At 36.0% G+C, this 271,759-nt stretch overlaps 4 protein-coding genes and 1 non-coding gene across 7 annotated transcripts in view; 2 read left to right on the top strand and 3 right to left on the bottom strand.

Moving 5' to 3' along the window:
* Positions 1-1,256: 1,256 nt before the first annotated feature.
* TRNAR-CCG (transfer RNA arginine (anticodon CCG)) lies at positions 1,257-1,328 on the bottom strand. Its single transcript has one exon. It is a non-coding gene; the product is annotated as a tRNA-Arg (tRNA).
* Positions 1,329-46,285: 44,957 nt separating this feature from the next.
* Positions 46,286-157,225, top strand: LOC145674894 (uncharacterized). 2 transcript variants are annotated; one of them, XM_081745149.1, is made up of 3 exons: positions 46,286-48,545; positions 100,530-100,571; positions 153,883-157,225. In XM_081745149.1, the coding sequence occupies exons 1-3, from the start codon at positions 48,218-48,220 to the stop codon at positions 154,158-154,160; spliced, it is 648 nt and encodes a 215-aa protein (XP_081601275.1). In that variant the 5' UTR covers positions 46,286-48,217; the 3' UTR covers positions 154,161-157,225. The 2 variants fall into 2 exon arrangements, with proteins under 2 accessions (XP_081601275.1, XP_081601276.1); XM_081745150.1 differs by lacking the exon at positions 100,530-100,571.
* A 56,857-nt stretch (positions 157,226-214,082) lies between these two features.
* On the bottom strand, positions 214,083-215,324 carry LOC145675073 (ionotropic receptor 21a-like). The gene has a single exon (XM_081745442.1). It carries the CDS (start codon positions 215,322-215,324, stop codon positions 214,083-214,085), a length of 1,242 nt encoding a protein of 413 aa, XP_081601568.1.
* A 166-nt stretch (positions 215,325-215,490) lies between these two features.
* LOC145675072 (uncharacterized) lies at positions 215,491-237,319 on the bottom strand. Its single transcript, XM_081745440.1, has 5 exons — positions 236,793-237,319; positions 236,247-236,623; positions 235,865-236,015; positions 235,227-235,475; positions 215,491-215,572 (listed from the first exon to the last, which is right to left on the bottom strand). The coding sequence occupies exons 1-5, from the start codon at positions 237,011-237,013 to the stop codon at positions 215,491-215,493; spliced, it is 1,080 nt and encodes a 359-aa protein (XP_081601566.1). The 5' UTR covers positions 237,014-237,319.
* Positions 237,320-263,665: 26,346 nt separating this feature from the next.
* The window catches only part of LOC145676202 (uncharacterized), a 19,133-nt gene continuing 11,039 nt past the window's right edge, over positions 263,666-271,759 (top strand). For both annotated transcript variants that reach the window (XM_081747123.1, XM_081747122.1), the window contains exons 1-3: positions 263,666-263,872; positions 268,637-268,869; positions 271,158-271,291. The gene's annotated coding sequence lies outside the window, so the exon portion shown is untranslated. The remainder of the gene's footprint in view (positions 263,873-268,636; positions 268,870-271,157; positions 271,292-271,759) is intronic.

Below are 271,759 nucleotides of genomic sequence, written 5' to 3'. Positions count from 1 at the left end.
ATTATCTCGACAACACCACCCGTACAGTACAGAAACGCCGTCCTTCGAGCAAGGAAGAACTACAAAAGATATTTTTGGACGAGTGGTCTAAGATTTCTCCAGAAATGACCCTAGACGCTTGTTCGGTCCATGCCAAGGCATCTCGAGGCAATGATTTGTTTTAAAAGTATACATACAGAGTATTAAACACTCGATTTTCTAGTACAGATTGTTAGAAACTCGTCGAGATTTGTAGTTCGTGTTGCTGTATGAATACTTTTTTGAGTTGAGAAAGTACATTTATTTATTTTTGTTATCTAAATATTTCTTCTTTTGATATTTTTTGTACAAACAAACATAATAAATTATGTACATTTTCAGATGATTGTAACATTGTTTTTATTTAACCTTTCTATATAATCCTACGTCAAAAAATTTGTGCGTATGAATACTTTTTTGAGTCACTGTAAATAAATTAGCTAAAAGAAACAAAGGTGGCGCTGGCGGTTAACACCGATAATATATTTACATTTTTTGTTATAATCAATGTAAACGTAACGAGAATTTTTCAATACACACTTTTTAAAAAGAAAAACATGCAGAATATTTGTTTTATTTTATGAGTTGCAATTTCTTTGTGTATGAAAGAGAATGAATATTTTGGTCACGTAGAGTTTTACTTCATTTTTCTTATTTGCTATCTTAGAGCTTACCATAATGAATATATTTTGTCTATTTTTGGGCTCTTGGGAGAAAAAAGTACCAATTTTACTTGATTCTTTTTGTATCTTCTATTTCGTTATACTTAAAAGTGACAAATTTCAGTTTTAAACTGGAGTTTCATATATATTGACTCCAGACACACACACACACACAGAAATGGGCCGGGATGGCTCAGTGGTGGAGCGTACATCTCTGGTTCGATTCCAGCTTACGCCAAATGAGACTCTGTCATGAACAAACACCGTGTGTGTGGGTTTTCTCGTGGTTCTCCCGTTTCTCTTACTTTCTTCATTCCACCATATCATTCATTTTCATCATAACGTCTGATTTACCTCACACAGCGTAACGAAGGACGTTAAACTGAAAGATTTCATAACGAAGTTTATGTTTGTAGTGGCTATATGGAAAAAAAAATGAAGTGAAATCTTGAAGTTTAACGTCCCACGCTTAGATCGGTTAGGCTAAAGGAGACGGTGATAATGAGAAAAATGGTGAGAGTGGGAGAATCCCGAGAAAACCCACAAGCATGGCGTTTGTCCACCACAAAGTCCACACGGCGCGACCTGGGATCGAACCAGGGACCCCAAGCATCGGAGGTGAACGCTCTACCACTAAGCCACCGCGCCCCTAATGGCTATATGGTTAACACACATAACAGACATCCAGATTCGATAGACACGGCCATTTTAATCCTGTTAGGTTAATAAAACTACATTTCAAGGACGCTAGGAGAAGGATTGAGGTGGGAGGTGAATGGACAGACTAACTATTAATTTAACATCTCATTTTTGAAACTACCTTTAACTTCTGTTATAAAATGATGTTTAATTTCTGTTATGAAAAAGCGAGAGACAGTCGTGGAATCGAACTCAGAAGCTCCCGACATGCAACCCTGTGGAACACACCCTATGTTGCTGAATTGAACTATTGCCTGGTCGAGCATGCCCACCAAATGTAGAGATCCTTATTCCTTAGATGATGGATTACTTATTACCTTGGTTAAAATCCAGTGAACTGAGAAATAAAAGTGCTACAAACAAACCAAGCCAAGGCTGTCTCTGACCGACCTCACCCACCAGATAGCGACTTTTATTCCTTAAACCAGTGGTTCTCAACCTCATTTCTAACACAATCCCCATTTTATCACATCCTCTTGTCAGCGACCACCTTATAATTTCTGATTTGTAATAAGCTTGTGTGTGATTTTTAATACACCTATTGCGGAAATCTCACGATATTTCTCTATAATAGTAGAATCCATTTCTTGTATATAGTAGATACGATAAAAGTAATACAGTGACTCAAAAAAGTATTCATACACCCAAAAAATTAGTCGAAGGTGAATTATATGTGAGAGCAGGAAAATAAAACTTATATTGAAACAAAGATACGGAATAGCACTAACAGTTGCATGAGTTGAAAATCCACCAAGACTATAAGGAGACAAACACAATGTGAATCACGTAATTATGAGACTCAAAAAAGTATTCACACAGCAAGACAGGTATCCTGTTCTGTGCCTTGAACACTTGTAGTGTCTAACTCGAGCTGTCGTACTGTACCTGCATTGTCTGTTACCTGCAATTCATTGCATGTCTGTTAGCCTGTTCTCATTGTGAGTGCTAGTGGTCAACATGGGGCGCAAGAAGAGTGAACTTTCCTTAACGCAACGTGATGGGGTAGTTTCTCTTTATAAAGAAGGTAGGAGTTATCGTGAAATTGCAGACTCTCTGAATTAGTTTTGGTACTGTTAGTTCCATCATAAAGAAGTATAAAGAAACTGGAACAATAGAAAATAGACGAAGGTCAGGACGCCCAAAAGTGCTTACACGCCGCGACCAACGGAAAATAGTCAATTTAGCACGTAAAGACCCCTTCAGAAGTGCTGTGTCTTTGGCTGAAGAAATCGCGTCAACGTCTACTTGCACTGTGAATCCTCAAACTATACGAAATGTGCTACATAGTGCCAATTTTCATGCTAGGACAGCCAGAAAAAAAACATACATCTCAGAACTAAACCGACAAAAGCGCTTAAAATTTGCCAACGAATACCATACTAAGCCTAACGAATTTTGGGATACTGTTGTATTTTCCGATGAATCAAAGTTTAATATATTCGGATCAGATGGCAAAAGATGGGTGTGGCGAAAGCCAAACACTGAATTGCAATCGCAACATATTATTCCTACAATAAAACACGGAGGAGGGAGTGTGATAGTTTGGGGATGCATGGCATCTTCTGGAGTGGGAAATTTAGTTTTTATTGAAGGTGTCATGGATGCTAATAAGTATATTAGTGTGTTGCGCCATAACTTGTCAAGCAGTGTGCAGAAGTTGGGTCTTGACAGGGTCTTTGTTTTCCAACAGGACAATGACCCTAAGCACACTGCTTTGAAAACTAGGGAGTGGTTACTGTATAATGCTCCACGACGGCTTCTGACTCCTCCACAAAGCCCAGATGTGAATCCTATCGAGCATTTGTGGAATTATCTGGGCAAAAAAGTACAGAAACGCCGTCCTTCGACAAAGGTAGCACTACAAAAGATACTTTCGGATGAGTGGTCTAAGAGTTCCCCAGAAATGACCAAAACGCTCGTTCGGTCCATGCCAAGGCGTCTCGAGTCAATAATTAGTGTTAAAGGTATGCACACAAAGTATTAAAATCTTGATTTTCTCATACAGTTTGTTAGAACTTGTCGAGATTTGTAGTTCGTGTTGCTGTATGAATACTTTTTTGAGTTGAGAAAGAACATTTATTTACTTTTGTCATCTAAAGATTTCTTCTTTTGATATTTTTTTTTACGAAGAAACATAGTAAGTTATGTATATTTTTAGATGATTGTAACATTGTTTTTACTTAACCTTTATATATAATCCTACGTCAAAAAATTTGCGTGTATGAATACTTTTTTGATTCACTGTATATTCCCTACGGTGAAAGTGCTGGTTCAAGATTGATATTAAACTTCTTCATTGAAGAAGCAATCAAAGTAGCTGATCTAAGCCCACAACTTCTTGACCAACTAATAGAATTATCGTGCGACAAGTCGTTGCAACTGGTTTTCTGTAACGAAGACTTGGACAAGTTCTGTCTAAAGAGGAGAGAAGAATATCCTGGTCTGGTATCTGCTGCTTTAAAAGTAATAATTCCATTTGCTACATCGCACCTGTGCGAAAGTGGTTTTTCTTCTACGGTAAGCATTATAGCAAATACAAGAAATCGCTTATCACTTGAAACTGACTTGATAATGTGCATCTCGAAGGTTGAACCGGACATTGCCGCACTAGTGAAATCACACCATGCTCAGGTATCTCCTTTGTATTTGAACACGCAGGTTTTGTTGCATTTGTATTTTCCTGGTATTTCAATATGCAGTTCTCATTAGTTTCATATTATACCTCTGTCATTTAAACTGATTCTTAAACAACATTGCACCTGTTGAAAATGTTTTGTAGACCTATTATTTTTTTGTTGTTGTTCTTTAGTCATAAAAATAAAAATGTGCCTATCAGAAAAAAAATCAAAATATGTTTATACTTAAAAATACTTTCCGGTATTAGATTGTAATCATTTTTATGTCTTCGATTTATCTTCGCGACCCCTATAAAACCCTCTGACGATTGCCCTAGGGGTTGCGGCCACCAGGTTGAGAAACCCTGTCTTAGACTATGAACTACTTGTCCATTAAATTCAGTTTAGAGCCGACCACTAGTTGCCGAGATATGAAGTACCTCTACCCGCAACCCCCCCTTCCACACACACACCTGGAGTATAAATATAAGAACCCATATGTTTACGCAGGGAGCTAAAGAATGGATTTTCGTTTGAAACACCAGCACATAGGAAACTACTGTTTTCTAAATCCGATAGCTACTCCGTAGTATAATAGCCTACTCCATACTTTTTACTGTAGTATCCGCTCTCTCCATAATAGGTGTGTCCAATCTTTTTACGATCGAGGCCTACTTTTCATTTATCAAACGAAGCTCCATTGTGCCTATGTGGATAGCATACGCGCCTGCGGCGTGGGGAACCTGGGTTCGATTTCCAGCGGGAGCTCATGTAGTTCGGATTCCATGTTCAGCTGTAGGTACACTCATGTCCAAAATTATTGTCGCATGTCTATAAATATGTTGTTGTAGGAATATAATTTGATAACGAATTCGCCCGGTATTTCTTATAATGTTAGTACGTGTATAATCGGCAAAGACATGTATGTGGCAAATTTCATGTCAAAAGAGCAGCAAATAAGAACAATAAAACGAAAGTAAAACTTTCTTGTCCACTTAGCAACATTTTGTTTTACTCATTCTAATTTTCGTGTTTATAATTCTTTTCCTATGAAATTTACCACAAATATACATTTCCTGATTATACACATAGTATCAACATTGAAAGTACCTTGCAAAATCATTATCAAATTATATTCTTACAAGAAGACAGTTATAGATTGGTGACAATCATTTAGGACATGAGTGTACATGTTTCATATAGTCTCGCTGCTGAACAGAATGCTAAAATCAAATCCAATTTAATTATTTCTCAAATCAGTGGCGGTCTGCTTATCTGTACACTAGTTCGCGGAAGGGAATCATAAAGCAATAACGGTCGTTACAGGGGCGGATCCAGGGGGGCGATCGCCCCCCCTCAGAAGAGGAAACTTTATTGTTTTATATATATAAATACAATCCATTCCAGAGTTTGGAGCCCTTAAAAGTAGCATTATGACAACCCACCGTCCCCCAGAAGTCGGTCCTGGATCCGCCCCTGGGTCGTTGATACAGACTTTCGCAGCAGTGCCGTAGCTAGGGGGAGGGAGAGGCCGTCGTTCCGAGCGCTGATATGAAGAGGGCACCGAATGAGCACGAAGAAAGAAAAAAGCGTTGGAAATGAGTAAATGACACTCTCACCGAAAACGTATTGGCGTCCTATTAAATCAATATTGTTGTCGGTTTCCCAAGAAATAGATTTGTTGAAAATTTTCTTTCCTGTTCCACTCGCAGCTCAAACATTTCAATAAGAATCACAATAAGTTTTTACATATTACTTTTAAAAAAGTTATTATATATAGGGTGTTTCAAAACATTACAGACAACGTTTGGGAGGTGATTCCTGAAAGTGTAGACCAACCTGGGTGCTCAAATGCTTCTTTTCGGAGTTATAGGCTGCCAAAAACATGAAAAAATGAACTTTAAAGATCCATAGCTCCAAAACTATGGGACCTACCGTAGTCGGGTCAAGACTTCACTTAGGAACTACTAATGTGTTTTATTGAAATAGCCATGTTTCTGAATCCTGCGGTACTTTTGCATCAATTTTTATAGAAGGAGTTCGTGAGTACTTCAAATTATATGCCCATATGCGAACTCCCTGTATAAAAATTATTGTGTGAGTATTTTAGGATTCAGAAATATGCATTTTTGGATAGGGCACATATTAGTTTCTAAGTGAAGTCTTGACCCGACTACTGTAGGCCCTATAATTTTGGAACTATGGACCTCTAAAGTTCATTTTTTCGAATTTTCGGTAGCTTATAACTCCGAAAGGAAGCATTTGTGCACCCAGGATGGTCTATACTTTTTGTCTTATCTTGGTGTCAGGAATCACCTCCCAAACGTTGTCGGTGTTGTTTTGAAACACCCTGTATATTTTGTTAATGACGAGTGATATACAAGGTAGCGTGTAATGACTTATACGCGTAGTCTACGCAGGAGCGTTTTCAAAATCAGAAACGGTCAAAGCCTAAAATACGTGTTCGGCGTTTTGATGATGATAAGTTTACTTAATTAATCACGCTTTTCTACACAATCAGATTAATCACGACGGTGAGAATGAAGGCTTTGAGAAATTCTAAAGAAGGCTCCTTCTGAACTTCCGTTACATTTCACAAAATATTTTTTTTCTTTACCGTAAAAGAAACAAAATTAAAATGCTATTTGTGTGGTCACATACATAATAAAATTTAAATGTTTACAATTATCACAGGAAATTAATGCTGTCACCCATTTCTAACATTTTAAAAGCACATAGTTTCTAATGAATTGAAATTTCATTTCTTATCGATAGTATGAAACGTTGGAAGCAGTTGTAAATTTCCATAACTGTTCTTCAAGTGGATTTGTATACAACCAAACGTAGTTTTGTCAAGTTTAAGAAAAATGTCCAAAATAAGCCTCTTGAAAACAGTTTTTATTTATAAAACAATACATATTTATCTCTTTTGGCTGTTGGAATGGTCTCTCCAAGCAACAAATTCATAAAAATCAGCTTAGCATAACAGCAGAAGTTGCTCCTCTTATATCTTAAAAAAGAAGAAGAAGAAGAAGGATAAGCTTGGTAAGGTGAGTGTAGAGGGCGCAGAATTTTACTTCGCCCCGAGCGCCGAAATCTCTAGCTACGACTGTTCTCAGATCACCTCTCAAGATTTGGTGTTCGACCTGTAGACCGCAGGCAACGTGATGGCCACCCCTGCTCTAATGTTAGTCTAGTGATTTCCACAGCATTCTAGCCAGCAAGTTGTTTTAGAAAGGAAGGCATGGGTTTTTCAAGAAGCTAGGTTTTTTTAGATACTGAAAGCAGCCTTCTTTCAGATTATGAAGGTATTAATAACTCACCATACATACACACATATATTATTATTATTATTATTATTATTATTATTATTATTATTATTATTATTATTATTATTATTAGTGTGCTACGTTACCGAAACGTGTGCCTTCATAGTAGATACATGACGTTAGATTTGATTTGATTTCCAGTTAGCGTCCCTTTCAGCAGAGATGTTATATGAGTTGTAAGCCTATAGTTTAACGTAGAATCAAAACCACACGTGCACCTACCAGACACTGAACCCGAGTCTCTCACATCACAGGCACATACGCTAACCGCTTAGTCACACGGAAGCTCTACATGAAGTTAAGAATCACAAGTTAAAGGAAATGTACTATACCAATGAACTATTCTCAAGGAAACAAAAAACTATTTATGGAAGTCTATTTTATTTTTCGTTTATACGGATAATAATAATAATAATAATAATAATAATAATAATAATAATAATAATAATAATAATAATAATAATAATAATAATAATAATAATAATAATAATAATCCAATAAATGTAAGACCAAATTCAGACATTTTTATGCAATGCAGTAGTAGCTATAGTAATAAATTCCCAACTCTTTATGATTCGGGTAGGGAATTAGGAGAACAAAATGGCTAATTAATTTCAGTTGTAATTATTTTAATGCGTAAACGTGGTGTTTTTTAATCATTTCTTTCGTGTTATCTTATAGACATTCTTCATTCCTTATAAACTTAACAAGCATGTAACAGATAAACCGTATTTAGGAAGAGGCGAGAAAACCGCTCGGACGGCCGAGGCGTGATCTGTTCTCTGTGGTTACAACCCTATGTGCTTCTCAAAAATTCCACAGTTTAAAAAAAATGAATGTTGAAATATGCCGATAGCTACTCTAGGTTAGTGGTTCTCAAACTTTCCGATAACGAGAACCGCTTGTTCATTTGGAAAGTGATCTGCCGACCCCCTTGCAATGCTCTTTGAAATTTCACATGGTGTTAAAAAAGATATACCAATTACCACTGACAAGAAGAAAAATAATGCAATAAGTAATTTATTCTGAAGATACATGATTGTTTCATAACGAACGAAATTTCAATTGAAAACAGTAACTTTCAAGACTGAAAATCAATTTTTCTTTTTCTTTTCTTTCTTTCTTTTTCTTTTTTTTCTTTTTTAAGGAAATCCATTTGATAAACAATGTTTTCAAACGTGGGGTCACTAATGTGAGGAATGAAATTGTTTCTTTTTTCCTATAATTGCATTGAAATCCGGAGTAAGTTTTGTCATAATAAATCTTAGGTCCGATTCCACATTAACACGATTTCGCTTTAAAGTTTTGATACTACAAAGAACAGAAAATTTCTGTCTGCTTATATAGGTAAGTGGTAGGGAAAAGTATCAAATGTTACAATGCCTTTTTAGACAACTCTTTATACTCACAGGGCAGAAATTCAGTAAAGTAGGAATACATTTAAATTTACAAATGTAGGTATAATTTCTAATTGCTTTCTTTTTAGTAACTGAATAAAAGAACTTCTTGCATAACAGCTGTGAGTTCCATTTCATTACAACACATTTCAATTTTTACCCGTCGCGGACTCTGTGGCTAGGTCCCACGGACCTCCAGGCGTCCGCGGACCTTACTCTGAGGACTACTGCTCTAGTTCAAAGCAATGAAGTGCGAAGAGATTTTCACCCCCATTTTGACTGTGACGATTTCGTACCGTTTGTAAAAGAGAAAAAAAATAATAATGTATATGGTTTACCACGGTAATCGTAACATAAAAGCCACACCGAAGGATGGAAGCTGCAAATTTACTAAATAATCAATTTGCCGCATAAAATGTCAATAATTATATGTATATGATGCTTGCAGAGGGAATGCGACGCTTTTCGAGATACTATTAGAACACGCTCTTTACCTGACAGTGCCATCTAGTAGCGTTTGTTTCAACTAAATACTGCTTCTGCTTCGCGAACTTCACACAGGTGTCACTAGCAAGCAGACGATACTAGTAATTCCTTTTCAAGACGGATTGCGTTATTATTTTCTCAAATTCTATTTCCAAACATGAAACCTTTGGAGTTTTGATGGTGTTAGTTTTTAATACATTACATACACACACATAACTACAAAATAAATTAGAATAATGCTTGCTACAAAGTTTCAATGCGTTTACCCAGTAGTAGACCTATCATTCAGTCAATTTGTATGAAACGGTTGGTAAAATTCTCAGGTTTTCGGAACTAGTTGTTAAAAGTTGCTCTCGACCCCCTATTTTAGCTTTCCAGTTTTCAAACAGACATTTCAGAGATACTGCAGTTTAGACTTGACATTAACATTTTCCACAGCCTCTGATCAATTGAAATACAATTCTGACAATTTACAGAACAGACTTAATTCATTTTTATAATGTGGTTAGCTTCCTGTAGTGTTGCCTACTATACTTTCCAAAAAAGATACAAGAAGTACATTTTTAAATTTTAGACGAGACGAAATGAAAGTCTTAGATTTTTAAATACTGTTTTCAATATTACATGATTCACGGTATAAAAACTATAATTTGATAAACAGATTTTACGAACATAATGAAGGGTATTTATCAATGGTTAAATATGCACAAGTCTTTACACAATAAATTCGAATAATAACTTTCGTTTAAATATTGTTACATCACAAATTTCGTGGATCTTTGGTGATGCAAAAGTATTCTGATAACTTCTAGGTGAAAGTAAGAAAACAGATATAGTCTAAGGTGTAAATTTTGTACATAAATGTACCAAACGAGGCGAGAATAGCTTTTCGAAAATTGAAATGAGATGAAACTTGAACATTTACGGGTCGCGACAAAAAAATCTTTTTTTTTTTTCGCGAAAATCGACAAGACATGAGATTTCTACAAAATTTACGAGGCGAGATGAGAAAACCTTATTTCTTGTCTTGTGCGGAACACTAGTTTTCTGTCAGAAATGCAAATTTACGTAGACGATGGCCGATGCTCCACGCCCCGGCCAGGCTCGGCGCGTAGTGACTCCAGGGACCATTGCAGCCGTTGAAGCCACAAACGTAACACCATTTGCAAATTTCCGGCACCATTCATAGATTTGTGGCTGTGACATACACGCATCTCCATACTGAAAAATGTCAATGGGTTTCACACCTTCACTTCGCAAAAACCGAATCACAGAACGCTGCTCCTCGCTGGTGCATGCGGCTAGTGGGGCTGCCATTTTGGAACTGTTGTTGCGCCGGTGTTTGTGCATCTGCCGGCTGCTCCCACCTAGGAGACATCCGGCATACTATCGTAAACAGCCATGCCAACTTACAGCTCACTGGCGCCATATGCGGATTTTTATTTCTACTTTTATGGTTTTCATTTGACTCCCCCTCGTATATATATATAAAAACACTAAGTATTAGGGAGCTTTGCTCTCAGTTTTTATTCAATTTTTACTATTTACATTTCAATATTTTTGAGAATTTTGTTATTTGTTACAATTTTAATTTGATATTTGACCAACTCCCGCGATATCATATGAAGATTCTATTAGGGGATTTCAATGCGAAGGTAGGACGAGAGGATATTTTCAAACCGATTATAGGGAACGAAAGTTTGCATAAGGAAAGTAATGACAACGGTGTTAGACTCGTGAACTTTGCAACATCCAAAAACCTAATCGTGAAGAGTACAAAATTCCCACATCGCGACGTTCATAAATACACTTGGACATCACCAGACGGAAAAACATAATCAAATTGATCACGTTTTAGTAGATAGAAGAAGGCAATCTAGCATAATTGACGTCCGGTCGTTTAGAGGGGCCGATTGTGACACTGATCACTACCTGGTAGTAGCGATAATACGGGAGAGATTATCGTTCAATAAAGGAATTATTCAATGTCCGAAAACGGAGAGATTTAATTTAAAGAAATTAGAAGAGAGCCAGGTAAGAGAGGAATACCAGATTGAAGTTTCAAATAGATTCTCGGTTTTAGAAGACTCGGAGTGCACTAGTGTTGTGGATACTTGGATTGAAATTAGAGATAGCATTAAAAGTTCAGCAATAGAAAAATTGGGACATGCGGAAATACGTAGGAACAAACCATGGTTCGACCAAGAATGCACTAAACTAGCAGAGAAAAGAAAACAGGCAAAATTACGGTGGCTACAAAATCCGAATGAAATAACTACACAAAATTTCGCAGATATCAGGCGGGAAACTTCCAAAACTTTTAGAACAAAGAAACGCGATTTTTTGAAAGCTAAAATTAAGGAGCTTGAAGATAATAGTAAAAATAAAAATATTCGGGACATGTATAAGGGGATCAACGAATTTAAGAAAGGCTATCAACCTCGTGCTTATATATTAAAGAAAGCTGACGGAACAGTTCTCACTGATACGGATAGCCTCTTAAATAGATGGAAAGATTTCTTTGACGATTTGCTGAACACGCAGCCAAAAACTAATGTGCGTGGAGAAAAGGAGATACACACCGCAGAACCGTATATTCCAGAACTCAATCGAGTAGAAGTAGAAGCCGCTATAAAGAAATTAAAGAAACACAAATCTCCGGGTGTGGATGAAATTCCGGCTGAGTTAATTTTAGCTGGAGGTGAAAAATTGTGGAACAAGATACACAAACTCATTCTCCTTATCTGGAACAAGGAAGAATTGCCACAAGAGTGGAAAGAATCAATCATTGTTCCAATTCACAAGAAAGGAGACAAAACTGACTGTAATAATTATCGAGGCATTTCTCTTCTGTCAACATCCTATAAAATCCTTTCAAATATTCTATTAGCAAGATTGACCTCATACACAGATGAAATTATTGGAGATTATCAGTGCGGATTTAGACGAAATCGATCAACTATCGACCAAATATTTACCATTCGCCAAATACTCGAAAAAAAGTGGGAATACAATACCCCGGTACATCAACTATTTATTGATTTTAGAAAGGCGTACGACTCGGTTAGGAGAGAAACATTATACAACGTTCTTACAGAACTTGGAATACCGAGAAAGCTAATTAGATTAATTAAGATATGTTTAAATGAATCCCAAAGTAAAGTCCGGGTAGGAAAATTTTTGTCCACGAGCTTTCACGTCGAAAATGGCCTGAAACAAGGAGATGCGTTGTCGCCATTATTATTTAACTTTGTTCTGGAATACGCCATAAGGAAAATCAAAGATAGCAACCAGGGCCTAGAGTTGAACGGTATTCACCAGGTTATGGCATATGCTGATGATGTAAATTTAATAAGGGATGATAGGAGAACAGTAGAAATAAATGCAGAGATCTTATTAAACGCTTGCAGGGACATGGGTTTAGAAGTAAATGCAGAGAAAACTAAATACATGGAAGTGCGTCGGGACCGTAATACGGCAAATTGTGGAGGTGTTAAAATATTAAATAATACTTTTGATAAAGTGGATACTTTCAAATATTTAGGATCAATATTAACAGACGAAAATCATATTCACGAAGAAATTAAATGTCGACTAAAAGCAGGGAATTCGTGTTACTATTCGGTTCAAAATCTCTTGTCGTCGCGAATTCTGTCGAAGAATTTGAAGCTTAAAATATATAAAACGATAATCATGCCTGTTGTTCTGTATGGTTGCGAAACATGGTCACTTACTCTGAGGGAAGAACATAGACTGAAAGTATTTGAGAACAGGATCCTGAGAAGAATATTCGGATCCAAAAGAAACGAGAATGGGGAATGGCGGAAACTTCATAACGAGGAACTACATAGTTTATACGGTTTACCCAACATTGTTAGGGTTGTCAAGTCTAGGAGGCTTAGGTGGGCAAGTCATGTAGCTAGAATGGAAGAACGTAGAAACGCTTTCAAAGTCTTGACTGGAAGACCCATAGGAAAACGACCATTAGGAAGACCTAGGCGCAGATGGGAGGATAATATTAAGATGGATCTCGCAGAGATAGGAATACAAAGTAGAAACTGGATGCAATTAGCTAAGGATAGAAGTCAGTGGAGAGCTTTTGTGAACGCGGCACTGAACCTCCGGGTTCCATAGGCCATTGAGTTAGTTAGTTAGTTAGTTGGTTACAATTTTAATATACTATGATTCAATTTCAATATGTTCATGCGCCGCTTATCCTTCCTTATTACATTAACAGTGTGTAAAACAATTATAATTAAAAAAGACTAATTCGGCCATTTTGGCACGAGCCATCATAATACATAATCTTATTTCAAACAATTTTCACTCAAAACAAAATTAGTGAAACAGTCCACAGGGTTCTAAGGCCGGGACTTCCTTTATATAAATCTCCCATAAGGGAGGTAACTGGAGGAAACTGGAGTTACATTCTTCTAAACAGTGTTGCCCACTTAAATAAATTGCTAAATATTATTCTAAATATGTGCAAATAACGTAGATAAACTGCAAAATATTTTAAAATTACTCGTAATTAGTTTTATGGTGCAAGGATGCTTTCAAGAGACGACGTTTTTCATAGTCTGTGGGCTACTTATAATGTTAATGTTTAAGTCTTCGTTCCAGCAATACATGTAAATGCAAATTGTAACTGAAATTAAATGTAACTGATACATTTTCAGTAACACTAGTTGTTCCCCCTAAGCCTTAAGCCTGGTGTACACTTTAGATTAAGAACGTGCTTAAGTAAAAGTTCTAATTACACCTTAATTACATTTCACTTGCTTTAGTTTGACCACCTCATAGCTATATGCAATTATTCAAGGACTTACAGTTAGTAATACACAGTGTTCATTTTTGTTTTGTTTTGTTTTGTTTTAGTTTAACGTCCCACAGTTATGCTAGGGCGGCTAAAGGAGACGTGGAGCTAATGATTATAGTGGAATCCGAACCACTTCGGTCGTTCAAAATTACCCCTACCGGAAATCGAACTCGGGACCATGCGAACCGAAATCAAGCGTGCTATCCGCTAGACCAAATGGGGGTCCTCACATTGTGTTGATTTAAATTATTTAGTCATGTTGCCAGATCCGAGGATTAAAAAGTAGCGTGTCTGTACTCCGAAAGTAGCGAATTCGAACTATTTGTAGCCAAAATATGTAGAAATGAATACTAGTGGTGCTAATGAAATAATTTAATATGAGATGGAAAGTGTGCTGGACGTATTGCAAAAAGAAATTATGATCGACGGACGAAAACAATTTTAGACTGGATACCACGAGACAAAAACAGCCTAGGAAACCTCCGCATACAAAAAGGCGTGACGAAATCAATAACCACTGAGGAGTAACCTGGAAAAGAATTGCCCAAGTTAGATAGTTGTGGAGAAGACTTGGAAAGACCTTCATCCAGCAGTGGATTGATAATTGTTGATTATGATGATGGTGATGATTTTATTATATCTGGACCTCGAAGGTAAACTAAATCAAGTCATAATTTCGTAATTTTACAGAAGCGAAAAACCGGTTCCTCAACTAAGACCTATAGTACTGTTTTTCAAACTTACTAAGTAGTTACAAAGTAGTAGGATGCTTTCAAACTTACATTATTACACTACTAGAAAGAACGTAGTCTTTTAAAAAAGCATTCTTAACTCAATTCCGACCAAAAAGTGACTTAGCATAGTCTACCTCTACTACATATATATACTGGCGGATCCAAGGGGGGCTATAACCTCCCCCCCTTGACGCTCAGGTACACTGGATAAAATGAACTTCAATCCTGCTTTGCACTGGATAAAACGGCAAAATATGGTTTAGCCCCTCCCTTGATCATATCCTGGATCCGCCCCTGTGTATATATATATATATATATATATATAACTTTTACTAGGTGGATCCAAAATTTAATGAAAGTCGTAGAGCGAAAATATATTTTTGACTATTCAATCCATCATGTTGCAGCAAAACTACGAAAATTAATACAAAATAAAACTAGAAAGTTGAGAATCACTTGTTTTGGCGAGTGAGAAAAAAATTGATACACATAACTCGAATTACCTATATTCTTATATAATATGTATGTCCATGTTTCGCAAGTAATTTTCAATCAATATAAAATTTCAACGTAATGAACACACGATTAGTTTTCTCGAATAAAGATTGCATGCACCGCTGAGAGCTCAGGAATATGATTAATCTATGTTACGGCACTGGATATGTGCTTATGTCTTGCATTACAACCTTATGAATTTGTATAAGAAACAGAATGCACTTAAAATGAGAAGCGAACTATGCGAAACATCGAACTTTGAATCTCACTTGTTTTGTGATCCAACTCGAGACCTCACATAGCAAAGATGAGTGTAGTAGCTCCCACCACAAGGTTCAGGACGTTCGTGTTATAAAGTGTCAATTAAACATGGAGATGTGAAACGATAATAAAGCATTTCATCAATTTGAAACAAAATACGTATATTGTAGTAATAATTTACCCTATTTGTTAAGATATGAACGTTATATTCTGTTTTGAAAATGACAGTCAAAGCAGAATGTATTGGAAAATAAATGAGAAATTGTAAAATTCCAATTTCGGTACGATTAAATACATTCGTGCTGGTATGTGTTGCGTTATCCGTTAGGAGGTATTGAATAGTACGGGAGTTAATTTAATAGAGTTTAATTGTATAGGCAGTACTGAGGCTATATAAGACAAAGTCTATTGCTGAAAGTGAAACATGGGTTACTATTAGGGTTTTAGGGTGATATACCCACTGATCATTGAACCTGGAATACACGCATGGAAAACATTAGTACTAGCAAATTAGCTATGTAGAGGTACACCGTACCATAATTCTAAGTCAAAAATGAAAGGAAAAAATAAGCGGAAACGACAGACTGTACGAGAACAATACTTTCACTATTTTAATTTCACACTATTTATTTCGAGACTTTCGAGACTTTTGAGACGAGACCGAGACTCGGTACTCGAGACCGAGACCGAGATCGAGACAAGCATCTGTTGACCGAGACGAGACCGAGATCGAGACGGCGATTTTTTACTCGAGACGAGACCGAGACCGAGACCGAGACCGTTATTTATCAACCGAGACGAGACCGAGACTGTACAAAGTCTCGTCTCGTCTCGTCTCGATACCATCCCTACATACTGAGGTAAGTGATAGTTTGGGTTTGGCTACACTATATATAGTTCTCCAGATATAAGGCCTACAAGAAAAAAAATGATTAAAATATATTGGATCATTTGATTAAAAAAAAATAAAATAATTAGCTTAGAAAGGTATACTTTGACAACATAGGGCCTTATTCCATGCCAGCCTTCACAAAAATTGCGAAGCGTAATGCAACGCAAAACATACAAAAATTAATTATAACTACTATGCCTGTTATGTAAAAATAAAACGCAAAGTTTACGTCGCAAACAATTACGGAACAAGAAAGCACATAATTTGCGTTAATTCCAAGAACATCGAGAATTCAAAAAATGTAATATAGAAGTTAAAATTTCATAATAACATTAGTGTGCAATAAAAAAATAATGTCCAAAGATGGCTTATACTATTCGATAAACGTCATCGACTTGAACTTCTATAAATGAGTTTAAATCCTTTATATAGTTTATGAGAAAGCCAAGAAAAAAAAACTATTTTCTCTTTTTGTAAACATGGAAATTAATACTATAAGAGGACTACGCTACCTAGTGTGATTAGGTGTGCCAGACATCTCGGTTTGAGCGGGACAGTCCCGGTTTTGAGGGGTTGTCCGGCTGTTCCGGCCAGTTTCGTTATTCCCGGTCAGATTTACAAATTTAGTTTCTAGTCGCAAAGTTATTTAACGATTTCTAGCGCTTTTTCCGTTGTGATCAATCAACATCTTAGATCTACGATCTGGCCACATTTTTAAGTTCTACGAGTTGACATCTATGGTCATACATCGAGTCATTGTGTTCTATTGTATACAGGGTGTCCCAAAAGTAATGCTAAAAAATGAAACTACAGATTCCTGGCATCAAAACAAGAAAAAAAAAGTTTATATGACATATAGTTCGGAAGTGAACAGGGGCGGAGTTTGACAGCTTTGAATGTGGGGGGTGAAGGAACTTCACACTTAGGGAATGGAACTTCCCGATTTACAAAAAAGCATTGAAGATGCGTGTGAACAGTTACGCAAAACACCAGTAGTGATGAAATGCATTCGAAACTCACAATTAGCACGTTTACATATATGTGGGAGGACAGCACTTTAAACATCTTCTGTAGGTACGTTCATTGTTAGCACGTATGGCCTAGTAGTTTGTGTAAAATACTACGTTACAAATATAGTACGTCGTTGTGAATTCTACCTGTTATTTTATTACATGACACGACTAGTTACACTCAGTGGTTTATTTGTGGATTTTGTAGAAGGGGGGGGGGGATATTTATAAAGAATTGCTACTAAAACATGAAGTTGAATTATTGTACTTTAAAAGAGATTATGTAGCCTATGAAAGGGGTAAAATATCTTTCCAGGCTAGGAAGACTGAATTAAACTTAGAGGCAGGGAAGTCAAGACTTAGAAGGGGGGAAATTCCCAGGCTTCCCTGGCTACAAATAAATCCCTGGTTACACTTGTTCTTATTTCTATCCTATCTCTCTCTGCAAGTTTGTATCTGGTATACCACTTTCCATTGCCTCCTGAGATTATGCAAAGATGCTAAGTGATCTTTGGTTTGACTCCCGTTGTACATGTGCGTGCACTCGTGCCAAGTTCCTTCTGTACGGTTTCCATCTTTACTGCACCGTTTCATAACACCTGCCTTACAGACATTCGGTGAATCTCTAAATGACGTATGAAGAATTTATGTAATATGCGTTTAACATGTCAAACGGACATAATTTTTGTCTTTTTGAACTCCTTTCCTAGCTCCTATCATTATTCTGCTGGCAGATGTGGATATGTTTTCCCCCAATATTCGAAGCTCTCTAGCTCCGCCCCTATCCATATCCGGACTATATCGTATAAACATTTCGTCTTGTTTTGGTGCCAGGAATCTATGATTTCATTTTTTACCATTACTTTTGGGACACCCTGTATACGCTAATAGAATATGGACGCTAATAGTTGACGTATGTTTCAGTTGGTTCACAATGCCTAAACGATGGTGCACATTTAATAAGGAGATGAATGAATTACCATAACTGAAGAAAGTTTGTAGTGAAGGGGCTGAACTAATACAAATCTTCGATAAATTTTCATTGTGCATGTGTCTTGTTAAGTTGAGTATTTATCACGAGAATTTTTGGTAAAATATTGGCATTAGCCATGATCCGGTTTGAAGCTTCAGAAATCTGGCAAATCTAGTGAAACTAATATTAAAATACATACTCATCAAACTTCTTATTGTGACTCTCGCATAGGGGTACCATATTCTGAGATACCAAAATGCAGACATATTATACAGAGTGACCCAAAAGTAGTATAGAGTACCGTACTGATCAGCTCATTGAATCTTATATCATTTCTTATTGTTCTCCATCAGGTAGACTTAGTTTCTTTATTATTTGTTCTTAATATCCTTTTACTTATACCTTAAGCTTGCAACAGCCGAAGCAAATAAACCCATATCATTACAGGAGTGTATACCTACTTTTGGGCCACTCTGTACTTCCACATGGCAAAGCCGTTATTTAAACATTAACTTTCGCAATAATATGAGTAATAAGAACAACAATAAGAAATAGGATCACGGTCATAGGCGTTACTGGTAGGAAACAAGGCTATTGAAGACAGTACAGGGGACAAGGAAGATAGGCGTCACCAATGGCAGCGTCCGTCTCCTCCTGACTGCCAGGCCCGTAGCCAGCCCAAAATTTAGGGGGGCCCGGTAGAAGTTAGAGGGGGACCGACCCAATCAAATTATACTTCATCGCCATATTATAGTTAATTTGCAAGCCTACCGTGAAATTTTATGGGGGCCAGCCAAAATTTAGGGGGGGCGGCCCCCTCTTGCCACCCGGGGATACGGGCCTGCTGACTGCCCCACTTACTCCAGTGTAACGTAAGACAAATAACACGAAACTATTATGTTCGATCCTCAAAACAAATAAATAAATTGTAGAGGGACGGTGACTCGGAGGTAAGTGATGTTTTAGAGCACTGGCTTAAGAGTCGGTTTCAAAAGTTGGGGGTCCTTAGTTCGCTAAGTTAATCAAGCAAATTTTTGCCGATAGGTTCTGAGACGTTAGGCTGACGATTGTGAGGTGAAACCCATTGGGGGTTTGTGTCCCTCTAAAGAGCAAAAGTGGAATTTTGACTGTCCTCTAGGGATGCGCACGAGACAAGATTTGTGGCTGTCTCGTCTCGAAAATGTGCTGTAAAAGTGATGTCTCGACTCGAAAAATGTATATTTCTTTATTGAAAGAGCCATGTCTCGACTCGAATTTTGTCAGGAAAATCCTGTCTCGACTCGTCTCGTGCGCCATCCCTACTGTCCTCCGTGTTTCTGTGTTCGTGTCCCTGTCGTGTTTGAATTACGTAGAATGTACGTGAGATGACCATGGAGACTAATATCCCGGTTGGGACGAACTTTTAAAAGGAAAAGTTGTATAGAGAGATCTCCCGTTCAATTCCCGTCCAGGTATGTTTGTGGTGCACAACATCGTGTTCGTGAGTTTTCTTGAGGTTTTCCCGTTTCCTATCACTTTCTCATTCCACCATTTTTTAATGTTACCTCCCAAAAATATTTCTGCTCCTCTACTTGGCCTTCCCCCACCTCCCAAAATTAAAACTAGTGTCGTTACTGGACAAAGTCTCCATACAACACTCTTGGCTCCCTAAGAAGATATCTTTGGATCACAAATAAAATTTTATCAACTCCAAGAGAAAGTGGTTATGGCCAGTGGCAGATCCAGGATATGATCAAGGAAGGGGCTAAACCATAGTTTGTCGCTTTATCCAGTGTAAAACAGGATTGAAGTCCATTTTATCCAGTGTATACCTGAGGGTCAATGGGGGGCTATAGTAGGGGTGTTCCGGATTCCGGAATTCCGGAATACTTCGGAATGAAAATCTTAATTCCGGAATCGGAATTAAAAATTTAGTTATTCCGGAATTCCGAAATCTCGGAATTCCGTAATTCCGGAATCTCGGAATTCCGTAATTTCGGAATCTCGGAATTCCGGAATCCAGGAAGTCCATTCCGAAATTTCGAAATCTCTAAATTCCGGAATTTCGGAATTCCGAAAGTTCACCTCGAAATATCGGAATTCAGGAATCTCGGAATTCCGGAACTTCAGTCAGAAATTTCGGAATTTCCAAAACTCGGAATTCCGGAATCTCGAAACTTCAGCTAGAAATTTAAATTTCAGAATATGAGGACTTCGGTTCAGCACTTCTGAATCTTTGAAATTTGAAATTCCCAATAACGGTACGTCGATCCAGCATATCGGAATCTCGGAATGCTGAAATGTCAGCATCTGAAATCTTCAAGTAACATGATTATGAGATAGACATCAACACTCAGACAATGTAATGATGAAACTTACTCTTTTTTACTCATTGTCAGTGGCGGCAATACCCGTCTTTCTGCAGAACGAAAAGAGCTGAGCAGAAGGACTCATTGAACAAAGTGTAAAGACTTCATTTACTGGTTCTTGTCTTGTTCTAATGTTCTATCCAAGTGCAGGCTCTAACATGTTTATACATCGTTGCTAGCTGGGTTACTAGTGCAATACGGATAGAGTATCGACCAGTTTCTTCCCTCCGTGGCTTCAAAATGACATATAGAAAATGAAAAACTTAGAAACATGGTGAAGCCATAGATTGCGAGTTTCGTATTCATTACCTATATATTTACTTGCACACTTGAGCCGATATTCACCCTCGTACTCCTTAATGTTTAGAAGCCAGGTTCTGGATACGTAGCTGAAATGCTCGTTCTGCGCACGAAGAGATTTTAGATTTTAGAAAGGCATACGACTCGGTTAGGAGAGAAATATTATACAACGTTCTTACAGAACTTGGAATACCGAGAAAGCTAATTAGATTAATTAAGATATGTTTAAATGAATCCCAAAGTAAAGTCCGGGTAGGAAAATTTTTGTCCACGAGCTTTCACGTCGAAAATGACCTGAAACAAGGAGATGCGTTGTCGCCATTATTATTTAACTTTGTTCTGGAATACGCTATAAGGAAAATCAAAGATAGCAACCAGGGCCTAGAGTTGAACGGTATTCACCAGGTTATGGCATATGCTGATGATGTAAATTTAATAGAGAATGATAGGATAACAATAGAAAGAAATGCAGAGATCTTATTAAACGCTTGCAGGGACATGGATTTAGAAGTAAATGCAGAGAAAACTAAATACATGGAAGTGTGTCGGGACCGTAATACGGAAAATTGTGGATGCGTTAAAATATTAAATAATACTTTTGTTAAAGTGGATGGTTTCAAATATCTAGGATCAATATTAACCGAGGAAAATCATATTCACGAAGACATTAAATGTCGACTAAAAGCAGGGAATTCGTGTTACTATTCGGTTCAAAATCTCTTGTCCTCGCGAATTCTGTGGAGGAATTTGAAGCTTAAAATATATATATCGATAATCATCCCTGTTGTTCTGTATGGTTGCGAAACATGGTCGCTTACACTGAGGGAAGAACATAGACTGAAAGTATTTGAGAACAAGATCGTGAGAAGAATATTGGGACCCAAGAGGAATGGGGAATGGGGAATGGCGGAAACTTCATAACGAGGAACTACATAATTTATACGGTCTACCCAACATTGTTAGGGTCGTCAAGTCTAGGAGGCTTAGGTGGGCAGGTCATGTAGCTAGAATGGTAGAAAGTAGAAACGCTTTCAAAATCTTGACTGGAAGACCAATCAGAAAACGACCATTAGGAAGACCTAGGCGCAGATGGGAGGACAATATTAAGATGGATCTCGCAGAGATTGGAATACAAAGTAGAAACTTGATGCAGTTAGCTAAGGATAGAAGTCAATGGAGAGCTTTTGTGAACGCGGCATTGAACTTCCGGGTTCCATAAGCCATAGAATTAGTTAGTTAGTTTAGTCATATGTGTACCAAGTTTGGTTGAAATAGCTTCAGGTGTTCCAGAATTATGCTGGAACAAACATACATCCATTTTTATAAGACAAAGCATCTAGCTCTTCTCCCTCATAGTTTTCTTAGTTTCTATTTTCTTGTATTAGGAAAACAACTTTTCAACGAAAACATGTGGTTCGGAGCTCACATACGTAGTCAGTCCCGTAACTAGCTGATAGCAAATAGTTTTTCATAAAGTAGGTTTTGCATAATGCTATACCATAATTATGTAATTTTTGTAGATAGCATGGCACAAAAATTAATTCAATTATACCATGATACCTTTTTTAATACACAAAATGAAAACTTTCCTTAATGTCAAATGTATTTTGCGTTAATATAAAGAAGAAATAAAAATATGATAGATCTGAACTGCGGAAGATTGGAAATACAATGTAATATATTTGTAATAACTGTATTTAATATTTGTAAAAGCAGTGGAAAAATATACAATCAATCTAGCTTTCAACATAAAGTAATAATGAAATGCCATATCAATAGAATGTTAATCCTCTCAAATTTCTTTAATTTAAAGGAAACCTATAATTTTAGTTTCTACCGTAATTTTTTCTATCAGAGCTTTACATAATAGCGGATTCTTACTCTTATAAGTTAGGCTACCTGTTCATAAGATCAATAAAATAAACAAACAAAAAATACCTTATTATGTTTAAAGATGTTGGTTAATGCAATATAAATTTCGTATAAATTTTCATAGATTAGAATATACATTATTACAATTAATTTACAAAAACTAAAAAAATACACATTACCTCAAATCCAATACTATCATTGTACAACATTTTAATACTTTTCTGAACACGGTATATACTCGCGGTTATAGAACAACCTTTATTTCGTCGGACTCTGATGTATAAAATCAGTTCTTCGATCCAGACTTGTGAGAGGATAGTTATGTTCGCAACAATTTTCAAAAGAATACATGTTTTAAAAATTAGAAATAATATCCTATATATTTGATGGATGCCATTAAACCTGATTGTATCTGTAAATTATTTCTACTACAAAATGTTACTTTTGAAAATTCTTTTATCAAAATACTTTTGAAAATCTGGCGTTTTCAGTCTGGTTAGATTTACTAGGACATATGTAAAAGGCAGAATGGAAATGTACATTAACTACAAATTAAAATAAAAAGTACTTATTATGATGAAACATAAGGAAATGTTATACAAATAACATAATTACGCATATTTAATACGTAACACTAGAAAACTAAGAAAATGTTATGCTGTACAAACAACATTTTAAATACGAAATATTATGAAACTTAAGAAATATATTAATTGAAATATTATATTGAAATAATGTATTAACATTATGAAATTAAAGGAAATGTTATTTGAATAATATACAGATACATCTATGCTGTGATAATGACACTGGTAACTATGCCCTTCTCAATAGCTTAAATTTACCGTACCTTTGAAAATAAGAAAAAACAGATACAGAGACCGACAGAAATATTGGAATAATATAATTAATACTTTATTTACATTGTATGAATTATAAACAACATACATCATATTTGCTTAGTAGTGTTGAATTTGTAAACATATAAACGTTACCATTATGTGTCTCCGAAACTATATTTAAAATATCATAATGCATGTATTTAGCACACAATATATAGAGTCTACTATATTTCTCCTGCGGTCTCACTTATAGGACGACATAACGTCTCCAAACGAGTAGACACATGGCTCGATGCATGTTTTATGCCCCCACCACACAGTCGTTGATTTCATACTGTGCCTCGCAACAGCAGCTCGCAATTGTAGTGTAAAGCTAAGCATTCACAAGTGACATGGGGTGTAAAGGTAAGGAGACAACAGTCGAAGAGAGAAATGTTGTAATTAATCTGTACAAACAACACAAACCCCTCTCCGAAATTGATAGTACAGTCAACAGAAGCAAAATCATGGTGTTCTCCATCATTCAGCGTTTCAAACAGACTAATAATATTGTGAATAAGCCGAGATACGCCGCTCCTTCTAAACTTACTACTAGAGACAGGAGCCAAACAAGCAGAATCCGGCATCTGGGATTAGAGGAAGCCTTGAACAATATTCTGGCACTGTGATGTACACAGGAACAGTTGGACGGGTTTTACATAGTGCCGGTTACAATGCCAGTTTTCCTACGAGTAAACCATATGTCAATTGTGTGAATCAGAAAAAGAGTCTAAAATTTGTTAACCTGTATAGGGGAAGCCAACAGAATTCTGGGATCACGTTCTCTGGTCGGATAAAAACAAATTCTGCTTATACAAGGGTGATGGACGTGTTACAGTGTGAAGGCTATCAAATACAGCTAAGAACATGGTAGCTACAGTGAAACATGGAGGCAACAGTGTGATGGTATGGGGATGTATGGCTTCATCAGGCGTTGGGGAACTGGTGCTCATAGATGAAATCATGGAAAAGTTTGAATACAAGAGAATTCTTGAAAACAATTTTAAGAGGAGTACACAGAAACTAGAATTGGGAAATGGTTATTACTTCCATCAGGACAATGATCCAAAGTATATTGCGGAAATTATGAGGCTTTGGATGGTGTATAACACTCCTCACACTTTGAAGATACCGACCAAATCACCAGATTTAAATCGTACAGAGAAACATCTGGAACGAGCTCGAAGATCGTGTTAGGAAACATCACATTAGAAGTAAGGACTATCTGAAAGAACTTCTTCAGAGTGGAGAAATATGAACTCTGCAGTCAGCACAAAAAAGTACAGTCATGTTAAAAAGATATTGTAGTAATCCATAGAAAGGGGAACATAACTAATTACTAGCTGTTCTCTGTTGAATGCTGATATGCAGATGTAAACAAACTATTTTCATCCTTTCTGGTAGTGGAAATAAGTATCCGATGCTTTTCATGAGTTTATATATTTAGTAGAAGACTCAAATTTATTTTGTAGCAGTTGTAATTTTGTCTACTTTCTTTGCATGCCTATAGAAATGATAAATTTAGTAAACATGTTTATGTTAGAATAATTATGTCGGACTCTGTACTTCGTGTTGATATATGAATCCCGTGTTATACTAAGCCAGAGATGTGAAACAATGAGAAAATTTAGCTTATATTCAATAGTATTTTAAAATGTTTTGGGGACAATAGCTTTGTTCATGGACAGAAATATTAACTGCCCAGCATGCTCAGCGGTAATATTATTTGTGTACACAAATATTTTCTCGCTAATTTTGTTAATCTTGAAAGATGATGGGAATGATTATTCCACCAAAGTAGTGGCTCTTCCTCCAAATCTGCATCCCTAAGGCTTAGGTACAGGTTCAATTATTCTATTTGACTGCCTTCTTTATCCTGTCACCAAATGTCCTTCGTTTTAGGCAACTGTCTAATCTTTTAGTACCAACATTCCCTCGATTATCTTTTTTAGGATTTCCTGCTGGAATAAGTCTCAACTTATACAGTACTCTACCTTTTGTTATCTCAATATTTTTACCCAAATTATCTTCTTTAAATCTGAGATCTAAGAAAGCACAAATTTTCTACAGAATTCTGCTTCTTTCATCCTTCTCGAATCGCGATTTCAGAAGAGACAAAATTTCCATTTTCATGCTTCTTTCATCTTCTTTGAGGCTGCTTCTAAGATCTGTTCACTATCTCCCTCTTCAGTCAAAAAGTCATAGAATGAAAGATGTGTTTCCTGCGAACTTGCTTTATCTTGTTATGATATATCGTCTATCAGTTGAGATTCTTCGACTTGAAAATCTTTTGAAATTTGTTCATATGATGACCATATGTCCGACGCTGTAACAGATGTTTCTGCTGACATACTGTCACAAAGCATTTGTAAGGACGATAATAGTTAATAATTCTAATTAATAATCATAGTTAATATTTCTGTTTCTTCGTTCTGAAGGATAAGATTTTTATATATTGTTTGAGACAGAACTTTTGCTATTTCTTCTTGGCGTGTTAAAACTACCAGCATCAAAAGGAAAGTAAACACTCATCTTGTTGGCGTGCATGACGGAAGTATTTTACGCAGAAGGCCTAATGCATCTTACTCTTCTTGCAGCGCATGTCTCATTTTCCTACTTTGACTCATAATTTGTCTGTTTCCGAAGGTCCCTGTAGCTCAAGGGCTTTGTTTACTCTAATATTCAAAGTATGGCCGAAACAACTCAAATGTTGGAAATCGCTCAAGTCAACAATGGCCTTTACAATATTGGCACTACTGTTGTTACACAACGAACATTTTCAGTTGGTATTTCCCACATATCTATACTAAAATATAAAGCCGCTAACAAATTTGATTTCGGAAAATCGGAATTCCGGAACTTCATCGCAAATATCGGAAGTTCGGAATTCCGGAATCTCGAAACAAGATCTGAAATTTCGGAAGATCGGAATTCCGGAATCCAGGACACGATACTAAATTTCGGAAGGTCGGAATTCCGGAATTTTAAAATTCCATCGGAAATTTCTAATAATCGGAATTCCGGAATTTTCGGAATTCCGGGATCTCGGAATTTCGAAATTCCGGAATTCCGAGATTCCGAAAATTCCGGAATTCCGAGATTCCGAAAATTCCGGAATTCCAAGATTCCGAAAATTTCGGAATTCCGAGATTCCGAAAATTCCGAGATTTCGAAAATTCCGGAATTCCGAGATTCCGAAAATTCCGAAATTCCGAAAAACGGAATTCCGAAAAATTCCGGAATTATCGACATTCCGAATTCCGGAATTGAAATCTCAATTCCGAACACCCCTAGGCTATAGCCCCTATAGCCTCCCTTGGGTCCGCCCTTGGACATGTCCCCCTCTTAGCAAAATAATCACGAACAGTTCTAGTTACGAAAAATAATCACGGTGTACCTGAATTTAACCATTTAAATATTTAAATATCATAATATCTTTTTAAAACACTAGCATGTCAAAACTCAACAGAAAGACCCACAAGCATAGACACGGAAAGAACGGAAAAGAAAACCGAGGCGACATGCTACCAGAGTGGTTACCATTCGAAAACAGCAAAGTATATACATCTTTCATTGAGGATTGTTACCAATACGATGGATCAGAGGTTCCCAACCAGTGTGTTGCACAGTTCCATAGGGAGTGTAGAATAATTTTACAATTGAAAATAACAGCTTAATATTCCATAAATCAATATTCATTCATAAGCGTATAATATGATATAAATATTTCGGAAAAATCCAGAGGGAACAAGATCTTTTTGGATATATATGCATGAGTCGTTCAATATATGTTTCCCTAAGCTGTAAAATTAATTTTTAAAGATACATTTTTAAACTATATATTCATGTGTATGTGGATTCTTTCTCACATCTGCACATAATCTTCACTGAGACTTAGCATTTGTCTCACCGTCGACCCAATTTGCCCAAATCCTTTGTAAAAAATCAGGGCTCTGGCTTTAGCTCTCTCCTCATATTCCGCTTCCGCTTCACTTAATCTGTTTCAAAAGGTTCACCTTGCAATGTAGACTTTAACACCGGAAAAAGGTGGAACTAACTCGGCGCTAAATTGAGGCTGTATGGGGGAGTGGGGCAGCCGTTCCCGTTTTAAGTCTTCAATTTTGTATCTTGTTTGCGTGTTGAGTGGTAGTGGGTGTTATCGTCAAGAAGAAGAAATTAGTTCGCTTATGTCGAATTGCGTTCGACATAAGCGACCAAACCTGATCTCCTGTCAACTAGTGCTGAACTGAAGCGAAATGTGAGGAGAGTGCTAAATGGCCAGAGTCCTGATTTTTTTTTTCAAACGGTTTGGACACATTTGTGCAACGGTGAGACAAATGCCTGAATCTCAATGATGATTATGTGGAGAGATGAGGAAGGATCCACCTGGACATGTATGTACAGTTTAAAAATGTATCTCTAAAAGTAATTTTCTTTTAGAGCTTAAACTTATATATTGAATGACACACACACACACACACACACACACACACACACACACGTATATATATATATATATATATATATATATATATATATATATATATATATATATATATATATATATACAAGGTGTTTCAAAACAACACTGACAACGTTTGGGAGGTGATTCCTGACACCAAAATAAGACAAAAAGTATAGACTAACCTGGGTGCACAAATGCTTCTTTTCGGAGTTATAAGCTGCCGAAAATATGAAAAAATGAACTTTAAAGGTCCATAGCTTCAATACTATGGGATCTAATGTAGTCGGGTCAAGACTTCACTTAGAAACTAGTATGTTCCCTATCCAAAAATCCATGTTTCAGAATCCTACGGTCCTTAACAATTTTCATAGAGGCAGCTTGGCTACGGGCATATAATTTGAAGTACTAACCAACGGCATCTATAAAAATTGGTACGGAAGTAGAGGCAGGATTCTGAAACATGGATTTTTGGATAGGGAACATACTAGTTCGTAAGTGAAGTCTTGACCCGACTACGGTAGGTCCCATAGCTTTGGAGCTATGGATCTTTGAAGTTCATTTTTTCATGTTTTCGGCAGCCTGTAACTCCGAAAGGAAGCATTTGTGCACCCAGGTTGATCTATACTTTTTGTCTTATCTTGGTGTCAGGAATCCCCTCCGAAACGTTGTCGGTGTTGTTTCGAAACACCCTATATATATATATATATATATATATATATATATATATATATATCGAACATGAAACATTTAAATTCTGTTCACCATCACAATACAGTTGATTCCCGAGTATCCGGCATAATATGGCCGAAGGGCAGATGAACTCATTTCTTTATGAATATTAAGCATACCCCAAGAACAATTTAGGAATACAGTACTGTACGTACTGTACAGTTATAATCAGGAACAGCGGCAAGTGAACTGCATTGAGGTCCGTTACATACTGACGAAACAATGAACAAGGAACAGAATGTTGCTCTTTTTTTTTCACAACTTGTATTTTGCACACGACACGTAGGACGATTCTAGAGCCCTTCTATTTCAACTGTGCCCCTGCTGGCGCTGCTGTCGATATGTGATTTCCCGTACCTCGCTCGAAAGAGGAGAAACAAGTTGCTGCGGCCGAGATCTTTCAATTGTTGAATGCGGAAGCGTTGCCACAATGAATTATTTAACGGACTTCGGTGTGCTCTGCCTTATTAGCCACTCTACGTACCCTACGATCTTCACTTGTCAAGACCAAACGACTAAATGACAAATTGGCAACACAGCTGAGGTCATTCACTTTTTTGCCCTACGCAAAGGGAGGGTTTCATCCGCCAAAAGGTGGAGTGAGTGGGCCGAAGTATAGTTCGCATAGTTTCTGAGGGCACAGGTGGAATAGACAGGCTCTAGCAGACACCCGCTTCCAATGCCTGTTGCCAATGCAACGCCTTGCCTTCCTCATTTAATTACGATAAAAAAGTAGGCCGGATGATTGCGAACCGGATACTCGGGAGTCTACTGTAGTTTCTTCACTGTTATTCTTTGCTCGAAAATTATGAGAAGAGAAAACTTCGAGTTGTTTTGTTACCAGAGACATAGCCTGGATAGCATGCAGCCACCCATTATCATGAGAAATCACCGCCACTGTTCATGACCTTATCTGGTCACTATTTTCAAGAGCAAGAAAATAAACACTTCTGCGTTTTCTTTTTGTGCTGAGAATTATAAACATCTTTCTTAGAAAAAATCAATTTACTGTCAGCGTAAATGCATTTCTAAAACGCACTTTCGATAGCGCTTGCACCGTTCTGCGAATATTTAAAAAATTTATAGTTTACGACCACTTTATTCAAGAGCATTTCATTTCTTTAACACGGAAAGAAAGCCATCAAGTTCCTTGACCAGTGTTTCTGTAATGTAATGGTTCATTGTACGTATGTTAGCTGTATGGGACCCAAAGATAGAATCTCGCTTCCTTAATGCCTTCTTCGAGTAATGTGGGGTTTTACAATGCAAAGAAAAAAAGAGGTGGACAATATTCGTGACTTGTCACCGTGTTCGTGTTTCTCTAATGGCCGCAGCACGAAACCAGAGGGACCTTTACAACAGAACAAGCGTTTGACATTAAGATCTTATGGACTTCTGCTGATTTGTCTTCCCTTTCTTTAAGAAGTTAAAAAATACTTGAGATAGTGATTTTTCAAAGCGAAATGGTTTGCTTCAAAGACGTACCGGTAGTGTGTTTATTTTCTTGTCATTTTTTTTTAAATGATAAGAGTGTCTGACGTTTTATCAGATTGCTTCCAAAGGTAAAAGGTCAAAGGTTAAGAGAGCAATAATATTTTTAAATACGAGAGCCGTTCAAAAAAAAAAAAAAAAAAAAAAATGTATAGTTTGCGCATGTGCGGCTTACATCAAGATGCACCTCGCTGCAAGAAATAAGTACTTTCGTCACTTCCAATCTTAACGTAAGAGCAAGGCTGCAATACTGAAATTAAATATTTCAGTGTAACTTAGGCTAAGGGAGACGGATGATTAAAGCAAGTAAATAATGATGGAATGAGGTTGTGGGAGGAAACAGTGGTACCCCGAGAAAATCCACGGACACAATGTTGTTTACCACAAACTTACTTGGTCGGGAATCGTTAAGCACTTTACCACTGAGTCACCAACCCTCTTGCAAGGCTACAAAAGTCACATTTTCGATTCCAAACAATTTGTCTGTTCGAGCCATTTTCATCTGGGACATTTGGTATCTCATCTATGCCCTCGGAAATTATGAGAACTATACTTTTGCCCAACTCCCGCCACCCTCTGATGGAGGAAATTCTCCCTTTGCTTACGGAAAAGAAGTGAATGACCTCAGTTGTTTTGCCAATTTGTCATTCAATCGTTTGGTCTTGACGAGTGAAAATCGTAGGCTACTTAGAATGGCTAACAAGATAGAGGACAGAGAAGTCCGTGAAATAATTCATTTTGGCAACGCTTCCGCATCTAACAATTGAAAGATCTCGGCCGCGACAACTTTTCCAAGGATGTTATAAAATAGAGGATCTGCCCATACAACAAAATCGTGAAGCCATACGTCACAGCTTCGCCACACCTACTCTGCCCACTCCGCGCCACTAAGATAGCAATGTTTCGAGCCAACAATCATGGCGGAAACGAGAGTAGCCAATTAGACGTGCCGGTTTAGACGATGCTCGGTTGTTTTTTGGGTTCATTGAGTTCATATGATAAAGATAGTATGGGCAGATCCTCTATTTTATAATATCCTTGAACTTTTCCCTCCTCTTTTGAGGGAGGTACGGGAAATCACACATCGAGTGCAGCGCCAGAAGGGGCAAAGGACAAATAGAAAGGTTCTAGTTGTTAGTAGAAAGCATAGAGCGACGCATGTTTTACATTATTTTCTTTGCTAATTACGTTTCCTTCCCTTTCTTATTGTTGACTCGTTGTGCTCTTTATAGCTTCTTCTTTCCCAGTTTAAGCAAAATTTACAATTCTGTCTTTCATTGCAATAATTTTAAGTCAACAGGAAAGACAACTATTGTAAGTTCCATATGTAGCTAAATTTCTTTGGAACTCACCGGAAACAAATTATACCTTAAGTCTTACAGTAAGGATCTTATAAAATAGAGGATCTGCCCTTACAATAGAGCATGGTGGAAAGTACTGTAGTCTTTCCACCATGCAATAGAGGATATGCCCTTAATAAATGTTAAGCAAAACATTTGAATGCAACTCAACAATATTTTTCTATCACAACTGTAAAAAGAAAAAAAAAAGTTCTGGGTTGTTTCCTTCATCTATTGATTCGATAGATCACTTGATAAACATATGTGTTTATTAACTTCATAGTTGAGCATTTATTAATAAAAAAAATAGTATTAGTCACCGATCAAGTTTTGTTTGAAGTTCTTTCGTGGTCACAATCACGCAAGATACAAATTACACACTTACCCATGTAACCTTCGCACTTGAAGTGTGATTTAGGTTAATAACAACTGTTACAAGGTTTTTTGTGCTGGTTACTCTTCTTAGAAGGTTATGTATTAAAGGGATCTTTGTGATTAGCTTAGTAAATCGTGCGACAGTAGCACACATTCAAATACATATTTAAAGTTACGAGGAAAAGTAATATTTGCTAGTGTCACGGAGTGAAATATAGCACCTACACAGTGGCATACGCAAACAGGGCAACGGCAAAGGACCTACAAGATACATCCTTTTCTACAAGATACAGAGAAACAAAATATTAGAGCTATCATGTTAGTGCCCATAATTCCCCACTTGTATTTTGAAAAGTTTTTTCGCCAATTTGGTCCTAATAGTATTCTAAAATAGATATTAGAATATTTTTGAAGATTATTTATTTTTTTCTTATTTTTTAGCCCGGCAACTTAAGTTGCCAACAGGCACATACATATTCAAAAATTGGAACATTTTGAAAAGTTACAATTTTGAGGGAGAAAATACACTGCAAAAACATAACTATTAACATCAAATAATCCTTCCTTTACAGACCTTCAATCCTTCCTTCTAGAGACTTTCAAATCAATCCAGTCGAGTCTTTCTCCTCAAAACACTTTGTACCCAATATAACAATGCTTACCTCGGGTCAATATATCATACAAAGAAAATGCAACAATGCTATGACGAAACAGACTCCAAAGTTACTTCACGGTTAAAACCAGCAATGCCAACCCATGAGTTTCTGCGCTATGATGAAAAATTGCCGTGGCAACTTAAATTTCCAAGGAGACGCATGCTAGCAGAAGTTCCCGTTTTTCGCCCAGGAAGAATAATGTTTATGCAACATCTTTCAAAGTAAGGAAATACGTGAAGTATATGACTAGTAGCAATGCTTCCCGCGTTGCCCTTAACGACACGTTAACTTTTCACTATTACTTAGTTTTTGTATCCGTTTCAAATGACAGTATTAAATATGTATGTTGATGAGTATGTAACCGAATGATTTTTAAAGAATCGATTGATAGGAAGAATGGTGGCTTAGTATAAGAGAACACTCATCTCTGGTGCCACAGGTCCCTGGTTTGATTCCTGCCTAAAAGTGTTTGACAATATTGTATCCGTGGATTTCTTCGGATTCTCCTGTTTCCTCCCACATTCTCATCCACCAATCATTTCATAATTCACTTTCGTTAACCCTGCACTAAGAAAAAAATCGTAGGTGGTGTACTTAAAAAGATAGGTTACATGCGTAATTCCTGTAGTTTTTGGACTTAACGTACAGCAAACGTATAACTGAGAACACTTGTTTTATAATACTTTCTGTATAAGTGTTCAATCTATACGTACTTTCCGTATGAAACAATGTATACGAGCAGGATCTCAGATACAAATGGACGTATAACATATACCTGACGAAGGTAACATAAATATATGCATGTGATATACGGAAAACTGTTAGATGTCAGACATCCTGCAACGGCATGATGTAACATCTAAGAGCAGTGCCTATGTAGCATACGGATAACGTATGGACCGTACTGTATTCTATAGTAAGCAAGAGGATACCGTATATTTGTACAATATACCGCTGTTCGGAGAACGGATTTTTCTCTGTGTGCGTTAGGCGCGTACGTTTCGGTTGCATCATTAGGCGCTTGGGTGACAATTGTATTAAAATGCATCTAGAATAAATAAAATCATCTTTAAATGACGATTCTTACACTCATTGGATAAAATGATAATTACAGGATATAGTTTTGGTTGTACACAGTGTCCTACTGAATATAACGATATTTTGTTTAATGACTACTAGTCTGATTCCAAGCATATTACATAAATGTCTTTGGGATGTCCTACACTCAACCATACATTTCAAGCAGCCCTTCCTTTTAGTTTTGTCTCTTCCACAAGCATGCTAACGTCCTCTGGAGCATGATGGCTTCTCAACATTGACCATTTGTCCTTCCTCAACACAAAGTAACTGTCGGAGTCGCCCCTCTTCCTCTAATTTCAAGGGGAATTTGGGGAATACAGCATAGGTGTTGCATCTGAGGTTTAATCATTTCCCAGGTAATATCCTTAAAAAAAAATCCTTACTGACAATTGAGATGAACTGGTATTGAATTTCAGGATATAAACTGCATTAATTGGACATATATTTAAAAGATCAAAATATTACACCATGAGCCGTCTTATTCCGACTCATTGATGTAGTCACTTGCACTCACGTGATAAATTTCATAATCATTTTCATCAAAACACACCTCCAGCTTCTTCTCTCCTTTCTCAAGCCACTGCAGAACGATGCAGAACCTCCTCAAGCCACTACATGCTACTTCACACCTGTCACCCACGCGCCTAATCTAGGGTTAATCCACCTGTCTCCTTTAGCTTAAATGGCAGTAGCATGGGACGCAGAGCTAGAAATTTCATTTCATTTATAGAATCGATTGAGAGAATTCAATTGAAAGATAAAAAGAAGGTTGAGTAGTGTTATCAACATTAATTGTTTTTGAGTTCTTGAGTAACTAGAAGTTTTCGTGCTGAATAAAGTATTGGACTAGTGTTGCCACGAGACGAGACATTTCTCGTGTCTCGTCTCGTCTCGTCTCGTAAACGAGACGAGACACGAGACCAGACAGAACCTTTTAGACGAGACACGAGACGAGACAGGCTTCTTGTCCCGTCTCGAAAACGAGACGAGACACGAGACGAGACGGGACGTCTTTTGAAATGTCTCGTCTCGTCTCGTGTCTCGAAAATGAAAACGCTGGCGGAAATGGCCAAGATTGAAATTGCCAGTAGTCATATAGATTGCAAAAGGAGAAGACATGTTTGTGTGAAAACATGTTGAAAGCCTTCATAGGAAAGTGTCCTCTGTCTATTGAATGAAACAATCGTGATATATGAGCTTCCAGGAATATCATCCTTAATGTCTTGTCCCCAATTCCCCTTGCTGTAAACTGAGGAATTCTCATTTTTTTCATTTCTGGCTGGAATGATGACAAACAAAATCAAAGACAGGGAAGATTTTTACAAGGTCAAGAAACCGAACTACCACGACCATCTATTCAATTTGAAAACTGGATAAGGTCTACACTCATTACAGGCTGTAGTTGACTGGTGGCGGTATTCTTTTTGCTATATCAACCGAAAATGGCAATTGAAGTATGTCATCTTGCAACTAAAATTTTGTCTTCTCTCTCTCTCTCTCTCTCTTTCTCACACACACACACACATACACATAAAAACACACTTTTACCACTTTACAAATCGCTCGCTTATTATACAGCAGTCATGTTGTAAAATTCACCTCTTTGTTTGGAAGGCGGTCGAAGGACAAAAAAAGCGAAGATATTATCGACGAACCCTTCAAATTGTTTGCTTTCAGCAAATTTATGATACTAACAATAACACTTTAAGTGAAGAGGTTTTACAGGGGGGCCTTCGTTTTGTTACGCGGAAATGTTTGATCTGACCTCTGCGAAATTGCACTCTGCTTCCATGTTGAGAGGATGGAAATACTTCCCTTTCCTAGTGAATAATATTCATTAGGACCTAAATTATCTTCAGAAATGGTTTCTTACAGAGTGTAAAGAACATTTGGTATAATATTCATGGAACTCCGTTGAAAGCAGAAAATATCATGAGAATGATCAAAATTCGAACATTGAAGAACATAATTAACAGAGAAGAAATAGGATACCCATAATTTTAAACCTGCTATAAAATGTATATCCTAAATTTTTACTAATTTCTTACTCCCATGAAAGTATCCTGGGGAGGATATTCTCTCCAATTTTTTCAGACTGAAATCCTTTTATCCCGTACGATTTCGCCTCCTGACACAATACGAAAAAACAAATGCTGTTAAAATCCATACACATGACCCTTCCGGGACTCAACCCGGGGCCTTCAAGCCGATGGTCTATCGCCGCAGACCGCTCGGCTTGGTATGAAGATGTACGTTGTATGATTGCGAATAGATGACGACAATATAAGAAACTTTAATCCAAAATGGCCACCCAAAAATCAACTACTTTTTTAGACCACTAGCTACTCTGGGTGTACTGTCATGAGTTTGTTACACAACCGGGGCAACCACCATATAGTGGCACACACCCCGCGGTTATGGGAACAGATTTGTACCATGGAGGTGAATACTGGCCCCAAGCATTCTTTGGTCCGATGTGTCTTTCAGCTACCATTATTATGGCACTTTAAGTAGAGCTTACTGTGCAGTAACATATAACATTTCAATCAAATACTTTCCATTACTCAATAAAATTATATGGTTCCGAGCTTTTTTTTATTTTTTTTAAAAGAGAATAATTGCAACAAATCTAAATATGCTAAAATGGAAAGTAGTTTTTGGATTGGTATGGAAACCTAAAGGCTGGAATATATGAAATCAAAGTGTACACACATATCTATCTCTCTATTTATCTATATATCTTTCCATCTCTCTCTCTCTCTCTCTCTCTCTCTCTCTCTCTCTATATATATATATATATATATATATATATATATATATATATATATATATATATATATATATATACAGACACTATAAAGCAAGTGGGCTGCCACTGGTATACAAATTTTGATCAAGGTTGTGCTTATGTTGGTCTTATGTTGCTTATGTTGTCGTCGATTTCTTAATGATTTGCACACGCTGAACACGAGTATGGTAGTTATTTTCCCGTAATGTCAAAATTTGTGATAATATAAGCATATCAGATTTTATTAAAACCGTAACATATTATACAATTGTATCTTACGAGAACATTGAACTACAAGCATAATACAAACACTGTAGTCGTGCTTCTGTTGATTTTTCATTGGTTTCTTAATGATTTGCACCCGCTGAACACGAGTATGACAGTTACTTTCCCGTAATGTCAAATTTTTTAATGCTATAAGCATATTAGATTTTACTCAAACAGTAATATATTATACAATTGTGTCTTATAGGAACATTGAATTACAAGCATAACACAAACATAGTAGACGTGCTTCTGTTGATTTTTCATTGGTTTCTTAATGATTTGCACCCGCTGAACACGAGTATGACAGTTACTTTCCCGTAATGTCAAAATTTGTAATGCTATAAGCATATTAGATTTTACTCAAACAGTAATATATTATACAATTGTGTCTTATAGAAACATTGAATTACATACATAACACATTTTGGACATCAACTTTCTGGGTAACAAAAATCTACATAACAGTACATAAATACTAAAATATATGAATATTACATTTCTTATAAAAATTATATACAAAAGTACTTGAGATTGGAGGAAAGTGTTCATCAAGTACTGGAATTCCGTAGTCAAAAAAGAAAGTTAGTGGTTCTTTTCCTTTTGTGGGAAACGTTTACTTCGTCATGGACTAACCCCCAAATATAATTACCCATCATTGCACAGTCCCACCTTTCTTGGTATCTGCTTTCCATTACCTCAATGCCCTTATGGAAACGTTCCCCTGCTCTTCGCTAACATCTCCTTAATTCTCCCTAAAGAAATCCAAGTATGAATGTAGCATATGTAATTTTAAAGACATTCTACATCCCAATGCTCGATATTGATCAATGAGTGTCTTAACTTGGTGTTCAAACGCTTCACTTCGGTTATGCACAAGAAATCCCGTCACCAATTTATGAAAGGCCCCCCAAGCGTTTCTTTCCAACTCCGACATTTTTTGTTTAAATGGAGCACTATTAAGCATGACATGAATCTGAGGCCCTGTGAAAATGCCAGCCAGAACTTTTGCCTCTGATAAAGCTGGAAACATTTGTTTGATACAATGTAGGGCAGGTGAATTGCGACCCAGAGCTTTCACAAATTGTTTTGCCAATCCCAGCTTAATATGTAATGTTAGCATGAGAATCTTCTCACTGGGCTAATGCTTCATTTATCACATTATGTGTTCCTGGAATAAGCTCCGTTCTTTCAGGCTACGTGGTTTGATCATAATGCTGGTTAGTTGTCCGACTGTCCCACAGACATAGAAAGCAGGAATATTTAGTATAACCACTTTGCAACCCAAGAAGAAAACCAATAATTTTGAAATCCCCACACACGTCCCATTGATGTTCCTTATATTTTGTTTTCTCCAAAATCAGCTTCACACTTGAATAACTCTATTTAATCAATTTACAATTCTGCTATGTATCTTTAGAATCTACATTCTCTGTTTCGTACTCCGAACAATTATCTTTAATAACAAATGCGATACCACCTAGCGAGTATCGAAGTAAAAGGACGCAAATTACTCTGCATAAATCAGTAAAGGAGAAAAATAAAACATGCTTATATCATTGAAAATATTGACGCTACATAAAAATAAGTGCTAGATTCGTGTTCAGGGGGTCAAAATACACAAAAATTCATCAAACAATAATAATAAGCAAAATTTTGTATACCAGTGTAGTATACGATAGTGTCGGGGATGGTGACACCTTTACATCGAACTTTGCTTGTCGTGTAAACATTATTTGACATTAGTGTCTTCATCTTGGACGTACCTATGAACAATTTACTGTATATTCGTGTATTGAAACTGGTGAAACAAATTACAATGTTTCAGAATGTAATAATAATAATAATAATAAGCCAGAGTCGAGAAGCCTCAGACAACTAACAGCAGAGATATATTATCTTGTAAACTATTTTTCCTTGCCTCGTGAGCTTATTTGAATTTATTTTTAAGACCTTTAGGCAACTTTGGCACACCCCGAATGTTGATGGGAAAATTAGTGGAAAGAAGAAAGTGGTAGGATACTAGACAACTTCGAGAAAACACACACATACGAAAAATGAAATGAAATGAAATGAAATCTTTGAGTTTTACGTCCCACGGTTATGCCGGTTAGGCTAAAGGAGACGGTGATGATGAGTAATGAATGAAATGCTGGAATGAAGAAAGTGGGAGGAAAGGGGAGAACCCAGAGAAAACCCACGCACACGGTGTTTTTCCACCACAAAGTTCACTTGGCGGGGGCTGGGATCGAACCCGAGACCCCAAGCACCAGAGATGAACGCTCTACCACTGATCTCCCGCGGCCCCCACACACATTCGACGTTTGTCCACCACAAAGCTCACATGGCACTAACCGAGATCGAACCGACTACCACATACACCAGAGGTGAAGGCTTCACGGTGTAGCTACCGTGACATTTCTTGTCTTGTGTGTTTTGGGTAATACTTGTAACTTAGTTGTATCTTGAGTAGCATGGTGCAGTCGGCTACATTTTACTTTCGTTTCCATGGTATGCTGCTATATTTTTTACGAGACAAGACGAGACGGGACAGAACCTCTCGAGACGAGACACGAGACGGGACGAGCACATTTTTTCGAGACGAGACACAAGACGAGACATGCTTTGCGCGAGACGAGACGAGACAGCCTAAAGTCTCGTCTCGTCTCGTCTCGTGGCAACACTATATTGGACATTTGCAGTGGCGTATACTGGTTTGATGGCTTTGGCTACCGCTATCCTTTATAACACCTGTACATTAATAATAATAATAATAATAATAATAATAATAATAATAATAATAATAATAATAATAATAATAATAATAATAATAATACGAGCTCTCTCTCTTTGCAGTCATTAGTTATTGCTTGGGGCCTAATTACGCCTACGTCCTCCCTACTGTTCTAGTTGCTAGCGCGCGCGCCCTTGCTGCACATGGTCCCGGATTGAATTCTCGGTGGGAGAGTGTTGAACACATTACGATGTACCAGATTCTACCTTAGCCTGTCGATCCATGCCTCATGTAGCCTCGGTGCCGCAAAGGGACATTTCTATCAAACAAACAAACAAGAATAACAATAATGCATAAAAATACGTAGTAATTTGCAAATAATATTGCTATAAATCAATTACTTACCTATTTGCATTGGTGAATAACAAATACAACCGACAAAATATTTTAGACAACTTGTCTAAAATAGACCACTTTAGACCACACAACAAATTAAACTTGTCATACGAACATAATATAAAATGACGTGTGTACTCACGGTGTTCTCTTATGTTCTTAGATAAATTTAAGTCACGAGTTAGTCTTGCCATTTTCACAATTTCTAGTTTTTCGTTATAACTATGAACGACTGTATATTTAATTAACTTTCTATAATACAGTAACTGTCAATAGAAACCCCTCCTGAAATTTGCTCTGCCATTCTTCCCTCACAATGTCACAACAGAAGTGAACAATTTATTAACTTGATTTTTCAGTTTTTACACTTAAAAAGAATCCTACTTCAAAACACAAAGTACAAATGTAATCGCCTCCTCTGACGCTATTTTGCACCACTTTTTATTTTTTTTTATTTTTATTTATTTTACACACTGTTTGCTACACTCGAAAAAAAAATTGAAATTTTGTTATTTGAAAATTAAATTTACACTATTTCATTCACTTGTAAGCTTGCTTCTGCAACCATTCTATTGAACGAAAAAAAAAAAATGTTTCTTTAATTTATTTATAACTCTTTCATTTTGCTACAACAGGTACCATAACTCGTAATCACTCCCCATCGTTCCGATTTTGTCGAGACAATACCGACTTCGGAGAAAATGAGTCGCTCACGAAGTGGCTCTGTTGTGACTTTAAAATATCCCGACTTTCATATTTATTGAAGAAATTGGTGACATTCTTCTTCTTCTTCTTCTTCTTCTTCTTCTTCTTATTATTATTATTATTATTATTATTATTATTATTATTATTATTATTATTATTATTATTGGCGTTTAGTTTTCACGTAATTATACAATCTACAAAACAAGAGGAAATCTTACAACACATTTTCCTCTTATCAAGAAAATAAACATGATTTGCTCTTCACTAGAAAGACTAATATCTTATTAGCTATTACGGAAAAACGATTGTACATTTCTATATTCATTTGCTGCATGAAGTGTCCCGGCATTTTGCTTTGGATAGATTGTAACCCTACTCACTAGAAAAAATGAAATGAAATCTTTGAGTTTTACGTCCCGCGGTTATGCCGGTTAGGCTAAAGGAGACGGTGATGATGAGTAATGAGTGAAATGGTGGAATGAAGAAAGTCGGAGGAAACGGGAGAACCCCGAGAAAACCCACGCACACGGTGTTTGTCCCCTACTCACTAGAGTAAGTGGAAGTTGTGCTAGTAATAAAGGACACTGAAATAGGTGATTAGCCAATGAAGGAGCCTCAGTTTGTAAGAGCCTTCGCAAAGTAACGCAAATAATGGAACAAGTATATATAACTACTAAGCCGACTATCGTAAAACACTGTAAAACCTAGACCTAGATCTTGGCAAAACAAAACAAAACAAAAAAAATGCATTGTGATGACGCACACCGCTACGGAAAGGGGCTCAAGATGTCGGGGCAACTCCCAGAGTCCTCCAAAATGCACTGTCATGACTCGTATAACTTCCCTTTAACCTTCCGCTCAAGCCCAAGAAACCGGTTTCTCTAGAGGAAAGTGGCAGCCCGTTCGTACCTGTGGGAGGAGTTGGAGGCGTGGAGCGAGGGGAATGCGTTGATAACTATGATTCTTGCTGGAGTAACTAGAGAGGTTTTGGTTACCTTGTCATCTGCATGCAAAGAAGCTAATGGATGTTTCTAAATTCATAAAGTTCGCAAACTTGTATCATTAAAGTATAAAATTAGGACTATGAATTAGTTTATATTATAACAACTTTATTTGTAATATTCAAGGGCTACCTCCGGTATACCCAGTAGCCCACAAAATACGCCACTGGACATTTGATTATACAATGGCATTTTTCCCCTGCTATACTTGTACCTTATATTGGAATTTAAAGAATACGTTCAAACTAAAACATCACTGGCGGCCCTAAAGCCAATGGATGATTACGATACTGGGGAGTACAAAGCCAGTTTCACCGCCATTCCCGATGCGGCTTCCCTGTTCTTGAACTCTAGAGCCGCCAATGGCGTTAAGTGAGCTGATACTAATGTCAGAGTACTTCTCATGATGATTAATGTAGTATGATAGTTCGAAGAAAGAAATAATTAATAGAACTGAGTTATTAATCAATATGTGAGTAGTAACAGAAACGAGCGTTACTCCACTCCACTCCACTTCACTCGAAAGACATTTGTGTGTCCGTCCGTTCGTCTACTTGTTCGACGATAACTCGCGTAAAACTTATTCGATTTTAATGAAACTTGGCATGAACCTTTCTCCAACCCTCAGAAATAACCCTGTTAAAATCCGTTAAAAAATAACTTGTAAAATATATCTCTGTTGCAGGCTCGCACATAATTATAGGCTACATACAAAAGAAATTTGCAGTGTAAACTACCTAAAAGATAATAATCGATTTTGATAAAACGTAGTGCATAATTCTTTAATGTATCCCAATCGTTTTCATTATATATAGTTGATTTGCTCAAAACTGAGTGACCCAAAAGGCGTAAGTAAGTTATCCAAACTTCGAAGTATCCTTACTTGAACAACATAATAAGAAAATAATTTTAATTAGAAGCTGTAACCAAAATTATTCGATTTTGATACAATATGACATAGGGTCTATATTTTCTTGGAGGTGTTTTCCAATCTTCCCCACAGCATGGAGTTAAAGTTTGCAAATAATGTAGAGGTGAAAGTCGGTTATTACTCTTATCCTCCGCCATTTAAGAAAAATATTGCAGAATTTGTAGGAAAAAAAAAAAATTTTTTTGATTTCGATGCAATATGGAGAACATTTTCCTTGAGGATTCCCAAATATTTCCCCTGCACGCAGTGGCAAATCTAGAACATAAAAACTGGGGAGACCAGCCAGAATCCAGAAAATGATAGCTATAGTCATGAATTTACTATAAACTTTCAAATATATATAAATAATAGTTTCACTTATTTTTGTCACTTAAGGATGGTTTAAAGGGACAAGTTTTGCCGATAGATGGCCCTACAGTCTTCGTATCTCTCCAATATATCTTTTATCTTTAACAAAAATTCACGATTTCTCTTACAAATTTCAATCTACAGACTTCAAACTTTTAGAAAAGGAACTTCATAATCTATCTAAGGGAACAATCCGTGCCGATTTTTTTATTTAGAATTTTCTTCATTGTTGAAACAGTTCCATTGTTAAAGGTTTGGATATTCATTTCAACAATCAAGCCATTTCTACAATGAAGAAAATTCTAAATAAAAAATCGGCACGGATTGTTCCCTTTAATAGGTTATGAAGTTTCTTCTCTAAAAATTTGAAGTTTTTAGCTTGAAATTTAGAAAAGAAATTGTAAATTTTCGTGAAAGGTAAAACATACATGGGAGAGATACGAAGATTGTAGTGACATCTATCTGCAAAACTTGTCCCTTTACACTAACCTTAAGTAATTGGGCGAAGGGCGGTAGCTCAGTGGTAGAGCTTTCACCTTTGGTGGTTGGGGTCCCTAGTTCGATCCCAGTTCGCGCCAAGTGAACTTTGTGGTGGACAAAGACCGCGTTCGTGGGTTTTCTCGGGATTCTCCCGTTTTCTCCCACTCTATTTATTCCACTATTTCATTCATTTCTCACCATCACCGTATCCTTTAGCCTAGCCAGCATAATCGTGAGACGTAAAGCTGAAAGATTTCATTTTCATTTAAAAAAATGGGGGAACCTAGGGCCCCCGGCCCCGGTCTAGATCCGCCTCTGCCTGCACAGATTTATAATCAATGAAGAATAAAAGGGTAAACTAACCCCTCCCTCAAATTAAAAAAAAAAAAAAAATACATGTTTCACCATAGCTTTTATAAAGAAAGTATTGAATTTTGGAAGAATATGTCATATATTTTCGTGAGAGTTCCCATTCATCCCCTCCGCTTGGGGTCTAAAATCCAGTCAACAATAAGATTAAATTTAATTCCCCCATCTTCTTCAGCGATTAAGGAAACGTACGTATTCTTCGATGATAGTTTTCGGGAAAAGTTATTTATTTTTGATAGAATTTAGTGTACTGGTGTGAAATTCCATAATAAGGGAGTTCATTTACTTATAGCTTTCCCTATTTTACAAGTATGTATCGATTTTAGAATTCTCCGATTTCTATGTAACAATGAAACTGGTAAAGGGTAAAGCGATTAAAATTTATAGATAAAAAGACGAATAATAATAATAATAATAATAATAATAATAATAATAATAATAATAATAATAATAATAATAATAATAATAATAATAATAATAAGAAGAAGAAGAAGAAGAAGAAGAAGAAGAAGAAAGAAGAAAAAGAAGAAAACGATCTAATTTGCTTTTGCTTTTGCTTCTCCAATGCACAGTTGGGGGCACGGTTCCTCAGTGGCAGAGCGGCTTACCAATAGTGCGTGGGGTCCCCGGTTCGCTTCCTGCTCAAGTAGATCTGTGGTGAACAATATCGTGCCCGTGGGTTTTCTCGGGTTACTCCCGTTTCCTCCCACATTATAATTCTGCCAATTCCTCCATAATCGTTCACTTGCCTAAATCATCCCTCTCCTTTATCCTAAAGAGCATCCTTTATCCGTCTCCTTTATCATGGGACGTTACGCTGAAAGATTTCACTTGAAAACTGCAATATACAGCGTTACTAATATTAATAATCTCTGTTAAGACAGTAAAAAGAATCACTCCTAGAAGTTTCAATCTCTTCCGGTAGATGCCAACCGCTGGACAATGTTTAGTGCCATCCAGTGGTTTATATAAGGGGGCTTCCGGGCTTAAGCCCCCCCGAAACTTTATTTACTATTTTAAAGTAATTGAAATATCTTGCAGAATTTTCATATTTCCAGGAATAAAGTTAGCACAGCCTCCGAAACAAAATCTTAAATACGCCACTGCTGCCACCTAACGTTGCGATATGTAATTTCTAGCAATCTACAATTATACGCCTTTGTTTCAATAGTAGAAAATGTAATATGGATAGCTACCGTTAAAATTACCTGCATGCGTTAAGATATTAACCGCTGGCGCAAATCCCGGGGGAATGAGGGGAACATGTCCCCCCAATAATCCGATTTGAAATGTGTTTTTTTTTTTTTTGGGAGGGAAAATGTGATAATTTGTGTCCGAAATGAAATGAAATGAAATCTTAAAGGTTTACGTCCCATGGTTATGCCGGCTAGGCTGAAGGAGACGCTGATGATGAAAAATGAGTGAAATGATAGAATGAAACAAGTGGGAGGAAACGGCAGAACCCTGAGGAAACCCACGCACACGGTGTTTGTCCACCTCAAAGCTCACTTCTGCCACTTCATCTGCATCGCCTGATATATAATATACAACAGGTTCACCTCAGAAATCAGATTCATCTACCGTAATATGAGTCTCTTCCCCCTCTCAGAATAAGCTTCAAATCTGACAACCTCCCAATGTTGAAGGTAACTTTGCTCCCCTGATTATCCACACCATTGTTTTTCAACTTCATAGATATTTTGAATATCTCTTAAAAGAAAAAGAGAAAATATTATGGAAACGGTCTTACACAATGTTGAAGACAGATTTGCGCCGCTGATTTTAACGGATTAACAAAATTAACAAACTCGGCCGAGATACTCAATGTAACAGTGCATTGCAAAAGCCAGTATTCAAAAATTCGCTTTTGTTCAAGATTTATCTAGTGGAGTAACGGACTGACGTATTAACATTACCTAGTCATTATAAGGTCCACTAATGTGGTCCTAATAATGTTTATTCCCTTTGCTGTTTACAAAATAAATATTTCCCGTGTGGCTTTCCCCCGTTGCGTTGCTGCTATTACGAGAATATTGAACTTGTTTTTTCTATTCTATTGTGGATATGATCTAAATTAAGACAAAAATTCATGAATTAAACATTAACTCTTGACGTTGAAAAGAGAGCGACAGGAAATAAATGTAATATATTAGAAGAAGAAAAAGTTGTTTTAAAATTGCATAAAAATGCAAGTGAAAAGAAATAATCATAACAAAGAAACAACGAACTCAATAGAACATTCTGTTACTTGGTTATGCACATTATAAAATAACGCATGCGCACTGTTTTGGGTCATTTAACTCCTCTCTGTATTCTTTCGTTACGCGCGCTACATGCAAACTTCTGGGCGGGCTCTTTTCTTCTCTCCCTTCTGGAACAAAGCGAGCAGATAATAACGAACTTGCGAGTAGCCACTTGCGGTTGGTTTAATCGATGTGTCGTCGGTTCGACCACGAAACATTCCTGTGACAGATTTCCTTGTTGAAGATTTTCGTTTTCTTTTGCCTCGGTCACGCGGATATTCGCCACTCACACAGAGAAATCAAAACACACATACAAAAAAAAGTTTCTTTAAAAAGGAAAAAAAATGAAGCATAAACTAACTTCCATCAAGTTTGGATAGCTTCCGTCTTTTAAAATAATAACAATAATAACGAGAAACGGCGGGAGCTCGTTAACAATAACAAAGAAAATCTTGCTACAATGTTAGAAATTCGGGAATTGTTCAAACATGTAATTAATTTCAGTGGACATAGCAACGCCTTTCTCCGAGGACACTGTGAAACATGTGGAGCATAGTTTTAACACATATGTAAGAACTGTTCTCTGTTAAATGTGCCATCAAGTTTCCTGATAATTTTATCCACAGATGTTAACGGAGAAAAGTTATAATAGTTTATATGTCTGAAATTTAACGTAACCAATCATTTCTTTTATATATGTAAGAAGAATAACTTACACACTTGCTTGTACGAATTTAAAGGATAAACATTGTATTAAGTGAAAAACGTGGATTTGTTTGTAAGGATTTTAAAGGATAAACGTTTACGTAAGTGAAAAATCTTAATTTGTAAAGATTTTAAAGGATAAGCACTACCAGTAATAAAGTGTGAGTTATTTGTAAAAATTTAACAAACTAGTGATATAAATTTGGTTTGAGGAACAAGTGGTGAACATTCAAAGTGATAAACAGATCAAGTATATTTGTTTATGAGTAATCAATCAAGTTATAACATCATTTTCTCTTGTGTGAAAATTTCAAGAGATAAGCATTCAAAATAAGTGTTAAGGTGTGACTGATGTAATTTTAAGAAATAAGAGATTTTTAAAACTGATAACTTGAATGTTTAAAGGAGAGACTCTCAGTCAAGTGATAAGACGTGTATTCCTTTATAAAAAATTAAAGGATAAACATTCGAAACACGTGATAAGGTCTAAAGTTCATAGTGAGAATACAAAGAAAAAACATTCTACGCGAGTGACTTCACTATCATTGATATGCGAATTTTAAAACAAAACATCCATTCAAACAAAGTGATAAAGTGTCCTTGTTAGTGCGAATTTAAAGGATAAACTTTCGAATAACTGATAAGATTTTATTTATGAGTGCTAATCTAAGCATTTGGTTGAACATAAACGATAAATATTCAAGTGACTGATAAAAAACACACAGTTATTAAAAGTATTTGAAGAGTGAAACTTGGAAGAAGTGATACATTTTATCATCAGCAACTTTAAAAGGTTTAAAGATCCAATTAAGCGAAACAGCAAATATATACTTACAAGATTTTAAAGGATAAAAATTTTCCAATACGTGATAAAATTTTATTTATGTGTAATTTAAACAGATGCAAAATTTATTTGATTGAAAAAACATAGCTATTTAAACTTTTCAAAGGATAAACCTTGAAAGAAGCGATAACATTCACACATATCATCAGTAACTTTAAGAGGGTTAAAAATTTCTATTAAGTGATAAGCAAATATTTATTTACAAGTGATGAAAAAAGTATACAATGTTTTGTTAAAAAGGAAGTGACAAACACTAAAATAAGGCTAGTGGAGAAGATTTAATTAAAAAAACAGTTTAGAAATCGAAAGACTGATTTCCTTTTTTTGATATACATTACACGAGGAAGTAAACTGTTTAAAATTTTGCCAATTCTTCCGTATAACAATATATATATTTCCATTGTTTTATATACATATATATTATTTTTATATTTATTAATCTAATTATAATTAACAAATTTAATTAGTAATAGAGTTAAATAATGGGCTGTGCAAGTAGTGCTCCGTTATCAGTGCAAAACGGCGACGTCCACACGCCATTCGAAGCGAAAAGTTCGGAAGAAGGCAAGGACGACCCTGAGAACTTATTGACGCAGGCAAGGAACGAACTCAATCAAGCCAGGAGTCAGCTTAGCAAAACTGCAGATGATATGAAAGAAACAATTGAAGGTATCGGTGATGACGTCACCAATGGGATCAATGAGGCTTTTAGTAACGCAGAGGAGCTCAAAGAAGGCATGGAGCAGGCAGCAGAAGAAATCCAAGAGGAAGTCTCCCAGACTAAGAATGAAGCAGTTGCTAAGTTGCAGGGTAAGAATATTTTATTTATTATTCATTCATTTTATTCATTCATGTATGCAATGATTTCATATTATATTTATTTATTCAAGCGACAATCAATAGTTTTTTTCTGTTTCATGTTGCAAGAGACTTTTTTTGTGCAAGTCTATACGATTTTTTATGACAAATATAGATTCAATTTTCGTCAATGCGCAAAAACTTCTTTTTGGTGTCAACTTCTTTCGATTTTGACTTTCTCTAATTCCTTTGAATTGACGTAAGTGGATGCTTTACTTCAACATCTTTTTTTGAAATTTTAATTCATTTTTTTTTTTGAAATTTTACATCTTTCCAGTACAATTTAGCACTTACTTGGTCATTCATTAGGATTAAGCTTACCCCCATTTTTCGAATATTAATTCAAAACTTAAAGACAATGAAAAATATAAAAAAAAAGTATGGGAAGTGGGCCAGATAGTATTTATACAAAACACTATTGTATGAGCTAATGAATGTTTTCAAAACCCTTGGTATAGCGTAAAACTTTGGGTGCCTTTGTTTTCAAAACCCTTCGTATAGCGTAAAACTTTGGGGCCTTTGTTTTGCAAAATATTTTGTATAGCGTAGAACTTTGGATACCTTTGTTTTCAAAAACCCCTCCGTATAGCGTAAAACTTTGGGTGAACTGCAATTATGACGTAATTAACTGCTCACCCAAATTCCTGGTCTATACGAAATATTTGGAAACAGTTATAAGTCTATATTTAATAACATTTTGTTGATAAAATTTGACTCACTTTCTACATTTTCTTTTTCTTTTCTTTCTTTTCTTTTTTTTTTTGTTGATTCTTCATTCTCTTTTAAGTTAATCAGTAAAATTCAATAATAAAGTAAAACTAAGCTTATCAGAGAACTAATCCTTGCAAAATTAAAATACCGCTAATTTTCCAGTAATTATGTGATATCTTCAAATAGATAAAATATAATCAAAATGTGGAACAAGAGCGCCCTAGACAATATTATTTTGCATGAGATACCGTTATCACGAGTCACCTAGTAACTTTCCGTTTGCAGCCATTTCGAAACGCGAAAATAAATCCCGATTTTCTAAATGGCTGGAAATCGAAAGCAGATAACGTGAGCAGATCGTAAGCTGATGAGTCGTGATAACGGTATCTCATGTAAAATAACATTATCTAGCGAGCTTTTGTTCCACTTTTCGATTTATCTTTTATCTATTTGAAGATATCACATAATTAATGTAAAATTAGTGATATTTTAATTTCGCCGTGATGGAGCTTCTTAAGGAGATTACCTATTTTAAAGGTAAACATCATATTAGCGCGATATTTCTCTCAATTAACTCGAAATAGACAAATGAAATTTAAGCAAAAAAAAAAAAAAAAAACAAAAAAACAAAAAAAAAAAAACAAAAAAAAAAAAACAAAAAAAAAAACGTTGCTTTAGCTATGTAGAAATATGTTGATACATGAAAGTCAAATTAGCAGGTACTTATGGGCAATGTTCTCTGATTAGACAAGTTAAATAATAATAAAAATATTACTTGTCATATTTCACAGTTCGTTAAGAACTTTCTAAGTCTATAAACATTAGGTATACACAGTGCTTTTTTTTGTGGGGTTGTAGAGGTGCACGCGTACCGTTAAACATTCGGACAGACACACTCCATATAATTCGGATTGTGGAATTTGCAGATTTAGAAGAGAAATCAAGATTATGTCAAAATCAAGGCTAAAGAGATTTACAAGACAACTTAAGAGTGTATACATGGGGATTTGTCATGTGTAATTTTTAGTAATTTAGCATAATCCTAATTATCGGATCTGGATATACTGCGCTTTGTAGAATTAACTTATTTCTAGTGCTCTATAGTAGTCACTTTGCAATTGGCTACTGGTCCTTGTACATATTATTTACGAGTGCAAAAGTTAGCTGTAAAGTGATCTATATTTTAGAGAGAGAGAAAAAAAAGCACTGGGTATACAGAAACATTAAGAGACACATTTACATACTGTAGATCTAACAATGCGCCATTTACTTCTAATATTCTCCGTTAAGGAAAAAAAAAACATTAAATTAATCTTAAATGTATCAAATATATGAACACAAACTTAAACAAAACTATATATATTGTTACAACTCAGAAAATGTCTATGACAGACTATTGAATTATATGTGGTCAGCATATGAGGTCACATTCTTGTTACATTTGATCTTCTAGGCAGGATTTTGAGACTTGCTTATTAAATCGGCTCATCAAATGCCTATGGTGCTTGGTGAACACCGAAAATTTTGTTTACCCACCGAAAATCGAACCCTGAACCATATGCACTAACCGTTTAGGTGCACTGAAGCTCTTAGGTTGTTAATGAATTACACCGATAAAATGCAAGAGACAATTCCTTACATCAAAATAAGACAAAAAATTGAATGAACCACACACGTTCCGGAAATCCGGAGAGGAATAATTGTACAGTTATTCAGAATTAAATTTTGCTTCGATCAAATCGGCTTGAACAGTCCAACTAGAAGAAGAAAAACCGCGCAGTTTTCGCCCACAGACGTTCCTGAAATCCAGAGAGGAATAACTATAGTTATTCCTCTCTGGGTTTCCGGAACGTCTGTGGTTTCCTGGAAGAGAAAAACTGCACAGTTCGTGTTCCCACACATTCAGGAGAGCTGGAGAAGACTAACCGTACAGTTATCCCTCTACGGATTTCCTAAACGTCTATCAGCTAGATATTTTTTTTTTCGATAGAATTTCAGAAATCCTGGAAGAAATAACTATACAGTTATTCCTCTCCGGATTTCTGAAACGTGTGTGGCAACCGTAAGGATATAACATATACACCACTGTTGCCGCCAAGTCTGATCTACGAGAGTTGCGACAATGGATTGAAGATACATTGGTACCATTGCACGGACGGCGGACTCAAGAGTACTCGATTACCGCATTGTTGTGACGCATGGAAGGAGGTGCTCACATCGCGTCCATGTACTTTGAGTCGTCGTGGAATGATCCTTAGAATTACCACGTAGATATACAACCGATCTTGGAGTACGAGTTGTTACAGAAACGTGGTACTGCTAAAGTATAATTATTTTTGAATCATCCTGTAATGGTGTGACAAGTCGGTGTGCTGATAGTGTATCTGCTAGTTAAAGCACATTATATGGTCAGTCATATCCCCTTCATTGGCTGTAACGCCAAGTTTAGTTTTAGTTAAGCTTGGTACTAAATATTCCTTCTGTTGTTTTCACGTAGAGCATATTATTATTATTATTATTATTATTATTATTATTATTATTATTATTATTATTATTATTATTATTATTATTATTATAAGTATACTGCCTGGCTACATGTCTTCGGGAGGTCAGAGTTATTTTATCTTTTCTTTCTCTGTCCTTCTGTTCGAGGCTGGAAATATTTCTTCCACGTTTCCCGATCTTCAGCTTCCTCTTTCAACTCCTAATATTTTCTTATATTTTTCAAATCATCGATTAGTTGTCTTCTTCTTCTTCCTATTCTTCATTTTCTTTCTATGACGTTATGAAGACAATTTCTTCCATGAAGTGTTCAATTCAATTGACCTTCCTACAAAGAGATACTAGTTAAAAACACCCTCTTCTTTCCCGCCAGTCTTAAAACATCCTTGTTTGCTATGCTTTACATCCATTTTATCTTTTTCATCTTCCTCCAACACCTCATTTCGATGCTTCTAAATATTTCTTCTCTAACTCCTGTAATGTTCAAATCTCTGAACCAGACAGTTCAATACTTAATGTACAGTACTTTGAATTGAGGGGTGTAGATGCAAAAGTGGCAATCTCCAATTTTTTGAGAAATTGAGTTAGAGGTGGGACTGTATTGTTTTAAGTGTTCCCAACCGAGCGGTAAAGTCTGTTTAGATCAAAACCTACATCCTCCCAGTAAAAACTGAAGGCGAATATCACAATTTTTGCAAAACTTGCAATCTCCACTTCCCGGTGCAGTTCAAAAGTGACAATCTACACTTCCGCCAATCAGAGGCCCTCTGGCGTGAGACTTGCCATGGCGGCCGTGTCGCTTGCCTGGAATCGTTCCAAATTTCCTCAGTAGTTTGTAATGAGTCAACAAGTCTGTACTACTTTACTAGTCCACGTTCATTTTCAAAACTTGCAATCTATCTCCAATTTTGAAACAGTAATTACAAAAAATGAGGGCCTTTCTCTGGAGAAAATTTATGTTCAACCCTCTAATATTGCTACGATCTACTATGCCAAAAAATCTGTACGTTAAAATCTTATAAGGTTTACGAGATATCAATTAATCGCTCGTCCTGAAAAATTCGGCCGAGTGGAGATTGCCACTTTTGCATCTACACCCTTCAATTTATTTCCGTATACTACTGGACCCTTGGGATGCTGAATATATATATGAATCGTTGAGTCCGAAAACCGGTCATCTCCATCGAAGCTAATTTGAGAGGATTGACAAGCAAAACTAAATTAATCAGTATGTATCTGACATATAGAGTTATTTCAATTTTTGGAAAGTAGAAAAATGTCAGTTCTAGGGTCCAAAAATGAAAACAGCCTTATAGGTCTATGTCACATGCATATTGACTAATTTAGTTTTGTTTGTCACTCCTCTCAAATTAGCTTCGATGGACATGACCGGTTTTCCAACTCAATGATTCATAAAATCAATTTCTCACTTTCTTTTACCTTTTCTGTTCTTCGCTATCTATTACCGTTTTCGCTTTATGAAGATCGATTTTGAAACTGGAAGCTGTAATATATATATATCTACCATTTCCTGTATCAATACAGGCATTTGAGCCGAAATTCAATCTATGTATTACCATTGTTGCTCAGTATTGAGACCGGAAGTTGTAGACAATTTCTACCACTTCCGGTTTCAGTAGTTGGTTAAAGGGAGATACAGCATTTGCTTCGAGAATACTGAATCAATATAAAATCAGTTGAGAATGCTCGAAGAGCATTGCTAGAACGAACTTAAAAAATAATTACTTTTTCGAAATTTATATAAAATTTGTATATTAGATCTATTTGATTAAATTCAATAGATAATAATTGTAATAAAATAATCTGAAATCGTCTCAGATAGTTCTTGATGCTCTATGGAATGGAGAGCTCAAAATTGAATCATCATCACCAATATTATCTCTTTATGAGACGAATCCCGAAACATTTAAATCTCCCAAAATCAGAACGTTTTTGGCCAATATCTCGGTGACGAGCTCTATCGAAAGATGGGCGCAAAATTGAAAAATTCACAATAACAGGCAGTCGGAGGCACACCCACCCACACACACCCACACACACACATACACACACACACACACACAGAGAGAGAGAGAGAGAGAGAGAGAGAGAGAGAGAGAGAGAGAGAGAATTCAGTAACGAAGTTTTTAAGTTTGTTGAAAATGTTCCTCCGTATCTTTTACTGTTCTTTTTCTATAGCGATCAAAATTAAAACCGGAAATAGTTCATTTATGCTATTTCCGGTTATAATAAAGCAGTATTTCCTAACCTGGGGGCATGAAGAGCGAGTACAGGGGTGGGGGTGGGGGGTAAATCACTGACAAAGATAAACTGTGAAATTGTTAATAAAGCCCGATTTGTAAAGACCATTTCACAATTTAGCGTTAACAAACTTGGGAGACGTTACATATTTGACATCTTGTCTTTGTTATGGGAAGGAAGGAGACCGTGAACTATGGAAGGTTTACGAGAGGGATCGCCAGGTAAAACAAGATGTCAACCACTGCAATAGAAAGATCAAAGGGTAAACTTGATTGATCTTCTGTATAGCAAAAAAAATCTCTGTAGTCGAGACGTCATGCACATTAAAACAAAAATTTATGAAAAGCAGGTTGTAGGCGTATGTTAATATCCCGCCATTTATATTCATCCTGTTAATTAAACGCTTGCGTGTAAATAATTCAAACGAAATTCTGTTAATTAAAAGCTTGAGTGTGAGTAACTCAAGGGAAATTCTTCCTTCAGACTCGTATCCTGTGGACTTCAGTGTAACGCACGTTTTTAGCTAGTTTTTACAGTTAACCCCACGGATAGAACACAGAAAATTCACCATTAATAGTTAATTTTAATAACTAACCGTGTATTTTAGTACAAAAGTTATTTTATACTATAAAAACGCATAAAATATATTGTGCCCTGATTCATGCAACTGTAAAAGAGTACTTTTTCTTTCTCTTTTCCATACTGTTTCCTTCACAAGAATTATGGGTTCTCCCAGAAGTCTCCCTGAAGTAGGTTTCACCTTTTTATGATTCAGTCCATAATACCTTTTTCTCTCCCCCTTTTGGCTCTCACACGCAACCTGTGTTTTCCGAACTCTGTGAGAAGGAACTGCGATCAATGACGGTAGCTTTTCTGACTGTTCAAAGAGAGGTTGCCTCAATTCTTTTATGGTCTCTTGGATATATAGGGCTACATATATATTCACAAAATCGTAAAGAGGGCAGCTGCTGAAAATAATCCATAGTTCAATAGAGTTTGAGAGCTCTCGAAGTTAACATTGACTTGGTATAGAGTCTGGAACAATTAATACACAACATAATATTACACGGATGCAAAAGGTGCAACATTTGTCTCCCATCAGTCTCAACATATTTCACTGATTGAGCTTGACGCACTTGAAGTTACATGTGTGTATAGAGTCTGGAGCCAATAACAAATAACATACCATGACCGAAATAACAGTAATATCATAATGCACATGTTCCTCCACTTGGCTTCTACCATTCTCAACACATTTCCGTGGTTGATTTTGACCACCCTCCAAGTTAATACCAGAGATGGTGTGGGTCAATGAAAACTTGACCCACCACCTATCGTGACCCACAACCCACCGTGACTCACTCCGACCAACTGTGATCCACTCCGACCCACCAAAACCCATCGTCATCAACTCTCACCCATGATCCGCGACCTCATCACCAGTGACTAAAGAGTTTACACTTGTGGTAAAACAACACTGTCACTAATCTGAGTTTGAATTTCTACCGTCAATTGCTCAAGCATTGCTCTGTTGCAATACCGGTAGATCTGACCTTTACGATATAAAATGGTAAAGTATTTGTCGTCCCTCCCACTTCAATTTATGATTTCGCACCCTGAATGTGTGAGTATATATATATAGTCTCAAACCAATAATAAATGTACGGTATATTATCATAGTGGAAAATGCTCCACCTGTTCAACACTATTCCCAAGATGTTAAGATGTTTCCTCAAACGTTTCTTTTGATCTATCTTCAACCATATGTGTGGCTAAAAGAATCGTTGATGTGGTTATACCCTTCCTACATACATATTCGTGATTTTCACAGAAAACTTTTCAATATTTCGACATCCCTGCTTACAGCAAGTTACATGCGTTTAAGAGAAGATGGCAGTAGTATCAATTTAACATCAGTCCTACTTAGGTGAAGCATACGATTTCAACACACTGATGTAATGACTCGTGTTGCATAAACTATTGATAATTTATGCACCTCACTAATTGTTAAAATTTAGCAGGTAGTGTTGCACACGAAACAAGATTTTTGTCTCGTCTCGTCTTAATTCTCGTTTCGAAAATGAGATGCGAAGTATGTTTTTAAATTCAAGACGGGACAACAAACATGGCAATTCTGGTTTCGTGTTTTGGATGATGATCAAGAGAAGACGAAAAATTTCAGTAGCCACGTATGCAACACTAGCTCATCACAAGACTTAAATCTCAAGCATTGTTTTAATGTTACAAGATTCATAATATAAGAACTATAGGGTCTAAAGTGATAAAACGATTCTGCGAACTGAATAAAGATCATTTATCAACGGGTAAAGATTCACAAATCATTACACAATACACCCAAATAACAAATATTCTTTAAGGTTGGTGTAAAGGGACAAGCTTTGACGATAGATGTCACTACAGTCTTCGTACCTCTCTCATGTATTTTTCGCCTTTCACGAAAATTTACAATTTCTCTTACTAATTTCAACCTACAAACTTCAAATTTTTAGAGAAGGAACTTCATGATCTATCAAAAGTAACAATCCATGCCGATTTTTTTAATTTAGAATTTTCTTCATTGTTGAAACAGTTCCAATTTTTAAATGTTTGAATATCCATTTCAATAATCAAGTCATTCCAATAATGAATAAAATTCTAAATAAAAAATCGGCACGGATTCTTGCCTTCCATAGGCTATAAAGTTCCTTCTCTAAAAAATTTGAAGTCTGTAGGTTGAAATTTGTAGAAGAAATTTGTAATTTGTGAATTTTCGTGAAAGATAAAAAATATATGAGAGAGATACGAAGACTGTAGTGACATCTATCGGCACAATTTGTCCCTTTAAACCAACCTTAATTGTTGTTACATCACGTTCTTCAGGCAGTGACGTAACTAGCGGGGCAAGCGGGGCTTGTGCCCCGGGCGCCAGATTGAGAGGAAGCAAAATTGGGCAAATATTTTGGGGGAGCGTTTTGGTTTAGTTGGTCAGTGGGGTACTAATGCGAGTTCTTGGCCCGGGCGACATCTAGTAGTTGTGTCACTGCCTTCAGGAACCTCTTATGACGCGAAAGGATTCTGACAACTTTTAGGTGAAATTAAGAAAGAAAGCAGTGCATAAACCTTATTTCTCGTTTTGTCGCGTATCGTGATCAAGATTATTGACAGGCACTATAGGTTAAGCCTGTTTAGTTCCTGGGTCTACTGCGTATCGTGAACTAATCCTGTTTCACGATTTTTCAAAAAATAACCTTCCTGCTGCTCTATAGCGTGCTGAGATGCCTGACTGACTTATAGACTGCCAGTGCTCTTTTCATCCACTTCTCACGTCAATAAAGGATAATTAAGGGCTAGTTCGCTGGTCTTTAATCAGCGCAACAGTTCACCTTCTGATTACCTAATCACACTGTCAAAAGCTCCAGAACATAAGTATATTCCTTTGTCCATCCCACAAACTCTCTTAATCCAGCATACCCGTGTACGATTTGTGGATATTGAAATTGTGTCCCATATTGCATAAGCAATTACAGGCTGATGCGCCTTATAGTTGAGAAAAATGTCATATGTTAAGTCTCTTCAGTTACTGAATTTACCAATTCAAACCAAATTAGTTGTCGTGACAGCTCTTTGTGGGCCTGAGTTGCTCCAAAACCTCTGTTAGCAGCCAATTGAACTACACCTTAGCCTAGCGACTAACACGTGATGAGCCCCCTGCGTCTCTCTAATAACCGTCATATCTTTTGTTCTCATAACTTCCCAGTTTGCCTCACGATGCTAGCTGAATGTCGAAACGTGGGAAGCACTGACCGGGAATCGAACCCGAAACTACGCAGACGTGAGTCTAATGTTCTAACTACAAAACCACAGTGTCATTCGTAAATTGATAAATATTCTTTTAAAATAATTTTCTAATTGTCCTATGGTTTATTCACTTTGTCGAATCTCTTCTGTTGAACTCGATCTCCTCTGTTTCTTGTATAATCCCGACCCTCCACTTCGTTAACAACGAATAATTAATTCATGTTGGTCACTTGTTGCTAGTCAGTTGTCAGCAGTTGTTTGTAACCATGTAACAATCACTTGTAAATACACCAAAATTTCCGGATTTTACTCTTTGAGTCCATCCCACAATCTCTTTTCTCCCAATCAAGCGTCTCTCTGATGAACAAACAACGATTTGTGCCTAGCAAAATGGTGGTCAATCTTGTGTAATCAAAAATGCAATTGAGGACTTGCATCTTCCTAGTTGTGAAGTCTTGTCTAGCACTACGAGCTCTGCGTCTATCCCTTTTAAAATCTTGGGTTTTTGGAGTATTTTTTAGACTTTCAGTCAAGCAGCTACTGCATCGTCACTATTGATCCTAGAATCATGGTTCAATACCTCATTCTCTTCAGACTAGAGTAGGCTTTCAAATGGTACCACTTATATGCCCATACCATATATCAGAAGAGAGAAAAATTGAGGGGAAAAGGGACATTTCCGGTAATTTTTTGTCACACTTTGGGCCCCTCTGGAATGCCCTGTGTGAACGTAGAGATCTGAAAAACATCTGATAAATATTACTCGGTAGACTAAATGTGTACCAAATTTCAAGCTTTTATCTTGAATAGTAAGGGAGGGAAATATTTATCAATAATCCCCACAATGCCCCAGATTACCGCAAAAGACCCTGATCTCAGGTTAAAAAAAAAAAAAAAAATCCAGAGACATTCATATTCATTCTAGAATCATGGTTCGTCCATCATTCCCTTCAGAATAGAACTGCCTTTCAAAGGGTACCATTCAGATGTCTCCATTGTGTATCTGAGGTGGGAAAATTGCGAAGAAAGGGATTTTTGGTTAAAATATAACCTTTTAAAACTTTCTGCCCCTCTGGAGCCCTCTGTTTTAACGCAGAAATCTAAAAAAAAAATCTTATAAATACTACTTGGCGGACTGAATGTTTGTGCAAAATTTCAATGTTCTAGGTGTAAAAGTAAGCCCGCCAAAAAATAATGAAAACAGGCCTAACAAATGAAAATATATTCTTAAAGTTATGACGTCATCACCTCCTATGTCTCGAAGCAGGAAGGCGTGAAGCCATACGTAACGTGTTCTGCAATGCCTCTAAACTTGAAAAAAAAAAAAAAACCCGGACGAAAAAGCTCAAATAGGATAGTTATAACGTAAAGTACCATAAAACACCCGTATGGTACAAATTGTTCCAAAGATTTTAAAAGGGTTATACCTCCTGGATTTACTGCTTACGGTGAACTAAATCTGTTTCATGACTTTATTACGTTAATTTTCCAAGTAGTCTATGGGTTGTTCACTTTCGCGTTATTTCGTTCAACATCACCGTAGGTTATACAGAGTATTCACAAAAGAATGCGGTTTCAAAAGTCAATAAATAAATAAATAAATAAATAAATAAATAAATAAATAAATAAATAAACTCCCTTTACGTGTATACACAGTCCACAGCGTCAACTTACCAAGCTTGTAATGTGACATATAAATCAATAACATTTCAATGTATGTTCCCTGGGTCGCACGACATACATTCACCCAATACTCAAACCTTGTGTAACATAACCAATTGTAATGCTCTATACTGCTTACATTATCTAACCACAAAGGTGCTGTATTGATATTGGCATTAGTAGTGTATAAACGCAATCTTTAACAAATCCGCAAAGAAAAGAATCATATGGATAAGATCTGGCGATTGGGTTGACCAGCGGAGAAGGTTGTTTTCTTTATCTGCACCACATCTGATCTAGTTCTGAGAAAGAACGTAATTTAGAAGCTCCTAAAAAGTGGAGAAGAACTCAGGTAAATTGCAGGATATAATCTTCATTGAATTTGAGTAAGAATCTGTTTTCTGGGGTTTTTGAAGATGAGTCGCCCATGACAGTTACTTCATTGAAAAAGAGTGAGCATTGAACTTTTCACACCATCATCCAGTTTCTACAAACTGTCGACACCATCTGTTTATGATATTTTTGTGTGAGGGTTTATATTGAAACATGCATGAAACTCACGCTGCACTGAAACTACAGATGTCGAGACCTCTAAATGGTACACACCATGGGTGTCCAAATTCACGAGCTCAACGCTAGCGAGCTCGGTTCTCGCGCTAAACCGGGCTTAGGCTCAATAATTGAGCACGAGCCCGAATGAGTCCGAGCCCCAACGAAATAAATGAGCGCGAGCCTAAGTGAGAGCGAGCTCAGTTGAGAGAAGTGAGCGCAAGTCCGAGTGAGTGCGAGCCCAGTCGAGAGAAGTGAGCGCGAGCACGAGCGAGCTCAGTACAAAATGGCCATCTATGGTGGACACAAAAAGTTTTCTCCTGGTATAATGCCATCTTGGAAAATGGCCTCGTGGATCTGCCGTAAGGATGAAAAGCTTTCTAACTCAAATGTAACAGAAACTTTAACAGTTGGAACTATTCGCTGTTTATGCCGAATCCAAGTAAGGTTAGAAATATTAAAAGAAAATAATACCACATCTTTTTTCAGGCATACGGTTATTTAGTGGTAGAGCGCTGACCTCTGGTGCAAGGGATCTCTAGTTCGATTTCAAATCAAATGAATTTGTGGTGGATAGTATTTTGTCCGTGGGTTTTTCTGAGGTTTTTTCGTTTCCTTTCACTCACATTCCACTAATTTTTATCATAATCTATTACTTTCATTCATTGTCTTTAGCCTAGAATCGTGGAACGTGAAACTACAATAATTGCACCATTCTTTCATGAACACCCTGTACAAATTCCGGAAACCGGATAAAAACAGAAGGATCGATAAAAACCTCAATGTTCTTCAGCATACTTAAAAACAAAGTTTGTTTTCAACAGAATCAGTCAGAGTACGTATACTCTTCCAGTACTTAAAGGTGCTACTACAAACTTAAAACAATGAAGAATAGCAGTAAAAATGAAAAAGTAATTGAAAGGGGAAACAAAGTAATGTCGCTTATACTAAGAATCTTCTTTTGTGGCTGATACTGAAACGGTAAAGACAGATGATCGTTATGCTCTACTTCCTCGTTTACAAAGCACTTTCTTCATTACTTCCTTATTTTTGAAAGCTTTTGATGTGCACCGGTGTTATAACGCAGAATAACTTGCATAAAAGAAGACTTAACGTCAATATTCTTTAGCAACAGAGGAATATTGCTGTCAGTACATTTTTTATAAAAGTTTTACATAATAGGTATATATCATATAAAATGCGGAAGCATTAAATGTGAGATACTTATTTTATGTGACACACAATGATGAAAAATGTCTAGAAGTTTTTTAATTGGATTTTTAAAAGTAAAATTTTCACTTCTCCAAATTCTTGTTGTTCTCCTTCTCCTCCTTCTTTGGAGTAAGCAATTGAGTCTTACGTACATACTCTTACCACAGGCGAGTCTTAAACGAAAGCAAACTTTGATTTCTGATTATTACAATATGAGTAGATAGATCGGGCGATTATAAGCAAATTAAAGAAACACACATTTCCGGATGTAGACAAAATTCCAGCTGAGTTCATATTAGCTGAAGGAGAAAAATTGTGGAGCAAGATACACAAACTTATTCTCCTTATCTGGAACAAGGAGGAATTGCCACAAGAGTGGAAAGAATCCATTATTGTTCCAATTTACAAGAAAGGCGACAATAATTATCGATTAGGATCAATTCCAATATCTAAGATCAAGGGCGCCCATGTTGTGGTTTCCAAGGGGGGGAAAGTATAAGCGACGTTTCAAATATAGTTTCAAATTTTGCTGTAACTAATGTAAAAATTCTATTGGGTTTTCGATATTCTGAAGTACAATTTCCTCTAGGGGGCAAGCGCCCCACCTTGTCCCCCTGATGGGCGCCCTTGTCTAAGATCAATATTAACAAACCAACACCATATCTACGAAGAAATTAAATGTAGACTGAAAGCAGGGAATTCATGTTATTATTCACGTCAAAAATCTTTTGTCGTAGCGAATTCTATCGAGGAATTTAAACTTGAAAAAATTATAAAACGATAATCATGCTTATTGCCCTGCATGGTTGCGAAACATGGTCGCTTACTCTGAGGGAAGAACATAAATTGAATCACTGATTGGAAAAAGGGAATAAGTGCATCAGACCTAAGTTTTCAATAACGCTAAAAAACCTTCTAGAGGCGTTGTTTGTATTTGTTGCAAAAAGTGTATAATTGATTACTTGTAGCAAAACAACTAACAAACACTAAGACAACAAGAAGAATCTTGTATTGCAGCCCTGGAATTGGTTAGAAAAGCTTAAAAATTGAAAAAAATATTCCCTTTTTCCAATCAATTAAAGTTGGGTGCAATTGTAATTGTGTGTAGGGTATGTAATGTGCAGTTTGATAGAAAGCTATGAAAATGTACATGTTGAATGCAATGTTGTATGTTAATCTTGGATATATGTATTCGAACTATCACGCATATTAGGCTTCTAACACTTTTATTGTCACCGTTCGTTTTTCTGTACAGCACATGTTATTCGTACAGCAAGAAAAGTAATGCAATAGACAACTGAACAAAATACGTAGCAAAATACCTTGTCACAGTAGAATGGGTTTACATGGGGTCTTATCCGTCTGCATCTTCTTCTTCTACAGTTTCTTGATCAGTGGTTTTCCATGAACAAATCATCCTATAAAACTGTTGGTATTGGTCAGGTATGTATTTGATGATTTGTGAAGAATCGTTGATCTTTTTCTGATTGATCGAGACTTGCCAATCGTATGCCTTTGACGTTGGCAGTGCAACGTTTGTGACATTACTTTTAAGTAATCGAAAAATATCAGTTCTTAGTCCATTGATAAACTTATGAGCTTGGACATAACCTGGAGATTCTGCTTTGTAAACAGTGTCTCTATTTACTTACTTGGAATTTTACTGAGTTGTCCACAATGCTACCTGAAGATTTCTAAAGCGGTTACCACCAATGTTTAAAATCTAAGATTTCTTCATTGACAACTTCGTAAACCTGAAATGGAGGATCAGTATTTGTTGCATTCGTAATCATGTGGTTATACTGTGCTGGTAAATAAATGCGATTGTGTCGTTTGAGTTCTGGTTTGATTACAGCAAAATTTCGGTCACATGGTAAAAACTGTGACCTCTGACAGGCAAATATTGGTGTATAGTGAGAACCGTTATGATACGGTCAGGCTGAAAAGCATTCATGTCATTGAATGATTGCAGTTTTGACCACCACTTGTATCACTGAAAACATGTAAATCTGTAACTGATTGGGGCAAAAAGTTCTTCATAGATTGTGCAATGCAAAAAGAAGGCGAAGTATCGTAACGAAAGCAGAGGGCTCTGGTGGTTGTCTACTTACACACAGTCTCACAGTTGTGGTCGTGTCCTGTAGTGACTGTAAGAAGGAAATAAGAAACGTAGTTATTCCCTTTTTCTAATCAGCAAGAGATTTTGCCTTCTACATTGGTCACATAGAGTTGCCCAAACATTCCAATTTTCTACTCAACGATGCAACTATCTTAAAGGAACACATCTGCTATCTCAGGTTAAAATCGCAAAAAATTGTACTTATTCCCTTTTTCCAATCAGTGGTTCAATTGAAAGTATTTAAAAACAAGATTCTGAGATGAATATTCAGACCCAAGAGGAACCGGAATGGGGAATGGCAGAAACTTCATAACGAGGAACTGCATAATTTATTCCATTTACCAAGCATTGTTAGGGTCATCAAGTCTAGAAAGTTCAGGTGGGCAGATCATGTAACCAGAATGGAAGATAGTAGAAACTCTTTCAAAGTTTTAACTGGAAATCCAATCGGAAAATGACCACTAACAAGACCTAGGCGCAGATGGAAGGACAATATTAAGATGGATCTCTCAGAAATAGGAATACAGTGTAGAAATTGGGTGCAGTCGGCTAAGGACAAAAGTCAAGCTTTTGCAAACATGGCATTGAACCTCCATAGAATTGGTTAATGTTTTGAATTTCGATGATATGAGAATAGAAAGTATGGTGATCGTAAGAAAATAGTTCGAGGTTTTTATGGATTTACAAATTACATAATCCCTAAAAGCCGGAAAAGATATTTTTGAATGTTTGTGCGTTAATTCGCACACTCTCCTAGACAGGCCCGCAACCAGACGCGAGGCTAGGGGTGCCTGGCCCCCTAAACTTTTCGTGGCTCCTCGAGACCTAAAAAAACACAATTTAGATATCTGTAAGAGAACTTTTAGAGGCTTTGCCCCCCCCCCCCTAACATATTCATGACCCTTCCAAACCTCTGTAGCTGATTTCGGACCTGCTCCTAGAGGCTATAATGTTCAATATATCTGATACAAATTTTAGACTTAAGGTTTTATAGGATCTGTTATTAACAACCCTACAGTACACTATGCGATTTCTGTGGGAAAAGTAAATAAAAAACAAAAGGTAGTTTACTCTTGAGAATGTTTTCGGCTCATTTTCTGAGACGGCTCGAATGATTTTGCTCATACTTAAAAAATACATATGTCTCATTAATAATTCTACAACATAGTTTAACTAATTTCATATAAAAAAAATTAGAAGGGTAGTTTCCTGGAAAACGGTTCGGTTCTCTGGTTTTTGTTCGATTTTCTGGAAAACGACACAGGCGATTTTGTTAATGTTCTATAAATACGATATTTATTTATGACCCTACAATATGAAATAAGTCATTTATCATGGAAAAATCCACAGATTGTAGTTTATTCTTGTGGATATTTTTTTCCCGGACAATTTTTTGTAATACAACTCAGGCAATTTTGTTCATATGTCTTTAGAATAAGTGTTTTGGTGTAGTGTTGCTCATTCCGCGAAGTGCTTGGGCACGATTTCAGCAAATTTATATTCTTCTGCAAAAGTATGCCTAAATGCTTGTCCAGGATTCCTCTCCCCCATTAGGGATGCGCACGAGTCGAGTCGAGTCGAGATTTAAGTCTGTCTCGACTCGTATCTCGACTCGAAAATATGTTGCTGTCTCGACTCGTGTCTCGACTCGACAGTCTCTGTCTCGACTCGACTCGAATTCGAGTCGAGACGTCTCGAAATTCGAGTCGAGACAAAATGTACGAGTTAAAATATACACACACATCAGCCAGACCGTTATGACCAGGGCCCGGATCTTGTTGACAAGTCAACTTTTTTCTGTTACGCATAGGACAAGGCAACTTCAAATAAAAACGTTATCCGTCAACTCAAGGTTCAAAAAGTATATTGTTTTAGGGTCAACTTTTGGTCACTTTTTGCCGTTTTGAAGTTTCAGGTCATTTTTTAATATTTTAAGGCAACTTTCAGGTCACTTATGGTCTTTTTAGTCTTTTTCTTGTACATAAGGAAATCTTAAAATGAGGACTGTTCACGGATTTGAAAAATAAGAAGTTATCTCTTTTCCTGGTTCCTGATTATTGGGGTGGAAAACTGCATTCCTAAAAAGCTAATGAACACTAAGTTGTAGCTGGTTGAGTAGGGGTAGGGGTTGGTCGGTGGCCAAACAGATGGTTTTAGACCATTGACCACAAAGGATGTGATCACGTGAATAACTAACAATGGATTAGAAGACGTACAAAGATTTTAAACGGTGTTTTTATATATTATTCTCATGTATACAGTCTACACTTGCGAAATTCTATTGTTTAAGTGTGTTTCCTAGTTTCAAATCGGGAGTAAATTGACGCTTTCAGTAAGTATAATGCCGTACAATGGACTGATCAATAGACTGCAACTAACTGAAACAAAACTTTGTGAATATGAGTAAGAAACGTTAATTAAAATCTAATAGATATTCAAAAATGACAATGTTTAACGAAATAAACGTTTAAAAAACAAATTTTAGGGTCAACTTTTGTGAATTTTAGGGTCATTTTAGAGGAATTTTAGTGTAATTTTATAGGTCACTTTTTAGAAAATTTTAGGTCAACAAGATCCGGGCACTGATTATGACTACCTACCTAATTGTTAGTATGTCCACCTTTTAGCACGAATAACAACGGCAACGCGTCTTGACATGGTCGCAATGTTCCTCGGTGGGTCGCTGGAGAGAGTTGGCACGACATATGCACACACAAGTCACCTAATTCCCGTAAATTCCGGAGAGGGGTGATGCGCCCTCACGTCACATTCAATCACATCCCAGATGTGATCGATTGGGTTCAGATACGGAGAGTTTGGGGGCCAGCACATCACTTGGAACTCGCTCCTGTGTTCCTCGAACCACTCCATCACACTCCTGGCCTTGTGACATGGTGCATTATCTTGTCGAAAAATTCCACTACCGATGGGAAACACGGCCGTCATGAAGGGGTGTACGTAGTCTGCAAGCAGTGTGCGACGCCCCGGCCGTCATGGTGCACATAACATCGACGACACGCTATTGTTTGTTTATCGCTAGCATTAAGACAAAATGTAAAAAGCTTCTAGGGACCGCGTTCGGATTTTTGACGTTAAGATTATCGACGTCCTACTGTATATACACAATGTATTTCGCTAACGGAAAAATACTTAAAGCAATAGGTTTTAATTCTACTTTACACACATATCCCGCACAAGTGAGTAAATTTGAGCAGCGAGAAATACATTAAGTGAAACTTTCGTTAGTTATTATTACAGACTAGCAAAATACCCGTTCTTCACACGGGGAGAATATGTTTCATTTTGGACACAAAGGGCACCAAAACTGTCACCAATGAACTTGTGCAGCCCCAAAACTATGAATTTGACATTAATATTGATAATTTTCAATTATCTTTACATGTCACCATCCCCCTTACAGTACTAATGGAGCTGAATTTGTGGATTTAAACGGTATCATCATCTCAGCGAGTATGGATTCGAGGCCATTTTCGATCACGTATATATATCTATATCTATCTATCTATCTACCTATATATCTATATCTATATCTATATCTATATCTATATCTATATCTATCTATCTATCTATCTATCTATCTATCTATCTATCTATCTATCTATCTATCTATCTATATATATATATATACAGAGGCGAATCCAAGGAGGCTATAGCCCCCCCCCCTTCACTCTCAAGTATACACTGCATAAAATGGGCATCAATCCTGCTTTACACTGGATAAAACTGTAAACTATGGTTTAACCCCTCCCTTGATCATATCCTGGAAATTAGGGGTTCAGCTGAAATATCACACAAGACCTTAAGATAAGGTAGGAATAAGCTTGTGTTTGACTCTTATATCATACAAGAAGGAATGATTTAAGATACACTAGAAAAATGGGGCACATTCTGGTGTTGGGGCACGGAAAACCTTGTTCACATGGCTCATGACACAAGACGGTTATGTGTGCACCTCTCGAACTGCTCACAAACAGGCAAGGCAACAACACTGATTGTTCCTTAATATGCCATATGATCACTTCGAATACCCAACAGAGCCTCGCACCTGCGTGGCATGGATTCAATCAGATTATCGACGAGTTCTTGGGGGATGTTGTGCCACTCATCCAGGAGAGCGACTTCCAGCTCTGGAATGGTTGTTGGATTTACTGACCTAGCGGCAATTCGTCTGCCAAGCATATCCCACACATGCTCAATTGGAATGAGATCCGGAGAGCATGCTGGCCACTTCATCCGAGCGATACCCTCAGCATCCAGCATCTCATCCACTAACCGAGCTCTGTGAGGACGAGCATTGTCATCCATAAAAAGGAACAATTCACCAATGGCACCAGCATAAGGAAGAACAAGAGTTTTCAGGATCTCATCCCTATATCTGAGAGCCGTCAGAGAGCCATTTCGGATTATGTGGAGCTCAGTACGCGCACCAATGCTGATTCCTGCCCACACCATCAATCCACCACCATGATACTGGAATCTTTCTCGCACAAATATGGGATTGTGTCGTGTTCCACACTCTCTCCAGATGAAAACACGTCGATTATCAGGCTCCACAGTGAATCGAGACTCGTGAGAGAACAAAACATTGCCCCATTCATTGCATCCCCACCCACGATGTTTCTCCGCCTACGATCTTTGATCAACACGGTGTCGTGGAGTTAATGGGACACACACCATAGGCCTACGTGCGTACAGATTGCGGACTGTTTGAGTGGATATTCTGCGTCCTGTTGTTGTTCGGAAGGCTCGCGGGAGCAGAGTTGTATTCTGACGCCGCCGCCGGTTTCGACGGGCTGTTAACAAGAGATAACGATCGTCTCTGGCTTTGGTTGCTAGTGGACGGCCCTGTCCATGTCTTCTTCGAACACTTCCAGTTGTTTGAAATAGATTCCACAATCGGGAAATCACACTTTGTGCCACTCCTATGGCATGTGCCACCTCCCGCTGTGACTGACCAGCTTCCAGCCTGCCGACAGCTCGCCATGCCAACGATTCTGGCAAATGACGTTGTTGCGTCTTTTCACTACATGGATTTGTGACGCACTAAACACAATGAGAACAAAGGTATCCTGGAGCTGGAATGTGTTGGCAGCGTCACACAACAAAGTGATATCTGGTAGCGCCACGTCACTGATCATGTGCACAGATGTTCCAAACGGTTCGTTTTCACGTTGGGCCTTCATGATTTTAATCTGAACTGGACAAGATACAGTGTTCTCACATTATTCGTAAGAAGTTTTACATGAGTTTTCATCTGATTTCCTAATTTTTTTGATCAGTAGGCCTATATATATTAGCTAAATATACCCATTCTTCGCATGGGAGTCAAGGCCTGTGGAAGTATTACCCTCATTTCGGTGACCGCGAAAACTATGGATCTGAGACTAATATCGATCATTTTGGATTACTTTTACATGTCTCGGTATCTCCCCCTTCCCCCGCTGACTCCCGGCCCGCATACAATGGTAGCTGAATTTGCAGGTGATCACTAATGAAAGTGTCACCATTCATCTCAGCGACCGCGAAAACTATGGATTTGACACTAATATCAGTCATTTTGGATTACTTTTACATCTCTCGGTATCCACCCCCACCCCCCGCTAACTCCCGGCCCACATACAATTGTAGTTGAATTTGCAAATCATCACTAATGGATGTGTCACTATTGATCTCAGCGATCCACTAATATCGGTCATTGTAGATTACTTTTATATGTCTCGATATCTCAATCCCCCTCCCGTGAGCCCCGGCCCGGTGCCGCATAGCATGAATTTGGAAGTTAATGCGATCGGAGTTTCACCATTGGTTTCAGCTACCGCGAAAACTATGAATTCAACACTAATATCGGTTATTTTGTACTATTTTTACATGTCCCAGTAAACGACCCCCTGAGACTCCCCTGGTTCGAGAAACATATACGCGTAAATCTAGTATTTTAATATATATATAATGATTGGAATAGTTTTATTTTCGAGTGCTATTTTTTAAATATTCGCAATATTGAAATTTTTGAACTTACATTTTTCACGTGTTTGAGGAAAAGATATATCATTATTAGTAAAATTAATCTAATTCAAACATTTTTTTAAAAGTTTTTCCGGAAAATTGAAAAAATTAAAAAAAAAAAAAACAGGTTCAAAATTTCCGGAAATTTGACACTAGTTCAGACACACTTGTACTTTGCCCAGCATTAAACTCTGATCTTAGTTCCGATGCAGTTCGCTGCCTGTTCTGTTTTACTAGTCTGCCCAGCCTACGACGTCCGACATCTGTAATGAGGTGGGGGGCGCCCAACCCCTCGACATTTGGACTTCTTTTCCCCTTGGTTTCGCCATTTGTTGAAGATAATCACCACAGCACTCCTCCAACACCTGACAAGTCCTGCAGTTTCCGAAATTCTCGTGCCGAGTGTTTCTGAGTGAGTACTTTCTTCAAAATAATATTAAAAATTATAGAAAGATTTTCGAGACATTCGAGTCGAGTCGAGATTTTTACCAGCTGTCTCGACTCGAAAATTCGAGTCGAGAAATACGTTTGTCTCGACTCGTCTTAAATTTTACAAAGTGTGTCTCGACTCGTGCGCATCCCTATCCCCCATCCCTAAATGATAATAAATTCTTATACCGATGTACATGTCAAATCAGAGGAGACTACATTACTTCGTAACCTGTGTCCCCTTGTTTTTAAACAAGCTTGGTCTATATTTGTTTACCTTTCTCACCACAATTTTGTCCTTTTTATCACAAGAGAATACATTCGTTGCTATGATAATTAATTATCATAAAAGGTTATTTATTCTAAATTTTTTGCAGTTAGAATTTTCTTAACCCTTTTAAATTACGACGTTTTTAAGGCAAATTATAGACTTTCAGTCAAGCAGCTACAGCATCATCCCACTGTTTTTCGCCCAAATTCTTGTACCGGTATAGGTCTAAGTAGTAATTTGTGATTTTGCGAAAATTTGATTAAGTTTAAAACTCAACCTCGATTGTTAGTAACTCCAGAACAACGAGATCAAGGCCCAGGTCAGGCTTGGTTGAAATCTGTTTTGCAGATATCTTATGATTGTATACTATAAGTTCCAACCCCAAATTTGACGGTCCATAATTCAGGAGTGAAATGTTTGCACGGGAAAATGTTTCATATACTTACTATTAGCTTTACCTCTGTGCTACGCTTAGTCAACATTTATTTATTTATTTATCAACACAACAGGCATATGCCCAATTAGAGTGTTGAAATATTAAAATCCATTTTTACAACACTTTTTTTTTCAGTGCTTTACAGGACATTGTACATTTATAAATTTCATTGTGTTTTTGAAAGAACAGTTGTTAAGTCAGATCAATTTTCGCGTACCTGCTAGAACAACACGATCTAGTGATCTCTTTTACACTCGAGCTGCGAGAGTTAATATTGTCCAAAAGTCCCTTCTAAACCGAATTGTTAATACCTATAAATCAGTTACCAGAAACTGTAGACGTTTTATCAAGTGAGTATACTTTCAGATCATCTATAAATAAGCTATTTTTGTAATGTCGCTGTTGTGTTGTACCATCTTGTGTTGTACTCAAATTGTTATTAAATTGTTATGTTATCGAATTGTTAAAATGTTTCAGTATAAAATGGCCTAGTGCTGTATCTAAAACATGTTATAAATAAATAAAACAAACAAATAAATAAATTTGTTCTAGTAATAACATACTCTCCAGATTGGTGACTTCAGTATTATGTTGGTCCTAGCCTTTTTGCAATGAAAGAGACCTATATTAGGCCTATTAGTTCTAGTTCTAACTGAAGGAACATGAAAGTATAATGACGATATACAATTTGAACAATAGAATTCATTTTGAACTACTTTTTGGACGAATACGAGCTCGGCAATATTACGCCTTTCTTCTGAGTAAATATTAAAATTGTCTATTAGTGTACTATGGTTTTCAAGTGAGGGATAAATCCCCTTTTTTGTACATCAAATACCTTAGAATTTTTTTTTATTGAACTCTTTTAATTTGTTGGCGACACTTTTGTTGCAAGGGGTTCCAAATCACGACAGCATATTACAACTTGGTACGCACATGAATAATACATTTTCAAGTGTGCTGGAATTTTTCTGAAGTCCTTACCACTTCTAATTATGAATCCTAATAATATAAACGCATCATAAGTAACATTTTCGATGTGTTTACTGAACGTTAATTTAGGGTTAAATGTAGACACTAGGGGCCTTATGCAGAGTCGTTCTGACGCGTGATTAGTACAATACTAAAGCGTAAAACTAACATATGTTTCCTGCAGTAGTCAGGCCTTTAGTATGATGCTAATCATACGTTAAAACGACTCTGCATAAGGCGGTAGATCTTTATTAGGTCTACTTATAGAAGTATTGCTAAGTTTATAATCATATTTAAGGGTACTTTTGTTTCACTGAATGATAATACGTTACATTTGAGTATGTTTAGTCCAATTTTATTTACTGAACACTAGTTCGCAATGCTCTCTAAGTCGTGTTGTAAATCAAGACTATCATGCACAGAGTTTATCTTGGCGTATATTTTGAGATCATCAGCGAGCAACAATTTTTCACCGTTGGGTATGTGATCTGGAAGATCGTTGATAAATAATAGACATAGTACACTGAGAAAAAAACATTCTCCGGACAGCGGTATATTGTACAAATATACGGAATCCTCTTGCTTACTACAGAAATCAGTATGAGCATATGTTATCCATATGCTACTTACGCACTGCCCTTGGATGTTACATCATGCCGTTGCAGGATGTCTGATGTCTAACAGTTTTCCGTATATCACATGCATATACTTACGTTACTTTCCTCAGCTATATGTTACGTCCATTGTATGTGAGATGCTGACCGCCTACATTGTTTCATATGGAAAGTATGTATAGATGGAGCACTTATACGGAAAGTATTATAAAACATGCATTTTCAGTTATACGTCTGCTGTACGTTAAGTCCAAAAACTACAGGAATTACGCATGTAACCTACCTTTTTAAGTACGCCACCTACAATTTCTTTTCTCAGTGTAAAGTGCCTAAGTTGGAGCCTTGTGGTACTCCTGATAACGCAAAATACTTTATAGGCTCGTTTGATTTAAATTCTTTATAGACAACTGTGTGCTTACGTTCATTTAGATACGACAAAAAAATTGGTGAGGGCTGAAGAAAAGATTATAATGACTTAATTTGTTTAATAGTATTTTATGACTTACTCTATCGAAAGCCTTCTCAAAGTTATATATATTACGTCAACTTGGCATCCTTCATCTAACGAGTTTGCTATAAAGTCAGTGATTATTGTTAGATTGTTTCTGTGTATTGCGTATGATATATTAGTCTAAGTCCAAGACCAAAGGGCGGGGGTTTAGTTGTAGAGTGCTCACCTCTAATAATTAAAAAAAAATCCTGGATCCATCTCTGGCCATGTGAGTTTGTGACGGACAACATGTGTCTGTGGCTTTTTTCAGGGTTCTCCCGTTTCTTCCACATTCTCATCCCACCAATTTTTTAATAATTGATCATTCATTAATCATTCATTCGTTCATTAATCATTCATCTTCCTTAGCGTAAAGAACATGTTCGTGGGACCTTAACTAGAAAGTTTATTTCAATCACTTCACTTTCTAAGTTCAAATTCTAAATTTAATGGCAAACAACTTGGGAACCAAAGGTCTACACAGAAATAAAATTCGCATGCTTATGAAACAAGTTAAGATTTACTTCTATGTCAAATACTTGTTCAAGATCGAATTAATTCTGCAGATTGCCCGTGATATAGGGGCTTATCCATAGGAGTCCAACGAGTCCGGACCCCCCCAAAACTTCCTAACTCAACATACATTTGTACACTTATCAATAAAACTGCGTTTGCTTATCACGTAATGATTGATGTAGTATGAACATTTGATCTTACACTTCGTCTGTCTCTTTCTCATATATATATATATAACCATCTAGTTCTATCATTTTTTCTGAAAAAAATAGGTGAAAGTATTTTATAATTACTTATCATCTATTCGGATGCAAAATAATACCCGTTCGATATTACATAGACATGTGGTTTGTAACATTTGACTTCATCCAAAGTTTGCACTTCACCCAACAACAAATTATGGGTGTGTGCCTGCCATAATATATACTATAACTGAGTTGAGGATTTTGTGGTGGACAAACATCGTGGCGTGGGTTTTCTCGGAGTTCTCCCGTTTCCTCCCACTTGCTTCGTTCCTCTATTTTATCCATTCTCATAATCACCGTCTTCTTTAGCCTACACGCATAACCGTGGGACCAGTCGTTCTTTCACAATATATATATATATATATATATATATATATATATATATATATATATATATATATATATATATATATATATATATATATATATATTCCGTGGGACAAACTTAGTATTTCGGGGGGGACACTGCTGGACCTATTCTATTTATTATTATATTATAGACGTATTATTTTGGTCTCCTCCGGGAGGCACTCTCAGAGCTCTGGGAGGGCAGTTCCCCCCAAAACATGTCTGGAATAAAAACTGCGTGGGACAGTAAAATCAAACTGTGAGATTTTAATTTATATACTTAAGTTGATAAAGCTATCGGATCTGGTGCATGGGGCTTCTAGTTTGCGCCCAGTGGACTTTATGATGGACAAGCACGGTGTACGTGTTTTCTCGAGGCTTCTTATTTATTTTTCATTTCTTCACTTCACTATTTCATTCATTACCACCTTACCCTTTCCCTTAGTCCCGGGGCAAAAACGTGGAAGTTTAAACAGAATAAAAGTACTTATTTAAAAAATCAAAGATTAAAATGCCAAAAGCAATTTAGATCTGTTACCATAAGCATAATAAATCATGCCAAGATTGAGAACATATAAAGCTGGCGAGAGAGGCTATAAAATTAGGATTCTCTCTGTAACATCAATTCAATATTTATTATCTAATAACACCTTGGTTTCTTTAGTCATGGTTCATTAATACATGGAATTGCTTAAAGTAGTAATTGGACACTCTTGACATAAAGGAAATGTGTCTAACATTAATTAGAAGGCTAAAAGAGTATCCTTGCTGCTATACTACACGCATTCACCTTTAGAAGCAAAAGTAGGACTGGTAAAGGATGGAATATAAAGAAGTATTGATCGCTCGTATCCATTCATGCAATACCTTATTTTAGAAGAAGAAGAAGATTAAAATAACAGAGTGACCATTTCTTTAGTTGATTGGCGATAAGCTCTTCGTTGTTCTTAATTATTATGAAAAAAAGCCCAACCAGTCAGCAGGCTTTAAATTTGACGTTAACTGTAACACGCGATTGAATTACATGGGATAGTCAGCCGATAACATGCAATATATATTACAAAAGAAAATAAAAAAAATCTTACATGTAATACTTTAAAACGAAAGAACAATTCGAATTCATTTACATATGACCTACTTACAAATCACTGCAAAAGTCACTGATTTTAAATAGCTAACAGCATTACTATTTTATTATTTTTAAAATTTATTTTTTTGCTGTCTCTCATTTGGGTAGAATTGCAGTGACTTAAAACTAGTGGTGGGCACAAAAACCGGTTTTTCAGCGAAACCGGTTTCGGTTTTCTTCAAAACCGGTTCGGTTTTTCGCCGAAACCGGTTATCGGTTTTCTCCAAAACCGATTCGGTTTTTTTAGCTGGTCCGGTTTCAGTTTTCTTCAAAACCGATTCCGGTTTTTTTCCAAAATTTGTTCTATTTCTGACCAGAATGGTGTTTCGTTGTTCTCCGGAAATCGAATTTATTTCCACAGAAATAGTTTTATGTGTTTTCGAAAAGTTTTCACCGAAACCAGTTTCGGTAAAAAAACCGAACCGGTTTTGGAGAAAACCGAACCGGTTTGGGGAAACCGAAACGCCGGTTTTTATAGAAACCGGTTTTCGGTTTTTATAAAAACCGGTTTTGTCCATCCCTACTTAAAACGGAGTATGCCTGCGAGAACTGATTCACCTCAAGAAACTCATCACTCAAATGAGCTGCTCATATACCGGTATTGTAAATGCGTTTCTTTAAGAGTCTTCATCCCGGCGAAATTAAAATACCGCTAATTTTACAGTAATTATGTGATATCTTCAAATAGATAAAAGATAATTGAAATATGGACAAGAGCGCCCTAGACAATATTATTTTGCTTGAGGTATCGTTATCACAAGTCACCTAGTGGCTTTCCGTTTTCAGCTGTTTAGAAACGCGAAAATAAATGCCGATTTTCAAAATGGCTCGAAATCGAAAGCAGATAAGTGAGTCGTGATAACGGTTTCTTATGTAAAATAATATTGTCTAGGGCGCTCTTGTTCCACATTTCGATTATCTTTTATCTATTTGAAGATATCGCATAATTACTGTAAAATTAACGGTATTTTAATTTCGCTGGGATGAAGACTCTTAAATGAATAGTTAAAGCGATTCTATGTGAAAAACAACATTATTCATTTTGAAAACTCGGTTAAAATAATAGAAATTTTAGACTTCCATTGAGGAGCCTGTTGTTTCTATCTAATAACATCAGATTCATGGCTTGTACTTATTTATCTTTGGAGTAAATCAGGCTTGTCAGTGATATCACAGACATGTGTTTTGACTCATAGATTATTGAGAAGTTTGGGAACTTTCTGTGATTTTTCAATAGAATAATTTTTCGGCGGATTTCGTAGCGGTTCTCAGTGTAATGGTACCTCCGGAAGATGTACCTCTAAAAGTAACATAGATACCATTGCCATGTCTTCACACCGTGGTTCTTGATGATGATGCCTTTACACTAGAAAATGTTAGTGATACAATTGGGAGTAGAACCAGGAACCATGCACTATGAATACGTAGTCGCGCGCGCTCACAATTCGGCTCTGCAGGAGCTCAGTATTGAAAAAAAAACCTTGAGCATCTTTTTTTTTTTCTTTTTCTGTACTTTCACTTGAAAATAGAGGTCTGCACGGGCCGGAACTTTTAGCCCCGGCCCGTCCCGGCCTTTGAATTTATAATTTGAGGCCCAACCTGACTTCGAAATGTTTTAGCATTTAGGCCCGAGCTCTTGTAGACCCCTATTTGAAAGACAGTAAATTTTGAAGCATATGCTCCCACGAAAAAGAGCCTCCCCCACCAAATGAAGAAGAATAACCAATTTATTGAAATCTTATATAGGGCTAAAGAGAGCTTCTGGAAAGTAATTGAGTTGAATTGATTTTGAGTTTAACGTCCCTTTCAGCAGCGAGGCTATATGAGACGTGGACCTACTGATTAACGTGGGATCCGAACCACATGAGCTCCCGCTGGGAATCGAACTCCGGTCTCCCACGCCAAAGGCGCGTACGCTAACAGCTTAGCCACGAAGGAGCTCTCTTGTACTATAGAGGCCATCTTGTAAAGTAATACAGAAAACTACTCATACCTCCCCTCTCGGCACTTCCTTCAACCAATAACAGTGTATGAATATAACAAACCTGACTCCACTAAACAAATTCAGAAACTCGGCAATTGTTCATTTCTATTCTTCCTTCATCTTCTGTTTTACCTTTCATGACACCTTTAATAATGATAAAATAATGTGTGTCATCAGCTGTGTCCATAGAAAGGAGTGACCTATAACTAGCATTTTTTTTTTCGATTTTCTGCTTGGTGTGAAAATGTATGCGAAAACATATGGACGTTTCTCGCAGTTTCTAATAACGCCTAGCGTCTATGCAACCCACATTACGCCATCGAGGAATGGAATAAAAGCATTTTCCTCTTGAATTAAAGAGTCTCGAATGACAGGTGTTTCCTCCTTTTATCCGGGTTCTGAATGAAGACTCGACAACGGCAAGTGATTACAGCTAATGTGTAATAAACTAGTTTCTTCTCAAACAATAATTGTCATAATCAGCCTGCTGAGGTGGTCGAAATAGTTGCGTAAGGCGGTAGCCTTGTGATTACAAGATCTATATTTTACAGATTCGGAGCAGGGTTGTTAATGTTGGTTTTGTTTGTAATGTTGGTTTTTACTTTCCATTCCTCTGTCAGGGTTATCTATTTACTTGACATGAAAAATGTATATTTCTCTACTAGTCCGGGATCCACAGTACATGCCCTTAAAAATTTGTGGGTGCACGGAGTTTTATTGTTGCATCGTGTTCTTCGACCTATCGCTTTCTATTTTTTCTTGGGTAGACATCGCAATTATGGTCGCTTACCTCCACAGACGCCATTTTCCAATATGGCCGCCAAATAAGCAATCACCATACATAACTAAGGAACTAAGTCATCTAGGAAAGTGATCTTGGTGTCGAATCATAGGTTTTCGGGGTCAGAGAATTCAAATATTACCTTACATTTACGATATATTGAAGTCTTGTTTATAATATAGCCAGGGGCGTACGCAGGAATTTATTTCGGAGGAGGTCCAAAGCTGACACACCGATACCAAGTCATTTCAACTTAAGAGACTTTACAATAGGAGCTCTTAACAAGTTCGACTTTGAGGATATTCATCGCTCTCAGGTACATTTGAGAGCCATCGTATTGCCGTGGTTCTTTTTCGACATAAACCATCAGAAGAGATCCACTGATAAAAAAGATTTCACAAACTGCACTGATGAACAGAACTTGTAAACTTTTGTGTGAGCTACCGTGTCGAAATAAAATACTAAATCGAAGGAAGAGTATAACCAACCCTGCTCTTCCGAATAACTTTAAAGTAGCTGAGGATGTTGGCATTCATTCATCTGATGAGGCATCTACATGTGCTCTAAAAACTGAGTTTGTTATTTCTCTTACTCGATGTGGTGCGTTTTCAGGCGACGCTCAGCTCGTATCACCAACGTGGAGAAATATACACTCTTTAATTTCATCCAAAGTTGTACCAATTAAACAAGTTGGGTTTCTGCCAGTTATTCCTTCTCCAGTTACCGATTACGCTACTGTGTGTACTGCCCTTAAAATCTTTGAATCTGTGAGACAACTATTGATACAACCCAACCTTCCGGTCTTCTGCGACGAAGGAGTATTCTGTACAGTTGTGTACATAGTTCTAAATAACCCAAAGGAATTTTATGTCATATTGCCAATGCTTAGAATGTTTCATTCTACAAAAGTGGCTCTATGGTGTGGTGGGAAGTATCTCCTTGGTAGCGGTTTCGATGATGCTCTGGTTGAAACAGAGATCTTCAGAGCGAATTCAGTTAAGAGTGTACTAAATGGAAAATATTATGTTCGGGCGTTTCAAGGAATGTTAATTGTCTCTGAAGCACTCGAGGAAATGATTTGGGATGATCTTGGGAGTAGTGACGAAAAGGAAGCATACAACAATTTGCTCAGAGAAGTAAATTAGTTTCAACTGGCCTTGCAAAATAGATAAGAAAAATGTAAAATCCTCCATACTCAACTGTTAGTTTCAAGTCAACAACCAAGAGACTGCTATTTAAGATTTGCGAATGAATGTAACGAGAAATCAGAACTTTGCAGTTACCTCAACAATTTCCTTAACATTGAAGAACTCATCAAAATCTTTGTAACATCTGATCCCGAAGAGACTGTAATTTACATGTTGAGACCGTTGAGTCATTATTCCCTATATTTCAGCAATTCAATTACCTGAATTATTTACGTTATGAATCATGATACTTGGAATTAATGAAGCGCCTTGGAATAGATTGTCCTTACTTGCATTAAAAGTTCTTGAATGGTCAGTTTGTAGTTTCTGGAAAGCCGGCATCATTACACGCAGTGGGACCAGATATGAAACAATTCAACGAGCTCTAAAAAGTACGAGAGGAATAATTGGACAAACGCGTAAAACTCAGTACGTCACTGAATGGTAACTGACCTATCACGAAGTTCTCGCCATTGCCAATGTTTGGAACAATCTTATAAATGCACAGGTAGTGAGTCACATAGAAACAGTTCATCATGAATTAACAGGGAAGCAAAGCCAATCGTTTGCTTCAGTTCATAATAGCAGAAGGTAATCCATTCAAATTTGATGGTTCTTTTATTTACACAACATTGTGACAAAGCAAATTGTTTCTGAGGATGTGAGGGCGAAAATTTTAGGTGTATTAAGAGATATCAGGAGTAACAATGAGAAATGTTGGAAAGAGCGCTTCTTTACTAAAGAAAGGAAACTGACGGACAGAATTGAAAAAGTCTATGTCCCCACCTTCGAAACTCTTAGCACAGACAACGTAACTGTGAAACCTAACCTTAATCAAATCATGGGATTTTGCACCGATTCAGAAGAAAATCACATTGCAAATGAAAGAGGTTTGACAATGCAAGAAATACTCTCTCATGATCTCGTAAATTCAAATTAGTTTTTTGAAGGTGATGCACCTTCGAGACCAACATAGCATGAGCAAGTATCGCATTTGGAGAAAAAAATCGACAAGAGTACCTCATTCCATCCAAAATTTCAAAAACGGACTACTGTAGTTGTTGATTTCATGTCGCAGACAAGAATGTTGAAAATGTCAGTATTTAATAACTTTGGAGAAGCAATAAACGCTGTTGTTGAACGAACCACTAAAGTATGCCCAGCCAAACAAATACACTTTATTTTTGTCAGTTATTGTGACAATTCACTCAAAGAAAGTAAGAGAGTGCGTCAGTCAGGCACTATCGGATCTATTCATCTCGCTTGCTTTCAGTCTCAGACTCATATACCAATCCAAACTGAAATTCTGAAATGACGTTCAAAATAAAATAATGCTGCAAACATTAGCTAAAATGATACTTGAAAAACCTTCAACAGACTTAATTCTTGTTATAAGCGTAATGGTAATAAATGACAGTGTCCTTCCTGCTACCGTACGCATAAAAGGAAACGTAACTAATACTGAAATGCTCGCATCAAAGATTGAAGAAGCCGAACAAAGAATTGTACCTCACACATACTGGGCACTTGAACGCGGCGCGCAGCGAGTTGTCCAATGATACTGATGTGGCTATTTTGTTACTAAGATATTTTGCAACCTTGAGTAGTAAAGGGCTGAAGCAATTGTAGGTAACATTTGGGGTGGGAGAAAAAAATCGTTTCATTCCTATTCACCACTTATATGATACACTTAGAGACAAAATGAGTAGCGTCGTCCTCAAGACTGACATTCTCACTGGCAATGGCATTGTAAGTAAAGTGAGTACAAACAATGCAGCACTGAATGCAAACCAACAAATACTTCATTTTGCTGAAACAAGCAGTCTCTCAGCTGAAGACATGAGGAATGCAGAAACATATTTTACGAAAGTGTGGGCGAAATCAACTAAAGTAGAAACTTCTTGATGGTTTATGCTATGAACTTTATCGACTGAGTCCTAAACTCATCAGAGCTGCAACTCACTTCATCTACTATTCGAGGTCCCATTAGACGCGCGTTCTGGGTCATCGGAAAATCTCTGTTGTCATTAGAAAAGGAACATATTACTGAAAGACCTGTGAAATTTGGATGGGAGGAAGTAGACGGTTTCCTGATACCGAAAAAGTGTTCCCGATCTTTACCAGATGCTGTATTGCGAGTGTGTTCTTGCAAAACAAATAATTGTAAACAATATGTATGTAAGAAATTTCAACTGTTGTGTACAATGTACTATCTTTGTTACAAGCGCTGTGAAAATTCTCAGCTGTAAGTCACATGCATTTTGTTTCAGACTTATAAATTTGGACGCTTATTAGGTAATCTTTAATCTTTATTTGCAAAAATGAACTACTTTTAGTGGTTTAAATAATAAGGTTGCTCAAATGTGAGGTATAAGATATGTGCAGGAAAGACTTAAATTGTAAAAGGGTAACGCAGTGCTCTTTATGAAACCACTTCGTTTTATGTGTTGATATTGATATTTTATATTTTGAGCCAAAAAATAGCATATATCAAATATGACAAAATAATATTAGAGACAGTAAATATTGTGGTTGCTAAAATGTTGTGTATAATGTTGTTTATATGTGGGAAATATTGCAAGAATACTCAGTTGTTTAGCCACATCAGCATCTTTTCTAATGGTTCAATTTGTTTATATTAATGATATTTTGGACCAACAGGTTGACTGCCATGAGCATCATATGTGGTGCTCACCTTATTTTCTGTGGGACCATGAACACCATATATATGCTCATGCTCGATATCACAAATTACTAACCTATTCAGGTTCTTAAGCATCATATATGATGCTCATTGTCACAAATTACTGTGAGAGACCATGAGAATGACATATGGTGCTCGGCTCCCATTGATATATTTTCGGGAGAAGCAAAATATCGCGACAAAAATGTGACATGACTATCCATAATTGAGCCAAAGGTACGAAGAAATTTATGGCCTCCTGAGAGCAGTACCCTCAAATCACCTTGGCAGTCAACCTGTTAACAAATATTAATTCATAATGGTACTAATAGCACAATATTTGATTTACTGCTTTTACATATATTGTAAACGTAAAGTCATTTTGTATATTAACTTTATTTCCGAAATAAAGCCTTTTCAAAAAGACAAATTTTTAATTTCTTATAATTTTGTTCAAATCTATTCGAAATAGTCAAATCAAGATGATAGTATTAGACTAAGGTGCATTCGATATGTCTTGTCCCGTACGTCTCATTTGCGTAATTATTATTTCAGAAGCCTTCAATGTTCAGTTGCTTTTAATGTTTGTGATATTGTAGCGTCGTTAGTTTACAATACTAAACAATAAGTGTGGTATTGTTTGTTTTCTTTTTAAATGTAAATTTGAAATTTGTAATAACCTGACGTAGTGACTTTTAAAAAAATAGAACTTTGTGATGGATTGGCAGTACTGTTAATATGTTGGTATTGAAGAGTACGCCAAAATGTGTCTCTCTTTGTGGTGAACAAATGTAATTGAAAACTTCTTTTGATTCGGTTTGTAGTTTTCGAGATATTTCCGTGGATAAATTAAAATGGTCCAACCTGTATATACGTAGTGTATCTTTTGTCTGTAATATATAAAATTCTTCAATATATAGCAATTTTATGGTAATATTTCACTTCTTTGACCTCGAAAGCCTATGATTCGACACCAAAATCACTTTCCTAGGTGACTTAGTTCCTTAGTTATGCATGTTGGTTGCTTATTTGGCGGCCATATTGGAAAATGGCGTCTGTGGAGATAAGCGACCATAATTGAGATGTCTACCCAAGAAAAAGTAGACAACGATAGGTCGAAGAACACGATGCAACAATAAAACTCCGTGCACCCACAAATTTTTACGGGCATGTACTGTGGATCCAGGACTATACTGCAAGAGCTGTGTCTCGACTCGAATTAAGTACATCTATGGAGTTAAGTTTGTTACGTATGAGGGATGACGTCCTTCGGCGAGCTCATTATCCGAGATGCTGTGTAGGAGAAAAGAAACGGGGAAGGAAGGAAGCGGGGTCTGTATTTTACATACCATCCCGACATGTTCCTGGTGTGAATGAGGAAAACCCAGGAAAATTCTCACTCAGCATGGCTGGCCACTTAATATTTCTTGGTGCCTTCTATTGACTGTTTTTCTTATAACTCCTTTAACTTTTCGATCTACTGTTACGTAGTTTTCCATTAGTTTCCTTGTATTTAGGTTGCCAGTCCTTTCATCCATTTTGCTTCAGTATTATGTGTGTGGTCCGTGTTTCACAATATTGTTTTTAGTAGTTCTTTATTGCTGGGTTTTGTGTGGTTGTTCTCTTTGTTCAGGGTTTTGCTTTGCTGACATTTCTTCTAAAACCTGTCGCTTGGTCTGAATAATCTCATTTTCTCTCTTCTTGTTGAGCTTCTGTTATATCTTTAAGGTCTACTGTTATAAACAATAAGTTTTTGTTTCATTGCATATCTGAATTGTGTTATATGTTTGTTGTTGTGTTATAATAATAATAATAATAATAATAATAATAATAATAATAATAATAATAATAATAATAATAATAATAATAATAATAATAATAATAATAATAATAATAATTATTATTATTATTATTATTATTATTATTATTATTATTATTATTTTAGTAGTAGTAGTAGTAGTATAGGTTTATTGATTGATTGACTGAAGTTGGTGGGGGATATCTAGGGACGCGCATGAGAAAAGTTTTTAGACTGTCTTGTCCCGAAAATGTGCTGTAAAAGTGATGTCTCGAATGGAAAAATGTATTTTCCTCTATTGGAAGAGCTGTGTCTCGACTCGAATTTTGTCAGGAAAATTCTCTCTTGTCTAGTTTCGTGCGCACATCGGCAGGGCTTATTTGTTCTTTTCATTATAAACGCAAAATAGTCTGAATTCCGTGAGCAATCAAGGATTGCCGAGCTAATGGCTTACAAGAAATATTAATTATGATTGATAAGGAGGAAAGCGAATAAAAATTGTAGAAAGTGAAATCCCGACGTAAATATGAATAATGATCCGTTTGGTTCTCCGGTCTGATGTGTTCTGTTGTTTAAGTTGAACTAAATTGTCACATGCTAGTGTTTTTTAGTCTCTCTCTCTCTCTCTCTCTCTCGCTATATATATATATATATATATATATATATATATATATATATATATATATATATATATATGTGTGTGTGTGTGTGTGTGTGTGTGTGTGCGTTTGAGAATAAGTATTTTCAAGGTCATGCTTTGAATATAATGGTATATTCTTTATAACAAACTGTCGACAAAAATAAAGAAACATTATTATCTCCATGGAAAGGTAGTTTGTCACTCGGATGCAACACAGCAATTTTTCTTTCATGTCAGTTTCCAAGGATATAGAAGCATATACTTCATCTGATATACATCACAGCTAATATGTCTATGTTTTGTTACTCCGTATACACAAATATATGTATGTCTGTGTATTGATCTTCGTACATAAAATATCGGCCGAACTCGTGATGTGTCACGGAATTAGACAGACTGCTGGGAAAATATAAGCATGTAAGGCATTGATCATGTGTGTATTTAATACAACGAAGTTTGTTTGAAAACGAGATACGAACTTTGGCAAGCACGAATGTATACATCCTGCAGATTGCACATTCTGCTAGTTGAGACGTAAAGAAATTGTGTTTAGTGACTGGTTGATCACTTCTTCTCGCCTAAAGTTCTGATGAGCATCTTCACGATTCGAAATATTCTTAAACTGATAGATACCCCGTGTATGATCATCTCATTATTCACACATGTCAGCATCAAGTGATGCCAGATATTTGCCTGGAAATATTCAGTGTTTCTTAATGAGAAAAAGGTTTAGTTCTTGCGTGGAAACTGCATAAGGTGCCAGGTGTAAGTCTTAATACCGAATTAAGAGAGTTTGTAAAAAAAAAAAAAGTGTACGATTTTTGCAGTCGTATCATCATGACGAAAGCTGGCGCGATTTCAAACTCAATCGGCCTAAATGGTCTTTTTTGTATGCTTATGATGCAGCAGTTTTACCGTTACATCTTGAGAAATATGTCATTATGTTCTAGAAATTTATGCGGTAAAAGTCACCAAAATCTCTCTCTCTCTCTCTCTCTCTCTCTCTCTATATATATATATATATATATATATATATATATATATATATATATATATATATATATATATATATATATATATATATATATGAAAGTGACTGTGACTTAACCTAATAACTCTTGAACCACCTGACCGACCTTGATCAAATTTTCAACATAGATGAGGTTCGGGCCTGGAATGATTTTTGTTATTTCACTTTGATGGTGTCACTTAGAGGAGGGGAGAGATATATAAAAATGTTCGAAAACGGCCGGTATCAGTGTCGAATCTATAGTTTTCGGGATCGCTGAGATGAACAGTTACACTTCTGATGTCATTTAAGTCCATAATGGTGTCACTTAGAGGAGGGGAGTATATATAAAAATGATCGAAAATGACCGATATTAGTGTCGAATCCATAGTGATCGGGATCGCTGAGATGAACAGTTACACTTCTGATGCCATTTGTCCAAATTCAGCCCCATTAGTACCCCTAAGGGGAAATGGTGGCATGTAAAAATAATTCAAAATGACCGATATTAGTATCGAATTCATAGTTTTTGGGGTTCGTAAGTTGATTGATGACAATTTTTGTGTCCTTTATGTCCAAAATGAAACATATTCTCTCCGTGCGAAGAACAGGCATTCTGATAGTATTTTTCTATTGTCTGCGCAAAAAGCTATTGTCATTGCTACTTCTTATGCTGTTGTAAAACTGAAATGCTTTTCTCCACAATATCTCTCCTTGACGATCCAAATTCCATTCTGCTAATCGAGAGTAGATACACTGCCACGGTTCTCTCTGCTGAAAGACAAATGTCGCGTGCATAAGTAGTAAACACATTAAAATAAAGCGTCTTTTGCCGTCAACAACAACAACAGAAGTATAATGTAAAGCTTTTATTTTTTTTTAAATAAAAAATCGTGTTTTCTGTTTCTTTCAACACTAATTTGTGCTATAATTTTTATTTGTTGCTTCTAACGTGACATTGATATCTGGAGAAAGAATTTTACGATATATACATTTACCGTACCTAGAAGAAATAAACTCCGCTGACATCTCTATTATTTTCTAATTCAGTGGTTCTCAACCTAATTCTTATCACGACCTCCATTTTATCACATCCTCTTGTCAGCGACTCCCTGGTTTCTAATAAGCTTGTGTGGGATTTTTAATATGCTTATTGCGGAGATCTCAAGGTATCCATCTATTTCTATAATCGTAAAATCCATTTCTTGTGTATAGTGGATACAGTAACTTCCCTAAAAGCGAAAGGATTAAAACCAAGTTTGGAAAGTTCATTCATATTATAAATATCGAATCCGATCCGTCATACTGTTTCAAAATGGAGATCGTTTGAAAATTTTACAACTTCATAACTGCCTTAATTTCGGATCATATAATAAAAACACATGTTGAAAATGTTTAGTAGACCTATTTTTTATTGTTCTTAACAGTACGCATAAAAATGAAGATAATCAGAACAAAATTAAAAATAATATTTTAAAATATTTTCCGGCATTAGATTCTAATTATATTTATTTCTTCCGCTTATCTTCGCTAGCCCCATGAAACCCTCTCCCGGCCCTGAGGTTGAGAAACACTGCCCTAATCAATAATCCATTAGGACCCAACGCTCTCGTTTCTTTCCAGCTAACAGTATGTTTTGTGTTAGATCATGCAGTTTACTTATAAATAATTGATGGGAGACGAGATTAAGTCTTTCTTGGATTCCCACTTACTTACATAAAGCGAACATGAGGATTGATCTGTTTTCAACTGAAATGAGCTTTAACCTTCTCGATATACTCTTTGGTGTATATTCACATACATCACATGTTATGTTAGCCGTGTATGACCAATTGTTAACCTGAAGCAACATACTAGGTCATTCCTCTCATTTACCATAGCATAAGTCATAACGGCCTGTTGTTACTCGAAGTTATCAAAGAGTGGACTTTGTTCGAAGTATAGAGACTTGGCACGAGGTTCATACGGGAAGATCATAATTCAGGTCATACGGTTACCTTCTGAGTTCTAAAATATATATATATATATATATATATATTGGTATGTCTCTATATTCATTCAAATCGTTGATGAAATTTTCAATTTAACGTCCCACTATTATGCTACCCTTAGGCTAAGGGAGATGATGATTAAAGTAAGTGAATGATGATAAAATAATTAAGGGAATGAGAAAGTGGAAGGAAACTGGAGTACTCGAGAAAGACGGTGTTGCCCACCACAAATTTACTTGGTTGGGGATCGAACTCCCAGCACTCTACCATTGAACCACTATGCCTTCCTGAAATAGTTGATAACTCGTCAGAAGATCAAAGATAGAATTTTTATATTTTAACTTATTCCTCTGTATTTGGTTATACACGTGGGTATGAGCTTAAAAATTCGTATTATTGTAATATAAATGTTATAATCTTTCGTTTAGTGCACACTCGCCAGCAAAATTGTGATGTGAATATTCACATCATAGCTATTTCCAAAACACTTTTGAACGTGTTATGTGAGACTATAACTTCATCAATATTTTTTGATGCTAAATAAAAAAATATATATATCTTTACGTCAAACACACTTCTAACCTTAAACAAAACGATTTTTAACCACAATAAAATATTCTACCACAGCACATATGTCCGTATATGGATAAGGGATACAGATAGCCACTGTTAAAATCACCATTATCTAGTAAGCTATTAATGGATTAATTTCATTAACGAACTAAGCCTAGATAATCGTTTTACTCCAGGAAACAGAATCCAAAAATTTAACTCCCGGTGGGAGCTCGTGTGGTTCGGATTCCATGTTAATCAGTAGGTCCCGTGTCATACAGCCTCGCTGCTGAAAGAGACGTTAAAATCAACTCAACTTAAAAATTTAACTCTTGGAATTGAGCGTATTGCTGCAATAGCTCTCCTCTTGATCTTTGAAATTGGCGATTGATTCCGAATCGATTGGTTGAAAATATTGAAAAGAATCCAATGATGAAATTCGATCTAGTCGATTCGATTTAGCAGCAACTGCACAAAGTCGATTAGCAGCACGATCTAGAGTTATCGTGTGGAATAACGCATAGACATACGTACTAATACGATCTACTACAGTATTATACTAGTAGCGTCATCCTAATAATTTTGGTATTACTTGACGTATTGCTGCAATAGCTCTCTTCTTGGGGACCTTTGAAACTGGCGGTCGATTCCAAATCAATTGCTTGAAATAATTGTAAAGAATTCAATTATGTGATTCGACTTAGTCGATTCGATTTAGCAACAATTGCACAAAGCCCATTAGGAACACGATCAAGGGTTATCGTGTGAAGTAGTGCATTGGCGTACGTACTAATACGGCATACTACAATATTATACGGTCTATTAGCGTCATCCTAATAATTCTGGTATTACTCATCGTATTGCTACAGTACCTCTCCTCTTGGAGATCTTTGAAATTAGCGATCGATTCCAAATCGATTGATTAAAGTAATTGAAAAGAATTGAATGATGAAATTCGATCTAGTCGATGTGATTTAGCAGCAACTGCACAAAGTCTATTAGCAGCGCGATCAAATCGAATGAATGAAAATAGGACTTGTTGAGACAAGTCTCAAGTTCAACCTTTATGAGTGACGCTAAACCCCAGACAGACTTCAAAAAAACACTAAAACTTAGAAACGAAATAGGAATTCCGCAAAGCAGACATATGTCCTTTAAGAGTGTTAGTTCATAAATGTTTCGGCGTCTCTTTCCTTAGAAAAACTACTTTCTATCTTAAGAAATCTTTCGCGTATTCACATTGGCTCCTTGTTGGCTACCTCAGTTCAATGTTGTATTAATGAGGCTATATATGTTAATGAACTCTTCTAGCTACCTCGCGGCCTTGTCAAAACACAATGTAACGTGACAAGTTCCTACTGACCTTCCGCAATCATATTTTAATCGTTAATTTTAGCAAACTTTATGTGCATGACGAACTAACAAGGATTGTGATTTTAGGTACCCAAATATGTTCTCTTCCATGGGATGGTTCCTTTTCCTCGAGATTCTCCTTTTACATTCTAAAAATGTCTAGAATGCCTTCTAGCAATTGTTAATAGGAACTGTCTTAAGTGTGTTCAGAAAGTACCTGGACTTTTGATGATCAATGAATATATGGTTACAGAAACAAACAGTCTTAGTATACTTTACGTACGTATTTACAAGTTGTTTCTGCACGTATACTCATTGAACATATCAGAGATTCAGATACATTTGAACACTTTTAGGGTAGTTCCTATAAACTATTCTCAGGATATATTCTAGACCTTTTTTGTTCATTGTAGGATACTTGAGGAGATTTTTGGACACGTTAAACAATGATTAAAAATTGTTTCTAAAAAAATGTTCAAATACTTAGTTACTTTTTGCAGTGTAATTATAATAGGTATAACATTTTGCTAAATTCAATGAAGGAATAATCATAACACTCACTAATAGTTCTCAAAATTAAAAGAGTTGAGAATGCTCGAAGAGCATTGCCAAAACGAACTAAAAAATATATTTTTTTTTTTGAAATATATATCAAATTGTGTATTAAATTAATTTGATTACATTCAATAGGTAATATTCACTTTCATATTTGGAACCTGCGTATTAGGGGATCTTTTGAATTAGCTATATTGAACTGTCAATTTTTATCACCGTATATATACTGAAAATGCAGATATAACCAGCGGCCAGCGGTTACTATTTGGTGCCAAAATGTTCACCATCCTTTTAGATATTGGTCAACACCAATATCATCTCTCTTTGTCATGGTTCCCGAGGTATGGCTCCTTAAAACTCCCAAAATCGGAACTTTTTGGCCAATATCTAGAAACGATGGCCAATTGGCCAGTGGCCATCAGTTTCTATTTGATACCAAAATGTTCACCATCCTCTTAGGTATTGATCAACACCAATACCACCTCTCTATGACTTATTGTTCTCGAGATATAGCTCCTTAAATCTCCCAAAATCGGAACTTTTTTTGGTCAATATCTCGGGAACGGTAAGAGTGACGAGAAAAATTCCATCACTTCTTTCAGATAGTTTTTGATACTCTATCAAATGGAGGGCTCAAAATTGAAAAATTCACAAATAACAAGCAAACACACACACACACACACACACACACACACACCGATATAGAGAATTCAGTAATGAACTTTCTAAGTTCATTGACCACAGGAGCTGTAGGTTGTACTGAGAAAATGACAAACATGTCAGCTAGACGAAAAATTATTTAATTGACGTATATTTAATTCAAAGTGACGTCAATTTCACTTTACTATGCAACATGCTTTCAATCAGTTAAGAAAGCTTTTTGCTTACATGGACCTCAATTCTTCTCGTATCAAATTTAAGATTAGAATACCACAAACTACATTCTTGGAATGATATAACTTTTAAAGAAATGAAAATTCTATTTATCACAAGATCCTTCTTGCTATTTATGGAATAATTTTTCTTCTTCTTCTTTCTCTTAAACATATAATATATTATCATTATCAACGAGCCTACCCTTTTTTCCTCTACTGCTTTATGAATAAATTGCACTCACACACGCAAATCATACATATGTACAATTCTAAATTAGGAGAGGTCAGTGGTTCTAAGATTGTGTTACATAAAGAGATTCATAAATTTATCCTTTATCACCTGCTAATTAGCATACAAGAACGTATCTGCAATTAAATTGTTTTTCCTTTTATGCATGTACGTCAGAGAAAATGAGCAGTCACTAATATAAAGAAAAATTACTACATCTGGGTTTAAATCCCCACTTGAGCAAGATATTATGAGAGAATAATAATTTATTGTATTAAAACATGGATACAAAAATCACACTTTCCTGAAAGAATATGAGTGACCTTGCGTAATGTGGTCGCTAACGTTCTCGTCTTTGGTGCGAACGGTTCCGGATTCGATTCCCGGTGAGGATACTCGGTCGAAAAGGTGTAACTTTTTATATCAGGTCAACCATATAGTGTGAGGTTTTTCGTGGAGTTTCCTCATTCCCACTATTCAACTGACGGGATGGTACCTGACATAATGGACCCAAGCCGCTTCCTTCCTTCCTTCTTCTTTTTCTCCAATTCCCCGGGCAGTGAGATCGCCCGGTAAGGCTAAAAGAGACGATGATGATGAGAAATGAATGAAATGATAGAATCAAGAAAGTGCGAGGAAACGGAAGAACCCCAAGAAACCCCATGCACACGGTGTTTGTCCACTACGAAGTTCACTTGGCGTGAGCGGGAATCGAGCCAGGGACTCCACATACCAGAGATGAACACTCTATCTCCGACCTATCGGAGCCTCAATACGGAAACCAATATTGAAACCAGAAGCAATACTGAATTTCTACCGTTTTTGGTTTGAATGGATGGTTAAGATTGCAGCTGTAACCTATCATTGCGTTGAGTCGATTCTAAGAAAGCGCTTCTCGCTACCTTGAACAGGTTTTTGCTCTAGTAACTGTCGACATACAGACGGACTGTATAACAGTTCTCATAATGAAGATAAGAGACGATGGTTTTGTTCAGAGCGGGTTCAGACAAATTCCACCCATTATCCTTCTCATTTCCATAATTGCTAATAGATCTCGGGAACACCCACAATCACATAGTTGTGACGTCAATCGAAAGATCTAGGAGGCACATGTTATGTACCTCTAGGAACGTAGACCTCAAAGGATAACCAAAAAGCCACCTCACTTGAGATAAAAACATCCAGCATGGAACTTCCACTTTAGCTGAATCGAAGTTAACAAAATCAGATTAGGCAAAAAGGAATGTTTAGGTGGACAGTCTCAGGACAACTCACCATTCTAGTGAATTCACAAGCTGCCATTGTTTGTCAATAAGACATATATTGACTTGACGGAAGTTATTTATATATATATATATATATATATATATATATATATATATATATATATATATATATATATATATATATATATATATATATATATATATATATATATATATAGCTAGCACATAAGGAAACACTGACAAGTAAACATCTTATATTGATAGTAGCATTGTCCAATCAAACAATACGCAATCGATAGAGGAGTGAAGAAAAGTGAGAAATTCAGTCTTACGTGCCGATGCCCAGAAACACAGAAGATACAGAGGAAAGAAGGATCTAGACTCATGTGAAGATAGCAATGCAAATGATACACTGACACAGGAAGAACTTCAAAATTATTAAAGTAATCAAAATGACATTTACACAACAGTATAGTAAGAAACATTGTACCCACAGACATGCTCAATAACAGCATATGTAATGCAGTGTCGCCAACTGAGCACAAAATGAAGTTTTGTTAAATGACACAGAACACGAACTATAACATCTGGAAAATCTAATTATGAGTAGAACCATACCTGTGACGTCTTGATGCACAGTGTTGCAAACGTTTGAAGATAGACCTATATGAAGTTTTGTATGTTGCGTTTGATACTATTCTGATTTTCACTTCGGCAAATCTGCTTCGACACTGTGCTTCGTTCTTTATTTTCGTACTTCAGTGATTATATTCTTGTTTCTGGTCGCACATGTTGGTTTTAACTAGTTCGAATCGTGTGCTGTATGCACTCTTCTACATCCAAGATTCATATAGGGATTCATGCAGGCCTATCTTCAAATGTTGGCAACACTGTACATTAAGACGTCACAGGTATTTTTCTACTAATAATTAAATTTTCTAAATGTTATAATTTGTGTTCCGTGCCATTTAACAAAACTTCATTTTCTGCTCAGTTGGCATCACTGCATTACATATGATGTTACTGAGCATGTCTGTGGATACAAAGTTTGCTTACAATGATGGTGTATAAATGTCATTTTGATTACTTTAATCATTTTGAAGGTCTTTCTGTGTCAGTGTATAATTTGCATTGCTATCTTCACTGACTCTAGATCCTTCTTTCTTCTGTATCGCCTGTGTTTCTGGGTGTCGGTCTTAAAACTTTGGATTTCTCACTTTTCTTCACTCCTCTATCGATTGCGCATTGTTTCATTGGACAATGCTACTATCAATATAAGATGTTTCCTTGTGAGAGGCACGCATAGCATTAGGTGAAACAGCAAGAACAGGAAAAATAATGACTGAGGATTGCGAGATAAACAATTATATCGGAGTAAAGGACTTCGGGTTAAAGTAAAACAAAGAGAACTTGAAGAGGTCAATCATTTCAAGTATCTGGGAAGTATTTTGACGAGAGATGCTTACTGCACCAAAGAGATCAAGTCAAGAATTGCCATAGCCAAAGAAGCATTCAACAAGAAAAGATCACTCTTAACTAGCAGGATAAATATTGAACTCAGAAAGAAGTTGGTCAAATGATATATATATATATATATATATATATATTGAGCATTGGACTGTATATTTCAGAAACTTGCACCTTATGGAAGTTAGAGAAGAAAAGAGGAAGTTGAGGATCGAGAAACGTGGAAGAAACTTTTCCAGGCCTAAATCTAAAATTTTTAAAAAAAACCTCTTTAGTCCAAGGCCCTGCCGGAAGGCAGAATACTTACTACTACTACTACTACTACTACTACTACTATTACTACTAGTAATAATAATAATAATAATAATAATAATAATAATAATAATAATAATAATAATAATAATAATAATAATAATAATAATAATAATAATAATAAAGGACTTCTGCTATGGCACTAAATTTAATAAGCAATTTATACATAAATAATTTATAATAATGTTTCAACGAAGTTTAAGACAACATAAATATGTGTTTAACAAGAGATATCTTGTAGAAATAAAGATGAAAAAATCTAAAACGTTGGTAACGGGAATCGAACGCAGAACCATTCCAGGTTTCATTTGACATCATATAACAATAGTTTGGAAGTCTGGAAAAGGAGCGAACATTTTAAAATTAAAATATCTTATTATCTGCAAGATCTCTATTGCTTGTAGCATTTATGTAATTGACATCAGTAATTAGATATAATACTTGATACTGCGAAATCAATATTGCAGTTCCTGCAGAGGCATTAGAAAGGTGAGAAGGGGTTTTAATTCCCCAGATCCCAGGTTGCTGCTTATCCAAGGAAATATCTCATTAGTCTTTACATATAAACACTACAAACACGTTATATGTATTCTGAATAGATATACTGCAATAGAACGGAAATGCTCAGTTCTTTGCATGACATAAATAGACAGATCGATATATCAGCATGCGTGTTGTTTTTTATTACAGGAGGCGGTAATGGTCATATTAAAGAAATATTTATCGTACAAATATGGGCGTCATATTGTGGAATAAAATCAACTTAACTTGTACTTGCATTAAAACAAATAAATAAATAATATTGAAGCTATTATTCAATTATGCAACATTTCTTTAGGCAGAAATTACATATGGAAATAGATATGGACTCCCCTTTCAAAGAAAGGAATTTTGCTTATTATATTTTTCTTTTCCGCATATAGCGCACTCAGTGCATAAGGGGATCAAGTTGTCCTTTAGACATTTTAATTATATTTTACCTTTAAGATCTGTGTTTAAAACTCATTTCAGAGCTTAAAAGATCCATATGCTGATATGGTAAATAACTGTTATAACGTTAAAGAAAAGTAATTTTTCCTTATACAAGGTGGCCACAAACTCCCGTTAACCCAGACAATAAGTAACATAAACCACTAAACGTACGTAAATAACTACACAGAAAGAACTGAATGACATGAACAACAAAGATTTTGAGAAGTTTTATTGAGGTAGGAAACATTAAGTGTCCAAAGGATCAGTCAGTCGACCGTCATTCTCATAACAAAGGATAATACGCCGCCAGATTTTGTGCGACATTTTACGGAGCATTTCAGGTGTAACTTAAGTGAACGCTTGTTTCATAGCTTCTCTCAGTTCGGCAGTGGTATCGTAACGGTTTTGTGCAACGATGCACGTTATGAACCCCCACAGCGCATCATTATCACAGGTGGTGAGGTCTGGGCTTCGTGGAGCGGGCAGATCTAGACTACTACGACCATTCCAACTCCCAGAAAAGGCTTCATACAATCTGAAACAATGGAAAACCTTACATTAGCATTTATCAAGTAGTAACGGGAAAACTTACATTAGCATTTATGAAGAGGTAACGACACTTTTTGGCCACCCTCTATTTAAGCGTTTGGTACAAAATTTATGTCTCTTTGGCCATGTTTTTTTTTTTTTGTTAATTGCACTTGATTCCCTTATGTTCTGAAGCCAAATATGTACAGCAGCTTTAATACCTGCAATTGTGATTTTAGAAACAAATAGACAGAGAGGGTTACTAATTACATGTTTTCCCACTAATTTTTGGGATGAAAGTCTGCTTCAAAGGAACATGTTTCAAAGAAACAAAGTTTCAGGGAGATTTTTTTGGTAAAAAAAAAAAAAAAACTTGTACCCCTCTTTTCGTATATCAAATTCTTGTAAATTGCACATATTCTTGAGATTATGAGAACTAATCTTAACTATTTCTCCAGTATATACTTCACTTATTTCTAATTCTCTTCCTTTCTTCCATTCGAAACTTTACTTTGTTATAATTGATCTCGCTTTTAAACTGAACTTACGGCTTTTGTCAAGTATATGTTTATTATTTTTTTTCAATGTTCATAAGACAATGAAGAACGAAAAATTCACAATGTTAGTCAGATAGTAACAAAGCTCTCTCTCTCTCTCTCTCTCTCTCTCTCTCTCTCACTATATATATATATATATATATATATATATATATATATATATATATATATATATATATACAGGGTGTCCCGTAAATCCATTTACATAGGTCATCTGGGTAACTATTGAAGATACGAAAAAATGATAAGAGAGCAATGTTATTGGAAAGTATGTGGTTTGAATCTAAAATGTTGGAATTTTTTCGAATTGGACCAACCATTTGTGCTCTACACTGGTATAGCGCCCAATAATAAAGAAAAATGCAACGTTGCCATATTTTTGTTGGACAACAATGAAGGAAAAAGTGTGTAGTTTGAAGTATCCTGGACCAAGGAGAATCGAAGGGACGACCACAATGAAGGACACAAAGAAGGATCACACGTGATGTCAGAGGGCATGTACGAAAAATAAATTGAATTGAATTTATTCACGGCAAACTGGTATTAATGGCTATGTGATGTCAACGAGACGAGACAAGAGCAATTGAATAAAATTAGAAAGGGCTCAATTCAATTCACTTTTTCGTTCCTGCCCCCCTTCTGATGGTGACGCCACTGCCTTGGATTGACGTCATGAGTAATTCTTAATCATATCCTTCATTGTGGTCGTCCCTTCTATTCTCCTTAGTCCAGGATAATTCAAATTACAAACTCTTTGCTTCCCCTTTCTTTCATTGTTGTCCAACAATGATATGGCAACATTGCATTTTCCTTTACTATTGGGCGCTATACAAGTGTAGAGCCCAAATGGTTGGTACAATTCGAAAAATTCCAACATTTTAAATTGAAAACACATACTTTCCAATAACATTGCTCTCCTATCATTTTTTCGTATCTTTAATAGTTACTGAGATGGCCTATGTAAACGGACTTATTGGGATACCCTGTATATATATATATATATATATATATATATATATATATATATATATATATATATATATATATATATATATATATGTGTGTGTGTGTGTGGCACTAAGAGAAACAGAAATGAAAATTTTCAGTTTAACGTCCCACGTTTGTGCTCTTTAGGCCAAGGGAGACGGATGATTTAGACAAGTGAATGATGATACACTAATTGGTGGAATGAGAATGTAAGAGATAAAGGGAGTACCCGAGAAAACCCTCGTACGCGATGTCTTTAACCACAAACTTACTCGGCCGGCGATTGAACCAAGAACCCCAAGCACCTGAGGTAAGCGCTCTAGCACTAAGCCAAAATACCGACCAAAAGAAAGAAAGAGAGGATTTGTCATTATAACTCAATATTCTGAAGGGAGCACGGTGGCTCATTAGCAGAACGCTTACATCTGGTGCATGGGGTCCCTGGTTCGATCCCAGGGAAGTAAGTTTGCGGTGGATAACGTTGTGTCCGTGTGTTTTCTCCCTTTTCCTCCCACTTTTCATTCCACCATTTTTTCCATCATCATCAACTTGCTTTAATCATCGTCTCTCTTAGCGTAAATAACATAACGTAATGGGACGTTAAGAGTCCTCATCCCGGCGAAATTAAAATACCGCTAATTTTACAGTAATTATGTGATATCTTCAAATAGATAAAAGATAATCGAAATGTGGAACAAGAGCAGCCTAGACAATATTATTTTACATGAGAAACCGTTATCACGAATTACTTATCTGCTTTTGAATTCGAGCCATTTTGAAAATCGGCATTTATTTTCGCGTTTCTAAACAGCTGAAAACGGAAAGCCGCTAGGTGACTTGTGATAACGGTACCTCACGCAAAATAATATTGTCTAGGGCGCTCTTGTTCCATATTTCAATTATCTTTTATCTATTTGAAGATATCACATAATTACTGTAAAATTAGCGGTATTTTAATTTCGCCGGGATGAAGACTTAAATTGAAATATTTTATTTCATTTTTTAATGGTCTGAAATTGTGAATTTTGTTCGTGTAGAATGATAACTGTATTACAATTATTCATAGTGAGCTCACATAGATAATTGTGTCTACATGTGATCGTAGATTTGCTTTACTGCTTTACTTCTCTGTTTACACTGTAGATGTTGTGTCTGTGTTTTATTATTCCTGTTCTTCCCTTGCTATTACCTGACCAGCGAATGAGTGCGGGCGGCCGGTTTTGAAACTAAAATGCAAGCAGCAGTGTTTCTAACCGGATTACTTGTAATCAATCTATCATAGTTCTTTTTGTCCTGTTCGTAATGAACCACTTCACGCATATACTCAAGTCAGGGGCAGATCCATGGGGCGGGGCGATTGCCCCTCCCCCAGAATGGGATATTTTTTTTTTATTTTAAAAATAAAACCTAAGAATTTTCACCTTTGTATTATAAATGTAAAATAAAACCTAAAATTGGTAGGCCTTACTTTTTTGTTTTACGTTGCAGAAGTCAATAAATTGCAAGAAATTACTTACATTGGCGTTCTTGCTCAAAAAAATGTCCACCTTTGGAATCGCAGGTGGCCATTTCTGTTCTAGAAATTGCAGACAATAGCTACTTCTCCTTTTCTAAAGTTGCTTTACTTTTTTCTTTCTTTCTTTCTTTTTTCTTTCTTTCTTTCTTTCTTTCTTTCTTTCTTTTTTTTTGCGCAATACACTCTTACCTTGATTTAACTTCGAAACATTCAGCCTAAATTCGCCCCTGGCTCAAGTTAAGACAAACAGTTTCAAAAGTTATTGAAGTTATTTGCAAAACATCTTAAGTAACAAGCCAAAAAAAAAAAAAAAAAAAAAAAAAAAAACTACAACAAAAATACACCCTCCATATTAACTTGCGAACAAACTACCGAGCAGCGTTTTACAGGGTGCCCCTGTTTTATAATGACACCGAATAAAACGTAATCAATTTTTATACAATCTGCTTAATACACGGTAGTACCTCACTGAATTGTCAGTTGTGCTATGTTCTTCTTAAATTGGTAATTTCCATTCATATATCACTATTCACAACACATCTGCATTACTGCAGGAATGGTTCACTACAACCATATAACTTACGGCGTTCTTTATTAAGCGGTAAGAGATTAGGCTATGCATAACGTCCAAACTGCAACTTTTAAAAACCGTTGGATACACTGCAGAGTGAAACTCTCCGCTCCCCTGTCCCGCCGCGCTTGCCTAGAAACTGATGTAAACACAACAGCAGCGCCATCCTCCCAAAACTGCACTGCTATCCTGGTCAGGTAATACCATGAAATGTATCTGCTTATACATAGAGTTAGTTATATTTTCAAATACATTGTTAAGTTTAAAAGCTTATAGATGCCGATGAATAGCGTTTATCTATTTAGTCCACACATTTCAATGTCTATATGTGACACAGATCTGTAGTTTGTAGTGAGATCCGAAAATAACCTGTTGCCTTGTGTCCGAGATAAGTCTTCCACTGCCAAAGCGAGAACCGTAATAGTCACTTATTTATGACTAAGGAATATCGACTCTCTGGCAAGTGCAGTGGAAGGTGCTAAAGGTCGATTTTCTCTCTGTGTGTACGTTTTTTTCTGGACATAGTGAAAAAGAAACAATATACATTCCGATTGATTAACTAATAATCTATAACTTCGGTTAATATCATTATTCGCCTCATATGAACAAGAAAGGCATCAAATTTAGAGGAAAGCAAATCAAAGTTTTCAACGAGGATTAGATCCAAAAGCATCAAAATAGACTGGAATAGTGGTGACGTCATTTCCTCTCCGTTACCATGGTGATCGCCATTTTGTTTTCTATACAAACGTGAGTGTGTAAATGAGTTGTTGAGTAAACAATGGCTGTGAAATTATTTAGAATTTTTAAATACTTTGAGAACGAAGTGAATTTGGTGGAAAAATGCAAAAATGCTCTTGAATCAAATCACGTGTCTTCCGTAATGTATGATGGTGAATTTAAATATTTAAAAAGCAGAGTGGAGGCAAACATAAAGTACTGAAGTTGAGGTAAGTTTGTATCCATTATTTGTTAATATAAATGCCTCGATGTATTGCACAGAAGGGGAACAAACCTTATGTAAAGATCGTGTTGGTTTGTCTGTATCATGTAATATTACAATTGTGTGTTCTGATCGAATCATATTTGCTCATTTATTTTACCTTAGTAATTTTACGTTTACGATTAAGAATTTTATGTTGCCTACAGGATATCGAAACTCGTTAGTAAAGAATTCTAGGATATTGCTTGTTCCATTTCTGCTCAATTACATTAATGCTTACAATCAAATACATAACATATCATCATTTATGCGTTATTTCTCAGCCTTCGCTCGTGTTTGTATAGAAAATAAAATGGCGATCACCATGGCAACGAAAAGGATGTGACGTCACACTATTTCAGTCTATATGAAACTCGAAAACATCTACTTCATCAACCATACAAAAAGAGTAGTTTCTTGTGTTAACATACTTTATACCCACTTGAAGAAGCTGGTTCTTTGACAATGCAATATGACAAGACACACACAACTCGTTGTACATAGCTTAGTTGGAAGGCAAATATATAAAGCTACATAGCCAATATGTCACGTATCTTGCGCTGTCTCTGTAGCTCTTACGCTCACAGTCAGGTGCGTGCAATGTTGCCAAACGTATTTTGAGATGGAAAATAAATATTTCTTCGAGTGTACCGTCATTTGCCATTGAATCTTATTGGGCCTTAAGCAGAGTCGTTTTCACGTGTGGTTAGCGTCATTCTAAAGGCCTGACTACTGCAGGAAACATATGTTAGTCGAAGCCTTTAGTATGGCACTAATCACGCGTCAGAACGACTCTGCATAAGGCCTATTATGTTTATTCCAGGAAATGCAATGATCTTATAATTAAGATGAACTTAAATAAGAAATAATGTGTTTCGCTTTCTTATAGGTGCGACGGCAATGATAGGCCTTATTGCTAAATTAAATACAGGTGACAGTATTATATTAAAATTACTTATGCTTGCCTTACAGATGCACCACATATGTGTGTGATAAAATACACACATGAGTAGATTTGGTACCTCACGTTAGTTATATGTAGTTAGAGTAATATCTTAATTTTACATTTTAAAGATTATTTTAAAGTGATTGTATCATGCACGAAACACGTGATGACGTGTGAATGCTGATATGTAGAGTTAATATTTACTTTTGTAAACTATTTCCGAGAGTTTTTTTTCAGTTCTTTGCATATGCATATCAGATTATTTGCTACACGTGGCACTTCCTATATCTGATAATATTTTAATAAATGGGCAACGAACTTACTACATTTCTCAATCTAACATGCTTTTATGATATATAAGGGTAATGAACTGGTTATATTTTTAAGTTCTCCAATGGAAGTTGAACAGTGTGACTCGAGGCAGAACGTGTTCATGAGGGAGAGACTGCATCAATAGCGTTAGCTTTCAGCGGCATATTATTTGAACAACAACTAATAGTACTAAAAGTATTCAAATAAATGCTCTAAAATTCGTTATTCGATTAACTGTTCTAATAAATATTCGTTATTTAAGTAAGTGTTTTAATAATAGAGAGGACGATGGCTCAGTGGTAGAGCATGGGGTTCCTGGTTCGATCCCAGTGAGTTTTGTGGTGGACAAACACCGTGTAAATTTAATTAATGATACAGCTTATAGAAATGAAATGAAATGGAATTTTTGAGTTTTACGTCCCACGGTTATGCCGGTTAGGCTAAAAGAGACGGTGATTATGAGAAATGAATGAAATGGTGGAATGAAGAAAGTGGGAGGAAACGGGAGAACACCGAGAAAACCCACGAGCACGGTGTTTGTCCACCACAAAGTCCACACGGTGCGAGCTGGGATCGAAGCAGGGACCCCAAGCACCGGAGGTGAAAGCTCTACCACTGAGCCACCGCGCCCACTAATACAGCCTATAGAATTTACGCCGTATTTATTTTGTGGACCATTGATTTACATAGGAATTATTTTCTATATTTAATTTGAACTAAATTAAAATTTTAATTACGTAATCTTCTTAAAGTTTAGTTAAAAGTTGTTTGCTTTATGAAAATATTTGTCATTACATATACACGTATAATATTGCTTAGATTGCAAGGGAAGTGAGTAAAATACCAAACTATTAAAATTACAGCTTTTTTCAAACAAAACAGAAAATAAATTATTTCCCATATAACTGGATGGGCTGAAAAGCAAAGATGGTCAAATATGCCAATAATTTAGGATGTACAATCTATTTTGTTCTGAATTTGTACTGTTTCACATTGTAAAACGCATTTCGTCGTAGTTTCTTTATGCTTCTTTATGTCCTATAGATTCACTTATATTGTACGCATTTTAATTCTATCGTTTTACGTTATTTACATTTATTTGTTTGTTTACAATTCGTTCACGTTTTATAAATAGATTTGTTTTCAGTTGGTTTTCTTTTTCCCTTCCATATTTTTTATTTCCTTGCTTCTTATGATAATTTCAGTAGTTACTTCTAAATATTCAGATAATTAGATAATGATGAGACAGGAAAACAGTTTGTGGAGCGAACTGACAGTCGTAATTACAAAGAAATTTCTAGAGAAAGAGTTAAAAAAAAAAAAACATACGTAATACACATATTTTTTATGAAGTTAATTACTTAAAAATAAATACGTAATACACAGTAATACAGAATTTGTCCGGAAAGTAGTGGGACTGAATTTCTTTTTAAAAAGTTATTCTCAATTTTGACACATCAACTTAATAATATAAATATACCCCTTCTACATCAACACAGCGTTGCCAGCGACTCTGCCAATCACTGAAAGCTGCCTGGAATGCAGAAAGGGAATACTCTTCAGCTCCCTGGTTACGTCCTCTAGAATGGCCTGGACCGAGCCGTGGTGCCGTCCTTTCATGACTCTTTACAGTCGGGAGTAGAGGAAGAAGTCAGCAGGAGCGATATCTGAGGTGTAGGATGGCTGGGGAAGCTGTGTGATTCCATGTTTGGTCAAGAAGTCCATGACAGCAAAGGCAGTGTATCTCGGCGCATTATCCTGATGAAGCTTCTATGATCCAGCGATTGCTGGACGGACGCGGTCGACTAGTTTTCTGAGTCTTTGAAGTACTTCCACGTAGAATACAGCATTCACAGTCTGACCAAGCGGTACAAACTCTCTTTGAATTACTCCTTTGTAGTCAAAACAGATTATCAACATCAATTTCATTTTCGACTTGCTCATGCGGGCTTTTTCCGGAATTACTGCCATAAGCAATCTTGATCATGCCATGGGTCTCTCTTGCAGTTTTACCCAATTTTGCGCAACATTTCGCCGAGTAATGCTGCTCTAACAAACAATTTAGTGTGGAAATGACAAGGCACCTTGAAAGAGGTTATTCTTAAACTCGATCTACACTCCGTGAAGGCTTGGAGACGACTGGTGCGCTGGTAGCTAAGAACCCTCACTACCCAACCAGCACAGTAACATCACCCTCCTTCACCACGTTTTGGCGGGGAAAAAATAGTCCTACTAGTTCACAGACAAATCCTGTAAATCCTGTACACAGTTATATAATTTTCATGAAGTTGATCATTTAAAAAATAAAATAAAGTAAATGGCGTAATTTGTTAAGATTGCTTGTTCCAAATTGTCATACAGTGATGAGGAGCACGTAGATAAGAGATACTGTAATGTAGCACCGTAGTTTGAGTAGAATTTAGAGCTTAACTCAAGTAAATTCTGATTAAGGCTAGCCATATATTGAACAGAGGACAGCCAATCCTAGGGGTAGTAGAGGCAGGAAACTGTGACCAAGGGAACAAACTCTCGTACTGCATATTCACTGAAGCACGTGGTAGATAAAGCCCTCCCCAACTTTGTGATTGGGACACACACAGTCAATGCATACAGATCTTTCTCCCTACATTGTTTACTGCCTCCCATTGCTTCGACTGACTTGTTCTCTATTCAATATGCGATTAGTCTTATTTTAGTTAGCACTATGTTTTCTTTTCAGTGAAAGTTGAACACTTCAACGCCCAATTTTCAGACTAGCTCCTGTTTTGTTAATAGTAGTAATACAAACAATGTTTTCTAGGAAATGTTAAATATGGAAATATAGATATTTTTAATTGCTTATCTGTCAGATGAGCACATAAACAATACACTATTAAGCGGTCTAGGAAAATTGGAAGGTCTAAGCCATCAATTTGGCTGGCGATCACAAAACATGTCTGTCGCGGGTCTTCTTTCCCAGTAACCTGAACACTTTGGTATCAACGTTGATTCAGAGAAAGAGATTGTGCGTCCCTCAGCTATACTATGCTCTGCCAATCCTGATTTTTCTGATTGCTGTCAGGATTTGCAGAGCAGAGCATAACTGAGGGACAATCATCTCTTTCTCTGAAACAACGTTGATAACAAAGTCTTCAGGTTACTGGAACAGAAAAGTGAAGAAAGCAATAGAAATACTAGAAGATGGCAGCAACAGTATAGGGATACCGGTCGCAAACTCAGCCAAACATTGCTTTCCTTTATTGGAAGAAAACGTTTACAAAGCAACCAATCAGGGCTTGCCAATCAACCGACTCAACCAGTCAATCACAATTGAGTCCATAGACTGACGCTGATTGGACGTTGCCATTGACCAATAAAATTCTACCCCTTTCTCGCCAACACTTGAAGACGAGAACAATGTTGTCGGTTCTCGAAACGTTGGACGACGTAGAATTCACCTGGTTGATTGTCCGAAAACAACTATATTCATCACGACACCAAGAAAGCTTCAATTCTTATTTCAGGTCTTCGATTTAAAAAAAAAATCGATATATCGGTAAAATTTCGATTTTGTGAACTCAAATCCGTATCGAGACCTACTTGTGATATGGAGGTTATGTATTGTCCTTTCATCATTCGATTTGGCATCATTATTCATTTCTCATTATTTCTTTATGGCGATGGGCGTAGCCCAATAGACTGAAGTATTAATGTGTATTGTATGAGGGAAAGAGTCCTACTGATGAATTGGCGTTTTTAACTATTCTCGATGTTTGTTATTAAGTTAATGTCTTTGTCTATCAATTGATTAAAGGTACAAATACACAGATACACATACGCAAATTAGTAAATAAATAAATAAAATAAAATGAAGACGATAAAGGAAAGCATCATACGAAACATGCTTATCCTTTGTCGTAGGCAACCAAGAACACTTGGGTGGTGTACGGGTTGCAAAAAAGCTAGGAAATGTCATGATTTTTAAACAAAATAGTACGTTAAAGTCACATTTACCAATGAGGATTCTCACGGAGTCACTAGTTTCTTGAGGTCGATACTGTTCATATTAACTATTAGATATTCACTAGAGATAAGTGGAGTTATTATTTGTCATTATAAGCAACGTAACGAATATAATACGTAACAAAATTATAAATTTAAATGTGCATTTTTAATACGCTGTATAAACAGACAGGACTCAGATAACAGAAGTACCCCGACGTCTTTCTTTTAAAGCTACAAGTAGGTTTATTTTCTGCTCAGATAGATTAATGTTTTTGATTTTTATTCCCTAAAAGATGGCGAATGCGTTATGTAGTCTAAGATGGTGCAATAACTTCCAACCAAAATGCCTGAGTCACGCTAATGTCGTACTGTTTCTTCACATCAGATAAAGAATGCAGATCAGCAAGGGTTTTGCGTGCTAAGCCGAGGATTTCCGCCATGTTGATGGAATAAAATAAAGAAAAAAGGGAAAAGAATTAGTCCGTGCGCGAAAGATTTCTTCTCCCTCTAACCCCCCGACAGCACCGTGTCAAAATCATAAAAATCTGAGGTGCGCCATCTTGATCACGCTCTTGAAACAGACGCTTTCGGACAGGGTTGCCAGAATATCAGTTCCAAATTCTAGAACTAGTCAAAAAAAAAAATCGTGTATTTTCGGTGAAATTATTCTGTGGTAGGTTCACGGGAGCCCATTCACCAGACTGACAGTCTTTCAAGTTGAGAAACCGGAAGAGACTTTGACGAAACAAACAAACAAATAAAGCAGATACTATACACATACTGTACGCATGCACGTACTAGGAAAATGGCGTTTTGCTATATTTTTTCACTATTATTGTTTAATTGATTGTTTAGTTGAATTTTAGCGTCGCTTTTCAGCACGAAGGCTAATTGAGACGTGGATCTAAAATTAAAAGTGGAATCTGAAGTATCGTAATGGGTACAAAGTTCAAGGCTTTTCCACCTGAAGGATACACTATCAGGCCTATAGTCCCGGTCTATTGAAACACATCAGTGTGATGCAGGTAGTGATGAGCAAATGCAAGACCAAGACCAAGACCGGGGTGGTCTTGGTCTTGGTCTTGGTCTTGCACACTCAGTCTTGGTCTTGGTCTTGCACTGGAACCTTCGGTCTTGTTCTTGGTCTTGGTCTTGCATACCCAGTCTTGGTCTTGGTCTTGGTCTTGCACACCCAGTCTTGGTCTTGCTTGCAAGAGTCTTGCAAGTTTTGCTTTTAAGAAATCTTATATTTTTCATAGGTAAATTTTACTCTGGATATAAGGGATAATAAATTCTACAATGCTCCAATAGTAACGGAAATACAATATATGTTTTTAAATGTAACATACTTTATCTTCGTGTAAGTATGATAATAGTGTACAACATAAGTGATGACCTTTATTTTTTTATTGGGTGCCCACGCTTCGCTAATCTTTTTACATTTTTTAACAGATCCAACACTCCACAGGTTCCGAAACTGAGGAGGCTACCCCTGAGACGAATGAAAGAAAATCAAAACGGTACAGATAATTGAAATACCATGAAATGCAAAATTATTTTTACACTCTAAAGGCGTCAGATTTTTCTTTTCAACCACATTAACTAATTTTTGTGTTAAACAAACTTATAATTAAATATTGAGATTTTGTTTTACTGATTCCAATGGGGCAGAAACATGGACATTACGCAAAAGCGATGGAAAAAATTACAGACTTTCGAAACCTGGGCATGGAGAAAAATGGAGAGAATTAGCTGTGTTGAACGGAAAACGAATGAGAAGGTGTTAGAAATGTTAGCAGTAGGAGAAAAAAGAAGAATTTTAGATATTGATAAGAGGAGAAAGAGGAACTGGTTGGGTTATTGGCTGTGGAGGACGTGCTAGAGGGTATGGTGAAAGGAAAGAGAGAGAGGGAGAAAAGGAAATTGTAGTTGAAGGAAGATATTAAGAAAATTGCTACATTAAGACGAACAGACTAGCTGAGGACCACTGTATATCGAGGTTTCTCAGTTGCAGCAAGCAACCAGCCGATAATGGCAGAATAGCTTTGGTGATGGTTATGATGATATGTTTAACATATCGACAAAAAAGAGAGAAAAAATAAAATAATTATTATAATCAAAACTTAATATTTTAGAATAATTTAAGTGAAAACTAAAAACGACTCATCTGTCTGTCTGTCTGTCTATGTCTTTTCTATAAACTCAATTTGTATAAATACTTTTGACCTATACTAGAAATACAAAATAACGACATCAAACTACAAGTTATTTAAAATAACTGTATAAAATCAGTCTCACTTGTGAATATGGATTACTAGCATCAATTACAAACTTCGTTGGGTTAAATTTTAAATAATAATAATAATAATAATAATAATAATAATAATAATAATAATAATAATAATAATAATAATAATAATAATAATAATATGTTTCGTTAATCAGTCACTTTTCATTATTACTAAGCGCTTTCTGATATCGGTCATTTTCGATTATTTTTATATTTCTCTCCCCCTCCTCCCAAGTTGCGGGGCTGAATTTGGGTTTAAACGGCATCAGAAATATCACTCTTCATCTTAGAGACACCGAAAACTATGGATTCGGCACTAATATCGGTCATTTTCAATAAATTTATATATCTCCTCCTCCCCCATGTTGCAAGGCACGGCATCGGAAGTGCCACTGTTCATCTCAATGACCTCGAAAACCATGAATTTGACATTGATAATAATGGTCATTTTCAATAATTTTTATATATCTCCTTCTTCCCCCTTCCCCAAGTTGCGGTGCTAAATTTGCATTTAAACGGGATCGGAAGTATCACTGTTCACTTTCGTGACCCCAAAAACTATGAATTCGACACTAATATTAATTTTCGATCATTTTTAGATATCTCTCCTCCCACCGCCAAACTAGGGGCTAAATTTGGATTTAAACAGCATCGGAAGTGTCATTGTTTATCTCAGCGACCCCGAAAACTATAGACTCCACTCTAATATCGGTTATTTTCGATCATTTTTAAATATCTCTCCTCTCCCCGGCCCCTAAGCTCCATCGTCAAAGTGATATGACAGAAACCATCTCAGGTCCGAAATTCATCTATGTTGAAAATGTGATCGAGATCGGTTGGGTGGTTCAAGAGTTATTAAGTTTTATTTATTTTTGTACACTTCCTCTCCCCTCCTCCTATCTTTAGTTCTACTATCAAAGTGATATGATACAAAACACCCCAAGTCCGAACCTCATCTATGTTGAAAATTTCATTAAGATCGATTGGCTGGTTCAAGAGTGATGAAGTCACAAATACAGTCACTTATACTTTTATATTTTACATATATCTCCCTCCTCCCCATCCCCTATGTTGCACCGTCAAAGTAAAATGATAAAAATCGTGAAAGGTCTGAGCTTCATCTATGTTGAAAATTTGATCGAGATCGGTCGGGTGTTTCAAGAGTTATTAAGTTTTATTTATTTTTATATATACCTCCCCCTCCCCTCCTCCTCCCCTAGGTTCTACCATCAAAATGAAACTATAAAAAACTTTCCAGTTAGGCACCTCATACATGTTAAAAATTTGATTAAGGTCGGTCTGGTGGTTCAAGAATTATTAAGTCACAAACTTAGTCACTTTTATTTTTATTTATTTTGATTTTTGTATACCTCCCCCTCCTCCTCCTCCCATACGTTGCTCCTTCAAAGTGAACTGATAAATAACATTCCAGGCCCAAACCTGATCTATATTGAAAATTTGATCGATCTCGAGCTGGTGGTTCAAGAGTCAAGAGATTGGGAGTCACAAGCATAGTTACTTTCAATTTTATAATATAGATTTACTGTTGTTGTGTAATGTTATATCGCTCAATCCCCGATGTGCCGTATACCTAAGGAGGCTAAAAATTATATGAATAAACAATTATTCAACGTATAAGCATCTGCCCATGAAATCAAACTTGCGGTCACATGCACTAAGTTTTTGTCAATGTCATGAAAATGTTATTTCGATATTAATTTTATGAGCACACATTAAAAATTTACAACGGATGCTTGAGTCTCATAGCCAAGGCCATACTCATGTAGTCAGCACCTATGGTGTACGGAATTACCGATGTTCAATACTACATTTCTCTTCAGTTTTGGAAGAAGAACACCACTAGTATGCTTTGAAATGAAATGAAGTATCTAGTTTAACGTCCCACAGTAATGCACCAACGCTAAGGGAGACGGTGGTGATGAAAAAAGACTGAAATGGTGGAATGAAGAAACTAGAAGGAAACGGAAAAAACCTAAGAAAACCCACGCACACGATGTTTGTCCACTAAAATAGCTTACATGGCGCAAGATAACACCTGTGTGGCTTGCAAACGAGCAATATCTACAGAAAACGCGAACAACCAATTCAGGAAACGATATACTGTAGCTATATGCTACAGGGGCAGATCGACTCACACGGATTGCATCATACTACCGGGAACACATTCACTCTAGTGTCACTTTTACTGAATTCAAAATATTCAAGTAAAGATGTAATGAATTTTCTCCTTTTTTATATTGTATAAAAAAAAATTCAAGTAGTACCAGTACTTGTGCAAGACTCTTGCGCAAGAGTCTTGGTCTTGGTCTTGGTCTTGCAGGTATGGTCTTGGTCTTGGTCTTGTTCTTGCACACCTTGGTCTTGGTCTTGGTCTTGCACCGCTATTCGTGGTCTTGGTCTTGGTCTTGGTCTTGGTCTTGCATGCAAGACTCTTGCAAAAACTGCAAGACCAAGACTCTTGCGCTCATCACTAGATGCAGGCATCTATGCTTCAAAGAAAAGTGTCAAAATCATAGGTCATAGGGTTTACTTCTATATAGTTAGTGTGGCCATGAGACGAAACATTTGGTGTTGTCTCATCTCGTCGCGTGAAACAGTCTCGTCGCAAATATGAGATGCTGGTGTCGTCTCGTGTCTTTGTCTCGAAACCTGTGCCTGGTGTCGTGTCGTCTCGTAGAACATTACGAGAAAACTCGTGATAAAAATGAAGGGAAAACCGACTATGCTAGTCGTGACCTGAACAAGCCTGCGTAACTACCGTCGCGGATTTCTTATGTTAGCATTTGCTTTATACAAGTGGGTAGTACTGCTACGAGACGAGACGGGATATTGGGGCTGTCGCATCTCGTCTCCTTACAACACTGTCGCGTGTCTCGTCTTGCAAATAATAGACAGGTCTCGTCTTGAAGTGTTTGCTCGTTGTCGAGACGAGACATGAAAAAGGGCTCGTCTCGTGGCAACATTAACTATATATAGGTAACCCTATGGGCTATGATTTTGGCACGTTTCTTTGATGCATAGATGCCTGCATCACACTGATGTGTTCCAATAGACCACGATCATAGGCCTGATAGTGTATCCTTACGCTCTCTTAATATTGTGTTACTGTAGTGTAACATTGATGACTTACAGTACTTGATATTACTACGCCTCGAATATGGCGACTATTAACGTTAACTATATGACTTCTACACAGGTGTAATGGAAATGTATGACTGAGAAGCTAGACAGAGTGCGTAACTAGAGGCGGGTGTCCGGGGGCAGACCACCCCAACATCTTCTCACCTCATTTGCTTGAAAACGCTCACCTTTGAGTCTAGCTTTTTTCTTGCATTATGTTATACTTGTCATGTAGTTCAAACTAAGCCTGAGACAAATATATCGCAGTCTTCACGTTTTCGAGATGCGCATGCGCACAATTATTTGCAAATTATGCGCAGTTCTGCGCAGCTGCAGACAATTCGTTTTAATTTCGTTTTAAAGCTATCATGTATCTATTATGGCTTGCAAAGTTTGCTTGTTCTCGGTGGAGCCGTTCCCGAGGTATCACGATAAATGTCATTTTTAATGAATCGACTACTCCGAAACTACAGCTTTTTCGACAAATTCCAGCTAGTTACATTAGTTTTGTAAAGTGTCCTATTAGTCTACTAAATTTCATCAAAATCGGTTGTTGTGGCCCAGACACCTTATGGATGTGTCACAGGCCCTTTGACAGTATAGCATTATGGCGTTCTGCGCAAGTTTCTTTTCAAAATCTATTTCCTTGAATGTAAATTAATATTTAAATAACGTGTAAAACATAACACGATAAATGGCCAAACAATATATCTATTTCGTAATAAGATTGTTACTTTAAAATACTTTACACATACAAATAAACATTTCATAAAACTGAGCACTTCTAGTAAGATCTAACAGTAAGTGCCATCTTGTGTGCTCATTGTAAAACGAATCAAATATTTTCTTTTATTTGTTACCTTTTTCGATATCAGTAGACATAACCAAATGAATCAGTGTCTTGTGTTGTAGCTGATGCATAACTCTATCTTACAGTACAATATCTATAATATGTAACGTTTCATTGTGCAGTAGTTAAGGCAATGAGCTAAAATACGTACTGACTTCCGGGTGGTGATCCACCTTAACGTCCAACGATTATATGCCCTTTAGCTAAGAGAAACAGATGACTAAGGGGAATAAATAATGATGGATGAATTAGTGGCCTGAGAATGTGAGAAAAAACGGGAGCACCTCGAGAAACCCCACGGACACGATGTTGCCCACCACAAACTTAGGCTGAGATCGAACCAGGAACCCCTCATACCAAAAGTAAGCGCTTTTCTATTGAGCCACTGTAGCTCACCCCCCAAAAAGTGGCGAAAGCGAGACATGATAAATTCTCTATTATAAACTCATAATTGTCCTAATAAAATCGGAGCAATTGCCAATCCTACATCCCCCAGGTTCATTAGGCACTATAAAATTTTCGTACCGTTCTCTTTAACTCCCACAATACATGTAAATATTGTGGTTGTGATCTGCAATACACCGTTCATCCTACAGACACATTTGTGTTAGAAACTTGTTTATCTTCTTATACACCAGTAATTTCCAATTCAATGTCCTGTGACGTCATTATTTCCTACTCTTCGTCTCAGTAAACTACACGGAGAAGGGAAAGAGTAGATAGGTAAGTGACAATGATTATACAGGGTGTTTCAAAACAGCACCGACAACGTTTGAGATGTGATCCTTGACACCAAGATAAGACAAAAAGTATAGACCAACTTGGGTGCACAAATGCTTCCTTTCAGAGTTATACGCTGCTGAAAACATGGAAAAAAATGAAATTTGAAGGCCCATAGCTCCTAAACTATGTGACCTACCGTAGTCGGTGTGAGACTTTACTTAGGAACTAGTATGAGCCCTATCCAAATATCCATGTTTCAGAATCCCCTTGTACTTGCCCAACAATTTTTATAGAGATAGTTGGTGAGTATTTCAAATTATGTGCCCATTGCCAAACTCCCTCCATAAAAATTGTTGCGTGAGTACCTTAGGGTTCTGGAACATGGATCTTTGGATAGCGCACATATTAGTTCCTAAGTGAAGTCTTGACCCGACTACGGTAGGTCCCATAGTTTTGGAGCTATGGACCTTTAAAGTTCATTCTCTCATGTTTTCGGCAGCCTATAACTCTAAAAGGAAGCATTTGTGCGCCCCGGTTGGTCTATACTTTTTGTCTTATCTTGGTGTCAGGAATCACCTCCCAAATTTTGTCAGTGTTATTTTGAAACATCCTGTAGACAGGCAAGTGAAAGGATTGATAACTTCGTCGATGGTTTCCCAGATATGCTACTCGTGGAGCCATAACTACGAATACTCCGTCCATACCTGTTTGTTCCATCTTTCTATCTCATCCCCTGCACATCTTTCCCCAATGGAATGTTACTTTTTGGCATTTATCAAATTGTAAGACTCTTTCCCACGTCACATATCTCCTAGGTTGCTGACTTAAAAGTTTCAACTAATACATTCTTGATCCGATATAAATTTTCATCGGCCACTTCCTTTGTTTTAACTAAAAATTCAATGTCGCCTTTTTGCTTCACTACCATTTTCATTTTTCTCAACTAAAATTTCACTGACGCACTTCAGTTCACGACCACTTCCATTTATCTCAAATAAAATTTTAATGATGCGATGATAATCTCTTATAGCCACCGTATGCATGGAATGCATGTAATCAACATAATCATAAATGCATTACCATCAATGGCAAGTTTATTTGCTGCAAGTTTAATAGCTTGCATATAGTAGTACAGTTGCCCTTATATAACTTCTTTTCACATTAGTTTTAACCATTCTAATATCATATATCAATTGCAACCTGTTTTAAATCTCCCTTCTCTTTAGTCTTTTATCTTACTTTACCCTCGTATACCGAACTACTTTATTCGATTCGGTAAAAAGAACCGATATGTGAAAATGTATATTGGTTTCCTTCCCGAAATACACCTAATAAAAAATGTATGGTCAGGTTCTAGCACCGGAATCCAAGACATTTTCAGTTCCGTTACATTAATAACCTTACTTCGAAGTAATGCAATAAATAACATTAGGCTTAAGTAGAAAGAGAAGAAGAAATTGACTAGGGTATTATTAGAGACGAAATTGTATTTTGAGGGTCTTGGCAGTACAATTGTCGGTGATACATTGTAATTTTTATTACCTACACGAACTTGCACATCTTTAACATGTACCAAAAGCAATTCATTGCCTGGCAACACTGATCTCGTGTTTTAACAGCTAGATTACTCTTTTATTCCATTTCGCACCACCACCACCATGTATTGAGAGTGTATTAAGGTTGGCAAGTCACTTAAAACCGTTATTTAGTGGTAAAAAAACAAATTATATGGATGAAAAAACGTAATGCATAACCTAGTACTATTACCATGGATTAAATATGGCGCTTAGCTTACTTGACGCCTTTCTATCTGGCACGCAATGTGAATCTACTGCTCAGTTGAAAAGTAATGTTTTTTTGATAAATTTCTCTGACGTGATTAAGTAATTTTTAAGGTTAGCGTAACCTTGATAAAGTTAATTCTTGCTTTTAGTTTGAGAAAAAAATGCTACTTGCATTATTTTCCAAAAATGAACAAAAATACTGTCCGGTAATAAAATGTATTTTTAATGGTAGAAAAAAAAAGTTCTTGCATGTCACAATGAAATAATTAAGAATTCAAACATTTCGTAATGTTTTCTCTCCTGCTGAAAATTTTATGAATCTATCTGAATCTGCAAGTTTCTTACTTTTTACTATATCTGATCTATATTTAAGAGAGACAGGCTCTCACAGTAGTGTTCAGTCAGAATAAACATTTCTGTCGTATATTTCGTTTGTACGTGATTATAAATGTTCAGAACGGTATGACAGACTAACGAAAGAACATGAACAACTGCTTCAAATACATTCGTTTCTTAGTAATTTCTGAAACAAGATACCAGTTTTCGAACAACCGTGTTTGATGCTAGGAAAATATTTGCTACTGGAAGCTGTAGGTTTATGCAATACAATGATTATAATATATAATGAGCTTTTTACGTAGAATATTTTAAAATTAATGTTCCTGATTTTAAAAATTGTACTCTGTTTAAGAACAACAGCTACTAAAAGACTACAGTATTATCGTCATATTGATAAGTCATTCTTTAAAGATAATTTGGATTCATTGCTCTTTGTGTACTAAATGAATTCATGAAGACTGTACGAATTTTAAAATTATCCTTGATTATTGCATTTAGTAATTGGCCTATAGTTTTCATTTATAATAATACGGACAAAATGCAAGTAGAGCAGAAACAGGTACTTACTGCTAAACTATGAAAGGAGAAAATATGGTAAAATAATTTGAATAGTGGATGTATATATTTTTTAAACTATGAAATAAATTAGAAATAAGGATTTATATTCCACGAGAAATATCATACACGAAGAGATATTATTAAATATAAATTAATTCAACATTTAGTACTTTTACCGTATACGGGAATTGAGTCCAGGTCTTTCATATCAATAGGAAGCATGGGAGGAATATAAAACATCAAAATAACTCTCATTGCTGGTCTAGTGGCTAGCGCGCCTTTGATGTATTGCACGTGGCTCTAGGCTTAATTTCGGTGAGACAGCACTTAAAAATTTATAACGCAATATGGTCGTTCAAAATCCATGTTAAACTGTAGGTCAACGTCTCATATAGCCTCAGTGGTGAAGAGGGACGCTAAACCTCAACAAACAAACAACAACAACGTCCTTCATGGGACAGTTCTGTCTCAGCTAATCGGTTTCTCTTTTCAGTCACATCTAAAATTCTACTTTTCTCTCGAACTACTATTAAAACTTTCTAATTTGTTTCCCGAGCAAATTTTCTATATTTCTATCAACAATCATATCCCGAAACAAGGGCGCCCATGTTGCGGTTTCCAAAGGGGAAGGGGGCAAGTATAAGCGACATTTCAAATATACTTTCAAATTTTGCTGTAACTATTCTAAAAATTCAATTGAGTTTTCGATATTCCGAAGTACAATTTCTTCTAGGGGTGCGAGCGCCCCACCTTGCCCCCCTAATGGGCGCCCTTGTTCCGAAAGTATGCTGTATTTTCCCATCTCCTTTGCGTAGAGTCTGTACATAGAGTACAATATTACTGACGAACTATTATACGACTATTTCGTTAGTTTTAATCTTTATTAAACACCAACGAAATACTTTGCTACAATACTTAATACAACTCAATTTCAAGACAGAACCGTGGACCTTGCATAAATATCACTTTAATTTCAACATCAAAGCTTCGGTATTGCGGTGAACACAGACCCGATATTACCAGTTTGACACAGAGCTATTGAGCAGTATGAAAAGATCATCGCAATTGTATGTTAAGGAACGATTGAACGCGGAAATAGGAACGGTGCTGCGGTGTTCCTTCAATTTATATCCTGTGTTCTCACTAGTCCCCCAAATTCACATGATGAAAGCAAGTCTTCAAAGTGCTAATATTGGTAACTTTACCATTTGTCAGTTATCAGCTAAGCCTTTTATTTACTAAGAACAATGACTTGGCGGAGGTGTCATATTCGCCTTAAAATCTTGTATACAGTGTTACATGGTTACAGCAATTCTCTAATAATTTTTGAGTGCACATACTTTGCACGAATATTATGACTATCTCAATTTACAACATGACATGGAAAACATTGCTAACAGGTGGTATCTTAATAAACTTTGTATAAACATAAACAAATATAACATTTTATCATTTAATAGAAAAAATCGAGTTCAATTATTTAATTAATCAGATCTTTCTAAATAGATTAAATTCAGTCAAAGATCTTGGAATTACATTTGATACGAGTAACCATATAGTGAACATAATTAACGAATCTCTCAACATGTTAGGATTCATAATTAGAACTAAAAAGGAGTTCAACAATATTACCACAGTAACAAAAATGTATTATTCCTATGTCCGATTAATACTGGAATATACTGCTGTGATCTGGAATCCGTCGTAACAGCAATACTGACACAAACTGGAAAAAAAGTCCAATCTAAAATTATCAAATACTTGGCATACAAGAGAACTTGAATCTATCCATCTTATGAAAATTATCTAACATTAATAAACAACTTCTGTATCCTTACACTTGACCAAAGGCGAAACATGATGGATCTGTTTTTTCTCCATAAAATATAACAAAACGAGTTTAATTGTAAGGATCTGATTATCGACACTAAATTTTCATGTCCCGACACTTAAAACTCTTGCTGATAAATCTGGTCTGTTCTACTGCAAAAAAAGCAAGGACCGACGTATTATTGAAATCACCAATCTGAAGAATATGCTCTTCTTATCACAAAATATGTATCGAACACAAAGAAATTGACATCTATAATATGATCTATATATTTAAGAAAACTTTTGTAAATTTATTTTATAATACACCAACACTATAATTGGGCTTAGGCCTATTGTGTTGATGACAAATAAATAAATGAATATCTAAGTACGTAACAGATATTGATATTTTGTATTAGTTTTATGTTGGGTTAGGTTTCACAACAGACCTCCCCAAAATTACAAAATTTACGGGGAAATTGATAGACTTATACGAAATTTAAGCATCATAAAATGGAAAAAGGTAAGAGAGGTCATCACTATATGGTGACTAACTACGGACAAAAATGAAGTGTAATCTAGGACTATATGAAGGTGTGTTGTGAGGCCATATCAGATAAACTGACAATAGAGGGTAATATGTCATTGTTTCAAACTCATTGCCTTAGTAACTAATCTAAGAAATGTGTAATGCAACAGGGGAAAGAAGGGTGCCGACTGATCTAGCAACACTCGATAGTTCCCCACAACGTATCGCCCCTCCGGGCTATTCTATTTTAGGGCGGTATAAATTTGAAAAATCTTAGGAAGAAATGTAAGAATTCATTTCACAATAAGACTATATGAGCAACCCAAATATATTGGAACCTTATCTCTCATATGTATAAGGTAGAAATACGAAATGGAAACTGTGCTCCTTACCACGTAGTACTTCATAAGGAAGATGAAGTGAAGTGCTATGTGAAAGCAGATTACAAAGTGATCATAGAATTCCAGAAAGTTGTGCCACATGCAAAGCATGTGTTCTTATGATATATGAAGTGTTTTCATATCATCCCCACTTAAGCGAATACCCTTTATAGATAAGGTACTTGCTCTCTACAGATTCACCCCCACGCTACCACGCAGGACACCTGCTGAACTACTGCCCTAACTCGTTTAGGTAGCATTTGTATTTTTTAGTGACAATCTAGCAGAAGTTGGTTCGTATTTTATGCACTGTAATCTTTAACTTCATATACAGCATATCTGTACTGCAGCTCTAATTCACCCCCTTTAACACTGTAGTTTCCAAGCCAAGCGTAAGGAAACAAGTTTATAATTCCATTGAAACGTTGTTTTCGTTATTTCTTAATATGACTGAGTTTACAACACTGAACAATGAAGGGTATTATTTTTGCACAATAATACAATATGGATGCATACGTACTTAGTGAAAACAAAGAAAGCAGGAAAGTAACAAATATTTGCGAAATACAATTAGAGGTGAAGTTGGAAAGTGAAGCAAGAGAAATTATGAGTAAGGTATATTAACATAGACATAAGTAATTACAAAAATAACGTTTATGTTGGTGCGATCACGGGGACCATCAGCGGAACCTTAGCCTTTAGTTTTAGCGATGGACAAACCTTTACGCGGCATTTTTGACATTTACATCAAGTAAGGAATAATAATGTCATCATATTTTCCGTAATCTTTTAGGTTAATACTAAAAGTAATAATACCAAAAGGTGCTAAAATGGAAAATACATTTTCAACAGCTCTTTTTTTATATCCTAGGATTGTGTTTAACGTTAGAGATGGCTATTTTGTACTTAGGGTTCACTAGGACTCTCGCTGGCTCCAGCCAGCTATCCGCAAAGATGCTTCAGTTCACTTATCTCAAGAAGGCTCGTGATTCTCAATAAGGCTCGCGCGTTCACTATCCTCAGTGGGTTTCACACTCGCTTATGCTCACGTTCATGAAACTTATTGGTTGTCGCGATCGATTGAAGTCAGTCTCTGGCTCATTATCGACTTACAACGCTCATGCTCAAAAAAAGCTCACGCTCACTATCCTAAGTGGATCTTACCTTGTTCGTGATCGATCTGACTTACACGGGAGGGTCCCACAAGTTGTCGCTAAAATCTGATTGCCACATAGCATATCTGATAGAGCATCATGAGAAATGAACATGAGCAAAATTTAAGGTGCTATGGACCAGAAGGATAGGAGCTACAGGGATTCAAAATTTCAATATCCAAAGAATTATATCATAGAATTATGTACGTTTAAAGTAAATATCTTGAAAATCGTTAAAGCAATCAAAACAAGAGTTACACAATATTATGAGAACACAAGTTTCCTATCGAAAATCATAAACAGTGTTGCCATAGGTGAAGCAGTATTGCCAATTCAGCATAAACTATTTTATTATTAGCAGCACATACAAGGGTGCTTTGATTTAAAATGCACGATTATCACTAAACAAAACCGTGAAGTGTAGTGGAACAGTGTTGCACACTGTTGGAGCTACATGTGCTGAAATTGTACAATGGGGAAGTCTGATATGTGGGAACAAAGGGTAATAAAGGAATGCATTAGAAAAAGTGAGGATTTTGTAATATATTTCTGTAGCCCCGATGAATAAGCAGACAACTCGCGAAAACAAAATGATACACGGGAGGAAAGAAACACGTGTTTTCTAATTCTGTAAACTGGTTCTCAAGGTTATCTTATAAATATATGGAAGAGTAGTTTCTTGATTTGCCTTTCGTGTTAAGTGACATATTCTTTTACTTCCTCTCCTACATACCATATGATTATGTTTGTACACTGTAATATTACCATATTCACATTGGAAATATAATTATTTTATTACCACCTCATTTCGTTTATAGTCGGACCGGATAGCGGTGTGGTCTAGGAGGCGAGACAACAGGCATATTAGGCATCGCGGGTTCCAATCCCGCTTCGGACATTTTTTTGTAGTTTTCACCTTACATTTCATTGTTATCTTTCTCTTTCATAGTAATTCGGATCCCACTTTGCACTCCTGTATAGCTTCGGAGCTGACACAGAACGTAAAACTGGCATCACTCAATTTCGTTTTTCAAATGCATCAATATTTTGTGACACTGCTTACATTTTGCTATGTTATACTATCTGTGTTATGCATTTGAACTAAATTCATAGTGTGAGACCCAGATTCCTTTATTACCATCTGTTGCCACATATCAGACTTCTCCATTGTACATTTTCAGCACATGTAACTCGAATAGTATGCAACACTGAACTACTACACTTCACTGTTATGTTTAAATGTCTTTTAAATCTGTGCACACTTGTATATGATGCTATTTATAATAAAATATTTTTATACTGAGTTGGCAACAATGCTTCACCTATGGCAACACTACTTATGGTTTTCGATAGGGCATTTTGTTCTCATTATATTGTGTAACTTTTGTTTTGATTGCTTTAACGGTTTTCAAGATATTTACTTTAAACGTAAACAATTCCATGATATAATTCATTGGATATTTAAATTTGGAATCCCCGTAGCTTCTATACTTCTGGTCCATAACAACTTAAATTTTGCTTATTTTCACTTCTCATGATGCTCTATCAGATGTGCTATGTGACAATCAGATTTTAGCGACAACTTGTGGGACCCTCCAGTGTTAGTCTCTGGCTCGTTATCCACTTACAGCGCTCATGCTCAGTAAGGACTCGCGCTCCTATCCTCAGTTGGTCTCACGCTAACTCGTACTGATGTTCATTAAACTCATTAAGATTCGTTGTCGATCGAACTCAGTCTTTGGCTCGTTATCACTTACAGCGCTGATACTCAATAAGGGCTCCCGCCTGCTATCCTCACACAGAGAAAAAAACGTACTTTGCGTACGTTGTAACGTAGGTTACCTGCATAAATTCTGTAGTTTTTGGACATAAAGTACGGCTCCTGCAGCAAACGTATAACTGAAAACGCATGGTTTATAATACTGTCCGTATAAGTGTTAAATCTATACGTACTTTTCGTGTTACTGTACGTATATATACAGATAAGGTTCTTATATACAGACGGCTGTATATATCATATATCTGACGTATGCAACATACGTATACCTATGTAATATACGGAAAACTGTTGAAAGTCAAAGAAGCTGTATGATGTAACATCTAAGCGGGGAAAAGGCAGTAGAGTAGGTATGTAGCATATGAATAATGTATGCTCCGTGCAGATTTCCGTATAAACATATAGATTCGGTATATTTGTACAAGATACCGCTGTCCGGATAACATATTTTTCTCAGTGCAGTGGGTCTCACACTCGCTCGTGCTCAAATTCATTAAATTCATTGAGGCTCGTTATCCACTTACAGCGCTCATGCTGAATTATTGCTGATTGAGCTCGCGAGTTTAGACACCTCTGGCTTTAGTTTACACAATCACACGGGTATTGTTGTTATTATATTAACAATACCGTGTGATAGTGCTTGCGATAACGGTCCCGCAGACTTCATATCTGGCCCGTAGCCATAACACTAAGACAAGAGGACTAAGACACACTTAGAGGGTAGGATTACTTGAATACATTTTACATTTTCAATGCTTAATTTCGTGAATATATATTTATCTGAACTAACAACTGAAAGTTCGAACGGGATGAAGGTGAGCCCTTCTGGCCTCCTAGTATAGGTTCGTACTACATACAGAAGGAATCTGAACCCGAAGCTCCGGATTCCTTCCTCGATAACACCATGCCTTCCTCAAGTTATGAAACTCGATTTGTAAAAAGCTTCCTTTATAATTCTGAAGAAGAGGAGAAACCAGGGCGAGGTAGTTTCGCCACCATTGCGTGGTAACAAAACCATATTAAATACCGTGTCAGCACATGAACCTTCACTACAGCAATTACGTGAAGAGAAATTGGGGTAAAACATAATTGAAGTAAAACATTAAGACCTGACTACAAAGAGATATCAAGAAGTACTCTTAAAAATTTAATAGGGATTCGTTAAAAGGCGGAAATGTTGACTCACCTGTCAAGAAACTGTTTGCTTTTATTGAGAAATCAATACTTTCTTCTCTCTTCTGTTTGTCATGAATCACAGTAACTTAGGCTATGCAGTGTTTAAAACATTGATTTATTGCAAAGTTCCGCTACAACGGTTTCGAAGGACATAATTCGTAGCTAGGTGACCTGAACACGAAGCTCATTCATTATAATATGCACTTCAAATATAATTGAATGCGTATACCTGCATTTCAAATGTCTCCTTGTCTGAGCGTTGTGTCCAAATAAAGATTGTTACACTGCTTCCTAATTATATAGCGTGTTTCAAAACAATACCGACAACATTTGGGAGGTGGTTCCTGACACCAAGATAAGACAAAAATTATAGACCAACCTGGGTGCACAAATGCTTCCTTTTGGAGTTATAGCTGCCGAAAATATGAAAAAAAAAATTGAAGGTCCATAGCTCCAAAACTATGAGACCTACCGTAGTCGGGTCAAGACTTCACTTAGGAACTAATATGTGCGCTATCCAAAAACACTTGTTTCAGAATCCTGCGGTACTCACTCAACATTTTTTAGAGAAGGAGTTTGGCTATGACCATATAATTTGAAGTACTCACAAACTCTATAAAAATCGTGGAACGAAGAAAGGAAACGGGAGAACCCCGAGGAAACCCACACACACGGTGTTTGTCCACCACAAAGTTCACTTGGAGGGAGCAGGGTTTAAACCCGGACTCCATGCACCAGAGGTGAACGCTCTACCACTGAGCCACAGTGGCCACCTTAGATTGACGAGTAGGGCAACTCTGATGCCTCTTACATGAACATAAGATTAATAGTTTTAAAGTGCTCACATATTTTTGGAGTAAATTTCTTAGAATAATGAAGTCATTTCTGTCTCTAAGAAGTTTTCCCACCATTCTAAGTATTATAAAAAAACAGGGGATACTTTCTTCCTTTATAACGAAGAGGTTTATTCATTTCCCTCACAACTAGTAACGCAAAATTTTATTGATCTATTATTATCCGCCTTTGCAGTGGTTTCTATGTTTAAATTGTAATAATCTCCTATCTCATTTTAAACGGTATGATTTTTAATCAGCAATAACCCTTTTTTCTTAGCTTGAAATACGCGGTTTCTAATGATAAATCATTTTTAAAAGAAAGTGTTGTTTTAAATTAAAAAATGCTGTTTTTTCCGGTTATTGTGAAATTTGTTAATCAAACACATAGTTAGAAAACTGATGCTTCGTTTTAAAGACCTATCGACTATTCACCAATCGTGTATATTTTAACTTCCTGAAGTTTTTCCTAAGAAGAAAGCGTGCACTTCAGAGAAAGGGGTTACTGAACTTAAAGATCTGAATCTCTGAAAAACAGAGACTAAGAGACTAACTAAGAAGAGAAGAATTAAGCAGAAGATCGCTTTAATGCATATTGCACGCGGGATGATTTGGAATACGTCACGAATTGCGTGCAGTAACTCGTATCTCTTGTTTCTTCTATCTTCGTGCAACAACACGAATGAAGTACTTTTTGTTTGTCTTTCTGTTTCTACCCAATAAATGGGTGGTGAGTGACAATTTGAATTTGCAACAAGTGTGCAAACTGAGAATAACGGGGGTTCTGTTAAATCAATATCTGCTCTGTATTTCTATTTTTAGATTTTGTGTTTTGTGTCCTTTGCAATACAGAGGTTAAGAAGGATGGTACCTACTATTAACGTAGGCTTCCAGCTATGACGGGAGTTTGAACCCAATGCAGTTAGCAGGTGCACAAACAATCATGATAAATCAACCTTCACAGTATAGTCGTTCTCTATGACACTCTCCCTTCCAGGAGAATCGGATTACAGGATCATACCCCCGGTCTCAATCTATATTAAAAGAATACACATGCACTACAACAACAACTATTATTATTATTATCAAATCGCTGGGCAAAGCAATCCAGTTTTATTAAAAAATTAATATCTTGTGACTAAACACTTGGCTTCATCAGACTATCGTACCGACCGACCGAGAAAGTATCTGATGAAGCCAAGTGTTTAGTCACATGATATTAATTTTATACTAAAACTGGTTTGCTTTGATCAGCGACTATTTCATTATTATTATTATTATTATTATTATTATTATTATTATTATTATTATTATTAGTACAGTATTATTATTATTATGCCATTACTAGGATATTACTTGCACAAACTTTAGAAATGTTTTGTGATTTTATTTATTTATTTATACATATTCTGGAAATTACTGGCATTTGTAGTCTTAAAATCGTCAAGTATGAGGGATAACGTTTCTCAGCGAGCACACTATCCAAAAGGAAGGAAGAAAGCGGCCTAGGAATTGTCTCATAGGTACCATAACGGCATTTTCCTGGTGTGAATAAAGAAGACCCAGAAAAGAACCTCACTCAAGATGTGTGGTCTGCAAAAGCTGTTACAGCTTTTCGATCAAGCGTCCCCACCTGGAATCGAACCTGGACCCGCTCATACTAAAGGTGAGGGTGTTAGCGACTACGCTACGCAATCTCGTTTTTGTGGATATACACTTACATAGTATACAGCATACAGATTTTGTGTTTAGTTTCTTTAATATTTAGTGCATTTTTTCCATATTCATTATTCAATGTTACAAACACAAAAACCATAGTGATCGAAACGTAGCAGTCAGTGTCAAGTATAGAAATACGAGGGAAGAAAATAGAACAGGTGACTAGTTTTCGAGATCTGGGTAGTATTATTAGTGATGACATAAAGTGTGAATATGAAATAAAAGCAAGAATAGGAATGGGAAAAGAGGTATGTAGGAGAAAGAAGAGCCTAATTAGTGATCCTTGAATAAAAGAGTTCAGAAAATAAAATTCTTCGTCTGGAATAGTTTTGTACTATATGGAGCAGAAACATACATTAAGCAAAAGTGATTTATAAAGACTGAAAGTATTTGAAATGTGTATATGGAGAAGAATGGAGATAATTAGCTGGATCGAACGGAATACGAACGAGAACGTGTTAGAAGTGGGAAGAAAAATTATCTGTAATTGAAAGGAAAAACAAGTTGGAATTTCCACTGACAAGGGAGGGTCACACAGTGGCCCAGCTGAGATCCGAACGAGACAATTGTGTTTGCATTTGATATGTTATAACTTGACGAATCCCAAAGTTGTATGCCACAGGGCGAGATATCGTGAGTCACAACATATTTTGTAACGTAAAAGCTACAAAAGATTACCTGGCAGATTACTTTGAACCGTGTCATTCGTTCACGTACCTCATCATTTTCAAGGGCATATTTTTGGGGGGTAAAAAGTTTGTCCCAGGGTTCCCCGCAGGGTCCCAGACGGGATCCAACTCAAAAGTTTCAAACGGCAAGGGAGATTAAGTAGCACATCGTTCGAAAGCTGTTGTGAAATGAACAACTAACATGTACCCCATCATTTTCAAGGACATATTTTTGGGGGTAAAAAAGTTTGCCCCATGATTACCCGCAGGGTCCCAGACGGGATCCAACTCAAAAGTTTCAAACGGCAAGGGAGGTTAAGTAGCACATCGTTCGAAAGCTATTGTGAAATGAAAGAAAATGAAGCAAGTCTTCACTTTCTACGACAACCCTGTACAAAATACCGGCGGGTCAAAATGTAAACAAAAACTTAATTGAAAAGCCTGTGGCCATCCCTATAAGTCGGAAACGGTAGGACAAATGTGAAAACAGAAAGGAAGTATGGCATTATTTTCAAAGTACAACGATTTAAGTTGAAACGTCTTGTCCCAGTGCTCCACGGGGTCCCAGGTGTGGTCCAACTCAAAAGTTTCAAATGGCAAGGGGAGTTAAATGGTATACTGTTTGAAATCTGTTGTTAAATGAAAGAAGATGGAGCAAGTCTCAACTCTCTACGACAACTCTGTACAATATGGCGGCAGATCAAAATGGAATCAAAAGCTTAATTGAAAAATCTGTGGCCACTTTGAATCCAAGATGACTGCTTAAAACCTATGTCGAAAGGGTAGGTATACCAAATTGCTGAAGCTAGGAACACCAAATTTGGCATGAATGTTCATCAGTAGGTGACGAAAATATACGAAATGTTCAAAAGCGCGACATCTTGAGTTCATAATGCCGCACTATATATCGAACGTATATCCAACTCAAATCATCGGAGTTGGAGAAGCGAAATGTGGTATTTACGTTTATGGTCAACTAGCAGCGTTCACCCCGCTTCGCTGCGGTCACCCCGGAACGCAATAAACTTTGTTACTTAGATAATTTTTACTTTTTCGCTTTCAAGTGATATGATAAAAACCATAGAAGATTGCAGTAAATGTTAACATTATATCGCCTGTCATTTATGTTAACCCGCCCCGCTTCGCTGCGGTCACCCCGGAACGCAATAAACTTTGTTACTTAGATAATTTTTACTTTTTCGCTTTCAAGTGATATGATAAAAACCATAGTAGATTGCAGTAAATGTTAACATTATATCGCCTGTCATTTATGTTAACCCGCCGAGTGACACGGTCATGCGGGTTGCATATAAATACGTTTATTTTTACCTATGATGAACTAACAAAGGATTTGTACGTTATGGACACTTGAATGGTCAATTATCTCAAGACACTGGTAATTAAAAATTAAAGTGATATGATAAAAACCATCTAGGGTCCAAATCCTAATAACCCCCCAAAAATGAAAGAAATTGGTTCAGCCGTATTAGCGTGATGAGGGAACAAAGGATTTGTGCGTTCTCTTTTATATATAAGATAGTAGATAACCACAAAATATCAAAGACGTATAATCTGTAATCCAATATGGCTGCCAGCTTGAAAAATAAGTTTGTATACAAATATGCTATTTCTTGGAATATTGTGACCAAACCAACAATGTTTGACGCAGCTCGATGTACTGAAATGATTTGCACGTGGTTTGGTAGTGCTCGCCAATCTTGTAAATGAACATTTTTTTTTTGTACATTTGGTATTGCCTGAAATATTGTCACCAAATGAACGGATGGCATGCTAAAGTAACAATCACGAATATGTTACAATAGAACCCCCATCCTGACTGGTACAGGAAATCCTTTATGTATAAACAACGTAAGACAAAATTAGAAAAATCTCGAAGGCAGGGGAATCCGAAGATTTTCTAGAGGGGGCCCATTTCCATGGTTGTTATATTACGTCTGGTATTTTTTGTATTTAATATACGTGATTTTCTATATTATTTATAAATTTTCGTGAACCAGAGGGAGGCCCGGGCCCCACCCTGCCCCCACCTTCCTGCGCCCATGCCCGAAGGTACTCAACTTTTGTTTAGCAGTCTAAATAGAAAGTAAGAGTTGTGTATTCATTGCATATTCGTTATATTCCGTAAAAGATATCGAGAGAACCGTGACGAATGTGCATTAAAAACAAAATATATGTGTGTTGTTACGGAGCGAACTAATAGTTGAAGTGAATCGAAATTCAATTGTTCTTTATTCTTCCTATTGTTTCTAAATAAATAATAGAGAAAAATAGAGATTTAGATTTGTACTGTTATGAATGACATAGGTTTTAAGCGTCCATCTTGGATTCAAGGTGGCCATAGATTTTTCAGTTAAGTTTGTGTTTACATTTTGACTTGCCGCCATTTGCATAGGATTATCGTAGAGAGTCGAGACTTGCTCCATCTTCTTTCATTTAACAACAACTTTTAAACGATGTGCTACTTAACACCCCTTGCCATTTGAAACTTTTGAGTTGCACCCCGTCTGGGACCCTGGTGCTAACCTTTTAACCCTCAAAATTGTGCCCTTGAATATGATGGTATGCGTGTTTGACGAGATTTTCATTTACCCAACCGTTTCCGAAGAAATGATGCGGTTCACACTATTCTGCCTGGTATTTCTTTCTTTCTTTCTTTCTTTTCTTTTCTTTTTTCTTTTCTTTTCTTTTTCTTTTTTTTTTTTTGTAGCTTTTACGTTACAAAATATGTTGTAACTAATGATATCCCGCCTGGTGGCGCGTATAACTTTGGAATTCGTCTAGTTATAGCATATCAAATGCAAACACAATTGTCTCGTTCGGATCTCAGCGGAGCCAGCTATTGCCAATGTCATCTCACAGTTAATTATATATGCGTGGGGTTGTGCACGCTCGTGTGTATATTAGACATTTGCTAACTTGGATAGTTTGATTGATCATACTTACTAAAAATGTAAGTTTATAGACAATAAACAAATGGAAAATTCCTTAAAAAAAAAAAAAAAAAAAAAAAAAAAAAAAAGATGGTAATTCTTTTGGTTAGTAGCTTACAGTAGGATTTACAACCGGTACGGTAGGTCAGAAGCTTCGTAACTTTGGCGACCACTGAATTAGACGTTACAAACTTACAAAGTAACCTTTGCCTCATATTGCATTCTGTAATCCTGTAAATATATTCAAAAACCTGTGGTCACATGGGATACCATTTAATATTAAAAGTTTTGTTGGTTCTTGATTTCAACACAAGTGCTCCCTCGTAAGAGCTTATTTAATCACCTTTCGCAGAATTTATGTTAGTTTAGAGCACTGAGATAGTCAAATATTTTAGAAATGAGAGAGAGAGAGAGAGAGAGAGGAAAAGAAAAAGGAAGAAAGAGTTTGTTTTCATATGTAAATTGTAACCCATAAAAAGAAATGGCGAATCAGATTCTAATTAAGTACATGTAAATATTACATCTGCCCGAGAACCATGTGCTATCAAAGTTTACAATCTACACGAAAATTTGACAACACAAAGCCAATGAACGTATTCTTTTTTTCCTTTTTTTTTCTTCAAAGAAGTGGGCATTTTGACACGTGGCACACACAAAAAAGTAATAAAAGCCCCAATCCTTTTTTTCCCATAAAATACGAAATACTATGGGAGTATAGTTTATGCATTATGCATGAACTGAAATAATTGTCCCTCTCGTGTCTATCTTGGAATCAATCGATTTTTATCCATTAGAACGTTGGTACTATAACGTTCTGAACTTCCGTAGAGGACCATTGCGTGGCAGTAATGTATTCTGGTTTCAATCCTTCCGTGTTTCTATCTGAAGGAACTGGAGCTCTTACGCATAAAATCATAACAAAGATTAGAAATATATCTCTTGTATGTATACTAGAGTTTATTATTATATAGACTTATGTACACTCATGTCCAAAATTATTGTCGGACGTCTATAAATATATTGTTGTTGGAGTATAATTTGATAACGAATTCGTCCGGTATTTCTTATAATGTTAGTATGAGTATAATCGGCAAAGACATGTATATGGCAAATTTTATGTCAAAAGAGCAGTAAATAAGAACAATAAAACGAAAATAAAATTTTCTTGTCCACTTAGCAACATTTTGTTTTACTCATTCTAATTTTCTTCTTCTCTTTCCATGAAATTTACCACAAATATACAGTTCCCGATTATACACATAGTAACAGTAATAGATGTACCCTGCAAAATCACTATCAAATTATATTCTTACAAGAACAGAGTTATCATCATCATCATAGGTATTCTGCCTTTATTGGCAGGTCACTTGCCGCAGCTGTGAAGCTTCCATGCTCCACGGTCCTCTGCTAACCTTTTCGTCTTCACGTATGATCTTTCTGTTTTAATATCATCCATTAATTGTAGTCTCCTTCGCCCCCTCCCTCTCTTTCCCGACACCATACCCTCTTGGACGTCCCTCATGATGCAATCTCTTCTTAGGCAATGTCCCAACCAGTTTCTCTTCCTCTTCCTAATAATATCTAAAAGTGTTCTTTTCTCACCCACCATTTCTAACACTCTCTCATTCGTTTTCCGCTCGACCCAACTAACTCTTTCCATTCTTCTCCACACCCACATTTCGAAGGCTTCCAGTCGATTTTCGTCACCCTTACGCAATGTCCACGTTTCCGCCCCATACAGCACAACACTCCACACGAAGCATTTTATGAGTCTTTTTCTCAACTCTTTGTTCAAGGTCCCACAAAACAGACTTTTCTTTCTTTTAAAGGCTTCTTTCGCCATTCCTATCCTTGCTTTTATTTCACGTTCGCATTTCATGTCATTACTAAGAACACTACCCAGGTATCGAAAACTATTCACTTGTTCTATTTTCTCCCCTCCTACTTTTATATTTGACACAGACCCCTTTGTTCCAATCACCATGGCTTTTGTCTTTCTAACATTTATTTTCATCCCATATTCTTCAAAGCCCCTTCTCATTTTTTCTAACATTTTATTGATTTTCTTTTCAGATTCTGCAACAAGGGCCATATCGTCTGCAAATCTTATGCATCTAATCATTCTACCTCCTACCGAAATGCCATCATCATCATGTAGGCTCTTTTTCACTCTCTCTTCTAGATAGACATTAAATAGTGTTGGCGAGAGGCAGCATCCTTGTCGAACTCCCCTTCCAATTGCACTCTCTTCCGTCAGTTCTTCCCCTATTCTAACACTTACTTGTTGGTTCATGTATAAGTTTCTTATGAGTCTTCTATATGAGAGTTATAGATATGCAAAAATCATTTTGGACATGCGTGTACTTGTCATCATTCTAATAACTTGTCAAAAACCATTTCTAATAATCCATGACAGATTTGAAATCTATTGACAGCACATAGGTCAGCAATATACGACGGGGGACCCCCCCAAAATAACGGAATTTTCTGAGAAAAAGGATGGACTTTATTCTTTTTTAAAATACGACTTTGTTTCAAATACAACTTTAATCACATTCAAAGTACTCTTCGTTAGTACTAATGCACGTATTTAAACGTTTGTTTCATTGCTGGAAGCACTTTGCTAATTCGGCGTCTTTGAGCTGCTAGTGCCTTCGTCGACAACGGTAAATCTTTATTTATTTATTTATTTAGTTTTTTAGTACGCGGGGAGCTAGGAACATCCATTGACTTGACTGTTGTTTACTTTCGCGATCGTATCCATAGCACAATGACTCGTCATCTGTGATGATTTTGTTTAAAAACTCTGGATCGTCTGTGACAATGTCCTTCATTGCACGAGGGACTTCCACATGACGACCCCTTTGCTCTTTGGTTACAAGTCTGGCTACAAACTTAGCAGCCACTCGTCGCATTCCTAAATCATCGTTCGAAATGCGATGAATGGAGCTTCAGGATAATTCGGATAAATCTTCAAGTTGGTTGATTGTTCTGCGTCGATTTTTCCCGTGAGATCACGGATTTGGGCGATGTTATCCTCGGTTCGCGCACTTGTAGGACGACTGGAACTAGCTGATTTTCAATTGTCATTTTCCCCTTTTAAACTGATTAAACCATTTTACACTTGCGTTTTACTGAGAGAATGTTCTTTGTAAGCCGTTTGCATCACCACAACAGTTTCTGCTGCATTCTTGCCGAATAAAAAGCAAAACTTCACAACCGCACGTTGTTCGTGAGAATGTGCAGTTTCTTCGTGTCACGACTGCATCACAGACATACACACAGTGACACAGAACTGACAGAGAAAACACACTCATTGTCGATTGACGCCATTTGCCATTCTGACTTGAAGAGACGCACACAGAGCCCTAGCAGCACAACCTCGTACTACAAATACACGACGCACAAGAGTACGATTCCGATTACTTTTAGGTTCCTCCTCATATACTATTGAATATTTGAATCTCTTCGTATGTAGAAGGTGCTAATGAACTATACTGATAACTATAACTGGTGATTGTTCACATTTTTTAAAAAAGTATAAATTTATAGTGAAAAGGGTGTAGTTTCAGAGCTAGTACCGTCAAAAAGCATGAAAAAACTACATTGTAACGCATTATTTTTAACACGAAAAACTAAAGGAAGTCAACATCATCCAAAAACGCATATTTCAGCAATCTTCTGTACAATTTCTCCACAAGGGTTTCCTTACAAGGTATAAAGTCCAACACAGGGGGACCAGGAGGGGAGCCTGGCACCCACTAAACTTTTCGTGGCCCCTCCAGACCTCAATATAAAATCCTATTATTAATTCAAAAAATACAATCAGATATTTGTAATAGAATTCTTGATGACTTGGCCCCCCTAACATATTCATAGCCACCCCAAACTTCTGTGGCTCGTTGCGGGCCTGATCCAACATATTACTGGGAGCTGGCTTTAATGCGAGGCTGAGGAATTCAGAGTTGATTGACAGGTGCCCCACCCCCGTCATCAAGAAACGGTCACTCGATGGTCCTGGGCAGGGTTGCCAGTGCTCTGTAAAAAAATCACCTAATACTCACTTAATTCAAAGAGTTTATGCAAACTGTGCAATCCCTATCGAAATATTTATTTTTAATTTGCATAAGCAGTTACCGTATTTGAATACATTTTGCATATTACTCACCTTCTACATTTTATAACCACCCGCGTGGTGGAGCGGTCTAGCATTTTAGTCTTCGATTGCAACATAAAGGGTCAATTCCGCTGGGGATAGTCGAATGCGATTTTCAAACCTCGCTTTATGCAAGAAAAATGTAGGTCCTATTATAGGGAGCTAGCTTGTTTACAGAAACCCTCAGCGATAGAAGCGGGGGCTGAGGTAGAGGAGGAAAATTTTCAGCATTTTTTCTGCCTGACTCTTGCGACACTCCCTTACCCTCCTTCTATGTCAGCGTTGCCAGTCGTAAAAAAATGTCACATGAATGTCATTCTGAAGAGTTAGTTTATTTGTTGGGTGTTGTTGGGGTCGCGGTTTTGTTGCTTATTATTCATTTGACATTGGCTTCACAGCGTAAGAGAGGGCAAATTATACACAGCGAAGCTAGAGAAGTAATAAGGAAGGTCATAGTGCAGTGCGACGAAGAAGCGAGGGAGAAAAAAACTAAAGCATTTGTTATCACAGTCTAATTTGCGTGTGTCCACGTATACATGTTTCTATATTCTTTGAACATTATTTATGACTTAATTTTTAAAAATTGTATTGAGTAGGCTATTTATCTTCACTGTTTTCTGTTACATTTTAGTGCCTATTTTACTGCCTATTTTGTAAATTTGAAGTGCCTATTTGCTCACCTATTTTCCAGGTTTTTAATGCCTAAACATCTGGTCTTTAGTGATAATGATTAATCGAACTTAAATATAACACATACCGGTATATTCTACATTGCACTACTAAACTGTTAATAGGAAATTATGTATATAATTTATATATTTCAAGTGTTATGCATAAGCTCTGTAATTAGATTGTAAATAAATGTCTTATACGAAGACAATGCTATTTTTAGAGCCAACAAAATTTCTTCGAAAGAGCGGAATATTGTAAAAGTTCTTTGTTCATTTTAAAACTTGTTTATTGTCATGGACGTACTTTGGAACAATTAAACGTGTTATGCAAAGGCATTCCTAAAAGCGTAAGTTCTTCACAAATCCGAGGAACACTATTTGCATTATTTTATTACTGATAGGCACAGCGATACATACGAATCCGAACTTAATCAGTTTGAGAACCATTCAATTTCCAAGACAACTTTTCCCCTTGTAAGGTATAGGCCAAAATCGTGCTTAATTAAAACTTGCACGCTAGTGCCATCTGTTGATGTCAGACATGTAAGTAGTACATGTAGTGACATCTATCGGGACAACTATGCGTACACAGACTGAGACGTTCTGTTTTATAGTAAGGATTTGTTCTCTTTTCATTCTTTTTATTTCCTTATTTTCTTTCCTTCCTTTGTTTCTTTTCTTTTCTTAAGGGCACGGTGGTTTAGTGGTGGACCACTTATCTCTGGTGAGTGGGGTCCCTCGTTTTATCCCCAGCAAAGTAAGTTTGTGATGGACAACCATTGTACTCATAGGTTTTCTCGGTGTATTCCCGTTTCCTCCTACTTTCCCATTTCACCAATTCTTCCATTTCTCTTGCTTTAACCATCGTCTTCCTTAACCTAACGGGCATACAATCGTGGGAGTTATACTGAAAGATTTCATTTCATTTCGTCTCTTTTATTTTATTTTATTTTATTTCCTTTTTTCTTTCTATTTTATTTTTCATTCCTTTTTTCTTTCTTTTCAGCTTTTCTTTCTTTCCTTTATTCTTTTATTTCTTCCTTCCTTTATATTTTCTTATATTCTTTTCTTTCTTTTCCATTTTCTTTCCTTTTCTCTTTCATTTCTTAATTTTTCTTTATATCATTTTTCTCTTTTCTTTCCTTGTTTCTTTTCGTTTTCTTTCCCTTCTCCTTTTCCCCTGTTTTCCTTTCTTCTTCCTTTTTCTTTCTTTCTATGTTTGATTGTCCTTTTTTTTGGTACACACAGAAGGAGGAACTCGAATTTTCAAAATGATTTTACGAGGAGAGAGAAAGATCATTGCTTAAGAGGTGAGTCACCTTCCGCACCCGAAACTGAATCACAAAGCGTATGGGTGATCCGATCATCAGGGAAATGCATGGTTAAAGATTCATGAAGAAAAAATGAAATGAAATTTTTAAGTTTAACGTCCCACGGTAATGCTGGTTAGGCTAAAGGAGACGGTGATAATGAGAAATGAGTGAAATGGTGGAATGAAGAAATTGGGAGGAAACGGGAGAGCCCCAAGAAAACCCACGAGCACAGTGTTTGTCCACCACAAAGTCCACACGGCGCGAGCTGGGATCGAACCAGGGACCCCAAGCACCGGAGATGAACGCTCTACCACTGAGCCACCGCGCCCCCCAAGATACATGAAGAATGTGCTCGACGTTCCGGTTCCAAAACGGCATTCGGATACAGGAGCAAAGAACTAACGGCCATGTCACTGGTGAAAAGTGCCCCCGTTTGGATAACTTTATAATTGCACTTCTAATACTAATTTGTGGTAACTGAATCTATGAAACTATTCTTAAACATATCTGTGCATGAGATAGCGAGAAAGATATTTATTCCTTGCATGAATTTTTCGTTCGAATTTCAAGTTGCTCCAGTTCTAGGGTGTTTACCTGTAGATTCCGGAGGCATAGTGTATATATTAGTGATGAAACCGTTTACATCACTATAACAAAGAGACATCAAGTACTATTATTCGAAGAAAAGGTTGTAAGAATACTTGCTATGCTATTGTTGAATTGTTGAACGTCAATCTTTTGACAACATCAAACTGTATACAGCTAAAGTATTGTCGTGCTATAGTTAAAAAAAAGTAATAATATCGGGTAATCTATCATGCATGCCAACTGCCCCCGCAAGGTTATTGAAATATTTGTCTTCGTGCGGCTTTGAACCACGGAAAAGTTGCATTTGAGGTCTGAGCAATGTCTATAACATGAAGAGACATTCAACTCGTGACTAAACGTAATTTTCATGTTCATTTCCTGAGAGGAACGTCAAGAGAACGAAAATGTAGGTCATGAATAATTTTGTATGCTTAGTTACCTCTTCTGACCTGATTGAAACTGTCAAATAGTTCTTGTAAAATGTAATTATTTAGTTATAGAGTTTACACTAATGGTATAAATCTAATCGAACATTACAATGAAAGGTAATGTATGCTCGTAATGTCTTTTATTCAACCTTAAGATATCCTTTACGGATTTTTACAAGGAAAAACAAAAAACGTTTCCTACTGAACAGTTACTAGTGTTTTTACTAGTAGTATATATGTAACAGTAAGAGTATCTGTGTCAATGTTAGGTGTGTGTGTGTGTGTGTCCCATTAGGAAAAGGAAAGCAACCATAGTCGTGGGAGACCCTTGGATTGGGGCGAGGGAATGCGTGGGATATGTCCCCTTCAATCTTGGAACTGGGTGGGACTGTCCCACCAGTAATCCGTTTTGAAATGTGTTTCTTTTGGGAAGGGGGGGGGAGAAATGTGATGATTTATGTCCGACTGCTATAAAGGAAAGCGAGATGAAATTGATGTCCCTTGCTGCATTATGTACAACAGGTTCATCTCAGAAATCAGATTCATCTACAGTATTATGAGTCTCATCTTTCCTCTCTCCAAGAATAAGCTTCAAATCTGCCTGCCTCCCAATGTTGAAGACAACTCTGCTCCCCCTATCTTCCACAGCATTGTTTTGTAACTTTATAAATATTTTGAACATGGCATCGCTTATATATATATATAAAAAAAGATAATGGGAAAGGTCTTACCCCCTCCCTCCTTCCCCAATGTTGAAAACAGATTTGGGCCGATGCAACTAAACTTATAATGATTCCGTTACTTTTCTATATTGTTTTATTTTCGTTCGATGTTAATGCGGTGTCAAGAGTGGACCCAGCTCTGACGATGACTGGATAGAGATCATAAGGGCACATGCTTCAAATATTGAGAAGTATAAGTTACTGTGACAGGAGGACTCTGGCAAAAATCATGTTATTTCAAGGACATTCACACACAAAGAGAGAGAGAGAGAGAGAGAGAGACGCACATACACAAATCACAAATGCCGCGATCCTCTATTTAACCCATAGACTTACTTTTGCTCGGTTAATAATAATAATAATAATAATAATAATAATAATAATAATAATAATAATAATAATAATAATAATAATAATAATATATTATTATTATTATTATTATTATTATTATTATTATTATTATTATTATTAGAGATGAAAAGGTTAAAAAATCTTTTTTTTTTAAAAAAACGAAGTTTTCCTCTTTTTATCGCTTGGGAAATGTTTTATGTATTGTTAAATATTTCAAGTTTATTGGAGAGATAAAGTACGTTCCACCTTTGTTTTCCCATTATAACACGAAAAAAATATTTGATCACTGCATTCTGAAGAGAAAATCCTCAAAAAAATTCAAGAATCAAAGAAAATCGGCCATTTGATTAGACCGGAAATGTGCCAATCGGTAGAAGCAATCGGTTCCAACTAATTGTATATGTACTACCGTACTAGCAGAATCCTTCTTTGCACGAGAAGAATATGTTTCATTTTGGACATAAAAAGCTGAACTTGGACTTGAATTTTGGAATTCTGAACGGCATCAGAGTGTCACTGTTCTACTCAGCGACCCCAAAAACTATAGGTTCGGCAGTAACATCAGTAATTTTCGATCATTTTCACATATATTTCCCTTCTCTTTCTCTAAGTTGTACCGTCAAAGTAAAATTATATATATATATATATATATATATATATATATATATATATATATATATATATATATATATATATATATATATATATATATATATATATATATATAAAGATATCCCAGGCCCAAACCTCATCTATATTGAAAATTTGATCGAGATCGGTTGGTTGGTTCAAGAATTTATTAAGTTTTATTTATTTTTATATATTTTCTCCTCCTCTCCATCATCCCTGAGTTCTACTATAAAAGTGAAATGATAAATACCATCCCAGATTCGATTCTCATCTACGTGGCAATTTTGATTGAGATCGGTAGCGTGGTTCAAGAGTTGTTAAGTTTTATTTATTTGTGTATGTTCCTCCCTTCCACGTCTCCTATGTTGTACCATCAAAGTGAAATGATAAAATGAAAAACTATCGAAGAAAGTGATTAAAATTTTTACGTCACTCTTACCGTTCCCGAGATATTGGCGAAAAATGGTCGATTTCCAGAGACTTAAGGAGCAATACCTCAGGAACCGTAAGTCATAGAGAGATCATATTGGTGTTTTTCAACATCTAAAAGGATAATAAATATTTTGGTATGGCCAATGGCCAGTTGGCCAGTGGCCACCATTTCAATATTGTTACCAAAATGTTTACCATCTTCTTAGGCATTGATTAACACGAATATCATCTCTATATGACTTGCCACTCCCGTGATATTGGCCAAAATGGCCAATTTCTAGATATTTAAGGAGCCATGGCTCGCAAACCTTAAGTTGTAGAGAGATGATATTGGTATTAATCAATACCTAAGAGGATGGTAAACATTTTGGTACCAAATGGTAACCGGTGCCCACTGTCCAACTGGCCACTGGTTTGGCCAACGGATAGTTGGCCAGTGGACATCAATTAACATCGGTACGAAAATTTTTAACATTCTATTAGGGCAGCGTTTCCCAACCGGTGTGCCGCGGATGGGCTGCTGGTGTGCCGCGAGAAAATCGAAACAAATGATTAATTCTATAGGAACCAAATTTCAAGACATAGGGGAAAATGTATATGTGTATTTCACATTATTATGAACCTCTACTATAAATCTACAATTATAAGTTTCATACTGTATTACTTTTCTGTACATTTTTAATGTTGAAAAACGTATTTATCATTGTCATGACCATTATTGCTTCTTTATTGTTGCAGACTATTTTGTAACTTGAAATTTGAACATATCATTCAATAAATTCAACAAAGCAAACATGCATACAAATTACCTACATTTGTGTTTTAAAAGTATAGGAGATTTGTTTGTTTGTTCGTTATTTAGTGATCTTCCCTTTTAGTTAAAGGTTAGGTCCAGTTTTCGAAAGAGAAAGTGGATTTTTAAAAACCCGAGTCCTACATTTCATTGCTATTGTTTTCTATTTTAAAATTAGAATGAAAAATGAGCATAATGATTTACCACGGGGGAAAATCAGTGATCGAGCTTTTTTCTCTGTAAGAAGGAGATCAGTAATCACATTAAAATATCACGGTATTTTATATTTACAAATAATAATAGTAATTATATATATATATGGGTGTGCCGCGAGAATTCAAGTTACACCTGTAGTGTGCCGCAAGTTGAAAAAGGTTGGGAAACGCTGTATTAGGGATTGACTAACACCAATACCATCTCTCTATGATTGCCCGTTGTCATGATATTGGCCAAAAGATAGGTCTGATTTCAGGAGATTTAAGAAGTCAAATCTCGGGAACCGTAAGTCACATAACTAATTAACTAACTCTGGCCTATGGAACCCGGATGTTAAATGCCGCGTTCACAAAAGCTCTCCACTGACTTCTATCCGTAGCCAATTGCACCCAGTTTCTACTCTGTATTCCTATCTCCGCGAGATTCATCTTAATATTGTCCTCCCATCTGCGCCTAGGTCTTCCTAATGGTCGTTTTCCGATTGGTCTTCCAGTCAAGACTTTGAAAACGTTTCTACTTTCTTCCATTCTAGCTACATGACCTGCCCACCTAAGCCTCCTAGACTTGACGACCCTAACAATGTTGGGTAAACCGTATAAATTATGTAGTTCCTCGTTATGAAGTTTCCGCCATTCCCCGTTCCCGTTCCTCTTGGGTCCGAATATTCGTCTCAGGATCTTGTTCTCAAATACTTTCAGTCTATGTTCTTCTCTCAGAGTAAGCGACCATGTTTCGCAACCATACAGAACAACAGGCATGATTATCGTTTGTATATTTACGGTTACGTATCGTGACCGTAAGTCACATAGAGATCATATTGGTGTTGATCAATGCCTAAGAGGATGGTGAACATTTTGGTACCAAATAGTAACCGGTGGGTGATTAACTGCCTGCTGGCCAACTGGCCACCGTTCCTCAGATATTGGCCAAAAAAGTTCAAATTTCTAGATACTTAAGCAACCATATCTTGAGAACTGTAGGTCATAGAGAGATGATATTTTGCTCATTTTTGCGAGAAAGAGAAGAAGGTGCGGATAAAAAGATTTACTTTCACATCTAGGAACAATGACAGTTATCCTTCCGTTCCATATCTCCATTCTTTTTAAGTTCGTTCTGGCAATGTTCTTGGAGCATTCTCAATTGGATTAACGTTCAACACAAAAATGTTGTAGTAAAATGTTTAATACTATTAGCAGTAACTATTCTAAAAAGTAGTAGATTTCGTGGGACAAAATTATCATATAAAATTTATGAATAAATTAGACTTTAATTATAACTATGTATATTATAAAGCGAGCCACACTTCGACCAATCTTCACTGAGGTCCCTTGAATTCCAAGGGAAGAACTTTAAAAACGTTATCCTCAAATTTCTTGTTTCAATAATTTGGACACGATGTAACAGTAAAGAAACAAGGAATTCGTGAATAATGATGTTCAACTTTGTGATGGGCACAAAAACCGGTTTTTCGGTTTTCAGGAAAACCGAAACCGGTTTTTTGAAAATAAAAAACGGTTTTCACCGAAATCGGTTTCGGTTTTTCACCAGATCCGGTTTAGGTTTTCTTCAAAACCGGTTCCGTTCTTTTCCAAAATTTGTTCTATTTCTGACCAGAAGAGTGTTTCGTTGTTCTTGGGAAACCGATTCCGTTTCCACAGAAATAGTTTTATGTGTTTTCCCAAAGTTTTCCCCGCAACCGGTTTCGGTGAAAAAGCCGAACCAGTTTTGGTAAAAAAAAAAGTTTTTTTTGGAGAAAACCGAAACGGATTTCGGTGAAAAACCGAACCGATTTTTGTAGAAAATGGAAATCGGTTTCGGTGAAAACCGAAATGTTGGGTTTTGGCTTTTGGGCTTTCTAGAAACTGGTTTCCTGTTTTTTTAAAAAAATATAAAAACCACTTTTGCCCATCCCTAATTAACATCAAAACCCAAAATAGCGTTTTGTAGCTTTAGTTTTCTAAACTTAACTCTCTAAAGCTCAGGATAAAATGCTTCCCCGAATAGAGAACGAGATGCAAGAAACATTTTATTTTATTTTATTTTATTTTTGAAAAATGTATCTGTTTCTTGTTTTATGGTACTTTTATCTTGCCTCCTAGGTTCTATTTAGATAACCAGTAAAACACTACATCTTACAGGTACTTGATAAGATAGGCAACCAAAACGACACTTGGGACATGAGGGTTACATAACATTTTACACTTGGAGGCTATGCAGATACTGTATTGTTTTATGTTGAAAACGTCATCAAGCCCTAAAATACCTTATCATCAAAATGTTAGTGTTGATATAACAATGTAGGAACTAAAGTTTTAAAGAATTTTCGATTGTAATAACGTATTGAATTTTACACATAATCCAGTTATTTAGTTACAAGGAATTCTATATAAGGAATTCAAGGATGATTTTTTTCTATGTAGGTTGGTGTGTTTACAACACAGGCTATAATATAAGCCATATGGGTTTGTTTTATCGTATTAGCAGCCAGACAGAGGATATATTGTCCATACTGGATTTTGAACAACAGTTTAGCTCCAACGTTTGTGGATGGTCAACCTAATGTAGTATTAAAAAAAATACTAGTTTTTTTTTTTTTTTTTTTTTTTGCCGGTTAGCAAATGCTAGCTACTACTATCCAAAGAAGAGACGCAGAAATACTATTGCATTTTACTGTAAAACAATAGATAGGCTATGGGTAGTTAAGAAAATCATCTTTATTAACAATAAATTTAGGCCATTATGGTTTCATAACCATAATAATTAATCAGGAGTAACGTACAGATGTAAAACAGCAACAAAGGTTGATTAAAGTTAATGAAATGAAGTGCATTTCACATCACAGCACATAGGTTCTGTTCGTAAGAGAAATGCGTGTTATCTTCTTTCCTATGAGAGACATTAGGCATCAATGAAGACAAGAGTGCCCTGTTAGAGCGATAGGTGTTACGATGCATATGATGGCGAGACATGATGGAGATGAGCATCTGTAGAGTGTGGTTCATAGTATCGATTGTGAGGGTGGTCTGGAGGAATAGTGTAGCGGTACAGAGTAAGCAGTAATGAAAGTGGAGGAATGAGAGCAGCAGAGGGGAGAGACTACGAACGTGTTCTTCAAAAGTTTACTGTAGAAGTGGATGATTCGACTGCAGACGGCGGGTAATATATTTTGTGCGAAATGTTTCCAGATTATAAATAGGATGTGTGGAAATGTAAGGCGAGCATAAAGGTCTCGAGTTGGATTGGGGAGCTTAATACGAAAAGCGATGCGCAAGGCATGACGTTCAAGAATGCGTAGTTTCTCATAATATGATGATGATGCAGATAACCAGGATGTGAAACCGTAGACAAGTATGGGTCGAAAAAAAAAAACTTTGTAGGTGTTCAGCGTAGTAGTGGCAGAGAGCCCTCAGGTTGTTCTAGCAAGGCTTTACAGCAAATTTAAACGACCATACGTCTTTTTCTAGTTATCTTGTAGATGTGCCAACCAAGTAAGGCGGTGATCGAAAGTAAGGCCAGGTTATTTCACAGTACGAGAAGGTTTGAGTGATACATTCAGATCAGTGAGATTCAATAGACCGGGGTTACGATGCATTCCGGAGATAGGAATACAATAGCTTGCGTTTTTGTCGGATTTATTTTCAGGAGCCAGTGAGAACATCAATCGACAAAGGTATTAATAGCATCTTGTAAAGCCAAATTGAGTGGATACATAATTTTACCACTGGCGAACAGTACAGTGTCGTTTGCATACTGAAAGAGTTGTAATGTAGTTGGAACAGCAGGAAATAGAATGTACGGTAATGATGACAAAGCCGATCCTTGTGGAACCCTAGAATGAAGAAAAATTGGAAAGGAAAAGCTGGAATTAATAGACTTAGGCCAGGCGATAGGCGAGAAAATTAAAAATGAAACGAAGATATGCAATTGGTAATCTGAGTTGCTTCAGTTTGTAAATCAGAGCTGGATGCCAGACCTTATCGAATGCCTTTTCTAAGTCAAACAAGATCAAGAAAGATGGATGTTCTGTGTTAAAATGCTTGTAGATGGAATTCGTAAAGCGAAGTAGTTGGTCGTTGATGCTGAAAGAGGGTCTAAAGCCAGATTGTGAGAGGGGAAGGCTGTTGTGAAGTGCCAGATAAGAGTAAAGATTCTTGACGATAATACGGTTCAGGATTTTGCAAAATGTTGGTGTTAATTGAATGCGGCGATAAGGGCTGACTATGTGAACAGGTTTGCCTGGTTTGAGAAGCGTAAGGGTTTTGGATGTTTTCCAGTCGGCAGGGATATAGCCAGTACGAAGAATTAATGTGTAACTATGTAGGTAGATAGGGTTACTGTATTTTTACTATGTCAAACCGGAACACTTTGGTGGGAAGTTTACTTTCACTCTTCTATCAGTAGAAAGTACTTATGCAGGAAAATAATAATTTTTATTTCATTTCTCTTCGATATATACCAGTAAAGGTGATTTAGGATAGTAATCCGCATCTTAGATTCAAACGTTATATATTAACAGTATGCTCTGCTGTGAAGTAATGTGTCGTGCTCTATCAATATTCAAATGTACTATAAATTAAGATTATTTAGTACATTATAGAGCTCTCAGACCCTATAAAATATGTCTGGCTTAGTCGAGACACTCCCACATTTACATCACCTATCTACCCCAAAATTGTTCAAAACTCCAAATGTAACGGTTTGCTCCAAAACATTACTAAGTATCATTTGCGAGACGTTTCAAAGATACTGCTTTTATTACTTCCCAATGCTCAACTAATAGGAATAATCCACTCTATTTTTTGGGCTTTTGATGAGCGTTGACGTATTATATAGTATTTTCTGATTATTTCAGCAGAAAGCAAGTGCGCCACTGTAAATTCTCATAGCGTGTCCTAGTTTTAAATGTAAATTTCCATAAGGCGTTTGGGAGCCAAATATTTTAGTCTGTATATATATATATATATACACTTAAAGGATATATCTAAGAAGCTTATCCTTTTGAAAATAATCTGATCAACATGTGCTTTCATTGGACTGGTATTTACATAATCTTGGTTACATTGAAAGTGTGCATTATCCTACTCATCTCACACATAAGGGCATATTAAACATACCCTCTCTCACTCTCCTTCGCTTCTTTCTCTAAAAGTCATATTTGCTGTAAAAATTGTAGTCTTTGGTTCCAAAACTTATTATATCTTCGTAGCTAGCAATTTTATTTAAAAAAAAATACAAATTGGTAAATATGTAACCCAAAACATGTAGAATTTTACAGGGTACTTTTCGTGCAGGTAGCTGACACTTAACCCCCAAGAGAGTCTCCCAAGTTACAGAGTGCTTTTTAAAAGAAAATTTCGAGATTTTTTCTGAATTTCTCTCAATTTATGAATCGTTACATATGTCTGTGGTATCATTCCAGACCCTGCATTATTCTAAAGAGGCGAACGCATGAGTAATGTACCTATTATATTTAGGGCATGACCAGGAGTTTGTAATTCCTTTTTTATTTCAAAATTACATAATACATTGAGAAATTGTTTTATATATATTGACACCTACTGACTATACTTCAACGAAACGTCGCAGAAATATAGCCCTAAGCATATAATAATATACCTATTCGAGTGTCTGATAGAGGTTCCTCATATTGGGACCCCGCCAGGGCTTCAAGATTGATAAACAACACTTTTTGGGGGAAAGTTTCAAGAATTTTCTAGGATTTCCCCAAATTTATTGATTTTGAGGTATTATCGTGTGGAATCATTAGACAGCACGAATTGTTACAAAGACTATGATGTACTAACCATGAATATAAGTCAGTTAGAGTGGGAGCAGAAGTTTGTTAAGTGAAAGTCTAAAATTTCATTTTAATAAAAATTGTGATTTTCAAAGTATTAATACAATTACTAGGATACATTTTTTTAAATTAGAAGGCAAGGACAAAACTAAGCTCACATGCAGCAGCTCGAAAACTATAAGGCATACTTAGTTTCATGAAAAAAAAAGTTAAATTATGTTGTATCATTTTAACATTGTTACGTTTAACGTGTTTGGAATGTATACGAAAAGGGGGCAAGATGGTATTTTCCCTCTAGTGGCTATATTTGTAAGCAGTAAGCAATCGTAGAAGTTGAGAAAAAAGAAAATATCAAGGTGGAGGTACTCCATGAATGCCGGCGAATTTGCTTTAAAAAATAGGTTTGTTTAACTAATGTAAAAGAAAAATAGTAGTGTGACTGTACATTCTAGTTGATGGATACTAAAGTATTTCATAAATGTAGTGTATCTGTGGGAAAATTCTAAGCATTACGATGAGATCCGGTGAGTGTTGTGAAGAAAAACATATAAGCCTCATGGAGCCATAGCTGCAAGCAGTGTTGGAAAATAACGAAAAATATTTGCAAGTGTACTTCGGGGCAAATTGATACAGAAAGACATGGGGCAAAAGGGTACATGTATCATCCTGTCCCATAATTATTTTTATGAAGGGTACAGGGAAGAAATATATTAAGTCACACTTTGTAAATTATCGTATCTAAAGTTCGAAAACCTATGCTTTTCTCCTTGAGAGCTTGTAATCCTGTACGCAATTCGTTAAATAGCTAGTAAAATGATAGAACAAGAACTTGCGTCAAAGAATAAGAAGGAGAAACGAATTCTGGGGAAAAGCCTCAAGAAGTCATCAGCACCCAAACGTGAATATTACTGCTCAACATGTTCAGAAAAATTATGTCGATCCGCCATCCACTTTTGGCTTGAGTGTTGTGACTGCAAACAGTGGTTTCATGAGAACTGTACAAATTATAAAGGCGTTAGTCCTTTTATCTGTAGTGATGTGTGATATCTGTAAGTGGTGAATGATTAATGATAGGAATTTGGCACCCCTCAAGTTTCACTTCACATTTTTTTATTTCAGTTTTATTATCATTTACATTCTATATTACTGGAATTAGCTAATTCACTTTTCATTAAAATTCGGCTCTACCGCCAAAGTGAAAATATTACAAAAAAAAAAAAAAAAAAACTTTCCAGGCTCATCATCCTCGTCATCTATGTTGAAAATTTGATTGAGTTCGATCGGGTGGTTCAAGAGTTATTAACTCACGAACATGGTCACTTTTATTTTTATATTTATTGATTTTCGTATATCTCCTCCTCCTCCCCAACTCCTATGTTGTTCTGTCAAAGTGAAATGGTAAAATCCATCCCAGGCACGAACGTCATCTATGTTGAAAGGATCGAGATTGGTCGTTTGGTTCAAGAGTTATTAAGTTTTATTTATTTTTTTATAATTCCCTCTCCTTCCCCTCCCCTAAATTGAGGGATGCGCACGAGACGAGTCGAGACAGAATTTTCCTGACAAAATTCGAGTCGAGACATAACTCTTCCAGTAGAGAAATATATGTTTTTCGAGTCGAGACATCACTTCTACAGCTTATTTTCGAGACGAGATAGCCTCAAATCTTGTCTCATGCTCATCCCTACCTAAGTTCTACCATCAAAGTGAATAGCTATAAACACTCCCAGGCCAGAACTGCATCTACGTCAAAAATTTGATCGAGATCTGTTGGGCGGTTCAAGAGATAAAGAGTCACAAACTTAGTTACTTTCAATGTGGATCTGAAGATTTTTTATTCACAGACAGCACTTTAATATATAGATATAGATTATGAGTAGACTATCGTTTTCAGGTTTCTATTTTCAAATTACAAATGCAGTATTGACCTAGTTTTTTCTATCTGCATCGTTGAATCTCTCAGTTTAACATTTGTGTTTATCACTAATATAAATTTAAAATGTTTGATATAGGTTTATTTGTACATTTGGATATCAAAAATTATACAGGGTGGCCCAAAAATAGGTATACACCCCTGTATGGATCAAGTATAACATTCTAGTTTATGGGTTTATTTGTTTCGACTACTCCGAGCTTAAGGTATACGTAAAAATACATTAAGAACAAATAATAAAGAAATTAAGTCTGTTTGATGGATAACAACAAGAAATTATATAAAATGCAATGAGCTGAACACTACGGTACTGTATACCTGCTTTTGAGCCACCATGTATATTATTTATATGTAAAGAAAGCATTAATATTATATCAACTTGCCTCAGTACTAATATCATCTTGCGCTGGTATGTGGGGTAAGATGGTATTTTTAAGTTAACCTAATCATTGAAAACAAATATTCCTCGGCAACCACTGAGGGAACACCAATATCAATTTGTTGTTTCTTTCTAGAAATACCAATCTTTCTGTCTTTATAAAAAGGTGCGACTTGCGGTAAATAATACTTTCATCACGTGATAAAAAACAATAACTACCCCATCTTCCCTTACTGGTAAATACTACTTGGTTACAATTTTACACGACCAAATACATAAATTAAACAACATCTGATTTCAGTACTACCGGTCGCTGGAATTCCAATATGAAAGTATTAGCGTAACATAACACATCATCCTATTTTACCCAGTGTCTACAATAAGTTTCCGTGTTTACTTAAGAGAAATTTCGATTTGTATTAATTCAAAAACACAGTGTGCGTTTTCTATCATTATTTGTTTCAAATTTCTTAAGAGCAATCTCTACTATTAGCAGCGAAATTATTTTACACTGCAGCATTAAGATATCCGTTAACATCCTTTTGTCTAATATATAATACTCCATCTCCTAGTGTTTCGTATAGTTATTTCTTTGCATGCATAAAGAATATGCTGAATAGACGACAATTATGACACCTGTATTTAAGAAATGTGGTGAATCACCGGAAGTAGTACACTTCATTCACTGTCAGTTTAACAATTTGATGAAAAAAGATTTAAATTTCTTATAATTATTATAAAGACAAAAGATTAAAGACAAACAAACAAAAGAAGAAGAAGAAGAAATCGATTCAAAAGAATGAATATATTAAATTTTCAAAATGAATTACAGAACAAGCAAACACAGCGTTATGAGAAAGCAATCGCGTTGTCTACATAGAATTTGTTTTCACTAATGTTGTTCCCAAGTCCTAATTAGTACGTTTAGAGTAATTTTGTTTTTAGCTTAACGTTCCATAGTTACGTTCCGAGACAAAGGGAAACTATCATGTTAGTAATGAAGGAAGAATGGGAAAATCCGAAGAAAACCCACGTACACAATGTTTGTCCAGTACGAAGCCCACTTGGCGAGAACTAATATCGTTTATTTTTATCGAAGAGTTCATATACCGACTTTTATCTTCCTAACTTGATGTGCTTGTAAGATACTCAATTTTTGCATAAATGAAATGTTTTGTTTTACGTTCTACCATTATGCACCGAGGCTAAAGGGGACGGTAATTTGTGCATAAATTACGAGGCATGTTTGGAAAGTAAGTATCCCTTCGTTTGAAAGCCAACGCAGCGCTAATGTCGGAGCTCCGCGTATGCGCACTAGTTTCACTGTTTCATTGCCTCTTCATTGACGACAGTACGGTTGAGTTGTCGCGAGTGTTTTGTCCTGTGATTGTTTACAACGTTTAAAACAATTGCTGAAACCGCCGACTCTGGTTTTTGAATGAAAAGAGAGGCGGATCTAGAAGATAAAAACTGGGGGGATGGGGGGTCAAGCAGAACCCAGACTATGATAGGTATGTCATGAGTTTATTATAAACTTTCAAAAATATTTAAATAATAGGTTCGGTTATTTTTGTCAGTCAATCCGCCTAGGTCCGCCACTGAGGTGAAAGGAACGTTATGCCGGCTGAAATTCATCGTCAAATTGTAGAGACTTTCGGTGAAAATGCAATGAGTGATGGAATGATGAGAAAGTGGATGAGGCAGTTCAATAAAGGTGCCATCCAAACGTTAATCCGATAGTTCGATTGGGAGCAGTTTGACCACGCGCCGTACAACAACGACTTCGCACCGTTTGACTACCACTTATTCTTGCACCTGAAGTGCAAGGTAACGAAAAAAAAACTGTGGAGTTATGGTTGTTTTCACGGGTGAGATGTTCCTTTGAGGAAGGATTAGATAAGCTGGTCACCCCCATAAATGTTTGAACATTGGTGGAAACTATATTAGTTTAAGGTGGATCACCACCAGGAATTCAGTACATATTTTAGCTCATTCCCTTAACTACTGTACAATGAAAGATCACATATTATAAATATTGTAGTTTAAGATAGAGTTACGTTTCAGCTACAACATAAGACACTGATTCATTTTGTTGTGTCTTCTGATATCGAAAAAGATAACAAATAAAAGAAAATATTTTATTCGTTTTACAATGAGCACACAAGATGGCACTTGCAGTTAGATCTTACTAGAAGTGCCCAGTTTTTTGAAATGTTTATTTGTATGTGTAAAATATTTTAAAGTAATGATCTTATTACGAAATAGATATAATGTTTGACCGTTTTTCGTGTTATGTTTCACATTTTATTTAAATATTAATTTACATTTAAGGAAATAGATTTTGAGACGAAACTTGCGCAGAACGCCATAATGCGTTGTTGCCAAAGTTATACGTTTACTGTGGTAGTCACAATAAGAAAAGTTTTTGGATTCTAGCGTTGCAGTTCAAGAAGCGGAACTGCGGTAAGGGTCGAAAACTAATTTCTCCAGTAAGTATCCAAGCAGAATTCCATGATTACGTCCCTTATTATCTGGTATCAGTAAAAGAAAATATAAGAAATAAACTATATGGCACTATCTGGCAACACCGCACTATTCAAGCAGAGTTTAGCATAGCACCGAGAACACCTAGTGATCCAACTTAAGGTGTGCTCTTTCATGTAAAAAATAAATGTGGCTTAAACGACCTTTTTTAGTATTTTTTTTCTAAACGGTACATACTTTCCGTATATGCCTCCTGTAATCCCTCGCTTCTATTTTAGAGTATAAATCTTCATAAATTTACTATAATATAATCCTGGGTAGTCCTAAGGTGTATAATCAAGTGAAGTGCCATTTTAATTGGTTCAGTGGTTATTGCGTGATGCAAACAGACAGAAACACATATTCACTTTCATTTTATAAGCAGTTCGGGCGAACATAATGCTATGTCACATTTTTTCTTACTTTCGAATAAACTGAAAAGAAGATTGACCATTCCTATGCAATTCAATGTAGTGACACATACCAAAGGGGTTTCCCTTGCCTTCTGAAGCATATTTCTTTATTCATTACATTTTTATTATTATTATGAGGTTATTAATCATCCCAATTACCTTAAGGTGCGGAAAATAGGGATCAATGTAGTTGTCATATTTTGTTCTAGTTAGTTAAAATCTGAATCATATCTTGCGAATATACAGGATAAAAAAGGTCCTTAGTACAGTGTGCAATAGAATAACTGACATCACATTAAATAAACTAGGTATACAATAGCTGGAAATTTGAAGAGAAGCGATCAACAATTATTGATTATTCTCGTTTATCGGTGATTATGGTATGTCCGATAGGAACATGTGACATCTAACGACACTCAGCGCTCGCCCTTGAATCATCGAGTCAAATTTGGTTACGAACGGTTCCCGCATTTCGAATGAATATCTGGTCAAAAGGATGCCTAAGCCAGAGCTACTTTGTGGCTAAGCTTTTAGCGTACGCGTCTTTGGCGTTGGAGACCCGGGTTCGATTCCCGGTCGGATCTCATGTGGTTCAGATTCCACGTTAATCAGTAGGTCCCGTCTCATATAGCCTCGCTGCTGAAAGGGAGGCTAAACTCAAAATCAACTCAACTCAATATCTAAGCGGATTAAAAAAAAGTTTCGTTTTGAAAAATTGTAAAGGCAGAACAAACCAAAAAGCTCTATCTCTAATGCCGAAAATTCTATTTTTCATTGTTTACAATGAGAATTTAGGTCCCAAATGCTTTTCCAATGTTAAGTCTAGTGGCATCCCTCGGTGCATTCGGTGATTATATCTCAATGGTATGTCCAATCGGGATATGCGACCCCTAACGACAGTCAGCGTGCGATCTCGAATCACTATGTCAAATTTGGTTCAGGACGGTTCAGGCATATCGGAGAAGAATCCGAATAACCGAACGCTTAAGTTGAGTAAATAGGAGATTCGCTCCAATAAAACAAAATAAAATAAATGTTTTCGTATGACAAGGTTTCCCTTAAATGATTACCATTATCCGTATTTTCCCTATAGGATTGCCATCTATTCCTTCCCACCCCCTGCCTTTCAACCAATGAGAACGAATTTGCCCAGACAGAGTAACCTTGACATCAGTGTGTCGTGTCCAATAAAACTATTTTTAGTTAACTCCATTTACTCGGCTAATAAGAAAAAAAGAAAGATAACTATTTTGTACTCGCTGAGTTTTGCATGATAACATTTGTTGTGGTTTTTGCCCCTGCCGTGCAGTTAATTATGTATTTTCCCTCGTTATTTACAAAGAAAAGTTGGAAAAAGAGTGAAATAAAGAAAGAAGCATTCAATGCAGATCGTTACATTCTTTTGTCAGTTCTAATAACAATTGTTATGAATGTTGTACAAAGAAAATGATGAAATAGTAAAAAAAAAAAAGAACCCCCAAAAATACTGAAAACGGTATTATTTTGAAAGGTCAGAATGAGATTTCCACAAATAGCATTCTAAATTCGTGCTACTTTTCACCACGTTACCATTTCCAAGAATTGTGTTATGCTAATGAGACTTGAAGTTACGTCACGCTGCGCTGGAAAAGGAAATATTTTTTCCTCTTTATATGTTGGCCAAAAATATATTTTTCTTCTCTGCATCGTACCTCGCAATGAAATGCTTTTGTGGATGAAGTAGTTAGTTAACAACCAGTAATCGATTCTTTATATTTATCCTAAAATATATGCAGCACTCATTGCTATTGTGTGTTCAGTTTGCATAATATTCAGGAGCCTTCCAATGAGAACAAAACGCTACTTTACTTGCAACGAACTTTTCGTTACTGAATTCTCAATGTCTGTCTGTCTGTCTGTGTGTGTGTGTCTATAATTTGGGAATTTTTCAATTTTGAGACCTCTATTCGATAGAACATCAAAACTATCGATAGATCAGCAAAAACTATCTTAAAGAAGTGATGGAATTTTTTTGTGTCACTCTTACTGTTCCCGAGATATTAACCAAAAAAAGTTCCGATTTCGGGAGATTTAAGGAGCTATAACAGGGGAACTAAGTCATAGAGAGATGATATTGGTGTTGGTCAATACCTAAGTGGACCAAATGATACCAAATAATAACCGGCGGCCACTGCCAACTGGCCACTGTTCCCCAGATATTGGCCAAAAAAAGTTCCGATTTCGGGAGACCACTGATTATATCTGCATATATATATATATATATATATATATACAAGGGCGGATCCAAGGGGGGGCTACGGGGCTATAGCCCCCCCCCCTTGACGCTCAGGTTTACACTGGATAAAATGGGCTTCTATTCTGCTTTATACTGGATAAAACGGCAAATTATGGTTTAGCCCCTCCCTTGATCATATCCTGGATCCGCCACTGTATATATATATATACGGTGATAAAAAGTAACAGCTCAATGTAGTTAATTCAATAGGTCCCCTAATATGCAGGTTCCAAATATGTACGAGTATGTCTATTGAATTTAATCAAATAAATTTAATATTCAATTTCATATAAATTAAATAAAAAATCTCTTTAAGTTCGTTTTGGCAATGCTCTTGGAGCATTCTCAACTGGTTTAAATTAAGGTCTTTCCTAATTTCATTAGCTGTGATCATAAACAAAGAATTTTCAGTGTAGGCAGAGTATAGTAAAGGGATGCGGGAGCTACTGGGATTTAGAAGTAGTGAAAGCAAGTCGAGAAAGCTAGAAGTAAATATGATGGTAGCCAATGTGGTGACCACGTATCACTGAAATAAAAACTATGTTGTGAGTTCAGTGATAGAGAGATGCCTCTGCTACAGCATTGTGGAAAACTATTTTAGTTTGGTGGTGTGATGAATTTAGAGCCCTTTTTGTACATCGAGACTACATTATAAGCGGACTTACTGCTTCACATGCGATCTAAATCATTTGAACCTCAACCGGAAATCGATCCTATGCCTCCTACACGGAATGCATGTACGCATGGAAATTTGTTTCCTTTTACATTATGTGCGTGCGTAATCTCCCAAGTTCAAGTTGAATTCACCCTCTTATAAATTACGTATATTTAAACTTTAAAGAATAACCAAAGTATTCAGACATTAAGCAGGCCCTTTTATTGCAAAGTTGATTTATCTTCTGATTGTATAAGCTACGACCAAAGAACACTCATACCATTAAGTGCTATTATAGTCATCCCAACGAGCCGTGAAGCTTGACCTAGATCTACCAATTTCAGCATCCAATAGAATACGAGGATGTATTCCGATCGTCAACTCCCATTCAGTGTTGTCAGATTTCCGCTAAGTTTCATTTTGTTTACTTTTATTGTTTTATATGTTTGCTATTGTTATTGATACTGTTTACTTCAAATAATTGTTAGTGATCGTGTTATAGTTATTTAAGTACTGTTTTGGTTGTTCGTGCGCCATGTCGTCCAAGTTTGGCAACATTGCTTTCCATTTTCGCAAGTGTGTGTTCGGAAGGCAGCTCCACGAATCATACCGAATTCTTCCGATGCATCACACGTGAGACAAAGCAGTTCTTTGATTGGTGTAGAGCAGAGGCTTCACGAGTCTGTGCGTGTGGCACCTTCAAAACAGATCATAAAAGCGCCACGCAATGTTCCACTAATTGACCTCTAGAACTAAACTCTAGGACCTCTGGGATTAAACTCTTTTAAAATTATAATATCGAGTTGCCTTTCACAGTGTCACAGCATACAGTTCGAGAAACGCTGTTCTCCATTTTTTTTATGGGTTATATTAATATTTGAGAATATAAAGCACAGGAGATTTAGATTGCAGTAATCTTGTAGCGGTAACGTAAAATCAGGTTGTGGTTTAAGCAACTAACAAAACAAATCCATAATTCAAGTAAAAAGAAAATGACAACGAAGCAAAATTTACTATTCTAATTATGCAGTAATGGGTCCGTAGTATGCAGCAATGCACTTTCTTGACGTCTCAAATTCATTAGAATAATCTGTTCTTCGCGTGCATTTAAGATTGCATTTGAATTAAAGATGCATGAAATTATGGATTGAAGTCGTCTGTTCGAAAAAAAAAAGAAATAAAAAATAGAAAAGAAACTAACACGATAATGTGCATTTCAAACCTGTCACACTTATCAAATGTTACTGCGAATGTTTATAATTAAACCGTGCATTACTCAAAATATTGGAAAATCACGTGATTCATTTCAGCTATAGATATTCTAGCTAATCTGGATGCCATTACTTACTAAAACATGTTAAACCTAGTTGCGCTAATTTATTTGAGAAGTTCGTGTTCATCAAGATCTCACGTTAATGACTTTGTTATTTCACGATCTAAACTAACATGAAATGAGCTGGCCCTTTGTAGCCTTAAATGTAGACTACAAAAGTAACCCAGAATCACTGCAGATTGCATATTACTCAGGATATTATTCACCGAGTACAAATAAACTCTTTTCTGGCTGAATTGTCTTCTTAGGTTCAAGTTTCATATGCCCCTAATAGTGAAGAATACATTAAACTTCAAATAACTTTTCAACAGAATACAAGAACTATCTAGTGTCTAAATTCTGTCTCTAAGTTTACTTTTCATATGGTTTTAATGCTATAAAGAAACAGGTAAAACTTCAAATAACCAAGCAACAGTACAAATAATCTCCCTAATGGCTGAACTCCCTCCAAATATCCGTATTTAATATGGCCTTAATGGTGTAAAAGAACGTTAAATTTCAAACAACTTATACCCATAAAATTAACCCTCTATGATCAACTTCCCCCTAGGAGGTCTGTGTTTCATACAGTCTGAAGGCTGTAAAGGGACGCTAAACTCCGAATAAAGAATTAAAAATGTTATGAATATGTGTCAATTATGAAAGTGTCACTAAAAATAATCATTTAAAAAATAATAATGTAAGTATATTTATTTTGTGTAATTGCAGATATCATGGGTGAGGGTGGTGACACCGAGGGAGGTGGTGAGGAACCATCCGATCCTCCAGCCGATGATGAAGGGGTTGGTGAGGAACAAGCTGCCGATGAAGGAGGCGATGGTGAAGCTGAGGGCGGTGAAGAAGATGGAGGTGAAGAAGCCCCCGCTGAAGAGGAGACCGCCGAAGGAGACGGCGAAGCGGAAGGCGGTGAAGGAGGTGAAGAGGGTGAAGGTGGTGAAGAGGCTGCTCCAGCAGAAGGTGAAGAAGAAAAGAAAGAAGAAGAATAAAAGTGAATCATTATATATAAACTGTGGAGAACACTTCTTTAATCAGTTACAGCATTGGAAAAGGTTCAGGTTACAGTTATCACGATGACATGACTATTACAATTCCATAAACAACCACACACACATTTATCTTGGTTTAAGATATTCTTGTTCATTTGCCTAGAAACTATTTGGCAATTTTTGGAAATCTTGCGACTACTAATACGTACTAAGCTCATATAGAGAAGTTTATAGCTACTTTGCAGATGATTCATAAGAAACAAGTTTACTCATCTAATTGTATGCAAAGGTGGCGGTTAGGGATCTAACTCACCCCTTGTACAAGATAGCATGAAAAATAAACACATTTATCATATTAAAATATGTACACAGAAATCCTAAAACGATATGAATTTTGAAACATTCTCCTCTTGATGGAATTCTGCATACACCATTTGTAAGGTATATAATAGAGTAGTACTCTTATTTCAAGGACGGTCGTCTTCCGTATAACACTTGTATGTGATTGTATAACATCGTATAATTCCTTTTATGCAGAACAATATTGGGCAATTTACAACAGAATGAGGGCTAGGACAAGATAAGAACCATTCTTGGAGGATTTGAACTGGAAACATTATTTTTCATACATAAAATATAGCACCTTGCCAATGTGGATCCCAAATGATTCTGTGATTGCAGAAATTCCACCATTTTGGACCAAAAACTATCTATTTCCAACAATTTTCCTTACTTTCCATTTTTCCGTAATTTTTACTCATAATGCAGTTGGCTTCTGGCAACATACTTTTGACACTCCCTGTATAAATTTAATATTACTTAAATATCTATATGCATATCTAAATAAATATATGTAGTAAGCTATACATAACAAACTGTAATACTTTAGGAAGTAAGGAATACTTAAATAATTTGAAGAATTCAATTAAATCAAATCATTAAAATTTTCAGTCAATTTCAAATAAAACAGAAAAATACTTCTAAAAATGGAATTATTAGAAACAAAGGTGCCCTGATATCCAACAGTGAAATCCCTAGTACTTTTGATCGTTAAAAGTGTCTTATAATATTAAAGGTGATTGATGATAAGTATCTGTTTCACTTTGAATAGTCTAATTGTCCGTATCTCTCTCAAAATTTCCGCCCCACTATTTTGCCGACGGCATTAGAGTTAGCTACAAACAATAATGAGCTTAAATATAAGCAACTATTCAAATTAAACTATTTTATTATCTAAAGCTATATTTTACACCACAAATTCATTATAGATATTAAGTTTAAACTCTACATGAGTATTCCAGTTTAGATACTTCCCTTGTAAAAAAAAAATGTAATTTAAACCAAAATTATTCTAAATAAATATCTGCTATAACTGTGGTATTTTGGAATTAAACCTTGGCGAATATAGGTTACGAATAAATTTCCTATCACGCAGTGGTTTACTATCTATTTGTCCGAGTTGCTACCAATACAGAGACGAAATATCGGTTGCGCTTCAGCGTACCAAGCTCAAGACAAAACATATCTGGGTTAAGTGTAGCTAGAACTAGGAGCGTCATTTGGGGGGTGGGGCAGGTGGCAATTGTTCCCTGAATTTGAGAGATATATTTTTTAAATCAATATTATAGTACTGTAATCTACTAACGGGAATGGTGAAACTATATTGAAACCAGTAAAGTACGTGTGTTGTCTCTGCTCCCAAGTACAACTTAAATTGATGGTACTGACTACAATGTTGTAAGGGTAGAGTAAGGATAGAGCCAAACAGGGTATTACAGAGGCGATATTTAGCCACCAATCGTAAAAGAAACGAATTCTTAAAAAAGTTATCATCTTTATGAGTATTCATGTGATCATAGATCTTAACATTTATTGAAAGTTGAAAAATCCAGAAACTTCCTTGCACTAAGTTTTTTTTGTCTGACTAGCTGTTGTCCATTTTGATACCGTCCATCAACTGTACTCTTTTTCGATCAATTCCTTTCATATCACTCACATTAGACTCACATAATTAGAGTCCTAAACAAAAGGCTATTATCATTAGAAATAACTTTTATCAGTTACTGAATATTGTTAGATCTCGGTGTATCACAGGTGTTTGAAAGAAACGATTATGGATAATTGTTTGAGAGAAGTACCGGTAATCAACATAGGACAATTATCTCCATGACCTATTATTAAAATGTGAGCCAAAAGGAACAGCAAAACTATGATTGAAAGATAAGCAACGCAACCGCTCTGAAGCTGCAGGTGTCTCTGAAGTTTTAATCTGATTTTAAAGTGTTATATTGAAAACGACTTACTGGATTTGAATGAAACGCATACAGAAAGAGGGAATGTTCTATCTCATAGAAATATTACGTTCATACAGATGTCATACGCTTGGTTTAAAATAATAAAAATAAAAATAAAAAAAAATAAAAAAATGTTACAAAATAATTTTCATTACAAGTTCTGGCCGCACGACTCGCAAGTCAATAGTCAGAGTTGACTTATGTTTGGCGCAGATGTCACTAGCGTGCATTACTGCTACACACCAGTGACATCTACCGTAACACAAGCAAAACTTGAACAGTCCCTCTTTTGAAGTGTAGGCGTTTGATTCAAATACCACAAGCCGTTTTCGAGTTACTACATTTTGAAATCGGATTATACATTTAGAGACATCACATATTAAAGACAAATGCAATACAAGCAGAAAATGAACAAGAATATCTCAGCCAATAAATATATCCTCCAGAGAATTTGTAAACTTAACAAACTTAATATTTATTCCACTTAATGACTGATTATTATGTATATTAAGTGTAATATATTTAAATATTTCAAATAAGATGCTAAAAATAGTGAACAGTTCAAACTAAAACTATCATGGTAACAGTAATTCGTTTGTTAGAAGCATATGCCTTATAATATGACGTAGATATATGTTGTATATTTCAGTTGTTTATTTAATGTTTCAAAAATACTAGTCTATTCATAAAATATACGTTATAAGTTAAGCTATATATCTTATAGTTCTAATGAGAACTATCTAATGTTCAGCTGTCTATCCAAGTAATTAGTACAATAAAATTTATTAATTTAAAATTGTAAAATATCTCGGTTATTTGCTGTGTTAATCCTTTTCTTTTTAGAGAACAGACTTAACAATTTCTCTTATGACACTTAACTCATATTGGAACCAACATGGAAGCGATTAATACTGAGGAACCTAATGAACTGTCCTTCGCTGTTCTCTCACAAGCATCGCTAATGTCTAGCAGATTTTTTTTTTGTAAGATTTTTTTAAACATGAAATAATATGTTTCTTTATTATTACAATACTAACTTTAATAGATCAACTATAGCTATCTGAAGATGGAATAAGAAAATTTACAAACAAACACAGACACACACAACATAAATGATATAATCTTTAAACGCAATGATATAATCTACACCGGCAATTATCACCTGTTCTTACAAGCTGGAATATACTTGCCAGAATACGATCGATATTATGTTTATGGCAGTCTTTTAACTTTAGCTTGTTTCGTGGCATTTCTCTGGTACTTCTCAGTATGCCCCATTCCTTTTCGTTTCTTGGCCTGCGGAGATTCATCGTCGTTACTTCCAGACTTGACGAAGTCAGCACCACTAGTCAGAACATCAAGATGAAAATGTTCAACAGAGCGCCAACATCCACGACGAACGAACGATATATAACTAACTATTATGACATACTATGTCGTACTAGGCATTTGATCACAAAGACGCATTTAAGCGGGAAAAGTGTAGCAAATCACTGTCTACAGCGCATTCAAAATAAGAGTTTCCTACAGTAGTAGTATGTGTTGCAATGAACGCCGTTTTTGAAATTCAAAATAACAGCCTTCAGAAGGCGATACCTGAGATCTCTTTGTGGCAAATAATGGGCCTACCTATGTAGATGACGAATCTAGTGTTACCACAATTTCGACCAAAATGTCACATGTGCCCTTTCTGCAATGACCAATTCAATTGTTATTAACATTACTCTAAAGAACAACACAATTTCCACTCCTCGTAAACGTAATTGAAATTATCCCTTAAAGGATCCTGGCTTTTTGGGCTATTTTTTAGACTTTCAGTCAAGCAGCTACTGTATCGTCACTATTTATCCTAGGATCATGGTTCATACCTCATTCTCTTCAGAAGAGAGCTGAATTTCAAATGGTACCACTTGCATGCTCATACCATATACCAAAAGCGGAAAAAAATGTCAAAGTGAAAATTTCGGAGGGATTTTTTTTCTCGAACTTTGGCCCCCCCCTGGCTCCCCCCTGTGAGATCGTAGTCATCTAAAAAAATCTGATAAATAGTACTTGGTATACTGAATGTGTGTGCCAAATTTCAAGTTTCTATCTTGAATAGTAAGGGCGGGAGAATTTTTATCAAAAATTCCCACAATGCCCCAAATTACCATAAAACACTATGATCTCAGGGAAAAAAATTCCTGAGACATCCCTAATTATCCTAGGACTATAATCCGCCAATCATTCTCTTCAGAATAGAACTGTCTTTCAGGCGGTACCATTCACATGTCTCCATCATGTATCTAAGGCGGGAAATTCCTGATAAAAGGGATGTTTTGGGGCAAAATTTCCCTTTTTTCAACTTTTGCCCCTCTGAAATCCCCCTGTTTTTACGCAGAAATCGGAAAAAAACTTCTGGTAAATACTACTCGGTGGACTGAATGTTTGTGCAAAATTTCAATCTTCTATGTGAAAAAATAGGCCCGCCAGAAAAAAATTCCCTACCATGCCCCACTTTTACCCTATACAGAAGTATATTTTGATAAAAATTCACTGAGATGGCCCTAATTACCCTAGAATAATAATTCGACCGTCGTTCTCTTCAGAATGGAACTGCCTTTCAGACGGTATGACTCACGTGGTCCTATCATGTATGTGAGGCGGGAAAATGACGAAAAACGGGATTTTTGGGGTAAAAAATCCCTTTTTTTTAACCGTTTGCTCCTCTGGTTCCCCCCCTGTTTTAACACTGACATCGGAACAAAAAATCTGGCAAATACTACTCGGTGGACTGAATGTTTGTGCAAAATTTCGATCTTCTACGTGAAAAAATAGGCCCGCCAGAAAAAAATTTCCCTACCATGCCCCACTTTTACCCTATACAGAAGTATATTTGAATAAAAATTCACTGAGACGGCCCTAATTACCCTAGAATAATAATTCGACCGTCGTTCTCTTCAGAATGGAACTGCCTTTCAGACGGTATGACTCACGTGGTCCTATCATGTATGTAAGGCGGGAAAATGACGAAAAACGGGATTTTGGGGGTAAAAAATCCCTTTATTTACCCCTTTGCCCCTCTGGTTCCCCCTCTGTTTTAGCACTGACATCGGAACAAAAAATCTGGTAAATACTACTCGGTGGACTGAATGTTTGTGTAAATTTTCAATCTTCTACGTAGAAAAATAAGCCCGCCAAAAAATATTGAACATAGGCTTAGAAAATGAGAAAAGAAATTTTTGACTTATGACGTCATCACCTCCTATGTCTGGACGCAGGACGGTCTGAAACCATACGTAATGTCTTCTACAAGGCATCTGGACTTGGAAAACAAAAAAAAAAAAAAAACGGACGAAAAAGCTCAAATAGAAGAGAAATAACGCAATGTACCTGAAAAACGCGTATGGTACAAATTGTACCATAGGATCCCCAAAGGGTTATGGGGGCACTTTGGCTTAGTAGTAGACCGCTAACCTCTAGTGCGTGAGGTCCCTCGTTCGACCTCATGCCGTAAGCGTCGGTGAACCACCGATGGGTAACTAACGACATCTCGCCAAAAATTGGCGGTCCCGCAGCGACGATCCACTGTTTCCCCATTTCCGTTTTGAAAATTATACCATCAGCGGCTTACCAGCGGAAGAGCGAAATGCCAATGAACCACAAAATTGCTCCTCAAAAATAATTTAAATCGTCTATATGCGTAATTTGTTTACATTAAGGTGAGTCTAAAAACACTTAAAAAAGTAAAATAAAGAAGTAGCCCCGGTGGGCGCGAATCATCGACCTTACGATTACTCGCTCTTCCGACTTGGCCAAGCAGGCGATGAAGGAAGCGTCGCTTGTAGAAGGATAAATCCTTGAAGTCTTTTTAAGTTGGCTAATCAGAGTGCTCCTTTAACCGTACATATTCGACGATAACCATTTGGGATCAGATAAAGTGCGCTCGTCATTTAATTTTATAATAGAATGACGCACGTCTATTTACTTTATTTCATGGTTCTCCCGTATTCACTATCAGATGATCGGTGACAGTTACGGTCTAAATGCATACAATTATGCGCACTCATGTCAAGATTTTTCACTTCATGATGTTGAGGCAGGGGTTACTCTTGACCTCTGGAGCTCACTTTAGGAACAACTCGTCAGGAGAAAAATAATATATAATAATAACCGGTTGTACACAACTGGCGATAGTTCGTGTTGGTCCTTCGTGATTCTCCGCGACGAATCGAAGGAGTGCGGACCTAAATGAAGTCCTCGCTGCTACGCGGTGGTAACTTCAACACCAAGATTCTAGATATCTCTTTCGACTCAACGATACCCTGTTGCCAGTGGTACATCAGCGGCAGTCCTTCGACGCGTCGCTATGTCGATGATCGACTTTTCCCGGCAAGTGGGCCCAGGGCCATAACTTGTGGGGGCAACTGCTCCCAGGGAAGCTTCCCGCCGTTCGAGGGGGCTCATTTTAAGACAAAATTTTCTTACTCCATATACGATACGAACATGAAATTATAAATGAAGCATCAAACAGGTTCACTACATTACATAAACAAAACAGCACACCAAAGGTAAAGAAAATAAAAATGAGTCGTGGGCCCATTTCAGTAAAAAATGTCTACTATTAGGGGCCCTAGAAATAATATTTATTCGTATGGATTTGAGATTTGTCAATATTGTCCCCTTAATTAATTTGTCATGTATGAAACGGTCTCAAGGGCGCAACTAACGGTCCCGTAGACCTTACCGTGCGGGAGGGCCCAGAAACTCTCGGAGGCCCATAAAAAGTAAGAGAAAGATGGAAATAGGGGACCCAAGAATTAGCAAAACAACTTTTCTAGGGGGCCCAAATATGCGTATTAATGCTTGCCCCCCAGAAAAAAATCTAAGTTACGGCGCTGAGTAGGACACTAGGTGTTGGCGACGTTTATGGCGACATCCAGCCAAGTAAGTTTGTAGTGGACCGTCGTGACCATGGATTTCCTAAGGGGACTCTCGTTTCCCAACACATTTCATTCCATCAATTTTTCCATTATCATTCACTTGTCTTAATCATCCGTCCCTTTAGCCTAAAGGGCATAATCGTGGGACGTTAATCTGAAATAATGCAATTGAATGTAAAGAATGGATTCAGGGTTGGCATTTGCTAGTTCTCAAATTGTTATTGATTTATTTTACCAGGAATGACTGTTAAAAGGTGTGTGTTTTATAGTACATCAACAATTTACTTACACATTCAAAACTGAAAAACAAATGTGCGTTATAAAATTATCGTATATTCAGCTGTTATTGCAAGGGAATTTTTCGCAGATAGCATAAAGGCTTAAATTATAGTATATCACGATAAATTATCGTGTGGTTGGCAAGCCTATTAAAAGGACTATTCATTAGAAATTTCAGTTTTTCTCGCTAGATGTCTACGACTGAGAGACGTTTACTGCTATTTAATGGCACGATGTGTAACAACCACTACTTTTGTCTCAATCGTAGGAAATGGGAGATGGAGATCCATCGTAGAATCGAACCCGGGTCTACCACGTCAAAGGCGCGTACGCTAACCGCTTAGCTGCTGCCGCTGGAATTCTATGTGCCATACGGTGTTGTCACTTCTGTCACTCATTGACAACGAGCGCTCACGTATTTTCAAATAAACAGCACGTTTTTAACTGTTACTAGTCATAAGAAAAAAGAAAAGGTGTTATAACTTGAATGAACCTCATACTACCATTATAATAACTCTTACTTGCGTTATCCTAATAAGAGCGCTCACGTATTTTCAAAGAAACAGCACGTTTCTATCTGTTACTAGTCATAAGAAAAAAGAAAAGGTGTTATAACTTGAATGAACCTCATACTACCATTATAATAACTCTTACTTGCGTTATCCTAATAAGAGCGCTCACGTATTTTCAAAGAAACAGCACGTTTCTATCTGTTACTAGTCATAAGAAAAAAGAAAAGGTGTTATAACTTGAATGAACCTCATACTACCATTATAATAACTCTTACTTGCGTTATCCTAATAAGAGCGCTCACGTATTTTCAAATAAACAGCACGTTTTTAACTGTTACTAGTCATAAGAAAAAAGAAAAGGTGTTATAACTTGAATGAACCTCATACTACCATTATAATAACTCTTACTTGCGTTATCCTAATAAGAGCGCTCACGTATTTTCAAAGAAACAGCACGTTTCTATCTGTTACTAGTCATAAGAAAAAAGAAAAGGTGTTATAACTTGAATGAACCTCATACTACCATTATAATAACTCTTACTTGCGTTATCCTAATAAGAGCGCTCACGTATTTTCAAATAAACAGCACGTTTTTAACTGTTACTAGTCATAAGAAAAAAGAAAAGGTGTTATAACTTGAATGAACCTCATACTACCATTATAATAACTCTTACTTGCGTTATCCTAATAAGAGCGCTCACGTATTTTCAAAGAAACAGCACGTTTCTATCTGTTACTAGTCATAAGAAAAAAGAAAAGGTGTTATAACTTGAATGAACCTCATACTACCATTATAATAACTCTTACTTGCGTTATCCTAATAAGAGCGCTCACGTATTTTCAAAGAAACAGCACGTTTCTATCTGTTACTAGTCATAAGAAAAAAGAAAAGGTGTTATAACTTGAATGAACCTCATACTACCATTATAATAACTCTTACTTGCGTCATCCTAATAAGGACAAATACATATTGTCAGTCCCGGGTTCAATTCCCGGTGGAGGCACTCGGTCGAAAGAGTATAAAAGATTTTTCAGGCCAGCCACCCTGAATGAAGTTTTCCTGGGTTTTCCTCATTCACACCAGGCAAATGCCGGGGTTGTACCTAACTTATAGGTCCCAGGCCGCTTCCTTCCTTCTCCAGTCCTTTCTTTCTTCCCTTTCCCGGGATTGAGTGCTTGCCGAGGGACGTCATCCCTCAAATCGTGAAGGGCTAAATGGCCTTAGATGGCGAAAGTCCAGAAATCTAAATCCTCAATCCTCAAATGTTGTCAGTTAAATGGATGTTGAAGAATATTAAGTAATTGAATGATTGTACGAGATTGAAAGGATTACATAGAGCAAAGAGCCTTTATGGATTATTTACGGTGTATTATTACAAAACATTTATACTTGGAGTGTGAGATGAATAAAGAAGTTATTGTGATGTAAATGCTTTTTAGTGTTCCGTTGAAAGATCTTTGATGTGGATTATGTAAACGTAGGCTGTTCCTTTTAAGTTATGATTAACTTGCATTCGTTGAAGCATAGGGCGACTTTGTAAGGTCTACTTTAATCATAGTTTGGTATAAAACGGATGTGTCATAAGTTTACAAGACGGCAGAACTGCGCTAAACAGACACAAAATTCGTCTTATTAGTATTTCACAAAACACTACAGTAGTGCAGTATTCGTACATCCAATTTATTAGTATATACACAGAATAGATTAGACTGTAGGTTCACGTCTCATATAGCTTTGCTGCTGGAAAGGGACGATAAACACCAAACCATTAATAACAACAACATATTGAAGATCTTCTACTATGTTTATGTACTTGTATATGCACAAATAACGTGCGTACAAAAAATCTCTTATGTTGAAAAACAAATTTGTGAAAACAATGTGATGCTTAAGTCAAATGGGCTTTGTACAGAGGTTGTTCAGCCTACGTTTGCCTGATTTCGTTCCTTTCTCCTCCCGGACAGAATAGACTCACCCGACCTGGCTCGTGGCGTCCTGCAGTATTGTGCAGTGGCTTCCTGAGAACGGAGTTGTTTTTCCGACGACAATAACGCACAAAACAGGACCATTGTTGTGAGTGTTGTCTTAAATTTGTTTCCAAGTATGTGGGTTTCCCCTCTGTGACCAAAATGCCGCCCAAACTAAGCCGGTTTTGGGAAGGCCATGTTGCGGGTCTTTATGACGCCCACTTTAGTGTTTCTGGCATTAGAAAACAGTGCAAGAAGAATGGTTGCAACATCAGTTTAAGTGGAATAAAAAATGTTATTAAAAAGTACAAGGGCATCGAAGCTCCACCATTTGGATCACCAACGAAGTTGCCTAGGAAGCGGGGATGCACCAAGGGCACCTCCACTATGCAGAGGAAACTTTGCAAAATGGCAATGCAAGAAAATCCGCCAACACAAAGGTGTATGGCTAATTGTCTTGACATGTTTTTGGGAACTTGAGCCGGACCTTACACCATCAACTCAAGCTGGAAAAATTCATGAAAGCTCGGGGCCATCTTCTTACGGATGCCCACCAAAAGGAACGAAAGTGTAACGCCCGGAAGCTGTACGAACAACATCTGGCAAAACAAAGGTGGATGTACGTCGCACCGCTCGATGAAGCATGGATTTACCTTTCCGACTGCGGTAAACCGAGAGTCATCATGTACCGAGAGAAAGGCGCCAAGAACTTCAGAAGGTGGGTCCGTATCTGAAGAGAATCCTTCCCCATAGGGTTCATGGTCGTTACTGGCTACTGTTCCGAGGTAAACTGAAGATTCGTAGGGTGCCGAAGAACTGCAAAATAAATTCGCAGTATTTTCAGGAGCAGATCATGCGGCCGATCTACGAGCATTAGATTCCAACAATGTACGGAAATGACGCCACTCTGGTGCGCATTCACATGGACAAGGCCTCATCATATACCTCACGATCGTCCCTCGCATTCTACAGGGTGATGGAGGAGGCAAATGGTATACAGATGATATCTTTCAATGAGGTACCTGTTAAATCTTCAGATGCAAGTCCAATGGACTATTGTGGATTTGGATTGCTGAAGTGGACTTTGGGAAAACAGCGTATGACAAGTGTGGAAGGACTTTGGAAAGCTGTGCAAAGGGAATGGGACAAGATTCCCCTCCCAGTTCTTCAGAGAAGCCTATTACAGTGGAAATTACGCTGTCGGGCTATTGTTAGGAACCAAGGGAAACACATCGAGCACTTACAGACCTGGCACCATGGATTCTTCTAAATTTTTAGGTAAGTCGAAATTGGCCAAATGTAGATTGAACAACCTCTGTAGTTGGCAAACACCGTGTACGTAGATTTTCTCGGGGCTCTCCCACTTTCGTTATTTCACCACTATCATCCATCTCATCATCGGTCGTCTCTCTTAGCCTCGGTGCATAAACATGGGACGTTAAACTAAGACAAAAGTTATAAAAATGTTATAGTTAATAGTTATAAAAATGACAAACAGAAATTACAAGAAATTGTGAAATTTGTACTTGTAACTTCTGCATTAATTGACTAGTAGATTTGAGAAACAAGTCTCAGGTGACTAGGTTAGTTTTCAATCCTATTCCACATTACGATTAGAAAATAGTAGTGATGGGGTTATTATATAAAAATTCAATTTTGTTCATTCCTGCATTTCTATACGTGGAGTCCACAATGTGTGAGACATTAATTTCCTAAGAAACACTTTCACAAAAACTAAAACGTGTCGTAATATTTCTCTCCTGTCTTAGAACATCATATTCCAGTCAAAATTCTAGGAAGGCCCATTCTTATTAATATTTTAATTTTATTGAGTGAGAGAACAATGACATTTTTTGGGAAGGAAGATTGGGGGATGGGAGAATGGACGCTTCTTGTGAACACAACTCGATACACTCTATCATGCGAGTACAATGTTGCGTACACGCAATCTTGTGTAGACATCACTATTTTTTCCCGAATAAAGATAAAAAAGTATACATGGAAATGGAAGAGAAAATATGTGTACATAGCAATTGTTGTAGTCAATAAAATACATTTAAAACTTTTTCAGAAAAGGGATCTGATAAAGTGAAATTAAGCAAAATGGCAACATCTACTTCTCAACGTTGTCAAAATCAATGATGAAGGCAGTTTTCGTCTTCGTCAAAGAATACAATTAAGACGAAGTTTTCGCTGTTTATATAAATTATAATGAACTTTCATTTATTTGAACATAGTGTGAGAATTTGCTATATATTGGAAGATACTTGGGATGCGTTCGACGAATGGCTCGTGGAACATCTAATGGTGGGTTGTGTGTGACCTCTGGAACACAACAAAATGTACCAGCCGTGTCGAATAAAACTTCAGAAGGAAACACACGTTTACACTGAAAAGTAGCGAACAACGATTCATTCTGGGGTGACTCCTCCGTTACATCACTATCACCATCATCGGAGTCCCCTTGCACTGAATCACTTTCACTTCCACTATCACTAGACACATCACCATTATCACGTTGTTGCCAGGGCATGTCTGAGAGGGCTTGAATGGCCTGGCGCCAAAAATCCCAATCGTCTGGGAGCACAAAGAAGGGTTCTGGAATCCGCATGTGTTGAACCACATCAATGTTTTGTTCTAACGCGGACACAAATGCTCTCCACTGACTTCTATCCTTAGCCAACTGGATTCAGTTTCTTTTTGTATTCCTATTTCTGCGAGATCCATCTTAATATTGTCTCCCATCTGCACCTAGGTCTTTCTAATGGTCGAACAATGTTTGCTTCTGGTTTTTCAGTGACGAAGGCATACCGCCTCTGGCTTTTCAATGATCAAGCATACCGTCACTGGAGAGTAGATGCTAAATACCTTTAATAAACCCATTTTAAACATATTAATTGACGAAAAGTCCAAGTAAAAATATTTTATTTTTTATATAGAAATAATTTCGAAGTTGACAACCCAGACACTTTTGTAATCATTTTCCTACCTTTGTTTTCAAAATGAGGTGTCTTCAAAGAAATTCATCTAGTTTATATTTTGATGTGCCATATTTAATTTTCTTTCTTATGTATATGTGCCGTCTTGCCTCGATGCATATAAATATTCTGTTTTGAACATGGGCGGATCTAGTTGTCTGTTGATTTCCGGGAGTCGGATTTCCGGGAGTTTGAATTACCGCTCAGTCGAATGAGGGGTCCAGGAATTTTCTCACAGTAAATTGTTAATATAAAACTCGGGTTTTCAGCATTTTCGTGTATAATTCTCTATACCAGTGATGGCCAACTTTTTAAAACTAGGATCCGCCTCATAGAAATTTCTATGTGCCGCAAATTCATGTGATACTTTTCTTTACGTTTACACTATACACTTATTACACTCTAGTCCAGAAATGAATTGTTCTGTTATTGAGTATCTATTAAACAATCGACATCCTAAACATCGTTATAGGAAAAGTCACATTTCTAACTTGATATTAATGTATTAGTCCGAATCATTACATTTTAACTATATTTTTAAAATTTTATGCACACAATAAAATATGTTATCTTCTCGAGGGCCGCACAAGAAGGCCTCGCGGGGCGTATGCGGCTCGCGGGCCCGTAGTTGGTCATCCCTGCTCTATACCATAAGGCAGCGTTTCCCAACCTTTTTCAACTTGCGGCACACTATGAGTATAACTTAAATTCTCGCGGCACACTCAGATATTATTATTATTACTATTATTATTATTATTATTATTATTATTATTATTATTATTATTATTATTATTATTATTATTTGTATATATATAAAATATAGTGGTATTTTTTCTGTAATTACTGATCTCCTTCTCACAGAGAAGCAGGGGCGGATCCAGGGGGTGATCGGGGCGATTGCCCCCAAGAAGAGTAAACTTTCTTATTTTATATATAAATAAAACCCATCTCAAAGTTTGTAGCTCTTAAAAGTAGCTCTAAGTAGCAGTATTACAACCCATCGCCCTCCTAGAAGTCCGTCCTGGATTCGCCCCTGAAGAGAAGAAAGCTCGATCACTGCTTTTCCTCCGTTATAAATGATTATGCTCATTTTTCATGCTCTATTCATTATGCTTATTTAAAAATAGAAAACAATTGCAATGGAACATAGGACTCAATCTAAAAGAAAAAAAAACATTTTTTTTTTTCAAAAACTGTATCCAACCTTTCGCCAAGGACGAACAAAAAATCTCTTGTACTTTTAAGGTAGCTTGTATGCATATTTGCTTTGTTGAAAGGATTGAGTGATATTTTAAAATTACAAGTTACGAAATAGGCTGCAACAATAAAGAAGCTATACTGGTCATTACAATAACAAATACTTTTCTTAAACGTTAAAAATATACAGAAAAGTAACACAGTATGAAAATTATAATTTTTTAACGTGGTTAATATACATTACAATATTTGAATATTATATGAAGGTTAAAATTGTTTAATAATATTAGTAATGTAACAATATTTCAATCATATTTATTGAAGGTTACAATTGTTTAATAATAATATTTGAAGATTACTTCTTTTCAAAAATAAGCATTGGTGCACGAAACAAAATTAATGTGTAATTTGAGCTTGATGTTCTTTCATAATCTTCTTAAATTTTGGACGGATAGTTATAAACACACCCTAATATCTGTTCTGGAGTTAACAGTTGTGACCTGTTATTACACTTGATTGTATTCATTGCAGAAAATCCTGCTTCACTTAAGTAGCATGTAGAAAAGTGAACGAGAACTTTCACAGCCTTTGTGGAAATAGCTGGATATTCTCGCCGAGAGAAATCCAGAAAGATGCCATGTCTTACTGTGAAGCTTCAAACCTCAGTCATTCCTCACATCGACCAATTCACTTTCTTCCTTGACATTTAATTCTGCTGACTGTAGGACAGTAGGCGCAAACGGGTCCCTCACCTAATCAAATGAAGTCAACTCAAGCGTAGGAAAATATTTCTCAACTTGGTACACAACAAAGAGAATGTGTCTGAAATGAGTGTCGAGAAATTTGTGTCAATTTTACAGCACTTTGTAAGCTCAAACATTTCACATTTGTTTTGTTTTCTATGTCCCCCCAAAATGAGAGTTTCTCCCTACATGAGCAAATTTTGTCTCCCGCATGCTTTTGTTCAGCTCATTCAATGTTCGGAAATGTCGGCAAGAAAAGCAAATTCATTACACCAAGAATCATCACTAAAGAAATCGGCATATTCACTTTCTTCTGACAAAAAGAAAGGCAGAAGTTGTTCTTTAAGTGCATAAAATCTTGACAATACGTGACCACGACACAACCCTCACTTCTGTGTGAATAAGCAACTAAATATATTCTTGATCCATTGCAGAACATAGATCTGAAAATAATCTTCTTTTAAGTGGCTTGTTTTTATGTAATTAACCATTTTACAACTAGATTTAATACTTCTGCTATAGAATTAATAATTTTGTTACGAGTTCCTCGCGGCACATCAACGGCCCATTCGCGGCACACCAGTGTGCCGCGGCACACCGGTTGGGAAACGCTGCCATAAGGGGTATTTTCTTTTTTCAGAAAGTTGTTTGTGGGGAATCAAAGTCTTTCCATGCTCCCTCCTTCCATAACTAAAGAAAAACTCTCGAATGGTTTTCAGTCATTATGTAAATTGAAATGCAATCTTTTAGACAACATACCGTCACTGTATTTCAACATTTAGATAGCCGGTATGTCGAGTCAAAATCCTAATAAAACATACCGCCTCTGCTTGTTTTCCACTTCGAACACTGGTTTCCGCTATTCTTCATTCCCGTTCCTCTTGGGTCCGAATATTCGTCTCAGGATCTTGTCCTCAAATACTTTCAGTCTATGTTCTTCCCTCAGAGTAAGCGACCATGTTTACCAACCATACAGAACAATTGTCATGATTATCGTTTTATATATTTTAAGCTTCAAATTTCTCGACAGAATTCGCGACAACAAGAGATTTTAAACTGAATAATAACACGAATTCCCTCGAAAAGATAACAGTCGACATTTAATTTCTTCGTGAATATGGTTTTCGTCTGGTAATATTGATCCTAGATATTTGAAAGTATCCATTTTACCAAACATAGTATTTGATATTTTAACGCATCCATAATTTGCTGTATTACGATCCCGACGAACTTCCATGTAATTAGTTTTCTCTGAATTTACTTCTAAACCTCTAATTAATAACTATACAGGACTATTTATTACAAATATCTTTTCAACTTTCTGCTTCTCTTTCGTACCTCAAACTCTATTGTATTGTAAATAATTTGAGTTCAAAAAATCTTCCGTTATGCTTCCTAGAAATCGATTACATCATGCGGTGAAGTTAATTACTTACGGGTTAAAACATGTTTCTTGAGAAAAGAAACATGTTTTCCTTCTAAAATGTGGTTCGTTTCTGAGAAAAACTAATTACGAAAATTTCAGATACTATCTAAATACGTACCTGTCATCCAATTTCCGATTACTTAAAATACTCGTCTCCGAACAATAAGAACAAGAAAGGAAGAAAAAAGGAAGAAACACTCTGTTCCAAGCAATTGAGAACGATTTCGCTACTGGATAAAGAAGGAAAGAAGTGTTAAGAGTCTAACCATATTTTCATGATTTACATTAATATATAATTTTTTTTGGAAGCCTTCAAAAGTTACATTGATCAGATTTTTCCTTCTTCTAAGATTTTTCATAAACTTAGGAGGAAAATTACTGTTAAATACTGATAGGAAATCATCGCTAGTGTGTAATAAACTCTGCTGAAGTCAGTAAAGAAGACCCGTCGAAACTTAGATATATTAATGAAGTATCTATGCACGTAGTTGAAGAGTTCAGGGTATGTGTATTCATTTTATAGGGTATGTGTATATGGATAGCCACCGTTAAAATCTCGTTAAGATATTAGCGGATTGGCACCGTTAACAAGCAGGGTTGAGACAATCACTCGGCTGTCTATTTTATATATATATATATATATATATATATATATATATATATATATATATATATATATATATATATATATATATATATATATATATATATATATATATATATATATATATATATGCTTTTGTTCAAGAAATATCGTGCGGAGAAACTGACCGACATACTTACTTCAAAATCCTATGGGGCCCACTAGCGTGACTAATACAATGTGAAGGGAAACTATAGACTTTACTAAAGTAAATGACAAGTATTTATTATTACTGACCAATAGAATGGTCGTTTTTTGCACTGGAAAAATAAGCTTTATGAACACTTAGCTGTTCTTCTCGAACCATCGACCCGCTGATGAATACCACAGAAGAAAATCGGCTCAACGAAAGCTTCAAATTAATTGCATTTCAGTTTTTTTAGTTGACCTATTAATTACCCATACTCCAAAAAAGACTTCGTTATTCAGTGGAGGAACAGAGCTGATAGCAACATATGTTATTGTAATAGTTGTATTCTTAGGATTAGCATGACTGACCGACTTAAACGTTAGTAATTTATTATTAGGATGTTTGAAAGGTATCTACAAACATTTTGTACTTTATTAAACATTTGTTGATACAAGTTTGATTTCACTGAAGTAAGGTAAACCCTCGCACAGTCATAATCGTGCTCCTACTTTCTCCCTTTTAGAAGTAAAATTTTGGAAAACGCTGAAAACACGTACAAACTTTCTTTAATGCCGGCTTTCTACGTCTAGTTGCATCTCTCTATCTTGAGACATTTGTGAGATACTTCATTTTTGGTAAATAATTTAAACCCTTTTGTCCAACCTTAGGATATGCAGCTTAATCAAAATTAAATTATTAAAACCCGGTTTGACTCACGTGCTAAATTCAAAGATTCATTTCAAATTATTTTCGTGAGAAAAATAAGAAATAAGTGCAATTTATCTCATAATGGTCGATATCACTAGAGTTACACGTATCCATTGTTAACATTCGTTACTGGACAAAGATAATTACTCTGGATTTATATATAGATATAGATATAGATATATAGAGATGATTGTTTTCGGAAGGGGGGGGGCTATGCACAACGCCTGAATAAGCACTTATATTTTTCTTTTTGGGTGCCCATACATTTTAATGAAGTTGTGCATATAACAAATGTATTTCGGAAGGGGCTTGAGTCCATTAGTCATCCCACTAAATACGCCACTGGATATAAATAAATATAGATAGCTAGATAGAATTGAAAGTAGCTATGTGACTTCATATCTCTTAAACCATCGACCGATCTCGATCTTATTTTCAACGTAAATAAGGTTTGGGCCTGGGATGTTTTTTTATCATATCACTTTGACGGTGCAGCGTGGGAAGGTATTTAAAAATGATCAAAAATGACCGATAATAGCGTCAAATCACAGTTTTCGGGCTTTCTGAGACGAACAGTAACACTTCCGATGCCGTTTAAATCTAATTTCACACTTTATGTTCACAATGAAACGTTTTCTCCCAGTGAAAAAAAAAACGAATATTCTGCTAGTAAAAATATAGAGATAATCCTAGAAGCGAAATAATACATACTCTTCAAATGTGAGAGTTGAAGTAAACGAATTTATCTTGAAACTCTATTAGTTAACTAAATTTTAAGAATTTGAAATCCCTGACAAGTGAAAGCTCAGAAGAAGAACTTTTGTCACGTCATTTAGGCGTCAATATCTGCTGTTCTTTCCTTCATCTACATTTTGAATAGCGTGTTGAGATTCACGCAATCGTATCTGAAATTCAGGTAACATATTCACTTTGGTAATCCAAACTCTTCGACTGCTTTTCGTTTTATTAATTTCCTTTTATTTCTTGACTACTTTAGTGGTCTTGTGATTGGTTAGGTATTCAAAAAAAACAATTGTAATTATTTTGACAGTAATTAGATTCATATAAATGATTCACGATTACCCTAATTTAGTTTGACTAAACCATTTGCTATAATTTATTTATTTATTTATTTGCCAAAATTTGTATTAAAGATATTTTCATAAATTTAGTACGAGGAGTGTTTACAATTAAAGCGAAGGTCGTAAACTTGAAGAATTTCTCTGTTAAATGTTTCTTGGTAATATAAACCATTCTCAACCAGTAAAGAGTTTAACGGTGTTCAATACCTTTTAGATAACTGATTTATATAAATAATTATTCTCTTTTTTTGTTTTAAATGAACTGGACTTTTAATGCCTCTGAGTTTATTGACTTCTTCGTCAAATATGCTTAAATATTTCTCATTTTGTGAAAGTTAAGTTTTGTTTATACAGGGTGATTACAAATTATTGATCTGTTTTCATAAATTTACTGTAGCTTTATTATTGAACATAGTCACAAAACTATGCAGACGTATTGAAAAACTCAAAGAGGTTCTTTTTAGTGATATTCACAGAAAATATTGCTTCATCACTGAAGATGAGTTTCTCACAAAACCCATCTTTTCACACAAACCATTGCAACTGAGAGGAAAATTCAAAGCGTCTGACTTTGTTATTAGGCGTCAGAGCTTGTAGCAACTGGTAAGGCTTTTCCTTCAATCGTTTCCGCAAGATCTTCCAAACGGTCGGTTGTGGAATATTCAGCTCTCTGCTTGCTCTGATCGTCGATTTCTGTGGGCTGCGCACAAAATTCGCTCCCACGTGCTCAACTGTTTCTTACTGTGGGCGACCAGTTCATTTCCCCTTACAGAAGCATTCTAAAGCTGTAAACTGTGCATACGATCGCCGAATGGACTTAGCACTTGGTGGATTTTGGTTGAACTTCGTTGGGAAATGTTCCACTATTAGGACAGACTGATGTGAATGAAACTCGAGTACAACGTGAGCTGTTTTTGCACCTGTCGCCATCTTGAATAAATGCTAACTGCTGCGCTCTCGTGGCAGAAACACAAATATCTTTTTTAGTTTTTCAACATGTCTGCAAAGTTTTGTGTCAGTATGTCCATGATAAAGGTAAAGTGAATTTATGAAATTGGTTCAATCACTTGTAATAACCAGGTAGATACATTTTCAGGAATTTAGTTTTGTCAAAACGTTTTTTATACTGTATATTTACTCTGTGTATTCGTCCATCAGTCCGGGACAAAAAATCACAAAAAAACTTTATATCCTCATCAATTTTGGCTCAGGATATAGAGAGTGAAATGTTAGGAATCGAGTTCGTTATTGGAGATGACATTGAAACCGGAAGTGTTAGGGAGTCTCAACCATTTTCTGGTTTCTAAGTTTATCACTATAGAGCAAAAGTGGAAATCGGAGTTTAACGTTGATCACTAGAGACCAAAAGTGGAAATCGGAGTTTAACGTTGAGCACTAGAGAGTGAGAGTGGTAATCGGAGTTTAACGTTGATCACTAGAGAGTGAAAGTGGTAATCGGAGTTTAACGTTGATCACTGGAGAGTGAAAGTGGTCATCGGAGTTTAACGTTAATCACTAGAGAGCAAAAGTGGAAATCGGAGTTTAACGTTGATCACTAGAGAGCGAAAGTGGAAATCGGAGTTTAACAATGATCACTCTAGAGCAAAAGTGGTAATTGCAATTTACCGTTGATCACTATAGAACAAAGGTGGAAATCGGAATTTAACGTTGATCACTAGAGGGCAAAAGTGGAAATCGGAGTTTAACGTTGATCACTGGAGAGTGAAAGTGGTAATCGGAGTTTAACGTTGATCCCTATAGAGCAAAAGTGGAAATTGCAGTTTAACGTTGATCACTAGAGACCGAAAGTGGTAATCTGAGTTTAACGTTGATCACTAGAGAGCAAAAGTGGAAATCGGAGTTTAACGTTGTTTACTATAGAGCAAAAGTGGAAATCGGAGTTTAACGTTGATCACTAGAGAGCAAAAGTGGAAATCGGAATTTAATGTTGATCAGTAGAGAGTGAAAATGGTAATAGAAGTTTAACGTTGATCATTATAGAGCGAAAGTGGCAATTAGAGTTTAACGTTGATCACTAGGGAGTGAAAGTGGTAATGAAAGTTTAACGTTGATTACTAGAGAGCGAAAGTGGTAATTGGAGTTTAACGTTGTTCACTATAGAGCAAAAGTGGTAATTTTAGTTTAACATTGATCACTATAGAGGAAAAGTGGGAATCGGAATTTAACGTTGATCACTATGTCAACCATAAAGCATAAAAAGTAGTAAAAGCACAATTGAATTTTTCACGAATGATTGGTACCATATCTGTGATTTTGACCACTTTACATATCCAAATTTGCTAATTTTATAAGTATAATAAAGCATAATTTACAGAAATAAAGCATAAAGCATAATGCTTAATGCTTTTTATTCCTGAACCTGTATATGTCAAAATTAAAGAAAAATATATTAACATATTTTGTGTCAAAGAAAAAATGATCAACAAAGTCTGTTATCAGTGTCGCGAACAATAGACATCAACTACCATTTGCCTTTACGCGCAATAATGGGAAGTTCGAATTCCTCCTCTCTTCGCACCTTCCGCTCAGAAGGATTTTGTTGTTTCCTCACTTTGTGTTAAAAGGCTGGTTGTGCTTATTCCAAGATGCAAAAACCAAGAGTTTATGCAATCTCAGAGTAAGAGAATTCTCAACTGACCATTAAAAGTACAAGGCAGTAATCTACTTTCTACTGATTGTTCTGAATTCATTAAATAGGAGAAGTCTACTGTGCAGCCAGGGCCGCCCACAGGGGGGATGTATGGCGCAAGCTGCGCCATTGAGAAAAAAATTTGGGGGGGATTTTACTCTACTTTCGAACTAGTAATTTTACTGTCGAAATAGCATTAAAACACGATTTTGAAAAGCTAATTTTCAAAAATTTTCCGGGGTGAACCCCCGTACCCCCTGCTTCGATACTCGATGAATGAAGTACCGCGCAAGTAGCCGTATGAAAGGAAAGGTTGGTTCGTTTTAAGAGAGAAGGGCCGCCCACAGGAGGGATGAATGGCGCAAGTTGTGCCATCGAGAAAAAAATTGGGGAAGAATTTTACTCTAATGTCGAATAAGTAATTTTGCTGTCATCAGAATAACATTGGAACACGATGCGATTTTTTTTTTAAAAAAATCTCGAGAATGAATCTCCCTACCCCCTGCTTAGAAACTCTATGAATGAAGTACCGCGCAAGTTGCTATATGAAAGGATGGCGCCAAGTTCTGGTGAACAACAGTTACAAACACTCAAGGAATCACTTTCAAATTTAGATTTGAAACTTGCCTATGTTGTCTGTTGAAAATTATAAAGTAGTTTGACATAATTGTGAGCTAGTGGTAAGCATACAGACAACAGGCAAGTTTCAAATCTAAATTTGAAAGTGATTCCTTGAGTGTTTGTAACTGTTGTCCACCAGAACTTGGCGCCTATTTTTGTGATTTCAATTCTTTTTAAGGCCACTCGTACTTGGCTCTTTTACAGGATTGTTTTTTGTTGGATATCACTTCTTTTTGTAGGCTAATTTCGAGGATAACATTTTCTTTTGGTATCAAACTCAATAACTTGTAACTTGCGTCTTACTTTTCATGTACAAGGGAATTATATCAATATTTTGTAAAGAAAAAATAGTTCTACTAATTGTAAAAAAGAATACCTGTGCCATACACAGTGTGTAGAAGTTTTTATACCCTTCAATATCCTTATAGAACATATTTAGTATTGTACACTACCAAGACTACTAATAAAAGTAATGCCATTTTTATAATTACTACTGCCCCTACTACTACTACAAGCATTCTATAATACTACTACAGGAAATAAAAACAACAAAAATAACAATTACTAGTACTATAAAAACTACTGCTACACTGGGCAATTGTTTTTAGAGGACTTGAGTTTTGAGGAGGGAAGAGATTATTAGTTTTGGGGGGGAGTGCGCCATCAGCTTTGGGGGGGATGGGCACCCCTTTGTGCAGCTACATGTTTCTTCTTGGAAACATTGCTTAAGGAAAACTACACAAAATGATGTAGTATTTATTGATGTAATTTAAGTGGGAAAAATTAATAGTTTCATCTACATTTTAATAGAAATGGTTAGAAATGGAGTATAATTGAAGGAAGAGCATATTAAGACATAATTTAGGAAAACGCATAATAAGGCATAATATAAGGAAAAATAAAGCATAATATACAGCCGTATAAAGCATAGTTTGTTGCCCTATTGATCACCATAGAGCAAAAAGTAGAAATCGGAATTTAACGTTGATCACTATAGAGCAAAAGTGGAAATAGGAGTTTAACGTTGATCACCATAGAGCAAAAGTGGTAATCGCAGTTTAACGTTAAACACAATAGAGCAAAAGTGGTAATCGGAATTTAACGTTGATCACTATAGAGCAACAGTGGAAATCGGATTTAACGTTGATCACTAGAGAGCAAAAGTGGTAATCGGAATTTAACGTTGATCACTAGAGAGTGAAAGTGGAAATCGGAATTTAACGTTGAACACAATAGAGCAAAAGTGGTAATCGCAGTTTAACGTTAAACACAATAGAGCAAAAGTGGTAATCGGAATTTAACGTTGATCACTATAGAGCAACAGTGGAAATCGGATTTAACGTTGATCACTAGAGAGCAAAAGTGGTAATCGGAATTTAACGTTGATCACTAGAGAGTGAAAGTGGAAATCGGAATTTAACGTTGAACACAATAGAGCAAAAGTGGTAATCGCAGTTTAACGTTAAACACAATAGAGCAAAAGTGGTAATCGGAATTTAACGTTGATCACTATAGAGCAACAGTGGAAATCGGATTTAACGTTGATCACTAGAGAGCAAAAGTGGTAATCGGAATTTAACGTTGATCACTAGAGAGTGAAAGTGGAAATCGGAATTTAACGTTGAACACAATAGAGCAAAAGTGGTAATCGCAGTTTAACGTTGTTCACTAGTAAAAGTGGTAATCGGAGTTTAACGTTGTTCACTATAGAGCAAAAGTGGTAATGGGAGTATAACATTGCTTGGTAATCGGAGTTTAACGTTGATCACTATAGAGGAAACACTGTAATACATAACGAGAAGCGGTTTCCTGTATTCGATTAAGCATCCCGAGAATACAAAGGTCATCTCTATCCTTTACTCTCTGCTAAATCTGTTAAGTGGTAGATATCTCTACAACTTCCGGTTTCGATATTAATTGAGAAATATCACGCCTTGTAAACTAAATTCCTTCACGTGGTTCAAATATGAAGATGGCATACATACTCCACAACGTTAATCTATTTGTTTGCCTTAAGCTAACCCCAAAAAACACATAGCGACTTCTTAGTGTTGACATATACAAGTGCTGGTAGTGTGTTTGCAAAAATTATTTTTCGTCACTAAACGAAGTAGAGCTTTCGTGTTTACAAAGTTTAATGCGTCATTTCTAAGAGCATTTATATACGGTTGGATAGCTACTTTACATATTCATAAGATGTAAGCTTAAATCATGTTGATGTGTTATTCACCCGCGAGATGTCACCTTTTAGCTTCTACTCATAAACTTACAGCCTAGAATCGATATGGGAATCTTTTCTACTTTTTATGGGTTACGGGAATGAGAAAGGGCCAATGACCTAATCAGTATTCAAACCTAGCTACTTTCCCCTCCCGTGTATCCCTTTGCTTATGCAGCTGTTCAATCGATATGCACACCGGCTACAAATTGCATGCTTCATACCACGTTGTTATTCCTTGCCTGCCCTTTCCTTGGAACTGTGCATGAATGCAATTTTCACTTGATATAATCGTGTATTTATCAGTAACTTGAAAAATGAAATTTTTCAGTTTTACGTACGATGTTTATGACGGGTAGGCTAAAGGAGACGGTGATAATGAGAAATGAATGAAATGGTGGAATGAAGAAAGTGACAGGAAACGGGAGAACCCGGGAAAACCCATGCACACGGTGTTTGTCCACCACAAACCTTACTTGGCGCGAGCTCGGATCGAAGCAAGGATCCCATGTACTAGAGGTGCACGCTCTACCACTGAGTCACCACTGTCCCAGTTTTGAGTTTGATTTATGGTAGAAGTAAGTCTATAATCTTGTACAGAAAAAAAATGTCAATTCATTTAATTGTATTTACTGTATTTATTTAACAAATATATGGATACAGAATCTAAACTCAATTGAATATAAATTTAAAAAATCGGCCATGGCATATATTTAAGGGTACCTCGGTGAAACTTGGTAGAAACTCTGAAAAAAACCTAAGTTTTTATGTCTGGGCACAGGATTGGAACACGGTACCTCCCTATTGGAAAGCACGATCGCTAACCACTATCCTACACTTGCTTGACGGAATGACATTTTTTACGAAACGTGAGGAGGAAATTATATTTCTTTCCTTTGAGATAAAAGTTTCGATTGATCAAAGAATATTCAATTTTCTTTCATTCAGCTCCATCTATGGATTAAAAAATATACTTTTTCAAATAGAGGAGAACGACCAGATTTTCTTCAATAAGACTCTATACTTAGGTTGCCAAGTCTCCGGTATTTTACTGGACAGTTCCTCAAAGCCAGACGTTAAATATTCGGTAATTTTTTACTCTTAACAGTCTTATTCTCTGTTCTATTCAGATTATTTTGGAGTGACGAAAGAAATCATTCGTCGATGAACATGGTTAAAGCAGAGTTTATAATTTTCTTATATATATATATAAATGTTTTGCGTGGAATTTGGTCAAAAGTTGAAGGCAAGAAAATTTACTGCTTATCAAAACTGCTGAAGTCAACGAAAGTACATTTTCAAGAGCACTGCCTCATCCTCATAGTCCAGTAAAGATAGCCCATTTTTCTGCCAAGAAAGGAACAAATTAGTAACAAGCTGAAAATTGGTATGGAAGTAGGGGGATGTGTCAGGAATAACATACTAAAAGTCCCCTAAAATCCCACTGTAGCTTTTCCCGCAATTTTGAAAATTGTCCGCCATCTTTAGATGACGACAAGCAATTTATGGAAATTGTCATCCTTTATGTTTATTCTTCTAGCTACCGTTCTGATTATCACAAAGCCATGAATCATATATGGTTGGAAAGCTTGAAAGACAGAGAATCTGCTAAATTTCTAGAAGAAGAGGAAGAAGAAAACAGCTTTTTTTATTTGAAAAAAGATATTTTCAGAAATCATGAGAAGTTTGCAACACTGACAGTTATTGCACACCAACGAAACACCATCAACAGATATCATTGATATTTATCTCAATCATAGCCAACAATGACACAAATCGGTGCAATACAAGCCGAGAAAAAATATAACTTATGTTACTATCTGACCTCTTTGTACAAAAGTGCATAAGGTGACATACACTTTCACGGTTCTAGTCAGCTTCTTTTATCACATAGGACCAAGAGTTATATATCATTAGAAATATTAAGAAACGTAAATTTGAACGAGGTAACACTTATACTAATCAACCCCAATTTGTGGAAGAAGCGCAAAACCCAAAATTTCGGGACAAAACGTGATTTTCGCATAAATTCTTTAAAACTTGCAACACTGACAATTATCGTATGTTAACAAAACTCTGCTACCGTTTTCACTATCGTCATTATTAATTTACTTTTAAAACGCCAACGTTTTTCCCAATGGAGTAAGCTTTTATGATACATAGTTTTACATCACTTAAATATAGCACAAAAATCATTTATTGACAGCACTAGAAAGTAGCAGAAATTGGTAGTCTCCTATTCATAGAAAAATCGTAATTCCACATTTAAAATCACTCTCAACTACAGTAGTCATTTGAGTGTATTTTTTTAAATGTCTTGTTCATAACTAGAATGCAATTTTCCTCCTAGTATCCTTCAAATCAACTTAGTATTTACATTAGACGTTAGTATACACTTCAAGAACATTTTTGTAACTAGTCCATTCGGACTTATTTTATTAGAAATCAATGAGGTTATCATTATCTCGTTCATCTCCATGGTTTTCAACATTTGATTTTGCATTCACACATCCAATTCCTCGAGAATAACATAAATTAGAGCACACAATTCCACAACCGTACATACTTTCACAGCCCTTTTTACAATTACAGGATATTACACGGAGCGGGTTCCTTGGACATTCTTGCTGGTGCGAGAATACCTCCTAATGTTGTCCATCCATATTCAGTCGCTCGCAAATCATTTCCACGGTACTATTGAACCTGATGATATGGTGTTTCGCAGCATCACTGGTGGGTGGCAATGTTGCCAATTGTATTTCGTTCTGAATTGGCAGCGACTTACTGCAAGGATGTATGAATGATACTGGAATTCATCCAGTAAGGTTACTATTGCTGATGAATCATAGTGTGTTAGTAGAAATGATGTGCCAGCTTCATAGATTGTACACTAGCATTATCATGGTTCAAACCTTCAAGTGATCGGCATAAATCTTCCCGTTTTTGAAGTAATCGCAATGGCTTTTTCTTTCCCTGTCGATACAAACCACATGATGTGTCGCATCCAGTTAAAGCATGGTAACTGAGCAAAACAGTTAGTATATTTTTCTGTTTATCTTACAACTTCTTAGAACTAAATTCTTTACTCACGTCTTGTACACGTCCAATGTCGTACTGATTATTTCGAAATGTGATGTCGTACTGATTATTACCTTGTTCAAGCAAAATAATTAAAATGTCAACATCCTCGCAAGTTAGCATGATATGCCGACAAGGATTTAAAGACTTGGCTACAGCAGTTTTAGCTATAAGTGCGTCAGCATTCTCCTTGGTTGCTTTGTTTGAATTCCAGCTTGTTTCAAATGAACCACCAACTCAGGGGCGAAACAATCCTTATTTTTCAAATTACCTAAGAATTTATCCTTTTTTGTTAATATTATGGGTTCATTTGTGAATAACACCAAAGCTGATTGAACCTCTGACTCACCTTGCTCCCGCTCAGCGGCTTTTGTACAGTTTTCAGTGCAACACCCATAAAAAATAATTGTTGCTTTCGTTCCTGGGTTTGTGAGTACATAGGACACACAAGTTGTGCACGTCAAGGTATGTTCCATGTTGTGGCCATAAAATATGATGTAGAAGCAAGCATCCATCTATAACGTACACAGTGTTTTTAATTTGAGTTTTAAAATTTGTCCGATATTCAAACATAACGTACAAAGCGGACTTTTTCGTTTTTCCCTGTAGCATGCTCAGCTACATTCAGTTGGAGCTGCCTGTATTTTTGGAACACTCTGTATATGCTGGTCTCTGGAAGTGAAACTAAAATATGGACAATGACAAGAATATGAAAGAAAGAAAGAAAAATGTATTATATCTGATTGTATAAGTTACTCCTATTTTTGTATTTCCTCGATTAAGAGATATTGTGTTTACGTTTTTTTTTTAAAAAAAAAGAAAAAGAGTAAAATCGTAGATAATGAGAATAAGAGCGAAGGTTGTAGAAGCGAGTTTGTTTGCAACAAACTCAAGGTTAAATCTCGTGACGTAATGTCTATCTGAATGTCCATCTGGAATGTCCATCTAGAATGTCCATCTGGATTGTCCTTCTGGAAGTACCTGACTGTTGTATTTGGTCGAATGTTAACGGAGGACGGAGGAATAGAAAGTTTGAAGTTGAATTTTTCTTCGTTTGAGTTAACGGGTCGGAATAATACGAAGTTATTATTAAATTCGGTTTGGCGTTTTCTAAAATCTTCAGATTTCCTACCAAGTTTTCTTCTATTAACTGCATAATTGGGAACAGTAGAATCGAGTAGAGGTGATTGAGGACAGACGATCCCAGTGACCGATTAGAGCAGTTTGAAAATTGGTAAGTACAAACCTAGCTGTAGTTTCTAGAACCTAAACCCCAGATAACCTTGGTTTGATTAATTAACTAACAATTTGACTAATACTTTTTCCTGCTAACAGTAGAAGTAGCTATTAGACTATTAATTATTAGATTTTTAACTTGGTATGAAAATAATTCGTAATTTGATATCTAAAGGAATATTGCATTTAGCGTCCCATTAATCTTTTGATATTTCTATTTGAGAGATTGATTTCGACGTCGAATTAAATTTTTCTTGTTTCTTGCTTTGAGAGTTTAATAGTTTTCGCGATATATATATATTTTTTTAAAAATTGTTTGATCGAGTCACGGTCGCTTTTGACTAAGTTTCGACACTTTCTATTCCGAGTAAATTTTTATTAACTTTTGAAATTGTTAATAGCGTTAGAATTGTTCTTGTTTGGAATTATTCATTTTATCAAAGTATATTTAACTATTTTTCAAGTAACTTTCACCTATTATTCAGTTGCAATTAGATTACTTTTTCACTCTTCATGTTAAGAAGCTTATTCACAGAATTAAAATTTGTTATTGTTAATTTGTATTCATTTCCTTGATATTTGATTATTTGTAATAAAAAGCCAATTGAATATTTTCTTTTATTTAAAATAATATTTAATATTTGTAATCTTGTTAACTTGCATTTTCGTTTGGGAGATTTGAAGCCTGCATCACTTGGGGGATTCTTTATTTTTTATGCCAGATATCAGAACCGTGTCAAAAGATAGTTTGGCTAAACTTAATCACTGCTTATTTGTATTGAATAGAATTAAGGTGGGTGTCAAGCAATCCTCGGCACAAGGTTCGTTACAAGTTCAGCGCAGCAACTCACTTCTTGTTTGATGAGGCATCTCTCCCTGAAATTTGTAAGGCATTTAATTTTTTCATTTTTTAAATTGTTTGTTAAAATAAGGTTAACGACTACTACTGTTTGGGTATATTAATGCTATATATGCTAAAGCGTGAAAAATTCCAGAGAGCGAGGAAACAAAATACGATTGAATTGTGTATATTTAGAACCCTGGGGATAGTTTCTGTAGTATCTCGTATCTTGCTTAGATTTAGTGGTAGTTTGCTTTGTTAATAGTATATGTTTAATAATTTTGCTGTTTTTTGTATTTTGTAATTTATATGGAATGAAAATGTCGGAGGAGTACGTTAGCATAAACATGTCCGAGGTAGATTCGAGTTTCGATTGGAATACAATTGATCAAACTGGATTTGACGATAGTATTTTTGATAGATCGACAATGAGTTTAACGCCACCGCTTAGAGATTCATTGTTATATGTTAATTCAAGAGAAAATAGAGAAATGCTGAATAGCCCGAGTGAAAATGTAGAAGGAGATAGAAGTCAGCGGAATTTGTTTGGTAGGGCAAATATTTCCAGTTTAGAGAATCCTTTTAGTAGAAACTTTAGTTGTTTACCACAACCTCCTTCAACTATCCATAGATCCTTTGAAAGAAATAGTTTTCATTCTGGAGGAAATTTGTTTTTGAATGAGCCAGAAGTAGGACAAGCCCCTTCAAATGAGTATTTTGATAATAATGCCCCGTTAGGAAGTGATAGTAATTTAAATCGTTTGGGAAAAGTTTGTTCGAGTGTTAGCAATATAGCTAATAGGCAGGTAGGATTTAACTTACCATCTGAGAGTTCTCAACCTGTGGGCCAGAGTAAGGGATGTGATAAATATCAACGTTTAGGACAGTATTACAGGAGAGTTTCAGCAATAAAAAATTCTACTCCAGTTAATCTGTATAGTAGAGGAAATCCTATATTAATAAATAAAAGTAATCAACAGATGTGTGAGGGTAGTTCAAAAAGAAAAGAGCATTTAGGGGAATTAAATCCTAAACCGCCTCCTATGTTGTTTTCTGGCAATTATTGCGATCAATTTATTTTTCAAAAAATTGCTGAATTGTTGGATCAGAAATTTAAGAATTTTAGGAAGATTGATGGAAAAAATAGTTACATTATTTTTGATTTGTTGGTCAACTTAGAGCAAATCATTGAAAGTACTAGTTTTCCTTTGAATGCTATTTATAGTACCTTGTTATCTAAAAGTGAAGGAGAGTTTCTAGATGAAATTCAGCGAGCTATTTATTTTAATATTTCTTGGTCGCGATTCAAGAAGTTAATTTTTGAGAAATTTATCACTAATTCAGTTAAGCATGCGTTAATATCAGAAAGGTTATTTAGGAAGCAAAGGTTAACTGAATCTGTTGATCAGTATATTAATGATATTTATTATGCTGCTTTGATCTTGGATTGTTATGGTGATGAAGAACAATTGATTCGTATCATGCTTGATGGCATGAATCCCGCGGTGAGATTTAAAATGTTTGGTCTTTCTATTCCTAGGAATTTAGAAGAACTTAGAAGAATTTCTTTAGAGTTTTCTAAAATCTTTCGAGATCAGGTTGAATATAATAAAAGAATCGGAAATAAGTCATCGGGTACTTCAATTGCTTTGGTAAAGAAAAATGATAGAGAGTACCATTCTAAAGAATTGAATGTAAATAGACAAAAAATTGAATCATGTGATTTTGGTAAAAGTAATTCAAAAAAATTGCGACGATCAATGAATTCTAATGCGGGTTCGGAAAAACAGAATATTGTACCTTCGCAATTAGACGGAACAGTAGCTACCTTTGTAAATGTTCGCGTTAATAATGAGTTAATTCGTGCTTGTTTAGATAGCGGGTCGTCTTATAATTTACTTACGTTATCGGTTGTTGAACGTTGTGGGGTCGTGCATTATCTTGAGGAAACCACTCCGATTGTAATTCGTGCACCTTTGGGATCATTTTATGAATCAAGTAAGGAGATTAAGCTCACTCTAAATTTTTCCGGTTGGTTCGAGCGAGTTAGTTTTCTAGTAGTGAATGATTTGCCGTGCGATTGCCTTCTGGGAACTCCATTTTTGAAAAGTACCTCTTCGAGTGTGGACTTTGTTCGTGGAAGATTGAATTTGCGTAATAATCGCAAATCAGTTATCTTGTATTTTAGAGACGATACAATATCCATTCAGAATTCGACTTCAGGATTTAAGTCAGTTGATCGTGTTGACCATCAAGGTGGAAGTGTAGGTTGGAAAAAACTTAAACCTAAGAAATCGACTTCGTTGTTTTTTCGAGATGATTCGTCACTAAGAAACGGACTTAGATCGGGGTACTCGGTTGGCCAATCAAGATCATATGGGAATTTGGAAAGGAGTCAGACAGTTCATCATGGCAGAAGATCATTGGATGTTGGGGTCCAATGTGATATAGAATTATCAACCATTGAGCGGCAACTATTGGAAACACCTACTTTAGCACAACTTGAAGAAATTCATCGTGTTTTTGGATTGAAACAACCCGAACAAAAAGAGACTTTAATTGGACACTCTGTAGATTCCAATTATGTGAATTTAACTGGATCAGTTCAGAATAATGGTTCTTCACATGATTTGAGAAATAGCCAAAGTAAACCCGATTATCTTCAGTTTTTGGGGAAAGAATCTGTTGGAGATGCGAATCTGAGATCGTTTCCTTCCACATCTTTGCATCAAGGAGAGTTGGATAAGAAGTTTGGATCTGCACCCAATAATGGAAATGGTGATAAAATGGAGATTGATGTGAAGAAGAAAAAGAAGAGAAAGAAGAGGAAAATGAAGAGTCGTCGAGTTTTGAATAATAATGCTACCTCTTCTGAACTTAGACAGAAATCAGTGGAACGATGTGTGGGAGGAAAGGAAGACTGTGTTGCAGCGGTTCATATGAACTTCTGTGATAGTGATTCGGCAGCTTCAGATATGGATTTAGAGCAATCCAATAAATTCTATGAATTAGTAAAAAAAAATAAAAAACAATTAATAGATCCTGAGGATAATTTGCAAACGGAGTCGTTTTCAAAAGACACTTCTAATGATATATTGAGAGATTCGGGTTCGGATTTTCAATATAAAGATAAAGATATTTTAGAATTCATTGATGGTCTTCGTACTGAATTTTCTGATGTTATTACGGAAAAAATAGGATGTTGTAAAGGCTTTGAAGCTAAACTTTATTTAAAAGAACAAAAACCATTTAAGGAGCATCCATTTCCGATTCCTAAAAACAAAGAAAAAATTTTTTATGATTGTATCGATGACCTTGTGTCTCAGGGTATTTTGACTGAAGTAGATCATTCAGATTATGGAAGTAGTTGCTTCTTAGTACGAAATAAGAATGGTTCACATCGCATTGTAGGTAACTTCTGTAAGGCGAATTCCTTGATTAAGGATGACGTATATCCTGCGCCTAATTTAGAAGAGTGTTTAACGAGTTTAGCGGGTAAGAAATTCTTTACGAGCCTAGACCTTACCAAAGCATATTTCCAGTTGCAACTGGAAAAGGGATCACGCGAAATAACCACTATTGTTACCCCACGTGGTAGCTTTCAGTATACGAGGGTACCAGTCGGTATAAAGACTGGAAGTTGTATTTTAGCGAGGGTAATTGATAAAATTCTTGGTGATTTCAAGGATCTAGGCGTAAAAACTTATTTTGATGATATTTTAATATGTACATCTGATGTAGAATCACATAAAAAAGTTTTGAAAATGGTCCTCGAAAGATTGAGAAAATATGGAATTACTGTTTCCCCAGATAAGAGTGCTTTCTTTTATAAAAAGATAAAATACTTAGGATTTGTAACTGATGGGGATACTATCGAAATTGATCCATCAAGGGTTGAAGCTATTAAGAAAATCCCTCCACCTAGAAATAGGCGCGGAGTACAAAAAATTTGTGGATTGTTTTCTTATTATGCTCGATTTTGTAGTGGTCTTCAGGAGTTGATGGGTCCATTAAGCGAGTTAAAATCAACAAAAAGGAAATTCGAATGGACCATCGAGCATCAGAAAACTTTGAATAAATTAAAGCAGGAATTATTAGATAATGTTATATTAAGGACTCCTGATCTGTCCAAGAAGTTTTTCATCCATGTTGACGGGGGAGGAAAAGCGATTGGAGCTTGTTTAAGTCAAATGGATGAGAATAATAATCTTATTCCTGTATCGTACTTTAGTAAAAAGTTGACGGAAGCTGACCGACACAGGAGCATTTATGAGATCGAGTTCATCAGTCTTGTTAAAGCAATTTATAGGTTTCGCCACTATTTGATTAACGAGTTTGTGGTCTTTACCGACAATAAGGCGTTATCCTGGATTTTGGGTAATTCTAAGAGATTGTTAAAATATGGTCCTTTAGTCGAGACTTTGTGTCAATTCTCATTTACTATCCAACATGTTAGGTCCCAAAATAACGTAGTTGCAGATTTCCTGACACGGATGTATGATCCATTTGAATTTGTGCAAGTGGACGGACCTGTGGGTATGGCTATAATGAAAAGGAATTTTAAAATGGCAAATTCTTGGCAATTGCCTATGGTGAAAGAGCCCTTACCGGAGTTACAAAAAGAAGATCCTGAGTTGAGAAATATTATAGAAAGGTTGGAATATGGTGAGAACATTCGAAATTATGTGTTAAATAATGGCATATTAATGAAAAAGAGTAAAGCCTTAAACCTTCCTTTTAAAATAGTAATTCCGAAGAATTTGCAGAAATTAGTGATCGAGTTCTTTCACGATCACGAATTGACAGGTGGTCATACCGGGACTTTTCGTACTTTAAAGAAAATAATGCGACGCTACACGTGGGACTCGGTAGTAAATGACGTTAAGGACTATCTCAGAACTTGTAAAACCTGTCAATTAGTCAAAGAAAACAACAAAAAGAAAATGGGTCCATTAATATCAAAAATTTCAACAAGAGTTGGACAGAATGTAATGGTCGATATAATAGGACCTTTGCCGACCTCTAATTCCTTTAAATTCATATTAATTGGGGTGGATAATGCTTCGAGATTTGTTTTTCTCGAAAAATTAAGAACATTGAATTCTACTGTTATTTGTAACAGGTTAATGGATGTTTTTAGTAGGCTAGGAATTCCGGAATCCTTGTCTACTGATAATGCATCAGTCTTTGTATCTGCCCATTTTAGATCCTTTCTATTTGGGCTAGGAATAGAACATATTAGGATTAGTCCATACCATGCTGAGGCTAACTTGGCGGAAAGATTCATAAAAATTTTGAAGGCGTCATTAAGAGCTTATTGTGCTGAAAAACAACAACAGTGGTCTAATTTTGTACCTGTGTTACAATATACGCTAAATATATGCGAGCATTCTGGTCTCAAATCGATTCCATACGAATTATATTTTGGACGTCCCTTGAACACCCCATTAGAATTAAAATGGAAGATTTGTGACCAAGAATTGTTCAAGCATAAGAATGCTGACGTATGGCACAATGCTCTTGAGAATATGGAAAAGGCATGGTTAAAGAGGAAATCTTTATTATCCAAAATTAGAGGTCCAGTTGTAGTTTCTGTCAATGACCAAGTATTGATAAAGTCTCATATTAAATCCTCTCTAGCTGATAAAGTAGCAAAATCATTGAGTTTTAAGTGGGATGGACCCTTTATTATTCGGAGGTTTTTGACCCCTAATACATTATTGATATCTGATGCTGATGATTCTCGAGACTCATATAAGCGAGTTCATGTGTCGGATGTTAAGAAGTTTTTCCCTAGAAGAAATGTTTAATTACAATCTCTGAAAATTCAATCAGATGATTTTTCTCGTCGCTTTCTGGAAAAAGGAATTACAGTAATGGTAAGAATGAAATGTAAAGGGAGTAAGATGTCTTTGATCAGATTATATTTTAATTTGTTGTAATTTGTTATAATTTGTATGAAATTGTGTATAAATTTTTAATGTGTTAATTAAAAATTTTAAAATTGAAAAAGATCATGATCTTAATGTTTTTTTTAAAATTTAATGAGAGATTTAAAGTTAAATATTTTGGAAAGAACTTTTAAAATTTGCGATATTAAATAATTAAATAATAATTTGAAATTTCTAGTAACTGAGAATGGTTTTTATTTGAAGTGAAAGTTAAATTGTGATTTGTGAATTGTTTTAAATGTAATTAAAGGAGAGTGTTTCATTATATTAATGCCTATTTTTGTTATGAAATTTTTTTGTGAGTTTTCCAGCTGAGACATTAAGGTGGATGATTCCTGGTAGCCATAAAAAAAATCCTTCTCAGATTTTTTTTCTTTGGAGGGGGAGAAATGTAGCATGCTCAGCTACATTCAGTTGGAGCTGCCTGTATTTTTGGAACACTCTGTATATGCTGGTCTCTGGAAGTGAAACTAAAATATGGACAATGACAAGAATATGAAAGAAAGAAAGAAAAATGTATTATATCTGATTGTATAAGTTACTCCTATTTTTGTATTTCCTCGATTAAGAGATATTGTGTTTACGTTTTTTTTTAAAAAAAAGAAAAAGAGTAAAATCGTAGATAATGAGAATAAGAGCGAAGGTTGTAGAAGCGAGTTTGTTTGCAACAAACTCAAGGTTAAATCTCGTGACGTAATGTCTATCTGAATGTCCATCTGGAATGTCCATCTGGAATGTCCATCTGGATTGTCCTTCTGGAAGTACCTGACTGTTGTATTTGGTCGAATGTTAACGGAGGACGGAGGAATAGAAAGTTTGAAGTTGAATTTTTCTTCGTTTGAGTTAACGGGTCGGAATAATACGAAGTTATTATTAAATTCGGTTTGGCGTTTTCTAAAATCTTCAGATTTCCTACCAAGTTTTCTTCTATTAACTGCATAATTGGGAACAGTAGAATCGAGTAGAGGTGATTGAGGACAGACGATCCCAGTGACCGATTAGAGCAGTTTGAAAATTGGTAAGTACAAACCTAGCTGTAGTTTCTAGAACCTAAACCCCAGATAACCTTGGTTTGATTAATTAACTAACAATTTGACTAATACTTTTTCCTGCTAACAGTAGAAGTAGCTATTAGACTATTAATTATTAGATTTTTAACTTGGTATGAAAATAATTCGTAATTTGATATCTAAAGGAATATTGCATTTAGCGTCCCATTAATCTTTTGATATTTCTATTTGAGAGATTGATTTCGACGTCGAATTAAATTTTTCTTGTTTCTTGCTTTGAGAGTTTAATAGTTTTCGCGATATATATATATTTTTTTAAAAATTGTTTGATCGAGTCACGGTCGCTTTTGACTAAGTTTCGACACTTTCTATTCCGAGTAAATTTTTATTAACTTTTGAAATTGTTAATAGCGTTAGAATTGTTCTTGTTTGGAATTATTCATTTTATCAAAGTATATTTAACTATTTTTCAAGTAACTTTCACCTATTATTCAGTTGCAATTAGATTACTTTTTCACTCTTCATGTTAAGAAGCTTATTCACAGAATTAAAATTTGTTATTGTTAATTTGTATTCATTTCCTTGATATTTGATTATTTGTAATAAAAAGCCAATTGAATATTTTCTTTTATTTAAAATAATATTTAATATTTGTAATCTTGTTAACTTGCATTTTCGTTTGGGAGATTTGAAGCCTGCATCACTTGGGGGATTCTTTATTTTTTATGCCAGATATCAGAACCGTGTCAAAAGATAGTTTGGCTAAACTTAATCACTGCTTATTTGTATTGAATAGAATTAAGGTGGGTGTCAAGCAATCCTCGGCACAAGGTTCGTTACATCCCATAGACATTTCTGTGGAGAGAGAAAGTGAATAGGGTGCAAGCTCGTAAGCAAAACACTGCTGGAGTTCTTTTTCGGACTTCTACTCGTATGATTCAGTTGAAGTATGGTGTTTACAGCCAGTAGCTCATCACGGATACGCACTACATTGTGCATTACGGATAGTGGAATGACTTTATCTTTTTGTTTAAGTTTCACATTTCCCAAAGTCTGTCCAAACATTCCTTCCATAGCAGCCAATCCGATTTCCTTAGATTTATCAGTTGACCATTTCATTACCTACCATGCCAGTGCTTAGGGACGCGAGCTCCGGATATGAAGGGAATGGAGAATGCTGGCAAAACCAACGCAAGAACTTCTTTAGATCTAATATATATCACGCAATTGACTGCTTTGGTACAGGTCCACATGCCGACCAGTGTGAAGTTCATGCCTATCTTTGTTTAATAACTTTTCAAGACATTCTCGTAAGTGGCAGGCTGCTGGCACACTTGACACACACCTAGATATTATCTTATCAGTCATGCCTCTCCCTTGGGTCAGTCCACCGTTGCTCTTCATTGCTCTCGCAAAAACCTGCTCAATCGTCATGTCAGACCATGTACCACTCCAAAATATATCTTTTCTACGAATAGTGAAGTAACCGTCTCCTGCAAATAGCTGGAACTGATGAAGATCCATTTCATCCTCCAACCGCAACATTTCTTGTATGTACAGATGTGCGTATTTGGCATACAAAAGATGCTCAGCTTCATAGAAGTATGGTAACATTTCTTACATGCAGTGAAGATGAAGATTCAAGTCTCCAGTTCTTTCGAATTAAAAGACGCATCATTTCTACAAGCTGAAAGTACAGAGCGAATAACTTAGAGATACGGCTTGTTTCTGCAGCAGCGTCAATGAATAACTTCAGGTCATCTTCAATCTTGATTGACTATGTTTGAATGTTGAACAACTACATCAGTATCGATATCTTCTTCAGTCATCAGAGGAATAAAAACATCTCGCAATTGACGCACAAACTCCTCAGTGCCGTCTGATTTATTAATTAAACAGTATATATTGCAACTGCTAGAGGCGTGTTGTGTTAAAAAAAATTAGCTCGCAAAGCAGAAGCAATAAGAATGGCCTGGCTTTATCTGTGGCACGGAGTTACTAGCATACACACAAGACCAAAGTTCTTCAATGCCGCTACCTTTCATTATATATGCAACTGTTTCCATAAATGACATTATAGAGTGAAGAAACCCGAAACTCTAACAACCCCTGACGGTAATTCACCAGAATTTCTACATGCTGCTTCAATGTCACATGCTTTAGAGTACAAAGGTTGATCCAACGTGACTAAGCACGCTTTTTTTGCTTATTTCCTGCACATTCTTTGTTGGCAAACATAAGCGCCGAGTATACAGCATCCATGCTTATTGGTTGAAGATTGATGAGAGGTTGAATTACTACTTAATATGTTTAATACTTGTGGTTGTTGCTTGTCACCAGCTGCATAAATCCATTCCAATTCGGGCAAGTTAGTGTCTTCAACCACTTGAGAATCATCCATGTTACATCGTACAGAAGGTGGATTTCAGTTTGGATATTCAGAACACGAAGGTATCTTATATCTTCAATGATTAAATCCGAAAGGCCATTATCTTTGTGTGTGTACGTTAAAAGAGGTATATTCCATTCATTCTTTGACAGTGTATGGTTTTTGAACCCAGGTATTACTCAATGATATGCAAGCGACTGAATATGAATGGACAACATTAGGAGGTATCCTCGTACCAGCAAGAATGTCCAAGGAACCCGCTCCGTGTAATATCCTGTAATTGTAAAAAGGGCTGTGAAAGTATGTACGGTTGTCGGAAAGCAGGAATTGTGTGCTCTAATTTATGTCATTCTCGAGGAATTGGATGTGTGAATGCAAAATCAAATGTTGAAAACCATGGAGATGAACGAGATAATGATAACCTCATTGATTTCTAATAAAATAAGTCCGAATGGACTAGTTACAAAAATGTTCTTGAAGTGTATACTAACGTCTAATGTAAATACTAAGTTGATTTGAAGGATACTAGGAGGAAAATTGCATTCTAGTTATGAACAAGACATTTAAAAAAAATACACTCAAATGACTACTGTAGTTGAGAGTGATTTTAAGTGTGTGAATTACGATTTTTCTATGAATAGGAGACTACCAATTTCTGCTACTTTCTAATGTTGTCAATAAATGATTTTTGTGCTATATTTAAGTGATGTAAAACTATGTATCATAAAAGCTTACTCCATTGGGAAAAACGTTGGCCATTTTAAAAGTAAATTAATATTGACGATAGTGAAAACGGTAGCAGAGTTTTGTTAACATACGATAATTGTCAGTGTTGCAAGTTTTAAAGAATTTATGCGAAAATAACGTTTTGTCCCGAAATTTTGGGTTTTGCGCTTCTTCCACAAATTGGGGTTGATTAGTATAAGTGTTACCTCGTTCGAATTTACGTTTCTTAATATTTCTAATGATATATAACTCTTGGTCCTATGTGATAAAAGAAGCTGACTAGAACCGTGAAAGTGTATGTCACCTTATGCACTTTTGTACAAAGAGGTCAGATAGTAACATAAGTTATATTTTTTCTCGGCTTGTATTGCACCGATTTGTGTCATTGTTGGCTATGATTGAGATAAATATCAATGATATCTGTTGATGGTGTTTCGTTGGTGTGCAATAACTGTCAGTGTTGCAAACTTCTCATGATTTCTGAAAATATCTTTTTTTTAAATAAAAAAGCTGTTTTCTTCTTCCTCTTCTTCTAGAAATTTAGCACGATGGGCATATATGTAATTTACTTAGATTCTCTGTCTTTCAAGCTTTCCAACCATTTATGATTCATGGCTTTGTGATAATTAGAACGGTGGCTAGAAGAATAAACATAAAGGGCGACAATTTCCATAAATTGCTTGTCGTCATCTAAAGATGGCGGACATTTTTCAAAATTGCGGGAAAAGCTACAGTGGGATTTTAGGGGACTTTTAGTATGTTATTCCTGACACATCCCCCTACTTCCATACCAATTTTCAGCTTGTTACTAATTTGTTCCTTTCTCAATCCTATATTTACTGGACTATCAGCTACATCTTCCCATTAAATAATGGATCCAGATCCAGTAAAAGTACGTAGGCTTTATGAGACATTACCAACCCCAGCGAAGCTGCTAAGACTTACGTTTGAAGTATATTTTGTGCATGCCATAATTATATTGTCAATTATATTTGATTTTATGTTAGTTACCCGTGCCGACTTAACCAAAACTTGAACACGTTTAATAAATGCTTCAAAAATAACTATAGGGTCTAGTTATGAAATTCGAACTCCGAATTGCTCCTCAGTTTTATGTAAAGTAATCACTTTCAGGCAGTGTTGTAATGCTAATTTTTTAGGTGGGTATACGCTTCATCCCTTGTCACACACACACACATTATATATATATATATATATATATACGGTGTTTCAATACTATTAGTCTTTGCACTATTAACATATCAAGTTCAAAGTTCATAAGAAAGTTATGAAATATCCTTGCTTATAGGCAACTCACACTGGCTCTCTGCGCGTATCGGTTGCATAAAAAGCAGGATATGTATATGAAGTAACAAGAGAAGTCTGAATGGAGAGTTATGTTTTGGAGAACAGTTACCGAACCACTTAACCTATTAACCAGAGACTAAGTAAAGAATTACATATAATGTTATAGATTAATAGCTCTCTACATTAAGTAGGTTACGCTGCAGAAGTGGTTGTACCTGTATGACTAATAACTATAAGAAGGAAAAAATGACTTGGACCATGCTGTTTCTGCCACCTTGCTCATTCCTTTGATCCTATCTATCACTATGACGCTTTCAAAGGATGTATTTAATGTGTACATATCTCGTTTGAGTTAAAATGTTGAGTACATTTGGAGTACTCTAATTTAAGATTGAAATTTTGAATTTTAACATTGTAAATCGTCGCGAACCACAGCCTACTGGCTGCTGTGATTATCAGGGCCATAACCAAGGAAAGATTAATTACCCTCAATCTGCAGCTTGTCCGTCCTGCAGCTTACAACCTCTCTCTTTCTCTCTCTCCGAAATTGTGTTTACTCGGAGAATGAATTTACCTTTCTTCTGTCGGATCATAATTGCATTAAAATAAAAAACGATTGATTTTGGTTTCGCTGTCGCATGATGCTTTTAGAATTGATAGATTGAGTGACCCAGTAGCCTAAGTACCAACAGCAATAATGTCGAAATTAGTATCCGTATTAATACTAATATCGACCTTATTGCTGTTGGTACTTAGGCTACCGGTACTGTGTCATTCAACTATTCAATTGTGGTAGAGCGTTCACCTCTGGTGCTTGGGGTCGCGGGTTCGATCCCAGCCCCCGCCAAGTGAACTTTGTGGTGGACAAACACCGTGCTCGTGGGTTTTCTCGGGGTTCTCCCGTTTCCTCCCACTTTCATCATTCCACCATTTCACTCATCTCTCATCATCACCGTCTCCTTTAGCCTAACCGGCATAACCGTGGGACGTAAAACTTAAAGATTTCATTTCATTTTCAACTATTCAATTAAAACAACTACAGCTATGTCCCAATGGGCAAATAATTAACGACTTGAAGCGTTAGTAGCTAAGTATAAAGAATAGACAAATAAACAATACAATAATACTAAGACAAAGTGTTTTCATGAACTACCACACCTAGAACTTAGAATTTTAGATGTCTCGAAAAAGCAGAAATAAACTTAGGTTGTACTACCGTCTTAAGTTCATGGTCCGATAAGTTTCTTTTTTCAATTAAACCTTTAGTTTTTTTTTTTTTAATCAGAAGCGATTCAAAAGAGCCGCTTCGACAAACCAGCAAATAGGCTCCTTGGAGAACATTTTCGAGGCCAATTTATGGTTGAATTAAGCCCTGATACCACTGCCGAAGTTAGAGTCGAGTAGTATTAGTATACCCATCTAAAACTTTAGTCCAATAATTTCTTTCGATTCGAGGTTTAGGTTTCCCGTCAGGAGTGATTTTAAAAAATAGCAATTAACAATCTTTCCGAGAGAAGTAGCTCAAGTGGTAGAGCGTGGCTTCGCATTCGGTAGGTCATGGGTTCGATTCCCGCTGCCAACCATCCTGACTGTGGTTTTCCTCAGTCCTACCAGGCAAATGTCGGGATAGTACCTACTAAACAGGCCCTGGCTGATACCTTCCCAAATCCTTTGTATTATTGTTGTTGTTGTTAGATATGCAGCCTCTGAGCTGTATCTGGTGATTGTTAAATAAATAAAATAAATACCCACCCTGGAAAAAAGGAAAAATAGATGAAGAGAAAAAATGCTCTCCTCCTAAAGTATTTCGTAAACTTCACCATATTAGACTTACAAGTGTAACGTTAACTCTGTAAAATAAAAATTAAACAAAAGTTTTGTGATTCGTCTGTCCTGTGGAAGTAGTTTGCTATTCGTTGCTAGATGGCTCCCTTGTTAGTGGTTCCCTATAAACTGTAAAGACATGGTGCCATCTGCCGGGGTTATAATGAAATGATTGAATTTACATGATGAAATTACGCCTGGCTGTTATCACACTTAAGTCCTGTATTCACTTCTTGTATTCACCTCATAATCTGAGCTCCGTTGCTATCGTGCATATATCATTTCGGTAATTCAACTTCTCCGAGGCCAGTTTTACCATGTTTCTGTGAACAATTTTCACTGGATTGCTATGTTGAGTTATTCATAACCAGTGGCGTATTTACGATTTTGTTTCGGGGGTGAGGTTTGCTAACTTTCCGGGGGGGGCTTTGCCTGAAACTGTGAAAATTCTGCAAGATATTTCATATTCTTTACTATAGTAAGTAAGATTCCGGGGGGGTTAAGCCCGGAAGCCCCCCTAAATACGCCACTGTTCATAATACTTGTGACTGGAGTTCTTTTTTACGTTTTTTTAAACAAAACTCTTGTTGAACACCCACTAGAGATCAACTAAAGTGAAATTGCAGTACGCAGTGTGCTTTACCTGCACCAAATGTAGCCATTTTTCAACTTGAAACTGCTGCTGGTACTTAGCGGAAGAACTCCGTACTTCTACCAGCTGCGAAACAAAAGTTCATATATTGTGGTTGAAAGTATTTCAACCGAATTGTAAAAATTAGTAGAGTTTTGACGCTTATAAAGCGACTTTTTATCTTTCAAATAATTTTGAAATTTATTGTTTTGCAAAGAATGATAAGGTCACAAATCAATGTTTTCTAGAAAAAGAATTGTGGTACTAAAGCAATTACTGTTTGAGTTAGATAATCTACGATTCGGATCTATTTCCACTTGTTTGTTTGTCCACCTGTACTGTTATTACTTTTGTAAAGCTTATTCAATTTCAATGAAAATTGGTGTGTGCTTTCGGTAATCATGTGGAAATAGCCATACTCAGTGGCGTATTTAGGGGGGGGCTTCCGGGCTTAAGCCCCTCCGAAATCTTACTAACTATAGTAAAGTATATGAAATATCTTGCAGAATTTTCACATTTTCAGGCAAAGCCCTCCCGAAACAAAATCGTAAATACGCCACTGGCCATACTTATACTATCTAGTTCTCAATCAAGTATCCGTTGCAGTCTATCAAGTACACGTTGGTATGTTCAATTCAAAGTTTAAATTTCACACATACAAATGCAATAAAATTCAAAAATATAATCTACGATAAAAATTATGTGATTATCACAAAGCGTATAGTAAGGTCAATTTAGGATGTTGCCATCATTCACACAGTTTGGAACTCAAATCTGCCGAGAGTGAAACTACGCTCCTCATGCTTGAAAAAGAAGTCCTAATATCTCAGAAAAAAAAGGTCGATTTTCTTTAATCCTACCTGCATTCTGTTTTTAAGTTCCGAGAAGAATAATGGGTGGATTCATATCCTGGGATGTTAAAACAAAATTTAAGCACAATTTGTTTTAAAAAATCTATTTTGATTGAATAATTTTCTCGGCTCTGGCGCCAAGCCTCATAGACCTGTGCCACCTGTTTCGTAATTCTACCATATTTTTACATCTGTGAAATTATCCCGCCCACCTAACGAATTTTTCTTTTTTTATATCTACATCGTTAGTTTACGTTAGTTTTGCTAAAATTATCGTTAGTTTCGAAAAAATAAAATTTTTATTCTACAAATAAATGGGCAGGCCAACTTCACGGTTCCCCGCCCACAAACGAATTTCAAAAGTTTTTCATATCACATCGTTAGTTTATCGTTAGTTTACGTTAGTTTTGCTAAAACTATCGTTAGTTTCGCAAAAAAAAAAAAAAAACGATTTTATTCAAGAAATAAAAAGTTTCCCGCCGACTGTGATTAGCCCGCCCATATTGAATTCTCATAAACTTCCAACTCACATCGTTAGTTTATCGTTAGTTTTACTAAAACTATCGTTAGTTTTGCAAAAATAACGATTTTATTCGAGAAATAAATGGGCAGGCCAACTTCACGGTTCCCCACCCGCAAATGAATTTCAAAACTTTTTTCTATCACATTGTTAGCTTATCGTTAGTTTACGTTAATTTTGCTAAAACTGTCGTTAATTTCGCAAAAATAACGATTTTATTCAAGAAATAAAGATTCCCGCCAACTGTGAATTAGCCCGCCCATATTGAATTCTCATAAAATTCCAACTCATATCGTTAGTTTACGTTAGTTTTGCTAAAATTAACGTTTCTTTTGCAAAAATAACGATTTTATTCGAGAAATAAAAGTTCCTGCCAAATGTAAACACAATTACATAGCAGGCATACGCCTATCATGTTCCGTTAGGTACATGAGAATGTATCCAGTATGCGCCTTATATACTTCTTACGTATGCCTGTTATGTAAATGTGCTGTTAGCGTTTACATTTGGCGGGAACTTCTATTTCTCGAATAAAATCGTGTTTTGCAAAACAAACGTTAATTTTAGCAAAACTAATGTAAACTAACGTTAAACTAACGATATGAGTTGGAAGTTTAAAGAAATTCAATATGGATTGGCTAATTCACAATTGGCGGGAAAATTTATTTCTCGAATAAAATCGTTATTTTTCGAAACTAACGATAGTTTTAGCAAAACTTATGTAAACTAACGATAAACTAACGATATGAGTTGGAATTTTATGAGAATTCAATATGGGCGGGCTAATTCACAATTGGCGGGAAACTTTATTTCTCGAATAAAAGTTTTATTTTTTCGAAACTAACGATAATTTTAGCAAAACTAACGTAAACTAACGATAAACTAACGATGTAGATAAGAAAAAGAAAAATTCGTTAGGTGGGCGGGACAACTTCACAGACGTCATATTTTTCACAACTTTTCAGTTTTTCCAAAGATACACTAAAATGTAACATTTGTATTGAAATTCGCAATATACGTGTTTAATATGTGTAATACAAAATAAAATTATCAAGAAAAAATTTAAACAAAAATTATTAGGTAGGCCCTAAATATTTAAAAATTAAACAAGTAGGTATGTGCGACTAGGCGCCAGTGCTCAAGTCACATTAACAGGCGCCAGTGCCGTGGGGTTAAGGGCTTTACAGAGTTCCTAGCACTCAAAATAAGTGAGAAACGAGAACTCATATTTTTTACTTTTTCTCTCCTTAAAACATTGCTTTAAAAATATATAAAAATTATATTATAGTATTTAGATATGTAGTTATTAGTGGTGGGCACAGAAACCGCTATTTCGGTTTTCGGGTTTTAGAAAAACCGAACCGGTTTTGAAGAAAACCGAAATCGGTTTTGTACAAATCTTCCCTTATACTTTCTTTCGCACTTTCAAATGTTATTTGTTATCGTTAGATACTGAACATTTTGAGGGCAATTTAATCTAAATTGCTTGAAGGTAACTATATAGTTAATAGATTTGTATGAAATGAAGTGTGTGTTTTTGCTGAAATTAAAATATTGTTGTTGAGTGGAATGGCAATTGGTGAAAAGTAAAGCGGTGAGAAGGTAAATAATAAAACAAAACTTTTCCTAACTTCTGCAATGGACAACACCACTAGTTTATTTGGAACTTCATATTCAAATACCAACATAGTGCCGAAAGGAAGTTTCCAAAGCAAAACATAATTATTACAATAAAGAGTAGTGAAGTAATTATTGAATCTATACTATAGTATTTATAATTCTATATACACCGTCGTATTTTAGACACTTAGTTCACTATAGTTGCTTGGCGTCAGCCAGATATTGGTGGCTAGTGACCGTGTGTTGGCCTGTCAAATACCATTTATTTAAGGTAATATACTTTCTAGTATCCTGCCTTATTTTTCCATTTGGCTGCAGAACTTTTATTATCCAAGGTGAAACGAACTTCTTGGAGCTTTTCCAGTCTTCTAGCTAATTGTGATTAGAATCGTCTTTTAATTACTTTTTCTTTAATAAATGAGACGTTAGTTTATCGTGTATTTTCTTATAGAGAATATAACTGGGACTAATGTGCCAGCCAACGCATAAATTAACTCAGTTAAATATGGCAGGAATGTGCAGCTATATTTTAAACAAACATGCGGATAATAATGTAAAGTATAACTCGTAGTTGTTGTTGGATTATTTTTAGACTTTATTTTTCTCTTAAAGGTGAGGGAAGTAAAGACTGGTATTTGTGGTTTAACACAAATCTTATACATTTAGCTTCTTGACTTGTATAAATATATTGATATGTCTAAGCAAGATTCAGTTCTGTCATCGTTCAGCCTTATAATTTTTTAAACTTTGAATTGCATATACCCAGGGCCGGATTTAGAGGGGAGGGTTACAAAGATGCACGTGCACCCCCCTTCGTTTTAAATATACACTACCTAAAGTGAGAAGCTATCAGTGAGTTTTGCAAAATCAATAGTTTAAGTCAATGTTCTGAAGGTTGAAGGAAAAGAATTCATCGAGAGCAGACACACAGCATTTCCAAAGGAATTCCTCATTCACATCACAGATGCCTAAAGGCATTTAAAACCTCAAATTTAATTCAAATGTACTGGTAGTTATTGGTGCACCCCCCTCAGAGAATCCTGGATCCGGCCCTGCATATACCCCATACATAATACACTTTTATGTAAACGTGTCCTAAAGGTCCAAATGATATCCCGAGCGTTGTCTTAAATTGTGAACTTAACTGGAAGTCTTAATTCCAAAATGTTTTTAGAGGTAATGATTAATTTCAGATCTTAAATGCTCTGGAACATATTGATCCAGAAATCAGTTGCATTGTGTTTGAAATTAAAATAACAAAATTTATTACAGAAACGAGAAATCAACGACAGTAATTAAAATGAAGTTAGTTATCTGTGTACCAAAAGTAATATTACCTATATCTGGAAATCTCGTAGAGGAAACGTATGGAGTATAACTATAACTATATTAAGCTTAATTTCTTTAATCATTCACTTAAAGATTCAAAAACCAGTTTAAATGAAAATTTTATAAACTTTTCTGTTCGCCTAAGATGTTGGTTAATACTAGTGGTGGACACAAAAACCAGTTTTTCGGTTTTTAGGAAAAGCAAAACCGGTTTTTGAGAATAAAAAACGGTTTTCAACCGAAGCTGGTTTTTGGTTTTCTTCGAAATCGGTTCGTTTTTCTCCAAAGCCGGTTCCGTTTTTTTAAAAATTGGTTCCATTTCTGACCACAATAGTGTTTCGTTGTTCTCCAGAAACCGATTCCATTTCCACAGAAATAGTTCTATGTGTTTTCCAAAATTTCGGTGAAAACCGGACCGGTTTTGAAGGAAACCGAACCGGTTTTGGTGAAAAACCGAATCGGTTTTGAAGAAAATCGGAACCGTTTTCGGTGAAAATCGTATCAGTTTTGGAAAAACCGAAATGTCGGTTTTTCAGATTTCGGTTTCTCTAGAAACCGGTTTCCGGTTTTTTTATAAAAACCGGTTTCCCCATCCCTAGTTAATAAGTAAAAAATGAAATAAACTGCTTTAATAATCTTGATAGTACGTAACTGACTGTGTCTTTTTGTTAGTTTTCGATATGAGATCTTAATATTGTCGCGTAGCTGACGTGAAGAATTCTTCGGGTGCAGCTAAAGTAATAATTTCTTGTAATTTCATTTGTTACCATTATTAGTATTATTTTGCTATATTTTATATGTGTAGATACTCTCTTACGATTTTCAGTTTCAGTCTTGAAGTGGGTAAGTTTTCGAGACCCTTACTGCAGAGGAAGACTTAAGTTCTTTCTTCTGTATTGAAAAATATAGGGTCTATATCAAAATAAGTCTTATTAGTATTATGCAGTTAAAGGAGGTAGAAGATAAAGGTGGTGTGTAGCAAAATGTTCATTTCATTGAAATTGAGGTTTGTCTCTGTATAACCCCTTTATCGCTTCTGAATTTCTACATGGTGATGTGTAGCAACACTAACGCTTTTATCCACTATCAGAAGTAACTGCTTCTAAAAATTAGAAGAAATTCCTTTGCTGCAGAGGAAAGTATAGATTGATTTTATTAATCATTGCACTGAAATGACGAGTCTAGCTCGTCATGGCCTCCCGGTGCCAAATCACACAATGACGAGATACTTTAAACTATTGTAGCATCACGTAGGGTTGCTATATCGATGTTTTGAAAGTTATATAATAATAAATCATCTATAATACACTTTCACAACTTATACTTCAAGAAATTTGATGCAAGGGAAGAAAGTAAATAATTCAGAAAATAAATTGTAGTGGAATGAATTAAGTGCGTACTATGAACTCTAGCACTATATCTAGTAAGTTGCAACACGAATTGAGAATTATGTTTGAAGAAAGAACGTTTGTTTGTGAAATGTAATTATTAAATGAAGATGTATGTATTGTAAATATTGTTATGACTACAGGATAGTTATTTCATTTTTCAGGAAATATGGAGAAGTCTTCCGAGATCCAGATGATTTTAGCATGCATACCAGCAAAAATCTATTAGTCAATACCTTGGAAAGAGCAGATTCTTGCCAAAAGTACGGTACCGATTGCTGTGAGAAATCACGTTGAAATGCGGAAATGTCAGAAAGTACCTTCAGAGAACTTCATAAGTACCAGAAAGATAAAGTGAAACTCTCGCAAAATTTGCTTTCGGATCACCATCTTCTAACCAATACAGTAGAGAAGTTTCACAGTTGCCAGAAGTGTGGAAAAGCTTTTTCTGAACAAAGAAATTTGAAGAAGCACATGTACACTCATGTCCAAAATGATTGTCGCATATCTATAACTGTCTTATTGTGGGAATATAATTTGATAATGATTTTGCAGGGCACTTTTAATACTGATACTATGTGTATAATCGGGAAATGTATATTTGTTGTAAATTTCATAGGAAAAGAATTATAAATACGAAAATTAGAATAAGTAAAACAAAATGTTGCTAATTGGACAAGAAAGTTTTATTGTTCTTATTTACTGCTCTTTTGACATGAAATTTGCCACATACATGTCTTTGCCGATTATACACATACTAAATTATAAGAAATATCGGGCGAATTCGTTATCAAATTATATTCCTCCAATAACATTTATAGACATGCGAGAATAATTTTGGACATGAGTGTACATTCACTCTTCAGTAAAAACTTACTGTTGCCATGAGTGTGAAAGGGCTTTCAACCTACGGTCAAGTTTGACAACACATTTATTAGGCTGCAACAAGTGTTTCAAGACCTTCCTGTTTAAGTCATGTTTAAGCCAGCACATGCTCACATTCCTGAGAAGCCTCATAGATGCCATATTTGTGGAAAACCTTTCCAATTTACATCAAATTTGAACGCACACATCGTAACAAACACGTATGAAAAACCTCACATATGTCAAGAGTGTGTGTTAGCTTTCTCTGGAAAATCACATTTGCAGAATGACATGTTAACACATACTTCAGAGAAATCATATGCGAACCATGTGGAAGAGCTTTCTCTCGTAAATCACATTTGACGAATCATATGTTAATTCACACCTTAGAAATACCTTACAACTGCACGAATGTGGAAAGGAATTCCGGAATAAACTAAGCTTGAACACCCACATGTTAACTCATTTTTCACAAGATACTTCTAAATGCAAGAAATGTGTCAAATCCTTTTCTAGGAGACCAAATTTAAGGAGGCATATTTTGACACATCTTTAAGGAAACATCACAGATATTATTAGGGTGATAGAATTTTTGTTACATATAGAGCCCTAGTATAAAGTCGTTAACCACATCAACAAATTATCAGATACTGAGATCATAGCAAGGTTCTGGGCAAAGTGTGAATTTCTGCTCTAGTGCTACCACAAATATTAGGACAGCGGAAAAGATTTCAATCTAAAGTCACATTTCAACGGGTAGTTCTAAGAAATTCTAAGACTCGAAAAGTTTGTCAGCAGTTTATATATAAAAAAGTATGCAAGTCCATACGTTAGATAAATCTGACATACCCAAACTGTGGCTAGAATCAATCTAGAAAATCATAACTGATGTATCACTTGCTAACATTTTCTTTAAATTTGATAGATTCGATTTTGATTTCAGCGTCCCTATCAGTGGTAAGGCTGTATAAAACATGAACCTAGACCTGAATGGGATCCGAACCGTATGATCTCCCACCCAAGAAGTAGCCATTCTTTAGAGAATCCTTACTTAAGAGTGTGGCAAGGCTTTTTAACTTAAACCACATTCATTAGGCACATGTTAACGTACACTTAGAGGAAACTTCAAGATTAGAAGCTATGTTCCAAGGCTGAGTTAAAATTCATGTTTTAGCAAGCATAAAGAACCAAATTTTCAGAGTAATCTCTCACTGTCTGGTAGTATGAAAAGATTTCTTTTCTTTCTTTCTTTTTTTTTCTTTTCTTTTTTTTTTTTTTTTTGCAATTGACAGTTACGAACTCTTATCTACTGAAAGGTTAAAAAAATCGTACAACTTCCTATAGTTTGGTAACAGCTTTTTCTCAATAGTCCCAGTTGTTTAAAGGAAACCAATGCTACAGTATAAAAACACGATTGTTATCAGTGTGAGAATGCAGTCTGTGATAAATCGGATTGAGAGCTTTTATTTCAAATTAGTTAAGTTCTATATTGTAGTAAAAATTTTCAGTAAGCTTATATTAAACCTAGAATTACCAAGTTCGTATCTTGTAGCACTAAGGGAGTGTTTGGTGCCTTTTTGCCCAAGTGATTGTTTTCTGAATTTAACATTTTAAATTAAATAACAGAAACCACTAAAGAAGTTTTACTTTCAATCCGTTAGTAAGTATATGTATCATAGTGTGTACATTATTAAAGCCCTGGTACGCACCATGTTATAATCATCACTTGAATTTTGTTTTTTGAGTCCACATTTAAATTTATGGATTTAGGATCTAGATTATTGGGCTTTCGTCATCTAAGGCCTATTAGAACGTCACGTTAGAGAGATGACGTCCCTCGGTGAGCACACTCTCCAGGGGAAGGGAAGGAAAGAAGCTGCCTGGGATCTGTTAGGTACCATCCCGGCATTTGCCTGATGTGAATAAGGAAAACCTCATTCAGCTCGGCTGGCCTGGAAAACTTTTACATTTTTTCGCCAGAGTGCCCCCACCGGGAATCGAACCCGGAACTCTCACCGAAAATTGGATTTGGGTCCACATTTAAAATAAAATTTATTACTCTCTTGTAAATTTCCGGTTTTAATTAAGGGAGAGAAATAATAGTTACTTCAAAAAAAGAACAATGTAGATTTTGGACTAGAAAGAAAGTTTGGGAACAACAGAAGTCGGTTACACCTAGCATCATCCTGGAATTAATCTGCTTTATGCAACTGATTTATTTAAAAAAAATAAATTAGATGATATAGTATGAAAATATAAAATGGGAACATTATATTTAAATGAAGAAAGTAACAAATCAAGTGCTCTTGGTAAAACGTACAGTTGCAAAGTTCAAAATTTGAACGCTCGTACAAAATTGACCACAACAATTCATCTAGCATTAATGTATGCATTACAGAAACTACATATATATATAAGATATTTATCAAAAGATTGGTAAAACTTTGTCTGGTAACATTTGAAAGGCACATGTGTACAAGTTCTTAGGGAAATGTCCATATCTTTCGCAGTAGTTTCTTTCCAAAATGAAATTGAAGGTTGCACTAAAGATGTGAGCTTTTTCCTACGATTCGTGTAAGAATTGATGTTGATTTTATCTTATGTCACATATGCGATCCCGTACGTCAGAGAGATCTCAACATATCAAGAATATATGCTGAAACTTTACATATAGGAATTTACAGGCCGGAAATTTAAGCCATGATTCTTATACACCACAGACACTTAAGAAGTAAATCAGTTATGTAAGACTTACTTCTATTAATAAAATACCTGTGACAGTTAAGACTTGCTGAAGAACCATGATATTATTCCCGACTAGAGAAACATAATTATGACTTGTTACATAAGACCTATGAAAGCTCTCTTAAATCAAAGCAAGTTATGAAACTGCATACAAAGTGTTATATGTTCAAAAAATAGCTAAATAGGAAATTATCTAAAAAGAATATTAAAATTCATGATTTTCTCTGATATTCTAAGACAACCAAATACTTGTCAAAGCAATTATTTCCTTCACCAATATGATAAAAGACAGTACAAGTGGCACTGTTTTTCTGAATAGAAACAGCAGGTTATTTAAAAAAGAAATATTCATAATACAAAAAAAGAATAACTAGTATAAGTTAACGCAAATTACGTCTCATAAATTCATATAACTGATAGAAAACGCTGAAATTTCGTACCATACAAACATCAATACAAGAACGTTGTTGGATGTAATAATCTGTATCACCAACTTAATATTGTTGGCAACTCAACACATAGCTATATTTTTTCAAATGTCGCAGTTTGGGATTACTACATATATCAACACGGTAATAAAAACTTCCACTGTCTTCTCAATTGAAGACGCTTTATTATTGCAACATGGGAAGGCAACAAAATTTTGAAGCTACTAGAGCTGTAATAACTTAAACTGATAGGCAATTCACATTCGAAGTACCTTTCTGTCGTATGTCATGATTTCAAACGATATACCTTTAACAAGCACAAACTAAATCTCAAAATATATTGTAGTCGTAATATCGTTTAGAGCAAATTGATATCTTAAGACGTTACTTAGGGTAGGGACGTGCCGAAGATACATCGCGATCGAGGTCGATGTTTAAGTCGCGGTCGCAGCCTCGATACTGGCACAAACCCATGGATTCAAATGAGTAAGCGCATGCCGAAGATGCACGCTACATCGCGACCTAGAGTTCGACCGCGAGGGTGAATTAGTGGTCACGATGATGGACAACTGAGTTTGTTTTTACATCGATGTTTAGCGGAAGCATCGCTGTGGCTCGTGTTCTCATTGGCTCTCTCTGAGCGCTGCACGGAATAAAGTCTTCATTTGTTTAGAATTTCGTCTGCAGTGGATTGTGTGTGTCTATGCTCAAGAGGTTTTGCTGGACTATTATATTTGATTATGAAAGACATATTAATAGAACTATTGAGGAATGTTCCAGGAATATGGAATAAGAAACACAAACAACATCATAATAGACACGTTTTAAATAGAGAATAGAAGACAATAGCAACTGAAATGGAAATTTCAGATAAGTTATTTATTTGAGAATTATACTGTAGCTTGTTATTATATAAGGCAGTGGCGGTCACAGGAAGGGGGCTTTCGGGCTGAAGTCCGTAAATTGTAGAATTTTTAAAGAAAAAGAAGCTACTGTTAATGATGTCTATGCTTAAAAACTACACCCCCCAATTCCGAGATTAATAAAAAAAGTTTCTTCTAAATTCGTTATTGATATAATTTAAAGAAATACCTGTAAAGGGGTGGCACGTATCCATAGAGAGGAAACGTCGAATAATGGAATTTCAGTGCCGAAACTTCATTTGCTGCAGTTAATACCCCCTCCACCTCAAAACCTGAAGATATACCTGATTTATTTATTTATTAGATTTTACTGGAAAACGATTTCTCGCCTAAGTGCTGAAAGAGGGCGTTTCTTCACAGAAAATTGAATAAAAGGAAAAATATTTGATTTAGAATTTTGATAGAGATGAACAAGAGATGAGACTCAAATATTTTTGCAGGGGGCACGGTGGCTCAGTGGTAGAGCGTTCATCTCCGGTGCTTGGGGTGACAGGTTCGATCCCAGCTTGCACCGTGTGGGCTTTGTGGTGGACAAACACCGTGCTCGTGGGTTTTCTCGGGGTTCTCCCGTTCTTCGGGCTTCAGTGTAGGTTCGAACCCTCAACCCAGTGGCTGTCCATAACCTAACTCACATCCCTCGACTGATACGATGACCCGTTTTAGCTCTGATGTGTTCATTCTATCTGTGCTAATTAGAACGTTATATTCGCAATAGGTGAAATCGAGAGTGGATATTTGGAACAAATAAATCTTCAGAGGTGACTAGAAAACGGTCTCGTTTTTGATTATTTCAAGAGAAGCTTTTATTTATATTGGTTTGACATAATTCGTTTCCATCCTATAATTTATCTCAACATTCTATAATTCAATGTGTTTTATCGACGGTGTAATGTGAAACATCCAAGTCTGCTCCATTTGTAAGGAACATCCATTTTTTTTCAACATTTGGAACTCCTCATTATAATACAGTTTAGACTTGTAATATTGGCTTTTTCTGATTGAAACTTAGCAGAACAATAATACTCATTCATTTTTTTAAAATTCAGTTTGCATTAATAGTCTGGAATGGAAGGCATGACCTACTGAGTTTAATATTATGTATTTCGGATCAGTATGTTCAATGAACACCACCGAATTTGCAATCGAACCAAATTAAAGGGAGGGTCACAGAGCACACTTCCAACCCCGTCACAACCTTGGCGTTGATCAAGAAGTGTGAGAGTGTTGTAACTTTTGTTTCTATATTTAATTTGAACGCTTGTTAGGAATATTTTCAAAAGGCATGTCTACTTTAAACTTACCGAAAATGGACAGTTCTACAAATGGAAAAACAGGTTTGAAGCCGACTCTCTTTGGATGGACTTAGCCTAACCTGAGCATCCTTAGGCTACGAGCCTAAATTTAAAAGTAGTTTCTTTTAGTATTAGTCGTTGCCTTTATGTGATTCACTGTATCGTGTATATGAAATTACAGGTACTTCTCACGGACAAACAACTTTCTGCAGAGATAAAGTAAACACTCTTTACTTCTTCAGTGATGTTTCATTGGCGTTTGTAGCCCATTTACACTTGTAATAATTTACTCGTATGCATGCATTAAAAGCTATTCAATTGTGATACAGAGTACTTACTTACTGTCATTTCCAATGACACCTTTGAACTATAAAATCACGAATCATCGATCTACTTCTTCAAAGGGGTAGTTCAGTTATTGATAAATGAATTTCCCATTATGACTTAATATAAAAACATAATAATGCTCTACTATCATCTAATATAGACAAATCACAAATCCTGCAATGTTAGTAAATTAACTCACCATTGTTATGTGCCAACTTTACAAACCTAGGAACAAAGCACTTTCAAGAAGTGCTACTTTCCATTACATACTCAATTGTACAAACAACGTGTAGGATATGGAATCAGGGCACAAAATGTTCATAAACAAGACATAGACTGTTACGGAGCAAGGTTACTATAGAAGGAAAGGTTGGGCTATACGCACAGACGCTTCGCTCCTCGTTTTGCGTGACGTCACCAGCGAGGAGCAGCAAGTAGGTATAGAGGTGTACGAAGCAACCAGAATGTCTTTTTTCTTTCTTTATGTATAACATTTTCGCTGTCACAACATTCTCCTACACACAAACTACAAATAAATAAATAAATAATAAATAAGCCACCAATAAATAGAACATCTTCTTAACGCAATTTATATTATGGAAAATTAACGATGTACCTGTGTTGCATGATCATTTATTTATTTTTTGATGAGATAGATAATTGTTGAATTATAATTACATTTTTAATGTATTTATATCTGAAATGTTACTGTGAATGCATTTAAGCAAAGTTGCAGATAAATATGTGTTTTACCAGGTCAATCTCTGAAATTTCCGGTGCCTGGAGTTAAAGTAGTTGCGGAACCAATGATAAGGTGAGTTCCACACCCGGCATGAATAGATTACTTTGCGATTACTGATAGGAATATGTCAAATACAACCATTGGTAATAATAATAATAATAATAATAATAATAATAATAATAATAATAATAATAATAATAATAATAATAATAATAATAAATCGTCGATGCATTCAGTTGCGGAAGCCCTTTGATGCCTAGCAATTTATTTTGTTCAGTATACGGCACTCAGCTTAAAGTTTAAAATTGCCAATTCATATCTTCTCCACATGATTATTAAAACGGAACCCATCCATGTTAAACGTCATGTCGACTATCCATCACAGATTATATTTAATGTAACCATTGTTGACGCTATGATTGCACTTCGTGACATTAATAGTACACAGTCCGGAAAAATGTATTTGGTTTATATCTAAATATTTGTATGTTACTAGTGTTACGAATGGAGATGAGACGAGAAATTAGGTTTTCTCGTCTTGTAGAATCGATTTTCGAGAAAAGCTCTTTTCGTCTCGCCTCTTGTATAAATTTGTGTACAAAATTTGTCCTGACTTCCTAAAGTCACGAGAGATCCACGAAGGATGAGATATAACAACATTTAAACCATATTTATTATTGGAGTATATTGTGTAATGACTTGTGTATCTTTGAATGCTCTTCATTGTATTCTTACAATCACTTTATCAATTTATAGATTTTTTTAAACGATGAACCATGCAACACTAAACCAGTGTTTAAGGCTTAATACTTGGGTGAACTCGTGTTGCCAATGAGACTCATGAAGTTTCTCATCTTGCCTCGAAAACGAGACGAGAACTCCCATATTTTAAAATTTAAACGAATTTAAAAGATTCTTCTCGTCTCGAATTGCAGACGAGACGAGACATTTCTCGCCTCGATCTCCTCTCGTGGACAACACTAATCTCAACAATGAATTAGAAATATTTAACCTGCTAGTTTTCCTCAACGGTCAAACTCTTCCATTCTGTGGTGCAAGGCGTGGGGCAACAGCCCCACCTGTTCTACCCACACGACATCCCGGAGTTTTACTCTGATTTCTAACTCAAATAAACATCTAAGGGACCAATAAGCAGAAAAAATATCGAAAAATAATTTTAAATTATGAACTTCATGCATACATAGAAATTTATGAAAATAAAATTACTATATTTTACTTTGAAATCGGGAAATCGGCTCCCCCTAGAAAATTTTCTTCGGGTGCCTATGATCCTGACTGAGGACCTACACTATTTTGGGATGGAGGGACTAAAACTATCAGTTGGGTATGAATAGTGCAAATCAAAGGCGTATAAATGTATAAAGAAATCGATTGATTGTACAATTGATAATAATTTAGAACAACTTTTAACTCTAAAAGAAATCGATGAAATATAAGTGTCACTGTTAATATTAAACAAACTGAAAATAGTTTGAAAAATGTATCGGTAAATATCGGTGTTTATTTGCCAATGCCTTTACCGATACTCCCAAAATGGTTGATATTACCGATACCGATATATCGGTACATTCCTAATTCTATGTGGAACACTTGGAGATGAAAGACAAATACACGTAAAAATACATATGTACACACGTACTCAAGTTCACATTATCTTGCAATATTGCATGTCTGTTCAGCCAAGCCCGCGTAAAGAAATCTTCCGAGATATAGACCTTTTTTCTATTAAATAATATTCGTCCACGTACAACACTATTCAACATAGCAAAAACCCAAAATAAATTAAGAATTGTTTATGGTCTTACTAGCAAATCTTCGCGCGCCAAGCAGACGACAAGCTCTAAGTTCCTCGCTGGTGACGTCACTGTGAAGAGAGCGTGAAAGTAGAGGTTCGGGACATAGGTTAAGAGCACCCCCTGGTTACGGAGTGCTTATAACATGCGCAAATAAATTCAGATTATAACGGACCTCAAACTCAGCGAAAACTGGAAATTTGGCGACAGTAGTGCCTCTAACACACGACGACGGAACTAATTAGTCGATTTGAAGTCACCTACGTGGAAATTTCGAAAATTACCACAGAGTAGATTATTTTTCTTATTATTTTTTCATTTTGTTATACAATCGTAATATTGGATAGTAGTATTCAGATTATTTTAAGGATAAACGGTTTAATTTCACTGCTATATCTGATAACTGGAGGGAATAGTCGATTGTATGTCACATTAAATATACGTGATAGAGGATGAAATCAGTTATTTCCTCCATTTAGCATGTAAATCTATCAGTGGTATTCTGTGGTGTAAACACTGCTTTCAAAGTGAACTCTTTTAAAAGGAAGAACAATCTATTAACATATATCAAACTGGAAAGGAACGTCCAGTACAGAGACCGTACAAGAAAAAGTGAACTTTACCTTATCTGATCTTTCTGCACTACATCTAACACTGAGATGAGAAGCAGACGAAAACAATCCGCCGGTTACTATGACAACTCATGACGTCACGTTCGAAGACCGATGGCAGCGCCATCCACACACGACGACACTGATCTTGCCCACCGAAAGCGTTGATTGGTTCTTTCGCTGTACAAACGATGCAAACTGATTTCAATAGCGCATATAGGAAGTTGCTCATCTGTATGTATTCTAGTCTGTGTTAGATTATGATTGAAGCTAACTCATAAGGTAGAGATTATGAAGATATAGATTGTTGTGTATACCAAGATTAATGCAATTGTGGAGTACTATTGGTATAGAGAGCTTTGTTACAGAAAGACACAGATATAGAATAAAGGCTAATGAAAGAATTCAAATATATCTCTTTATAGTTTACTTTATTAATTGGGAGTTAAAATACTTAACACAATGAATTCAAATAAAAGTTACCCTTAACTTCGATATTTTAACATTCTGGGTCGCTGGGTTCTAAATGAAATGGCTCATGCAAGCAATGAAGACCTGCTAATAAATTAAAAGAGTTTAACAATATTAATAGACGGTTTCACAGTCATTATGAGTATTTTCATATACTGTCATTAATCTGAACAAGAGATCAGATAACATGTAAACCCTCCTATAAAGTACAACTTCATAAGGCATTAGAATCCTTTACTCTCGGAAGAAAGTAGATCACTTAAATCTGTAACTATTCTGTGTCTGCACCTATCTTCTTCATCTGAACGTTTGAAATGACACCTTCTTATTTGAAAGAACATAAACTCCAAGGATGTTATAAAATAGAGGATCTGCCCATACCTATCTTCATCATATGAACTCAATGAAGCCAAAAAACAACCGAGCATCGTCTGAGCCGGCTGATTGGCTACTCTCGTTTCCGCCCTGATTGTTGGCTCGAAACACTGCGATCTTAGTGGCGCGGAGTGGGCAGAGTAGGTGTGGCGAAGCTGTGACGTATGGCTTCACGATTTCATTGTATGGGCAGATCCTGTATTTTACAACATCCTTGATAAATTCAATCGTGTTCGGATCGGTAACATTTTTAAAATTTAACGATTTTTAATTGTGTTGATTTTGGTGTTTCTAAATAGAGAAAACAAGGGTGTCATAGAAGCGGCCATTACCTCTATTAATAAAATAATCGATGAAATAGCATATCCAAGTATAAGTAAGCAAAATACTCCTTGTAAATGGTACAGGGAGAGCTCAACATTTTTATTATGCTTTAATATATGTCGTGAGTTCAAATGCAAGTAGAAATGTTGACCATTTTCATACAAATCCCTGATCCATTTACTTTTAATACCTGATTCGATAAATCGTGGTATATGTTCGTCTACAATAGCTGTTAACGAGGAGTGTTTTTGAAGAACAATAGCAGTATTGAATTTATTAAGACACTCTTTCATAATGTGTAAAAGAAGAACTGTCTCACTACTTAAGTAATCCCCGCCTATTGTGTGACCGGTAGGTAATACATCCATTGCTAAAGCCATGCGTTTGTCTAATATCATTTTTTCGATTTGCGACTTATCTTCCACAGCTTCGAAACGTTCACAAAGAGCTTTAGCATAACGGTCTCTCCATGAACAAATTACGTTTGTAAGATATAAATCAGGTCCTGTCCATTTCATCTTGCTTAGAATCATCTGTTCAACCGTATCGATTGCAGGTGTATATACTGGTATAGTAAGAAAAGAAACCAGTTTACTTGTGTAACAGGCTGTGATAAGAAAACTAAATATCGCAAACCAATTGAACAAATGTCTCAAAGCTGGAATATTAGTAATCATTGGTACTTCCTGCAGTAAAACGATTCCAACAATATGCAGTAGCAAAGTTCCGTAAGATTTCATATTACTTGATTGTGTGCCACCAGAAATTTTCTCACTTATTCGTGCTGTTACAGATACAACGGTAGAAAATATAGGTGCAACGCATATTAGCGAAACCCACATCAGAGGCTTGAACGGAAGAATTATTGATAGATACTGCGGAATAGGTTCAGGAATTTTTGTAACTAAAGTTGAACACACAACTTCATGTGGAATAGTGTAATCAACATATGTAGACTGGAAATAGTCAACGTAGAAACCTCCTAAGCCAATATCAATTTCTCGATCAAGTACCAATTTTAAAACTCCTGTTGCACTCATATTTACGAAGATTTCTCCCCACGCTTCTGGTATATTTTGAATAACCAATGTGTAATTTTTTAACTTGGCTATTTCTGTCAACATTCTTACCTCAACGCCATCAGCACTTACATTGTCACCAACTTCATTTATCATACTAAATGGAAAATAAGTAAAAGAGCCAATTTTTATATATTTTCTTGATATATTATTGTCATTGTTGAAGAACTTCTTTTCATTTGTGTTGATTTTATCGTAATTTGAGATGTTATGCAATATCTTGTACCTGAAACTTTTCATCTCGCCAGATATATTTATAATGTTATTGTTGAGCATGGTAAATATTATTATTGAAGTAACCGTGATTGTGCTGATAGAACACATCCTGCTTGATCGTCTGATACCTGAAAAATAAAGAATAGAATGGAAATCATTTTTACAAGCAATATGTATATAAAGGAATAAGTAAATCATTACACAGGCACGCACACACACACACACATACACACATACTGACACACACAAATAAAAATTTTATGCAGGGGATCCCAGGGTATGGATGTATTTTGTTACACAGAACTCAAATTTCGAAACCCCAGGGCGATTGACCGTGTCAAATTTTTGTTATGGGCGAAAAGCTCGAGCGATTTGTACAGGGAGAATACACATAACACAGCCATACAAGAAAAAGTTCTGTGCAGCGGACCCCAAATACACCTTGTTGTTTGTTATTTCAAATATTTCAATACCAAATAGAACCTTGACAAATGCAGAAGTAGTTAAGGAAAACACACACGCTTTTGAACCGAAATCACAAAAATCGAAAAGAGCAAGGGAGATTACTCAGAAGTTCCTTAGCTACCAATACAACTAAAAGCTTTTTGTTTAACTTTTTTCAAATTCCAGTGGGTGGAAAGAATCAATCATAAAACTTTACTTTTGTTCTTGGTTTACACTTTCTGATTTTATAATTCATCTTCCTAGTCGCATTTAGAAAAATCGCCAACTGATCAATTAGCAATCCGATAATTTTCCGAACACTAAGAAAACGAACAATCTGAGCATTTTCCTTTTTCGTTTCATAAGGATAAATAGATGTCCCTAAATTGTTACTAAAATGGATTAAATTGTTTATTTTTTCCATTGTACGAATTGATGGAGGGAAGTCAGGGCTTCCCCCTTACAAGAAAGTATCTCCTTGAAGTAGAAAATGTTCATCCCAACACTGGCGTATACTGGTTTGATGGCTTGGGCTACAGCTATCCTTTATAAGATCTGTACATAAATACTACTACTAATGACAATAATAACAATAAGAATAATATAAACAATTTGTAATAATAATAATACAAGCTCCTCTCTTTGGAGTCATTAATAATTGCTTGGGGCCTAGTTTCGTCTAGTCCTCCCTACTACTATCCATTTCATAAGATAGGCCCCTGACTTCGTGGTGCTGCCGTGACGTTCAGTCAAAACTTATATTGCATTGTCGTACCTCGTTGGAATTGCTGGAATGTTGTCTTTTCAATTCTTGAGACATAAAAATTTTCTTTGTACTATGTAGTGAGAAAAAAATAAAAATTAATGAAAAAGTGCGTATTTTTTCATACTTTTTGGTAGATCGATGTTTATAGGATCATATCTCAGAAAAGAGATCACGTGAAATAATTTCCTGTGTACAATATATAGATGCATCCATTAACTGTAAGTTGTAAAAAGTTCAATTTTCATCACTTGATACTTTTTGTGTAATTAAAACAAATGCACGACGCTCTGATCTCCTTTACCATGGTAGGTAGAGAAACGTACAAAACACTGTTCGAAAATTTGGAAGTCTAGTGTTCCAAATATTTGAAACTATTAACAAAAAAAGGTTTAGTTGGTAGAGTATTTATTTAAAAAAAAATTTTTAGTTCAACATATTCTCTGCGTTAAGCGGTGAGCCATGTTGCAGCCCAATCTTTAAATTCCCCGCGCTTATATGAAGAAACAGCATACAGTAAGTGGAAGTGCGGCACTGCTGTCGTACAGTGTTGTCGCGTTCAGGAAGCCTGTAGCGCGAAGCGTACTTCATAAGAATGTAATAGGAAAAAGTATTTATTATAACCTTTCAGAACATCATAAAAATAGTAATAATGCATTACACATCTCAATGTAATCGAAATAAAACTTTGAAGTAAAACATCCAAAAACTCATCTCTTTACTTCATTCACTTTCGTAATGGGTCTGTTGACTCATCGCTGCTCCTGCTATCTTCCTGAACACATTAACAATGGCTCCATTTCTACCCCAAGATCTATCAGTATACACACTTTCCAGCTTACGAACATGTTAAAGGTTAAAAAGAAATGTAGCCTTGGCAATCACGTGTTCACCCAAGTTCTACGATGAATTCCCCTGCCGAATGTACAGTAACACAGAATGGGTCCTTTGCTTTCTTTCAACGAAAGAAAACAATGCAATTAGTAGCTGACGAGGGCTGTATTTGCGTCTAATCACGTCGCACTGATTACGTCTTCAACACTTCCTTTCGGTTCGTAGGCGTCAAAAACTTACACACTTATATATATTCCTTTACGAGCGGTGGTATTACAAAAAGAAGAGGAAAAAATTTTAGCGATAATGAAATTGCAGAACTGATGAATGATTCCAACTCAGACGGTTATGAGTTAGTAATGAATAGTAATGACATTGATTATTCTGTGCTCAGTGGCGTATTCGGGAGTGAACAAGATAGTAACTCTGTTTCAAGTGAACCTGAGGCTGCGCGGGGAAAGATAGAGAAAAAAAACGTGTCGTTCCTATTCAAAGACAGATTCTGATGTAGCTTGGAGCGATAAAATTCAAGTAAACGCAAAACCCCTGTTTACAGTTTCTTACGAAGTTACCTAAATGTCTACGGAATACATTACTTACGTCAATGAAATCAAACCCTGAAAATATAATTATCTCTTACCTGGATACTTGAAAGCAAACTTCACATTTTAGAAATTGTTCGATTCATTGTTGAAACTGCAAGTGACTAAATACAGGACGAATAAAATTGATTTTAGTTTACTTTGTATGCTTACGAAGCAAACTGACTGATTTGCATACAGTTAGCTTATGTACGTACGGAATAAAGTGCTAATATGTGTTGGTGGTCACAGTCATATATGTACTAAAAATATATGACTCCCATGGGTATGTCTAGCAGATAAACGTGTTCAAATGGCATCATTGATTCATATCTCTCTGACAGGCTGAATTGACGAACTTCGTGTACTTGTATACAAGAATAAAAATAAATAGCTACATTTATGTAAATAGTAAATGTGTACCATTGGGAAATATATGTACACATCAGCACACTAAATTATGTTCAATATGTTTAGTTTCCATGCTGTCGTTAAGAGAAAAATAATTATTCACGAAGTTTTTTCCCTTAAAAATCGGAAACATAAAGGAAAAACAGCTTCAATAAAAGAAAAATAGTCATTGGAATGTACGATATCTGTGGGAAATACATCATTTTAACCATAAATTATAGTTCTTATTTGATTTTTTGACAGGAACCACGTCGTAAGGAAATAAGAGTGCGTATTTTTTTAGACATATTTTTTTCGTAACAATTTAAAAACAAATTTTCCACTAATTTCTCTGGTCATTATCTTGGTTACCATTAAAGATGGCGGAAGGTGCAGATCACATCGACGTCATTGTTCACATATCAATGCATGCGAATTCAAACGTTCTTTTGATTTTTATCCATAAATTGATCTTCAAAAGTTACTAGAATTTTAAAAATATTACTTTAGTATTTCTATGAGGAGAAGTAAGTTGTGTTTCATGTTGTAAAATTACGGCGGTGTTTCAAAGTATTATGGACTCCATTATCAGACCCGAAGTAGTAGATATGTTAAAATACTCCCGGCGAAATTAAAATGCCGCTAATTTTACAGCAATTATATGATATCTTCAAATAGATAAAAGATAATTGAAATATGGAACAAGAGCGCCCTAGACAATATTATTTTGCGTGAGGTACCGTTATCGCAAGTCACCTAGTGGCTTTCCGTTTTCAGCTGTTTAGAAACGCGAAAATAAATGCCGATTTCAAAATGGCTCGAAATCGAAAGCAGATAAGTGAGTCTTGATAACGGTTTCTCATGTAAAATAATATTGGCTAGGGCGCTCTTGTTCCACATTTCGATTATCTTTTATCTATTCGAAGATATCACATAATTACTGTAAAATTAGCGGTATTTTAATTTCGCCGGGATGAAGACTCTTAAGATAGAAACGTCATTTGCTGTCATGTTGAACAGTAAGGTAAAGTTCGATTGTACAGGGTAAGTTTGTAAAACTCACGGATTTCATTTGGGTCTAGAATTTTAAAGTGATTTTCATGCAGTTTGTGGCAAACGATCGAGGAAGGATGGGAAATTTATTGAACTATGTTTACTAGTTTAAATTCATCCGTGGTAATATTGACAACGCCTCAAGAAAAAAAAAATATTCGCCAGTGTACACTCATGTCCAAAATGATTATCGCATATCTATAACTGTCTTGTTCTGGAAATATAATTTGATAATGATTTTGCAGGATACTTCTGATACTGTTATTATGTGTATAACGTATGGTGAAAAAAAAATTGCACAAAATTTGCAACACTGCAAACCCTGGCAACAGCGGACCGTGGCACACGATATGAGCTATGCAAGAAGATTAGTGTATCTGTTGTATATACAATAAATACAAAACATGTATAGATGTATAATTAAAATCATAGTAATAGTTCTAATACGGTCCATATTTTAAACAATATTGTACTTCCGAAACAAAAATTATTAATATGTTTAAGGAGTCACTCAGAATCAAAAGTTTAAAAAAATCCAACTTGTTTGGGATCGAGATATTTCCATAAAAAAGTTTTTTTTTAGAAAACCGGAACTTTCTGCTTTTTTCTATTTATAACTCTTATTCAAGGATCATGTTTGTTTCCCAATAGTAAATTGACCAATTAAGAAAGTATGTTTACAACTTTCGGTTCGTTTGAGTCATGTGCTCCATACGGGGTTATCTATCTTAATTGGTTGCCAGAAAGTGCAAATTATTCAATACATCATATCATGGGTGTTGTTTTGTTTCCTCAAAAATCTTACCAAGCGCCTAGGAGATATGACGATATGAAAGACAGTTTTTACGAAGAAGTGGAACGGATATTTGACCAACTCCCGCGATACCATATGAAAATTCTATTAGAGGATTTCAATGCGAAGGTAGGACGAGAGGATATTTTCAAACCGATTATAGAGGGAACGAAAGTCTGCATAAGGAAAGTAATGTCAACGGTGTTAGACTCATGAACTTTGCAACATCCAAAAACCTAATCGTGAAGAGTACAAAATTCCCACATCGACACGTTCATAAATACAAGTGGACCTCACCAGACGGAAAAACACATAATCAAATTGATCACGTTTTAGTAGATAGACGAAGGCAATCTAGCATAATTGATGTCCGGTCGTTTAGAGGGGGTGATTGTGACACTGATCACTACCTGGTAGCAGCGATAATAAGAGAGAGATTATCGTTGAATAAGCGAAATATTCAATGTCCGAAAACGGAGAGATATAATTTAAAGAAATTAGATGAGAGCCAGGTAAGAGAGGAATACAAGATTGAAGTTTTGAATATATTTTCGGCTTTAGAAGATTCAGAGTGCACTACTGTTGAGGACACTTGGATTGAAATTAGAGATAGCATTAACATTTCAGCAAAAGAAAAATTGGGACACGGAGAAATACGTAGAAACAACCCACGGTTCGACCAGGAATGCATTCAACTAGCGGAGAAGAAAAAGCTGGCAAAATTATGTTGGCTACAAAATCCGAATGAAATAACTACACAAAATTTCGTAGATATCAGGCGGAAAACTTCCAAAACTTTTAGAACAAAGAAACGCAATATTTTTAAAGCTAAAATTAAGGAACTTGAAGATAATAGTAAAAATAAAAACATTCGGGACATACATAAGGGGATCAGCGAATTTAAGAAAGGCTATCAACTTCGTGCTTATATATTAAAGAAAGCTGACGGAGCAGTTCTTACTGATACGAATAGCATCTTAAATAGATGGAAAGATTTCTTTGACGATTTGCTGAACACGCAGCCAAAAACTAATGTGTGTGGAGAAAAGAAGATACACACCGCAGAACCGTATATTCCAGAACCCAACAGAATAGAAGTAGAAACAGTTATAAAAAAAATTAAAAAAACACAAATCTCCGGGTGTAGATTAAATTCCGGCTGAGTTAATTTTAGCTGGAGGCGAGAAATTGTGGAACAAGATACACAAACTCATTCTCCTTATCTGGAACAAGGAAGAATTGCCACAAGAGTGGAAAGAATCAATCATTGTTCCAATTCACAAGAAAGGCGACAAAACTAACTGTAATAATTATCGAGGCATTTCTCTTCTGTCAACGTCCTATAAAATCCTTTCAAATATTCTATTAGCAAGATTGACCCCATACGCAGATGAAATTATTGGAGATTATCAGTGCGGATTTAGACGAAATCGATCAACTGCCGACCAAATATTTACTAATCGCCAAATACTCGAAAAGAAGTGGGAATTCAATACCCCGGTACATCAACTATTTATTGATTTTAGAAAGGTTTACGACTCAGTTAGGAGAGAAACATTATACAACGTTCTTACGGAACTTGGAATACCGAGAAAGCTAATTAGATTAATTAAGATATGTTTATACGAATCCCAAAGTAAAGTCCAGTAGGAAAATTTTTGTCCACGAGCTTTCACGTCGAAAATGGCCTAAAACAAGGAGATGCGTTGTCGCCATTATTATTCAATTTTGTCCTGGAATACGCGATAAGGAAAATCAAAGATAGCAACCAGGGTCTAGAGTTAAGCGGTATTCACCAAGTTTTCGCGTATGCTGATGATGTAAATTTAATAGTGGATGACAGGAGAACAATATAATGAAATGCAGAGATCTTATTAAACGCTTGCAGGGACATGGGTTTAGAAGTAAATGCAGAGAAAACTAAATACATGGAAGTGCGTCTGACCGTAATACAGCAAATGATGGATGCGTTAAAATATTAAATAATACTTTTGATAAAGTGGATACTTTCAAATAGCTGGGATCAATATTAACAGACGAAAATCATATTCACGAAGAAATTAAATGTCGACCAAAAGCAAGAAATTCATGTTATTATTCAGTTCAAAAGCTCTTGTCGTCGCGAATTCTGTCGAGGAATTTGAAACTTAAAATATATAAAACGATAATCATGCCTGTTGTTCTATATGGTTGCAAAACATGGTCGCTTAGTCTGAAAGAAGAACATAGACTGAAAGTATTTGAGAACAAGATCCTGAGATGAATATTCGGACCCAAGAGGAACGGGAATGGGAAATGGCGGAAACTTCATAACGAGGAACTACACAATTTATACGGTTTATCAAACATTACTAGGGTCATCAAGTCTAGGAGGCTTAGGTGGGCAGGTCATGTACGTAGGATGGAAGAAAGTACGAGGGGAAGTCAAATGAAAACCATAAAAGTAGAAATAAAAATCCGCATATGGCGCCAGTGAGCTGTAAGTTGGCATGCCTGTTTACGATAGTATGCCGGATGTCTCCTAGGTGGCAGCAGCCGGCAGATGCACAAACACCGGCGCAACAACAGTTCCAAAATGGCAGCCCCACTAGCCACATGCACCAGCGAGGAGCAGCGTTCTGATTCGGTTTTTGCGAAGTGAAGGTGTGAAACCGACATTTTTAGGCGAATGAAGGTTCAGTATGGAGATGCGTGTTTGTCACAGCCACAAATCTATGAATGGTGCCGGAAATTTGCAAATGGTGTTACGTCTGTGGCTTCAACAGCTGCAATGGTCTCTGGAGTCACTACGCGCCGAGCCTGGCCGGGGCGTGGAGCATCGGCACCATTCATAGATTTGTGGCTGTGCTCCAGTGACTGGGGACAAAGAAGCATGGATTCCTACGATTTGTTCTTGGGGATCAATGGCCAGAACACTATCCTGATAAAAGGGTGGTGATGGAAGATATGAATAAGACAAAAACACATACAGGAATTCAGGAAATGGTTATATGTATTTGTTTACGCTCTCTGTATTGGTTAAACCATTAGCTATTAGTGGTGGGCACAAAAACCGGTTTTTCGCGGAAACCGGTTTCGGTTTTCTCCAAAACTAGTTCGGTTTTTCCACCTAAACAGTTTTCTCCAAAAACCGGTTCGGTTTTTCACCGGATCTGGTTTCGATTGTCTTCAAAACCGGTTCCGTTTTTTCAATATTGGCTCCATTTCTGACCAGAATAATGTTTAATTGTTCTCCGGAAACTGATTCTGTTTCAAGCAAAAATAGTTTTACGTGTTTTCCAAAAGTTTTCACTGAAACCTGTTTCGGTGAAAACCGAAACGGTTTTGAAGAAAACCGAAACCGGTTTTCGGAAATATCGGTTTTTGGGATTTCAGTTTTCCTAGAAACCGATTTCCGATTTTTATAAAAACCTGTTTTTCTTATCTCTACTAGCTATATCGACTCCTTTCATCAACGGGAAGCTTTAGTAATTCCGGAAAATTTTCAGGGTTAAAACTAAACATCTCAATTGTCAACTATTGGCACCTGACGTTTTGTCGAAAGGTAGCGGAGGGTTTGAGATATGAATTCTCTTAAGATTTTGTCAAAACATCTTTTGTTCCAAGAGCTTATTAACAAGGCCAATTAACTACAAAATCAGAATGTGCATATGTGCTAAAAAGACCGTATTTTGCAATAGAAAAGAATAGTAACACTTTTTTTCTAGTACTGTATATTGTTATGATTGCTCTATATAGATAAGAGTAATTAACTGCCATTGCTTATTAAAATTTTAGAATCAAGTAATACTAGAAATCCTACTCTAAAAATACACAAATCACACTCATTTTTTATAAGTTGGCTACTAGTGTAAGTCAGTGTTGAATTCAGACATTTTCACCCGGGGGGAATGTGAACTCCTCGGGGGGGGGGAGGGTTGTTTTTCTGTATTTTTGCAAGAAAGCAGCATATTTAACAATACCATTCATATGCACATCTTACCTAATATTGAGACTAATTGCTGATACATATTCAAGGTGAGATTATAATTTAAAAAACAAAACAATCGTTTAATTTTATCTAAAATATTAAATAAAGACTGGCAAAAATATTTTAGACTAAACTTTAACTGCTATTTACAGTAGCTATTTTTGTTTTTATTTCCTATATTCAGTAGTTACTGTTTGTTAGTAATGTAGAAGTTTTTAAAAAGATTTAAATTAACCCAAATATTTTTGTCCTAAAACAAACATACATAGGGATATCTTAACAAAAAGTAATCATTCTTTCTCACACTTCTGATTCTAAATCAAGCATATTAGTCTTGGTTTCTTCACTGCATACACATCAATAGTTTAGTTTACAAAATCTTCAGTAGGATTAGTGCCGTGTCGTGGAAAATCAGCGCTTGGCGCGAGAGTATCCGACGGCACCCCCGTACATATGAGTGAAGTCGACAGACCAGCCGCGAAAGGTGAGAAAATTTTAAAAAATAAACCCTGCTTTTCCTTGATTTTGAGCACTTTTTATTACTTTTTTCCTTTCATTTTATATATGTGCACATGCGTTTCATTCCTCTCTTTTTCTTTCCTTCTTTTCTTTTCTTTTTCCCTTCCGAATTTTGCGCCGTCGCCCCGCTTGCCTGTCCCCCATGCCACGGCACTGAGCAGAATGTTCGTCACCTTCAATAGCAATCTTTCACTTATATTGATAAATTCTATATATTTTGGTCTAGGAATTAATTCGTGCGGTTGGTACGCACACATTGAAGCTGTAGTACAAACACAAAATACATAAATACCTTAAGAAAAATATTGTCCATCGCTAGCCACCACTTTCGCCCATCTGTCAGGCAATGTACGGATTCCGTGGCGAAAGAAGTCCTCATCCTTGGAAGCGATCCAGTCAGAGACCCATGTTTCGATATCTTCTGAAGAAGTAAACCGCTGTCCAATCAAATCGTTGTTCATGCAATCGAACAAGTAGTAGTCCGAAGGAGCAACGTCTGGTGAATACGGCGGGTGGGGTAAAACTTCCCATCCGACATTTTCTAAATAGGTTTTGACCGGTTTTGCGACATGTGGGCGAGCGTTGCATGTTGAACAATAAGTTTATCATGTCTGTTCTCCCATTCTGGTCGTGTTCTGGCCAGAGCTTGCTTCAAACGCATTAATTGTCGTCGATAACGTTCTCCATTCATAGTTTCACCCGGTTGCAGCAGCTCATAGTACACCACACCTTTCATATCCCACCATATGCACAACATAACCTTTGCACAGTGAATATCTCGTTTTGGTTGTGATGGACCTGGTTCACCTGGTTTCACCCAGGCCTTTTTTCGTTTAGGGTTCTCGTAATGGATCCACTTCTCATCACCCGTAATAATTCGATGCAGAAACCCCTTTCTGCTCTGTCGTTGAAGCAGCAATTCGCAAATGGTTTTTCGTCTTTCAACGTCTCTGTATTTCAATTCATGTGGAACCCAATGTGACATCTTTTGAATCATTCCCATGGCTTTCAAGCGTTTGGAGACTGTTGTTTGATCAACGCCTAATGCTGCTGCAAGTTGTTCCTGCGTTTGACACGAATCCTGCTCGAGCAATGCTGTCAATTCTTCGTCTTGAAATTTTTTTGGCTGTCCAGCTCGCTCTTGGTCTGCCAAGCCGAAATCACCACTTCTAAACCGTGCAAACCACTTCTGACACGTTCGCTCAGCTAGAGCATGGTCACCATACACTTCCACCAAAATACGATGACTTTCAGTCGCACTTTTCTGCATGTTAAAGTAATGCAGCAGGACACCCCGCAAAAACACTTTATCAGGCACAAATTGCGCCATGTTCACTTAACTACAAACTGGTGTTGTTGACGCTTTAATCCACTGCCCTATACTACGAACGATACGCGATGACAGGGGTTTGCAACACATGTGTGGATACACGGAACTGTGGGACGCTCCGTTCGTTGCGCCATCTCTTGTCCACCCGCACGAATTAATTCCTAGACCAAATAAATCTCTAACCCAGGACGGATAACTGTTCCTTCCTGATCCCTCTAAATGACGCCCTCTGAATCTCACCCTTTAACTGACTTATTTTTAGTTAAAGAAAGGTGTGTTTACTTTAACAATCGTAAAACACATTTATGACTGTTACTTCCGATGCGAGAAATGGGATTTAGGCGCTCTATTTCAAATAATGGAAGAACTGTACATTTTCAAGAACTGAAGTCTGCTGACATCAGAGATCATCGAAGGATCTTCCCTATCTTTCCTTTCTTATCTCAATCTGTGCTAGTGCTACCTACTAATATATAATATAGGGCAAGAGTATAGTATCTACTAAAATACAAACCTTTCTTCAACAGCTGACAATTTCATGTTCTGCCAAAGTCGGTCATAGCGTTAAGAAATACAAGTTTTATTGACTATTTGGTATTCTATCTTAGACGTTACATGTTTAATATTTACATAGAATGGGTCTGCGTCATTTATATGTATATTGAGAGATCGGATTTGGTCTGCACGTGCACGGAAAGAAAAGCAAATAATTGGGTAAAGTAATTTCTACATTTTGAGACTGAAATTTTGGGAGTTTCTCCGGGGGGAGATTCTCCCCCGGGTTACCCCCTGAATTCGTCCCTGGTCTAAGTTGGTCATTTTTCAATGGAACTGATGGTGGTCAAAATAAGCAGGTTTCACTGTATATAACATTTTTTTTTAAAAAATAAATTTTCGTTTATAACTTATTCTTGTTTGGATCTTGAGCTTTAGATATTCTATTATTCCCTAAAATGAGATTCATTTACAAAATTAAAGTTATACATGGTTATTTCGAGTATGTTTTTAGTTTGGCAGGGTTGCGAAAGCTCATTATTTACAGAATCCCTTCTTTGTTTACTCTTATAGTGAATCAAAGGGTTTGAAATAAAGAACTTATGCATAGCTTAGCTAGCGTTCTAACTTTCTCCCCCTAAAATTTATTGACCCGAATAACTATATATACACATCATTATAATAAAGCTTGAGTTAATTAATAAATTTGAAATTGGCGTAATTTTGTTGCACATTTTCAGAACAGCCATTGGCAACACTGCTGAACATTTTACTAAAACAATTTACTCGTTAACAATTTTACGAATAAATTATTGGAACTAGTAAAATTCACTGCACTGGCCGATTTACCCTCTTTCTTTCTTATTGAATGGCGTATTTTTCTTAAATCTTGATTTTTTTTTTTTTTTTTTGGAGTACTTAGTAATTTAATGTTCTTTTTTCGGGTTATAAAGATACAAGAAAAGTGGAAAGTACTGTTATTTCTATACCAAAATTCAAATACTTAACGAAGCCCAAAATTTCTAGTCAAAACCTTTTTGTCCCCCCCCCCCCAGAAAAAAGAAATAGCATTTTTTCTTTCTTTTTCAAGCCTTGCATCTCTATTCAGATTACCATAACTTCTTCAGTTTCCTACTTTTGAGATACGAAGAGTTTCTAAAAGTACGTGTTCTTACCCTTTCAAGTAATAGTATTTTGATGTAAATTATATATCAGGTTTGAAGGATTGTCACTAATAACTATGCCAAATTTCAAGTTGCTGAGTAACCATGGAAATGGTAAACCAACAGAAAGAGGACGTTCGTTCCGAAGTAAGTTTTTTCGACGAAAAGAATCCAGTGTTGATGAAATGCTGATTCCATCGTGGCATGTCTACGGCCCAAATTTTCATCGAGTTGTCTCAACATTTGCGTAGGTAACCAAGCATCATAAAAAGAATAATAATAATAAAAAAAAAAACAATTTAAAATACCATGGAGGAAAGGTATGCGTGCTTGTAAATTTGAAAATACTATTGCTTTGTACGCAAAGAAGAAGAAGAAGAAGAAGAAGAAGAAGAAGAAGAAAAGTGAAAAGAAAGAATCATGGCGTTGGGTGCCACATGTTCTGAAAAGTAGAAGAGAAAAAACGTTGAATTCAATTCGTGTAAGGTTTCCTGAAGCGCGGTAATGCATTTCCAAAGCTGGTAACGGTTGAGGAAATAGGGTTTTATAAATTAGATCCTTTCACGAAGAAGCAAAGCATGGTGTGGTCTGCAAAAGATTCACCAGTGCCGAAGATAATGTGTCTGAGGAAGGCTTTGTTACATTCCGAAACTGTAACACAAATATATACTCTTAGAATATATGTACAGCTTTGGTCAGTTCGAGTTTTATTAGTAATCTTGAATTTTTCAAAGCTGCAATGAATAATTTACATACCGAAGAAGGTAAAACGTCAGAGGTCGGCAATCAAAATCACGGTTCTCGTTTTCAGGAGTAAGGACAGAACCGTCATTTCTATCCCATTTGACGAAAGGAAACAATAACTTCCCCTACCTATGCGACATAATGTTTTTCCCTAGTATTCACTAATTTCCAACAGTAGACAATCGGTTCATTGCAAGACTAATTTCTCCACCACAATAACACCCCGGGGCATCAGTCTACTAAAACCATTGGTTCATTCCCGTTTGGCCTATTCTCGTTTCGCCTACGGACCTTCCAGCAATATATATCATTATCTCAATCTCATCTTAGATGTAGGCCAAACGGGTATTTGGCCTATTCCCGTTTTTCCTACACTCACTCGACGAGGGACATTTAGTATCTGAGGGATTTTTTTAAAAGAAAGATTTATGAATAAGTTTATTTTTTCAACGTCAGCAACAGCTCTGACGTGATTAACTCTAATTCTAGCCAAGTACGTGCCGTGTCACTAGTAATTCCAAAGGTCACCATTTCAAAACTGATATACGTTCTATTTCTTATGGACTAACAAAACAATTTAAAAGGGAGAGTGACTAACTATTCAAGATCAGTTCCTCGACCTTTACAAGGCTGGTCGGTACTCCCGTGTTTCTGAGAGATGAACCATTATGCCCTTCAACTGCCCTGCTAGGAAAATTTCTTAATGCATTTTTTCAGGCTTACAAGTTAGTGGTGGGTGGAAATAACTTAGTAATTTCTCTGCCTGAATGCAGTATACTTGTAATATTGCAAGTAGAATAAAATTGAGGCCCGGAGAGAAGGCTCAGGGTAGCATGAATGCTGGCTATTAAATTCAATTTTGAATGCTTGATTCATGTCTAGAGTGGTGGACGAGCATCGAACCGAAGGTATCAGAGGTGAAATGAACGGAGTCAGTTCTCTCCCTCGTTTTTCCTGTTTGAATAAATTGAGTACGAGTTCCTCTGAATGGAAAGATATAAACGCTGTTGTGCTTTGATAGTATTTAAGGTGGCTCTGGAGCAAAGAGCGTAATACCTCGAATGGGAGCTAATTACCTTCTGAATATCTTTAAACTTATTTTAGTTAAATTATAAATTTTTATACAAAATTTCTCTTAATGAAGGAATTAGTTTTATAGGGTTGATGTGCCGGGATAAGTCTTCAGTCAAAGCATATGTTTAAAGTGAATATAGTGATAGTAGACAATGACAGGATATGAACGTTGCTGAATCACATTTGAAAATATTATGGTTCCTAACACACTCAATTTACCTTAATACTATTCTTAAAAAATAAAATAAAAAAATAAAGTTGAGAAATTTAAGCATAGAAACTTAGAAACACTATAGAGAAGTAAAATTTACTACAACATTTATTAATTAGTATGAGAATTTTAGACAGTAAAAGGATCACTGTGTAGTGTTGATTTTGCAATTTTCTTTCCTGTAAAATTCAGGTTCATTAGTTTAATGTATTATTCCCTAGACTGATTAAATTTCCATAGATTTAACTTGATTGAAAATGGCATGACTGCATTTAGTCGATATATTAATATTTTCATTATCTTTATATTGCGTTGCCATATCAAACACTCAAAAATTCCCTCAAACATTAAATATCTCTCGTCGAGTGAGCGTAGGCGAAACGGGAATAGGCAAAACGAGAATACTCGCCTTACTTACAGATAAGATGAGATTGAGATAATAATAGGAGTTGCTGCAAGATCTGTAGGCTAAACGGAAATAGGCCAAACGGGAAGACACCAAACTATTGACTCCATTCGTTGTTCAGGCACATAACTCTTGTAGACATCTTATTTAATCGATCTCGTCCGTATCAGTTTTGGATTTTCCCACAAATCAAAGTTAATATGCATGGCAAATGTTGTGAGGACTACAGTGCATGCGAAACTACACCTTCTGATATCCAGGTCTGTTTTTATAAGTGAATCTACAAACTACACAAGTATATGCAGTTGAACAGTGAGTAGATAGAGAAGTTGATAGTAAGCCATGTTCCTGACAATATAACCAATATTCTTGTATTATTAAAACAAGTCATAATTACAGAATGACCACAAGTATAATTTCTAATACTAATCCTCTAATCCTTGTATTATTAATTTTTCTTCCAAGCGCAAGGCCTTTTGGAATCCTCTTCGTGTAGTCAATGAATAATACAACAAATATTGTATGTACTGGCAAATTTAAAATCAATATTAGAAAAGTTATTGTTATTTTATGGTTAGCACTACAATAACCTTCTTTTGTTTTTAACTAAACTCTTCAATAATATCAAGCACCGGTAATAATTGTCGCTTACCTCGATACATGAAAATGTAGCCTCCTGGATATTTTAGAAGTTACTCTCTTTACAGTTCACGTCTTCAAATAAACAAATACAAAACTAGGGTAATTGATTTCAGTTTTGTGTAACTTGGGAATAAAATGCTAATATTTATTCATGCGCACAGTCATGTAAAATTCTACATTGAATGTGACTCCCAAAACTATATCGAGTAGAGATAAATGTGTGAAAAATGTTAATGGTAGTGTACTGTATCAGTTTGACGGATAGCATTGACAAACTTTATTTGCAAAAAAAAAAAAAAAAAAAAAAAAAAAAAAAAAAAAAAAAAAAAAACTGTAAATAAGGCAAATTATATGAGTACATTTTTTTCTAAGTAAATTGTATAATAAATGGATCCCAGTAGAGAAGCTATACATCATCATATTAAATTTTCTTTGGTATATTTAGTTTTCCTACTGTCATGAACAGAGAAATAACTATTGACAATTTCTTTTTCCTTAAAAAGAAAATAAAAAAAGAACAAAATTTACCTTTCAGTAGAAGAAGAACGTAGGCTGGATTCTCTAGTAAGAAATATGGCATGTTTTAACATAAATTTTAATTCTTATTTGATTTTTTGACAACTAGAGCGGGTTATAAGTAGTTACAAATCAAGTGAATAAAGTTTTTCAGACGCAGTTTCTGTAATTAAAAAAAGTATAAGTTGCAGCCAACTTTTTAAAGTCTGTTTACCTTGGAAACTATTAAAGATGGCGAAAGAAACCAGATCATATGGTCACCATTACTTAAACATAACATTACACCAGACCCGATCAACAATTCGAATTTTATCCTGAAAGCCAAAAACTAACCCTTAAAAGGTTTTTTCTTCTCTTTTCTTTTTATTTAAAAATATATTCTATCTTTATCAGAACAATGTGAAATCACAGTAGACTTACAAACTATGAGGAATCAATATTGAAGCTTCAGATTTTTGTCATTTCGGGTTATTTCATTAGAGACTTAAGGTAGAATATAGATCATATTCTTCTGTCATTGAATACACATCAAGAAGAGGATTCTTTTAATCTCTTACTATTTTTACTCCAATTCCTGTCGGACAGACACACAGAATAATTCTATGGAACTTTGTATTATTACGAATTGCTTGGTAAAGAAAGTTAAATAATGTAGCCTTACAAAGAAGTAACTTCTTAACTTGTAAGTAACTGGCACAATGGTTAATGTTCATCGCTGCAGAAACAAAACTTCTGGATTCTACATCATGTCAAGCTAGTCCATCATGTTCTTCAGATCATACTTTACGTCATCCCCGCCTTCTTCTTGGTACACCTGAATTTTTTCCTGTTCTCTCTTACTAGGACTCTACGTATCCCAAAATGAAATGAAATGAAATGTTCGAGTTTTACGTCCCACAGTTATGCCGATTAGGCTAAAGGAGACGGTGATTATGAGAAATGAATGAAATGGTGGAATGAAGAAAGTGGGAGGAAATGGGAGAACCCCGAGGAAACCCAGGCACACGGTGTTTGTCTACCACAAAGTTCACTTGGCGCGAGCTGGGATCGAACCAAGGACCCGATGCGCCAGAGATGAACACTCTAGCACTGAGCCACCGCTGCTTCCTCTGTGTGTCCTACCATGTGGCTTGTGTCAAACAGTTTTTTTCTTTATAATACTTCCCTAAGATAAGCCTTATTTTGAGGACTATTATATTAAATAGTGTGCTAAACACAAGTGGCGGAATAATTGGCGAATTAATGATAATATAACGGTACTTGGCAACTCCAAAGAAACCCATGGTCACGAAAGATATGTGGGCACATTTCGTAACGGTTTGCGTCAAGATAGCACAAAATTTGCAATTTAGTAAGTTATAATCGGTATTACAATTATGATTATTTTTTAAAAATAATTTTTCCATTGTGTTGCTGAACACAGATTTTTGCGTTAAGTGGTATTGAATGACACTCATAGACATCTTATAATAATAACAACCTGCTCCTTTCTCTTCCGATTTTTTCCTCTGAATTCGAGGTTAATTGTCAAAAAACGCCGAAACAAGTTTAATTAGAGTAAAATATAAAGAAAGAAAAGAAAAAAGAAAGAAAAACACTAATTTACAAGTCTTTGAATGTTCGGAGATACGGAAACTGCATGAAAATAATTTCTACACGTATATAACAAATATATGTTATAACAGCTGCCACAAGATATTCTAGTTTGAATGAAAGAAAAATTTTGTCGCTCGTTTCTAGGCTCAGGGGCGCATCCACAAAAGGGGGGTTCACCGGTACGGACCCCCCAAAAACTTCGTAACTTACCATCCATTTATACACTTTCTCAAAAATATTATAATTGTTAAACAAGGGAAATGATTGATGTAACATGAAAATTTGATCTTATATTTCATCTGTACTCTGTCTCGTATAAAAACATTCTAGATTGATCATTTTTTCTGAAAATATAGATGGAAGCATCTTAACCGTCTTTTCGGATGCAGAATAATACCCCTTCAATATTACATAAATGTAGTGACTTGTTGTATTGGACTTCCCTTCAAAATTTGGAACCTTCTCAACAAAAATTTCTAGGTGCTCGCCTCCTAGGCTCCTTAGAAGAAAATGCTCATAGTTCAGTATGTGCTTGACAAAACAAAACACATTACTTACTTTCCTTATATGGTCAACGGAGATTGGTAAATTCTGTCCCCTAATTGGAAATGCCAGATGCAATATGTTGTTACGGTAGTTTAAGACACATTTAGGAAATTTGTCTTTTAGAGTCGTAATCGTCGAACGGGACAGAGCTTATTATGTTCGCATTACATTAACTTGAAAAACATCAATTAAGATCCATTAAGGATATCGATAATACTTAATGGAATAAATGTGCGTATGTTTGCGTTAAGTGCTACTCAATGGTTCGTGTTCCTGCCTTTATAGTTAATGGAACAAAGTGTGTTTACAAAATTACTTCTTAAAACGCCAGCAAATGTTCTCCTGTAGCTTTCATGACGGTCATATAGATTTCAGGTGAACTCGAAGTCATGCAACAAATTCGAACGTCTCGTATATTATGAGTATTTTATTGACCCACTCTCGACTATTTTTCTTCCCTTCCAGTTCAACTATACAAAATCGCTAGAAAACGTATTTAATTATTTTAAATTTAAAATTCTAAGTACTACATTAAAAAAAATCTAAACCTAAGGTATTGTGATATGTCAACCTCTTGGTCAACATTCCCATCTCTTTTTCTGCTATCCTAAGAAAAAGAAGAGAAAGAAACAGCAAGGGACAAGGATGTTATAAAATAGAGGATCTGTCCGTGCAACAAAATCGTGAAGTCATACGTCACAGTTGCACCACTCCCACTCTCCCCGCTCCGCGCCAATAAGATCGCAATGTTTCGAGCCAACATTTATGGCTGAAACGAGAGTAGCCAATCCGACTCGGTTGTTGTGCCGATGCTTGGTTAATTTTTGGCCTTATTGAGGCAATAGGATGAAGATACATATGGGGAGATCCTCTATTTTATAACATCCTTGGTAAGGGAACATAAGAAACACATGGAAATTCGGCGGTGTCAGCGAAAGTGATGACATCTTTTTTTTAGTGTGGTGCTGCTTTGTAAGAGGAAGTAAATTAAGTGGAAATTTCACACTACACATTTTATATACATCTCACTTCTCAACAAATATATATGCACACATCCAAAAATATCCTACACCAATTCACTCTACTATTTTCTTACATTTTCACAATTTGTCTAGCCGGAGCATCTGGGTAACTAGTCCTCTTCCTCTGCTGGAACTCCTTTCCCGATTTTGACCATTTCTAATTTTCTCGATTTTGACATTATCTATACCCAATCCTGACTTAATTGCATTATATTTCTACTTTTTATGAACTACATAATTTTACAATTCAGGCAATTCGACCTTATGGCAACCCAACAAATGCAAATGGCGACACCCGCCACTTGCAACATTCTTAGCACACAGATATATCATGGGTGCACCTCGTTTGCGCACAGTTTTCTCCCACAGATCTACGATAATCTGTAGTTGATTGACAGCTGATCGAAAAGTATAAAATCGTGGTTTTGCGCACAGTTTTTAAATGCGACGTTGCCAAATCTCAATATAATCATGCTTAAGCAAATCATGCAGTTGCGCACAGTTTCAATACTTTAGAGAATAAGGGTAAATATGAAAGATACGAAAGAAATATTCAATTCTGCTGTTCAATGTTTATTATATTTAATTCTGCTGTATGGTACATTTTTTACAACTTTAGTCCTTGAAATTTGTGTCCTACAACTTTAAGATATTTCATTCTCGAAACTTCGCTGTGTGTTTTGAAAGTACCTGTATAATTTCATGATTTGTTCCCTCCTTTGAATTTCTTCTTTCTTTTGTGGTTTCGAATCACCTTTCCGTATCGAAGCGATTTTCAAACGTGTTTCATGCTGTATTTCAAGTAACACTGATACTACCTTATGGACATCAGGTGCACTAGAATAGAACTGACTGTTGTAGTGACGGTGGAAAGACTCTGGTCCATTTGTTGTCCTAGGTGCTGGAGATGGTTCACAAGCCCACATCACTGGAGGGTACCTGAAAAGAAAAGGTAATCATGAATACAATATCCTATCACCGTTTATTTTTTTTTTATTTTGAAATAATATTTTGATATCCAGAACTACTATAAAGTAGAAACTAAATTTCGGATCTCATTCCATATAATATATTACTATTTCAGTGCGCTATTTCTCTATTCATGCCTTTAACTTCTCAAACGAAAATGCTTCTAGCCTATAGACTAGACAGTTTTTAATTACTTTGGTTGGAGACCCTCTACCTCTTTAATTTTGATATTTATCATTATTTAATAGTTAAAACTAAGTTAAGTGTTTTTTCCCCCACAGGGTTGATATTGCCCCCAAAATTCATTATATCTTTTACATTTATCAAACCAGAATGCTATTTCTGACTTGCAATATTACCTGCAATTATCTTCGATATAGTTGTTCAGCACATAATCTGAAAATCTAAATCCTTTGGTGTCAGGTGCTACCGAAATCAGATCAGCAAAGGCATCTGGTACTTGCTCTGGAGATAAATACGGGAGTCCAAAAAATGTCTTTAGCCAAGAACCTAAAAAGCATAGAAATTAAATTGAGTTCAACATTGTTGACTTTTTTATGGATAGTTCACAACTTAAATTTCCTAGAGTAGTCTTGCCTAGAGTAGTAGCCACAAATTCATATTTAGAAAACGTAATCTAATGTCATGATAGTAAAGTTATTTCAAAAGTCCACAACTTAAAGAAGTAACTATAAAACCGAAAAGAAAAGTAACTAAGGCACAAATCATAATGGTACATACCTAACTGTGACTTTGAATCTAAATAGGCACTACGGAGATCGCTATCACTTTGTATCTTTCTCCACCATGCTTGACCTAGGTGGAACCTGCAACAACGAATATCACAGTCTGGGAACATCACTCTGATAGCTTCTATGGCAGAATTTTCAAAGTCTGTGTAAATATATCTGAGTGTCACTCTTGCGTCTAAACTTATAACCATCTTCCACACATCTTCGTAAGTCTGTTTACCTTTTTTTGGCAATAACGCGAAGCATAGAGGAACATAATATCCATTCTTATAGCCGTGAATGGTATATAGCTGGGCAAAATGTCGTGGAGAATATGCAAATGTCCCGTCAGCAAACAATTCCATGTCCTGGAAATCACACCAGAACCTGAAATGAAAAAAGAATAAAGGAATAATAATACCGAATAAGAATAAAGAACACATAGAAGAGAAACATTTTCTTCGCTAGGCCTATATAGAAACAACTATATAAAAACAACATCAAAATCATCAAACAACAACATTAAAATCAACAACAACTAAAAAGGAACACATACCTGATGTTTTCATTGCATGTAAGAAGGACTATTTGCGCTGCTTCATTGACGTACAGAAACCTTTCTCCAGCCATAGTTATATCGTTCGTTCTTTCTTTCAATTGTTGAATAGCTTCGGTGATATCTTTTGGTTTACTGGACATTTTCTTCCTCCGAGATCGATTCATTGCTTCTCTGCATGTTTTCATAACTTTATGATCAAACTTGTTCAAGCTTGTCATTTTTGAAATCTTCTTTCTTATGACTTTATTTGGCCGTTCGTCAAGGCATTCTACAGCACGACGTTTACAGTTTTCCCTCAACAAATGCCTGTTAACATTTTCAATGCTCCCTTGATGATTATGCTCCACTCCCTTCTGTAATACCCTGCTTTCAGTACCATCAACTTCAATTGTAGCCGAGCATGTTTTCAAGGTACACCTGCAAAATTAATGGTTTGGTGTAAGTAATCAATCATTAGTAGATGGAGCAATAGTGAGCAGGTGCCTTACCAAAAGGTCTATAGATTAACTCTGCTACTTTTGTATGAAAATGTATTCAAAACCGAAAATGTTCGAAATCTTAGAGTATTAAGTTAGTTTACATCCACTGCTTCATTACCTTACTTTAGCCAGTGAAGAGGCACAGTAAGCTACGTTTAAACTCAAGGATTATAAACGTCAACATAGTCTGTAGAAATTAAAATTGTTCACAAAGCAATCTGAGAAGAACAAAAGTTTCTGCTCTCACCAATTTAGTAAGTCTATTTTAACTTACCTCCATATTGATCCTTCTCTTCCTTCACGGAAACGACGATATTTATAACCTCTCATTATTATGCATGGTGCGCCTTTCTTCGTAGTTGATATCTCGAAGTCCATACTGTCGTCTCAGTTTCAACAGATTACAATTATTCTCAGTATCCTCCACTATACATATTCATATCTGGTAGTTAACAAGTTCCAGAGACACACCAAGTGGTTCCTGATTGGTTACCACCAGCCAATCCCGTGACAGCTACCCAAAGAGAACTACAAAACGAACTTTTAATTAACGAGCTACTGCCAAGTGAAAGTCGTTGATTAAAAGTTCATTTTTGTAGTTCTCTTTTGGAAGCTGTCACGGGATTGGCTGCCGCCAGCTGGCGGTAACCAATCAGGAACCACTTGCTGTCTCGCTATATTCTGTTAGATAAGTGAGTTAGTGTGTTTGAAGAAGCCAAGAAAGTAAGGTAGTTGGAGTTACTTAGGTAATTTAATAAATTAGTTTATTTTATTTAATCAAATGAGTCCTGTCTTGTTTTGCAAAAAAAAAAAAAAAAAAAAAAAAAACTACAAAATATATTGTATATTAAGATCAAAGAGTGAATTGGCAACGTTGCATACCATTTTGTGCGCAAAAGCATTAAAATGATTATTTGTTTTGCTTCTTATCTGCATGGAATGATAAGCTGGAAGAAAGTGTGCGCAAAAGCATTGCACCCAGACAGCCCATTTGACATTGCAGCCAGAATGGAAGAAGGCAGGAACACTTTCAAAGTTTTAACCAGAAATCCAATCGGAAAACGTCCATTAGGGAGACTTAGGTGCAGATGAGAGGACAAAATGGATCTCGCAGAAATAGGAATACAAAGTAAAAATTGGATCCAGTTGGCTAAGGATTGAAGTCAGTGGAGAGCTTTTGTGAACTTGGCATTGAACCTTCGGATTCCATAGGACATAGAGAGAGAGAATATATTTAAGTTAAACACAACTGCACAACAACCATGAGAGAGTGGTTAGCTTTTGCGCTTCTATCGGGAAGTCCGGGATTCAACCCTGCATTCGACCATTTTGACAAAAGGTTTTCTTAATTATATCTGTGAATGTAGAGATAATGCATGTACTGTGAGTTCTGTCCGACTTCCTTTCTTATCGTTTTTAAATCGTTGTTATTACTAATTACCAGCGGTGACGGATTTGTGAAGGGGGTTAGGGTGGGGATGTTTTACGGGTGAAGCTTGTACCCCGAAGTTACAGAATTTCTAAAACAAACGAAATATTTGTTATACGTTTACTCACAAACTACAAGCTCTTCTCAAATAAAAATTAGGTATTTTTAGAAAAACTAAACATTAACAAGGAAAACCCTCCCAAAATACTTTTCTAAATCCGCCACTGATTATCAGTATAAAATTGTCTTCAAGGTTGTATCTGGAAGATTAAGCTGAATATACAAACAAAACGAAATATTAGTTATGTTTGTACTCATAAACTCTCAAATAAATATTAGGAAATTAAAAAGAAAAAATATTAAGCAGAGAAACACCTCCCAAAATACTTTCCTGAATCCGCTACTGATTATATGTATAAAATGGTATTCAAGTTTGTATCCGGAAGATTATTGCTAAATCATTGCACAGCTACAGTATAATAAGAATGTGGAAGTACGCTTTGACAGATATACTGACAAACGTACGCTCTGACGGATATATTGATTAACAAAAGCTTAACTTATGTGCTAGAAGCTAGAGTAGGCCTACTAATCTCTAGGAAATGAAACACGGGGAATGACTAAAAAGAAATGATGTAGAAAAGAAAAAAATGTTGATAACTCAGATGTTAAAATAAAGTTAAATATATTCTACAGTTGCACTCAAATACTACGTACTTTATGTTTACTTTAATTCATAAAACATGTGTTCCATCCATCATGATGGTGAATTCCAGAGTGAAATATAGCATTTAGGTCATGAAAGCTTATTTAACTTTAGAGTATACTATAAGAAAGCTATTTAAATAGAAAAATTATGAAAATGAAAAAAGCCAAAATTTCCAAAATTCTCGTTTTTTCCCAAAAAAGCCGGCTTTTTATGTGCAAAAAACCATCGATTCAAAAAAGACGGCTTTTTTGCATCTCTAGTTCTAAGTATACAAACATAAGTTTATTTATGTTCTTCCTGCCTTTCAGCCAGGCATGTATCCACGGGAAGGCTCCCCCCTAAATTTTTACTGCCCCCCCTAAAATTTTCACGATAGGCTTGCAAATAACGATATATTTGTAACGTAACGGAAATACGTTAATAAGGAATAAGTTCTCCAACTCGGCGCAAAGCTTTGGGTTTGTTAAATGAAAATAACCTACCATATAATATACCGCATAATGTATCCGTACATTATTTGATACTTGGATATGTATAGTTATATGACCTAAGTAAATTTGTTTGTATAATCCTCATTTGAGTTAATTATAAGATTAACTAAGTTCTCCGGATGTTATCTTCTCTTCGGTGTCTCTGGTATCTGTATATTTTTTCAAGTGGCCGTGTATAATTTTACTAGCAGCGTTCACCCCGCTTCGCTGCGGTCACCCCGGAACGCAATAAACTTTGTTACTTAGATAATTTTTACTTTTTCGCTTTCAAATTGCAAGCGCCTGTCATTTATGTTAACCCGCCGAGTCACGTGGTCATGCGGGTTGCATATACATACGTTTATTTTTACCTATGATGAACTATGGAGACTTGAATGGTCCATTATCTCAAGACACTGGTAATTAAAAATTAAAGTGATATGATAAAAACCATCTAGGGTCCAAATCCTAACAACCCCCCAAAAATGAAAGAAATCGGTTCAGCCGTATTAGCGTGATGAGTTCACAAAGGATTTGTACGTTCTCTTTTATATATATAGATGTGTGTATCATACAAACAAGAAGTACTGTGAGTTCAGGTATCCAAAGACTCCCTTTGTCATTTCGTCAGTCAGCGTTTCGCTCCATTTCTGCATTAAAATACTCTTCACGATTTGTGCTTTTAACAGGTGGGGGTAACTTCATACTGCTGTGCTAGCTACTACCAGGGGTAATTAATCTTGGAGCAGGCGTTAGTTGGGTTGCCTATCTCGTGGACTTTGGACATCAAGAATTTATGTGGCCCACTGTACACACGTGCACGCACGCACACACACACACTCACACACGAGTATGCGAAAGGAAATTACAGTCCATTCACATGAGTCTAGACAATGCTTACCGATGACATACATTCTAAAAAGCAAACTTTGGAACCCGCAAATGTACGATCAACATGTAACAGGAGGCAAAAGTTAAAGAACGTCAAAACAAATAGCATTCCTAACTAGTCTCAAATGCATTGTGGCTAATGCATTACACAGTTTTATATGGAAAGTGAAATCTTTTAGTTCAACGTCATACGATTATGCCCGTTATGTTAAGGGAAACGGATGGTTTAGGCAAGTGAATGACGATGGAATAATTTGATGGAATGAGAATGTGTCAGGAAAAGGGAGTATCCTGAGAAAACTCACGGGCACGATATTGTCCACTACAAACTTACTTGGCCGGGCATCGAACTAGGGATATCATGCGCCAAAGGTAAACACTACCACTGAGGTACCATGCTCCCATATGGAAAGCTATCAAAAGTTTGTGATACATTTATTTTATAGAAGATATACATATATAATAAAATACTATCTACAGAGGGGGATATGCTTCATAATTTTTTTTTTAGCATAAACGTCTGTTTGGATAATGTTTCGCAAAGCAGAAATGTGATTTTTCATTACATCAACTCAGGTTCTAAGGATTACTAGAATTTCTGCAATTCTTGTTAGAGGCAATAGCACCCAGGTTGTTGGTTAACGAATTTCGCTGTTTTCAGGAATGAAGGAATCATATTAATAATTCTTGAAATATGATACTATATATTGACTTATTATTTAGTTTCCAAATTACTGTATAAGAAGTCTTCATTATCTATATAAACCGACTCTCCAAAATTTATGTGGGTGCATATCAATGATGGGACGAGTTATATGTTTTCAGGGGAGGCTCGACATTTTTCGATTGATTTCCTTTTAGCTAAAATATTTTCTGAACACTGTCATAAAGAACCATGTTGTGATAAAGTAAAATATACCGGTACTATAAGGATTAGTTGGGGCTGCCTTAACACGGATGGCTTAAATGCAAGAGAAACGGGTTCAAACCCGGGTCCAATGTCAGTGATAAATTACTATAATGAATATTGTCAACATATGTAATCGTAACATTAAATGCATACTTTAAAACAACTTATATGATGTACAATGATTACAAGCGGTAATGATATTATCAAGGCGTTACTTAAAGAAAATACCACAGTCATATAAATTAAAATGTAAAAAATCTTCATAAAAGCTAATAATTTTAATGGTATTACAGAAAGAAGTTGCAAGGATTTTGTTGTGAACATACAGGTAAACTACAAAATGACTAACTTAAGTGTCTTGCTTGGTTGCCTTGGCACAAACACATTTGAAACAAACAATTATATTTTAGAGATTAGAAATTATAACTTCTATCTCAGTGTTTTAATTGGTTACTATTATTATTATTTCTTGATTAATTGTGTGGGTGCTGGAGACCCGGAGCACCCACATAGTCGGCGCGCATCATATAAACCAATGATTAAATTGTAAATGTGTGATTACTTTCATTTGTTTTCTGCATTACTACATATTCCCTTTCTTATTTTGTAATTCTGTGATCACGTTTTATTTTAAATATAATAATTTGTATTATTATATTGGTTTGCTTCAGCACAATTCCATAACTTAAATATAATTATGATCCATAAAAATGAATGCCACTTGTTAATTGGGAGTAAAATAATATTCAGAAATGTTATTTAGCGCGAAAAGTCTTCTCGTTCACTGAAAACCGTCCCGCGTGGCACGAGCACTGCAACGACCAGGGTCTTTAACTCCTGAGATAGGGGAAAACCTACTTAACATTCGCTCCAATGTCCGTATTGTAGAAATCTGGTCGTTGTATGCTCGCTGCAACGCAACGTAAATTAGAGATTCTCTGAAGGATTGTTTTCTGCTTATTAAAACAGATTAATGGATTTTACAGTTATAGAAGTAAAAAAAAATGTTATTTAAGGTATATAAAGGAGTAATAGAGTAAAATTCTTCACTTCGTTACTACTATTGCTAATAATTTTTTCTTGAAAAAATTTGGTGGTTGCGCAACGCTGCAACACTAACATTAGCCGCCACTGATAAAACCCATTCAAACATCAAATTTCCCTTTTTCAGTCCAAATGTTCCACAATACAAATACTTTTTAGCAGTCAGTAATATGAATGTTCTTCTCGAGCATGCATAACTATGCCCTATATAACAGTCTTTTAACAGGAAATGAAAAAATGGTATTACAGCACCCACATTTTGATCAATGAAATTCAACACAACAACGTTAGTAAAAAAAGATTACGTTTACAAAAGTAAGTTTTCAAATTTTATTTTTCGAAAGGAGATTATGAATATTTTCGAAATCATTGTTGTACTTAACATGGAAACATTTTAAGCTACGTTCTGATACATTATGAAAAAAATCAATAAAATCTAGGAAACTTCAATTCTTTGTATCGAAAGTAAATACTAATAGTTATTTGCCTGTTTGAGAAATCAATGTTATGTTGTTGTATTTGTACATGGTATACTCTATATGTGAAGTATAAATATACAGGGTGTTTCTTAACAATAAAAACAACGTTTCGGGAGGTGATTCTTGACACCAAGATAAGACAAAAAGTATAAAAAGGACCTGGGTACAGAAATCCATCATTTTGGAGTTATAAGCTGCCGAATAACGGCGCCGACTTTCCAAAATTTATGTGGGTGCATATCAATGGACGTGTTATACGTTTTGAGGGGAATCTCGATATTTTTGATTGATTTCCTTTTAGCTAAAATCTTTTATGAACATTGTCTTAAAGGTCTGTGCTCGATTCTATTCACAATATGGTTCCACTTTTTTTTTTATTGTGAGGACTGCCTTTGACTAGGCCTGAGGCAGGTAAGGAAGAGGCGAGTGTGTTGCATAGTTACTTTGCACAATCACATTTGAAACAAACAATTATGTTTTAGAGGTTAGAAATTTTAACTTCCATTTCAATGTTTTAATTGCTTACTTTTTGATAATGGCAAGTGAGAAATATTTATTTCATTTTGTTTCTAACAAAGTAAAGTTCTTGCGTGTGCGCCGCACCCACAAGATTATTTGTGTGGGTGCTGGAGCCCCGGTTCACCCACGCAGTCGGCGCGCATGCTGCCGAATACATGAAAAATTAATTTTAAAGGTTCGTAGTTTCAACACTATAGGACCAAAAGTAATCGGGTCAAGACTTGACTTAGGAACTAGTATGTGCCCTATCCGTATATTCAAGTTTCAGAATCCTGCGGTACTTCCGCAACAACTTTTATAGAGGTAGTTGGGGAGTATTTGAAATTGCCGTAGCCAAACTCCCTGTATAAAAATTGTCGCATGAGTAGCGCAGAAGTTGGTCTATACTTTTGTCTTATCTTGGTGTCAGGAATCACCTCCCAAACGTTGTGGGTGTTGTTTTGAAGCACCCTGCATATTGTATAATTGAGTTACATATATTAAGAAATCATTGTATTTACCTTGTTAATCTAAATAATTTTAATTGGGTGTTACGTAGCGTCTTGTCTATGTTCCACCATTGAGGCTGGAAAGTACTGTACTATCCTCAAATAAAATGGCGTGACATAACGTAACAAATCTATACATATTTTTTTTCTATTGTGTTCATTGTATGGGTTTATTATTACAAAAGCTTCCATATAATGTATGATGTATTATAAAGTAGGGAATGTCCATATCTCTGTATCTCATTTATTATTCTCAGTATAGTAGATACGAGTAATATCTCTTTTCTGTTTTATACGCAAAGCGTCGTTGGGAATATCCCACATTTTTGAACACTGATATTATTATGGAACATTTGCATGATTACTTCAAAACATAGGGAAACGAAACACAGTTATCAATAGGAAATCAACAAACACCTATTTACTGTTAATATCCATATTTTCTTAACGTATTAATCACATCTTTCCGCTATTTTCTAAACTGCAGACAAACAACTGACGTTTAGATATTCTATAAGATTTTCAACCGTTACTTCTATACTACTTTTGTAAGTGTTTATTACAATGATATGTACTATATTTTGAAAACGTTATTTGTGATAGATGTATTATTATAATTTTCATATATTCTTTTGACAAAACATGCGAGCTTGATTTATTAATGGTTCATTTGTTAATAAAGAGATGATAAAAAAAATGGTTCAGAATCAATGAAACGAAAATAGGGGAAATTTTCTATCCGAAAATTCCTCTAGAAGCGAAGTAGTTAGGGTCTTGGAATACAAGATGTCCGACAAAGAATGAACCCTTTTCAAAAAGAAAATATTATCGGGTCCAGTAATAGTGTTCAGGGCTAGCATAAATGGTTCATTCTTTTCGAAAAAGTTATATTTTCAAAAGTATTTCACGTACACAGGTGAAATATGTATGAAAAGAACCACAAACTCACCAAGTTTATACATCCTCTATAAATGTTCAATATGTGTCCCTTTGGTGATGAGACACACGTCCAGATGATGCTCGAGCTCTTTCCATACATTTTGTAGCATGGTCCTCTCAACTGTCTGCACTACAGCACTGATGCGTTCTTTGAACTCGACTAAGGATTGCTGTAGTGGAGGTACATAAACAAGGTCCTTAACGTACCCCCACACTAAGAAGTCGCAGGGAGTTAAATCAGGAGATCCATCTCCTTTAATTTAAAGGTCATAATCCCGTGGCATAAAACTAGAAGTAATATATCATTAATTTTTCATTCAATAACTAAATATAAAAGCTTGTTTAAGGACCGTAGTAAGATTTTGTATAGCTGTATTTACTGTATTGTGCTTTATGAGTACTATTATTTATAATAATATTTTTCTCTTTCTTTATTAGGAAGAGGAAGAGAAACTGGTTGTGACATTGCCTAAGAAGAGATTGTATCGTGAGGGACGTCCTAGAGGGTATGGTGGCGGGAAAGAGAGGGAGGGGGCGAAGGAGACTACAATTAATGGATGATATTAAAACAGAAAGATCATACGCGAAGACGAAAAGGTTAGCGGAGGGCCGTGGAGCATGGAAGCTTCTCAGCTGCGGCAAGTGACTTGCCAATAAAGGCAGAATACCTATGATGATGATGATGATTAGAAAAAGTATGAAAAGTGTGTATCTTTCTAGGAATTATTACAAAAGAAGCAATCTAGAAATTATTCCGTGTGGAACCAGCTTAACTTTCCTCATCGTCGGAAGCACTTACAAGAAGTAATAAGCCAATGGTATATCATTACATGAACAATTTTTAATATTGCAAAGGTATGAAGGAAAGGATTGAACTACATCTGAGAAAGGGATGAGGTATGATATATCTGTAAAAGGTGTCAGATAAAGTGCGTGAAAGATGATGCGAGAAAAAATCGCCAATGTTGGCTGAAACGAGAAGAAACATGTCTCTTCATGCTGTTAATCTTGGTAATATAGAAAATTGTTGTTGCTATGTATTGTTCAGTACATTGAACATTACAACTCATTAAAAACACATAAAATTCACAAAATAATAAAACTAGTGAACACCAAATTTTGAGAAAAGGTTTACATTGCCATTAGTAGATCAAAGAAGGTACTAAGGTGGAGTAAATATTTTTACACTGATATATTTGTCTGAAAAGAAAAAGAAATACTTTATCTACGTAATCCCTCTTTACGTAGATAGGGATAAAGAATTGAATTTTTTAGATGCCAACTGTCGCCGATCATTTGAAAGGGAAAATGGAAGAACCATGAAATAAGGTAAAGGGACGCGCGTCATTTGTTATAAAATTACATGACAAGCGGATTTTATCTTATCCCAAACGCTTATCGTCGAATATACAGGGTTACAACAGCACTCTGATTAGCCAAATTAAAAGGACTTCAAGGATTTATCCCTCTACAAGCAACATTTTCCCCATCGACTTTGTGGCCATGTCGGAAGAGAACGCGCCTAGTAGTCAAAGGGTTGGTGGTTCACGCCCACCCTGAGGCACATTTTTTTTTTACATGTTTATAGTGTTATTTAGACTCACCTTGATGTAAACATTTTACGCATATAGGCGATTTAACATATTTTGGGGGAGAAATTATGTGGTTCATTGATGCTTTCGGCATGGGGAACCTACTTGGAACATACTAGGTAAGTTTCCGAGGTACATATGAGGCATGTGCCTAGGGGCGGACATAGACTGTGACTAAGACTTGCCATCCATGTGGTTTCTTTCTCACAGGTGCATAATTCACATACTGGGCACATTTTCATGTACCTGAGGGATCATGATAGGCAATGCTTGCTATATAATTGTGCTGTTAGGGTAGGATCAATATTAACAGACCAAAACGATACCTACGAAGAAATAAAATCTGGACTGAAAGCAGAGAATTCGTGTTATTATTCACATCAAAATATTTTATCTTCTCGAATTCTGTCGTAGATTTTGAAGCTTAACATCTATAAAACGATAATCATCCCTGTTGTACTGTATGGTTTTTAAACTGGTCGCTTACTCTGAGAGAAGAACACAGATTGAGAGTATTGGAGAATAAACTCCCTAGGTGAATATTCGGTCCCAATAACGACAGGAATGGGAAATGGCGAAAATTTCATAACGAGAAACTGCATAACTCCGATATAAATTATTCCTCTTTATTCTTTGGAGTGTTTTGCCCAATGAACACCATATATATCACTGACATTATAATTGTATGTGTACTGTATAAGCTTATTTTAAAATGTATAAAACGGTAATCATGCCTGTTGATCTGTATGGTTGCGAAATACGGTCTCTTACTCGGAACGAAGAACATGGATTGGAAGTATTTGAGAACAAAATTCTGACACTAATATTCGGATCCAAGAGAAACGGGAATATGGAATGGCGGAATCTTCATAACGAGGAACTACATAATTTATACGGTTTATCCAACATTGTTAGGGTCATCAAATCTAGGAGGCTCAGGTGGGCAGGTCATGTATCCAGGATGGAAGAAAGAACGAACGCTTTCAAAATCTTAACTGGAAGACCAGCCAGCCGGAAGACGACCATTAGGAAGACCTAGGTGCAGATGAGAGCACAATATTACGATAAATTTCGCAGAAATAGAAATGCAAAGTAGAAACTGGATCCCATTGGCTAAGGATAGAAGTCAGTGGAGAGCTTTTGTGAACGCGGCATTGAACCTCCGGGTTCTATAGGCGATAGCGTTACTTAGTTTATGTATTTGCTTATTACATACTACATGCAAGAAGAAAGAAAACACAGATCATACATGAATTAAAAATTGCAACCGGAAGTAGGCTCAAATCTTGCAAACGGTACGAGATATTGAAAAAGTAACCGACAAAATCTCCCTTTTACGGTATTTCTTGCCTATTTTTACCAAGACTTCTTTCACTTGTGTCTGCAAAGGGGCATGTACAGATGTGAGGAATAACAAGGAGATTCATGCTCATATATGAATGATGTGTAAAGAGCGCAGGTTCTGCTAGTATATATATATATATATATATATATATATATATATATATATATATATATATATATATATATATATATATATATATATATATATATATATATAATGTTTGCAAGAAAGATCAAGTGGTTATCCCAGCGTGTATGTGGGTCAACGCTGAGTAGCTGTTAGCGGTAGGATTACGAACTGCAGCGTTGAAGGTGTACGTACGAGTGGAATAGGCATTCAAACAGACCCGGGAAATACGTTTAAATCGAGAGGCAATGGTGACGACATAGTACTAAAAGACACTTTCCAAAAAAAGAAAATGTTGAGATGGACTTTGTATGCTATTGTATTTAAATATTGCCTTTAAAGATAATTATTAATAGCAATCAATGAATTGTGACTTTTACACTGATTTTCCCATACGTGTTTCTTAACAATATATATTGTATAAAGTATACGAGTATTGAAAACTATATCCAATTTATTAAGCATGTTTTCGTCTCTCATGTCAATTGTCGTCTTATAGTGAATTTGTGAATAATTTTAATATAACGCTGATCTGATAAATTTGAATATATTGAAGTACCAATAAATACAGTTATTTATCTGGGAGAACTGTATGCAGTTTCTTGCTATTAAAATCTTCAAATTTTGAAAAAGGGCTGAGCGTTTCTTGAATTGAAGGCTAATACATAATTGAATTCTGGAAGCATCCTTATGCCCGGTTGCACCAACCGAGGATTAATCCGTGGATAGGGATTAAACTAAAGTTAATCATCGAAGTGAGGATAATGTGTTGCACCAACACTGATCTGAAGATTATATCGCCAAATCGTCGAATTAAGATTAGCCATCGAAAACGGGAGATTAATCCTTGATAACGTCGTGATCACCTGTGAGTAGAGTGAATATGCTTGCAAAAGATTTGGATATTTTAGATGAATCTGAAGTGCTCGAACAGATAGAATATGCTATCCGACCTAGAAGAATAATGAGACAGGGAAGTTCCTTTTGAGTATTTCAACGATGATGCATTTTGTAATCGTTTTCTCCTGTCGAAGTATTCTGTTTTGGATATTTTACAGCGTTTTGTTGCAGGATTGCTTGCAGAAGATTATATCAATAATTTGGATGTTTATGTGGTTATGTGGATATGAATGGTGTTACTGTGCTTATTTCAATTGTTCCTAAAGCAAGAAAGTGATATTTGTATCAATAAATATCCGTCATTACTACAATGGACCGATTAAAGTAGCATACTTACACTAATTCATTATATTGTTTATTTTATTCATTAACTTATTTATTATAGTTTGTGAATTGAAGAAATTTAGTTTTTGGTGGCTACCTAGTAGAGTTGGACATAGTAGGTTCAATTTACCTTACATTTAAGGTAATTATATTTATAAGATTCGACCTTGCTGCAAGACACTTGGGGTCAATTATATTTTATAGCATACACTACCACATTCGTTCATTTAACAGGTCTATTGGCATTTTAAATCTTTACAATTTTGGTTTATTTGGGTTGAATATGCCCTTGTATATTAGATGCTGCAGAAATAAGTGTGAAAAGAAAAGTAATAAACCGAAACAGAAAATTGGAACATTAACTTTGTGTCATAAACTAGAATTGCTCCCATCCTTACATTAAATTTGCTAGCATGTTCTGCAAATTTTACAATAAAAACTATTCATTGCTGCCATCGTGCTTCTACCAATAAGTCATGCAGTAACCACCGTAAGTAATAACTTGATGTGTATATATTTTTAAAAAATGTAAGCAAATTTCCATTAGAATTTCCAGTGCACATTTACTGCACGGATTCATAGATTTGTAAAATATACAGAACAAATTTGTAATAATATTTTAACAAACTAATGTGCTACTAATCGAAATATGTTTTCTTCTTACCTGAAGACATCCCAAATACATAGCTACATAAAAATATATTAATGAAAGTAGAACCTGTTATGCGCGGACGCTTGGCAAGGTTCTAGATTACTGGTCCCCCTTCCGATTGATCAGTAATAAAGACAGAAATCAACGTGCCCTGCGGGGCTCTAACCCGCCTTCACTCGCTAACGCTCGCTCGGCGGTACTGTGTAAATTGAATGTATAAACTTTAGTACAGAAAGAAATCAACCCAGCTACTAATCTACATGGGGGACCAGTAATCTAGAACCTTCCTCGCGGACTTACCTATAAGGTTGCTATTAACCATAGTATATGAAATAAAGTATCTGAAGTTCTGCTAATTCATGCCGCGCAACGACAAATGTCTGAGCGTTAAGAGGTTCACATAATTGTGAAATTTACGTTAGTAATGTGTTATGTTTGCTGTATCGCCAGACTACAGGAAAATCGAAACAAAAAAATACATTTCGTTAGATTATATTAGATAACATTATATTAGTTAGTTTAAGTTTAGAGTTATCACTCCGTTTTTTTTATATATATATAAAAATTAGGAGAAATGCGGTAAGAAATGATGATTTGGAGTTTTTATGAGTTGTTTAGGTGTGTAACTTTGGCAGTAAATTTATGTTTAATACGAGAAGAGATATGTGGAAGTGGGTACTATTTGCAAGACACGGAAGGTTCGATGATTCAGCAGGGTGCCCATTTTATGTCAAGAACAGAACCCTTCTAACCCGTTCCTACTCCTACTCCTACTCTTACTACTAGTACTGCTTATACTATGGATCCGGATAGTAAAACTGCACGTTTTGATGTTTTTACTGCTTTTTTGTAGGTATGAAACTGGAGGAGCAACTCTAAACTTAAGCCTTAGATTAGGATAAGTTACAAGTCAATTATCTTGAAAACAGATACGTATAAACTTTTACAGCTTGGAATAAAAAATCAATACATTCGTATAAATATGGAGTCCGGATATAGGTATGGCATAAAAACTACAGTGCAAAAACCATTAAACAACTTGTGCTAGGTGGCCACTATAAAGCACAAATGCTACCTACCCAGTCGGGGCAGGGCGAAGCTAGTGGAGCCACATGATAGCGCAGAAGTGCATCCGAAAAGAGCGGCGTGTACGCGCGCAACCGAGGGTAGTAAATCATGTGAATTTTGGTAATGATACGTGTTTCAGCAGCACTTGTCATGGGTTCATACTAATAACTATCTGCACTCTCTGCACTGTTTGCAGAAACACATTGTCGTAGTGGCCACCTAGCAGGTTAGGTTGGGTAACTTACATTTAGATAGGATTTAATTCGATAAAACTCAAATATGAGTGTCTGAACTTTGACACATACGCGCCACTTCCACACTGCCTTATCTGCCACTAAATCATAGCAAGTGTACCTATCCGCCAAATAGTCCCTTCCGCCTACATATGCAATGCCGCTTACATCGAAAACAACCAACAACAGACACTTCCTTAACTTCAACTTTTCCCATCACATGACTTTCAATAATTCTTCATCAGGAATCAAAATAAATTAACCAATTTACCCGGTAAATTTTCTAAAACTGGTCCGGCGATACACCACTTAACCCTTAATTTGGAACACAAATATGCAAGCAATAAAAAATCGGGATATTACCTATAACGTTTTTAGTAACGAACAAATACATTATTCAACATGTAAAGTCATTTGATGCCATATATAGTGTTTGCACTATCCTCGTTTATATCTATACCCACCGTCGCTAACGCACACCCTCGCTACCGATCGGGTCACTTCTCTGCGCTCCTACCGTATCTTGCTTAGATAGCATTCATGCTTTTAGTGACCACCTAGCAAGAGTTGGTTAGTGCCTTTTGGGCAATACTTCTTATCGTATACATACACTGAAGTTCCCCTAAAATGAATCTGTACAAGGGAATGCAAGTCCTCACCCAAGAATGATTATTTAAGATACAAAAAGTCGATTTACTGAAAAAGAAGTGTATATATATGCAAGAAATTTGTGCTGGATCCGTAGGTAAATCTGTACCGCATCGCCAATTGGTAACATGAAGCAAATCCGACAGTCAACTACTAAAATAAACTTAATAAAGATGACCATATTTACGTACACAGGTGCTACTTTCTGGAATGAAGTATAACCAACTGGCGACGCAAATGTAAACTTAAACCATTGCTATTTTTTTTTTCAGCGGAACTTGCGAGGCGATGTTCATGAAAATCTATATCAAAATTTGGATTTTAAAAAGGTCCGAACAGAGTCGTGGGGGGCGAGACGGGGACATATAACCTCATTGTTGATGTCCCCATTAATACCCACTCATACTCATATAACTGTTAAATACAGTGTGATGGTGAGACGGCAATGTGATGAGTTAACCTAACCTAACCTTTCCTACTCTGCCCTACACTTCAAAATAATGGCCTAAATATTGATTGTAAGGTAACCTAACTTACTTTACCCTACATTTGGAGCGTTTACCTCTGGTGCGTGGGATCCCTTGTTCGATTGCAGGCCAAGTGAATTTGTTTTGGACAAGATAGTGTCCGTGGGTTTTCTCAGGGTACTTCAGTTTCCTCCAACATTCTCATTCCACAAATTATTCTATCATTCACTTATCTTCCTTAGACAAAATGACATAAACGTGGGACGTTAAACTTCAAGATTTCATTTCATTTTTCTGCCCTACATTTTAAAATAGTGGTTAAACATTGAGCTAACGTAATCTAACTTACCCTACACTACTCTACCCTACGCTACCGTATTCTACTCTAATATTCTTTACTTCTCCCTATCCTATCCTATACTTCAATGCAAATACCGAACGTTGGCTTTTAAAGAAGACGGTATTTGTGTGAAGCTTAGCGTAGTTTGTAGTCAAAAATTATTTAAGAAAAATGGACTACCCACCCTTACTTGAAAATGTCTCTTAACAGCCGGATAAAGGAGTTTGATCTGCTAGAACAGAGCTATTCTTCTATTTTTTTTTTCAATTTAATATTTGGACCCTAGATATCTATATTTGATTTGGTTTGGAGTTCAGCATACCTTTCAGCAGCGAGGCTATATAAGATGCGGTCCTACAGCTTAATGTAAGATCCGAATTACATGAGCTCTCACCCGCGGATCTTCCACGCCATTCCGCTTATCCAAAAAAAAAAAAAAGCGCTCGTATATACGTATATATATATATTGGAATATCAGAAACAACTTCTTTTTAGTATTTGATATGACTTTCTTTATTTTATTACTATTATTATTTTAAAAGGATATGTTTGTTCAAAAGCATTAAAACATATTTGCCTTCCCGAGCAGTCAACTTCACCCGATTTCTTCCCATATCTAGTACAAAAGTTACCACATGCTACGCGAATCAGTTTTCAGTTGTTACTGCACTGTTTTAGCCAATCAAATGCATGATATTGCATGACGTCATGTCATAAACGTCATAGTTTTATACAACGTCCGATTACTAGTGGATAAGTTAATCCTTTCTCACAAACTGTTGGTGCAACGATGTAAGATTCTTATCCAAAGATAAAAGTAATCAATGGATTATCTTATCCGATCTTAATCTTCGGTTGGTGCAACCGGGCATTAGTCTAATTAAGTCTATTGAAGGAAGAGCTGCAGAGTATATTTAATGAGCATATTAAAAATATTTGTAAGTGTTACTATATAATATATCTATATCTATATCTATATAGATATAGCTAGCAGTTTGGCTACGGGCACATAATTTGAAGTACTCACCAAGTACCTCTATAAAAACCTTACCTTACCTTAAGTATTGCAGTATTCTGAAACATAGACATTCGGATAGGGCACATACAAGTTCCTAAATAAAGTCTTGACACGATTACAGTTGGTCCCATAGTATTGGAACTATGAACCTATAAAATTCATTTTTTCAAGTTTTCGGCAGCCTATAACCCCGAAAGGAAGCATTTGTGCACCCAGGTTGGACTATACTTTTCGCTTTATCTTGGTGTCAGGAATCATCTCCCAAACGTTGTCGGTGTTGTTTTGAAACACCCTGTATATAGTAGGTATATATAGAAGATGATTCCTGACACCAAGATGGGGCGAAGTGGGTCAGTGGTAGAGCATTCACCTCCGGCACTTGGGGTCCCTGATTCGATCCCAGCTCGCGCCGTGTGGGCTTTGTGGTGGACGAACACCGTGCTCGTGGGTTTTCTCAGGATTCTCCTGTTTCCTCCCACTTTATTTCACAATTTCATTCATTTCTCATAATCACCGTCTTCTTTAGCCTCACCGGCATAATCATGGGACGTAAAACTCAAAGATTTCATTTTTCTGACACCAAGATAAGACAAAAAGTAGTGATGGGTAAATTCCCGGGAAGATTCCCAAAAATGGGAATTTTCCGGGAATTTATGTACAATCAGAAAGAAAATTGCATTCTATTACTATATTATGTGATCAAAGATAAATTCGTTTTTATATCACAGTATGTTATTATTGTTGTTCCCAAAGAAGTCTTTAAATGTATATTCTGAACGATGTTATGTTATTTTATTAATATTCTATTATATTTAGAGAGTACACGTAAATGGATATTTGTTTAAATATGTCCTATGAAAGTAAATATGTTTCAAAAATGGTATAGTAAGTCCACATACTTTTAAACCGCTAAAAAGTTTAAATTTACATGTAAGTGGCTTTTCTAAACTTGACTCTACTACTGATATTATAAACATATTAAATTTTTAAATGTTATAAACAATTTTGTCAACATTTGCGCATAAATATGTATGTTCACAATATTTGCAAGATACTTTCTTATGTTTATAATTTTGCATGTAACATTGCGACACACGACCTTTCTTCCTGCTCATTTCTCGAAATTTCATGCGTTAATTCACATGTAAGAGAAGTCCGAGTACCTCTTCAGAAATTCAAGTCAGAGAGAGGAGACAGACCGACGTCTATTACTAACGGTGGTTCAGGGTTTAATAGTACTTCATCTCTATTTCTACATAATTCTACATTACTTTACAAAATGGTTCCTTTTCATCATTTGTAAATTAGTACTTTGCTAATTTTTGGCCATTGTTTAGCATTGGGGGGCCAGCTTTTGAACCTACTTTTTTTGCGATATTCTATTCCGATGCGGTTGTTTTATGGTTTCATACGTTAAATTACGTTACCAACATTAAATTAAGACAGTATTGCAGAGTGAGCGTTAGCGAGTGAAGGCGGGTTAGAGCCCCGCATGGCACATTGTTTTAGTCTTCGTTACCAACAATTCACCTTCTTTTCTCACATACATCACTTCCACTTACCTTTACGGTTTGTACAAATCCCCTACTACCCTAAAAAAAATAAAATAAAAAAATAAATTGTTTGATACTTCCTTTACTTGAACAGCATCAACTCATTTCTTCTGTAAATCATTCTACCTTTTGCTAGTTTTGTCCCCCCCCATACTAAACAATTATCTTCCTTTTTAGTGCAAATGAAAATGGAACCTAAAGAAAATCATATTATCAGTTATATAAAGTACAGTCAAATCATTTTAAATTTTTAAACCTCAAAATTCTTTAAAACCTAGAAGTAAATCATAATATATTAAAATATAGTAATTAGTCATATGGTTCTTATAATTTGGAAAATAAAGTAAACAAATGGAAATAAATTCCTTCCCGGGAATTTATAGGCTAGGGAAAAACCCGGGAATATTCCCATTTTTTTAAATTCCTTCCCACCGGGAATATTACCACTGCCCATCACTAACAAAAAGTATAGACCAACCTGGATGCACAAATGCTTCCTTTCGGAGTTATAGGCAGAAAACATGAAAAAAAAAAAAAAAAACTTTACAGGTTCATAGCTTCAAAACTATGGGACCTATCGTGGTCGGGTAAAGACTTCACTTAGGAATTAGTTTGTATCCTATCCAAATATCCAAGTTTCAGAATCCTACGGTACTTCCGTAACAAGTTTTATACAGATAGTTGGTGAGTACTTCAAATTATATGCCCGTAGCCAAATCCCCTCTATAAAAATTGTTGTGTGAGTACATTAGGATTCTGAAACATGGATTTTTGGATCGCGCACAAAGCAGTTCCTAAGTGAAGTCTTGACTCGTGCACGGTAGGTTAGATAGTTTTGGAGCTATGATCCTCTAAACTTCATTTTTATATGTTTTCGACAGACTGTAACTCCCAAAGGAAGTATTTGTGTACCCAGGTTGGTCTATGCTTTTTGTCTTAACTCGGTGCCAGGAATCGCCTCCCAAACGTTCTCGGTGTTGTTTCGGAACGCCCGATATATATATATATATTCTGTATCTATATTAAGAAATCTTTTTATATTAAGAAATCTTAAGAATCTTTCCCCACTTCGGCTCACAGTTGCCAGATGGAGGGAAATTTCCTTCAGCGTAGGGAAAAATGCTCAAAATTTGCAGAGGGGAAAGAAGGTATTTTTTCTTAAAATGTCTTAAAGTGTAGGGAAATTCTTGTTGAGCATACTTTTACAATTGGCAGAATAACAAAAAAAAAAAAAAAAAAATGCAATTTCTCACAAAGAGGCACGGGTATCGTTATTGGGAAGTAATAAGATAGGGAATAAAACATGATCGGTGTTTCCTTCACGTATAAACTATTGCAGGTGTCTGGGATTTGCGATAAGAAACCAGTCAACACATGCAAAACCACAACATTCACATCGGAGTGGTAACAAATCAACAATAAAATTGTGTATTGCGATCTAGATTTTCTTTCTTCCTTTTCTTTTCTTTTCTTTTTTTTAAAAAAAAGTAAGGGAGGTGGTGCTTTTTTGTTAACAAAAGAAAGAGTGGCAGTACTATTTTTAAAAACAAAGGGAAAGAGTAATAATAATATAAAAGATCTCAGTTTAAGTGGCTGAGATTTCAAATTGAATTTCATGAGTTGTATGTGTAGTGATCTTAAGTAGGGATATACCTTATTTTCTAATTAGCTTAGTGTTGCCATATTACTCGATGTTAGCGGGTACCACCCGATTTTCAGGTTCTATATTCGTCCCCCGTTTAAACACATCTTAATCACGAAAAACTACTAGCTTTTTGGGATTGGAGAAAAATCTAAGACGACTTAGTAAATAAAGTGTTGGTATATTCAACGTAAATCGCTACATCTCTGACAATCTCAATCGCGATTGAGTTAAATTTGGACTCACGCTCAGGCTCAGGCTGTGCGCTATCTGAGCAGTGCGCTTGTGCAGGGCCATTTGCTAATAAGAGATCTGCTCTAATGCACAATGGTTTTCTTTGTGTAGTTCATGTGTTTTTAACGTAATGTCTTGGAGGTCCTATACAAATGAATATTCGTTTGTAGATGTGACAAACATATTTGGATTATTCATGCCTTCCTAAGCTACAAGAATGCCTAACGATAATTTCAAGTGTAACTTTAAAGACTCTTATAAAAGCGACTTTACGTTTGTTAGCCAGGGTAAAACTCAATTTGAAGCAAAATGTACACTCTGGAAGACTCAGTTTCGTTTGAAAAGCAGGCTGCAAGGAAGCAAACTGGACCCTACCTGATTTTTATATATTTTGTAAATTAGACCAGTGCTGTTCAACTGTGGGTACGCGATGTTTCTGGGGATACGTAATCCTAAAATAAGCATATTTCCCACACTTATTGAACGATCATTTTTGACATTTTAGCAACTTTCCCAACTGTTTTTGGAAAGTTGATAAATTGTAAGTATTTCATCTAGAATTTCATGCATATTGTTATGTATTTGTTGGTGTCATACAAATACATTTCATATCATATATTTCATTATCAGTGAAATACGGTGTATGTAGATGGATTTCGACAACGAAAATCGACTTCGTGGTATTACGTTTTTTGCAAAATTTTGGAGATTCTAGTCTATTTCGCTTCTCTTGTTTAAATGTGTTAGGTATAATATTTTCTTTACAAAACATTTAAGAATGAAAATTATATTTCATCAGATGAAAACATATTTAACTTTAGGTCTAACTAACAGAAGGTACCTAAAGGATTCTCCGTAGTGGAGCCCGTCTTCAGAGCCCGATAGCGCAGGTTGAGACAAGAATTAGAATATTAACGTTTTAATAGCACATATGTTATTTTCTAATCTGTTGGTGATCTAAGCGTAGCATACGAGAACATGCAACATAATCACTAAGAACCGGATTTTATGGGGCGTTTACACTTGGTCGATTTAGTGGCACGACTAAATCGATTTAGTCGCACAACTAAATCGACTCGCCGCATTTGCCACTAAATCGAAGCAACTAGGCCGAATCAGATCGATGGATGTGTTCAATTATTTCAACCACAGAAAATAGAACGTCTTTCAATTCAGTTGCCAGTCGATTAGTCGCCTTCGATCAACAAGCGATTAAGTTGAAGTCCCGTTTACACGGTCGATTAAGTTGAAAGTGACGTCAATTCAACTGAATCGAACGCAAATCGACTAAGTGTAAACGCCCCATTAAGGTGCAAAAATGTGGTAGGGAAAGGGAATAAAAGGGGCTGAAAAATCATTCAAAAAGGTGCTAAAAAATAAGGTGGTAATAGGATATTTTTATTAAGAGCTATAGTAGTATATACAGTTACATAAACATTCTTTATTCATTACACCAACAAATATTGTTAAAGTCTTGGCCTTAAACGTTGGACATAAATTGTAAAATTGTAAAATTTATTAAATCCCAAATTTGTACAACATTCAACATTCTTGTAATAAAGTTCTGGTTAAAACCAACTCGGTATTTTAAAAAAAGAAAACTTTAATTTAACAATATTGTGGCGTGAGAAACCGTCACACTCTTTTGGGATCTTCAGAAACTGGTTTATGGAATGTTATGTTTAAACTAGATTGAAAATAAAACATTGTTTTGTCCAAATTTTTAAGAAAAGAGAAAAAAAGGGACAATAAAGTGCTGAAGGATAAAAGAAGTAACAAAAAAGGGAAATTTTATGAATCTAGCAAAAAAAAAAAAAAAAGTGCAACAAAGTGCGTTCATTTCAGTTCGTTTTATGCCTGGAAATACATATTTTGAGCTTTGGTTGTTATAACAACTACATTTTTACAAAAGGTGCTGCACCTTAAAATCCGCTCTCTAATAATTACAAATTATAAACGAATTGAAAAACTATAAATAAGTCAGGAAGTACCTGTTATATAGCTACTCTTGCTCATTGCTTTAAACTTGTATGGAAAACGTGATAATCTGTTGGTGATCTAAGCGTAGCATACGAGAACATGCAACATAATTACTAAGGACCGGATTTTAAGGTGCAAAAATGTGGTAGGGAAAGGGAATAAAAGGGGCTGAAATATCATTCAAAAAGGTGCAAAAAAAGGTGGTAATAGGATATCTTTATTAAGAGCTATAGTAGTATATACAGTTACATGAACATTCTTTATTCATTACACCAACAAATATTGTTAAAGTCTTGGCCTTAAACGTTGGACATAAATTGTAAAATTGTAAAATTTATTAAATCCCAAATTTGTACAACCTTCAACATTCTTGTAATAAAATTGTGGTTAAAACCAACTCGGTATTTTAAAAAAGAAAACTTTAATTTAACAATATTGTGGCTTGAGAAACCGTCACACTCTTTTGGGATCTTCAGAAACTGGTTTATGGAATGTTATGTTTAAACTAGATTGAAAATAAAACATTGTTTTGTCCAGATTTTTAAGAAAAGAGAAAAAAGAGACAATAAAGTGCTGAAGGATAAAAGAAGTAACAAAAAAGGGAAATTTTATGAATCTAGCTAAAACAAAAAAAGTGCAACAAAGTGTGTTCATTTCAGTTCGTTTTATGCCCGGAAATACATATTTTGAGCTTTGGTTGTTATAACAACTACATTTTTAGAAAAGGTGCTGCACCTTAAAATCCGCTCTCTAATAATTAGAAATTATAAACGAATTGAAAAAGTATAAATAAGTCAGGAAGTACCTGTTATAAAGCTACTCTTGCTTATTGCTTTAAACTCGTATGGGAAACGTGAGCTCTTGGGCTTAAGTCTTACCCTCTACTGAAGGGCATTTTCATAAACAACTAGCATTCCATGACACGAAAATCTATACAGTTCATAATACAAAGATAACAACTATATTTTTCTACTGATTTTATCTATACATATTCAAATGACACACGATATTAATGCTAAAAGTAGTTTAATATTAATACTGGTAGAATATGCTGTAATAAGAACAAAACGTATACGGTTTTCTATCGTCCAACGAGAAATGTCTGTTTGCGTGATTCATGAAAAGTTTTTGTAGTATGGAATTGAGCCTAAAAATCGTTGAATCCTTTTGTTTGCTTTAATAGTAGCTTTTACCAAATTAATTATTTCTTCTCTTATAATAACAGCTGGAATGTTTTTTCATTTGGAACCAGATAGTCTTCTTTGATCATTTTATTGTCTTCTGTTTTGAAAGCATTGCCTACAAGACCCAGTAAAATACAAAGAGTGGTATTGAAACTTTGCGCCGGAGGAGAGAGGCTAGACAAACTTTGGTGAAACATTTGAATTAATGTATAGGGATTATTGAATTCAACCAAAAGAAAATCATTATTTAGGCCATCCGAGGTTTTCTAATTTCTAGGTCGAAAAGGAGTAGCCACTAACATTGTTTCCACTTGAGTAAACACAATGGGCCTTATGCAGAGTCGTTTTGATGCGCGATTAGAGCCATACTAAAAAGTTCGACTAACATATTGCTCCTGCAGTAGTCAGGCGTTTAGTATGACTCTAATCATACGTCAAAACGACTCTGCGGGAATAATTTAGTTTCTAGGGGAAGGGGGGTATAATCAGCAACGAAACGTATACAATCTATATATAAATAGATTCAGCTTGACAAAACAAATCGACCGATACCAATTTTAACTACTTCCGGTAAACCACTTCAGGTTTACTGAGCCTAATTTAGTTTCCGGGGTGGGGTATAATGAGCATCGAAATATGTACAATCTATATATCAATCGATTCAGCCTGACAACACATCACAATCGATACCAATTTTAACTACCTCCCAATAACCACTTCCGGCTTACTGAATCTAAATTAGTTTCCATTCGTGGGGTATAATCAGCAACGAAACATATACATTCTATACATCAATCGATTCAGCTTGACAAATCAAATTTATCGATACCAATTTTAACTACTTCCGGTTTACTGAGCCTAATTTAGTTTCCGAAGGTGGGGTATAATCAGCAACGAAACATATACAATCTATATATCAATCGTTTCCGCTTGACAAAAGAAATCGATCGATACCAATTTTAACTACTTCCGGATAACTACTTCCGGTTAACTGTACCTAATTTAGTTTCCTGGGGTGGGATATAATCAGCAACGAAACATATACATTCTATACATTAATCGACTCAGCTTGACAAAACAAATCGATCCATGCCAATTTTAACTACTTCCGGTTAACCATTTCCGGTTTACTGAGATTAATTTAGTTTCCTTTGGTGGTGAATAATCAACAACCAAACATATACAATCTATATATCAATCGATTTAGCTTGACAATACAAATCGATCGACACAAATTTTAACAACTTCCGATTTATGGAGCCTAATTTTGTTCTCTGATGACTAATTTCTTTTGTCAAGCTGAATCGATTGAAATTTAGAATGTAGATGTTTCAACGAGGACTACACACTACCCCCGGAAACTAAATTAGGCTCAGTAAACCGGAAGTGGTTAACCGAAAGTAGTTAAAACTGGTATCGATCTATTTCTTGTGTCTAGCTGAACCGATTGATATATAGATTGTATATGTTTCGTTGAAGATTATACCCCACCCCGTAAACTAAAATAGGCTCAGTAAACCATAAGTAGTTAAAATTGATATCGATCGATTTGTTTTGTCAAGCTGAATCGATTGATGTAAAGATGCCATATGTTTCGTTGCTGACTTTAACCCACCTCCGAAAAAAAATGAGTTCAGTAAACCGGCAGGAGTTAAAATTGGTGCCGATCGATTTGTTTTGTGAAGCTGAATCGATTGATATATAAATTGTATACGTTTCGTTCCTGATTATACCCCAGCCCCGGAAACAAAATTGGGCTTAGTAAACCGAAAGTGTTTAACCGGAAGTACTTAAAATTGGTATCGATCGATTTACTTTGTCAAGCTGAATCGAATGAGATTTAGAGTGTAGATGTTTTGTTGAGGACTATACCCCACCCACGAAAAATCAATTACGCTCAGTAAACTGGAAGTTGCTAACCGAAATTAATTAAAATCTGTGTCGATAGATTTGTTTTGCCCACCTGAATTGATTGATATATAGATTGTATATGTTTCGTTGCTGATTATACTCCGCCTTCGGAAACTAAATTAGATTCAATAAACCGGAAGTAGTTAAAATTGGTTTTTATCGATTTGTTTTGTAAAGCTGAATCGATTGGCGTATAGATTGTACATGTTTCGTTGCTGATTATATCCCACCCCCGGAAATTAAATTAGGCTCAGCAAACAGGAAGTGGTTAACCAGAAGTACTTGAAATTGTTATTGATCGATTTGTTTTGTCAAGCTGCATCGATTAATATATAGATTGTATATGCTTCTTTGCTGATTATACCCCACCCCCGGAAACTAAATTCGGCTCAGCAAACAGGAAGTGGTTAACCGGATGTACTTGAAATTGTTATTGATTGATTTGTTTTGTCAAGCTGAATCGTTTGATATATAGATTCGGTATGTTTCGTTGCAGATTATACCCCACCCCCGGAAACTAAGTTATGCTCAGTAAATCGGAAGTGGTTAACAGGAAATAGTTAAAATTGGTATCGATCGATTTCTTTTGTGAAGGTGAATCGATTGATATATAGAATATATATGTTTCGTTGCCGATTATACTCCGCCTCCAGAAAATAAATTAGGCTCAAGAAACCGGAAGTAGTTAAAATTGGTATCGATCAATTTGTTTTGCCAAGCTGAACCTATTGATGTATAGATTGTATATGTTTCGTTGCTGATTATACCCCAACCCCGGAAACTAAATTATTCCCTTTAAAATACATTTTGAAAACCGATGCTATGTGAGAAATTGGTCTAAATTGACAAAAAATTGATGCTATAAAATTGATCCAAGCTACTACTAGTATTTGTACTGCAAACACTTAATTGTCATCAAACCGGGAACCACGACCACGCACACAGGAAATCGATCAAGAAGGGATAATTACTAGCTACCTAATGTATATAAGTTTTTAAAAGTAAACGTATAAAGTGTTGGAGGGAAATTCGATTTTTTTATTTTGATAGACTGGTAAAGAATTAAGCTTCAATCTTGTTTCCTATGCAGATTGTTAAATATACTTTAGCTGTAAAACTTCATATTAATTTTTCATAATAATAATAATAATAATAATAATAATAATAAAGCTTAGTATTGGGATTGAAAATAAAAGATACCATAATTTTACAATAAAAACTATAATTTAGGTGCTGCGTACGATAATATGTTCTGATCATCAGGTTGGCAACGCTGTTTAAGTAGAAAACAACATTCCGGAACTATTTAGTGCCACAAGTAGGCGTGGAAAATTGAGATCGAAAATAACAGATGAGATTCTTATGCGTATTCCAGTTTGTGTCGGTGCGAAATTAGTGAATATAGGCTAGTGAAAATAACATCAGACAGAGAAGGAAGTGGTACCCTGACATCACTATAAAATCATGGAGTGCTTCCACTAGGGAAATTGTGTAAATCTTGTGGTAAGGAAGCTGTTTTCCTAAAATAAAGGAATGGGTTTCGTTGCAAGGGTAAGGTTGCTTAAGGGTATGAATTAATTCTAGGGCTTAGGCCCTTACTCCTTGAAATCACTGCACGTAAATTTAGGATCTTTGGCTTGTGTATAGCCCGCTCCCCCCAATTCTTTATCACCGGTACTGGAAGAGTCACTACTATTACTGCTATTACTATTACTACTACTACTATTACTACTACTACTACTACTACAACTACTATTTCTACTACTACTACTCCGAATACTACTACTACTACTTATATCGAGAACAGAACCCAACCAACCCCTGCGGGGCTTCTAACCCGTTCCTACTACTAGTACTACTAGTATGGCTACTAACTACCACCACTACTGCTTCTACTACTACCACTACTACTGCTACTACGACTACTACCGCTACTACTACTTATACTAAAGCCTCCTTACCACAAGATTTAATCTTAAATCTTTATAACATGTGATTCCGATTCATTATGAACTAATATGAACCGTTAGAATCACTATGATTCGTTAAAAATCACTGGGGGGAGCGGGCTATACTCAATCCGGATCGTTATTTTAAACTATGTTGTGAACAAGTCAGATATAGTTAAAAGCACAAAGTCCATGTAGATTGACAATACATTTGGATGGCAGAAAAGCTATTCGGAAATCTATCTATTCGAAAATAACTTACTATTTTTTTGGTGTAGGGATTACTCCGATTAATCTTATTATTTATGTAGTCAATCAAATCTTGGAACATCTTATAAGAAATTAGGTTAAGAAATTATGTGGTTTCTCGAAGTTGTCCCGTTTCTTAAGTCATAATGACAACCCGTTTAAAAGTTCGTTTTTCAGTTGTTTCCTCAATATTGAAAATTAATACTAATCAATTGACAACTAATTGTATCTTTTGCGGTAGGAATGCACTTTGAGCAGAACAAGTGATTTTGGGTATTTATTTGTTTCTCCCCCAATCTTCAGTGTTACTTCACAAAACATAGCTGAGCGAGCGAAGGGGGTTAGAAGAACCGCAGGGCTCGTTTTGGTATTGGATCCTACGAATGTTCTGCTCAAAGTGCACTAGAAAATACGTTCCGTGGAAAGTTCCGAACAAGGTACTTTAACTTTTACGAAGGAACAGCTCAGGTTTTGGCACACCAGTCGAAATGGTTGTCCAAAAATTATAATTATTTCACTAATTCCCTTCTTATTGTTCTCCAAAATATTTGCGCTAGGAGACATCACATTACCCTATTTAGCATAAATTAAATTGAAGAGGACCCAGGGGCGTAAGAAGAAAATTTTCTAGGGGCTCATTGTTGTTATATTATGTCTGGTATTTCATGTATGTAGTTTGCTCCATTACGTATACATTTTTGTGAGCAGGCGGGACGGGCCCACCCTGCCCCCAACTTCGAGCGCCCATAAGGGGACCATTTCAATTCTTTTAAGGTACTATTTGGGTATAAATACAGCATCCGGAGGAAAGGTTCTAGAACACTGGTCCCCCTATATAGATTAGTAGCTAGGTTGGATCCTTTCTATACCAAAGTTTAATATTTAATTCATATAATATTGCCGACCGAACGTTAGCGAGTGAAGGCGGATTAGAGCCCCGCAGGGCACATTGCTTCCTGTCTTTATCACAGCTAAATGGGAAGGGGATCTGTGTTTTAGAACCTTGCCGCATCCAGATATATAGAATAAAAACTAGTGCAAAAACAGAAACCAAAGGTGGCCACTAAAAAGCAGGATTTATATCTAAGAGAGTCAGATCAGAGTGAAGCTGGTGGGGGCTGTGTGATAATGCAGGGTTGTATCCGAAACGAGCAGTCGCGTCAGTCACGGTGGGTATATGCGTGAAAGTAGTGAAAGCAATTGTCGCCTTTGGCAATGATATTAATTAGAAATTAGATTTCTGTTCTTTCAGTGTCTAAGGTCATGTTAGCCCGTCACGTATGAGGGACGATGGCCCTCTTCAATCACATTAATCGAGGAAAGGGACGGAAGAATGTACGGTTGAGGGAAGTGAGTGGCCTAGACCTTGTATGTTAGGTACCATCCCAGCATTTCCCTGCTGTGAGCGAGGAAAACCCTACTCAGGATGACTGCCTGAAAAAATTACACTTTATGTCCGAGTGCCCTCACCGGGAATCGAACCCAGGACCGCTCGCACCAAAAGCGATAGCGTTAGCGACTACGCCACGCGGGGCCTCTAGCAAGTATACGAGTTCGAACAGCACTTGTCATGGTTTCATACTAATATAATACAGCTTCTGTGCGCTACCACCGGAGGAAAATACGAGTTAAATGCTGTATCGTTGGACCAATTTTATGAAATTTACCTTGTGAATTGGATAATTTAGTTTGGTTTCTGATTAAAAATGATTGAAATTCAGGTGAAGGGAATATTTGTAGTTGAAAATATGTTTGTTGTTCTTGTTGGTTGTTTTGATGTAAGCGCCACTGCATGTAGAGGCGGAAGTACACTTGTTATGATTTAGTGTCGATGTTTGAGTTTTGTCGATCCTAATCTAATGTAACTTAACCAACCTAACCTGCTAAGTGGCCATCTCTGCGGTGTATTTCTGCACAATACATAGAAGCTGTATTTTATGTTTACAAATGGAGCATTACTAGTATGAAAGCATGGGAAGTGCTATTGAAACTCGTGTCATTGCCAAACCCCACCTGTTTCCACTACTTTCACTTGTGCTTCAACCCACCGTCGCTAACGAGAGTGCTCCTTCCGGGCGCAACCACGCCCTATCGCACAGGCCTACCACCTTCGCCCTTTTCTGAATCGGTTAGATAGAAATAATTCTTTTTAGCGGCTACCTAACACATACTAGTTTGTATTTCTTGCACTGTAGTTTCTATGCCATACATCCGGACGCTGTATTTATGTATAAACGTGATATAAAACTGGCAAACTTTTCCATTTTCTAGGCAACCACTTCCATAGGTTAAGGAAGAGAGGAAAGCCTGAACCACTTGAATTATAAAATTGAGTTAGAAACTCACGTTATCTGTAAAATAGAAGTTTCGCTGTATTTGAATTTTAGAGATGATAGAAGTTTGTAACTTAATTTTACAGTTCAGCCTTTCCGTGGTATGTATCCTTAAACCTTGTAGAGTTTTACTCCTTCCTTGGCCAGAAGAAATCCTCGCCTAGGAAATAAGATGCTTTGAGAGTTTTATATATCTGTGCTTTTAACATGATTGTGTTTAATATTACGATTTCCGTTTTGCTTTTTAATGTGACATCAGTTGGCCAATAATAGTACTAATACATCATAAATATCTAACGAAAAAACAAAGTGCTCAACATATCGTGTTCTGGATCAAAATATTTTTTAAATGATTTTATTCACGAACTTATGGGTGTTCTGGCAGCTTTGACCTTAGCCCGTAACACGACAAGCTAAGGCCCGTCCTCTAGGGAGATGGAGTTCTTCGGAGACCACTATCCGAGAAAGGAGGTAGCCTCTGCGTGTGTGTAGTGTACTATCCCCATATTTTGCTGTAGTGAATGAGGGTAGAACCTTACACTGAATGATGGACCTGCAAAAAATGTTACACAGTCTCAATCATTCAAGGTAATTTTGAACTTATTTATGGTCTTTAGACAACTTAGGCTCAGACCTGAATAGGATAGGGGCAAGAATGTGGAAAGATCACGACTCTGGCATTACAGAATGTACCATAACGGCATTTACCTTGTAGGAGTGAGGAAAAGAGAGAAACCTCAGTCAGAACGACAAGCCGGAGTAGAGTATGTTGTCACCTTTGGCTCAACAGCTCAACAAACTCCGGAGAGCAGGTCAATATCGCCGGTTGGAGGACTGAATTTGGTAATCAAGTATTTACCTTGCAGGATGAATAACGTGTTGCTCAATTAGACTTTTAACTAACTCTTCCAAAGTCAGCTGATCCGGTTACTTTAGTCAGATTGGTGTAATATACTGAAACGTCCTGGACGGGACATGGTCAAGCGAATGATGCATACATTCATGTACCTGACCGATCATGCTTTACTCACTTTTTTTTTTTTTTTGAGCTGATGCCACAGTGATATCCTTCTTGTGACTTATTTCTAGGTTTTCTGCGTTTGTTGCCATTTTGCTAAGTGCCGTGTATGCTACATACGGACAGCAATCGCCCGAATCAAATAAGTATACTTTAAAAAAAATGTGTTTGATATGGAGATATAAATTTCTTATAGTTTGACGTATGGAAAGCTTTTTCAAAGGATAATGTGTTATTTTCTCATGTAACTGAATGTCTACTACATACATTTTTAGTGCATATTTACGTTTTAAAACTATTTATTCGTACATTTTGTAAAGTAATATTGTAGAATAACTATACTTTTAAAAAATAGAAATGCAGAACTCCCTCGTAGCTGAACTGTTTGCGTACCCGTCTTTGACGTGGGAGACCCGGGTTCGATTCTGAGATCCAGTCACGTAATTTTTACTCTTTAAAATTAAAAAAAATCTCTGATTTCTCAAAATTCGGAAAATAGTTATGTAAATGGTTCTAAAAATTATCATGTCTGGAACATTTCATTTGTTTTTCTTGATTTGCGTGACTGAACACGGAAATACATGACTTTCATGACCGGTAGGCATTTAGTGTAATACCAAAAGAAATTAACAAAAAATTATCTGTCCAAAATTATCAGTATTAGTATTTCATCGTTAATCAAATTTGTTTCAACGAATTTTAACATATTTCTTTACAGAGTATACAATCACGAGTGCTAGCAACTTGCTTCTGATATATGTGAAATATTTTCTGGAGATGCAAGAGAGGCCTATTTTGTTCCACCTGTAACAGGAGGTTCGCAGCAATAAGTATCGAAGGGCGAGCTAGTGGATCGATTCCGCAACATATTAAAATTACTGAGGAAGGCGGATGATAAATGCTTACCAACGAGGAATGTTGCAGAAGTAGAAACGTTATCAAATACTACAAGTAAATATTGATTGTATTCAGAGAGTTAATACTGTACGACTGTGCTAATGATATTTTATAAAAAGAAATCTTTGAAACATCTCACCATGATACCTGTTAGGTAAGGGAGACGATGATTAAAGTAACTGAATAATGATGAAAGAATTAGTTAAATGAGAAAGTGGGAGTCCCCGAGGAAACCAACGAGCACGATGTTGTCCACCAGAAACATACTTGACCAGGGATAGAATCAGGGACCCCACGTACCAGAAGTAAGCGCTCTACCACTGAGCCATCGGGACCTCGTCTTTTGTTAGAAAGCGTACATGGGTTCATACAAATGGGAGTTAGGGGCCGCGGTGGCTTAGTGGTTGATCGTCCACCTCTGGTGCTTGGGGTCCCGGGTTCGATCTCAGCCCCCGCCAAGTGAACTTTGTGGTGGACAAATAGCATGTGCGTGGGTTTCCCGTTTCCTACCACTTTGTTCATTCCACCATTTCAATTATTACTCACCATCACCGTCTCCTTAACGTGGGAGTAAAACTCAAAGATTTCATTTCACAAATGGGAGTTAGTATCATCCCCATTGGGAGTACCATCGAATGGGAGATAAAAATATTTAATGCCCACTGAAGTACGCATCGCTGTTGCCTTTATAATGTTGTGTATCAAGTTAATGTTGATAGAACTGGGTTCCATCAATAATGAGTTGGAATTAGCGAGCTTTCATGTAGAAATAAGAGTTTTGAACGAACAAGGTAAGTATGCAGAAGGTATTATTAACTTATTGTCATTAACACGCAGTTAAGGAATGATAAAGGACGTACGCACAAGGTAAACATCAGAAAGTAATATGTCTGTAACTTTTTACAGTATCTGAAAACTAACGTCTTGATTGTTTTTCTGATGAAATTCTAGCCTGAAACATGGATCACATTACCCTATTCCTATTTTAAAAACTTAATCTGATTCAAGATGGTGGATTTCAAAATGCTGACATTCAAGATTACTCCTACCATACGACTTCCCTAGGTCGTAGTTGTTTTCCAGTTTTTATAATTAATATGCAGTTTATAAGTGGGCTTACGCACCACCTTATATATTTGTGTTGCTGGAGTAACAGTTGTACAAAGTGAAGATGATGGATACCTTCTGGATGAGGATGGAAGAATATAATAAGGCTTACATCTATTCGTTTTTTGTATCATATGTAATCACAGTAGTCGACTTTTTTCCCCTCTCTTAGAACCAACTAGCGAACATGTTACGTGGTTGAAACATTATAAGCTTTAATGTTCTTATTCTAAATCAAGGCTGTGTAAGGTGCTTCTCGGTGGGACACAAATGGAATGACTTATAATAGCTTCTTGTAACCTACTTGCGTTTTACCTGAGTTTTCTTAATCAAGAGTTGAATGGTGTGAATGCACTGCCGGCTTCTTAATTTTTTCCTCCGTTAAATATGTTTACACTCCGACATCTGATAGGCTAAAGTCGTTGCTGTCAAAATAGTCCACACTGTTAAATCAAGGAAATAAACAAAGGTAATTGTCGATGTTACTTCAGTCCAAACAAAGTCATACGTTATTATACAGGATGTCTGCAAAGTCTCTCCCAGAAACCAAACATTTGTCACTCGTAGTTATTGAGCAAGAGAACGTGTTATAATTGCATTTTGACAAGCACCTGTAGACCAATCCACGTAATGGGATTTGATGTCTTTTTCACTTACGTTTTAATATTTGACATGTGAAATATGTATACAGTTAATTATTACCAACTGTTGTAATTAGGGACTGTAGGGAAATATTCGAGCGGTACTATATTTCTTTATTGTGCTTCCATATAGCTTGCTAAATCTTGTTGTAAAGTACAGTGTAAAATTTAAATGGCTGCTATTTTCATTAATTCGCTGCAAACTCTGACATAAAGTGTTCTTCCACTTTAATTGTTTCGCCAACAATCGAATAAACTTTGTCCACAAACTATAAAGTAAATTTTCATCTATTTCCTTTCTAGAATAATAGCTTCAGAATTGCTGTGGAAAGCAATATGCCATGTGTATTGGTAATTTCTATCGACAGCTACTTTAGAAATTTAGCCTTTTTTTTAACAGTGCGACGGATAGTTATTCTTTTTAATTTTACATCTTGCACTTATACGATCAGTCTGAATTTTCTTTGAAAGAGAGCATTTAGATTTTACTGAAATACATTATTCTTTAATAACAATATGACTGATTTCGTGTGATATTGCACTGTATTTAGGAATGATACCCCAGTAGTTTATTGTTAATAATTTCATTGACAGGAACTGTTGACCTGATGAAAATCTTTCTATTACCGGTTGGGTGTCCACCTCGAGGAAGAATTGCTGGAAGAGGAAAACGTTCATGCAAACCGACTGTTGTCCAGTCACAGGAAGGATTTGTGATTCACGTGAAGGTAATTCTACCATTCTTTGTTTTATGTTTCTGAAATAAGAAGTATTACAAAACCCGTAGATTTCTTCTGTCTGTGAACTTCACTATCTGAAGCATATGCCTCTAAATAATACATAGAAAATAAACGTTTCGTTAATATTATTAGAGTGTATGTCATTTTCAAGGGTTGCTCTTGCTCTTTCCACTCACAGCAGTAATTTCCTTCTCACTGCCAACTAGAAAAGGTAGACGAAAACTCTTTTTGAGGCACAAGAAGAGTTGATTATAATGTATTTCTAATATAGTTTGTTTTGCCATAATCTTTGCTATTTTTGTTTCAGCCTACACATTAAATTAATTACTTCAGGTACACAAAATCTGGTTACAGGATGTACTCATTGAAAACAACAACAAATTTACTTAGGATTGTTTCAATTGTTCGGTACTTTTATACAACGTTCAAGACCAACGTATATAAACTTTTTTCAAA

The sequence above is a fragment of the Thermobia domestica genome, chromosome 18 (genome assembly GCF_964235325.1).
Source record: "Thermobia domestica chromosome 18, izTheDome1.hap1.1, whole genome shotgun sequence".
NCBI classification, from domain to species: Eukaryota; Metazoa; Arthropoda; class Insecta; order Zygentoma; family Lepismatidae; genus Thermobia; species Thermobia domestica.
This window is presented reverse-complemented; position numbering and strand designations above follow the sequence as displayed.

Coding starts and splice junctions, on each gene's coding strand:
- LOC145675073 (XM_081745442.1), bottom strand. CDS start 215,324: ATGATAAATGAAGTTGGTGACAATGTAAGTGCTGATGGCGTTGAGGTA.
- LOC145675072 (XM_081745440.1), bottom strand. CDS start 237,013: ATGACAAGCTTGAACAAGTTTGATCATAAAGTTATGAAAACATGCAGA. Junction 236,624..236,792: donor ACATGCAATGAAAACATCAG/GTATGTGTTCCT, acceptor TTTTCATTTCAG/GTTCTGGTGTGATTTCCAGG. Junction 215,573..235,226: donor CAAATCATGAAATTATACAG/GTACTTTCAAAA, acceptor TTTATTTTTCAG/GTATCAGACGATCAAGCAGG.
- LOC145674894 (XM_081745149.1), top strand. CDS start 48,218: ATGGGCTGTGCAAGTAGTGCTCCGTTATCAGTGCAAAACGGCGACGTC. Junction 48,546..100,529: donor AGCAGTTGCTAAGTTGCAGG/GTAAGAATATTT, acceptor GCTTTCTTATAG/GTGCGACGGCAATGATAGGC. Junction 100,572..153,882: donor TATTGCTAAATTAAATACAG/GTGACAGTATTA, acceptor GTGTAATTGCAG/ATATCATGGGTGAGGGTGGT.